Source organism: Lithobates pipiens, unplaced genomic scaffold (assembly GCF_037356315.1).
Source record: "Lithobates pipiens isolate NorthernLeopardFrog02 unplaced genomic scaffold, aLitPip1_a1.2 Scaffold_28, whole genome shotgun sequence".
NCBI classification, from domain to species: Eukaryota; Metazoa; Chordata; class Amphibia; order Anura; family Ranidae; genus Lithobates; species Lithobates pipiens.
Window position 1 is genome coordinate 25,091,701 of NW_027507789.1, and position 238,814 is coordinate 25,330,514.

General features: G+C 42.5%; 3 protein-coding genes across 7 annotated transcripts; 1 reads left to right on the forward strand and 2 right to left on the reverse strand.

Annotated features, from left to right (window-relative positions):
- The first annotated feature begins 3,257 nt into the window (after window positions 1–3,257).
- On the forward strand, window positions 3,258–154,443 carry CACNA1G (calcium voltage-gated channel subunit alpha1 G). Of its 4 annotated transcripts, none has more exons than XM_077458917.1 (37): window positions 3,258–3,387; window positions 9,154–9,287; window positions 20,302–20,399; window positions 27,948–28,107; window positions 31,952–32,243; window positions 47,586–47,678; window positions 50,570–51,365; window positions 54,517–54,860; window positions 61,184–61,335; window positions 66,528–66,713; window positions 68,951–69,065; window positions 70,891–71,046; window positions 76,346–76,414; window positions 80,744–80,819; window positions 80,938–81,122; window positions 84,044–84,460; window positions 89,526–89,626; window positions 89,758–89,881; window positions 92,644–92,712; window positions 93,854–94,038; window positions 102,734–102,860; window positions 105,566–105,691; window positions 107,676–107,765; window positions 113,609–113,801; window positions 117,488–117,538; window positions 124,071–124,222; window positions 127,235–127,344; window positions 132,502–132,635; window positions 134,736–134,806; window positions 135,998–136,076; window positions 136,164–136,285; window positions 137,778–138,119; window positions 139,597–139,737; window positions 140,250–140,375; window positions 143,854–144,028; window positions 149,725–149,873; window positions 153,433–154,443. In XM_077458917.1, the coding sequence occupies exons 1-37, from the start codon at window positions 3,295–3,297 to the stop codon at window positions 154,189–154,191; spliced, it is 6,792 nt and encodes a 2,263-aa protein (XP_077315043.1). In that variant the 5' UTR covers window positions 3,258–3,294; the 3' UTR covers window positions 154,192–154,443. The 4 variants fall into 4 exon arrangements, with proteins under 4 accessions (XP_077315043.1, XP_077315045.1, XP_077315044.1 ...); XM_077458919.1 differs by having other exon boundaries at window positions 137,778–138,086; XM_077458918.1 differs by lacking the exon at window positions 117,488–117,538 and having other exon boundaries at window positions 113,609–113,822.
- Window positions 154,444–161,742: 7,299 nt separating this feature from the next.
- ENGASE (endo-beta-N-acetylglucosaminidase) lies at window positions 161,743–221,873 on the reverse strand. 2 transcript variants are annotated; one of them, XR_013263473.1, is made up of 16 exons: window positions 221,727–221,873; window positions 214,020–214,111; window positions 211,486–211,543; window positions 208,817–209,018; window positions 204,296–204,444; window positions 198,238–198,395; window positions 192,500–192,648; window positions 185,375–185,534; window positions 182,560–182,663; window positions 181,465–181,573; window positions 178,527–178,714; window positions 171,266–171,414; window positions 169,289–169,382; window positions 167,248–167,362; window positions 162,480–164,379; window positions 161,743–162,424 (listed from the first exon to the last, which is right to left on the reverse strand). XR_013263473.1 is itself a non-coding variant. In XM_077458921.1 (15 exons), the coding sequence occupies exons 3-15, from the start codon at window positions 211,532–211,534 to the stop codon at window positions 163,984–163,986; spliced, it is 2,022 nt and encodes a 673-aa protein (XP_077315047.1). In that variant the 5' UTR covers window positions 211,535–211,543; window positions 214,020–214,111; window positions 221,727–221,873; the 3' UTR covers window positions 161,743–163,983. The 2 variants fall into 2 exon arrangements, 1 of the variants encoding a protein (XP_077315047.1); XM_077458921.1 differs by having other exon boundaries at window positions 161,743–164,379.
- Window positions 221,874–225,875: 4,002 nt separating this feature from the next.
- On the reverse strand, window positions 225,876–232,433 carry LOC143935225 (trafficking protein particle complex subunit 5-like). The gene is made up of 2 exons (XM_077458922.1): window positions 232,223–232,433; window positions 225,876–227,188 (listed from the first exon to the last, which is right to left on the reverse strand). Exon 2 carries the CDS (start codon window positions 227,183–227,185, stop codon window positions 226,619–226,621), a length of 567 nt encoding a protein of 188 aa, XP_077315048.1. The 5' UTR covers window positions 227,186–227,188; window positions 232,223–232,433; the 3' UTR covers window positions 225,876–226,618.
- Window positions 232,434–238,814: the final 6,381 nt, after the last annotated feature.

A 238,814-nucleotide genomic window follows, 5' to 3' on the forward strand; every position in this document is an offset into this window, starting at 1 on the left:
ATTGGTGTCAGTGGAAGGAATATTATCCCATTTTTGGTGTCACTGGGGTGAATAGTGCCTCCAATCAGTGGAAGGAAAAGTGTCCCAAGGTTCAGATAAAAGCAAGTAAAGGGCCGCATCTGGCCCACGGGCCATAGTTTGGAGTGCATTGATCTATGATGATCAGCTCCATCAAGTGGCCATAAAGCTGGCGATCCTAGTATTTACTTATTTCAGGTACTTATATAGTGCCATCAATGTATGCAGCGCATTACTTATTTATTATACATCCCTGCCCTCAAGGAGCTTACAATCTAAAGTCCCTACCTCACATACATACACCTACCAGCATGTCTTTGTAATGTGTGCCGACACGGGGAGAACATGCAGACTGCAGGCAGGTTGTGCCGTGGTTTTGATTTGTGCCGCTGACCCTAGTGCAGTTAAGGGAAAGTGCTAACTACTTACCTATGGTCACTAGCACCATCTAGTGGTCATAATGTGGCATTTTCCTGATTTAAATGATTGATCTGCATCTGCGCAAAAATAAATGTGACTTAAAGGTATAAAATGTGTACCTATCACGTAATCAATAAATGAACTAAAAGCAAAAAAAAAAAAATGACATTCAAACATAAAAAAAGCAGGTCTTCAGGCTTGATTCAGCCAAAAAGAAATGAGAACTAGACCGCGCTCTTATAACTATAAAATAAGCAATAAACAATAGTGCAAAAGAGCTTTGTTTGATTAGCTGATTTCATATTTAGAAGAGCGCGGTCTAGTTTTCATTTCTTTACATTTTCCCGGTATACTCTTTTCCACATGAATGAAGAACATTTGACCTTTGAGAGAAAAGAACCTAATAACATTCACTTTTGTCCTCATTCACACAGAGCGAATGTCCATGCAGTTTCTCAGGGTGAATAGCTCAATTTTAAATACATGCACCCCGTTTCATTTCTACAGGTCCTCGGCTTGTGGACGGTGCGCCCCGTGGCAGTGATGGGCTGTGTTACTTTAAGAAACGTGAAGAGAGGCAGACAATGGAGGACAATGGGAGCGTTATCTCCTGTGATTGCTTTAGTTTATCATGTAAAGACGGAGAATGTTCTAATTAGGTCTTTGCAGATCCTTCATGTATCATCTTACATTTGCATTAATATTAAAAAGTTCATTTAGAGAGATTTCAGTGGACATAACAGATTTGATTGCTCGACAAAGGAAGCGGGGGGCACAAAGCTTGATTGCGGTGTTTCTTTACTGGCTGACTGCTCGCTTTTTATTTTCATTTGTTTGATCGCCAAAACTTCCACCAAGGCTGTAATGTCCTTATGTTTAAAGTGAACCTGTATTTTTACCCCGTATAGGCAAAATAACACAGCCTTTCTCAGCCTTTTTACCCTAGAGCAGGGGTCTCCGAATTGCGGCCCTGGGGCCGGAGGTGGCCCTTTGCTTGGCTTTATCCAGCCCTATGAGGCATTATTCCATCCACTGACACCAACTATGGAGCACTATTCCCCCCACTGACACCATCAATGGGGCACTATTCCCCCAATGACAACGTCAATGGGGCACTATTCCTCCCACTGGCACCAATAACGGGCCATGATTCCTCCCACTGACACCAACAATTGGGCGCTATTCCTTCCACTGACACCAACAATCCGGCACTATTCCTCTCAGTGACACCAACAATGGAGCACTATTCCTCCCACTGACACCAACAATGGGACACAATTCCTTCCACTGACACCAACAATGGAGCGCTATTCTTCACACAGACACCAACAATAAGGAAGAATTCATCTCACGGACACCAACAATTTTGCATAATTCCTCCCACTGACACCAACAACTTGGCATAATTCATTCCACTGACACCAACAATGGAGCACTATCCCTCCCACTGACATCAACAATAGGGCATAGTTGCTCTCACTGACACCAACAATGGGTCAAAAATCCTCCAACTGACACCAACAATGGGGCATAATTGCTTCCACTGAGACCAACGATGGGTCATAATTCCTTCCACTAACAGCAACAATGGGGCACTATTCCTCCCACTGACACCAACAATAGGGTACAATTCCTCCCGTTGGCACCAACTATTTCTCCCCCAATATCAAATATCGGGCTTAGTTTATTCCCACTGGGCACAGTCCAGCCCCCCTAAAGTCTGAAGGACAGTAAACTGTTGCTTTCTTTAGAAAGTTTGGAGACCCCTACCCTAGGGGGACACTTGAAACTGAATGAACTGAACTGAAATTGAAATTTGTAGGACCCCTGTTAAAACCAATTCATCAGCAGTTAGTGGGAAAAATTCCCCTTACATTGGTGGTCAGGAAAAAGCCCTAGACTGGTAGTCAGAATGCCACCACTAAAGATCATTGGTGCCATGGCTCTGACTGGTACAAGTGGTGTTGGCCCTGGAACTGTGTGGGCATAATCAAAGGGGAGGTCAATCAACCACAACTCAGAGGAACCTCTAACAACCTCTGGAGGAACTCTGGTTGAGAATAACTGCTGTAGGGTATGAAGGGTCAGGAGCACATGCTCAGCTTCCACTCTCCCCTCCATTGAATGTTCAAAGAGGAAGAAAAACCCTGTACTTCTGGGTATGGAGTCACATGACTCTCCCCTTCCTCTTCCTATGGAGCAATCAGTACTTGAGCAGCCAATTACAAGGCTCGGTTTGCCATGTGAGGGGAGAAGGAGGGTAGGCTCCGACTCGTCATCGGTTTGGAATGGTAATAATTTGCGAGGGGCCTGTGTCGCAATCTCACATAAGCGACAATTTACCAGCAACAAGATCACTAAAGAGAGCGCTCACCTGCTCCTGCATCAAGAGGCAGTAAACTCCCCCCACCCCGCAATAGAAATTTCAGTTTTGGTGAGATACTCCTCAAGGGTTAAATATTTCAAAAGGGCTGCAGGCCCTGCAGCTTTTCTTGTCAGAACACTGAGATCGTACGAGGCGATTACAACGAACCTGACCCTCCCATTCAGAATCAGTCCGCAAAGGACATGGTGAAAAAAAACAGCTATTTCTTCAAAAGAGAAACAGGTAGGAATCTGCAGCTAAGCTTGTTATTTCTGCATTGTACATTTATCACCCTGAGGGATTGTTTTTTTTTTTTGTTTTGTTTTTTACTTCAACAAAAGTGGAGTTACACTTTAAATTCTTAATTGTAGTTAAGAGTTGTAAGTGGAAGTTTTTTTTTTTCCTTTTATGAGATACTAAAGCCATCTATAATTTATTGCTATGAGGTTTCCTTGACTTTTGTGCCCTATACCTGGTTTGAACGCTTCAGCATGCTGGTGATCCTCCTGAACTGTGTCACTCTGGGAATGTTCCATCCATGTGAAGACGTTGCCTGTGATTCCCAGCGCTGCAAAATTCTGCAGGTAAGTGCCCAGTTACTATGACTTACTGCTTTAAAGGGAGTATTTTGTGTCTTCTCTTGGCTGATGATCTGGCTCTTCAGCAATATGGTAGACGCCTTCCAGGCTATGAGATACCTAAGAATCATGATCACACTCTGGTCAGTCCCACCCAACACCCCACACCTCCCTTTTGTCCGGTGGAGGTCACTGATTGTATTTGATGGGCCATGGGGAGATGAGGGGGGCAGATCAGAACTTGACCACGTGAGCTGTGGTTGCAGTTTTTCATCCCTGGATTTCTAGGTTCCTCCAATTATATAATTAATCTGTGTCCCGATGAACTGTCACATTCTGTCCCCCATTGGATAGTGTCCTCTGTGTACTGCGCATGCGCAGTACACAGGACACACAGATTCCGAAAATAGCTGAAGATGAACGGCACCTGCGCCGCGAGTCCAGGTTCTAGCCCCACCATCCAAGTGGACATAGAGTTGGAATAAAAAGAGCAGAGCACAGAGAGGCCATGCCCAAAGCGCGGCGAGCGAAGCGAGCCCACGAGGGGCCCTCTAATATTTGCAGCCCTGTGTCCACTTGGATGGTGGGGCTACCACCTCCACTCACGGTGCAGGCGCCGCTCATCTTTGGAGATTTTCTGAATCTTCTTCTGCTCCGTACTGCGCAGTACGGAGCGGACACTATCTGATGGACGGACGCTATATGCCAGAACACCGGCATCTGGAAATTCCCACTATACACAATCATGGTTCCCAGCGCTGCAAAATTCTGCAGGTAAGTGCCCAGTTACTATGACTTACTGCCTTAAAGGGAGTATTTTGTGTCTTCTCTTGGCTGATGATCTGGCTCTTCAGCAATATGGTAGACTCCTTCCAGGCTATGAGATACCTAAGAATCATGATCACACTCTGGTCAGTCCCACCCAACACCCCACACCTCCTTTTTGTCCAGCGGAGGCCACTGGCTGTATTTGGAAATTCCCACTGAACAGATCAGTTAGGATTTACCTTCCATATTCACTTGATTGTGACTTCCCAGGAGGACCTTGGTTCCACCCCTACCCACCTTCAGTACCGCCCCTTTTAGAGAATACAGAGCTACTGTAAGTATCATTTGCTGAGTAACTTGTATAGAATTTGTTAACGATAACAAGAAGAGCAGTAAAATCGTTCTTCTGTAGCCATCAACAATCAATTTCCCCAGCAACAATAGACCCCTGCAACAAAATACCCACCCCCCCAACAACAATAGATCCCCACCAGCAACAATAGACCATTGCCAGCAACAATACAGTAGATCCTCCAGCAGCCAGCAACAATAGACCCCTCCCTCAACAAACAGTAGATCCCTGCCAGCAACAATTCATTCCCTAGCAACAATAGATTCCCCCCAGCCACAACAGACCCTTCCCGCCAGCAACCACAGGCCCCTGGAAACAAAATACCCCTCCCCAAAACAATAGATCCCCCCAAGCAACAACAGACCCCTGCCAGTAATAATACAGTAGATCTCCTAGCAGCCATCAATAAATCTTCCAGCAGCCAGCAACAATAGACCCCTCCCTCAACAATAAATCCCTACCAGCAACAATAGATATCCCCCAGCAACAAAAGACCCCCTGCAATAAAATAGTCTTCCCCATTCCCCAAAAACAATACAACCCTGCAACCCCCCCCCCCCCCCAACAACAATGGATACTCTCCAACAACAATAGGCCCCTGCCAGCAACAATACAGTAGATCTACCAGACGCCAGCATCAATAGATCCTCCAGCAGCCAGCAACAATAGACCCCTCCCTCAATGGTAGATCCCTACTAGCAACAATAGATTCCCCCAGCAACAATAGACCGCCTGCAACAAAATAGTCCCTCCCCCAACAAAAGATTCTCCCCAGAAGCAACAGACCCCCCCCCCAGTAACCACAGACCCCTGCAATAAAATAACCCTCCCCAAAAACAATATATCCCCCAGCAACAATAGACCCCTGCCAGTAACAATACAGTTGATCTCCCAGCAGCCAGCATCAATAGATCCTCCAGCAGACAGCAACAATAGACTTCTCCCTCAATGGTAGATCCCCACTAGCAACAATAGATTCCCCCATCAACAATAGACCACCTGCAACAAAATAGTCCCTCCCCCCCAAAAAAGATACCCCCCAGCAACAACAGACCACTGCTAGCAACAATACAATAGATCTCACAGCAGCCATCATCAATAGATCCTCCAGCAGCCAGCAACAATAGACCCCTCCCTCAACAGTAGTTCCCTACCAGAAAAAAATCGATCCCCTAGAAAAATAGGACCCCCATCAACAATATATCCCCCACAAGCAACAATAGACCCCCACTGCTAATAGATCTTCTAAATAACAATAGATCCCCCGACATCAGTAGATCCTCCAGCACACCCCAGTACCCTATTGGGTGCTGGATATACTGGAACTGTGTTCCTCCGGGATCCCGCTGAAAAACAAAAGGCTGGGCCTAAACAGAAAAACTAAAGGCAGAAGGGGTAATTCAACGGACCCCATCAACGTGCCCCAAAGCACCACCCTATGTTGCGGGCATGTGGCCTGGTATGGTTCAGGAGGGGGAGCACTCGCTTGCCCCCTCTTCCCGACCTGCCAGGCTCTATGCTTGGTTAAGGGTCTAGTATTGAATTTGGAGGTGGGGACCCCACGCTGTTTTTTTTTTGTTTTTTTTTGGTTTTTTTTGTTTTGTTTTTTCAAATTTTGGTGTGGGGTTCACCTTAGAACCCCTACCAGATACAAAGGGCCTAGTATGGATGGTGGGGGGGGTCATGCTGTTTTTTTCTGACTTCTCTATTGCCGGTGTTGTGGCATATTCAGTCCGGCCATCAGATACTGTCCGCCCCATACTGCACAGGCGCAGCGCTTGCGCAGTACGGAGCAGCAGGATCTTCGGAAAATCTCTGAAGATGAACGGCGCTTGCGCCGTGAGTGGAGGTGCTAGCCCCACCATCCAAGTGGACATAGGGCTGCCGATATTAGGGCTGCGCTCGGCTCTTTTATATTCTAACTCTATGTCCACTTGGATGGTGGGGCTAGAACCTGGACTCACGGCGCAGGCGCCGTTCATCTTCGGCTATTTTCGGAATCTGTGTGTGCTGTGTACTGCGCATGCACAGCACACAGCCGACACTATCCGATGGGGTCACAATGTGATAGGACACCGGCATTCTTTTGTTTACATTTCAGCTGTCAGCGAGGAGGCCCGCTGACAACCGACAGCCATTGGTTGTTAAGGACGCTGTGGCTGGCTTCCCAGCCCGCTCCTTATCAACCAGCTATTCTTCACACAGAATTCCAATTGTTCGGAAAATATGGAATTCATTAGAAAATTCATAAACGAAACAAAATTAAACGAAACAGAAAAAATTCCCAAAAGAAATCAACTACCGTAAATGAAATTGGTAACAGCAAATCTATCCGAAACGAAACAACATTTTTGCATTCTGCACATGTCTACTCTGTCCCTCCTTTTCTTCTCATTTATCCCATCACAAAATGCACTTTTTATCTTTCAAAAAGTGTTTCCAAGTGCTAAACCTTTCATCCAAATTCGAAATGGTTGCATTTTTACATTTCAAAAGGCAGGAGTGGCAAAAAAAAGCACTTGTGGTAATTAACTAATCCTTTTTACGCATAATTCTCTTTTTAGGGGGCATGGCAGGGGGGTGGGTCCTATGCCTACAAATGTTTTGCGTTCCGTTGCGAATGAGCCCTCATACTTTTCATTCCCTTTAAAAAGTCGCCCTATTAAATACACTGCTCAAAAAAATGAACTAACCCTTTGAAAACACATCAGATCTCAATGGGGAGAAATCTCATGCTGGATCGCTATACTGATATGAACTGGGGTAATGTGTTAGAAACCAATGGATGCCACATTGATGGAAATTAAAATGATCAACCTACAGAGGGCTGAATTCAAAGACACCCCGAAAATCAAAGTAAAAAATGATGCAGCGGGCTAGTCCATTTTTCTGAAATTTCATTGCAGTAACTCAGAATGGTCCTCAGTAGGTTGTATGGCCCCCATGTGCTTGTATGCATGCCTGACAACGTTGAATCGTGGTCCTAATGAGAAGACTGATGGTGTCCTGGGGTATTTCCTCCCAGATCAGGACCAGGGCATCACTGAGCTCCTGAACAGACTGAGGTTGACAGAAACTATGTCCCAGAGGTCTTCCATTGGATTTAGGTCAGAATTACATGGGAGCCATACAATGGTATCAATTGCTTCATCCTCCAGGTACTGGCGGCATACTCTCGCCACATGAGACCGGGCATTGTCATACACCAAGAGGAACCCAGGACCCACTGCACCAGCGTACGGTCTGATAATGGGTCCAAGGATTTCATCCCAATACCTAATGGCAGTCAGGGTGCCATTGTCTAGCCTGTAGAGGTCTGTGCGTCCCTCCATGGATATGCCTCCCCAGACCATCACTGACCCACCACCAAACCGGTTTTACTGAACGATGTTCCAGGCAACATAATGTTCTCCACGACTTCTCCAGACCCTTTCACGTCTGTCGAATGCTCAGGGTGAACCTACTCTCATCTGTGAAAAGCAAAGGGCGTCAGTGGTGGACCTGCCAATTCTGGTGTTCAATGCCAAATGCCAAACGAGCTCCATGGCACGAGGCGGTGAGCATAGGGCCCACTAGAGGATGTCGGGCCCTCAGGCCACCCTCGTGAAGTATATTTCTAATTGTTTGGTCAGAGTCTTTTACACCAGTGGCCTTCTGGAGATCATTTTGTAGAGCTCTGGCAGTGCTTATCCTGTTCCTCCTTGCACAAAGAAGCAGATAACGGTCCTGCTGATGGGTTATAGACCTTCTACGGTCATGTCCAGCTCTCCTAGAGTAACTGCCTGTCTCGTGAAACCTCCTCCATGCTCTTAAGACCTTCTGGAAATGATATGTATTGATGTGCCATCCTGGAGGAATTGGACTGCCTGTGCAACCTCTATAGCAGTGATGGCGAACCTCGGCACTCCAGATGTTTTGGAACTACATTTCCCATGATGCTCATGCACACTGTAGTGTAGCTGAGCATCATGGGTAATGTAGTTCCAAAACATCTGGGGTGCCAAGGTTCGCCATCACTGCTCTATAGGGTCCAGGTATGGCATAATGGTACCAGTAGTGACACTGACCCTAGCCAAATGAAAAACTAGTAAACAGTCAGGAAAGATGAGTAGGGGGAAAAAATGTGGCCTCCACCTGTAAAACCATTCCTGTTTTCAAGGTCATTTCATTGTTGCCCATCTAGTGCACCTCTTATCAATTTCATTAAGACCAAAGCAGTTGAAACTGATTGACAACCCCCTTTGCTACTTAACTGACCTGATCAATATCCCAGGAGTTTCATTGACTTGATGCTATACTCTGATTAAAAAGTGTTAACTTTCATTTTCTTGAGCAGTGTATAATACAAATAAATAAAGTAAAAACCATGAATAATGTAAACGCATGCAGGTTTATCCAATCACAGCAATGACTACCAGGGCAAAGCAACCAATTAGATTTCAACTTACTGTAGTCAAAACTCTGAAAGTTCACTTTTGATTGGCTGCTCTGGTCTAATGTGTTTTTCTGCTTGGCGCTTCATTAAAACAAAACAAAATCTTTAATATGCACTGCTGTGAAACAAAGGCCGAATGGGCTCTTGAAATGCATTAATTGGTTCTTATCAGCTCTTCTCTGCTAAGTCTTTGAATTATCTTCTTTCCTCAATGCAGGGATTTGATGATTTCATTTTTGCCTTTTTCGCTGTGGAAATGATAATCAAAATGTTTGCTCTCGGAATATTCGGGAAGAAATGCTATTTGGGAGATACCTGGAACCGCTTAGATTTTTTTATAGTCATTGCAGGGTAAGTGCTATTATTATTAGTATTACCATATTTTTATTGCTTATGTAATATTCCCATGTAATGAGATTTTTATATGAGGTTTTTACAGAATTAGCAAAAGCAGAATATATTAGGGACTGGATGATCAATTCTTAAAAGGGATCATCTTAAAGTGGACGAAGCATCAGATCTACAGTGCCTTGCAAAAGTATTCACCCCCCCCCCTTGGCTTTTTACCTATTTTGTTACGTTACAGCCTTTAGTCTAATGTTTTTTTAATCTGAATTATATGTGATGAATCAGAATAAAATAGTCTAAGTTGGTGAAGTAAAATTAGAAAAAAATATGCATAAAACAATTTTTCAGAAAAAATAAATGATAATTGGCATGTGCGAATGTATTCACCCCCTTTGTTATGAAGTCCATAAAAAGTGTTGGTGCAACCAATTACCTTCAGAAGTCACATAATTAGTGAAATGATGTCCATCTGTGTGCAATCACAAGTGTCACATGCATAGACACAACTTTTTGAAAGGCCCCAGAGGCTGCAACACCTAAGCAAGCGGCACCAATAACCAAACACTGCCATGAAGACCAAGGAGCTCTCCAAACAAGTAAGGCCGCGTACACACGGGCGGACTGTTTGCCCAACTTTGTCCGCTGAACAGTGTTTCAGCGGACAGTCCGCTCGTGTGTGGGCTTCAGCGGACAGTTTCAGCGGACAGTCTGACGAACAAAGTTTTTCGGAATTCCCGTAAGACAGTCCGCTGAAACTTGGTTTGAGCGGACAGTCCGCTCGTGTGTAGGCTTGTTCGTCAAACTAAGTTCCGCGCATGCTCAGAAAGGATTTACACGCCGAAGGTTGCATTGCAGTGTATAGGACGTCGTTTTTCTAGTCCCGTCGTACGTGCCGTTCACGTCATCGCGCACGCTTTCAGCGGACTGTTCGTTCATCGTGTGTGGTCAAGTCCGCTCATGCAAATTTTGAGCGGACTGTTTGTCGGATTGTTTGACAAACTAAGTTGGGCGAACAGTCCGCCCGTGTGTACGCGGCCTAAGGGTTAATGTTGTTGAGAAGTACAAGTCGGGGTTAGGTTATAAAAAATTATCCAAATCTTTGATGATCCCTAGGAGCACCATCAAATCTATCATAACCAAATGGAAAGAACATGGCACAACAGAAAACCTGCCAAGAGACGGCAGCACACCAAAACTCACAGAGCGGGCAAGGAGGGCATTAATCAGAGAGGCAATACAGAGACCAGGTAACCCTGGAGGAGCTGCAGAGTTCCACAGGAGAGACTGGAGTATCTGTACATAGGACAACAATAAGCCGTACGCTCCATAGAGTTGGGCTTTATGGCAGAGTGGCCAGAAGAAAGCCATTACTTTCAGCAAAAAACAAAAATGGCACGTTTTGAGTTTGCGAAAAGGCATGTGGGAGACTCCTAAAATTTATGGAGGAAGGTGCTCTGGTCTGATGAGACTAAAAATGAACTTTTTGGCCATCAAAGCAAACTATGTCTGGAGCAAACCCAACACATCACATCACCCAAAGAACACCATCCCCACTGTGAAACATGGTGGTGGCAGCATCATGCTGTGGAGATGTTTTTCAGCAAATGTGTTGGAATGGCCTAGTCAAAGCCCAGACGTCAATCCAATAGAACATCTGTAGTCAGACAAAGATTGCTGTTCACAAGCACAAACCATCCAACTTGAAGGAGCTGGAGCAGTTTTGCCAGGAGGAATGGGCAAAAATCCCAGTGGTAAGATGTGGCAAACTCATAGAGACTAATCCAAAGTGACTTGGAGCTGTGATAGCCGCAAAATGAGCCTCTACAAAAGTATTGACTTTAGGTGGTGAATAGTTATGCACATTGACTTTTTCTGTTATTTTGTCCTATTGGTTGTGTGCTTCACAATAAAAAAAAAAAAAATCTTAAAAGTTGTGGGCATGTTTTGTAAATTAAATGATGCAAATCCTCAAACAATCCATGTTAATTCCAGGTTGTGAGGCAACAAAACACGAAAAATGCCAAAGGGGGGGGGGGTGAATACTTTTGCAAGGCACTGTATTTCTTCATGTTAGGTGCATACATGCTAAGTAATGTGTAAGTGTACTTGCTTAAAGTGGTTGTAAACCTTCACAGATACCCAGTGAAGGTGATACACAGATGAAACAAATCCTCCTACATAAGTTGTACCTTTTTATCTGAAATCTCCTCTTTGTTTACATCCACTCAAATTCCAGAATTTCTACAGCTTGTCAGAGCTGTCAGAAAACAGGGGGCAGAGAGCTGAAATTACACTCAGTGAGGAGAGCTCTGATTGTAAGGAAGGGACACCCCCCCCCTCCTCCACACAGCGCACAGGAACAGACCTGAGGCTCTCAATCACGGGCTGTGTTCTGGAGCTCCCTTCCCATGTCCCCTTTTTTCTCTTGGCGTCAGGAAAACTTGTGAGAAGTGACTCATGCTGATAGCAGAGGAACGAAGCAGCAGACACATATGACACTTGGTGGTCTAGTCTGAGACAACTACACACTATAGAGGCATACACTTTGTTGATATTTCATGTCTGAGGTTTACAACCACTTGTTATAGAGATCACAGTACTCCCGCCGACAATGCCTTCATCTGCCCTTCTCTCAAGGAGGACGCTACCAACTTTTTCAGGCATCCTCCAGGGTCAGAACCCTCTTCCTGGCCTGAGAAGCGTGTTTGAAGGTGACACAATTTAAAAAATTCTGGGGTTTGTTTAGTTCTTTGCTATGCTGGGGCTCAAATAAGCCCATGTTGCAGCCTCTCACCTTGGGACTTGCTACTAAAGTACAATGTATATAGTCTGATCACTATGAAGAAATGTTTCCCACTGCCTGCAACGGGGCATCATTTCAGACCAGGCAAAGTTACATGGCTGGAGATTAAAGCCCATCTCCAGGCAACAAAAAAAAGTGTTCCCATGCATTGGGGCTGTGCAGAGAAAGGAGATTTACCTAATCCTCCGATCTTCCCAGCACAAGACCGGCCTGGCACCCCCGTGCTCCAGCGGTCTTAAGTTGTGGACTTTTCCTGATGTTATCAAGCCCAGAGCAGCCTCCATAGACCAGGAACAGTCCACAGCTGGACTGTGGGGGAGCGTTGTTTTGCGGTAGAATGAAGGATCTGGTGAGTATAATTCCCTCACTTCTGTTTGGGTCTATAGGACATAAAAAGTCTGGTCTTCTTAAGCCAGAGGCTGAACATTACTGTGTTGTATTGCAGCCCTCAAATTTTCCACTCGCCTACTCGCACTTTGCGGGTGGAAAATGAGGGCTTATGAGCTGGGCTGCCTAGGAGTGGGGAGGGAGTGGGGTTGATTGGAAGCTGTTCTCCCAGTGATTGCCCCGGTGGAAGAGAGCGTGGAGGAAGAGGAGAGCCACGGGATCACTGTTCTGTATAGCGCGCTGTTACAGCTTGCATTGAAATTGCCTCCGCTCTGCTCACCGTCACACACAGCCCCGCCTCCTCCTAACCCCGCGCCTGTGATCGACAGAATGCAGGTCCAGTGCTGGGGTGTGTTCTGTCTATCACATGCGCAGGGTCAGGAGGAGGCGGGGCTGTGTGTGACGGCGAGCAGAGTGGAGGCAATTTCAATGTAAGCTGTAACAATGTGCTATACAACTCAGTGGCCCCGTGGCTCTCCTTTTCCTACAGTGAGGCTGCAATGTGGGACACAGGGAGGCTGCAATGGTGGGCACAGTGAGGCTGCAATGGTGGGCACGGTGAGGCTGCAATGGTGGGCATGGTGAGGCTGCAATGGTGGGCACGGTGAGGCTGCAATGGTGGGCATGGTGAGGCTCCAATGATGGGTATGGTGAGGCTGCAATGATGAGCACATTTCACCCTGCATTGATGGGCACAGGTGAGCCTGCATTGATGGGCACTGGTGATGCTGTGCTGAGGGGAACTGATAAAGTTGTTAATATTTTTGTAACTTAATTCTGCATAAAACATTTAAGTGTTATTTCATGAGATAATTTATGAGGGCGTGATTAGGGGCAGAGCAAGGTAGGGGTTAGGCGGGGCAACTGGTGGCGAGTAACCCTTGAGGCCTGGCTAGTAGCTCAGGACTTGAAATTTTGAGCCCTGTTGTATTGTATACCCACACCTCTCAATATATCACTTTTAGTTTTGAATTCCAGATTATGAACTTACTTTACACTATGCTAATCTAGATAAAGGTGGTGATGTCAGGCACCCCCGAAACGAATTGACTATTGTACTTAAAGAGGAGTGCCTGGGAAAAAATAAAATAAAAGTCAGTAACTACAAATTCTGTAGCTGCTGATTTTTAATAATATATGGGCACTTACCTGTCCAGGGAGTCGGCGATGTTGGCACCCCAGACAATTTTCGGATCGGCTGTCGGGTGCTGCCGCCGCCATCTCTACTAAGGGAAACCTTTAGGCTTCACGGCCAGGGATGTCAAGCGAGTGACCCCTGTGGAAAGGGAAGTCACATTCAAAGAACCCAGAAGATCAAAATTCTCACTGTATGCAGTGCAGACTATTATAGGGATTTACAGCATCCCCAATGGTCCTCCAGATATCAGATACTCATGCTTACACTGCGCCAAGCTGGCCCAATGTAAGTTTGTAGACATGTACAATTGGTTTAGTTCCAAATTTGTTTTTTAACGAAATTTGACAAATTTGTTAATTCAGAAATTTCTGAATTAACGAAAACCTGTTTCACCAATTTTTTCTGAATATTTGTGAATTCAAATAGTCGTAAATATGTAAATTCGCAAATTCGAAAAATTTGAAAATCTGAAATAATAACTAATAATAACTTAACTATTACTAACTATTAAATTATAGGTATTGGAATTTCCTTTCAAATTTGGCTGTTAGTGAACGTAACAAATACGAATTTATCTGAAGTTACGAATGATCCGAAATAAGAAATGCCACATCTAAATGAATGGAACATAACAAATTAATAATAATAAATAACAATAATAATAATAAAAACTTAGAAAAAATGGAAAATGATACTAGTGGTGAGAGAGAATGCTGCATGCGCCTGCTTTTTATTATTTATTAGTAATTTGTTACATTCCATTTGTTTAGATGCAGCATTCGTTACTTCGGATAATTTGTAACTTCAGATAAACTCATATTTAGTTGTGAGTTATCGTGGTGAACTTAAGCACAAGAGCAATAATTCTAGTGCTAGACCTCCTCTGTAACTCTACACTGGTAACCTCTAAAGGCATTTAAAGCATCGCCTATGGAGATTTTTAACCACTTCAGCCCCGGAAGATTTTACCCCCTTCCTGACCAGCGCACTTTTTGCGATTCGTCATGCGATTCGTTGTACCAAAACAAAATTGACGTCCTTTTTTTCCTACAAATAGAGCTTTCTTTTGGTGGTATTTGATCTCCTCTGCAGTTTTTATTTTTTGCACTATAAAAAAGAGCGACGATTTTGAAAAAAACGCATTATTTTTTACTTTTTGCTACAAAAAAATATTCCCCAAAAATATATAAAAAAAATGTTTTTCCCTCAGTTTAGGCCGAAATGTATTCTTCTACATATTTATTTGGGGAAAAATTGCAATAAGCGTGTATTGATTGGTTTGCGCAAAAGTTAAAGCCTCTACAAAATAGGGGATAGTTTATGGCATTTTTATTATAATAATTTTTTTTTACTAGTAATGGTGGCGATCTGCGATTTTTATCGTGACTGCGACATTATGGCGGACACATCGAACAATTTTGACACTTTTTTGGAACCATTGGCATTAATACAGTGATCAGTGCAATTAAAATGCATTGATTACTGTAAAAATTTCCCTGGCAGTGAAGGGGTTAACACTAGGGGGCGATTGAGGGGTTAACTGCGTTCCCTGGGAGTTGATTCTAACTGAAGGGGGAGGGGACTAACTACAGAAAGTGACGGATTGTGGTTCCTAGCTAATAGGAACACGTGATCTGTCACTCCTGTCAGAACAGGGAAGTGTATGTTTACACACACTAGTTCCTTTTCTGTGTCTCCAGCTCACGATCGATCATGGCTGGCGGTCACAGTGACAGTCGGCCATGAGCATCGGCACCCCCGCTGTGCAGCGGGCACACGCGCATCTGTAGCAGCGTGCACGTGCGCCTGCTATCAGGACCCCGTGAGCCAACGTATAGTTACGTGGTTTCACGCAGGGGAGCCAGCCCTTCACAGTAAAACTGCGGCAGTTGGTCCAGAAGCAGTTAAGTACCCTAATTTGTCGCCATTCCAAGAGCATGCACAATTTTAAAGCGTGGCATGTTAGGTATCTCTCTATCTACTGTACATAATTTTTCACATTATAAACAAAAATTTAGGTACATTTAGTGTTTTTTTTTTTTTTTGTTTTTTTTTTAATCCATTGAACTGTATTTTTTTCCCAAAAAATTGTGTTTGCAAAAACCGCTGCTCAAGACAAAATTGCAACAATCGCCATTTTATTCCCTAAAAAAAAAAATGTATAATGTTTGGAGGTTATATGTAATCTTGTAGCAAAAAATACTGATTTTATAAAAAAAAGTTCCAGAAAAAGCCTGGTTGGCAAAAAAATTGTGTTTGCAAAAACCGCTGCTCAAGACATACAAAATTGAAACAATCGCCATTTGATTCCCTAAAAAAACTTTTTATAATGTTTGGAGGTTATATGTAATTTTGTAGCATAAAATACTGATTTTAAAAAAAAGTTCCAGAAAAAGCCTGGTCGGCAAGTGGTTCAAGCACTAAAATAAAAGCCTTATATGTCCATTAAAAAAAAAAAAAGTAAAACTATATTTTTTGTTTGGTTTTGTTTCATTTTTGTTTTGTTTATTCTTTTTTTTTTCTTTAATAGATTTGGTTACTAATGTTGAGGTCTGAAGGGAAGTTTTTTTTTTTTTTTTTATTTAATGTAGTATAGATGAATAGTTGATGTAAATATTAAATTTTAGGTATATGTCGAGGCTAAAGAACCCTATTAGATTTGATAATGAATTTTTTAGGGTGGCATATTATTATTTTATTATTATTGTATTATTCCTTATTTTTGTACATGAATTCAATTTGTGTCGCTGCTGGTCTGTTATATCTGTTACGTGAGGTTGGTTTTTATTTTAGTTTGATTTATTTGTTTAATCCAAAATGTGTTTATTTCCATTTTCTGCTATTATGTAGATGTTTTGTTAAAAATTGAAAATAGAATTATAATTAAATAAAGAATTATACTTAAAAAAAAAAAAAAAAAAAAAGATTTAGGCAGGGAAGTTATAGGTAGACCCATTGGCAAGTTAACCAGCGTGTACGGCTAAATCCGGTCTGACCTCGGCCACGAAAGGGTTGACACAACATCCAGCATTGTAATTATGCCATAGTTCTTCTTTAATTGAATCATTGACGTGCTCTCCCGCAAGGTCACTCCCAGGACAGGGTAGGTGCTAACCACAGACATGTAGAGTGTGTAGTCTGGATAATTTGGCTCGCGCCTTTGATTTTTCCTTTAAACACGAGGTGTTAGCCATCTCTGTAAGGAAATATAGTATTATTTTCTTAAAAGAAGAAGAAAAAAAAAAAAAAAAACGGAAAGTGACATTTTCCTTTTGCAGTTCTCTCTGTACAGAAAGGCGAAAAGCAGACACCTGGTTCAAATTATAGTCTGTTTCAGCGCACAAGAATCTGCTGGCCGTGGCGAAGAATCCACATAAAACTCAGCTTGACACGGCCAAAAGTGTGGTGTTCCTGAGGCATGAGGCACCTCAGATCTCTTGTTTTACCGACTTAGCGTGGAGCACACGGGGAGCTGTCGCTAATGAACTGGAATTTCCTGGAATGGACTGGACGTTCGTTCGGTTCCTTTTAAAGTCCAGGCCCAAAGGATGTCTGGAGCGTTAGAAAGTTAACGAGCTGTAGGACGTGCTAAATCACAAGGTATCTTCCTATTAGAAAGACGGATTCTAGCCATGGATGAAGCTGGTTGGAAAAGTTTCTATCAATAAAAAATAAAAAAATAAAAATAATAATAAAAGATGCCATACATGCCAGGGAAATAAAATAATAATAATAATAAAAAAAATAAGCCTCTTCCTCATTTCCTGTTAACACCTTACAGCCAGCGCCTGCCTGCCCTCCAAGAGGTTTAGAATGCCGGGAGGCAGGGGCAGGGCTTATGGTCATGTAACCGCCGTGATTGGCAGGCACATGATCGGAAAGCTGCGATCGAGAGCTTTCTGTTAGCCGCCGGTAAGTGTGCCGGGAGCTCTCGCATTCTCTTGGCACAGCTCTGTTGGCGCTATTACACGCAAATATGCGGTGGCTCGGCGCCAAGTCCTGCCCACCAAGAGATGGCGAGATTTGTGTGCACTCAACACGAAGCGATAACCTGGAAAATTGCTTACCTGGAGTGAGTGCTGAGACAAGGTCATCTAGAGCCCACGGGGAATATACCAAATTGCACCCCCCCCCCCATGTATGAGCATTATATGTCAGAACCCCCCCCAAAAGAAACTCCCCCCTTCTAGAACAATTCCCTTCCCCCTATACCTTTTTCACCTCTTCTAACACAAACCCCCCAAATCTTCCCTCCTGAGAAGTCCTCTTCCCCCTACCAACACAAATCCCCCTAAATCGCCACTCCCAGCACACTTACCGCCCTCCACCCCCCCCCCCCCCCCCACCATTTCCCCTCATAGAACAATTCTTACCCCCTGCTGTCCCCCAAAAATCCCCCGCGCAAATTCCCCCCAATCTCCTTGCGTTGCCCCCCACCACATGATACCAGAGTGCCCCACCTGCCCACCCCTTGTCCTGGTCCTGCCTGGAGTTCTGGTTAGTAGCTTGCCATCAGTCAGACCTCAGCATCAGTACAGCAGGAAGTTGAGGCTGATGTATAAGAGCAAAAGTTTAACCACCTCAGTGCCACCGTGTTACATCCCCTTCTTTTCAAGGGCATTTTTCAGTTTGCAGCGCTGTGATAGTTTGACTTTCAATTGCTGTCATTGAACACACATTTTTTTTGAGATGGATAGAACTTTTTTGGTTATATTTAATCACCAGTGTTTTTTTTTTATTTCTTACTATGTAAAAAAGAACAAAAAAAAAAAAACAATATCCCTTTCTGTTGTTTAATATCAGAAATAAGTGGATGCTGAATGAAGAATGTTGGTATTGAGCTGTATCAAACCCACATAGATGCCCCCATAGCAAGCACCTTGCTATGGTGGGGCACTCAGCAAGGGGGAGGAGCAGGGAGGGGCTTGAGAAGAGGGGGATCGGGGCTGCTCTGTGCAAAACCATGGCACAGAGCATTTAAATATGGCATGTTTGTTTTTTTTGTTTTTAATAGGGGTTTACATTCACTTTAAAAGTCATCACTGAAGTCAAGCTCCATTTTTAGTGAAAGGATGTTCTGTGGAGGAAAAATGTCATTGCACTGTAATTGCATTGTGTGCGCTGGCTAGATGTGCACCTAAACCACTTCACATTATATCCCAACCCCCTCATAGTAGAATAAATGTTAGGCATACACCAGTTTGGCCTATTATCCCTAATCTAAAACTGTCTTGCTGCTAACTACGTAATTTTACACTGTACTCTTCTTTTTATAAGACCCCCCCCCCCCCCTTTGTCTTTAGTAAATTTTGGCATAGCCTTGCTGATAAAATTGCTCATGCTGCCCATTTTACACTGCTCTATCATCTATGGTCTGTTAATTCTTAAAGCTAAACTCTAGGTTATGTTCCTTATTGCACACTTACTTTGGCTAAGCTTGACACAGTTTAAAAGATAAAAGAACAGCAGAGCAGGATCCCCATTAGCATAATACAATCCATTTATTAAAGACAAAAATTAGCACACTTGCGTGTAAAAATCTTGACATCAGCACAGGGATTACATGTGGACAGCGTAAGGTTGTTGGTATGCAGCAGCAGATTGTATTCCTCAAGCCAGCATGAGAAGAATCTGACTCACTTTCTGTCCACATGGCGTTGCAGGACACCGGGCTCTGACAACTTTTTGACAACTTAAAAAAAAATATCCTCCTCATACTGGCTGAGAACTTACCCTGGACCCTTTGCCTATTCATGGATCCAGTACCATGCTCACCCCAATTGCTTCTTTTGTCGGTCTTTAGGAACCCGACACCGGCACGTCTAGCTCCCACAGCCTTTTTGGACCTGTGACATGTCTTAGCACTTGTACACACGGTCGGAGAATCCGTCGGAATGTGTCCTATCGGACCGTGTCGTCGTATAATCCGACTGTGTGTGGTATGCATCGGACTGATTCCGTCGGAATATCCGTCGGACCCAATTTTCCAACATGTTGGAAATATTTCCCGACCAACTGGGCCGAACGGACATACTCTGATCATGTGTAGAGAATTTTGATCGGACCAAGTGCCACGCATGCTCAGATCAAATTCCTACATCAAAGCTATTGGCTACTAGCCTGAATGTAGTCCCATCGTAACGAAATTACGTCATCACGTTCTGAAAGATCGGATTTTTCTCCAACTTTGTCCGACCGTGTGTATGCAACAGTTTCGGACAAGATCCGACGGATAAAATCCGGCGGGCAAAATCCGACGGATTTGGTTGTGGAAATCTCCGACCGTGTGTACAGGGGCTAAGAAGGTTGCGGGTTACGACTCCCGATGGTTTGGATGATCTGACCGGAAGTGGGAGTGGGTACCTGTCAAAACCAGGTTCGCCCTCCCCACCAAAAGTGGCAAAAACACAAGGGGGGGGGGCATAAAGTAGAACATCCCCTTTAGGAGCTCTCTTAAACGCTTTTTATGTGTGTATTAAGCTGATAAACATTGCATGCTGTATTCTGTAGGGTTAATGTTTAGCTAAATGGTCCAAATTTATTTTTAGTTTTCATTATTCGAGAAATAAATATTTTGGCATCCAATAAAGCAGCAAGAAACCAGCAAACCAGGAGCAACCAATTATTTTAGTAAAGGTCATTGTGGCAATTTGTTTCCTAATGTATCCTATGTATGTTCTTGTATTTAGGATGCTGGAATATTCCCTGGATCTTCAAAATGTCAGCTTCTCCGCCGTACGCACAGTCAGAGTTTTACGTCCTCTAAGAGCCATTAACCGAGTGCCAAGTAAGTTCCCTTAAAGAAATACTCTTATTCCATGTAATAGTATGCAAAATGGAATCTAAGCATGGTACAAAAATTGCTCCAACATATTGTAGTTGTATGGTTGCTTAGCTCCAGCTTTTTCTTCTATTTCTTTATTAGTCTCACTTCAGGGCCACCCTAAAGTGAATCTGTACTTTGCCATGGCAGGGTAAAGTAAGAGTTTAACTTTAAGGGGGGGGGGGGGGGCTTACAAGCAGCACAGTTTCACCTTTCCTGTAAATAAAATACCCAATACTTCCAGGTATCAGGAGCATGTAACTTGGCCATCCATAAAGGTGAGCAAAGAATCCTCAGCCAAGTGTAAGCTCCAAGTTTTCATGGTGCTTCTCCTCTTCTCTTCTGGAAGCTTAATGATGGTTGTAAGCTGCTATTGGGGCCCTCGTTGTAATTAACCGTATCTATTGTGTTCATGGACAAAATACTGGTTCACTTTAGTAATAAGCATACTGCTTGCCTCTTTGTATTAGATCTATAATTCAGCCACAAAAAGAAACCCTTCAAGCAATCAGTAAACAATGGATGTATTATGTCAGCCATATTGAATATCGATCTAGCGTCAAAGTCTTTAGAGCAGCCATTCTCAACCAGGGTTCAGTGGAACTGTAGCATTCATCCAGAGGTTATTAGAAGTTCCTTGAGCGTTGCCTAATTGATTTCCCATCTGATGGTGCTTGTAGCTTGTATGGTTCCAGGTTCAACGCCAATTGGTGGAGCCAGCAGGAGGACACCAATAATCTAGCTCTCTGTAAGGGTGGCATTCTGGCCACCACTGTAAGGGGGAGGGCATTCTTTACACAAACCACTAAAGTTAGGGCATTTTTCCAACTGACCCCCAGTGAATTGGTTTTAGCAGGGTTCCCTGAAGCCTAAAGATTATTTCAGGGGTTCCTCTAAGGCAGTGATGTCCAAACTGCGTCCCAGGGTCCAGATGAGGCTCTTTTATTGCATTTATCTGGCCTTGAGGTACTATTTCATCCACTGATACCAACAATGGGGCATAATCTCCCTCTCCACCCTCACACACTAACACCAGTGAAGGGGCTAAATTCTTCCCACTGGCACCGATGGGGCACAATTCCTCCCACTGGCACCAAAGATGGGGCATTGTTTTTCCCGCTGGAGCCGGGACCTGTTTTACTCCCAATGACCACAGTCCAGCCCCCCTGAAGTCCGAAGAATCGGCAAACTGGCCCCCTGTTTAGAAAGTTTGGAGACCCCTGTTCTAGGGTAAAAAGGTGGAGGAAGGCCGCTTTAGAGTCTCAGGAGGCATCTTCATTTCCACCACATATACAGAATATTAGGGGATTAAGGGCCTGTTCACACTGCAAATCCTCATATTACAACACGGCACTAAAATGTGTTGCGCCATGCCTCATTAGGCGTCTAATTCAAAATGAATGTGCTACAATGCACCTTAACGCATGAAAAAATAAAGCTTACTGAATCATAGTGCAGACCATTGCGACTCACATTGTTGTGTGTGCGCTGTGGACTCTTTCTCCACCCATATGTGGTGGCCATTCAAACACTAACTCTATCATCTGGACGATCGGTGAGTGAGTCACATGCTTCTCATACTTGGAAGTATTGAATATTGCACTGGCTGCATGATGACGGGTCATGTACGTCTATGGGGACAACACAGCCACTCGTCCTAATTTAAAATAGTAAATTGCTGGTGTTGGAGCCTTAGGTAGATCTATTTAAGTGCTAGTGATATATTAGGCAAAAATGTTGTGGTGATGTCCCAAAGGGGCATCTGGGTAATAAGTGGGCTATTCTTGTGAAACAAGTAACTGTAAGCCCTTGTACACATGGTCGGACATTCCGACAACAAAATCCGTCGGATTTTGTCCGATGGATTTTGTCCGAAACTGGTGTTGCATACACACGGTCGGACAAAGTTGTCGGAAAATTCGATCGTTCGGAACGTGATTACGTAATTTAGTTACGACGGGACTACGTTCAGGCTAGTAGCCAATAGCTTTGGTCTCGGAATTTGTCCACTTTGTCCGATTGGAATTCTCTACAAACGATTGGACAAAGTCCGATCGGATCATGTTGTGGGAAAATTTTATAGCCAAGCTTTGTCCGTTGGATGTTCCAACGGAAACAGTCCGATGGAGCCCCCACACAGTCGGATTATCTGACAACACGGTCCTATCGGACATTTTCCGTAGGAATATCCAACCGTGTGTACAAGGGCTAACAGTAACTTTGGCCCATAGAAGCATTAAGAGTCTGAAAAATCTAAGCACCACACTAAGATATTATAGTCAAAAAATTGGTTTTATTCCGAACATATAGTAGGTGCTACAGCCAATGCATTTTGGGGACCACTCGTCATCCTCTTTACCAGGGCTACAACATTTTGTGAATATATAGGATCATTAAAAAATAAGAATTTGTATGGTGTCAACAGGGCACATAAAGGACAATTATTGTCTTGGATTTTGTGCGTCAAGCCAACGTTGATCTAGCTGGTCAATGGAGCTTAATGCACCTGGTATGAACAAGCCCTTACAGAAAGGGTGAGGAGACGGTGTTTAGGGCAGATTTTTAAAAGTACAGCTTCTCTTCAAATGACAATGGTCTTGTCTAGGGTACTAGTCCCCAGACCATGACCAAGGGTTCCTTGAGTGTAAAAAGGTTGAGAAAGACTAACGAATAAAGTCCAGATTTCATTTCATCCAGACTAATAATAGTCCAACATCAGAAGGTGCGTTAGTAGCTATGCGAGTATAAAACCTTCGACAGTAAAGTGTAATAGTTGGTAACTTGCATGTACTAACTAATGAATGTTATAAGAAAAGTGATGGTGTCTCTTTAAGATATTTTATTGCTTAATATGGAACATGCCTTGGAGAGTGTCATGGTTTTGTCTGAGCATATGACAGAATGTTTTACATTTCCCCGTGTGGACTGCGCTCCCCCAGGGTGCCTATAATTTATTCAGTGTTGATTTCAGTTTGACTATATTTGCAATAGGGGTCTGACTGGCAACAGGAGACATTATGAATTGCCTTATCAAAAAACATGCTGTATAGGTTTGTCTCAGATACATCTGGACTCTCTTTTGCAGTCGCTCTTTACATATTTCCTTTCTTTATTATGGTCAGGAATGAAAAAAATACATAATATACATATTAAACATATATACTGAATATGGAATAGATTTATAATATATATATATATATATATATCTATATAGATATATGTACAGTAAAATATGTATAATAAATCATCATGAATACAACACTGCTCAAACACTTGCTTTTGAACATTTGAACATAGCAAAAAGCAATGTTCAACCTGCTATGGCTGCAATGCAAACACATCTCAATAGGACCTAAAGAAAACTCAACGCAAAGAAAAGCTTAACCTCGGCCTGTCATCTGTCATCTGTCATATGTCACTGCATCATTACAGTAACTAACAAATCTGCTTCCCTTCAGTCTTGCACAGTTGTACAGGCTCCTCTCCTGTACTGAAGTTGCTTCCTCTGATTTCACAGCACACTGTGAGCTTCTCACATTGTGTGTTAGAAGCTGCGGTAAGTCAGGTAGAGCTCTTTTTATTTCCTGGCTGGAGGACATTTGGCGGCCTTAATGTCCCTGGTCCACCTCTTTCATTTATTGGATACCAGCTCTTTTAATCATGGGGGCGCAGCCTCACATGTTGGCATTACCTAGCTTGGTCAGCATACAAACACAGTCTGCCAAGGAGAGCCCAGTTCTACAGACTGGCATCCACCCATCAAAGCATTTTCATATTTGCATGACTCCTCCCAAGAGAAAGCCCACCGAAGAGTACTGAGGCAGGGTGCTGTGATGTTTTAAGGAAGCTAAAGTGGGGAAAATAATTATTTGATCCCCTGCAGATGATGATAGGTGTATTTTAAATGATAGAGAGAGAATATCAACCAAAAATCCAGAAAGAAACAATACAAATGTTATAAACTGAGTTGCAGTTCAGTGAGTAAAATAAGTATTTGACCAACCAACAATAATTCTGGCTTCCACAGACTGGCTACAGTAGGTGCTCATGTGGTACAAAGATTAGCCCTGTCAATGTAAGAAGGTTCTACTAAAGACAACTCACTATATGTATAAAAGACACCTGTCTACAGAATCTCTTTCTTCCATTTAAACCCACCATCATGGGCAAGGCCAAAGAGCTGCCAGAGGACGTCAGGGACAAGATTGTAGACCTGCACAAGGCTGGAATGGGCTACAAGACCATCAGCAAGAAGCTTGGTGAGAAGGAGACAACTGTTGAAGCGATTATTTGCAAATGGAAGAAATACAAAATAACCATTAATCGCCCCCTCTGTCTGGAGCTCCATGCAAGATTTGGCCTCATGGGGTGAGGATGATCACGAGAAAAGTGAATGAATGAATGAATGAATGAAATACTTATATAGCGCACAATGCGAACTGAATCGCCTCTAGTGAAAGTGAGGGATCAGCCCAGAACTACACGGGAGAAGCTTGTGAATGATTCCAAGGCATGAGGCAAAAAGGAAGTTCTGGACAGCTGCACTCCAAAATATAACCTTTATTTGTAAAAAGTCCAACAGATACAATCCACAGCAAAAAAATGGGACAAACGAGTTTACGCGTTTCACGCTTAACAGTGCTTAGTCATAGCACCTGGTGTTCCAGTTCCGAGGAGAGTTCTAGACCCACATTTCCACCTGGAGAGGTGATCCCCTTCCCATTCTTTAATAATCTCAAGGCAGTTGGGACCACATTCACCAAACAAACCATCGGTAACACAATACACCGCCATGGATTGAAATCCTGCAGCGCCCACAAGGTCCCCCTCCTCAAGAGGGCACATGTACGGGCCAGTCTGAAGTTTGTCAATGAACATCTAAATGATTCAGAGAAGGATTGGGAGAAAGGATTGGGTCCGATGAGACCAAAATTGAGCGTTTTGGCGTTTACTCAACTTGCTGTGTTTAGAGGAAGAAAAATGCTGACTATGCCCCTAAGAACACCATCCCTACAGTCAAGCACAGAGGTGGAAACATGATGTTTTGGGACTGTTTCTCTGTTAAAGGTACAGGCCAACTTTGCCACATTGAGGGGCCATATATTGTAAAATCTTGGTTGAGAACCTTCTTCCCTCATCCAGAACACTAAAGATGGGTCGTAGATGGATCTTACCTCATGAAAATGACTCAAGACATACCACCAAGACAACAGGTGGCACAAGAAGAAGCCCTTTAAGGTCATGAAGTGGCCTAGCCAGTCTCCAGACCTTAATGCTATACAAAATGTATGAAGGGAGCTGGAATTTCAAGTTGCCAACCATCAGCCAAGAAACTTTAAGGATTTATAGAGGATCTGTAAAGAAGAGTTGACCAAAGTCCTTCCTGAGATGTGTGCAAACCTGGTCACCAACTACAAGAAACGTCTTAACTCTGTGCTTGCCAGCAAGGGTTTCTCCAGCAAGTACTAAGTCATGTTTTGCTTGGGGATCAAATACTTATTTTACTCACTGAACTGCAACTCAATTTATAACATTTGTATCATGTTTTTTTCTGGATTTTTGGTTGATATTCTGTCTCTATCATTTAAAATACACCTATGATAACAATTATAGACCCTTCATTTCTTTGTGTAGCAAGATCCCAGGCTTCCTTTAGTCTAATGAGAACCTCCAGAGCCAGGGACAGATGACATCCTTCTGTATAGAGTGGGTTGCAAAGCATAGTGGGTGTAATGTGAGGTAGATTCATGGGCACCAGACACTTCTTGAATGCAAAGAGATTTTTCTCTTAAACAGAACTGTAGGAGAGAGGGTCCAGGGCCAGGACACCCTTAAATAGTTGCAATAGTAATTAGCAGACTCCAAGACTTCTACAGGTAGACAGCCATGCAGGGAAAAGAATCCAGCAAGACACCATATCTGCATGTGTAGGAGCGTTGTCTCCTATGGCAACAGTCTTAGAACAGTTCCTAACACAAATTGTAGCAAACTCCTTTACTTTTATACAGTCACTTCTTGTAGATTCTCAGCCCACTGAGCTCCCAGTCTCTCGACTAGACTTGCTGATTCACTGCCACTGAATCCCGTGAGCTCTCCTAATCTTCTTACTTTAGTATCTTCCTCAAGCGTCACCCCCCCCCCGCGCTTCCCTATTGGGTCCCTGGCTTGGCACTCCAGATACTCCTCGAGCGTCACCCCACTGGCTGGGTTCCTTGATTGGCACCTGCTGAAGTTTCCCGATTCTTCACTGTCCCCGGTTGGTAAGAATACTGCTCTGGTATACTTGCTTCAGCTACTCACTGTGGTCCCTGGTAACAAGGTGGTTGGTCCCTTAGTGGCGAAAGCTTCCCCTCTACCTCCGACTATGACAGGTTCTCTAGCCGGTAGAACCATCACTTCTGGTTGGACTGCAAGCCGCAAACCCAACACTGTGCTGCTCTCTTGCTTCTGGATAGGCCCTCAGACAGCCTAGCAGCCAGATGTGCCAGGGATAGGCCCAAACGTAGGCCTAGAAGCCTGGGCAGCACTACACACATCCACCCAGACAGCCGTCCAGGTGGCCCAGAACCCTTATTACCATGTCAAATAAATAGGCCCTCCCAACAGGCCAAGGGACCCAAGAAGATCCCTGCCCATTGGCTGAGATACCCTATCTAGTCCTAATCTGTCCTTGCAATGCCCTTGTCTTATCTAATGTCACCAGATACCTGGCCATCTAGTGACAGAAGAGAGAAGTGCAGCAATTCCAGACTTAGAATGAACTCAATTGATACCTAACAATTGGCCAAGGCCAATACACCTGGCAGGTACATTTAGGAGCAATCCTGACTAGACAGGGTGCTACATCTGTAAGTGGGCAAACAAAATCTGCAGGGGATCAAAAAATTATTTTCCCCACTATTCATACAGCACCCTGCCAGCCCCACCCACCAGCCATGATCTGCCTTCAACACAAAAAAGCACAAAGACCCAGTGATAACATCACTAGGTCTAAAAAAAAGGTATGTATTGAAAACAGAATTTTTTATTTATTTTAACTTTCATTGAGATAATCTTTTGATTTTTACTATAGTGCTGTCAATTTACGCAGCACTTTACATATGTATTGTACATTCACACCAGTCCCTGCACTAGAGGAGCTTACAATCTAACCTAACTCACATTCATACACATATTAGGCCCAATTTAGACAGGAGCCAATTAACTTACCAGCGTGCCTTTGGAGTGTGGGAGGAAACCGGTGTACCCGGAGGAAACCCAGGCAGGCACAGGGAGATCATGCAAACTCCAGGTAGGTAGTGTTGTAGTTGGGATGTGAGCCAACAACCCCAGTGCTGCTAGGTGGACATGCTAACCAATTAGCCACTGTGCTGTCCAAGGACATGGTAACTAAACAATGGCAGAGGTTCTAGACTTTTATCAGTTTTGGCTGGACACACTCAAAGTGACTTAGGAGGGTGCTAAACAGAATCCTTGTCCGCTGTCATATAAACATATGTTTTGTTTTGTCAGGTATGCGAATCCTTGTCACGCTGCTGCTAGACACCCTCCCGATGTTGGGCAACGTCCTACTGCTTTGCTTCTTTGTGTTCTTCATATTTGGGATTGTTGGCGTCCAGCTCTGGGCTGGTCTGCTGAGAAACCGCTGCTTCCTTCCTGAAAATTTCAGTCTGTAAGTTGGCGAAAGAGGCTCACCAGAGTGTGTTTTTTTTTTTAATGAATAAATATCGTAGAGAGGGCTGTTATTGATGGTTGGTGGGAGGGTGGGCAGATTTTCTATATTTCATTGCTCCACCGTGTTCGTTTCTCTGGGACATTCTGTCCGGGAATTTTATTGTAGAGTGAAAGCGGAGCCATTTACCTGTCTGAGGCCATGCGACTCTCTTCATTCCGACAATAAATAATAGCACAAGGGCCATTCCATACAGGAGCATTAGTGTAATGGCTGCAATAAAAAATGACTTTCCTGTCTGCAGCCTCAAATTTTCAGAGCATTTTAGCAACAAAAATATATTATTTATTATTCTCTCTCTCTCTCTCTCTCTCTCTCTCTTCTCTCTCCTCTCTCTCTCTCTCTCTCCTCTCTCTCTCTCTCTCTATATATATATATATATATATATATATATATATATATATATATATATTAGTATTGTATTTATAATATATTTTATTATATTATAATATATTGTCATTTATTTATATATAAATTTAATATGATACATATATAATTTAAATTTTATTTATAATTCATACATGAGCATTAGTGCAAGTAGTGCAGTATATAAAGACGTTCCAGTATGCAGCCTCAATTTTCAATTTTGGCAACAATAAATATATATTTTTATTATGTATTTTGTATATAAATAAAATAAAATTTTAACTAAAATTGTAATTATATATGTATGATTATCAAATATATATATAAATAAATTATTAAATATATATATGTATGTGTCTGTGGTGCGCGTGCGTATTGCACTAATGAAAAACACCTGTTTGTGCTGCCACTTTATATATATATATATATATATATATATATATATATATATATATATATATATATATATATATATATATAATATAATATTGTAATGTATTTATTTATAATCTATATTATATTCATTTTTAATTCATACACATATAATTTAAATTTAGAATTGTTTTTTTTTTATATTATATATACTGTGTATGTGTGTGTGTGTGTATAATATATATATGTATATATATATAGTGTGTGTGTGTGTGTGTGTGTATATATATATATATATATATATATATATATATATATATATATATATATATATTATATATATATATATATTTATATGATATTGGAATGTATTTATTGATAATATATATTCATTTTTAATTGATACATATAATTAAAATGCAATTTACAATTTTATTTATATTATACATACTGTGTGTATATGTATATATGTGTATATTACAAGGATCTAGAAACAGTAAAAAATTATATATATATATATATATATATATATATATATATATATAATGGGTATATAACATTTTATATTATATATTAATATATATAATATTTACATTAGATTACAGTCATTCTGCAAGATCTACAGTAGTAACATTAAAATATATCAAAAGCCCAATTATTTTTATTTGTTTCATATTGAAGAAAACGTTTTATAACCCATGAAATTTTTGCGCTGTTTGTGTCCCTATTAGGGGATTTATCCTCTCTATTTGTAACCTCTGTTGCTAAAAGTAAAAAAAAATAAAAAATAAAAAAAAATGTTGAGTTGTCACTAGAGGGAAATAAGGATACTTGATCCGGTGACAGCTGAAAAGGCATTTCCCTCTCTTCCTGTGTGTCTGCAGGACAGAAAATGAAGGGAAACCTGTAATAGGACACAGATGAGCAAAAAAATTGGCATGGATTTTCATAATCTTCTCTATAGGAAATATAGAAAAAAGTTTTGGCTTTAGGCTGGGTTCACACCAAATGCTGATGCGGCTCACAGTAGGAGTCCGGTGCGTCCTTGTTCACTGTTTCAGGTCCGATTTCAGCCCGAATTTGCATCGGAGCCGCATCGAAGAAATGTGATGAGACGCTGACAATCTCCTGCTATTGCAGATTGGATGCGGAGATCTCACATCCAAATTGCAATAGTGTGAACCCGGCCTCTGATGTACGTTATTTTTTTCATTTTAGCTCTAATTGCATTTTGAAACATCTAAAGCTGCACCTCATTCAGCTATATTCAAGTTGTAAAGCGCTGCGTAATCTGTTGGCGCTATACAAAATTCTGTATCATAATAATAATAATAATAATATATGTGGTTGAAATACATTTTGGGGTTGATTTACTAAAACTGGTGCGTGCAAAAACTGGTGCAGCTCTGCAGAGAAGCCAATCCGCTTTTAGGCTTTATTGTCAAAGCTTAATTGAAAGCGGAGTGCCACCCAAAAAATGGAACTTCCCTGATAGGGTTACTCCCTCCGGTGCCACATTTGGTCACTTTGCAGGGGGAGCAAATAGCTGTCTAATACAGGTATTCAGGGCCGTCTTTAATATTGATTGGACCCTGGGCAAAATTTCTTGGCCCCCCCCCCCCCCCCCCATGCAATTCACTCTCCACCTGCTCTGAGGCATACAATAAATAGCGGCTAGACTTAAAATCAGTTTACTGTATCAGATCAGGCAGAAAAATGTGATTGGTTGCCAGCAGTTAAAGCATATCATTACTGCTTACTGACTGGTTGCTAGAGGTTACAGAACACATTACGGCTCACTGATAAGTTGCTAGAGGTTACAGCACATCATCTCCTCACTGCAGGGGAGCATGATATAGATATGAATGCCACCTTTATTTACATATCAATACTGCCAGCCACAGTTATTTACATATGAATTTTGGTTATTTACATGTAAACACGGGGTCTGCAGGTGAGTCATCTGTACACAATAGGGCAGAGCTGGGTAGCATTAGTACCATCACTTCACACGAGATATCGGCACACAGCACAGGACTAAAACTTCAAGGGACAAGGGAATTTAAACTGGGATAGTTTGGCAAGTATGAGGCAGCTGCTTTGGGCCCCACAACAATGACAGGGCCCAGGGCAGCTGCCCCTTTTGCCCTGCCTTAAAGACGGCCCTGCAGGTATTTGCTCCCCACTTCCCGGTTATAGATCACTGCAGAATCTACACCATGTCCGGCCCCTCCCCCGCCCATGTCCCCCCCCTCCCCGCTGTCTTCTGGGGACACAGAGGTCCCAGAAGACAGTCGGGACCAGTGAGGACATGCAGCGTCACTTGTGCATGCGCAGTAGGGAACCATGCTTCACTTTCTGATACCCTTACTTAAGATGCTAGTGCCTTTAACCAGGAGCCAAGGGACGGGTCGGCTTCGGGTGAGGGCATTGCGGGCGCCCTGGACAGTAAGTGTCCTTATTTTAAAAGTTAGTAATTTGTAGCTGCTGGCTTTTAATTTTTTTTTTTTCCGGTGCAACTCTGCTTGAACAAGCTGAATTTTTTTGACACAGCTGCACCAGATTCTGAGTACACTCGTTTTACAAAAATGTCCCTCATTGTATTATAAATGTGTTAGCTGACAAAGGATTTTTTTTTTTTTTAAAGGGGTTTTTTTTTTTTTAAAGGGGTTTTTTTTTATGTTTTTTTTTTGCATATATACAAACTGACAAATCCCCTTGAAACCGACCCTTGAACTTTGCTGCAGGTGCTTGGTCATGAACACACCTCCAGCGTGCTGATTGGACATTAAACAATATGCAGCACTCTGATTGGTCTGCTTACTGCAATCTCTCCTCCAGACAGTTAATACATGTGCTTGAAGCAGCCTTGGCCTTCCCTCTCCTAGTTGGAGTTCTGCTGTACAGAAGACTAATATGAACACGCACACAGATTCCATTACCCGTTTTGCTTTTAAAATCCAATTATTCATTATATTAATTTAAATGTTGCTTCCCAACTTCTGTTTTTTTACTTTTTTTCATTTCTATACTCTACCCGCTTTAGTCCTCTTTCCCTGGAATTGGAACGGTACTATCAGACGGAAAACGAAGATGAAAACCCGTTTATCTGTTCCCAAGCCCGTGAAAACGGCATGCGGTATTGCCGAAGTGTCCCAACGCGTAGAGAAGAAGGACTGGAGTGTACACTGGATTATAATTACTACAATAACACCAGCAATACTTCATGTGTGAATTGGAATCAATATTACACCAACTGTTCTGCTGGAGAACACAACCCTTTCAAAGGTGCTATCAATTTTGATAATATTGGCTATGCTTGGATAGCGATTTTTCAGGTGAGTTATTTTTTTATATGTAATTTTATTTTGTGGCTCCCCAATTCAACACAATGTAAAGATAAAGAGACTTTGCAGCCTGTAAGATTATGGCGAGGTGGATTACATGGAATTAAAGGGAAACTGTCATGGCTTTTATATATATTTATATATTTTATTAAAAAAATATATATATTTATACTTTGTTATTCATACTTTTTTTTTTTTTATATTGTAAAATCAACTTGAGCTATTGTAAACTGTAATGTCTTTTATATTTATTTTTATACTTTTTTTTTAACTCAGAAAAATATTTTCATACTTTATGTTTTAAAACTATTCTTTCTTTAGCTATTGTTTTATTATTCATATGCAATCTTTGTTTAAAAATAAACTTTCTATGCATGATCTATGATTGTCAGAGCACTATGGGCTAGCTACTGGTTGGAATCTAAACCAGGGGTCTCAAACTGGTGGCCCTCCAGCTTTTGCGAAACTACAAGTCCCATGAGGCATTGCAAGGCTGACAGTTACAAGGATGACTCCCACATGCTGAGGCATGATGGGACTTGTAGTTTGGCAACAGCTGGAGGGCCGCCAGTTTGAGACCCCTGATCTAAACAGTGAGTGGAGAGTGTGAACAGGTTTTGCTTTTGACTGCTGGCAATTGCGGTGTTGCATTTTTAGGTTCTTTTTGGGGCTTTTCCTTGTAGTTTTTTTAACTCCTTTTTCTGTCCTTTTTTAAATAGCCTTTTTTTTTTCTTACCTTCCTTCAGCCTACTAATTAAGGGAAGTAGTTAATTGGTCACAGGTGCTTGAGGCCTATATAACTTTCTGTAGAACTCATTTTGAGCCTGCTGGAACTTAGACCAAGTGGAACTGGACTAAGTGGTGAGGTGCCTGTGTAGTGTGAGTGTGTAACTGTGTATTGTAAGTACATGAGTGCTGCGAGTGCACATGTGCTGTATTGATTATTAGTGTCAGGTAGTACTTGTGTATTGTGAGTACCTGAGTGTTGTCTGAGTAGTGTGTGTGGATCATTAGTACTTGTGTATTGTGTGCACGTGGGTCTGCGCATGCACTTTGGTCTGCGTGAGTGCACGTGGGTCTGCGCGAGTGCACGTGGGTCTGCGCGAGTGCACGTGGGTCTGCACGTGCACTTTAGTCTGCACGTGCACGTGGGTCTGCGCGTGCACTTTAGTCTGCACGTGCACGTGGGTCTGCGCGTGCACTTTAGTCTGCACGTGCACGTGGGTCTGCGCGTGCACTTTAGTCTGCACGTGCACGTGGGTCTGCGCGTGCACGTGTATTGTCTTGTTGAGTACCTGTGTATTGTTTTGTTGTATTAGTGTCAGGAAGCTAGTTTTTAGGGATTTTGGACAGGGTATAATCGGGGTATAGGTACGATGCCCGGAGGGTGTGGAGATGCGACTTGGTGCACGTCTTGCAGAATGTATGTGTTCTTTGATCATCTGATCAAGGGCGAATACTGCTGTGCATAATGTAAGCGCATTGTTTCCCTGGAAGCCCATGTTCTGAATCTGGGAAGCAACTGTCAGCACTGAGAAGACCCTCCATACTAGGGGGCCAGCACAGAGGCGGGTGGACACAAGAGGTGCAGGCACTAGGAAAGAACAGATGGGAGACAGTCAGGAAGGGTAGAGGGGGAAATGCCAGGGAGGCCGACCCAGGGCTGGAGCATCCCAATAAGTATACTCCATTGAGGGACATTGGTGAAACCAGTCAGGGACCAACACTGCTGGAGCTGAGGGACACTCCTTGCTGCCGTCATAAGAACTCCTCCAGTGAGAGTGGGGGGGGGGGGGGAGCGAAGGGAAAGGAAAGACAGATCCTGGTGGCAGGGGACTCAATTCTAAGAGGAACAGAGAGGGCAATCTGTGACAAAGACCTGAAGTGCAGAACTGTATGCAGTCTACCCGGCGCTCGGGTTTGGCACATCACGGATCTAGTGGACAGATTACTGGGCGGGGCTGGGGAAGACCCGGCTGTCATGGTGCATGTTGGCTCCAATGACAAAATCAGAGGCAGATGGAGTGTCCTAAAGAATGATTTTAGGGATTTGGGAGCCAAATTGAGGAAAAGGACCTCCAAGGTCATATTCTCAGGAATACTACCGGTATTTAACCGCTTGCCGACCAGCCACCTCATATTTCCAGCGCAGGTTGGCCTGGCTGCATGATTCTCCGTACCAGTACGGCGGTCCTTTTAAAGGCATTAGCAGGCGCCCGCATCCCTGGAACCAATACAGCAACTACGATGTCGCCGGGCTCCCGCGATCACTCCAGAGAGCCAGAAAGGGGCTCTGTCAATGTAAACAAACAGATCCCCATTCTGACAGAGGAGGAGAGAGAGATCTGCTGTTCCTAGTTATCAGGAACAGCGATCTGTCTCTACTCCCAGCCAGTCCCCTCCACAGTTAGAAACACCTCCCTAGGGAACATTTAACCCCTTCCCTGGCATTGTAATTTACACAATGATCAGTGGCTATTTGTAGCTGTGATCACTGTAATAATGTCAATGGTCCCAAAAAAGTGTCCGGGCTGTCTGCCGCAATGTCGCAGTCCCGCTAAAAAACGCCGATCACCACCATTACTAGTAATGAAAAGTTTATAATAAAAATGCCATAAATCTTTCTCCTATTTTGTAGACGTTATAATGTATATAATGTTATTTTGTACAAACCATTCAATATATGCTTATTGAGACTTTTTTTTTACCAAAAATAAGCAGAAGAATACGCATCGGCCTAAACTGATGAAGAAATTTGTTTATTTAAAAAAAAAATTTGGGATATTTATTATAGCAAAAAGTAAAAAATATTTTTATTTCTTTTTCAAAATTGTTTTTGTTTATAGCGCAAGAAATAAAAACCGCAGAGGTGATCAAATACCACCAAAAGAAAGCTCTATTTGTTGGATAAAAAAAATGTTGTTTGTGTACAACGTCGCACGGCCGCGCAATTGTCAGTTAAAGCAACGCAGTGCCGTATCGCAAAAAAATGGCCTGGTCGTTAAGGGGGGTAAATCCTTCCGGGGCTGAAGTGGTTAAAGCAATCACATTATACTTAATGAAGGGGTGGCATGTCAAAGCCATGCAGTTCTTTTTATAGAGATGTGCGCAATTGTTTTCTATCAGATTCATTCATTAAGTTAATCATTTTGTTTCATCATATTAGATATATTAGAATGATTTGTTTTGCGATTCGTTTCATATATTCGTTGTTCTGAAACCATTCATATTTTCAGAAGTTATTTTGGAAAAAATTGGCTAGATTCGTTTTAACGTGTTGGTTATTTTGGGAGGTTATTTATGCACTTTAAGTCATCCCTGCTAGTCCAACCCCCAAAAGAGAAATGGAATGAGCTGATTGGACAAAATCAACCAAAAGTAACAATGAACACGTGTAGACCCTCTTCTTTTTATTTTTTATTTTTTCGGGGGAAAGAGTTTAATTCAAAATTATCTGATTTAAAAACAGAAAAAGTAACAAATGGAACAAAATTAATTTCAGATTCATTCATTATGTTTAGGTTCAGAGATTCTCCAACCAACCCAAACATAATCTGTAGGAATAATCTTATTTCATTTTTTTAACCTCACTATATTTATCGCATTATTTTTCCATTTCATATATAGTGCATTTTTTATAATGATGAAAAATGTTAATGCAAAAAGAATCTCATCTGAAACATAAATATTAACTTTGTTATATTTCTAAGTTACATTTTTTGTCTCCAATATTAACAAAAGGCCAAACTATCACCATCCTGTTATCCGACTGAAAATAATGAAGACGCGTGAATTTGTTGTTTTCCTTATAATTTATTTCAGATTTGTTACTATTGTCATTCAGAATTTTGCATACATCCAAATCTCTGAATGAGGAAAACTTCCACCATTACTAGTAAAAAAATAATAATAATAAAAATGCCATAAATCTAGCCCCTATTTTGTAAACCAAACCAATCAATATACGCTTATTGTGTTTTTTTTTGTTTTTTTTTACCAAAAATATGTAGAATACATATTGGCTTAAACTGATTAAAACATTAATTTAAAAAAAAAAAAATTTTGGGGGGGGGGTGAGATTTTTATTATAGCAAAAAGTGAAATATTTTTTTTTTCAAAATTGTCAGTCTTTTTTTGTTTATAAGAATAAAAACAGAGGTGGTCTAATACCACCAAAAAAAAGCTCTATTTGTGAGTCAATTTTTGTTTGGGTACAGTGTCGCATGACTGCGCAATTGTCAGTTAAAGCGACGCAGTGCCGTATCGAAAAAAAAATGACCTGGTCAATGAGCAGCCAAATCTTCCGGGGCTGAAGTGGTTATGGATCCTGGGTGTGTTGGCGACATACAGTATGTTCTCATCTATGCTCCACAACTGAGTCACACAAACTGTAGCAATAAAAATTTGATATAGGTTCCAATCCTTCCCCATGCTTTAAAAAAGTATTTTTTTAGACTTCAACCTCTGATGCATGTGAAGGTATAATGTTGCTCTCAAGATGCAGGCCTCTTAACCACTTGCCCACCAAGCCAATTCTGACATTTCTCTCCTACATGTAAAAATCATAATTTTTTTGCTGGAAAATTAAACAGAACCCCCAAACATTATATATGGGGTTTTTTTTTTTTTTGCAGAGACCCTAGAGAATACAATGGCGGTCATTCCAATTTTTTTTCTCAAAAAGAATTTGCACAGCAATTTTTGGAAAAAAAAGTTTTATGCTTTAAAAAAAAAAAAAAAAAACAGAACAGTAAAGTTAGCCCAATTTTTTTTGCATAATGGGAAAGATGAAGTTACGTCAAGTAAATAGTAAGTGAGTGTGGGGGTAAGCATGACATAATTATGACTCACATGGAGGCACCGTCCCTAGTAGAAACAAAATTTAGAATAAAAGAGTGGATTGGGACTTTGCATGTGCCTCGGTGGAGTAAAGACAATGATTTATGACACAATATTATTATAAAAAGGTTCATAAAGATATTTTATTGACCGTCCTTGGATGAAAATATTTAAAACATTACAGTTTGAGAAAATACAATTGTACTGTTAATTTGGTCCAGGTTGTGCAAATCCTGGTATAGAATATCGTAAAGTATGGCCTACGCGTTTCGTGGGAACCCCACTTCGTCAGGGCCTTTTGGAACAGCACAAGCAGCATATGAATACTAAAGATGTCCTAGAAATTAGAAATTGCTTTTTTTATGTTTATTTGGGTTGATTCTTTTATCCATCTTTATTGGATAATATATTAGAAACAGACAGGAGCAGATGGAATATAACGAGTTATTATCATGTTTTTGTTTTTTTTCTTGTCTGGCTGTATGTGAAGAAATGGAATGTAATATACAGAAGGATTGTTCATTTTTCTCCTGTTATAAAAAGAAAAAAAAAGAAATTATAAAAAAAAAAAAAAAAAAAGAAATTCTAAATTGCAAAATTAGGTAAAGCATAAAATATTAGATAAAATTTAAATAATGCATATATAAAACATAAAATACTCTTACATCGTTTCAGATCATTTATGATTACCCTTAGGTATAAAATACTGATATAATGGCATAGAAATGTTTAACTAGTAAATAGATCCCTAACATGGCACTCTTCAAAATTGCACACGCTCGTGGAATGACGCCAAATTTTGATACTTAAAAAAAAAAATCCCCATAGGCCACGCTTTATTTTTTTTTACTGGTTACATGTTTAGAGTTAGAGGAGGTCTAGGGCTAGATTTATTGCTCTCGCTCTAATGTTCGTGGCACATGTGTGGTTTGAACACTGTTTCATATGTGGGCGGGACTTACATATGCAAGCACACGGGGACAGGAGCACTTTAAAAATATATATATATATATATATATATATTTTTTAGTTTGACACTTTTTTTTTTAAATAAAAATTATTTTTTTATCACTTTTATTCCTATTACAAGGAATGTAAACATTCCTTGTAATAGGAATATGGCATGATCGGTCCTATTTACAGTGAGATCTGGGGTCAACAAGACCCCACATCTCACCTCTAGGCTGGAACAGCTGAAATATAAAATATGATCTCAGCTTCCCAGCCCAGGCGACGCCGTTTGTTTGAATGCAGAGGCCGGGCGTGACGTCATAACATCACGCCCGGCCTCCGAACAATAATAGAGACTCTGGCGGGCATCTGGTCCGCCGGAAATCTTTATGGTAAATATCTGGTGGCTGGCGGATCCCGTCTCTGACTCAGCGATGGCGGCGGTGAATCGGTAGAAGCACCGGAGGAATGATCAAGCGGCTGACTAGCTGTTATAATCATTCTTATGGTGTAGGGAATCGCCAAATAAAAAAGCCGCTATCTGAATGATGCCTGTAGCTGCCGGCATCATTCAGATATAGCCCCGTGAAGTCAAGAACGTCATATGACGGTCGGAACGTGGTAACCTTTTTTTATTTATTTATTATTTTTTTTTTAGAAAAGTTAGATGATTTCACTGCAAAATGATCGATTCCACCTTAGAAAAAGAGGACATTTTTTTATTTAGTTTGAGGTACTAAAATTTGCTTGAAAAAATTACCTTTATGTCGTTATTTTGAGTTTTTTTGGGAGGGGGGGTGGGCTGTGACTGACTGTGACTTTACATGGGACTGGCTCTGTCCGATCACAGCCAGTCACATGTAAACACGAAGATGCCGGTAATCGGCTCTCCTCCCCGTACACAACATTTTTTGCAAAAATTCTCCTTTAAGACCATTGGGCGGAAGTGACGTTTGATGTCACTTCCGCCATTCAAGGAGAAAGGACGCGATCGTCTCCACCGCTACCGACAGCTATGGTAAGCAGCGGAGATGGCCGGCAGAGATGACTGTAACGCGGCGGGAGCGGGGTAGTAATCTCGCAACGAATCCGCCGCAGAGACCACTTTTATCTGAAAGCCAGCTGCTCGCAGTTGTTAAAAATACCGGGACTATGGCAGCTATCTGCTCGTTATCCGAAATAACGAATGCCGTATCTAAACAAATGCAACGTAACAAATTAATAATAATAAATAACAATAATATGAATAAAAGCTTTTAATGATTATTTATTCCATTCCATTTGTTTAGATGCGACATTTGATATTTCGGATAATTCGTAACTTCAGATAAATTTGTATTTGTTACATTCACTAACAGCCAAATTTGAAAGGAAATTCCAATACCTATAATTTAATAGTAATTAGTTTTTCGTTCTTTCGGATTTTCTTTCTTATTTTTGGATTTACGGATCTCAGAATTTCGTGATTTTCAAATTTTTTTCGGATTTTTGACTTTACGAAGTTACAAATCTTTGGATTTACGTATTTACAAATTTTCACATTTTCGAATTTGCGAATTTCGAACATAACAAATGACCCAAAAAACGAAGGAAAACCCCAAAAAACGAATGAAATTAAAACAAACTAATTGCGTTCCATTTGTTTAGATGCGGCATTCATTATTTCGGATAATTCGTAACTCCGGATACATTTGTATTTGTTTCCTATAATTTAATAGTTAGTTATTATTAGTTAGTTTGTTTTTTGATCTTTCAAATTTTTGGATCTTCTTTCTTATTTTTGGATTTTCGAATTTTCACATTTTCGAGTTTTTGAAATTCTAAATTTTCTAATTATTGAATTTCCGGATTTTCGAAGTTACGAATTTTTAAATTTACAAATTTACGAATTTACGAGTTTTTTAGAATTTCCGAATTTTTGGATTTTCGACTTTACGAACTTACAAATTTTAAAATCTACGAATTTTCAGATTTACAAATTTTCAGATTTACGTATGTACTAATTTTTGAATTTTCACATTTTTGAATTTTCAAATGTATGAATTTTCAAATGTATGAATTTGCGAATTTTGACCATAACGAATGACCCAAATAACGAATGAATGAAAACAATTTCGTTACATCTGTTTAGATGCGGCATTCGTTATTTCGGATAATCCGTAACTTTGGATAAATTCGTTATGGTTACGTTCACTAACAGCCAAATTTGAAAGGAAATTCTAATACCTATAATTTAATAGTTAGTATTAGTTTTTCATTCTTTTGAATTTTTATATTTTCTTTCTCAAGTTTCAGATTTTCCATATTTTCCGATTTTCGAATTTACAAACTTTTACGAATTTCCATATTTCTGGATTTTCACATTTTTGGAATTTACAGATTTACAAATTTTCTAATTTACGTATTTTCTAATTTTTGGATTTACGATTTTCGATCATAACGAATGACCTGAAAAAAACAAATAAAACAAAAACGAACACATTTTTCGTCAGTGCACATGTCTAATTCATATTATTAGCTCATTATGCCTTTGTCTTTTTATTTTTTTAGGAGCTTTAAACTTTTTCTCTAGCCAAGAGGGAGCAGAATAATAAGAATAAGGAAGGAGCCCTAACAAAGTCTTTGGTTTGGTAGCCTGCTCTTACCACCTTGGCCTTAGGTTGGCCCCGGGTACATACCAGGGCTTCCTAGATCCTAAATATTCTTCTGGATACTGAAGAGGTGCACAGCTGGAGTGGAGAGAGGCAACACACGTGCCCCCTACACATCACACACATGTCTGCATCCAACGTGTTGAAGGCACGTGTCCTCTCCTCTCCGGCTGTTTCTCTCTGCCCTACTTAGATGACAAATGGACACTTTCATTATAGCAGTGTGTGATATCAAAGCTGCTTCTCATTAATATATAAAGACATCCAGGATAAATAACCTCCCGTGTCTCATCCTCTGATGCATATAAGGAAATGTATATTGCATCAAAACATCAAATAATTTAGAAGTCTGCCGCAGCGAATCCGGGGCGGACTTCTACATTGCACTTGAAAAGGTTTCTCTGGAGGCGCACAATATGCATTTTCTATGTATGAACTTTAACGCAAGTACATTGGAGTGTACATTACAAGTATCTTCATGAGTCATTACAGCAATATACATCGGGAACCCATTGACATGTTCATAATTTAACTAGGAGCTGTAGCCAAAGGCAGATATGGCTTGTGAAAAAAAAAGTGTTCATTCGGAAATATCCGAATTAACGAGAACCCCAATTTTTCTGAATATTCGTAAATGTGAAATGCAAAAACCCGAAAATTTGAAAATCTGAAATAACTAATTAACCACTTAACAACCGCCCATTGCCGATTAACGGCTTCAGGGCGGTTGTTTAACTCTGAGAGGCCGTTAATTAACGGCCTCCCAGAATTCTGCTCTCGCGCGCCCCCCCTGGGGCGCGCACACGAGAGCATCCGTGACCGCTGGGTCCAGTGGACCCGGCGCATCACGAATCACAGTAAACGGCCGCTCATCGCGGCCGTTTACCACGTGATCGCTCCGTCAAATGACGGAGTGATCACTTGTAAACAAGCCGGCGTCATGTTATGACGCCGGTTCCTCCCTCCCCCTCTCTGTACCGATCGGTACAGCGGAGGGGGAAGAGATCGGTGTCAGCAGCGATGTGGGCTGCATCTGCAGTGCCCACATCGCTGCTCACCGAAAATTAACCCCTCAATTCCCTGCCAATACCCTGCAATACCCTGCAATACTCTGCAATACCCTGCAACACTCTGCAATACCCTGCAACACTCTGCAATACCCTGCAACACTCTGCAATGCCCTGCAACACTCTGCAATGCCCTGCAACACTCCGCAATGCCCTGCAACACTCTGCAATGCCCTGCAACACTCCGCAAAGCCCTGCAACACTCCGCAACACCTTGCAACACTCCGCAACACCTTGCAACACTCCGCAACACCTTGCAACACTCCGCAACACCCTGCAACACTCCGCAATGCCCTGCAACACTCTGCAACACCCTGCAACACTCTGCAACACTCTGCAACACTCTGCAACACTCTGCAACACTCTGCAACACTCTGCAACACTCTGCAACACTCCGCAACACCAACACTCTGCAATGCTCTGCAACACCCGCCAATACCCTGCAACACTCTGCAATGCTCTGCAACACCCGCCAATACCCTGCAATACTCTGCAACGCAATACTCTGCAACGCCATACTCTGAGATACCCAGCCATACTCTGAGATACCCAGCCATACTCTGAGATACCCAGCCATAGTCGGTGATACCCTGCAATACCCAGCCATAGACATCCGCCGCCCTCCGCCCTCCGCCCTCCGGTGCTTCTACCGAATCGCTAATACGATCAAAGCCAGAATCTTTTTTTTTTTTTTCAGGCTTCCCAGCTTAGAGGTGAGATGTGGGGTCTTATTGACCCCACATCTCACTGTAAAGAGGACCTGTCATGCCATATTCCTATTACAAGGGATGTTTACATTCCTTGTAATAGGAATAAAAGTGATCAAAAAAATTATTTTTGGGGAAAAAAATGTCAAACTAAAATAAATAAAGTAAAATGAACAATAAAAAAAAATGTTTTTTTTAAAGCGCCCCTGTCCCCATGTGCTCGCATGCAGAAGCGAACGCATACGTAAGTCCCGCCCACATATGAAAACGGTGTTCAAACCACACATGTGAGGTATCGCTGCGAACGTTAGAGCGAGAGCAATAATTCTAGCCCTAGACCTCCTCTGTAACTCAAAACATATAACCAGTAAAAAAAAATTAAGTAGCGACGTTTGGCGCCATTCCACGAGCGTGTGCAATTTTGAAGAGTGACATATTAGGTATCTATTTACTCAGCGTAACTTCATCTTTCACATTATGCAAAAATTGGGCTAACTTTACTGTGTTTTTTTTTTTTTTTAAGCACAAAACTGTTTTTTTTCCAAAAAAAAGCATTCGAAAAATTACTGCGCAAATACCGTGCGAGATAAAAAGTTGCAAAGACCACTATTGTATTCTCCAGGGTGTTTGCTAAAAAAACATATATAATGTTTTGGGGTTCTCTGTAATTTTCTAGCAAATAAATGATGATTTTTACATGTAGGAGAGAAATGTCAGAATTGTCCTGGGTGCTCCAGAACGCCTGATGGCCCTCCATGCATGTTAGGCCTCTGTATGTGGCCACACTGTGTAAAAGTCTCACACATGTGGTATCGCCATACTCGGGAGTAATAGCAGAATGTGTTTTGGGGTGTAATTTGTGGTATGCATATGCTGTGTGTGAGAAATAACCTGATAATATGGCAATTTTGTGAAAAAAAAAAAAAGTAAAAAAATCTTGATTTTGCAAAGAATTGTGGGAAAAAATGACAACTTCAAAAAACTCATCATGCCTCTTACTAAATATCATTTGGGGGGGTATTTGTACTTTTCTGTCATGTTAGGGTCTCAAGAATTGAAATAGGCCGTCAGTACTTCAGGTGTGATCAATTTTCAGATATTGGCGCCATAGCTTGTGGACTCTATAACTTTCACAAAGACCAAATAATATCCACCAATTTGTACTTATTTTTACCAAAGATATGTAGTGGTATAAATTTTGGCCAAAATTTATGAAGAAAAAATTACTAATCTGCTAAATTTTCTAACAGAAACAAAGAAAAATTCATTTTTTTACAGAATTTTCGGTATTTTTTCTTTTATAGCACAAAAAATAAAAAACCCAGCGGTGATTAAATACCACCAAAAGAAAGCTCTATTTGTGTGAAAAAAAGGACAAAAATTTCATATAGGTCCAGTGTTGCTTGACTGAGTAATTGTCATTCAAAATGCGAGAGCACCGAAAGCTGAAAATTGGTCTGGTTATTAAGGGTGTTTAAGTGCCCAGTGGTCAAGTGGTTAATAATAACTTAACTATTACTAACTATTAAATTATAGTTATTGGAATTTCCTTTCAAATTTGGCTGTTGGTATGAGAATATGAATTGATCCGAAGTTATGAATTATCCAAAATAACGAATGCTGCATTAAATCATTTGTTGCGTTGCATTGTAAACCTATTCAGAATGAATGGACTTCCTTACTACAACGCACCTGCAGTAATTCATCACAGCGTTGCAGAACTCTTATGCCTCGTACACACCATCGGATTGTTGGCCAACAAAACTTTTGTCTGAACGTTGTTGTCTCAAACTTGTCATGCATACACACAGTCACACAAATGCTGGCCAACAATTACGAACGTAGTGATGTACTACGTCAGCTCTTTAGCGCCACCCTTTTGCTCCTTCTGCTTATTTTGTGTTAGAAGTTTGGTGGGTGTTGGTTTGAACCTTTCTTTTCGCATTTTTCATTTAGCGCTTTTCAGTTTGCACTTTTCATTTAGTACTTTTCAGTTTAGTTTCTGAACGGCCGTTCGTCAACCGGAATCGGAGGAGATAACGTGTTATTTATTATTGGCCTTGGAATTATTGCTTTGACATAATTTTTTTGGTTGAACAATGATTTGATTTGTTATATTTTCTATATTTTTGGATGCATAGAATGCACTTTTTAGTGACGTTCTATTGGTATATGGCATGTCTATTTTTTTTTTTTTAATACACCATAAACAAATTGTGTAGAATAATACTTGACTATGTGTTTTACTTCAAATGACAGTGTTTGAGTAGGCAGTTACATTTAAAAAAATACAATGTAAAATTGACAAGGGACACCAACATAGTTGTATCTTTGATCTTATAAACCACGGGATAATGGTGTTGTGGTAACTTGCACAAATAAAAAAAAATAATAATAATAATATTATTTTTGATATCACTAGAAAAGCAGTTTCATTATTATTCAATGAAAGAAGAAGAGAATTGTGCGCTGCATTTGGAGATTTCATAATTTGCCGTGTCACGAACGTTAATTCTCCATTACAAACGCTAGTTTACAAGATCGACCGCTTCCAGCTCGTCCTTGCTTCCGAGCATGTGCGTTTGTACTTTGGACTGTTGTCCGACAGACTTGTGTAGACACGATCGGAAAATCCGACAATACACATTTGTCTGCGGAAAATTTGGAACCATTCTAGCCAACATTTGTTGGCAGAAAGTCCGGCAACAATTGTCCTATGGAACATGCACAAGGTCTGATTTTCCGCCAACAGCCTGACATCCAACATTTCCCATCGGAAAGTCCGATTGTGTATACGGGGCTTGAGGGTTGTCAACTCTTTTGGAAAAATACTGGCCTATTTGCTGTTTTGTTTTTTTTCCAGTGAGAATATTTATTACAATTTCTGATACAAGTACAGGTTATGTATTTAGTAGAATACATCCACAATGTTCCTGTTAATAACATTGGCAAGGAGTCCCGTTTTTGACAGGCGATGGCACTAAAAATGCTTCCGATAGCCAGAGACCACATGATCTTTGTCTAAGGTTCACTTAGAATAATAACCTGATTTAATAGAGTCGACATGTACTCCTCGTGATTCTTCTGAAATGTAGATTTGAATAATAGGTCAGTACAGGGACTTGAGAGTCTCAAGTCCCTGCACTGACCTATCATATAGCTTTGGAATTCTTACTCAATATTCTATAACACCCAAGTTATATCTGTTTGTCTATCCACCTCTGGATTCAATGTAAAATGTTTGAATGATCCAGTTCATACGTGTTTAGATTTCACCTGTTCAACCCCTTGGGCTGAATTTGAGAAATCATTTGATCACCCTATGCTTGCTAAACAATGTGGATGGAAAAATCTCCTCTGTATTCAGAATCCGATAGAATGCAACAATTATCAACCTGGCTCCTTCAGTTTTTCAGTCCCAACATGGCCAGCCATGGCTCGAATTTTGGATGACTTAGGAGGACGTGGCTGTAATTTGTGGCATGTATGGCCAGTTTAAGGCTCTTAGAAGGTACATTCCATGTCTTAGACCAGTGTTTCTCAGCCTTTCTTCAGTCAAGGCACCCTTTAAAATTCTGCATCTCGAGGCGCCCCATTCTAAAATTAAAAAAATGTAACTAATAGTTTTAATGCAGGGTTTCTCAACCAGAGTTCTGTGGAATCATAGGGTTCTTCCAGCTGTTGTTAGGGTTTCCTTGAGTAATGAGCAATTTTTGCCTTTTAGATAAGTTCCCGCTGACACCATTAATCTTTTTAATGGGGTAATTATTCCCAATGACCACAAGTGTAAGGCGCATTCTTGCCACTGACCATCACACTATGTATGATGAGGTGTAGATATAGTAATTTTTACCTGGGGTTCCCTGAGACTGTAAAGTTATTTTTAAGGGTTCCTCTGTGCTGAAGAAGTTGAGAAAGGCTGGTTTAACATAGCAATACAATGTATTGGGAAGATTTACCTTCCCAATACATTCACCAGTACAACTTTAGAAACCGTATAAGACCACATTTACAAAATACTAGTAATATCTTAAAATATCTGTCCTTGCTAATCAAATAATTTGATACATGTAGCAATAAAAACCTTTTTGTGGCAATTAAATATATTAGTATATCCAAACCAATATAGGCAAATGTAAAACAAAGACAAAGTCTGTCAGTGGCGTTTGAGTTTAGAAGAGTGACTGTACCGTAAAAATAGGCACAATTAGTAGCTATGTTAATGCAGACCAGCAGTGCTGCTTATATTTGGCTTATGGTCTTTATGGGGACACCCAGGAGATTCTAAATAAATCCTGGAGGCTCTCCATCTATGCTTATTTTATGTTGAATTTTGTGATATTTTTTCTATTTCTCAGTTAAACAAGGCTTTTACGGTGTGTAGAAATCTGTACTGGGGCTTTGATGCCATCTAGTGTTGTGCATGTCAAAGAGTTAAAGGTATTCTGCTGATACCAGATAATGTCCAATTTCCTTGGGGCCTAGGAGTACTGCACTCAGTCATGTTACCTATAACTCAAGACCATCAGGTTTGAAATTTAACAGATTAAAAATACATCCTAATAGTGGAACCTAAAATAAACACGATTGTTTGGTAGTGAGCAGTCCTACTGCATAATGCTCTTCCCATCCTGGGTTTTGTCGCACAATAGAAAAACACACAGTTGGGTTAGCTGGCTGCCTCTCCCATTGGCCCTGTATGTGACCGATGTAGGGGTATTTGATTTTAAGCCCTTTTCTGTTTTTATACGGTTGATCATTGTCTCTAAAGTGTTACAAAAAAAAATTCAATGATATACAAATGAATTCAAATAAATTCAATCTGGCTTGCAACCAGTCAGTCACTTTTTCGTAACTGTGCTAGATAATGGAGCACCTGGAAGCCAACTGACCGGTTTGAACAATTCTGTCTCCAATTTTAATAAATTTTGTTGACATGTCTGAGAGAGAAATCTCAAACAGTCTTTATTACTGCTTGGTAATCAGTCAGGTCGAAGCTGATATTGTCATTGTGCTTCGTTCTGAAGCAGTTTTGAGGGTTCTTCAAGCAGCCAATGATAAGCAGGGCCAATTGTTCTTCTCGCATTGCTAATAGAAGCTTCTCTCTTTGTCTTTCAGGTGATAACTCTCGAAGGCTGGGTGGACATCATGTATTTTGTTATGGATGCTCACTCCTTTTACAACTTCATTTACTTTATTCTTCTAATTATTGTAAGTTTCCTTTTTTGTATCTTGTAAGGGTTAGCATCAGAATGCATGGGTTGGGTCTTATTTCTCAAGGTGTCAGTATAACAACCAGGCAAATAACCAAACAGTTAAATTTTGTAAGAAACACACATATATTCTCATATATATATATATATATATATATATATATATATATATATATATATATATATAAAATCTTTACACAGTATCTCACAAAAGTGAGTACACCCCTCACATTTTTTGTATATATTTTATTATATCTTTTCATGTGATAACACTGAAGAAATTACACTTTGCTACAGTGTAAAGTAGCCTTTCTCAACGCTTTCAACACAGAGGAACCCTTGAAATAGTTCTCCGGTCTCGGAGGAACCCCTGCTAAAAATTAGAAATCTACAATTCATGATACATTAGTGATGGTCAGTGGGAAGAATGGCCCTTACACTTGTGGTCATTGGGAAGAATTACCTCCTTACAGATAGCTAAAATGATCAATGGGATCTTGGGAACAGTAGGAACTTATTTGAGAGGCAGACATTGCCCAATGCTGAAGGAACCCCTAGCAACCTCTGGAGGAACCCTGGTTGAGAATCACTGGTGTAAAAGTTTAACTATGCTGTCCCCTCAAAATAACGCAACACACAGGCATTAATGTCTAAACGGCTGGCAACAAAAGTGAGTACACCCCTAAGTAAAAATGTCCAAATTGGGCACAATTAGTCATTTTCCCTCCCCAGTGTCATGAAACTTATTAGTGTTACAAAATCTAGATAAAAACTTTCACCATGTCGGAGATAAAAGTGAGTTTGCCACACCTCCCTGTGTGTATAGGAGAAAAATGGTTTCTACCAAAAATTGGCAAAAACACTACAGATTTTGTAAAAAAATTGTTGTAATTTATTACATAAAGACAAAAAGACTATGCTTAAAAAAAAAATCCACAGGTGATGATCAATAAAGCAAACATTGACAAAAGACAATAACATATATAACAATGTCTAGTACTGAAAATAGGTTGATACATATACAGAGTGGTATCGCTCCAATGTAAGGTAGTACTTTCTGGTGTCCAACATCCAGAGTAAGTAATATCAGTACCCAACACATTTCAGGCTCTAAGTCCTTTCATCAGGGGTAATTATATAGGATGATTAATATTCTGGATCAGATGGGTGGCATCATGATCAAGAACCAAAAGATGGCAGTATTGTAGCGAGGCTACGCAAGTATATCGTTACCAGTAGATGACAAGTACCGTATTTATCGGCGTATTACATGCACTTTTCCCCCCTTAAAATCAGGGGAAAATAGTGGGTGCGTGTTATACGCCGATCCCCCGCCAATTGTGAGCCTCTCGGCGGCTTTCAGCCGCTCTCGCAGTCCCAGGTGAGCCACCGAGAATGGCCGAAAGCCGCCAACGGCCGAGAGCTACAGAGCGCCAACGAGCTACACAGAACATCCGGTGGCAAGGCTACACTGACAAGGCTGCAAATGACACTGACAAGGCTGCATAACAAGGCTGCAAATGACACTGACAAGGCTGCATAACAAGGCTGCAAATGACACTGACAAGGCTGCATAACAAGGCTGCAAATGACACTGACAAGGCTGCATAATAAGGCTGCAAATGACACTGACAAGGCTGCATAACAAGGCTGCAAATGACACTGACAAGGCTGCAATGCTGGACAAGGCTGCAGATGGACACGGATAAGGCTGCATTGATGGGCATTTAAATGTAAGTTTTTTTCCTTAAACTTCCCTCCTAAAAGTTTTGTTCCTTAAAATTCCCTCCTAAACTTGGGGTGCGTGTTATACGCCTGCGCGTGTTATACGCCGATAAATACGGTATAACCTTGTAAAACCTAGTCCCTTGAAGTATTTTTAACCCTGTGAGGCATGATCAGATCAGCTGGGCCTTTCCGATAGAAGTTTTAGATAAGGTACAGACAAGCAGCTTGTACTTTTATGACAAAGATTATCACAAAATAAGCAACTAGGGGATTTTTAAATGAAATCTTGCATTGAATAATGCTGTTGCAAGATGATAACCGCTGGCATCCGTTCAGGCTGTTTTGCAGGGGTCTGTAGAGTAAATCCACATGGGCAAGGTTTGTGACAATCTTTGTTTTAAAAGTACAAGCTTCTTGTCTGTACCTTCGACTGTGCCTACAGTCGAGCATGGTGGTGGGAGTGTCATGGTTTCTGAGACTGGGCCGCAGGGCAGTATTCGAAACATGATAACAACCCCAAACACACCTCCAAGACGACCACTGCCTTGCTGAAGAAGCTGAGACTGAGGGTAACGCTGATGGACTGGCCCATCATGTCCCCAGACCTAAACCCTATTGAGCATCTGTGGGGCATCCTCAAACGGAAGGTGGAGGAGCGGAAAGTCTCTAACATCCACCAGCTCCGTGATGTCGTCATGGAGAAGTGGAAGAGGACTCCAGTGGCAACCTGTGAAAGTCTGGTGAACTCCATGCCCAAGAGGGTTAAGGCAGTGTTGGAAAATAATGGTGACCACTCAAAATATTGACACTTTGGGCCCAATTTGGACATTTTCACTTAGGAGTGTACTGACTTTTGTTGCCAGCGGTTTAGACATTAATGGCTGTGTGTTGAGTTATTTTGAGGGGACAGCAAATTTACACTTTTACACAAGCGGAACACTTACTACTTTACATTGTAGCAAAGTGTAATTTCTTCAGTGTCACATAAAAAGATATAATAAAATATTTAGGAAAATGTGAGGGGTGTACTCACTTTTGTGAGCTACTGTATATATATATAATTTACCATATATGATAGTTTTACTTTGAAAACATAGTATAAACTGAATTCCACTTTAATGCAATGTCCTAATCTCTTGATTTTTTTTTGTTTTTTTTTAGATTGGATCATTTTTCATGATCAACCTTTGTCTAGTCGTCATAGCTACACAATTTTCTGAAACAAAGCAACGGGAGAGCCAGTTGATGAAGGAGCAAAGGGTCCGCTTCCTTTCCAATGCCAGCACATTGGCCAGTTTCTCTGAGCCCGGCAGCTGTTATGATGAGCTACTCAAATACTTGGTCTATGTGACCCGCAAAGCCAGCAAACGGGTAGTCCAACTCTACAGAGCAGCAGTCTTCAAATTTGGGTTAAGTTCAAGTCCTGCAGTAAAGCCCACCACTGAGAAGCCCAACCGCAAGCATAGGAGAAGAAGGTCTTCTATCCATCATCTAATCCATCATCACCACCATCACCATCACCACTATCACCTGGGAAATGGGAGCTTGCGAGCACCACAGGCCAGCCCAGAGCTCAGCGAAGTGGAAACCAGTTCTCCTCATAATGGAACTAGATTAATGTTACCCTTTCCAGGCACCCAAGCTTCGCCCATTGCTTCTGCCTCTAACACACAATCCATTCATAGCATCTACCATGCTGATTGTCACCTTGAACCTGTGCATTGTGTGCCTGTGTTCCCCCAATCTGGCTCTGGTACAGCCAATCCGGAGGCTGTCCAAAGGAGTATTGCAGGGAATAAAAACTATCCTACTGTACACCCAAGTTTATCCCATGAAATACAAAAGAAGACAGAACAAGCAGAAGAGACAGAAAACCCTTTGATCACAAATGACCCCAGCTTGTATACAGGGCCAATGTATAATTCAATGAACAGGCTACTAGAGACCCAGAGTACAGGTATGGGCATATAAAATAATGCTTTCAACTCTACATTTCTGATATGTCTTGAGGTTGCTGACAGAGAAAAAGAAAACCACAGTCCCAACCTCTTGCTTTCTTTATCAATGCCAGGCAAAAAGGAGCCACGGGAAAAAAGCCATTTTTCATGTTCAGTGCTCAATGGTCCATCTGAAGAGTACCAGGGTAATGGCCTAGGGTAAAAGTTATGGAAATCCACATTGCAGTAAGATACCAGAGTGTAAATCCATATCTGAAGCCCAATTTAATTCTCTGATCGTCAAAACTTTTGAATGAATTCCATTATTAGTTTTTCTGCTGAAGGTTCCAGGAGCTGATGATCAGAAACACTATTTAATCCCATCGTCTAATCTTCTAATCCCATGAGAGAGTTAAGAAACCAGTGGACAATTCGGGCCCACTAGGATCCATTTCTCTCGATTTTGGGTTGGCTGAAACCTTATAAAAAGGTCATAGTTGTGTATTACAATTTTATAGTCTTTTGTAAAGCAGAGTAACTGTGGCCAAGCTGGGAGCTGGAAGAGACCTCCTTGCCAGGGGTGCAGAACGTTATGCGAAGCTGCTGACAAATCTGGTCAGTGTCTACCTAAAACTGATTTATCACCTTGCTTGTTTCTCCATATACCTAAACTCAGAATGGAGCAGGAACTGTATGATCGTATTTCTGAGGCAAGGACATTCATGGCTGTTGTAGCAGTTATTGGGCCAAGGTTTCAGTGGTGAAGGATCAGTGTATCCTCCCCAATGTCCTTAGAAGTTGTGAGATGCCAAGGGGTGATAGAAGCTTTTATCTTTCCATAATTGGTTGCACTTCTTATTGAACAAAGCTGTTAGCCACTTTAAAACTTAAAATCCTACCTAAACACTGGCAACACAAGGTGATTGCCAATACCATTATCACAAAGCAAATCCCTCTGACAAAGACTTTGCTCTAGTGAATAAATGGTGCTGAATGTTCCCACTTTTCCTAACCTTGGAGAGTTTTCATTCAACCAAGGGGCATACATGCATGACTTAGACCTAAATTTAGAGATTGTGAGCCCTTAATACCAGAGGTATAACTAGAACCTTCCCCAGGGTCCTTCCCTCCAAGCCTGGGGACCCTTCCCACTGATCCTAAAGCCCTTTACTCCCATCATGGGGTCCTTTTTTACGGTCACACAGCATGACCCTTTCCTGCCGTCTTGGGGGCCTCCCTATGGTGGCAAAATGCCAGGGCCCGGTCGCAAGTGCGACCTTTGCGACCCTTGGTAGTTCCGCCACTGCTTAATACAAAATTCAGTGCCTAAAAGATCAGAGGGGTTGACACTGGGTCCTCCTAGATATATTAAGCAGCTAATAGGTTGGAAATTTCAATTTAGGGCAGACACATCCATGAAATTACCTGGTTCCTTTTGCTTGAAGTACTTGTATATGGTTGTATTATTATTTGATCGTGATTCAGAATTTATAAGTGTCAAATGTTAGTCTACTCTAATGACATCTAGACAATGCCTTACCCTAAAGTGGATTAGGTCTTTTATTTTTTTTAACACATACCAGTTACCCAGGAGAAGCCATCATTTTTCTTATCAACCATTGTTAGTTACAGTATGTTTTACAAACAGCGAAGCAGGGGGTTGACTGGTATTGCATATATCATCTTATTCTAAATTAGATTCATTACCTTCCACATTACCTTGCACTATGAAGGCACAAGTAGCTGACTTCACTGATGACCTTCCACAAAGGTCTTGCATGCTTGGTACAAACATATATATGATCTCATCCAGATTGCAGCTATATGCATGCTACTGAAACACACCAACATCTACGCTACCATAATAACAACCTGCAGCTTCTGCTGTCCATGTGCATTATTTTATGCAACAATATAACGCTTAATATTAATATTTCCAATATTTTAATAAAATATAAAATGTTTGATATATCATACATAGAGTTCAAAGATAGCTCTACCATAGCTGCATATCTCTTTTCAAAATTGCGCGATTTTTGGTATAACCTCTGCTTAAACTCCCACCTCTGGTTGTTGTAGTACAATAAAGAATGACTAACCTGTTTTACTTAATTAAATTATATTGTTACTTAAATTCAAAAGCTTGACCCAAATGACCCATGGATGTGTGCTGCCTACTAATTCCAGAGCAGTAAACCTGGAATTCCTCAGCTTCACTCTGTGACATTACTCAAGAGCTAAATGTGGCCCAAGGGGGGCAGTTTCCATCTCTCACAAATATTTTGGTCCAATCTTGTTTTATTAAAGTAGTTTCAAACAGAAAATACAGGTAGAGAAAATACATAAAGTATAGGAAGTATACTGTAGGAATTAGAACATGTGAATTGGCGAGTACACACAGCAATCGTTGGTAATCAGGTTCAAGTTCAGATAATTATATTCAGGGGCTATTAGAAAATGGACATTACCACCTTGGATCACCTAGGAGAAAACTTATAAGGCATCAAACGGACTAGAGAAACCATGCAGTATCCTTTTACGGGTTATGTATTGGAGGAAAACATGCCGTAATTTAGGAAAAATTGGCAGTCAAGATGATGTAGAAGGACCATCTTATAGCAAAATAAAGGTATCAAACTGAGGGCAGTCAAAGAAGGAGAAAAGGGAAAGGAAAGGTGTATGGAGGGAAAAGAGAGCAACTAAGGTCATGGGGAAGAGAGGGGAGGTCAAGGCACTCCATCATGGCTACAGTATATAGAGGTTAAAGAGATAACTTTCTTCACCCATTCCTGAAACGCAGCCAAATAATGGAACATAGACCAGGAGGTTTTACTGATGTTTTTACCTGCCATTCTCCTGCGATAGCATGTGTTCCAGGTCTCTGATGGAGTCAAGTTCAATCACCCATTTCACAAGAGGAGGTCGTATTTAGGAGATTTGATAGGGGGATATGGGTGTCCATGAGTTTTCAGTATAGATTAAAGATCCGTGACCACGCTCACAGGTTTTTTGATTGGTGTCAAGTTCTCTTAAGCCTGGACCTCATGGACGAAAGTGAGCAATACAAAACCTCTTCCACAATGCCCCATATGACTGTATAGGCGAGAATGTTCATGGCTGCTTTTTAATGTTTAAAAGGAATTGTTTTTCACTGGTTAATTGTGTTCTTAGGAATCTGCAAGGGGTCGTGTAAAATTCAAGCTGCCAGTTCGGAAATCGAGCCCTTAGATCCAGAAGTGTGCTCTCGTTGCAAGGAACCTGAGGCCCCTGATAATGATGATGTGGATTCTGACAGTGATGGGGCCTATGAATTCACACAAGACACCCAATGCAGCGAGAAAACTGAGCCACCCAAGGGGAAGACGAGGAACAAGAACCCCAACAAGCTGCTGAAACTTTGGAAGATGGTGTGTGAGACCTTTAGGAAGATCGTGGACAGTAAATACTTTGGCCGTGGAATCATGATCGCTATCCTTATCAACACTCTGAGCATGGGGATTGAGTACCATGAGCAGGTAATGTGCTTTTCTATTTTTTTTTTTCTTTAAAATGATCAACTCTTGTCCTCTGCCACATGATAAAGGTGGAGAGTCTTCCCAGATTCTAGTTTTCATACCATCACTAAATGTATTAGAACCAGTGTTGCCAATCATCAGGCACTTTTCTCCTGCCAGTAAATGCCAGTGACAGGAAAAGGTTGCCAGTAAAAAATATGGCTGCGGCGCTTGGCTTGGAACTGTGCATGTGCAGTTCCAGTCCGAAGCCGGCCGAGACCCTCCAAGCAGTAGCGGCCCATAATGCAGGGCGCAGTGGCGCCGCCCCTGTATCCATGCGTCTGGCCCTAAACTACATGCAGGGTGCCGGATTCCAATGGGGTGTTTTTTTGTTGTTGTTTTTTTTTTAAGCATATGTTTAGCGCCAGAGGGTCTAATAGGCTTCAAAAAAGGGTGGGCTCTGCGTCCCAAGCCCAGCCAGTTGTGCCACTGATTCCTTTACAATCAGGAAGCAGGTTCTGAGACCCTTTTCCCAATTGGCTGAAAGGAGAGGCGATCCTGTTGGCCTAGGAGGAGGAGGGAGGAGACACAAGGCCACTGTGATGCCAAGGAGACGCAGTTTTCCCGGAGGGAAGTGCTGCCACCAAACAATGGGATGGCAGCAAGGCAAGCCGGGAGCTGGACTGTTAGCCCTTGTACACACGGTCGGAGATTCCGACAACCAAATCCGTTGGATTTTGTCCGTCGAATTTTGTCTGACTGATTTTGTCCGAAACTGTTGCATACACACGGTCGGACAAAGTTGTCAGAAAATCCGATCTTTCAGAACGTGATGACGTAATTTCATTACGATGGGACTAAGTTCAGGCTAGTAGCCAATAGCTTTGATGTAGGAATTTGATCTGAGCATGCGTGGCACTTTGTCCGATCGGAATTCTCTACACATGATCGGAGTATGTCCTATCGGAGCATTTTGTCTGAAAATATTTCCAGCAAGTTGGAAAATTTGGTCCGACGGAAACAGTCCGATGCAGACCACACACAGTCGGAATATCCGACAAAACAGTCCGATAGGACACATTCCGACGGAATCTCCGACCGTGTGTACAAGGGCTTAGTGGTGTTTGGACTGGGGTGGACTGAGGGGACCACCTGCCGTGGTGTGAGACTGTCATTGTGACTCAGGAGGGGACGTTTCATGTCCGTGAGGTGTAATCATCATCTGGGCTGCTGCACACTTCTGTCATTGGTACTGTGAGAGTCAATTTCATGTGTGTGTGTGCCGCCCATTTACATTTTTTGCCCTTCTGAGTCCTGTCCCTGAGCTACTTACTATATCAAAAATAAAATAAGAAATTTATTTTGCCTTAACATCTACCTTAAATCACATTGATAATTGCATATTATACTTGTTTGTAGCCTAAATACTGAAGTTTGCACTTAAAACTGTAATTTTGTAACTTTTGGAAATGCCAGCGAAAACTTGGCTGTGCCAGTAATGCCGCGTACACACGAGCGGACTGTATAGCGTACTTAGTCCGTCGAAACACATTTCAGCGGACAATCCGCTCGTGTGTGGGCTTCAGCGGACTTTTTCAGCATGCAGTCCGGCGTACTAAGTATTTCGTTTTTTTCGAAATTCTGTCCGTCGTACTTTGGTTTCAGCGGACAGTACGGTCGTCAGTATGCTAGTTCGACGGACTAAGAATGGCGCATGCCCAGAAAGGATTTACACGGCGGAAGGGTGCTTTGCTGTGTCTTGGACTTCCTATTTCTAGTCCCGTCGTACGTGCTGTACACGTCATCGCGCAAGCTTTCAACGGACTGTTTGTGCATCCGTGTGTGGTCAAGTCCGTTCAGTGGAAAGTACGACGGACTGTCCGTTGGATTGTATGTCGAACTAAGTATGCCATACAGTCCGCTCGTGTGTACGCGGCATAAGTTTTGGGTGTAGTATCAGTAAATTTCAATATGGTAGGTTGACAACACTGATTAGAACTCCCCTCCGTCCATTGTGTGTGTGTGTGTGTGTGTGTGTGTGTGTATGTATGTAGATAGATAGATAGATAGATAGATAGATAGATAGATAGATAGATAGATAGATAGATAGATAGAGATAAATATATTTTGCATGATAATGGTAGGGTAGTTCAACTAGAAGAAGCAGCAGAAATGTCTCAATGGTCCTTATGGTTCCTCTCACAAACCAGTAGCCACTACAAGCCAGCCACTCAATTGCACAATGCTTAGAACCTAGTACTTATTGCCTGCCAACAGCAAAAAAATATCAGAACATCTTTGATTTAATCTGTATGGAGATGCTTACTCAATGTGCAGTCACTGGGCAGGTTGATGACCAAGCAGTATTGTTAGGCAGCTGTGAAGGTCAACCAACCTATATACACTGGCAGTGATGCCTGGATCAAATCATTGACTAAACAAAATTTTAAAAAATTTTGAACGCGAGGAGGTTTCTATATATTTATTTATTTGTTTGCTGGATGGCTTTCACCGTTTAAAAGGCATTATTAAATAAAAAGTAAATCAGCAAATATGTTACACATAAGGACAGATGAACTTAATAATTGTTGTGCCATGGACACTTTAAATGAGTCCATTGTACTGAGTTCCATTAATAAGTATATTGACACTGAATCCTTTTGGCATTCATTAATCCCCTTTACTGCTCTGCTGTACCCAGCACTAATATAATCAAAGACAGCTGCTTATACTATAAACCGATGTAGTATAATTGAACACTTCAATAATATATAATACATTCCCACATACTATACATCTTGATGACAGTTTTCCTTTAACTGGAAACAACAGATATTGTTCATTGTTTATTGTAAAAAAAAACAAAAAAATCCCAGGATTTATATAGGGCCAACAGTTTACGAAGTTCTTTGCAAAATAAAGGGAGATAGTCCAGTTACAATCCAATTCAAGACAGGAGGGTTATGCCGCGTACACACGACCGGACTTTCCGGCAGACTAGGTCCGACGGTCTTCCTGACGGACTTTCGGCGGAGTTCCGACAGCCTTCCCGAACGAATGGACTTGGCCACACACGAACAGACTAAGTCCATTCGAAAGTCCATTCCTTTTGAACGTGATGACGTAAGACGGGACTAAACAAGGAAGTTCAATAGCCAATAGCTTCCTTTGTGTCGTATTTGGTCCGTCGGACCAGCATACAGACGAACGGTTTTCCCGATTTTAGTCCGTTGGAATTGAGTCCGTCGGATAGATTTGAAACATGTTCTATTTCTATGTCCGTCTGATTTTTATTTATTTTTTTAAACGATAGGACTAGCCCCCACACGATCGGATTGTCCGACAGACTAAATTCTTCGGACCTAGTCTGACGGAAAGTCCGGTTGTGTGTACGAGGCATTAGAAGTGTCCTGCTCTTGAAAGCTTACATTCTAAAAGGAAAGGCAATTGATACAAAAGGAAGCAACAGTGTGTGGAAGAGTTGTTGAAGAGACTAAAATACAGTAAAATTTTGGATTGCCAGCATAATTCGTTCCAGAAACATGCTTGTAATCCAAAGCACTTGTATATCAAAGCAAATTTCCCCATAAAAAATAATGGAAGCTCAAATAATTAGTTCCACAACCATTTATTCATAAGGCCTCCAGTTTATAGTCTATATGAAAAGATTATAGCAATGTAATGTCCATCCACAAATGGAAGCCTCCACAAGGGGTTTAGAAGCAAAATCCAACAAGAGCTACAGAGTATAAAGAGGAGAGGCGCCTATAAGTGTAGCAATATGGTTACATTTAATGAAGGTACAACACTTAGCAACTCACATGGTTGATGATTAAAAGAGGCACATCTAAGTATGCAGGCATCTGGGGTAAAGCTGTCCACATAGACCATCCTCCGCACCACCGGCTCTCACCGCTGTCAGTCTGCAATCGTGACCGGGAAGACTACCCTGCAGAAGAGCGATCTGAAAGCGAGACTTGAGCCACTCAGAGCACAACGTGGAATGGACGACTTTGATGGCTATAAGGAGGATGGTCTATGTGGACAGCTTTACCCCGGATGCCTGCATAACTTAGATGTGCCTCTTTTCATCCTCAGCCAGGTGAGTTGCTAAATGTTGTACCTTCATTAAATGTAACCATATTGCTACACTTAAAGGTACCCCTCTTCTCTTTTATACTCAGTTGTGAAAAGACTCTACGTGTATATCAAATCAAAACATTTTTGAAATTGTTGCTTGTTGGCCAGGGTATCCCCCAAAGGCCCTGTTCTGTACTTTCACAGTGAAAATTTTCAATAAGAACTTTCAAGAAAAAAAATGTTGCTTGTCTTGCAAAACGCTGTCAAACCAAGTCACTCTTAAACAAAGGTTTTACTGTACCATTGTTAGGAAGAGGGTAGATAGGTTTGCCTGAAAATACGAATTTTCAGGGTTAACCTAAAAGTGGACAGTGTAGGAGATGAATGAATGAATAACTTGTATAGCGCTACATATGCAAACTAAATCGCCTCAGGGCGCCAGTGTCCGTCTGGGTTTTCAGAAGAGATGAGTCCTGAGCTTCTTCCTGAAGGCCAGATAGTTTTCTTCCGATCGTATGTCCGCGGGTAGAGCATTCCATAGCCATGGTCCTTGTACTGCGAACCTTCGCCTTTTTTATTTGTAACAGGTCTTGGGGATGTGGAGGAGGTTCTGGTTAGTTGACCGGAGAGTGCGACCTGGGGTGTAGTGCTTTATTTTGTCACTGGACAAAAGATAACTGGACAGATTGGGGCAAGGAGTTTCAGAAGATAGAAGAGACGGCTTCAAGACGCTTCCTGTTTGGAGAAACTAGTCACATGCGTTGCTCAGGTGTGATTTTGGCCCGTTCTTCCACACAGTCTTCAGATCTTGAAGGTTCTGTGGGCCTCTTCTATGAACTCGGATCTTTAGTTCTTTCCATATATTTTCTATTGGATTCAAGTCAGATGATTGGCTGGGCCATTCTAGAAGATTTATTTTCTTTCTTTGAAACTAATTGAGAGTTTCCTTGGCTTTGTGGTTGGGATCATTTGCTGAAATGTCCTCCCTCGTTTTTATCTTCATCCTCCTTGTAGATGGCAGCAGTATCAAGAGTGTCTTGGTACATTTTTCCATTTATCCTTCCTTCAATGATATGAAGTTTGCCAGTACCTCAAAAACAGCTCCACGCCATGATGTCCCACCCTCCAAACTTCATTGTTGGTATGGGGGTGTTTTTGGGGTGATGTGCAATGCCATTTGACCTCCAAACATGGTGTCTATTATGGCATCCAAAGAGTTAAATTTTGGACTCATCTGACCAGACTATATTCTCCCAGTATTTCACAAGCTTGTCTAAATGTTGTGCAGTAAACTTTAAACAAGCTTCAACATGCTTTTTCTTCAGCAATGGTGTCTTGCATGGTGAGCGTGCATACAGGCCATGGCGGTTGAGTTCATTACTTTGTTTTCTTTGAAACAATTGTACCTGCTAATTCCAGGTCTTTCTGAAGCTCTCCACAAGTGGTCCATGGCTCTTTGACAACTCTTCTGATTCTTTTCACTCCTCTGTCAGACATTGTGCGAGGAGCACCTGGTCTTGGCAGGTTTATGGTGAAATTATATTCTTTCCACTTCTTGATTATGGCCCCAACAGTGCTCACTGGAACATTCAGAAGTTTAGAAATCCTTCTGTAACCAATGTAATCAGTATGTTTTAAAGCAATAAGGCTATGAAGGTCTTGAGAGAGCTATTTGCTTTTATCCATCATGAAATGTTTCTTGTGTGACTCCTTGGTAATAAGACATCTTTTTGCACCTTTTTTTGAGACTGAACCAGCTGATATTAATTTGCACTGAGAAGGGGCAGGATTGCTTTCTAATTACTGATAGATTTCAGCTGGTGCCTTGGCTTTGGATGCCTTTTCACACCTCCTTTTGTTCAATACTTTTTCCTTGTGTCATTCCATTTTATTACATATAACTTTATTCCTGAACATCTTTGTATGTATGGATTTCATGGATTGTTACCGACATGTAGTGAAAATTTTATGTCAATAGCACCTTTAGGAATGTATTTACCTACAGAAATTGTGATGTGTTTAATACTTATTTTACCCACTGTAATTCCTTTATTAAGTATAATTAAATAAATACATAAAATAAAATAAAGAAATAAAAATATATGAGAACAGGAGCAAAAAACAAAACAAAAAAAACTGACAACTTTTGAGAATAATTTGTACCATCAGGGACCTGAGTAAATCTGTCGTTTTAGACTTTTTGCTATTTTATTAGGGTCACTTTCACTATCCTAATAAAAAAATATTTAATTCTTTTTCCACAGCCCGAAGAATTGACCAATGCTCTAGAAATCAGCAATATCGTATTTACAAGTTTATTTGCCCTGGAAATGGTTTTAAAACTTCTGGTTTATGGCCCATTTGGATACATCAAGAACCCTTACAATATATTTGATGGTATCATCGTCATAATTAGGTAGGTTTAAAGCTTACTAGTGTGAACCTTTACTGTATTTTATATGTTTATATATTTTTTTTATGTTTATAAAAGTTAAAAGCCTTGAGCAGACACCACAAGATGCCTGCTATTACCTTTATTAAATGTAAAGATATTGTATGTGCCCCTCTCTGATTTACATTCAGTTTGTTACTGACCACCGACTTTGCCTGACTTTATAATGCCTCTGTCCAATGGGTGTTGGGGCAATCTCGTCTAATTCTCAGATTTTTCTGAATTTTTTCTCGTCTAATTCTCAGAGTTTTTGCTATAAATAGGAAAATTATTCTATAAATAGAAATTATCACTTTAACAATGGTGTACGTGGCAATAAGTAACACGTGTAGCACAATCATAATATTCATGCATAGGCACCCCCCCTCGACTCATTCATTTATGCTTTGTGTGGAGGGAAGGAGGGTGGATTTTAGGTGCTTGGGTGTACCATTAGTTTTTTTTTTTTACTAATATTTTTTTTATTACATTGGGGAATAATAGTACCCTATGTGATAGATTTTTTATTTTTTTTTAGACAAATTCTCTTTGAGACATCAGGGGTCTAAAAGACTGAGGCCGCGTACACACGAGAGGACTGTCCGTCCAACTTAGTCCGCTGAAACGTGTTTCAGCGGACAGTCCGCTCGTGTGTGGGCTTCAGCTGACTTTTTCAGCGGACAGTCTGGCGGACTAAGTCTTTCGGAATTTCCGTAATATTGTCCGTCCAACTTTGGTTTCAGCGGACAGTCCGCTCGTGAGTAGGCTAGTTGGACGGACTAAGTATGGCGCATGCTCAGAAAGGATTTACACGGCCGAAGGTTGCATTGCAGTGTATTGGACGTCGTATTTCTAGTCCCGTCGTACGTGCTGTACACGTCATCGCGCAAGCTTTCAGCGGACTGTCTGTTCATCGTGTGTGGTCAAGTCCGTTCATTCAAAAGTAGGACGGACTGTCTGTCGGATTGTCTGACGGACTTAGTTGGCCAGACAATCCTCTCGTGTGTACGCGGCCTGACAGTTGCTCCGGGGCTGAAGTGGTTAAATAAAATTGATCAAATATGTTTGTTTCAAGAGATGACCTTTTTTCCAGTCGTATATTTATTTTTGAGAAATAATCAGTGAATTCTGTGTATCCCAGCTGCATTTTGTATTTCTATTCACTACAGTCCTGGTGTTCAGATAGTGGAAAATTCAGGTTATTTTAACCTTCTTATCCAAATAACTGTCCAGGAACAAATCCAAAGAATGAAATGTTCTTTAATTTCACACTGTACATCTTAAATTTTTCTCAACCTGTCCTGTTCAGATAATTGTCTTACCATGGAGCAACACATCAGGCTGGATCTGCATAAGTATAAAATAACAGTCCTGCTTTGTTAGCTTCCCACAGCCACTGCAATCTTTATTTGATAATTACATTGCAATATTTAGACTTCTCTCAAGGAAAAATAATTGGCCTGACCACATGAAGAATAGGGGTCTAGCTCATTGAGCTGCTCAGGCTAAATTAGTTAAAAAAATAAAAATAAAAAAAGATCTTTTCAGCTTCTTTATTTAGAGGGCGTAATTTTTTGGGTGAATTTAGGCTAGCTTAAGTTATTTTATTTAGTGTTCTTTGTGTTTCTACTTTTTTATATTTTTTTTGTTATTTATACATTTTTTGTTTGTTTTTTTCACTGTCTGTTTTTTTCCACGTTGCGAAAAAAACTTAAATAATGAGGTGTTGTTTTTTTGGGCATAAATCTAACTCTTGGGATAACTCCTTAACCTATCACTACTGTCACTTACTGAACCTAACCTTTAATCTAATCTCTAAACCTCAACCTAATTCATACATTTAACCCCTAACTTAATCAACCACCCAAATTTAACTGTAAACCAACCCTTAAACCTAAATCCTAAAGTGAACCTATCCCTCATAGCTACCATCTAACCCAGGGGTCTCCAAACTTTCTAAACAAAGGGCCAGTTTACTGTCCTTCGGACTTTTGGGGGGGGGGGCTGGAATGTGGCCAATGGGAATAGAAATTGTACTAGCGCTAGTGGGAGTAAACAATGCATCTCTGATATTAGGGGGATGAATAGCACCCTGTCGTTGGTATCAGTGACAGGAATAGTGTCTGATCTTTGGTGTAAGTGGGAGCAATAATGCCCCATCCTTGGTATTAGTGGGAGGAATCTTGCCCCATCACTGTTACCAGTGGGGGGGATAGTGACCCTTCATTGGCATTAGTGGGATGGGGAATAGTGTCCCATCATTGGTATCAGTGGGAGGGGGAATAGTGCCCCATCATTTGCATCAGTGGGAGGAGGAATAGTGCCCCATCATTGGTATCAGTGGGAGGAGGAATAGTGTCCCATCATTGGTATCAGTGGGAGGAGGAATAGTGTCCCATCATTGGTATCATTGGGAGGAGGAATAGTGTCCCATCATTGGTATCAGTGGGATGAGGAAGAGTGTCCCATCATTGGTATCAGTGGGAGGAATAGTGTCCCATCATTGGTATCAGTGGGAGGAATAGTGTCCCATCATTGGTATCAGTGGGAGGAATAATGTTCCATCATTGGTATCAGTGGGAGGAATAGTGCCCCATCATTGGTATCAGTGGGAGGAATGATGTTCCATCATTGGTATCAGTGGGAGGAATAGTGTCCCATCATAGGTATCAGTGGGAGGAATGATGTTCCATCATTGGTATCAGTGGGAGGAATAGTGCCCCATCATTGGTATCAGTGGGAGGAATAATGTTCCATCATTGGTATCAGTGGGAGGAATAGTGCCCCATCATTGGTATCAGTGGGAGGAATAATGTTCCATCATTGGTATCAGTGGGAGGAATCGTGCCCCGTTGTTGATGGCGGTGGGAGAAATAGTGCCCCATGGTAGGTGTCAGTGGGCAGAATAGATCCCCATCCTTGGTGTCAGTTTGGGGAACAGTACCCCATTGTTTGTGTCAATGGGAGAAATAGTGCCCCATTGTTGATGTCACCACCAGGAACTATGTCCCATTTTTAGCGTTGGTGTTTTGTATCCATGGCAGGAAAAGTACCCCAAGGGCCAGATAAAGACGAGCAAAGGGCCACAGTTTAGAGACCGCTGATCTAACCTCTAAACCCAACTTTAACCTGCACCCACCACTAAACCTAACTCTTTAAGTTGCTTAGGATATAACCTTATAGTTATCGTAGCAAAAAAGAATGCCAATATTAAACAACAAAATAATACTAAAATATACTATGTTGTGAGCAAGGCCATTATGAATGAATGAAATTAATGAAATACTTATATAGCGCACAATGCGAACTGAATCGCCTCTAGGCGCTGTGGCCGAAATGCGTTAACATCTGCTGTACACACTCACCCATGTATGGAGTTGCGGGTTGTCTTTCATCCATTCATTACATTGGCAGCTGAGCAACTGCACATCAATAATAATAATGAATAATGGATTCTCAATAATCTGGGGTAGTAGCACCTTTCTCTGTTGTTGATGTACTGTACATTAGGACCAGCACATACTGCACCAAATCCAGTCCAAAACTCATAATGGAAAAAAAAATCACATTCGAGGAGGAACAGACAGGGGAACCATGATTGGGAGATCTTCAGCAGAAGACATTACTGAACCTTGGAGACTTCACCTATAACGGTTATCACTTTTGGTGTAAATTAGCAAATAATCAGCAAAAAAAAAACTTTCTTGATATCCACTTTGGTTTTATGTGTAGTGGTACCGCCGTAAAAGGCTGCTGGTAGTTGTGGTCCGTCTCTCACCCTAAATAGCCAGGCACGTCAAGAAGCAGTCCCTGTACTTTGTTTTTATGTCTTATTGAGGGGAATTAAACTCGGATGGGGTAAGGGCAAGTATGGGATGCCCACTTGATTGAACAAAATAAAGAATTGGGACTTCAATTTTATACACTCCTAGTGTATACACCTCATTGCTTCCAGCTCCAGCACATCACTTAATTACTGACCTCATTCTCCAGCAAGTCACTTGATTACTGATCTCACGCTCCAGGACCAACTAGCACTATAGTTTAGGCCTGACACTGGCTCCGGTAAAGGCTTTAGCAAATGCCCTTTGCAGGCAGGGACCACAAGCCCCTATGGTGTAGAAAAAAAACGTTGGTAGTCCCAGTGCTAGTTGTTCACGTGGCTATTGATCCCAGCACCGCATCTTCAGGCCCTGCCAGCCCTCCTGGCTGCAGCTGCCTCTTACCACTGCCCGTGCCACCACAGTCCATTCCACTGGTTCAGCACCCATCCCAGACTGCACTCTTCAAGTCCTCTCAGGCGTACCTCCCTGATCCTCCTGACTGTGTGAAGACTCACCAGCCCTTTTGGCTGCACTCCGTGGAACTCCTGGAGACTGGCCCAGTAGTGTTCTCCCGCTGTCCTCTCTTGCTCCTCCTGTGCCTCCTGGTCAAGACACCTCTGTTGGTTGTAAGAGGGACCAGTCCACACCCAAGCCTAGGCCCAAGTCCCCCCCCCCCAGACTGGGGAGCTTCCTCAAAGTCCCCGACAGCCCAACACTCCATCCTCATCTTCCACCCGATTCCACAACTCCCCAGCTGGGCTGACCCTGAGTATTTGATATAGACCTGCCCTCTGCCAATCCAAGCTGAAGATTCGTCAGGGCCCTCAGAATACCCCAGGCAGCTTCACCTCTCCTCCTTCCTTTCCGAAAGATTCTATTATGTTCTGGAAAGAAGTGGGAGGGCTTAGTGATGCTGCCTGTGAGTCACCCAGCCCTGCCTGGCTTCCTGCCAACCCAGAATCAAACACACAGGCTTGGCATAGGCTTGGCTACATGCCAAGCCTGCTTAAATTTACCTACACTACAGAAAAACCTAACTGTGCTACATATGTATTTAAAATAGTTGTGTATAATGGCTCCAAGATCTCTGTGTCCAGCCATCAACCTGGGTTCCTAATTTCACGAAGTTCCCCTACACAGTTTACATCTAGTATATTGCTAATAAAACCTCCACTTGGGGCCCAGGGAGGTAATTGGAGGTCATCTACAGTGGAGAAATGAGTGACAGATACCTCGGGCAGTATTGTGTAAGGATCCAGAATACACTCTTTAGACCCATTTTGGTATGATTAGTTCTGTGTTCTTTTCTCATTCAAAGGATTGGTAACCAAACTGTGTTTTTTGTTCTTGCAGTGTGTGGGAGATCATTGGACAGCAGGGAGGTGGTCTGTCGGTCCTACGGACATTCCGGCTCATGAGGGTTCTGAAATTGGTGCGGTTCATGCCAGCTCTGCAGCGCCAGCTAGTGGTCTTGATGAAAACAATGGACAACGTGGCCACTTTTTGTATGTTGTTGATGCTCTTCATTTTCATCTTCAGGTAGGCACTCAATAGCACAATGTATTCATGCATAAGAATAGTTCTAGGAGATTTCAAAAATGAAAAAAAAATAGGAATTGGGCAGAGAAATCCACGAAAGAAATGTTCTTCCACTGGATTTAAATCGAAATTATGCAGTTTAAATAGACCTAAATTAAATCACTAAATGCATTAACATTTAAATGTATTTTCTAATTTTTCAATCTCTTAAAATCTTCTTTCATTAAAACAATATCCTGCCATGAAGGATCTTGTTTAGCCACTTCCTATTATGAGGTGACAATTGTCTCTGAGATATGCTCTTGCATTGTCATTCTGTCACATGTGTCCCTGGTGGAGACTACACATGGCCATGTCAAAACACACATTGCCCAACATCAGAAAGCTGGTCCTAAGCAATGATGTGCATGCAAATCTGGATTGAGTGCATATAGACAGGAAGTGGGCAAAATAGGCCGGAGAAGACCAGTAGTACCGAGATGCAAAAAGCGTGAATAAAGTAAAAACACTATTTTATTGAAAAAAACACGTTGATTGTTTTCAACCCAAGGTGCTTTAGCAAGCAACCAGTTAAGGATGCAGGGTGTTTTGAAATAATAAATGTGAAATAAAGATTAAAGCGTATCTGAACCTAAGAACAAACATGTAATCTATTGCAGGTTACGAGTCCTTAGATGTGGTGGCTGCATTTGTTTTTTTCTCTCCTTTATTTTCACTTTGTGATCGAGCTAGTAATTCGCTTACTGTCCTAGAGTGACAATGCTCGCTCACTGTAGCTATGGAGAAGCACCCTTAGCCCTTGTACACACGGTCAGACATTCCGACGGAAAATGTCCGATCGGACCGTGTTGTCGGATAATCCGACCGTGTGTGGGCTCCATCTGACTTTTTCTGTCGGAATATCCGACCGACAACGCTTTAGAGCTGGGCTATAAAATTTTCTGACAACATGGTCCGATGGGACTTTGTCCTATCGTTTGTAGAGAATTCCGATCGGACAAAGTGCTTCGCATACTCAGATCAAATTCCTAGACCAAAGCTATTGGCTACTAGCCGCAACGTAGTCCCGTCGTAACGAAATAACGTCATCACGTTCTGAACGATCGGATTTTCCCGACAACTTTGTCCGACCGTGTGTATGCAACACAAGTTTCGGACAAAATCCGATGGATTTTGTTGTCGGAATGTCCGACCGTGTGTACAAGGGCTAAGACAGGATTGCAAGCAGGGGCGTAGCTACAGGGGTCGCAATTGTGACCCAGGCCTCATGCTCCATGGGGCCCAGGTGGCCCCACTGCACACCTGGATAGGAAGGGGGTGGCAACATATAGAGAAACCAATGCTCTCCATTTTGCTCACTCCTGCAGCTGCTGAACGCCTGCTTCTCCTCCTCTCCTTCCCATGGCCACAGAAGGAAAATGGAGAGCATTGGTTCCTCTATATGTCTTCGCCCCCACTGCCACTCCTATTCAGCTTCCTTCTGCTGCCCCTGTGCTCTCTCCAGACCCCCAACGCTCTCTCTTGCCCCCCCCTCCTCCTTGTCCACGCAGTTCTGCTGGTTCCCTCCTCCCCTCACCCGCTGGCTGTTGCGGGGGATGTGTAAGGATGGAGAGCAGGGAAGAGACAAGTAAATATGTATCGATCACTGACTCTGTCCATTCATAACTAAAGTGTAATAAACTGTGTTTACAATGGTTCAGTTTGTGAATAAACAGGAACCTCAGAGCTATTCCTGTCCATTCATTCTGTGCTGCTGAGGCTGCAAAGTTGGAGATTGAGGGCTGTGTGCTCAATCTTCTTTTCAGTCTCAAAGGTGAAACATCAGAGGTCTGATTAAGCCCCTGATATTTCATCAAAGCTCCCCAACGGGGGTTCCTAAAAAAAAAAAAAAAAAAATTAGTAAAAATAATAAAAAATAATATTGTAAAAAAAAGTAAAAAAAATAAACTATTGACACCAGTGGCGGAACTACCAGGGTTGCAAAGGTCGCACTTGTGGCCCGGCCTTGGCGTTTTGCCACCAGGCTAGGAGGGAAGGGCTCTGACCAGGGGTCTGAAGGGCCATTCATGGGTTCTTGCAGCAAGGCCCAAAAGGTTCTAGTTACGCCTATGATTACAACCTATACGTATACTTAAAAACACATACAGTCCCACACTAAAATAGTTCCACAGTAGGTTCTGTACTTGTTGCATACATTTTTAACCTTATAATTGACCTCTATATGTCATGTTTCTCAGTATTTTAGGCATGCACCTTTTCGGCTGCAAATTTGCATCTGAAAAAGATGGAGACACCCTCCCAGATAGGAAGAACTTTGACTCCCTTCTATGGGCTACAGTCACCGTTTTCCAGGTATTGTAATCCAAATCCCAACATTCAATTATTGGTCCATATGCACAGCATCTTCCTGGTGGGCTCCTCTCTGCTTAGTGCTTCTCAAGTCAGGGTGAAAATCGATGCTTATGAAAGGAGGTGTAAAATGTTGTGTGTTTGCACTTCAATGCATTTAATAACTGTGTATGTATAATATACTAATATTGTAGGGTCTGAAATATGTAAAGCATGGAAGGTGGAGTCAACCTGGAGCTTCTTATATCTCTTGGACACCTAAACAATGAGATAATTTCTGACTCTGTTCCTGTCCACTTGGGCATTTTGGGTGGATTGAATTCCTTTGCGGCTATTGAGGAATATATTTAAAGGAACATTTCATCACTGGGTTTTGGCTTTCAACTTTCAGGACCTTGGTGTTCCGCCACCTCTTCTATATGCCACAACTGTTAGCTTTGAAGGCAGGGTTGGACATATCACTGGCCTCCAATGAATTTAAAGCAGGGCCGATGCTATTAATTAGCTTGGGTAGGTCAACAGATTTGCTTAAAAAAATATCAAGAGCAGCCATTCTCAACCAGAGTACGGTGGAACCCTAGGGTTCCTTCAGAGGTTGCTAGGGGTTCCTTGAGCTGTGGTTAATTTACCTCCCATCTGGTGGTGGACCAGGACAAACAACACATGGTAAAGCCAGCTGCATGAACCAAGTGATCTTTTTATCTGTCTATAAGGGTGGCATTCTGACCAACATTGTAGAAAAGGCATGCTTTTCATTGACCACCAATGTAAGGGGCATCTTTCCCACTCATGGCGGGGTGGTTGGGGTGCATGGAACGGCAGCAGTAAACACTCAGAGAACGAGACTTGTATTAATGTAGAATCCAATAGTTGACGACAAACGTGGTGGGAAGGCGCATCCGACCGGGAACACTCACAGAATATATCAGCAGTGTGTAGCAGAGCAGGTCTCAGATATGCCGACAGCGTCCGTCTTGAGGGGTGGAATGTGGCCTGACCAGTCTGTACCCAAATGGGGAGGTTTCCAGTAAGGATGGTGTGTCCTATCCTTTCTCTACTCATTTGGAACATCTCCCTGGTGATAATCACCGTCCCTGTTAGACAGGTGGCCTGTCCCTACACTAAAGACAGAATAAAATAGGTCTAAACCGGAGTGGGGTCCTCCAGTAACCTAAAAAAGTGGACTATAGCAGCCAAACATGGGAGACAAAAGCCAAATATAATAAAATATAATCTTTGTTGTACAATGTTAAAAAGAACTACATTTATTTTCCTGTATATGGTTTGGATGAGGCCTTCAATTCTTTTTTTTCTGTCCCTATACTACCCACATGCGAAATGCATGCCAACCCTGGGAACCAGGACCGAAATCGGCTCTGCCTGACCCAAGATGGCTACCAGAGTCACATGCAGTAGCTGCATCCAATCGGTTAGCTTCCCCAGTGAACCAGGAAACCATAGAGGAACCAAGCTCCTCTTGACTTGCACTCCAACTACAATGCCGCTGCTTGCGAGCGCCCCCTACAGTGGAGAAAATAGACTGCACCTGTCTACACACTGACCACCAATTTATTGGTTTTAGCGGGGGTTCCCTGGGACTTATTAATATTGAATTAGGATAAATAAATGATAGATAAATAGCCCTACTGTAAGGAAAGTTTTATATTTAGAGTGGTGTGTTTCATTTGTTGTGTGTTATTTTGAAATTGTAAATGTCCAGTTAGTGTCATAAGGTTCATAATAAACCGCTTATGTTCCTTCATGGAGTACACGCAGCACAGTCAGCATGTTCAACGTCCCATTCATACTCTGTGATCTCTCCATGCAGATTTTAACCCAAGAAGACTGGAATAAGGTTCTCTACAATGGAATGGCTTCCACGTCATCTTGGGCGGCCCTGTATTTCATCGCACTGATGACGTTTGGAAATTATGTGTTGTTCAACCTGCTAGTTGCTATTCTTGTGGAAGGATTTCAGACCGAGGTAAGCCTTCATTCGGCACGGATGAAATAAAGAAAGGGATTGACTCATGGTAGGAGGATTGGAAAATTGGGATAGAAAAGTGACTTATATAGGAACTACCCAGCATCCGATCACTGCAAACCAAAAAACACTATTTCATTCATTTGTAATATTCAAATCTAACTCCCCCATCCATCCTCGTCTCCATGCTTTATTTTGCGAGAAATCACTTTGAAAAACCCCTCTAGCTGCGGCCATCTTAAGAAAGGGCAGATGATTCATGTAACATTTACTTCCTGCAATCCATCAGTCCTTAGCTCAGGCATGTAGGCAGGAGAATGTACTATGCTGAGAAAACCCCTCCTCCCCTCCTGAAGACTCCTGGGATGTAGGACATCATTTGCCTAGGCAAGAAACCAGGAAATACCTGAAGAAATGTAAAAAGAAAAAGGTCAAAACAAGTGACTATAATATACAGGGGTGTTGCTAGGTGGGAAAAAATGTGATAACCCTTCCCACATTTTAAAGTAAGTCCAGCTCAAGCCTGGTATCATGGGGGGCGGGGTTAGGCTCACTTGCTGATTGCTGCCGGGCTCACCAGTGCCCATCATTGCAGCCTCACTAGTGCCCATCAATGCAGCCTCATCAATGCCCATCAGTGCAGCCTCACCAGTGTCCATCAATGCAGCCACATCAGTGCCCATCAGCTCAGCCTCACCAGTGCCCATCAGCTCAGCCTCACCAGTGCCGATCAATGCAGCCTTACCTGTGCCCATCAGTGCAACCAGATCAGTGCCCATCAGCTCACCTTCACCAGTGCCAATCAATGCAGCCTCATCAGTACCCATCAGTTCTGCCTCACTAATGCCCATCATAGCAGCCGCATCAGTGCCCATCAGCTCAGCCTCACCAGTGCCAATCAATGCAGCCTCACCAGTGCCCATCAATGCATCTTTATCAGTGTCCATCAATGCAGCCTGATCAGTGCCCATCAATGTACTCTCACCCATGCCCATCAATGCAGCCTCACCAGTGCCCATCAATGCAGCCTTACCTGTGCCCACCAGCTCAGCCTTACCTGTGCCCATCAGCACAGCCTTGCCAGTGCATGGGGACAGGAGAGCTGCCGTTTTCCACAGAGCAGGGAACTCACGCTTACCCGGTGCTCGCAGTGACACAAAGTCCCGCAGTCCCACCTCCTGGGGCACTATTCCTCCCACTAACACCAACGATGGGACACTATTCCTCCCTCTGATACCAATGATGTGGCACTATTCCTCCCACTGATACCAGTGATGGGACACTATTCCCCCTCCCACTGATGCCAATAAAGGGTCACTATCTTCCCCACTGATACCAATGATGGGGCACTATTCTTCCCACTGATACCAGTGATGGGGCACTATTCCCCCCCATTAACACAAATGATGGGGCACTATTATTCCCACTGATACCAGTGATGGGACATTGTTCCTACCATGGACACCATGGATAGACCGATATTCCTCCCCCTAATATCAAAAAAGCATTGTTTTCTCCCTCTGACAGCAGAAGAATGACTACTCCCAATGGCCGAAGTCCGGCCCCCCTAAAGCCTGAAGGAGAAAGTTTGGAGACCCCTGGTATAGACTATGGAAAACATAAAACAAAGGTTTATATATACAGAATATAACATTCACCAAACCAATTGGCATTCAAATACGCACTCATTGTGGTTGCGCTTCAATATATAAAGAATTATCCTATGTAATATGACATGGCAAGCATGTATAATATGCAAAAGCCTTTAAAAATCGGTTGCAATAAAATCGACATTAGTAGCGCAATGTTATACAGAGAAATTGCAAAAGTTTCCATTAAATACAGGAGCCTGCCCAATTCCAATTTATCACAACACAGCTTGAAGCCTCCCACGGAAAGACCACACAGGATCCATGTCTGTGGACGACGATCCCCCCTCCCCCACGCTCATTACGGAGCAGTCCTGTTTACACTGCACTTTGAATATGCTGATCTCCCCGGCCGATCTGTTTTATTTCACACTCACATCGTGTAAATTCCGTCTACACCAAAAGGGGAAAGGATTTTCTGCTGATGGTGCGGAACCGGCAGCCGCAGCCGCCATAATAGACAGCGAATGTTTATCATAACAAACAGGACCATCACTTACTGAGCCGAGTCCGCGCTGTGCCGCCGGCGCTTTATTTTCTTCCCCCTTTTTTTTTTTTTACAGTTTATTTTAGAAATGGTGGCGGTCTTAAAAGAGAACCGGTCAATTGGATGTTTATGCAAGGAACTTTATATAAATAAACACGATTGTGCAGGATAACTTCTGAATAACTTCTATTTACTATTTTTCTACTTTAATTCGGTGGTCAGATTTTGGCACTTTAGCTTAAGTAGTCAGCTTCTGGGTGGTCTTGCTAATATGCCGTCACGTAGGGCCTGTTTCGCACAGGCTTCAGCTTGTATAAGAGCAGTGTGAACAGCTTTGTTGAAGCTTTTAAAGTACCATTCAACTCTAGTTTGTAAATAATAAGCACAGATCCTAATGGAAGTGCTGATTGCCACTTTAAGCAAGCTGCTAGCAGGCTTCAACTGCTTGCCAACCACCCTATAACACATTTATTGCTACAGGGTAACCGCGCTGCGCAGGATCACGTGTGTGTCTATATATATGTATGTATGTATATTTATATATATATATATATATGTGTGTGTATATGTATGTATGTGTGTGTGTGTATATATATATATATATATATATATATATATATATATATATATATATATATATATATATATATATATATATATATATATATATAATCAGGGATATGCAATTAGTGGACCTCCAGCTGTTGCAAAACTACAAGTCCCATCATGCCTCTGCCTCTGGGTGTCATACTTGTGGCTGTGAGAGTCTTGCTATTCATTATGGGACTTTTAGTTCTGCAACAGCTGGAGGTCCGCTAATTGCATATCCCTGGTATATGTGATCATGTACTTCTGGCTATTGACCGCGAGTGTGCGGGCGCTGGCAGCAGATCTACACAGTGGATCCTGTGGACCCGATGTCCACCGGCACCAGTTTGTTCTGTACCCAAGCAGAACGGCAATCTGCCTATGTAAACAAGGCAATTTGACGACCTGTCAGTACAGAAGGAATGGATCCTGTGCTCCTGGAAAGCAGAATCACCGATCCATGGCTTCCACTAGCACTGGTGGCCTGTCCATTAGGAGCGCATTGGCGTTACCCCTCCTATCCATGCGCCCGGCCCCCTAATCTACATACAGGGAAGTGGTTAAAGTAACGCAGCGCCTGGTCGTGAGGGAGGGGGGTAAATCTTCTGGAGGTCAAGTGGTTAAACAAGCTCCAAGAAGTGCTGAAGCCTGCTAGCAGCTTGTTTAAAGTGGCAGTCAGCACTCCCATTAGGATTTCTGTTCATCATTTACAATCTGAAGCTGAAGAGTACTTCAACAAAGTTTGCTTAAAAGTTCTGCAAATGCTTTGTCAAAGCTTGCTGTTCACACTGCTCTTTTACAAGCTGAAGCCCCTTTGTAACAGGTCCACAAAGCCAATAGTTACAATTTGACTAGACCCGCCCATGAACATTCCCCAGGCTATGAAACCGTGGCCCAGTAGGCATTTTATTTAGTCCCTAATATTAACTTTTTTGACTTTAGAAGTTTATGCGCTGTGCCTGTCCACCTCGCTCGTCTCAGCCACTTCTGATAACTTGGACATTCCATGATGCCTTATGCCCTAAAAACACGATAGGATTTTACGATGGAAAATGTGTGATAGGACCTTGTTGTCGCAAATTCTGACCGCGTGTAGGCTCCATCACACATTTTCCATAGGAATTTCCGCCACACAAAATTTAAGATCTGGTTCTCAAATTTTCCGACAACAAAATCCGTTGTTGGAAATTCCGATCGTGCGTACACAATTCCGATGCAGAATTAAGCAGAAGAGCAGCACTGGCTATTGAACTTCATTATTCTCGGTTTGTCGTACGTGACGTACGTCGCCGCGTTCTTGACGTTCCGAATTTCCGACCAACTTTGTGTGACCGTGTGTACGCAAGACAAGTTTGAGCCAACATCCGTTGGAAAAAATCCCATGGATTTTGTTGTCGGAAAATCCTATCGTGTGTACAGGGCAATACTCTCCTTGTGGACTCCAAGATGCATGTACATACTGTGTGTCAGGACATTGGCTAGGAGTCCGAAGGAAGCATGCATCCTAAGGTGACAACATTGCTTCTGCTCAAGAAGCAGCTCAGGGAGCGTTGTCGTCCTAGGGCAGGAAGAGAAGAAACATGCAGGATCACTAGGTGAAAACAAACCTCAAACTGAAGAAAACAAAAAAGGAAGCAAAGAATAACATTAATGAAACAAAGGGAGGGTAAGCTACTCCTTACAACTATTTTACATTACTAAGCCCTGTGGGTGGGGCGAAACGCGTCGGCCATGCCCTGGATGGAGCCAAGTTAAAGCCCTGTTTACTACCTGGCCCTCTTGGGTTGTGCTGGCGTGTGGCAATTTGATCTTTTTTTTCCAGGAATTGTATAAAGTCGCAGCAAGCTCTTTCTCCTGCCTGCATCTGATAGTCACCAGACCTTTTGGATGTATGGCTAGAGCAGCACGCTAAGCTCTACATGGTCACAGCTACTATTTTACTTGTTTTTTTTTTGGTGACTTAAAGCGGGAGTAAACCCCCAGAATTTTTCTTTTTTTTTTTCTGACCAGCAAGGGAAAAGGCATAATGAGCTAGTATGCACTGCATACTAGCTCATTAAGAAATACTTACCTTAGAACGAGGACTCGATATCTCTGACGATCCATGCCGAGGGAGCTGACGTTCCCCTGGGCGTGTCTTCCGGGTATCGCGGCTCCAGCGCTGTGAGTGGCCTGAGCCGTGGTATCTTCACTCCCGCGCGGGAGATTTCTTTCCGGCAAAGTCCGGCGTCTGCCGGGCTTTCAGCCAAAAATCCCTTGTGCGCATGCGCCGCTGCAGTCAGTGGCGTATTGCGAGGGGAATATATCCTAAACCGTACAGGTTTAGGAGATTTTTTTTTACCTACAGGTAAGCCTCATTATAAGCTTGCCTGTAGGTAAAAGATAACAACTGCTTTAAGGGCTGGTTGGCACCAGACCACATGCTAGGGTGGATCATTTTAGTGTGCGGCTGGTGTCCGCTGTGTACAGGAAGCAAGGAGCATCGTCTCCTATAGTATCCTATTCAGTTGTTTTGTCTATAAGTTTGTGACTACGTTTTCAATTATATCAAATTCTGTTTTTTATTTATTTACAGGAAGTAGTAAAGAGAGAAGATTTGAGCGCCCATTTAAGCTGTATACACCTTCCCGTAGAATCACTCATGGTATGTGATAAATATTTAAAGGGGTCCTTTACCCACCCCTTCCACTTTCTCCAACTGCACTCCTACCACCTTCCTCTCTAACAATCAGATTAAAAAAAAATATATGTTAATACCTTTTTGAGGGACCCTTCCTTGCACTTCTTGGGTTCTTGCCTAGGTCTGCAGCCTCCAAAGATACCTATCCCACACTTCCCAGGAGGCCGCAGCGCACTCTATGGTGCCTCCAGCCCCCTGATGACATCAGAGAAGAAGATAACATAGCACTGGCCCGGCTCTGCAATGGCAATGTTAATACCTTTTTGAGGGAACCTTCCTTGAACTTCTTGGATTCTTGTCTAGGTCTGCAGCCCCCAAGGATACCTATCTCACATTTCCCAGGAGGCCACAGCGCACTCTGTGGTGCCTCATTAGGGGGATAATTGTCCTTGGTTCTTGTAGCTGCCCTCCTAATGATGCACAGCAGTGCATGTGCCTCATCAGGGGGCTGCCTGTGGGATCCCCCTGATGACATTAGAGAAGAAGATGATATAGTGCTGGACCTGCTCTGCAATGGTGGGTCCCTTGCTGGGAGTGATATTCCTCTAACAGTAATCTCCAGACAGGTATCAAAAAACAGTTAAAGCAGTATTAAACTTAAAAGCTACCAGTTATTATATTGCAGCTTCCCATTTCTAGGTTATCATCATAGCTCCCAACTGTCCCTGATTTCGAGGGACTGTCCCTGATTTGGAGCAATGTCGCTCTGTCCCTCATTCTTCCTCATTTGTCCCTCAGTTTGGTCTGATCTATATAGTTGCATATAAAATGCACTTTCTTTCTAAAAGTGCTTCCCAGTGCTAAACCTTTCATCCAATTTCTAAATTGCATTGGCAAAAGCCAATATAAAGGAATAGTAGTGGTAAAAAAAGCACTTGTGGATTTAATTAACCTTTTTTTGTTAATTCTCCTTTAAGGGGGTGTGGCAGGGGGCGTGGCATATGCCTACATTCCTTTGTTAGTAGGTGTCCCTCATTCCCATCTCAAAATGTATCATGACTGCATTCATTTTCTTTTTTTCGGCTCTTTTTTTTCTTTTTCATCCCGTGATCCTGACAGTAAGTCTGTTATTTTTCAAATGTACAAGCTGTCCTGCAGGGTTAAGAAAAAAACTATTTATCACTGACAGGGGTGCTTACAATGATCAACTCTTATTTTTTTTTTTATACGTGCATGTAAACCCTCACATATACACAGTGAAGTGAACAGCCTCAGATGATACACAGAGATGAAACAAATCTCCCTACATAAGTTTTACATGTATATCTGCTGTCTTTATATATTCTTTAGAAAGTGCACATTGTGTTACAAATATTTCTTCCTGATTCAGCAGTAGAAGGGCAGTCTGGGCATACACTGTGTGAGAGCTGATTGGAGTAAAGGCATACCTCCCACCTAGGCAGATGAATGAAGAAACTTGCAGAGCTGTACTGTGAATGGACAAGCTCTCTGCTTAGCTTTTTTTTTTTTAAAAGAGGAACTGCAGTCTGCGCACATAATTTGTAATAAAAAAACATTTGGAGCTTCCCTCTAACCACCTTGCATATTTTATGTACCGTATTTATCGGCGTATAACACGCGCCGGCGTATAACACGCACCCCAAGTTTAGGCGGGAATTTTAAGGAAAAAAACTTTTAGGAGGGAAGTTTAAGGGGAAAAAAAAACTTACATTTATACGCCCATCAGTGTCATCTGCAGCCTTGTCCACCATTGCAGTCTTGTCACCCATTGCAGCCTTATGCAGTCTTGTCCACCATTGCAGCCTTGTCTATTTATTTTGCGATTTGTTTTTTTATTTTTTTTAAATGCCGCCGCCGAGATACAGAGCCGGATGCGTATCTCGGCGGCGTGCGGTAGTTCTCGGCGGGCCTCCGGCGCCTTCGGCTCTTCTCGCCAGCTTTCGGCCGCCTTCGGCCATTCTCGGCCGAAAGCTGCCGAGAAGAGCCGAAGGCGGCCGAAAGTTGCCGAGAACGGCCGAAGGCGGCCGAAAGTTGCCGAGAACGCCCGAAGGCGACTGAAAGCCGCCCAGAGGCTCAGAATTTCGGGGGATCGGCGTATAACACGCACCCACGATTTTCCCCTGCTTTTAAGGGGGAAAAAGTGCGTGTTATACGCCGATAAATACGGTATACTGTGATTCTGTACTTGCCAAATATGCTGCAGAAATCTCCCTCCACTGAGTCTGGCTGCGCTCATTTGAACTGTGGGCAGCTGAAGCTGCTGCCTGTTCACTTCCTGGATTTACACAGACACACCTCCAGCTCTGCAGCTCTCATTGGCCCTCTTATGACTCACCCCCCACCTCCATTCCTGGCAAACTCTCACAAGAGAGAGCTGTGCATGATGTCATAAGCCTAGGCTAATGACCAGACAAGAAACAGGAAGTGGGCTGTGTTAGGTATTTACTGGCAGAAAAAAAGATGTTTTACTATCTAAAGTTAAAACAACAAGGGAAGAAGATTTAATAGCTGGAAAGATGAAAAAATTATTGAAGGTCCACTTTATGTTCCCTTCCCGACACAAATTTATAACTTTTTATCTCCTGTGTCGGAGAACTTGTCAGACGTTATCATGCTGATAACAGAGGAATGGAGCAGCATAAAGACACTACACTCAGAGCTTGTGGGGAGAGATAAGTAAACACTACAGATATGTGTGCCCAAGTCAGATTTCATGAATGGGGATTACATCCACTTTAAGCAAAACCATCATCCCAAAAGGAAAAACCTGCTGCAGTGCACATGTGCTAATAGGAAAAGAGGTGTGAGCAGAAGGATGACCCTAACACAATGCATTGACCAATCAGCAAGCTGGGGGTGTGTTCTTCAGCAAAGATTTTTATTTTATTTTTTTAAGTTTATACACATTTAATCAGATGTTTTATATCTTCTTATCAACCTCAGCTGTAAAACCAAAGCCTATTACAGCGTGCACCCATGACACATTGGGGGAGACTTACCAAGTGCCGCTTTACACTATGCGGTGCGGGAAACGCATGCAATTTTTAAAAGGAACCGCATCGCATTCCTGTTCAAATCGCAAGCAATTCTTCAGCAGTGCGATTTGAGCCATTTTTCTGTGTGGCTCAAATTGCACCGAATCCGCACCAAAATCGTACAGGACCCATTTTTCTGCAACAGAATCTTATGGGTGTTAACACCCATGCGATCAGATTTTTCAAATCACACTGCGTTTTGCTAATCGTTTTTGGGGTGTCGTTATCTTAACATACACACCCACAGCGATTCACATGAACGGGGTGCGGCTTGGATGCGGTGCGGAATCTACACAGAATTTGCTGCAAATTTGCAGCGCATAAGTGTGAACCAGCACTAAGCCCTGGTTCACATTAGTACGATTTGACATGCGATTTGCATGTAAAATCGCATGTCAAATCAGCGGCAGTTGCTGGCAATGACATCGTCCTAATCGGTGCGACGCTGCATTTGCGTCAGCTTCTAACTTCAGTTCAAATAAGCTTTGACATCTAGGTGTCTAGATAATCTAGAAGCTGATTGGTTACTATGCCCGGCTGCACCAGATTCTGTCTACAACAATTTCAGTGAATCTCCCCCAATGCTTCTATGTTACTATGGGTATTCAAGAGACAGAGCACAGCAGAATCCATTTGCTTTTTGCCTATTTAATGGGATCCAAACCAACAGAGCAAGCAGGGAGAAGGATGGAGGGAGCAAAAGATTTGAGCTTGACTTATTGACCACTGTAAACAATTTATTTTTAGCTTTTTTCTTTAGAAAAGCAGATAAGGATGGACAGGCAAACACACAAAAATGATGGCTAGGGTGCCATCTGCTGGCCACAGAAGAATCTTTTTAAACAATATTTTTATTTTTTTAGTAAAGCAGATAAGGATGGACAGGCAAACGCACAAAAACGAGGGCTAGGGCGCCACTTGATGGTCACAGAAGAATCTTTTTAAGTAATATTTTCTTTTTTTAGCAAAGCAGATAAGGATGGACGGGCAAGCACACAAAAATGAGGGCTAGGGTGCCACCTGCTGGAGACAGAAGAATCTTTTTAAACAATATTTTTATTTTTTAGCAAAGCAGATAAGGATGCAAAGGCAAACACAAAAACAAGGGCTAGGGCGCCACCTGCTGGCCACAGAAGAATCTTTTTAAACAATATTTTTATTTTTTTAGTAAAGCAGATAAGGATGGACAGGCAAATACACAAAAACAGAGGCTAGGGCGCCACCTGCAGGCCACAGAAGAAAGTTTACTAACAGTGCGAATAGTTAACATTACAATTAACTTTTTTTATAATTGCAGGGTGGTGGCTCCTTGTCTGGCTCTGAGAGTGCACCAGATGAATGTGGTCTCCGTAAAAGTCTCTCCAACGTGTCTTGTAAGTGTAAACATCACAAGCTACTTAATGGAGGCCATAACAGAACTTTGTGTTTTTTAGCTTTTTTTAAACATCACATTTTGTAGATTGCAATTAATTAATTTTTTTTTTTTTTAAGTTACTCCACTTCATGGATTGCCAGACGTAAAGGCCAGTTTGCATCCACCCCTCATTATCCATACTGCAGCTACACCCATGCCTATACCCAAAAACACTCTGTTTGGAGATATCCCCATGGCCTGCGAGTCCAGGAGAGGAAGTAGTGTCTCCGAGAATCCTTATGCCAGCGATCTCAAATCTATGGTAAGACAAAGAGCATTCAGCATTCTGCATTTTGATATTGTAGATCAGTTACTTAATATATATGTTGGGCTAAATATATAGGTGGGCTAAAAAAAAAAAAAAAAAAAAAAGAAGTTGACTGAGTTCAACCAAAAAAGAAAAAAAAAACCTTTCATCCTTAAAATGCAAATCCCGAAGATGCACCAAAGGAAGGCCAATACCCTTATAAAGTATGGTCCAATTTGCCCCAACAGGGAAACAGGTCATTCCCAATTAACAAAGGTCATGTGATCCTCCCCTTTGATAATTATTGTTTCCATAAAAATGAGTAGCTGTTACTTACAGAACTTAAAGAATATGTTGCCGCAACATTTCATATTGCGCATATGTGCCTTTTGTGCCATGTACTTGTACTATGGTAAAAAGTATCCCGTTCTCTTTGTATTGCTTCCTTTGTGTGAAAAAGCTGGGTGATCTTGTCAGGCCCCCCTGCTTTCATATTTCAAACTGACCACGCTAGGCATGAGAGAACATCTGTCTCAGCTTGGTCAGTTTTCCGGCTGTGCTGGGAGAACAACCTGCCTGTCCTCTAATGGGTAGACTTGTGCTGACACCTCCCCTTGTACAGCCATTTACTGGGAAGATCAGTGGACTGCTGATTCTCCACCCCCACCTCTCTAAGCCCCTTATGCTGCTGAGAACAGAGATTATGCGGTTAATTAACTAAAGGCAAATAGACTGTTGCACTTTGCAAATGCAGTTGCTCCAGAGCTTGAAGTAAATGAGGTAAATCACGTGCATGGAAAATTAAAAAAAAAATGCATACTGTATGTATTTACACTGTGTGTGTGTATGTGTGTGTGTGTATATATATATATATATATATATATATATATATATATATATAATTTTTAATATTTTTTTGCCTTATTTTTTTATGTATTTACACTGTGTGTGTGTGTATATATATATATATACACACACACACACACATACATATATATAAATATATATATATATATTTTTTTTTTTTCTGATTTAAACTGAATGAGTTATATTTTTTTTTTTTTTTTTTTAACAAGGTAAGAGTTCACATATACTTTCAGAAGTCATTGCTGTAGTGAATCCATCCTTATCAATTAGCTGAGATTTGAGATTTCAATCAGACAAATGGAGCTGCAAAGCAAGATGCTCTGCTCTGCTGTCTTTTTCAATACCCATAGTGCTCTGGAAGGCCTTTGTCATGTAATTTAGGTTTAGATTTTTCTTTTTCTTTTTTTTTTCTTTTTTAAACTAACATATACATTTAATTAAAGTGATATTAAAGGTTCTTTTTTTGTTTGTTTGTTTTTTTATTAATACCTTACATTTAAATTACATAATGTAACTTAAATCTAAATGTATGTAAAGTGTTACTAAACCCGGTAATATGAAAATGGTTCATCCACCTAGGCCTCTTATTTAAACAGTCTTTTGATTTGCAGCACAAATGGACAGTTATATTAAAAATAAATAAATAATAACAATTTAATAAAAATAAACATTTCCGCCCACGCTGATTGGTTCAGCCTGGATGTGATTACTTAAATTCATAACCCAGCATGTAGAACTGATCTGATTTTTGACATATTGAAAATAGTTGTGTCCTCAAATGACTGTATCTATACGTGTGTGGTCAGCCTTAACGTTAGACTGGTGGTAACAAGTAGACATGTGTGGTTCATTTTGTTCCGAATTGAAATTCGGACGAGTTTTCATTTTTCGGAAATTCGGATGTATCCGAACTTCCAAATTACAGTAGTACTGAATTTAAACGAATCCGAAATAACGAGAAAAAAAAATTTGAACGAAATTCGGATATTTTTCGAATTCGATTTGTTTTCAAATTTGAATAGATTTGAATCTTCCAAAGAGAATAAAATAAAATAGAAAATACAGGAATAGATTAGAAAAAAAATAACAGAAATTATAAGTATAGAATATACTAGAGTAAAACAGAACAATATAGAATCGAAAATATAATAGAAACAAATAGAATAACATAGAATATAACCATCTGCTGAAAATCGATTTTCAAATAGGTAAAACTGAATTTGAATACATAATATATTATAACAAGAATAGAATAAAAAAAAAAAAAAAAATAAACTAGAATAGACTATAATAGAATAAAAAAAATAGAATAGAATGAATATAACCATTTCCCAAAATTCAAATAGAATCAATTCAATTTTGAATACAATAGGAAAGAATAGATTAGAATAGGAAGATGGTTGTATTAATTCTATTCTATTCTGTTTTTATTTTGTGTTATTGTGTTATTTTCTGTTCTTTTCTACTCTATTCTTTTCTTTTCTATTCAAATTCAAATTGTTTCTATTTGAATTTTGGAAAATGGTTATATTTTTTCTATTCTATTCCATGCGATTGTTTTTTTTTTTTAAACTCTATTCTTTTCTATTCTATTTGAATTTCAGAAGATGGTTATAATTTAATTCTATTCTTTTTTATTATCCTATTCTGTTACTTTCTATTCTATTCCATTCCATTCTTTTATTTTATTTTCTATCCTATTTTTTATTCTGTGATATTCTTTTTTTTTCTGTTTATATTCTTTTCTATTCATTTTTTTTCTATTCTATTCCTTTATGTTCTATTCTATTTGATTCTCTTTGGAAAGCGATTTGAATTCGAAAAACTATTAGAATTTGAAAACTGTTGAAATTTGAAAACTATTCCAAATTCAAAAACGATTGTAAATTAATTCAAAAACATTTTGAATCGATTTGAATTAAAAAATTTTTTAATCAATTTGAATACGAATAAGCAAAACGAATTCCGGAAACTAATTTAACTAAATTTATGTAAATAACGATTTGAAACAAAACACATTTTCTCGTTCAGCGCGTGTCTCGTAACAACAAGTTGTCTGTCTTTTCCAGCCAAGTGCACGCAACTCCCCCCATAGCTCGTGGGGTGCAGTTTGTAGTTGGAACAGTCGTCGGTCTAGCTGGAACAGCATTGGGAGAGCCCCAAGTATTAAGAGACACGTTCAGAGCGGGGAGCACAAGTCCCTTCTATCTGCTGATGGGAAGGAGAGTTCGGAAGGGGAGACGTCTGATGAAGAGGGGCCCAGCCGTAAAGGATCTTCTTGTAGTGTCATGGAACTGGTGGGCAAAAGGGACCCCCTGGACACGTTGCACATTCCCTTCACCTTTGGACTGCAGAACAAGCACAGCCTTCCTGTGGATTACCAAGGCTGCAATGGCAAATCCATCCTTCCCACGTCATCACCTCAACACCATATCGAAGAAACCAAAATCGACTACAGCAGCAATCTGGATGATGATGCCAACATGGTAAGTGCACATAGGTTTGCATTTTATTTTCCATAAATAATGTTATAAAAATAAAGTGTTACTAAACCCAGGACCCTGCATTCACTATATCTGGTCTCCCACAGTACACAGAACATGGAAATGCAATTATTTTAGTAAATATGAACTGCTAAATGGCTTTTATTTTCAGCAGTATATAGCAGTCTTGCGACTTCTATCGGTGTCTGGTTAAAGCTTGTAGGGGGAGTTTTCATTCTCCTCTGATTGTCCTATCAGGATGCAGGACCCCTGACCCTCTGTCTGGACATTACTGATTGGCCCTGTGCTGATCACATGCACCCTCCCACAAAAAAAACCTCTCTAGCAATACACACCAAACTGAGCATGTGCAGAGTGCCCCCAAGGCACTGTCAGGAGACGGATTGGGGACTGTGGGAGAAGGGGAGGATCAGAAGAGACTGGATTACACAGTCTTTTACACAATGCGGAGGATTAACCCCTTAGGTTCCACAGTGAGTATAACCAGCATGCTTTACTGCATATACAGACTGATTTTAAAGAGGAGGTCCGGACGTTTTTTTTTTTTTTTTTCAAAAGTCAGTGACTACAAACACTGTAGCTGCTGACTTTTAATAAGGACACTTACCTGTCCAGGGAGGCGGCGATGTCACGCCCCCCCCCCCCCCCCGGCTGATCCATCCATTGGATCAGGGGCCGGCGCCGCCATCCTAACTAAGGGAAACAGGTAGTGGAGCCTTGTGGCTTCACTGCCCGTTTCCTACTGCGCATGCGTGAGTTGCGCAGGGCTTTGTGAATGGCCCTGTTGTTTTCTGGGGGACACACATGTCCCAGAAGACAACGGGGCAGCTCGCCGAAGAGGAGGAAGTGAAGGAACAGCGCCGCGGAATAGGAAGAGGCAGATTAGGAAGAATGCCTAGCAACAGGGGTTTCTGGCAAGTTAAAATATATAAATATAAATACACAGAATCTCAAAAAAATGAGTACACCCCTCACATTTTTGTAAATATTTTAGTCTATCTTTTCATGTGACAACACTGAAGAAATGACACTTGTCTACAATGTAAAGTAGTGAGTGTACAGCTTGTATAACAGTGTAAATTTGTTGTCCCCTCAAAAAACACACAGCCAGTAATGTCTAAACCACTGGGAGTCCACACCGACTCCTACGTGACAGTACACCCTGTGAGTGATCGGTGAATCTTAACTTGAGTCACCAAACCCCAACAACCAAAAAAACACCCAAATCAAGATGATCTACCTGAACATTAACTCCAAACATCAAAATAAACCCTTTTATAAAATCTATATTTATTTATCCCTTAGAGTGTGTGTGAGGGAGCGGGGGGGGGGGGGGGAGAGAAGAGAAAGAAAAGAAGAGAAAGAGAGAAAAAAAAAGAAATGTATTGTGCACTTAACCACTTTCAGACCGGACCAATTTGCTGGTCAAAGACCAGACCACTTTTTGTGATTCGGCACTGCGTCGCTTTAACTGACAATTGCGCGGTCGTGCGACGTGGCTCCCAAACAAAATTGACGTCCTTTTTTTCCCACAAATAGAGCTTTCTTTTGGTGGTATTTGATCACCCCTGCGGTTTTTATTTTTTGCGCTATAAACAAAAATAGAGCGACAATTTTGAAAAAAACGCATTATTTTTTACTTTTTTGTTATAATCAATATCCCCCAAAAATATATAAAAAAACATTTTTTCCCTCAGTTTAGTCCGATACGTATTCTTCTACATATTTTTGGTAAAAAAAATCGCAATAAGCGATTATTGATTGGTTTGCGCAAAAGTTATAGCGTTTACAAAATAGGGATAGTTTTATAGCATTTTTATTAATAATTTTTTATTATTTTTTTTTTTACTAGTAATGGCGGCGATCAGCGATTTTTATTGTGACTGCGACATTGTGGGGGACCCATCGGACATTTTTGACACATTTTTGGGAACATTGTCATTTATACAGTAATCACTGCTATATAAATGCAGTGATTCCTGTGTAAATGACACTGGCAGTGAAGGGGTTAACCAGTGGGTGGCAGTGTAGGAGTTAAGTGTTCCTAGGGGTGTGTTACTAACTGTGGGGGGGGTTGGGCTTTCATTTAGTGAACACTGATCTCTGCTCCAATCACATGGAGCAGAGATCAGCGTCACTAGTTGCTAGGCAGAATGGAGAAATGCTGTTTACTTGGCATTTCCTCCATTCGGCCGCTCCGTGAGACGATCGCGGGGATGCCCGCGGCGATCGAGTCCGCGGGTCCCTCGACCGGACTCACGGGGGTCCCGACCAGCGCGGGAGCGCGCCGCCGGCGGCGCGCTCCCGATGGCAGGGCGGCATTGAATATTGGACGTACCTGTACACCAATATGCCTGCCCGTGCCATTCTGTCGACCTACATCGCCGTGCGCTGGTCGGGAAGTGGTTAATAGTGTGAAAATTTTAAAAATAAATGTAAAAGGCCTCTAAGGGCCATTTAAAAAAAAAAAAAAGAAACCAAAAAAAAAAAGAAACCCTTATACAATAAGTTTCCCAACCTATTCACCCCAAAGGAACCCTTGAAATAATTTGAAGGTCTCAGGGAACCCCTGATAAAATTCATCAGAGATCAGAGGGAATCATGTCCCTTACATTGATTGCTAGTGGGAAGAATGTTCCTTACATTGGTGATCAATGAGAAGAATGTTCCTTACATTGGTGATCAATGAGAAGAATGTTCCTTACATTGGTGGTCAGTGGGAAGAATGACCCTTACATTGGTGATCAATGAGAAGAATGTTCCTTACATTGGTGATCAGTGAGAAGAATGACCCTTACATTGGTGATCAGTGGGAAGAATGTTCCTTACATTGGTGATCATGGAGAAGAATGTTTCTTACATTGGTGGTCAGTGGGAAGAATGTTCCTTACATTGGTGGTCAGTGGGAAGAATGACCCTTACATTGGTGATCAGTGGGCAGAATGATCCTTACATTGGTGATCAGTGGGAAGAATGTCCCTTACATTGGTGATCAGTGGGAAGAATGTCCCTTACATTGGTGATCAGTGAGAAGAATGTCCCTTACATTGGTGATCAGTGGGAAGAATGTCCCTTACATTGGCGATCAGTGGGAAGAATGTGCCTTATATTGGTGATCAGTGGGAAAAATGTTCCTTACATTGGTGATCAGTGGGAAGAATGTCCCTTACATTGGTGATCAGTGGGAAGAATGCTCCTTACATTAGTGATCAGTGGGAAAAATGTTCCTTACATTGGTGATCAGTGGGAAGAATGTTCCTTACATTGGTGATCAGTGGGAAGAATGTTCCTTACATTGGTGATCAGTGGGAAGAATGTCCCTTACATTGGTGATCAGTGGGAAGAATGTCCCTTACATTGGTGATCAGTGGGAAGAATGCCCCTTACATTGGTGATCAATGAGAAGTATGCTCCTTACATTAGTGATCAGTGAGAAGAATGTTCCTTACATTGGTGATCAGTGGGAAGAATGTCCCTTACATTGGTGATCAGTGGGAAGAATGCCCCTTACATTGGTGATCAATGAGAAGTATGCTCCTTACATTAGTGATCAGTGAGAAGAATGTTCCTTACATTGGTGATCAGTGGGGAGAATGTCCCTTACATTGATGATCAGTTGGGAAGAATGCCATTTACTGCTCTTCCAAGTGGCGATGGACCCAGAACAATGCAGACGACATCAGATGGGACTGGGAGGTCAATCAGCCACAGTTTAAGAAACCTCTAGCAAACCCTTGAGGAACCCTGGAGTTCCACAGAACCCTGGTTGGGATTGGCTGCTGTAGAATATCAGATGTCTGTCAGGTTCTGTAAATAACGTATGTGCTCTGAGTACATAGGAAATAACATATTTACACCTGGTGTATTACCTCTCCCAGCACTCCAACGTCTCCAATGCACCTGGGTCACTGCCCAACTTTAAGGCAGGGGAAAATGGGCAGCTGCCCTGGGCCCTGTCATTGTTGTGGGGCCCAAAGCAGCTGCCTCATACTTGCCAACTATCCCAGTTTAAATTCCCTTGGCCCTTGAAGTTTTAGTCCCTAGCTTTGTCCTGATATCTCAGTGTGAAGTGCTGCTATTAATGCTGCCCAATGCTATTTACATATGAATGCCCTATTGTTGTGTACAGATGACTCACCAGCAGACCCTGTGTTTACATGTAAATAATCGGCATTCATATGTAAATAGCTGCAGCGGCGGCATAGCTATGTAAACAAAGGCGGCATTCATATGTATATCATGCCACCTTCAGTGAGGAGATGATGTGCTGTAACCTCTAGCAACCAATCAGTGCGCAGTATTACTGTACAATAATCTCTAGCAACCAATCAACAAGCAGAAATAATGTGCTGTAACATCTAGCAACTAATCAGTGAGCCGTAATGTGTGATGTAACCTCTAGCAACCAGTCAGTAAAGGTAATGATACACTGTAACCTCTGGCAACCAATCTCAATCGCTTTCTGTTCTGATATAGTAAACTGCTTTTAAGTCTAGCTGCTATTTATTGTATGTCTCAGAGCAGGTGGAGAGCGAAACTGTATGGGGGGGGGGGGGGGGGGGCAAGAAAACGTTTGCCCAGGGTCCAATCACTATTAAAGATGGCCCTGACCTGGGTAGTTCATGTTATTTCATTAAAGGGGTTGTAAAGGTTTGTTTTTTATTTTCTAAATAGGTTCCTTTAAGCTAGTGCATTGTTGGTTCACTTACCTTTTCCTTTGATTTCCCTTCTAAATGTTTGTTTTTTTTGTCTGAATTTCTCACTTCCTGCTCCTCCTCAGTAAGCTGTTCTGGCTGACTAAACACCACTCGGATGATGGTGTGAAGTTTACTGAGGAGAAACAGGAAGTGAGAAATTCAGACAAAGAAAAAAAACATTTAGAAGGGAAATCAAAGGAAAAGGTAAGTGAACCAACAATGCACTAGCTTAAAGGAACCTATTTAGAAAATAAAAAACAAAGCTTTACAACCCCTTTAATGATGCGTATTGATAAAAAAAAGTAATATGCCCCTTCAAAGCTATACTGTGTTTCAATTTTATTTTTAAGAGCAAGACTGAAAGATTAAAGGCATGGATTACGGCTCATCTTCCAACTTGGTGCAAGGAGAGAGAAACCTGGTCCCTCTTCATATTCCCACCATACTCAAAGTACGTACAACAACCAGCATACAATATATAATGCAAACATAGAATGGAAGTGTAAATGAGTCTATCTGCATGATGACTAAGTGATAGGCTCAGAATAGTAAGTATACATCTCTGTTTTTTTTTTCCTGCAGATTTCGAATGATGTGCAATAAAATCATAACTCACAAGATGTTTGATCATGTCGTATTGGTGATTATCTTTCTGAATTGCATCACTATTGCTATGGAGAGACCAAAAATAGAACCACAGAGTGCTGTAAGTAATTTTGGGTGCCGTAATTCACGCAGCTGCTTCGTATGACTATGTACACAAGTGATTGGATCTGCAGTCACTATAATAATGAGTAATAAACCTATGCATTAAGGTGAAAAAACGTCTGACACTGACCAGCCCCCCCGTTGTACTCCCCTGAGCCCATTCTTTTCTGTTCCTCTCTGCCTGGGGTTCTCGGCTCTTGATTGGCTAGATTGATAACAGTGCAGCTATTGGCTCCCGCTGCTGTCAATCAAATCCAATGACGTGGGGGCTGGACAGAGTATGCCATTCTGTGTCTATGGATGCAAATGCTGGTCTCGGGAGGTAAACCCCAGGGAGAGCGCTTCTCCTAGAACAGTGATGGTGACCCTTGGCACTCCAGATGTTTTGGAACTACATTTCCTATGATGCTCATGCACTCTGGGGTGCCGAGGTTCGCCATCAGTGTCCTAGGGGGTTTACCAATGCGATGAGGAGCTGCGAGCATCATTGGGGGACCCCAGAAAAGGAGGATCGGGGCCACACCGTGCGAAATAAACTGCACTGTGGAGGTAAGTATGATATGTTTGTTATTTAAATATAAAACAAAAAACAAGGGTTTACGACCCCTTTAAACGTCTGAATGTTCCAGTGAGCACTGTTAGGGCCATAATCTGGAAGTGGAAAGACTATAATTTCACCATCAACCTGCTATGGCCACATGCTCCTCACAAGATTTCTGACGGAGGATTGAAAATAATTATCAGAAGAGTTGTCCAAGGGCCAATTGTGGAGAGCTTCGGAAAGACCTGGAATTAGCAGGGACAATTGTTTTAAAGAAAACATTAAGTAATGCACTCAACTGCCATGGCCAGTAGGCACGCTCACCACGCAAGACTCCATTGCTGAAGATAAAGCATGTTGAAGCTCGATTAAAGTTTGCTGTACAACATTTAGAGAAGCCTGTGAAATACAGGGAGAATATAATTTGGTCAGATGAGATCAAAGTTGAACTCTTTGGATGCCATAATCACAGCGCCTGCCGCCACTGCGAAAAAAAAAAAAATCTCGGCTCCCGCAGATGTCGCCCACAGTCTGCCCCCTTCGCCATCTGACAGTTCTTTAAGCAGAGGTTCACACAAAAAGTGAACCCCCGCTTTTCAGAGCCCTCCCCCACTCCGGTGTCACATTTGGCACCTTTCAGGGGGGAGAGGGGTGCAGATACCTGTATTTTACAGGTATCTGCACCTACTTTCGGGAATAGTCATGCCCCTTCTTGTCACCCGCCGCTGTGTTCTGGGAAACACACAGGTCCCAGAACACAGCGGGGACCAGTGAGGACGCAGAGCATGACTCGAGCATGCGCTGTAGTGAACTGGGAAGTGAGGCCGCAACACTTCACTTCCTGATTTCCTCACAGGATGACGGCTTTGGCTGCCGACATCGCGGGCACCCTGGACAGGTAAGTCTCCGTTTATTAAAAGTCAGCAGCTGCAATATTTGTAGCTGCTGGCTTTTAATATTTTTTTTTTTTTTTAGGTGGACCTCCTCTTTAACCACTTCCCGACCAGCGCACGACGATGTACGTCGACAGAATGGCACGGGCAGGCATATTGGCGTACAGGTACGTCCAATATTCAATGCCGCCCTGCCATCGGTGGCACGCTCCCGCGCTGGTCGGGACCCCCGTGAGTCCGGTCGCGGGACCCGCGGACTCGATCGCCGCGGGCATCCCCGCGATCGTCTCACGGAGCGGCCGAATGGAGGAAATGCTGTGTAAACAACATTTCTCCATTCTGCCTAGCAACTAGTGACGCTGATCTCTGCTCCATGTGATTGGAGCAGAGATCAGTGTTCACTAAATGAAAGGCCAACCCCCCCACAGTTAGTAACACTCCCCTAGGAACACTTAACCCCTACACTGCCACCCACTGGTTAACCCTTTTACTGCCAGTGTCATTTACACAGGAATCACTGCATTTATATAGCAGTGATTACTGTAGAAATGACAATGGTCCCAAAAAAGTGTCAAAAATGTCCGATGGGTCCCCCACAATGTCGCAGTCACAATAAAAATCGCTGATCGCCGCCATTACTAGTAAAAATAAAAATAATAATTATTAATAAAAATGCTATAAAACTATCCCTATTTTGTAAACGCTATAACTTTTGCGCAAACCAATCAATAATCGCTTATTGCGATTTTTTTTTTTACCAAAAATATGTAGAAGAATACGTATCGGCCTAAACTGAGGGAAAAAAATTTTTTTATATATATTTTTGGGGGATATTTATTATAACAAAAAGTAAAAAATAATGCGTTTTTTTCAAAATTGTCGCTCTATTATTGTTTATAGCGCAAAAAATAAAAACCGCAGAGGTGATCAAATACCCCCAAAAGAAAGCTCTATTTGTGGGAAAAAAAGGACGTCAATTTTGTTTGGGAGCCATGTCGCACGACCGTGCAATTGTCAGTTAAAGCGACGCAGTGCCGAATCGCAAAAAGTGGTCTGGTCTTTGACCAGCAAAATGGTCCGGTCTGCAAGTGGTTAAATAGCTAAGGGGGCAGAGGCCACCCGGCGACATCACCTGGTGACACCCCCTTGTGACATCAACGGTGCATGCTGGGTAAGGTGGGTAATAAAAAAGGTTACCACTCGTAAACACTTGTAAATGCTCCTAAATACTGCAAAAATGCTGGCAAAAAAATGCTAAACACATGGAGCCTAAATCTCAATTATTCTGCTTTGAGCATAATCAATATTCTGCTACCTTATTTTCAGGAAAGAATATTTTTGACACTATCCAACTACATCTTTACATTGATTTTCTTGGCTGAGATGACAGTAAAGGTAAGAGAAAATGCAGAAAATGTCTATTTGTACATGCGTATAGTTATCGCTAGATTTTGAAATTGCAGGAGGGGCCATAAAAGTAACGTCACTAACAGTCTGGTTACCCTCACACTAAAGCTGTGACCAAACACTAGTAGAATTTTGTTATTTTTTTTTTTGTTTTAAAAATTTTCATTTGATTTTATAATATTGGTGTTCACTTCAGAACCCCTGTGATAAGAAGATTCAAAGGAGCGGGATGAAAAATTTTCTCAAATTTCCAAACTATGTGGTTTTCATTTTGGAAGGCTGATTCTAAGTGCTTTCGATTCCAGTTATCGAATGTACTGGACATTTTTATACGAATGTTCATTGAAAAATCTACTAGTGTATGGCAGCTTAAACGCTTGCCACCCGCCCACCATTAAATGACGGAGGGACTGTGCGGCTCTTGTTCGGGGTGGACGTCATATCACGACGCGCCCGCGGGGGGCACGCAGCCCCACGATCACGCCGTGTTGCTAGAACGTGGTGTGACCCTGATCTCTGTAAAGAGGCACGGCCGCGGCTATTTAACCATGTGATCGGCTGTGTCCAATCACACCTGGTCACATGTAAACACATAAATGCCGGTAATCGGCTCTCATCGCAGCACACTGACAGGGTGTGTGGCGAGGAGAGCCGATCAGTGGCATCTCCTTGCAGGGGGCAGTGAGACATGTAATAAGGGCACTGATCAACAGTGCCCTGATTACAATAAAGCGCCACCAGTGCCAGCAATCAGTGCCTACCAGTGGCAACAATCAGTGCCCACCAGTGCCAGTAATCAGTGCCCACAAGTGCCACCAATCAGTGCCCATTAGTGATGCCAGTCAGTGCTGGGTATCAGTACTGCCTATTAGTGCTGCCCATCAATGCCCATCATTGCTGCCCATCAATGCCCACCAGTGCTGTTGTCCATATTGTTGACCATATACCTTAAAGTCACCGTATGGGGACTTTGTGGTGCAGACCTGTACACCAGGGCTCAGTTATTTAATAGTAGGAGTTTTTGCCAATACCTTAGTCAGTACAGTCCTGTATAATGTCTATGATCTGTGTTTGCCTCCATCGTCCATCCTCCTGCTTGGCCTTTACTATCTCAATACTTTCTTTACAGGTGGTAGCCCTTAATTTGTGCTTTGGTGGAAAGGCCTATCTGAGGAGTAGCTGGAATATACTAGATGGAATGCTTGTTTTAATTTCTGTCATTGATATCCTGGTGTCCATGGTCTCTGACAGTGGCACCAAGATTTTAGGCATGTTAAGAGTACTGAGACTCCTTCGAACTCTGAGACCACTTCGGTAAGTCAATCCATTTACATACCATAAAATAACAATAGTTGTCCTCATGCGTCCTGTTAAAATTAACTATTGCAACTTTTATAATCGTTATGGAGAAGTTGGTCCTCTCTTTAATAAATGATGTATTACAGGGCAAGACAGGAGTGTAGGAAGCATTGAGTCCTGGTTTGGTCAGGAGGACATTCCACCCGATCTGCCTTCCCCTGAAGCTGAAGGCCTGCTCTATATGCTTTTCTATCAGTTCCTCTGCTAGTTGCAGGGAGGGAAGTTAGTGGTGACTTATTTGACTTTCAATATGTTTTTATTTATAATTCAAGGTGAGACAGTAAGAAAACATCACAAATAATACGGTCAGTGAACAAGTAAAATCTGGACAATATGACCCTCGTCCCATACAGCAATCGGGTCAATCAACAGTAAAACATGAAAGCGTAAAACCATAAGTCAAATAGGTTAAACGGAATCAGTATAATGGTAGACTATACATTACAGAGTAGCCCAAAAAAAGTATGGTGTTCCACCAATCAAAACTACAGACCCGTCCCACCCTCTGTAAGACCCAATTGGATCTTGCTCATAAAATCTTTGATATCTATATTGTCAAGAATAATAACAGAATAAAAAACGGAGCAAAGCAGTGGGAAGAAGAGACAAAGAAAGAAAGACAATAGGGAGGGGGGGAGAACGCTCCTACACCCCTCTTCCACTAGGAACGACCGCACAGAGTGGTGCCCGACCTCTTGTTGTTTTTCAAAGTATATAAAAGTATCTTATTAGACAATAGATATAGAGAAGAAAGAAAGAGAGAAGAAAAGAAAAGAAAAAGAAAGAAGAAAAGAGAGAGAGAGAGAGAGAGGGTCAACCAGCGGCAAATCACAGTGGGGAAATATAGTTGATCCATGGATCCCAAATTACATTAAATTTCTTGGAGTTATTACGAAGGGTCCAGGTGAGTCTATCATTAACCATAATCCAGTTAAGCTTAAGTTTTACAGAATCAAGAGGAACCATCGACTGCTTCCAATATCTAGCTATAGTTATCCTAGCAGCTAGGATTATATATGTGATCAGCTTAAAAGATTTCCTAGGAACCCCATCAGGGAGCTTCTGAAAAAGCGCTACCTCCGGGGCTCTACGAATATTAACCCCAGTAACCGTGTATATAAGGTTAAATATACGAATCCAAAATCTGGCTACAATCGGGCACTGCCACCAAATGTGGTACATTGAACCCAGCTGACCACACCGTCTGAAACACATGGGGGAAGTAGACGGATGCATCTTAGCTATCCTGGTTGGCACTAGATACCATCGTAGTAGAGTTTTATAATTTGCCTCAATCAATGCAGTATTAACAGATATTTTAGATAAAGCATAGGCTATATCCTGCCAATCAGACAGATCAAAAGTAAGATTCAAGTCCCGTTCCCAATGGATCATATAGGGAAGTTTAGTAATTGGGTCCGTAATGGTAGCATAAATGGTAGATATACGCCCCCGTATTTGGTCCTGTGATTGGCAGGATAATTCAAAATTCGTAAGAGTAAACGGTCTCTCTATCCTACAAAATTTAGAACGTATAAATGATACAATCTGATTATACCGAAACAGCTCACTAGGGGGCATCTGTAACGTCTCTACAAAGTACTGCAAGGAGTGAGGTCGGCCCCCAGGTAAATAGTCACCTATCCGTAGGAGGCCCTTATTGAGCCACCACTGGAATACCTGTGGGGTCAAGCCAGGTGGAAACTCTGGGTTACAAAACACCGGAGCCAAGGGAGTATGTGAAGACACCAATGGTTTACGATGGCGTACTCTGTCCCAAACCTCAAGGGAGTGGGACAGGGTAGGGCATAAGATAGGAGGGCGAAGGCGACTTGGTAGCCACATCAGGGAGCCAATAGCAAGAGGATGGCACGAAAGGGCTTCAATAGATACCCAAAGGGGCTGAGGCCCCCTGGCCGTGGTATATGAAAGTTGTGTTATCTGAGCCGCCTGATAATAAGCTTGTAGATTAGGGAGGCCAAGCCCACCGCGTAATTTTGAGGTATATAGCGTTGATTTATTCATGCGGGGTTTCCCATTACCCCAAACAAAACGGAGAACATCTCCTTGTAACTGTTGTAATTCCCTCCTCGGGACTGCGATGGGTAGGGTCCTAAAATAATAAAGTAGTCTGGGGAGAAAGGTCATTTTGATGGAATTGATCCTACCAAACCAAGATAAAGAATAATCCCCCCAACATCGAAGATCCTCACGTAAACGGCGAAAAAGTGGGGGATAATTGGCTTTGTATAAGGTGCCAATCGAGGATGTCAATTGAATACCTAAATAGGGAATAGAAGTTGAGGTCCATTGGAAATGAAAATCGCGTCGCAACTGTTGTTCTATTAAGGGGGACAGAGAAACATTAAGGGCCATCGTTTTTTGGGTGTTTAAAGTAAGACCTGAAAGTTGGGAAAATCGACGAAATAGGGATAACAAGTTAGGTAGAGTAATTGTAGGGTTGGTAACATACATAAGAACATCGTCGGCAAACAAAGAACATTTATGTTCCTGCTGCCCACAACATATTCCATAAATTCGGGGATGAGAACGAATCGCTACCGCTAAAGGCTCTATTGCCAACGCAAAAAGTAATGGGGAAAGCGGGCAGCCCTGCCTCGTGCCACGGCCAATGAAAAAAGAAGATGATCTATAACCCCGGATAGCAACCTGGGCCGACGGTTTGCTATAAAGTTTTTGTAATAAGGAAATAAAAACAGGACCAAAACCAAATGCCCCAAGAGTAGTAAATAAATAGTCCCAATTAAGGCTATCAAAGGCCTTGTGAAGGTCCAATGAGAGCAATAGCAATTCCCGAGATCCAGGAGCGTCCCATTGGGAGCGAACCGCAGAAATCAAAGCTATGGATCGGCGAATTTGGTCTAAAGTTTGGCGTTGATATATAAAACCTGATTGGTCTTTATGTATATATTGTGGTAAAAAGGCACCCAATCGTAGTGCTAATAATTTCGTAAGGATTTTGAGATCACAATTAATCAATGATATAGGGCGGTAATTAAGGATATCAGTAGTATCTTTGTTTGGTTTAGGTATAACACTAATGTAAGCTCTATTTTCATCTAAAGGTACTTCGCCACCGTCCCGTAAGGAATTAAAATAGAGAGCCATATGAGGGACCAAGTGTTCAGCAAATTTTTTATAATAGCTATTAGGGAGTCCATCAGGACCAGGCGATTTATGCAGAGATAGTAATTTAATGGTATGGTGTAACTCTTCACAAGTGATAGGTTGGTCCATAATTTCTCTATGAGAGTCCGTAAGAGACGGTAGCGATAAGGTGCTTAAGAAATTGTTGATAGAAACAGACGCGTTGTCGTGAGTTGGGGCATAAAGTGTAGTATAAAAATTCTGAAATTCGTTAAGGACATTCTGGGGATTTTGAGAAAGATTACCCCCTGAAAGTCTAATTTTAGGGAGAGCCACATGCGTGTGTTTAGGGGTAAGTTTGTGCGCCAGCAATGAACCTGGACGATCACGCCATGTAAAGAACCTGTGGTTGGTCCAACGAAGACATTTTTCGGCTTTCGTAGTAAGGCAGATATTAAGTTCAGTACGGGCCTGTTCAAGTTTAATCAATAAGTCTGGATGAGGGAGTCGTTTATGTTGGGCAGCTAGGGTTTCATATTCCTTAGTTTTGGTCAGGATCAAGGCAGTATTAGCCTTATTAAGTCTGGACGTCAATTGAATTAGAGAGCCCCGAATGGAGGCCTTATGAGCCGCCCAATTAATAGCAGGGTTGGTATCCTCTGCTTTGTTAACCGCAAAATATGCCTTCAGGTGGGTTATAATCTCCGTACAGTGAGATTCATTACCAAGGATAGACTCATTCAGCCTCCAGTGGGGCTTCGCCAATTTAAACATTAGATTCGAAAACAGTACCACTACTGGGTCATGATCTGACCAAGGTGTAGATACAATTTTAGCTGTAGTCAGTTTAGGCAGCAGTCCCGAGGCAAGAAGCACATGGTCAATACGTGAATAGCGGTTGTGGGCCCTTGAAAAATGAGAATAGTCGCGGGCGGTAGGGTTGGTCTCCCTCCAAGCATCAACTAAATCATAGCGATGTAATAACTGAGCAAAACTGCGGCTACATTTGGGAGGGGATCGAAGACAAGATAAATGTGATTTATCCAAACTATGATCTAATGCTAAATTAGAATCTCCGGCTAGGATCACATCACCCTCAAATTCCGACTCTAAGGACCGGAGCAAGGCTTTAAAAAATGCTACCTGATTCGTGTTGGGGGCATAATAAACCAGAATAGTCACCAAGTTGTTCCCCAAATGACCTTTAACCAATAGAAACCTCCCCTCTGGATCCCGCAGTACTTTAGTCTCTGTAAATGAAAGTCGCCGTGACAAACAGAGTGCCACTCCTCGTTTTTTCTCTGTGGCATTGGCAAAGTAACACACAGGGAAATCTCTATGGATATAGTGGGGGGTAAAAGAAGAGGGAAAATGAGTTTCCTGAAGAGCTACAATATCTACATGCAGAGATTTATAATAGTTAAATATCTGGATTCGTTTAGATGGGGAGCCCAATCCTTGAACATTATGAGATAGCAGTCGGATGGTTCCAGTCGAGTCAGTTAACCGGGACATGGTAAAAAGCATAAATGTGCATGATAGACAGACTCACCCAACGAAGGCAACACATGGACCTCTTTGATGAACCAGAATGCCGCTGGCCGACCCTCAAGGAGAAAAAAAAAAGAATTAGTAATGAAGCCTGGAAGGAAAGCAAAGAGAGAGAGAAGAAGAGAAAAAAAAAACGATACACAGGTGCAACAACACCCAGTATCAAGGAAATAAAAAACATTAAGCAACAAAAAAGCAAACAAAATATAGTAACGCAGACCAGAATCCAAGTCTGGAAGTGTGGGAGTCTCCACCAAAGAAAATCAATGGGGAGAGTCCTATCGACAGGGAGAGCACATAGCCACCTCCCGGCACAATAAGAAACAGCAAATGTTATGCCCATAGATCCATACCTGAAAACTCTAAATAGCATAAGAAAAAAAAAAGTATACAATAATCTGATCAGGTGACCAAAAAATTATGCAAACGGTAGCTAATGTCCTATATAAGGACCACAGAGAAGCTACCGTACGAAAAAACATCCCCAGACCCCAGGAAGAAGGGAAAAAACAACAAAAAACAAAAATCTACAACTCTATATGTTATCCTTTTCCCCCCAGAGTCCGGTGTACCAGTAGGATCAAAAAATCAGAAAAAAATATAATAAAAAGAAAAAATAGAGTCCTTCAGGTAACTTGACGCGATGGTGCGGATTTCTTCGAAGTCGGGGAAGACCAAAGCGGCAAAAGCGGGGGGGGGGGATCAGCAGCTGTGGGCGGACCAGAAGAAACTGGGGCCTGGGAAATGAATCCCAATTTCAATAAGATTCTTTCTCCATCAGCGAATGTAGAAAAGGCATAGGATCGATTGTCAAAAGTAAATTGCAAGCGGAAAGGATAGTTCCAGCGATAGCGAATATTGCGCTGAATCAAAGGGGACAACAGCGGTTTAAATGCCCTCCTCTTTTGGATGGTAGCTTGCGATATATCCGCGAAAATTTGAATACGATGACCTTCAACCTCTAGATCAGGGCGATCCCGGGCATACCGCATGATGGCTTCTTTAATCCCAAAGAAATGAGGCTTCACAATCACATCACGGGGTGGTCCATCAGGCTTCAGGGGAACCAAGGCTCTATGAATGCGATCAATTTCCAGATGAATATCATCAATCTCTGGGACCGCTAAATGCATCAAAGAAGACGTAAAGGAGGTGATATCTTTAACCGATTCCGGTAAACCGCGAATACGGAAATTATAACGTCTGGCGCGGTTTTCCAAGTCGTCAATTCTATTATAGGCTTCCTCTAAACGATCATGGAGGTCGGTAATCATGTCAGAATTCTGCGACACTCTATGGACAGTCTCATCAACTTTAGATTCAATACTATCCAACCGACAGCCCAAATTCTGGAAATCCTGCCTCAGATCAGAGGTTAATTTAGATGTAGCTTTCTCTAGCTCCTTCCTCAGCATGTCCGCAAAACGAGCAAGCAGAATAGTATCAGGGGAATATGGCAATGGTGCAGGCAAAGGATCAGAAGATCCCTCGGGACTCTCAGGACCCATATCATGGCTGCTGGCCTGGCTAAGAAATATGTCTGATAAGTCTTTTTCCAGGGCAGAGGAATCCTGAGAAGCAGGGCTCGGGGATGGAGCAGAGGCCTGAGAGAGGGATCTAGCAGGGCTGGATGCAGGGCAGGGGTGATCCATCCGCTCACCTGAAGGTGGAGAAGCTGTTAGGGAGCCTTCATCAAAAGTTTTGCAGTCAGGGAAAGGTCTCCTGTCCCGCTGCAGTTGTGGTGGTTGCTCCGGTCCGGGCCCTGTGTATTTGCCGGTCGCCATCTTGGATTTGCGGCCGGATCCACGAGGCTGTTGAAAATTGCCTCCGTGCGCCTTCCCCGACGACCTAGTAGGCATGGGGAGCGATCCGCGAGTGCTGTGTCCGCTGTCCCGTAGATATATGGGGACAAGCGGGGCCGGTGGGCAGCGTATGATAGCTAAATGTGCCGGGAGAGTGCGGAGCAGCCTAGCTTTGCATCCGCTCCGGCCGCCCGCGCATGCGCACTCTAGTGGTGACTTATTTGAAATGGGGAAAAAGACCCTCTTATGGGATTTTGAAGGCAACCAAAAAAGAAAAATGCATAATTATACATTATATATATATATATATATATATATATATATATATATATATATATATGCGCACACACACACATATATTTTATGTATAATTATGCATTTTTCTTTTTTGGTTGCCTTCAAAATCCCATAAGAGGGTCTTTTTCCCATTTCAAGTACAGAAATAGGGATGGTGGCAACCACTTCCCAGAACAGAATAAACATACATTTGAAACAGTGGTGAATTATTTGACTTTACCTGTTTAGTAAAGTTATAAGATAAATCATGACTGGTTCTTGTGTCTAGTATGTCAAGTCCAGATCTTCAAAAGCCAATGGAGTTCTCACCAGGCCTCTGCTGTTTTGTTGGTTCATATTCATTCCATTGCTGTTTCCAAGTCAAGTTAACTAAGTTCATTAAGGGGGCCGGGTATTGGTTAAAAATTACCCCAAAACATTAATCGTTTTACCTCCAATTTCCTCTTACAATAGTTTTGTAGGGTGTTCAAATTTCAATTCAGCTTAACCACTTTCAGACCGGACCATTTTGCTGGCTTAAGACCAGACCACTTTTTGCGATTCGGGACTGCGTCGCTTTAACTGACAATTGCGCGGTCGTGCGACGTGGCTCCCAAACAAAATTGACGTCCTTTTTTTCCCACAAATAGAGCTTTCTTTTGGTGTTATTTGATCACCTCTGCGGTTTTTATTTTTTGCGCAATAAACAAAAATAGAGCGACAATTTTGAAAAAAAATGCATAATTTTTTACTTTATGTTACAATAAATATCTCCCAAAAATGTATAAAAAAAAAAACAAATTTTTCCCCTCAGTTTAGGCCGATACGTATTCTTCTACATATTTTTGGTAAAAAAAAAATTAAAAAAAATCGCAATAAGCGATTATTGATTGGTTTACAAAATAGGGTATAGTTTTATGGCATTTTTATTAATAATATTTTTTTTTTTTACTAGTAATGGCGGCGATCAGCGATTTTTATTGTGACTGCGACATTATGGGGGACACTTTTGACACATTTTTGGGACCATTGGCATTTATACAGCAATCAATGCTATACAAATGCACTGATTCCTGTGTAAATGACACTGGCAGTGAAGGGGTTAACCAGGGGGTAGCAGTGTAGGGGTTAAGTGTTCCTAGGGGCGTGTTACTGAACACTGATCTCTGCTCCAATCACAGGGAGCAGAGATCAGTGTCACTTGTTGCTAGGCAGAACAGGGAGATGCTGTTTACATCGGCATTTCCCCGTTCAGCCTCCCCGTGAGACGAACGCGGATATCCCCGCAGTGACCAGACTCACGGGGGTCCCGACCGGCACGTGCCGCCAGCGGTGTGCACACGATGGCAGGGTGGCAATTACAAATGGATGTACCTATACGCCAATTTGCCTGCCCGTGCCATTCTGCCGACGTACATCGTCGTGCGCCAGTTGGGAAGTGGTTAAAGTGTATGTAAATCCCAACAACGATCAGTTTTTTTTTTTTTTTTTGGTTTTGTTTTTTATTTTTTCCATATCTGAATGTTTATTTTTCAAGAAATCAAACTTTTTAAAGAAAAAAAGTGGTCTGGTCTTAAGCCAACAAAATGGTGCGGTCTGAAAGTGGTTAATACCAATCTCCCTAAATACTCACTCCAACTAAAATGCACCTGATAATATTTCTTTAAAATTGAGCTAGCACAGCTCTCAGGAACTAAGCACCTTACATAGTCACGGTCGGTTTACAATCTCAACTTTTTCACATCTTTGAATTTGCATTCAAATGATCTGCAATTTTTGTTTTTCACAACATGGAATGGACTCAAAGCCGTTAAGACTGGTAATTCACACACTGATTGGAAATGGAATAATATCTATAATTTAAAAGATGTAATAATGCATATGTATTTTATTTTTTATATTTTTTAATATAGGGTAATAAGTCGCGCCCAAGGGCTAAAACTTGTCGTTGAGACTCTTATGTCTTCTTTGAAACCTATTGGGAACATTGTGGTGATCTGCTGCGCGTTCTTCATTATATTCGGGATTCTCGGAGTTCAGGTAAGTTTTTTTTTTTTTTTAAAGCGCTGTGGGCTTACTGCGAACGCCAAGTGCTAAAGCCTAGACTTGTAAACAGGCCACGTTGACTTGATGGTGTTGATTTACTAAAACTGGAGAGTGCAAAATCTGGTGAAGCTGTGCATGGCAGCCAGGGGCGGACTGACCATTCAGCAACTCAGGCACTGCCCGAGGGTTGCCAGCCTCAGTAAAGCCAGGGACAGTATGTAAAAATCTGTGTTTTTTTTTTTTACATCTGCCATCTGAAATGTCCCTTACCGACATCCTTTTGGTCTAAAAATCCAGAGATTATAGCTGCCCCACCTCTCCAGTACCTTCTCAGCCAATAGAAACATATCTGTGTATACATGTATGTGTAACCTGTGTGATTTTATACCTTGTGTGTGTGTGTGTGTTTGTGTATACTGTGTGTGTGTTTGTGTATACTATGTGTGTGTTTGTGTATACTGTGTGGCCCCATAATCTCCTATTGCCCGCGGGCCCCATGAGTTGTCAGTACGCCCCTGATGGCAGCCAATCAGCTTCTGACTAAGGTAGGCTCACTAATTAAGCTATGACCAAAAAAAAAAAAAAAAAAACCTGGAACCTGAGCTGCCCCAGATTTTACACACTCCAGTTTCAGTAAATCAACCCCGATGTGTCATAACTGGAGTCCTGGGCTTATTACACAGGTCCTACCCCAAGGGTCTACACTAGATCTTCTGCTGTGTTTTTCTAGTGTGAGAGTAGGAAGCAGTTGCTGATTGATTAGCCTAGTTGTAGCTCTGCTTACGCACTTCCTCCTCCTGCCTTTTGCCTGCCAATAAATTGGTGCCATGAACAACCTACAGGTAGAGAACCAAGTAAAGCCACTGTTGTGGTGATAAATGTAATCTTTTGTTTCTTTGGATCTCACATGTTCAAAGATTTCTTTATGGATTCTGGTCTTAAAAGTGAAGGTTTTTTTTTTTTTTTTTTTTAACTCATACCTGTCCCCCGCCGAACCTAAGACTGAGAACTGAGCGATCAAAGACCATTGATCGCTCAGTTCTCAATGATCTGTGAGATCCTCCTGTCGGGCAAGCTGGCTGCAGTGTCAACCGACTCCCCAGTAGTTAACACCTCAATACCAGGCACTTAAACACCTTCCTGCCCAGACCAATTTTGAGCTTTCTGCGCTGTCGCAATTTGAATGACAATTGCGCGGTCGTGCTACACTGTACCCAAATGAAATTTTTATCATTTTTTTCCCACAAATTGAGCTTTTTTTTGTTGGTATTTGATCACCTCTACGGTTTTTATTTTTTGCTAAACAAATAAAAAAATACCGAAAATTTTGAAAAAAAAAATGTTTTTTTTTGTTTCAGTTTCAAAACATTGTAAATAAGTATGTTTTCTCCTTCACTGATGGGCACTGGTGGGGCGGCACTGATAAGGCGGCACTGATGAGGTGGCACCGATGAGGTGGCACTGATGAGGTGGCATTGATATGTGGCACTGATAGGCGGCACTGATAGGCGACATGGATGGACACTGATAGGTATCACAAATTGGCACTGATAGCTGGCACGGATTGGAATGGATAGGCGGCACAGATGGGCACTGATAGTTGGCACAGATGGGCACTGATAGGCGGCATTGTATTGTACTGATGGATGCCAATCAGTGCCAAACAATAATGCATGCCAATCAGTGATGCCCATTGTGGGCACCGATTGGCATCCATTGTGGGCACTGACTGGTATCCCTGGTGGTCTAGGGTGGCATACCTGGTGCTGGGCATCCCTGGTGGTCTGGTGGTGTCCCTGGTGGTTCAGTGTGGGCATCCTCGGGGGGGGCTGCGCTGATAATCGACCAGCACAGACCCCCCCCATCAGAGGAGCAGCCGATCGGATCTCCTCTACTCGCGTCTGACAGATGCGAGTGAGGAAAAGCCGATCACCGGCTCTTCCCATTTACACTGTGATCAGCCGTGATTGAACACGGCTGATCACGTGGTAAAAAGTCTCCATCGGAGACTCTTTAGAGATCGTAATTGCGGGGTGTTAGACTGACACCCCGCAACAACGATCACCGCGATGCGCGCCCCCGGGGGCACGCAGACGCTCAAAATCCTGAGGAAGTCCTATGACGCCCAGTCAGGATTTTGAAACCACTTTGCCGCCGTCATTTGCCTATAGGCGGGCGGCAAGTGGTTAATGACATCACACACAAACTCCGCCCGACGCGTTTCCCCCAAAAAAATGACGTCCTCTGGGATTGGAGATCTGGAGAGGGATGGACGTCAGTACATGCCGGCGGCCAGCTTGCTTCTTTTACATACTGCCTGTGATTCATTGCCTCAATATAAGTGTAATTTTACTTTTTAGTAAAGCGTATTAAAATAGTATCACACTATCAGGCTTCTCCCTATCTCTCAGAAAAAGGTACCCCCCCCCCCCTAAAAAAAAAAGCACAACTTTTAAATGTGGTATAGGAGGGGAGGTGGAGAGGCGGGCGAGTGGTATTTTCACTTTTTCACTTTTAATTGAGGGTCCACTTTAAAAGGTAAACAAGGCAATTCTTAATCAAAATATGTTCTCAATGCAACATACAGTACTGCACGACCCGTTAAGTAGTCTTTATACTCGCATTGGTTTGACTAATACATTGAAAAAGAGCATTTTATATAAAGGAAGTCCTAGTCATTATGCTTCTTTTCTTTATAGCTGTTTAAGGGGAAGTTCTTTTATTGCCTGGGAGAAGACACGAAAAATATTACAAATAAATCAGACTGTCTAGAAGCAAGATACAAATGGGCCCGACACAAATACAACTTTGATAATCTTGGTCAGGTATGTAGAGGTCTATCTATCTACAGTGTCTATCTATATGCACTATATTGTAAAAAATATTGAGACGCCTGCCTTTACACTCACGTGAACTTTAATGGCATCCCAGTCTTAGTCCGTAGGGTTCAATATTGAGTTGGCCCACCCTTTGTAGCTATAACAGCTTTAACTCTTCTGGGAAGGCCGTCCACAAGGTTTAGGAGTGTGTCTATGGGAATGTTTGACCATTCTTCCAGAAGCGCATTTGTGAGGTCAGGAACTGATGTTGGATGAGAAGGCCTGGCTGGCAGTCTCTGCTTTCTGCTCTAATTCATCCCAAAGGTGTTCTGTCGGGTTAAAGTCAGGACACTGTGCAGGCTCGTCAAGTTCCACCACACCAACCTTGCTCTTCCATGTCTCTATGGATGTTACTTTGTGCACTGGTGCGCAGTCATTTTGGAACATAAAGGGGCCATCCCCCAAACCGTTCCCACAAAGTTGGGAACATGAAATTGTCCAAAATGTCTTTGTATACTGAGGCCTTAAAGCGGGATTCCGCTGACCTATAATTTTCTTTTTTTGTGTCTCATTGCTATACGTTTAAGGCCGGGTTCACACCACAGCGATGCGGGAACGCCGCGAATCCGCGGCGTTTTCCCGCATCGCACACCTCCCGTCGGCAGTTCACACTGCCCTATGCGGACGGCTGGGAGTGTCAATGATATGTTAATGACACCCCCAGATCCGTCCGCATATCGCAGTGCGATCTGCCGACTCGCACAGGAATCGGATCGCATGGTGTGAACCCCCATGCGATCCGATTCTGTTGCGGACCAAAAAAAGGGTCCCGTGCGAGTTTGCTGCGGGAGCGATGCGAATTCAGCCATACTATCTGTATGGCTGAACTCGCATCGCTACGGAGATCGGATGTGATTTGCGGTGCGAATCACATCCGGATCTCCCCCCGCAGCAGTGTGAACCCAGCCTAAAGTATTATGCTATCACTCACTTCTTGCAGCTTTTATATCCGTTGCTTGCCGATTTCGTCCGTAAAGGTAAACTTATAAAAATTCCTCCCGGCGGTTTCCATTTTTATTGTGGGCATTTGAAGCCCACAAGCACTGATTTCCTGGATGCAGTGAATGCTGTGCTCCCAGCATTCACCGCTCGATCCCGCGCATGCTCAGTGATATCAGTGAGCAGCGCCATCACAACGAGCGGCGTCGCCGGAATCTCACGAGATTTCGGCATGACGGCGTCCCCCATGGATTCTTGGGAAGAATCTAACAAAGCTCCCAGGGGTCTTTGCGAAGCCGGGGAAAGCGGATAAACAGGCCTATTCCCACGGGAGGAGAGCCCGGAAGACATTATAATAATTACTACTTAAAGGTAATTACTGCATAATAATTTTTTTTAATGGTTATTTCAGCATATATGGTCCAAAGTGATTTAAATAACATTAAGTTGCAATTTTGAGTACAAAACCGCTTTAAGAGTTCCCTTCACTGGAACTAAAGGGCTAAGCCCAACAACTGAAAAACAACCCCCACACCATAATCCCCCCTCCACCAAATGATTTGGACCACAAAGCAAGGTCCATAAAGACATGGATGAGCGAGTTTGGGGTGGAGGAACTTGACTGGCCTGTACAGAGTCCTGACCTCAATCCAAGCCTTCTCGCCCACATTAGTGCTTGACCTCACAAATGCGCTTCTGGAAGAACGGTCAAACATTCCCATAGACACACTCCTAAACCTTGTGGACGGCCTTCCCAGAAGAGTTGAAGCTGTTATAGCTGCAAAGGGTGGGCCAACTCAATATTGAACCCTACGGACTAAGACTGGGATGCCATTAGTTCACGTCTGTGTAAATCTATCTGCCTATCTACTGTATCTGTCTATTTATCTTATTAAACATATTACGCAATTCATTGCAACCAGATGATTACATTCTCTTCTCCTGAGATGGGGGTAGTCCTCATAGTCAATGTATGTTTGTATTTCCACAGGCGCTCATGTCGTTGTTTGTTCTGGCATCCAAAGATGGATGGGTAGACATCATGTATGATGGGTTGGACGCTGTCGGAGTGGATCAGCAGGTACATGGTGTATGAGGTCTAAAAAAACATGAACATTTTAGTACATGTGTTGCTCTGATGTACAGTATATAATCGGAATGAATAATACAGAATGAAAAGGCAGTTTTACATTCTAGTAATAGCCAATGAAGTCCATTGCCTCCAAGGGTATACTTCCAAATTCTTCTCTGTCCCTCTACTGTAAACAGCAGTTGACATTGAAATGAAATTTGGCAGTGATGTCCAGCAACCATCCGAATATCAGCTTTAGTTCATTATTATTTGGCAAATGATAGCCAGCTATTGATTGGTTGTTGTGGGTTACTGTACACCATTGATTTTTCAATTGTCTTTTTAAAGAAGAATTCCTGGTGTTTACAGTATATTTTTACATACAACGTATATATATATATATATATATATATATATATATATATATATATATATATATATATATATATATATATAGTGAGCAAAATTATTATATATATATTAAATTATAAACTTAACACTTTTGTGTTTATCATGAGCTGAACTCCAAGATCAATGACTATTTCTATGTACACAAAAGGCCTATTTCTTTCAAATATTGTTCACAAAATTTGTGTTAGTGAGCACTGCTCCTTTGCCCGAGATAATCCATCCACCTCACAGGTGTGGGATATCAAGATGCATGATTAGATTAGACAGCGTGATTATTGCACAGGTGTGCCTTAGGCTGGCCACAATAAAAGGCCACTCCAAAATGTGCAGTTTTATCACACAGAAAAGTGGCACAGATGTCGTAAGTTTTAAGGGAGCGTGCAATTGGCATGCTGACTTCAAGAACGTCCACCAGAGCTGTTGCCCTTGAATTGAATGTCCATTTCTCTACCATAAGCCATCTCCAAAGGCGTTTCAGAGAATTTGGCAGTACATCCAACCGGCCTCACAACCGCAGACCACGTGTAACCACACCAGCCCAGGACCTCCACATCCAGCATCTTCACCTCCAAAATCGTCTGAGTCCAGCTACCCGGACAGCTGCTGCAACAATCGGTTTGCATAACCAAAGAATTTCTGCAGACTGTTAAAAACCGTCTCAGGGCAGCTCATCTGCATGCTCGTCGTCCTGATCGGGGTCTCGACCTGACTGCAGTTCCTCGTCGTATTCCGACTTGAGTGGGCAAATGCTCACATTCGTCAGTGGCTGGCACTTTGGAGAGATGTTCTCTTCACGGATGAATCCCGGTTTTCACTGTGCAGATGGGCAAATGGCGGACAGCGTGTATGGCGTTGTGTGGGTGAGCGGTTTGCTGATGTCAAGGTTGTGGATTGAGTGGGCCATGGTGGCGGTAGGGTTACAGTATGGGCAGGCGTATGCTATGGGCAACAAACACAGTTGCATTTTATTGATGGCATTTTGAATGCGCAGAGATACAGCGACGAGATCCTGAGGCCCATTATTGTGCCATTCATCCACGACCATCACCTCATGTTGCAGCATGATAATGCACATCCCCATGTTGCAAGGATCTGTACACAATTCCTGGAAGCTGAAAACATCACAGTTCTTGCATGACCAGCATGCTCACCGGGCATGTCACCCATTGAGCATGTTTGGGATGCTCTGGATCGGTGTATACGACAGCGTGTTCCAGTTCCTGCCAATATCCAGCAACTTCGCACAGCCATTGAAGAGGAATGGACCAACCACAGGCCACAATCAACAACCTGATCAACTCTATGTGAAGGAGATGTGCTGCACTGCATGAGGCAAATGGTGGTCACACCAGATACTGACTGGTTTTCAGGCCCCCCCCCCCCCATACAATAAAACTGCACATTTTAGAGTTGCCTTTTATTGTGGCCAGCCTAAAGCACACCTGTGCAATAATCATGCTGTCTAAGCAGCATCTTGATATCCCACACCTGTGAGGTGGATGGGTTATTTCAGCAAAGGAGAAGTGTTCACTAACACAGATTTAGACAGATTTTTGAACAATATTTGAGAGAAATAGGCCTTTTGTGTACATAGAAAAAGTCGCAGATCTTTGAGTTCAGCTCATGATAAATGGGGGCAAACACAAAATTGTTGTGTGTATAATTTTGCTCAGTATATGTATACATACCATACTTGTGGGATCCCTCCAGGTGCTGGAAATCGCTATAATAGACACTGCTACTCCAGTGACCTTCACAAGCTTCCGGGTCCTGTGCCGAGCAGCTGCCGTGTTGCATTGTGAACACAAAAGGTCATCCACTTGGAGGCACCATTCAGAGATAACTTTGCTTTCTTTTAATAAATGCAAAGCATTCTCTGAATGAGGTGAAGAGGCGGGGGTGGTGACGGTTTTGCCCGCTACCTCATCCAATCATCGAGAAAATGCAAAGCATTCTCTGCATGGCGCCCATGCCCAATGGCAAACCCCTGTGTTCACAATGTATGAGGGCAGCCACTTGGCAAGGGACCCGAGAGCTAGTGGAGATCACTGGAGAAGGAGTATTTGCAACAGTAATTCCAGCTTCAAGAGGGAGCTCAAAAGGTATGTGTATGCATAGTTACATTTGTCCAAGCTGCATGTGTAACTACAGTGTGTACAAATACCCATACCTGGAATTTTTCTCAAAGTCGAGAACATGGTCCATTTTGTATGAATGATCAGTGGGTTATAGTTAACACCTAACACCAAACAAAGTTGACGTTGTTCATGCTTGGGCAATATGGGTCATCCAATGCTTGTCCATTAATAATGCTTAGGTTTCTGGTCATGGAAGCCAACTAACCAAGTGGTGTGAATGACAGCTCAGTTGGTCACACAAGAGCCATATAGATGCACCAATATGGCCCCCATTTGATCACACCTTTAGTTAGAACTGTCTCAAATCTCTGCAAATACCAGTTGGGTTTGAAAAATGGCAGCAGCCTTTATGCAGGCAAGTTTTTAGTACAGTCTAGAAATACTTTTTTGTTAGCTTATATTTGGCTCATACTGTTAATTGGCCAGTCATGCAAGAATCTGAAACATAAATTCTCAGTTATTATAATTTTGCAGTCTTCCTTATTTTCAACATACTTTGAGACTGACACAGCAGAATTATTCTGATTTGTTTAATAAATTTGAGTTTAATCAATTACAACAATTCATATTTATTTTTTGTTCCAATTACTAACAATATAAATGAGAATATATATATATATATATATATATATATATATATATATATATATATATATATATATATATATATATATATAGTGCTATTTTGCCTCATTTTAGGTGTTCACTGTATTATATAATTATCATTTATTATTATATTATTTTAGGCAGCTGATTTACATCTAGACAATTGATTATTTCCTTATATTGTACATGGGGATATGTGTTTAAATATTTTAATAAATAGATAAATGAAAACTATAATTTTATGATATGATATGAATTCCCCTGCCAGTAATTCTCTCTGTATATATCTATTTTAATAACGTTGAATTAATAAATAGATACATAAAACTGACCATTTTATTATATGAATTGGATATAAAGTCCCCTACCAGTGCAGTATTTATATATATTTTTTTTAAATCTTGAATTAATAAATAGATAAATAAAACTGATCATTTAATTTTTTGAATTGGATATAAAGTTCCCTACCAGTGATTCTCTCAGTATATATATCTATTTTTTATTAATTTTTTTAATCTTGAATTTCTCTTATTTCTTGCCTTTTTGTATGTGGCAAATGACCATTTTCCCATTCTTCCTGTAGAAGGCTTTGCCCTTCCAGATTGGCGTATAGTTCAACATTTTGCTACATCATATTTGCTTTCAATGTCTCCTAGCTCGGTTTTAGAAAACAAAAACCTTTAATCAAGACCAAAGTCAATTATCTACAGGGCTTTGTTATCAGACACTGTGGCACACCCCCCAGAATTTAACAACATTGGTAGGGCAGCAGAAGATGTCCTCTGATCCCTGACACTTAAGCTGAAGTATGAGCCTCAAAAACAAAGTTAGAATAAATAAGAAATGATATACATAAGTAATACTGCAAAGTTTTTCATATATGACAATATTCAGATTCTTGCATAGTCTTGAGTGTGACTCGTTCCTTTGAAGTCCACCTAAACCTGATGTTCTTTTTTTTTTTACAATAGATTAGATGCTGATAGGCTAAATTACCTACTGGCCCTTTTATGTACCTTTTTATGTACCTGCAGATGCAAGATTTCCTTCCCAAATGACCGCTCTTGACATTTCTCACTCTAGGGCAGCCATTCTCAACAAGGGCTCTATAGATCCCTAGGATTCATTTCAGTTGCTAGAGGTTTCTTGTGCTTTGACTGATTGACATCCCATCTCCCATTAATATCTCATCTCATAGTACCATATAGTTCTAAGGACAATGCTACTTGGCCGAGCCAGCCTCATGATACCAATGAACTGTCTAGTAAGGGTGGCATTCTCACCACCACAAGAAGAACATTTTACCCCTGGACTACCAATGTAGGAGGTATTTTTCCCAGTGTCCGCCAATGAATTGTGTTTTGAAGGGTTCCCTGAGACCCAACTATTGTAAGGGTTTCTCTATGGTAAAATGGTTGAGAATGGCTGCTCTAGAGTTCCAGTGCCCTCAAAATATAAAAAATAAAAATTCCTTAGAAAGCATGAGACCTGCTTGTTATAGCCACGGTGGATGTGTGGATCTGGAGATCCAAAATCTATTCACAAGTGTCACCAAAATATAGAAGATGGCAGTGGGTGATAAAGAGGATAAATCTCTTGGTCAGCTCTCATTATAGTTTTTTCCACATCTGTGTAAAATTTACTTAAAGTGGAAGTGAACCCTCCTATCGTTTTCAGCCGAGGAAGCTGCCATCTTGACCTCTATTTAGTCTTCAGCTGCCATGATGATGCACATGTGATCAGTTATGAACCAGCCATTGGATAGTTTTACAGTTTCGTTGAGAGCATATCCAATCTGACAGTTAAATTTCCGGCATGTGCTGGAAATGTAACTTTTTCGAAACTGTTAAATCTATGGGCTTACTTCTGTTTTAAATAAATAATAAATAAAAAGATGGGTTCTATACACAGGCCACTTACTACCCCCCAACTCAATCAAACTTTCCTTTCTTGCATTCTCCCACTGAACTGTGTTTCTGTTGGAACCATGAGTCTAAACCCAGTGTAAGCTCCATGTCAGAGCTTTCACAGGGTTAATGACCTTCTTTCCTCCTCCAAGTAACGGTGCTTACAGATTGGCCACTTAAGCCCAAGCACTATATCCTGGGAGGAAGAGGTGAAGGTCACATGCTCCCCCATACCCAGAAGCACTGGGTATTTCCAGATGGCCATTGGAGGGGCAGTTGGCACGCAGGTAAATGTGAAATGGCAACATCCTTTAAAAAAAACTGTAAAACAAGCCAATGTGTTTTCGGCCATCAGGCTAATTAGCCATTACTAAGGCCTAAAAGACAACGCATTGACTGTTTTACAGCCGTTTCATATCATTTCAATAAAGGATATTGTCATTTGACATTTACCCGAGTGCCAACTGCCCCTCCAGTGGTTCACAGAGGCATTAGCAGCCTTTCAGTTTGAGCACCGGGTGGAGCTGAGGATTGAAGGAAGGTAGCAGCACCACAACAGCTGTTTGTATTTTTCCAGGTAGGAGAACTACAACAAAGGAAAGTATCAGCAGTTGGGGATGGGCTGCCAAGAATATCTGTCACTTTTCCCTGAATGGGCAATTAAACCTGCCAGCGACTACCAAGAATTAAGATATCAGGACTGACCATTTAAAAGTAACTGACCAGGGTCAACGCATGACAATCCGCCCTTCCTCTCCTATGTAATGCCAATAATGTCTATTCTTTTCAGCCAGTCATGAATTACAACCCCTGGATGTTGCTTTACTTCATATCCTTCCTGCTGATTGTGGCTTTCTTTGTCCTGAACATGTTTGTGGGGGTTGTGGTGGAGAATTTTCACAAATGCCGACAACACCAAGAGGAAGAGGAGGCCAAGAGACGTGAAGAGAAGAGGCTGCGCAGGATGGAGAAAAAGAGAAGGAGTAAGGAGAGAGAAATGGCCGGTCGGTAGTCTTTAAAACAATTCTCTGTGTGCTGCTTGACCTATGACAGGCACGCACTAGCCAGCTAAAGTGGCCGCTTACTAGAAGCATGGATACTGTAGACTACCTGTGCATGGATAGGTAGTATTCTAGCTGGTTTTCAGGGGAAAGATATAGCAATTCCTTACAGTAACCAGGGGGCCTCCTTTTTTATTATTTTAAATTCTCTTTCTGATCAATGGTTCTTCGAAAGCCTGTTTTGTGAATAAATGTTCTTCTTTGGACCTTTTCTAGGCCATAACAAACATTTGAAGGCCTTAGTTGGCCCCTAGTGGACTTTCTAAAATAATGTTTTCCACGATACCTTCCACCCTGCTCCATTGAACTCATACATGGTGATCTTTGCTGAAGGAGAAGATCAGAGTCACCAGACCAAAAGACCAGTTTATCCAGTAAATTTAAAGCCTAGCACCAACCAAAAACGTTTTAATTTTAAATACAGTTTCAAGCAGATAAATACACTTTCGTGAGAACTGTTTTACCTACCAAATTTTATTTCTGTACATCATCTATACAACATCTCTCAAGATTTATCCAGCCTTGTCAGACAACAAAACAAAGTTGGTGACCTTATACAAAAGAAAAAAATTGCCCCAGCTGGAAAAACGTAAAAACATAAAAGTAGGGATGCATGGATATATTGGCTACCAAATTTATTGACCGAAAATAGGGTTATCTGTGTTTTCCCAATAGCAAAAAAAATAAAAATGGCGATAATGATATGCTGTGTGCTATTGGCTTCAATGCAAAATCACATCCCATTGACTTCGATGCAAAATCTGATCCCATTGACTTCAGTGCAAATACACCCCTTAGTGACTTCAATGCAAAATTGCTTTCCATTGACTTCAAAAACACTCCCCAGTGACTTCAATTCAAAATAGTGTCCCGTTGACTTCAATGCAAAATTGCATCCCCTTGCCGGCAATGCAAAAACGCCCCCTAGTGACTTAACTGAAAAATCATGTCCCGTTGACTTCAATGTAAAATGACATCACATTGACTTCAATGCAAAACTGTGTCCCATTGATGTCAATACAAAATGTCCCCTAGCGACCAATTCAAAATCATGTTCCATTGACTTCAATGAAAAAAATCACATCCCAAACCACATTAATTACATTTTGGTTTCCGTTTTTGGCCAAGTGCATCCTGAATTTTCGGTTTCAGTTTCAGCACCGGAATTTTTTTTTTCGGCGCATCACTAATTATAAGTTGCAGTTAAGTTAATAAAGGAGAGAAAGGCTATGTGCAGTATAGGGTATAACCGGCCAGTATGTGACTGGAAATTACTCCAAAAATTTCATGTGACTTCACAAATCAATAAATAAATATTCCTATAATAGACCTCAAAAATGAATCATTAATAGTTCCAAAAATATACAAAATGTTAGAGATATATATCTCATTAATAGTTTTAAAAATATACAAAATGGATAAATAAAAATTATATATATATATTCAGATCTATCTATTATATACACTGTATATATAACAATGCATAAAAATACAGGTGTCAAAATAATTCATAAAATCAATATACTAATCAGAAAACACAAAAGGAGTCTGTATCAATTGCAAACGTGCAGTTCATATAACCAGCGGGTCCACAAGTACCAAAAAAACGTTCCAAAGTGCTGTCCACATTCCTTAGTGATCCCCATGCAGAATCCTCAGTGTTCCGAGAGAGGTCATGGGTTGATCACTAAGGAATGTGGACAGCACTTTGTAAATTATTTTTGGAACTATAGCACTTGTGGACTCGCTGGGTATATGAACAGATGGATTCCAGAAAGTAAATGTTACACCTCACTCAAGATGGCCAAGTTCAGAAATGCTAGGGGGGGGGGCGTTTTTCAACAAAAAAATTGTATTTTTGGTTTGTGGTGCCCAGATGCAGTGACAATCCAGTTTAAGGGAGCAGGGTGCAAAGGATAACATGTGGTCTTATATAACAATTGCTCAGATTTAAAAAATGACCAGTCCGGGGGGCAGAACACGATCCTTCAAAAAATTTGTATCATTGGAACTCTGCAGTTTTTGGCTACTCGTACCTTAAAAAAAATAAAAATATGTAGTCATTTATAACACATTCAATAGGCTTCAGCTTTTGGTGGACCATTTATTCTAGATGAGTGAATTAAAATAATAAAAAGATACTGTGAGGAATTGCCGATTTAACAGAACTAAACATGCAAGAATCTTTCTCCTTTTTAAAATCAATGAATCTTGCAAATGCTACCATAGTATGCATCCGATAGTAAAACATGCTTTCTACTAATTAAAAACATAACCTATTCAAAAATGAACCACCAGCAGTGAATGACCAGACATGAACATGTTATACTATTGTGCATGTACAAGTTCAGTAAGCATGGACTAATGATGCATATTAGTCAATAGAGCTGAAAATATTAAAGCGTTAAGGCCTTGGCATGCACTTTAAATTTGGATCAAAAAGGTGGATATTTTACAGAAAACTTTTTTTTTAAATGATTTTTGCAAACTTTTGCTGCGTTACTGTAAGTGGCCTTCAGCATTTTTTAAAAGAGGTCTAAATTGGCAGACATCAGGCCTATACAGTAATTTGGAGGAAAGTGTTTTGACTGACCTGAGCAGCCATCAAGAACATAAGAAAATAAGATTATAAAATAAAATTGAAACATCTGATGGGTTGAAATTGTCAGCTTTTGCTTCCTCCAATTAGTTTTTAGTTTTCTACTCCATATACCATCTAAACCTGTAGGGGGAAAAAAAAAGCGCTAACGTTGCTTTTTGTTATTGCTTGCAAACTTCGTTATATTAAATTTCCATTATTTCCAGCATGCGGTTAACTTTACACACCAAGCTGTCAGTGAGTGCTCCTACTGAGATGATGGAGGGGGTCAGAGGGAGGAGGTGATTGACTGAAAACTATATTTGCAGTTACTTCTCTCCAACTGTGACATATTTCATGCTCTGGTTTGGGGTGTCCAAAGATAATTTCACAAAGCTCCGATGCCAGGTGTCAAGAGGCCTAATTAAAACTCCATAAAAAGATTACTTTAACCTCAAAAAGAGTAAAAAAAAAATGAATGAAGAAATTATTTAGCACTAAAGCTTTTATATATATATATATTTTTTTTTTAAATTTTATTTTTTTACGTTTTTTAAATTTTTTGTGTGTCAACACAATGCAAGTTTACAACCTTTTTTACTTTTACCTTTACTAAAACTACTTCTGAGTCCATCTTGTTTAAGCAAATCACTTGATCAAACAAAATAAAAAAAAGATAGTGACATGACTTACATTTTTCAATACAAATAATATTAAATATAAAAACAAAATTATAAATAACTCCTTCAACTTTTGATATATTGCTTTTGCAATTAAAAGCATGGAACTTACTCCTTAAGCCGGTTTCTTTTTATTTCTTTCCCCCTTTTTTAAATTTTTTACAGCATTTATTAAAAAACAAAAGGATTCATTCAGATGGTATCAATTTGTTTTGATGACCTCTGAAATGACATTTCTTACTGGAAATCAATCTTGCTGGCAAAAAAAAAAAATTGATCATAGGATCGGAAGGTAAAGAAGAGGGTGTATTTCCCATGGTGTAGTAATTAACAGAATTTCATTCTTTTAGATCTAATGCTGGATGATATATTGTTGGAGCACTCAGCCAGTCCAACGCAAGGTACTGGCAGATCTGGTGTATTGTCCCAGCACGGTGAAGGTGTCATGTGACTAATTGCTGTCTGATGTCAGAAGTCCACTAAACAGTGTGACGTCTTGTTTGTTGATTTCATTGGCTCATACATCCCATCTTGATGTAAACAAAACAATAAGATATGATTGTAAAAGATATCTAAATCAGAGGAAGGGCTTATGTGTTGCTTCCAAAAGAAACGTTTTGTAAAGGTTTGGGTTTACTTTGTTCTGTACAATTGTATTAAATACCCAGTTGTGGCCAAAAAGGTGGCAAGGGATTAAACACGCCTTGCATTATGGGCAGACCTACATTTTAAAAAGTGTCAACCTTTTTCAGTTATCACCCGATGCCGATAAAGAAATATTAAGTTCATCCTTATCCCAAACCTAACCACTTAGAGTAAACCTTAGAATAACCTCTAAGCGTAAAGCTTAAACCTAAAGTTTATTTATAACCAAAAATGTTTTTATTATTTTGGATTCAGTCGAGAAGGGTTAAAACCCATGCCGGTTTTTATTCTGCTATCCGTGTCCTTTTGCGGAGATTTCCCTTTACTTGCCTGGAAGACACAACATGAAGAGATAACCTCTCCAAAGTAAGTTGAATTCCCTCTTAGACGGTTATCACTGGAAAAAGGTGTCCACGTTGGTAGATTTAACCTGACCACCTTGCTCCAGTAACAACTGTAACATTTTGGATTTCCCAGGCTTTCTGTCTCGATGACAATGGTCACCGGGACATACCGAGAGTATGCAGTTGGAAAGCAGACAGCAATAAAGAGTACAAACTCATCTCCACCCTATCAAAAACTTTAAAAAATAGTGTGGGCTTAAAGCCCCATACACACTATCAGTTTTTCTGCTGAGTTTTTTCTTTAGATTTACCAAAACCATATAGTATGAGGTCAAACCTTAGGAGTTTCAATTTGTATGCAATCAGGTAGGCCCTTCTACATGGTTTTGGTAAACCTGAAGGAAAAACTGATAGTGTGTACGGGGCTTTAGATACACTTAAACCCAACCCCTAACCCTTAAAAGATTAGTCCTCCAAAAACTGGTATTCCAGTTACTGGTAAACACTAGTTAAACTGCTTGACAGATTCTTATATCTCTGGGCAATTAGGGAGATCCCTGGGCGATGCTTCCGGATCTACACACCAGCTCTGGCCATTGCTATGGTTCTTACCATCCCTTCTGGAATTTATATTATAGAGAATGTGCAAGAAAGACCTGAACACACAAAAGGCGGATGGGGACAACCAAAATTTCCAGTTGGACAACAACAGATTATGCCAAGGGGATCTAATTGTTGGAATATTCAAGATATACCGTATGTAAATAAAGCCAGGAGCTAATTCAACCCACTAGGCTCCACCTCTGACTAAAATACCACCTTTTGGTAGACTGAATCTTCAAAGCTAAACCCTAAATCAGAACTTAACCTATAAACCTAACTCTTAAACATAATATCACTACAAAAATAATGCTATTACATGGATATTACCAACCATAGTCCACCCATGAGGAAAAATATTTTCCAAAAGACCACAGTGAAAAATCCTTGCTGACTTCCTTCTGAAAATGCTAGGTTGCCATGGGGTCCATGGGGCCTTTTAAAATGATCTAAACTCATAAATAAAAATTTAATGAATTCCCAGATGTGGTGACTTTGAGGGTTTCCCCCTTTTATTTTTACTTTGTGCTCCTTAATTCCCTTTGTGGCTACACTCACTCTCCACTGTATCTTTGGAAGAAGCTTTTGTTGTCACGCAGGTTGAACTTTCAACATGTCTTTTGTTCATTCACAATACAGTACATGGTGGATTGATGAGACAATAGTTTACTAAAGACAAATACTGTAATATTGTTTTTGCAGTCTTTTTGGCTCACTGAAAGTGTCATGGACACTGCATTTCTGGCATAATCAACAGGTATTTCCTGCACAACTGAAAATGTTCTCAGCCTGAAAAATACAGCCACTACATCCAAAAGACCGCTATGTTGTATATTCTAGTTTATATACCCATTATTGACAGACCCCCACATGTACACTTTTAATGTGGCTTTCACACATAGTTTTAACATGATAATTGCTTAAATGTGGCCAGTACCCAGCAATGGTATTCCTAGCTGGTTTCCATGTACCACCACGGTTTCATTTTTTAAATGCAGTCTGATTGCTAAGGATATTGGTTACTTTTCAGTTCCAACTCACATTTCCACACCCTAGTTACATATCATATGGCAGGGAAAGCCAAGTTGAGCTATCTGCAGAGAAGGGCCTCTGTTGCTGTGGCTGGGAATGCTCAGACCTAACCAATCAGCTACAGTCTCACGATATAACTGGAAAGAAGCCTGCACTGATATATAGTGTTAGAAAGGAAGAATATAACATACCCTTGGGAAAAAATTGCAAAGCATACTTGCACTCTGAATTTGGGGTGCAGGTAAGAAGCAATTTCTATAGAAAAAAATAACCAAGGCATCTTATGTGTGCCTAAATATATATATATAACACTCCCATAGACATACTCCTAAACCTTGTGGACGGCCTTCCCAGAAGAGTTGAAGCTGTTATAGCTGCAGGGTGGGCCAACTCATTGTTGAACCCTACGGACTAAGACTGGGATGCCATTAAAGTTCATGTGCGTGTAAAGGCAGGCAGAATTGATGTTTTCTAGTCTCTGGGATGCCATTGGGGAAGTCGTCCCACCCATTGGTGCAGTCATGACATTTTTTCATTGGCTTGTGTGGAAATATTCACAGAGGGCCGGCAATGGAATATTTCTGTGTCTTGCGCTGTGTCATGTATTTTTCCTCAAGAAATATTTGGAACCTTTTTTACAGGAATGGGCCTGGACCAGAGCCTCTCTACTGTCTAGAGTTGCTCATTATTTCACAGCCAAGGATGACATGTAATACTGAGTGCTCTGATTGTGCCTTGTGCTCTTAGTTGAGTCACAGTTCATGTAGTTTATAAATGCTTCCGATATGAAAGAACCTATAGAAGATAGGCCAGGAGAGCATCGGGTGAAAAGGTGTAGAGGGACCCAGCAGCTAAGGTAGCAATTCTGTCACTACCATCAAAAGGTTTCTGCTCCAAACCTTTAGCTTCACATTTTCTTATCCAATAGGTTGTATTGGGTTTACAACATTAAAAAAGTACCAAAAACACATTTCAAAGTCGTTTTATATGATTGCCCATAAATGTAGGATGCGAGACAAGCAAACACCATGTTAGCCAAACAGAATTACTTATATCCTAGGATATAAACATAATATACATGGGCTGCCAAGGAATTGATGGTGATAGCCATTATATTATAATATACAGTAGAGCTTGTTATATTAATTTAGTTATGTAGAAGAATAGAAGAGTGAAGATAACTAGATGTGATTGGAATAGGGGAATAGAGTACAGAGAGAAACAGGGGGTAGGGCAGTGATGGCGAACCTTGGCACCCCAGATGTTTTGGAACTACATTTCCCATGATGCTCAACTACACTGCAGAGTGCATGAGCATCATGGGAAATGTAGTTCCAAAACATCTGGAGTGCCAAGGTTCGCCATCACTGGGGTAGGGGGTGGTGAAAGAAGGAAATAAGGGAAGGATTGAGTTACTCGTAGCCAGTCAATAGTGTCCAAAACCTTTAGCTTCTCTTTTTGGGAAGAGCGATGTGAGCAGCACGTTGTCCACATCTTGATCCAATGTTGAAGGAAACTTAGGAAGTATTGAAGGTTCTATTAATCTCCATTTGACAGTTTTTTTTAGTGACTGACATGCCAATCCAATGGCTTTGTTTTTTTTTAAATCATTGACTTTGGGTGGGGGATGGGGGTTAGGGGGTGATGGAAGAAGAAAATGAGGGAAGGATTGAGTTACTTGTGGCCAGTCAATCTCTTTTTGAGACGGGAGATGTGGGCAGCATTTTCTCCACATCATGATCCAATGTTGAAGGAAACTTATTAAAGGTTCCATTGTTGATCTCCATTTGACAATACTGTTTTACTGACTAACATGCCAATCCAATGGCTTTGGTATTTAAAGTTATTGACTTTGCCAGAGACAGCCATGCAGTTTACATTTTCAGGAGCAGGTCAGCAACACCACAGTAATTTACTTTGTGGGGGTAGGGGGTGGTGGAAAAAGGAAGGGAAAGGTGAAGGGAAGAATTGAGTTACCCGTAGAAAGTCAATGGTGTCCAAAACCTTTAGCTTCTCTTTTTGAGAAGAGTGATGTGGGCAGCATGTTGTCCACATCATGATCCAATGTTGAAGGAAAATTAACGAGGAAGTATAGAAGCTTCCATTGTTTATCTCCATTTGACAATACTGTTTTACTGACCGACATGCCAAGCCAATGGCTTTATCGACTTTGCCAGAGACAGCCAGGCAGTTTACATTTTCAGAAGCAGGTCAGCAACACCACGCCCTGTATTTTTTACCAGTAGAGGTTTTCTTTAAAGTGTATGTCAATCCAAAAGTTTTTCTTTGTTTTGGATGAAATCTAAGTAAGAACTCATTGCGTTTTCTTCCTTCTATCCAGAGCTCCACTGGACCGATTTAACTTCACTTTCTGTCCTGGTGACAATAGTTTCACTAGACAGGAAGTGAAGGTTATTCTCCAACAGCAGCATGGACTATATAGATTAGGTTTAGAACCCCTATCAGTGTTTTATTGGCATCTGTGTCCCTGTTGCAGATTTTCTTCCATTTTTTTTTATCTGCTAAAAATATTGTTACTGGGACATCGTTGAGGAGAAATCTCTCTAATAGATTAATTCCAGCAGAGGTTCCAACCCTTTTATACTCAATTGAATCTAAAAATAAAAAGTTTCGGCTGGACATACACTTTAATGCCCTGTACACACGGTCGGATTTTCCGACGGAAAATGTGCGATCAGATCATGTTGTCGGAAAATCCGATCATGTGTGGGCCCCATCTGACTTTTTCCGTCGGTTTTTCTGACGCATAAAGTTTGCGAACAGGATCTAAAATTTTCCGACAACAAAATTTCCGCAGAAATTCCGATCGTGTGTAGACAATTCCGATGGACAAAGTGCCACGCATGCTCACAATAAACTAAGCCCTTGTACACACGGTCGGAGGGTCCGACGGAATGTGTCCGATTGGACCGTTTCCATCGGACCAAGTTTTCCAAGTTGTTGGTAAAATTTTCCAACAAAATGCTCCGATTGGACATACTCCGATCATGTGTAGAGAATTCCGATCGGATAAAGTGCCACGCATGCTCAGATCAAATTCCTACACCAAAGCTATTGGCTACTAGCGTGAACGTAGTCCCGTCGTAACGAAATAATGTCATCACGTCGGATTTTCCGACAACTTTGTCTGACCGTGTGTATGCAACAGTTTCGGACAAAATCCGACGGACAATATCCGACGGATTTGGTTGTCGGAATCTCCGACCGTACAAGGGCTTAGAGACGAAAGCTATTGGCTACTGGCCTGTTTATAGTCCCAACGTACGAGTTTGACGTCACCTCGTTCAGAACAATCGGATTTTACGACAACTTTGTGCGACCGTGTGTGTATGCAACACAAGTTTCGGCCAAAATCCGTCTGAAAAAATCTGACGGATTTTGTGGTCGGAATGTCCAACCGTGTACAGGGCATAAGACACAGCAAGTTCCTCCTGTGAATTCCTCCCCATGATGAACTTACAGCTGCTGCCTGCCTATGTTGCAGAGGCTCCTCCCCAAGGTCAGTGCAGCCAACCCCAAACTCTAACAAGCAGCAGAATAAGGAGGAGGTTGACAGGAGAACTTCAGAATAAGGAGGAAATTGCCAGAGGAACTTCCCAAATGTGGATCAACAGAGCTGCAAAAGTAGGCATCAGTTTTATAGATTTTAGACTCAACAGATACATTTTGCATTCACATCATACTAGCTGTTAATTGTGTTTTTTGGCTGGAATGCCTCAACCAACACACCCCATTATCACTTTCAGTATTGATATCCCACAATGCACAATGTATTCTGTGCTTTTCATTCTGTTCTTTGCATTCTCATCCTTTCTTCGACAAGTCCTTCCATAGGATGTTCGTAAGTTTTGTTTGGGACGCACACTTCCGTTGAAGTTATCTCTGTACACATTGTTTTGTTATTCGTAAAGTGAAATCTGGACATCTCATATGTAGTTTTTGTGTATATATTTCTTCATAAAAAGTGTAAATGTGTTGTAAGGTATAAAAGTTATAAGTTTGTGTACAATTTTGAAAAGTTACAAACGTAAGTTTTTTTGTTTTTTTTTTCATGGGAGTTGAATTTCCGAGGAGTTTAACATTGACGGTTTATGATGTTTTTTTGCATTTATTTTGTTCTTTTGCATTATTTTATGCATTACTTATATAGAGCATGGCAAAAGCAAGTGCATGGGGATGCATGCATGATTGGGAAAGCAACCTGTGCCTATATAGATAATTTTGTTATATATGCATACATTCATTAGCTTACGTACTTGTCAACAGCCTAATCCTTTTGTTGTGCCTATAGAAGCCCAATGTAAACCTTACTATTCGGAGTACTCGCACCCCCGTCTCTTTATACATCAAATGTGTACAAGTCACTATTTGGATCTCTTCATTACGGGGGTGATTGGACTCAATGTTATAACTATGGCGATGGAGCATTACCAACAACCAAGGGTAAGTTGTTTTTGTAGAATCCATCTGTGCATTGAGGTTGGTTTACCAAAGAAATTGTCCCAGATAAGCAAAGCAAGACAGAGGAACTAGGGGGGAGAAAATGGAGGGCTAGGAACGAGTTAAGGCATGTTAGGGCAAGAGATTAACCTCTAGTAGAAGGCAGTTAGCTGGAGTGGGAAGAGCTACAGGAGCAGATGTTCAGGATTGGACTAGGGACAGTAATTCCAGAAGCAGGGATCCAGAGAATATTTTGTATAGAGGGGTCACATCAGTTGGTTGGTATGAAGCTCTCTGGTGTTTTGGTGGCTTTAGTGGTCCCCTTATGTCCCTATTTCCATGGGACTCCTGTACTTCTGTGTTTTTAGTAAGAGGTCCTTGAACAGAGGAGCTGGGGGAGGAATAAAAGGGCTAGGAAAGAGTTAGGACATGTTAGGGCTTGAGGCTTACCTCTAGTGTGGAAGGCGGTTAGCTGGGTTAGAGAATTGCTTCAGGAACAGTTTTGAAGGATTGGACTGGGGATGACAATTCCGTAAGTCCCTGCAGAGCTGTTAATTGTTAGACAACTAGGCCAGTAGGGGTCGTTGACTCCTGATAAATCACCAGGGGCATTTTTTTTTGTTTAGGGGGCATATTGGTTGGTATGAAGTCCTCTAATGTTTTGGTGGCTTTAGTGGCCCCCTTATGCCCCTGTTTCCAGGGATTCTTGGTTTATAGTAATAGTTTCTTGAGCTTTCAAGGTGCAGCCAAGGACAGAATTTGAGTACAAACACTTTGACCAGATTGGGATTAAGCCCCCATTCTTTGTCCTATCAGTGCTAAATTGCATATTTTGCAAAATCATTTTTCAGTGTTTATTTTACTATTATGGTTAATAAAATGGCTATTGAGGCCAATTAAATTCACATTGCCCAGTCTAATGTTTTTATTTGGGTAACATTTTAAGTGGAGGAGTCTTTATAGATAAATCCTTTATTCAAGATGTTGTTCACTTAGCAAAGTAAATGTTCAGTGACATTAGTAAATAAGTTGGTGCTTTTTTTAACTTCAATCATCCAATCATGTGGAAGTAAAAATCTTTTTTTTTTTTTAAATTTCCCTGCCTCCCTAGGCATTTAAAGTGAACACAGCCTCAATATATTTACCAAGCAAAGTCAACATAGATTCTCCAAATGAACATTCACTTTGATAAATGAACAATCTAAATTCTTTTTGAAAATCAACCATGTCCTTTGGATCAGGAAGGAATTATTACCCCCTGTTAGAGTCTTGGCTTTATAAAGGTTTTTTTTTATCGTCCTCTGGATTAACAGTGGGTATGGGTTTCTGTATAGTTGGGTTTTCTGTTTTTCTATTCATTTTTTTCATCTCTTGGTTGAACCTTTTTTCAACCTAAGTAAAAAAAAGAAGTCCTAACTATTGAACACATTAATATGAATATATGACATCTTAGCCCTTGTACACACGGTCGGAAATTCTGACCACAAAATCCGTCAGATTTTTTCCAACGGATTTTGTCCGAAACTGGTGTTGCATACACAAGGTCGGACAAAGTTGTTGGAAAATCCGATCGTTCGGAACGTGATGACGTTCGTTACGACGGGACTACGTTCAGGCTAGTAGCCAATAGCTTTGGTCTCGTAATGTGTTCTGAACATGCGTGGCACTTTGTCCGATCGGAATTCTCTACAAATGATCGGACAAAGTCCGATCGGATCATGTTGTTGGAAAATTTTATATCCAGCTCTCAAACTTTGTTGGTCTGACATTCCGACTGAAAAAGTCTGATGGAGCCCACACACGGTCGGATTATCCGATAACGCGGTCCGATCGGACATTTTCCGTCTGAATTTCCGACCATGTGTACAAGGGCTAAGAAAATATTTTAAATAATAAATTATAGTAAAAAAATATATTTTATGTCAGATTTAGAAGTACTTTAAGTGTTAGGGGATGCTTTAGTGAAAGAGATACTTTATTTAACTTTTGGGTTGCAGCAGACTTTTGATGGGTTTTTCACTGCTGGGGGCCCTAAACCAAAAAACTGTTGGCATCTCTGGCACTAAAAACAAATATGTTATTCTTTTGATGATTATATATTCTTAAAGCGGGAGTCCACCGGGACTCCGCGTTTTTTTTTTTTTTTAAAGCCAGCAGCTACAAATACTGCAGCTGCTGACTTTTAAAATAATGACACTTACCTGTCCAGCGCGCCCACGATGTCGGCACCCGAAGCCGATCTCTAGGTCGTCTGTCGGGTCCTGCCGCCGCCATCTTGGGTATGGGAATCAGGAAATGGAGCCTTTCGGCTTCATTTCCCGGTTCCCTACTGCGCATGCGCGAATCGCGCCGCGCAATAAGGACGCTCCCCGCTGCCTCTGGGATCTGTGTGTTTCCCAGCAGGCAGCGGGGCACTTGCGGGAAGGGGCGGGCACTTGCGGAAAGGGGCGTAAGTTACGCCCCTTTCCGCAGAGAGCTATCCCGGAAGTGGGTGCAGTTACCTGGATTATCCAGGTAACTGCACCCCCCTCCCCCCTGAAAGGTGCCGATTGTGGCACCAGAGGGGGGGGGGGATTCCGATGAGCGGAAGGTCCACTTTAGGGTGGACCTCCGCTTTAAACAGAAACCCAGGCTACAGGCAATGCCATTTTTTTTTTTTTATTATTGTTTTATATTTGGAGTTAAGTCTGAATTTTTTTGAAGCATGTTAAAATGCAGTCAGTCAGAATGAGTATTAACAGAGCAGAAACATTTATTGATTGTTCTGTCATATATTCTTTTTGGCTTTTTTTTTAATTGAATTGACTTCTATGAATCCCCTCTATAAGATCGAATCATTAAGAAAAAAATAGATAAATAACTAAAAATAAACTCTTACTTGCGTCTTTTCAGGTAGGCCCAAACACCACAATTGCTGGTAAATTTACTTAATTTGACATCTGCCTGTGTGTGGGTCAGCCTTAAAATAAAGACAATTCAAAATAATAACTCACCACTGCATTTTTTATATTTTAGGTGCTAGATGAAGCTCTGAAGATCTGTAACTATATTTTCACCCTAATTTTTGTCCTGGAGTCCGGGTGCAAAATGATTGCATTTGGTTTTCGCCGTTTTTTCAAAGACAGGTATGCAGAAAACAAACGTAAAAAATATATTTGTTTGAAATAGTCTCTTAATAAAGCAATATGTATAAAAAATATTATTAGGAAATCGGTATCAGAAAACTACAAAATGGAGTCTTGAATGTCATTCGTTGTGTGTGTTCTTGCCTTGTCACCTGAGTGAGCTGCAATTTATGATATTACTTTCTGTGGTCTTTCTAGTCAGTCTTTAGCCACTTATACTGGATGGAAAGCCTTTTAGAATTTTTCCTATTTGATTAAACCCATCAACTCTGGTACTCGTAGTCAGTGTTCTTTACGGGCCATGTCGTGCTAGAAATGAAGAATCCACAAAATGTGATGAAACCATGTTGGGAGCGCAGGGCAGCACTTTACACTAATATTTTGATGCACTTTGTACAATTTTATTGGTGGGGGCCTGAGTAGTGTAAATTTTGGAAAACAACAACAACCTATAATATAGGTAAAAAAATAAAATGATATAACATCTAGGAGAGAAGATAAAGTCCAGCATCATGGTTCAGCTTAGCATAAAATTTAGAAAACTTTATTGATGATCCAACAAGACACAAGGGGAATCTATTACACAAAAGAAGTTAACAGGTTTCAGCCCTATCCTAAGGCCCAGAATAGGGCTGAAACATGTCAACTGCTTTGTGTAATGGATTTCCCTTGTGTCTTGTTGGATCATCGATTACGGTAATTCTTCAGGATTTTATGCTAAGCAAAACTGTGTTGCTGGACTTTCTCCTCTCTTCTAATACTGCTGGATGGTATGTGCAACCATCCTGGCACCGGCGTCTTTACTTCATCCTGTTATTCATTTTGATTAGAGGTTGTAGCATCACATCTCCATAATTTTCATTCAACATAACATCTAGAGCAGCATTTCTCAGTTATTTGCACAGTGACAGTTTGATCTTTGTCATACTATGATCACTAATATAAGTGGACCCTTCTCCACTGGCCAACTATTCATGTGATTCCTTCTCCCACTGAACCCCAATGTAAGGGCATCCTTTTCCACTGGCCCCCAATGGGTGCATCTTTACTGATCGCCAATGTAAGAGGACCCACCTCCCACTGACCCCCAATGTAGGGAGACCCTTTTCCACTGCTTCCCAATGTTCAGGGTGCTTCTTTACTGTCTACCAATGTAAGGTAATCCTTCTACCACAGACCGCCAATGTTAGGGGGTCCTTCTCCACCTGACCATCAATGTAAGGGGTACCTCTCCTCCTGACTACCAATGTTTGGGGTACATCTCTGCCTGACCACCAACGTATCAGGCCTTTCTCCACTTGTCCACCATTGTGGGGCCCTTCTCCCCCTGACCTCCAGTGTAGGGGGCCCATCTCCACCTGTCCACCAATGTAGAGGGCCCTTCTACATCTGACCACCAATGTAGAGGGCCCATTCCCCTATCACCGCCAACATTGGGGGGTCATTTTCCCACCAATATAAATGGACACAACAGTCTTTACTATATGCTTTTCTTTTTTTGGACAATATTATTCTTCTCCTTTTAATTTTATAGTTATTATACAGAAAAAATATTTTGTAATTAACGAGAGAGGGTCGTAAAAAAATAAATAAAAAAAAAATCTTCCCTAAGCAGGTCACTTGCCTTTATAGTTAAACTCCCGGATCATGCTATTGTACCTTAAGCTGTAGATATAATATTTTTATAGCAAGGATTCCCTCAAGAAGCACATTAAGGTCCTGGAGTGGCCTAGCCAGTCTCCAGACCTTAATCCCATAGAAAATATGTGGAGGGAGCTAAAGGTTTGAGTTAGCAAACGTCGGCCTCGAAACCTTAATGACTTGGAGAGGATCTGCAAAGGGGAGTGGGACAAAATCCCTCCTGAGATGTGTCCAAACCTGCTGCCCAATTACAAGAAACATCTGACCTCTGTGATTGCCAAAAAACTTTTTGCCACTAAGTTACTGTATGTTTTGCGAAGGGGTCAAATACTTATTTCACTCACTAAAATGCAAATCAATTTATAACTTTTTTGAAATGCGTTCTTCTAGATTTTTTTGTTGTTATTCTGTCTCTCACTGTTAAAATAAACCTACCATTAAAATGATAGACTGATCATTTCTTTTTCAGTGGGCAAGCATACAGAATCAGTGGGGGATTAAATACTGTATTTATTGGCGCATAACACTCACTTTTTCACCATGAAAATCACAGTGAAAATCAGGTGGAAATAGCGTGTGCGTGTTATACGCCAACACTTAAATTTTAGCTGCCTCGGAGGGGACAGGGAGGGGGCGGGACGAGCGCCGTCAGATTACATACAGTGAAAATCTCCGGTTTACTTGGCGGCCTCTGTAATAGGAAGTCCGGTCTCCTGGGCTTCTATTGGACCACTGTTCTGTCTATCATAGGAAATTCGCACTGTATGTAATCTGTCAGCGGTCATCCCTCCCCCGTCCCCTCTAGGCTGCAGATGGGCATTGATCAGGCTGCACTGATGGCAATGGTGAGGCTGCAGATGGGCACCGATCAGGCTACATTGATGGCAAGTTTTTTTCCTGAAACTTCCCTCTTAAAATGAATGTGCGTGTTATACGCCGATAAATACGGTATTTTTTTCCCCCAAAAGAGTCTGTGCTCAAGTGTTTAAAAATAAGTCCAGACAAGTGCAAGAGGTGTTTCCAAAACTCCAGAAAGTGTGCTTAAGGTTCCAATAAGACTGAGCCCAAAAAAAGGGGCAGCACAGTGGTGTAGTGGTTAGTACTCTCACCTAGCAGCAATAGGGTCGCTGGTTCAAATCCCAACCACGACACCATCTGCCTGGAGTTTGCATGCTCTCCCTGTGCCTGCGTGGGTTTCCTCCAGGTACTCCAGTTTCCTCCCACACTCCAAAGACATGCAGGTAGGTTAATTAGACCTTGTCTAAAAAAAATTGGCCTTAATATGTGTGTATGTGTATGTCAATGTTGTAGGTGTTTGTAAGCATGTCAGGACCTTACAGGGTAAAGGACCACGCAAAGCCGCAGATGGACTCTGGTGGCAAGAAAGCGCCCTGAGGCGATTCAGTTCGCATAGGTAACGCTATACAAGTCACTCATTCATTCAAAAAAATAAATTAAAAAAAAGATACCTCAGCAATCTAGGATAGCAGAAAGGTGATATTGGGTGCTCACCAGAATTCAATAGCTTTCAAATGAATGAAAAGTCAACAGCACATTAGGGATAAATCCCAAACAAATCTGCGATGAGTGATAAGACAGCACTACAACCACTGGCTCCACTTCACCATAAATCAGGGACCTTCTAATGAAAGAAAGGTCAGACAAGCCGATTTACATGTGGTCCTTCAAACTTTCCACGCTTGTGGGTGGTATTTATAGAACTCCGGACCATTCCAAATCACCAATTACAGGCAAGTAAGGCTTGGTTTTCCTTCTCTGGCCAGTCTGTGTCTCTTGGCATTGAGATCTTCTTGCAATTCCTTGGTGACTCTTTCTCCTATAGAAGTAGAGTTCCTCTGCTGTTCGGGTCAAACATTTTACAGTTATTACCAGAATGAGAAGTGCACAAAGATCTCCCATTGTGGACGCCTGCTGCAGTGGTAACTGTCTAGGAGGAGGTTTTCCCTTATTTTGGGAGATTTTTGCATCTTGTTGTATCTATAGAACAGGAAGTTAAGGTAACCATTCCCTACTCTATCCAAAAAAAGGTTTGACTAGATATGCTTTATGTACAGAATTAGTACAAAATAACAGGAAAGGGAATCGCTTCTAAAAACGTCTTACTACTTCATTGAAGAATATGTCAATTCCTGATATGTGGCACCTGTACCATGTACTTGTATGAAAAAGTATACTGTCCTTTGTATTGCTTCCTTTGTGCAAAATATCTGGTGATCCTTCAGGGGCAGACTGACAACTCATGGGGCCCCCGGGCAATAGGAGATTATGGGGCCCCCAGGCAATCAGATATTATGGGGCCACACAGTAGACACAAACACACACACACACAGTATACAATCACACAGTATACACAGACATGTTTATATTGGCTGAGAAGGTACTAGAGAGGTGGAGCAGCTATAATCTCAGGATTTTTAGACAAAAAGGATGTCGGTAAGGGACATTTCAGAGACAGATGTAAAAGAGAAGAAAAAAAAACCACAAATTTTTACATACTGTCCCTGGTTTTATAATGGCATGGGGCCCTCGGGCAGTGCCCGAGTTGCTGAATGGTCAGTCCGCCCCTGTGATCCTTCCAGTCCCTCTGCTTTCCTATCAAAAAGTCACCACACTAGGCATGAGAGCACAGGATGGTCAGTTTTCTGGCTGTGCTGAAAACTCAGCCTGTTTTCCCCCCCAATGATCAGACTTGCCCTGACACCCACTCCCCCCCTCCAGATGGCCATTTACTGGGAAGATCAGTGTTCCGCTGTTTCTCCTCCCCTAGCTCTCTAAAGGCCCGTACACACGGTCGGACTTTTTGACAACAAACATGCAAATTAGCTGTTTTGGAGCAACATCCGACTGTGTGTACGCTCCATCGGACAAACTTTTTCTGTTTTCATCGGACTTTTGTTGGCTGTGCGAACGGACAAACTTTCTGGCAACAAAAGTCTGATGGAGCAAAGTCCGACCGTGTGTACGCAAAAGCATCGGACTTTTGTACAAGGTACAAACACGCATGCTCAGAACCTATGCAAACGATCAGACTACAATACAGAAGTTGACCAAAGGTGGCGCTGGAGTCATTGAACGTCCTCTTTTGAAGTGGCGTCCGTACGTTGTGACGTCACCACGTTCGTGTTTGTTGTCAAAAAGTCCGACCGTGTGTATGCAATACAAACTTGTGGACCACGCCCTTTGTACAAAAGTCCACGGAAAAGTTTGTACAAGTCCGACCGTGTGTACAGGCCTTAAGTTTCTCAAGCAGATGAGAATAGGGGGAGTGTGTGTATGTGTATATATATATATATATATATATACACACACACATATATATATACATACATTACATACATACATACATACATACACACACACACACACACACACACACACACAAATGTTTTGCCTATCATTTCTTATTAAACTAAACAACGTGGTTGTTTTACAAGGGGAGGGTTTACATAAACTTTACCCAATTTTTGTTCCATGTTCAACATTTGTCATTTACAGATGGAATCAGTTAGACCTGGCGATCGTCCTCCTTTCCATTATGGGGATCACATTGGAGGAGATTGAAGTAAATGCGTCACTACCCATAAACCCCACCATTATTCGGATCATGAGAGTTCTGAGAATTGCTAGAGGTATGTTGCTACATTTTAAAAAAGTGTAAGGATGTAACTATAGCAATATGCCACTGCTATAGGTAGAAGAGGCCCAGTACCTTCTGAATGCACGCTAATTTATAATATGATAAATTAGGATGGTATTCAGTAAATAATTCCCAACACAGTTAATGGGATAGGAGAACTTTGCTTTGGTGCTTAGGTTTATGCGTTTTTCCATTTGACGCAGGGTGGTGAGGAGTCTTTGGAACTGATAAGGTGAGAACAATATTTAAAAGGATAAGGTTGGGGGTTAGGGTTATGTTCAGATTAGGGTAATGAACAAAAAGGTTAAAAGGTTGGGATTATGGTTTAAAGTGTGCTTGGATAAGTATTAGGGTTAAAGAATATAAAAAAAAAAAAAAAAAAGATTGTCATTTGAAAAAATGACAAAAAAAAAAATGTGCCTTTTGAGATGTATGGGTGGAAGTGACGTTTTGAAGGTATGGAGATGGGTGGGGGCCATCTTAGCCTCACTCGTCTCCATACCCAGCCACGGATAGAACCCGATCGCCTCCGCCACTGCCGATGGCTCCGGTAAGTGGGAGAGCCGAGAACGATGATCCTGCTGTGAAACCGCTGCAGAGACCACCATGATCATTTACCGAACCGCCGCCTGGAGAGTTGGATACCTCGGTTGTGGCAGCAGCTGCTGCCGTTACAATGATATCCCTCTTCAAAAAAAGGGACGTACATCGTCGTGCGGCGGTCGGTAAGTGGTTAATGGGCAAGTATACCCAAAACGTGATATTTAGTTACAGTTGCAACCTGGTGGGCTGATCGGCCCCTAAATTCCTATTTGTCTTGGATATTCCAACAATGAGACCTCTTTCCCAAAAAGCCCAGGTCTTTTTATGTCCACCTGAGCATTTTGGCTTTCTCTGCCCACCTTTGGGCACCCCAGCTCCTCCTGTTACATTCTCGATAACAGAAGATAAAATATCCAGCTGGGACAGATGGGCACAGCAGATGTACAGACCCAGGAACTTAGCTCAAAGATCTCACCAATAGAATTATCAAGTGATATAAGGGACTCTCTGGTGGATCATCCACCAGTTTTTTTTTTGTTTTTCCGTAAGGCTTTATTCAAGAAAACAGCGAACAATACAAAGACCATCCAGCAAAGGTTTATACAGAAGTCATAGACAGGAATGTATATAAAGAATCAAACTTCACTTAATAGGTCCATCATATGTTGGCTGGTAGGTTACAACAGAACAAATTCAATAACAGTGGGTGTGAGCCCATGCAAAATCCAATAACAAATAGAAAGTAACAAAGGGCAAATCACACTGAAATTTACGTCAATGCCCCAGCAATGATGTTGGCAAGGTTCCAGGGCCCAAGTTGAGTGGCGCTGGAGTTAGTGGTGGAAAAAAAAAAAAAGGGAGGGGGGTAGGGAGAGGGGTGGTAGGCCAGAGGGGTAAGGAGTTCGAGAAAGATTTGGATTGGCAGTTGAAAGTCGATGTAAAGGATGGGAAAGGGGGGCTCCCGGGTGTTCTGGCTGGTCTGCTGACTAAAGGACAAGAAAGTAGTAAAGACCCGATGGAGAGAGCCACGATATGAGGCCCTTGGAGTGGTGACTGGGAGGAATGGCACTGTTTGTACAGATCCAGATCTTTAAACAAGAACCATTTAGTCCAGGTAGACACACCAGCACATGGTTCCTTTGCTTGCATGTACAGGTTCCTCTGTGTCTCCCAGCTGTTCAGTTCGATGAAACCAATCGGAAATTTCTGGAGTTTCATCCATCAGATTTGGGTGGATTGATTTATTAAGTATTGGGTGGTTGGTTAACAGTTTAGGAATTAAAGTGGGGGGTATTATAGTGTTATAGATTTTGCATTTGTTGCTACAAAATGTTACTACAGTCCCCATTCACACATTTTTTTCTACAAACCCCACAATCCCAGAAAAAGGGAGACTTTTATAGCCACAAATGAAGGCCAAATATATTGGAATGCCCATAGTTTTGTAATGGAGTTTGTAACAAGTTTATGTAGATGTGATGGTCAGGTGTCTATAAACACAGCGTATTTTGGATGCTGGATACTTATTGTGCTGACCTTTATCTTTCAGTTTTAAAGCTGCTGAAGATGGCTGTCGGAATGAGGGCTTTGCTGGATACCGTTCTGCAGGCTCTTCCCCAGGTAAATATAGTAGAAAAGTATTAGCCTCTGAACAGCAAAGCATCAAGCCTGGTTTATATAGAAAGCTAAGAACACCATTGGCCAAAGTTTTTTGAAAAGGAGCATGCGTGATAGCACATGTGGTCAACAGCCAGGCCCAGATCTAGGGGGGGGGGTGATGGGGTGGGCTGTACCTCCCCCCCTTGGATTTTACCCCCCCCAGGGCTTTAAGAGCACATCCATTGATCCATTAGGCAATCTGATGGGGACAATTGATGTGAAGGGGCAGTCTGTTGGGGACAATTGATGTAAAGGGGCACTCTGTTGGGGACAATTGATGTAAAGGGGCACTCTGTTGGGGACAAATGATGTAAAGGGGCACTCTGTTGGGGACAATTGATGTAAAGGGGTACTCTGTTGGGGACAATTGATGTAAAGGGGGCACTCTGTTGGGGACAATTGATGTAAAGGGGTACTCTGTTGGGTACCATTGATGTAAAGGGGGCTCTGATGGGCACAGTTGATGTAAGGAGGTACTCTGATGATGATCCCTGTTCATGCCTGCACTACCTGTCAGACGTTATTTCCGGGTTGTGATTTGTGGTAAGGAAACATGCTGAATGGAAGGGGAACAATGGTTCCCAGCATCTCTGTCACACTCATTATGCCCCCTTACGCTTTATAATGTACCCCCAGATCAGATAGGCCCTCCAGCACAGGAACAATGCTGAAGGTAGCATAATTATTAATGTGGAATGCATGTTCCTTGCTAAAGAACATTATTTATCAAGTTGTTGTGGGTAAAGGTTTAAAGCTTTGACAAAAAAAACCTATGCAGAGCTGCACCAGATTTTGCACTCTCCAGTTTTAGTAAATCAACCCCTTTAAGTCTTCTCTACATTGTCTTTCTTCAGTTTGACGATGTGTGTTTTTTTTTTCCTCATGTTTCGCTCTGTAAGATTTTACAATCCATTTATTAATTCAGTTGCCTTCCTCTGGATTCGATGGAGTACCCAAATTTGACCTAACATTCTAGATGTGATTTATTCAGTATTACTGCCATGCCCCCCCCCCCCCCCCTTCATATTATACATCTATGGACTGTGCTTGCTTTTGGCAGTTGCCACTTGACATTAAGTTTTGCTGTTAAGCTTATTGCTAAACAAATCTTGTACATGGATATTCTTATAAAATGTGTCCTCCTGCCCACAGGTGGGGAACCTAGGCCTTCTCTTCATGCTGCTCTTCTTCATTTTTGCAGCGTTGGGAGTGGAACTGTTTGGCGATTTGGGTAGGTAATGAAGAGGGTGCATGAGGTTGAACAACCAGACATCATGCCAAGAGAATGTTTCTATCTTAGATTTGTGTCTATTTGCAGAGTGCAACAATTCCCATCCATGTGAAGGTCTTGGGAGACATGCAACCTTTAGAAATTTTGGAATGGCTTTTTTAACTCTCTTCCGAGTGTCTACAGGTGATAACTGGAATGGAATTATGAAGGTAAGAGATGTTTTATTATGTGTGTGGAAATGTAAGAAACATACTTGTTGGATTTTAACTCATCAATTGCATGACAAGTATGCAAATAAGAAGCTTTGACAAGGTGGATCCCTCTCGGAACGTTATATTCAGACAGTGGCCATTGTCAGAATACCCTAATGGGAAATTTACCAGAGTGTCCCTTCAACAGAAGTTGATTGAACAGTCAACATATGTTCAGTGGGGAAGCCCACACTGAAGCCCTCTAATGACTATCTACCGCTCAAATTTTTATTTTTTTAGTACAGGTACCGTAGGTACTATATTATAGTGCCATCAATTTACTCAGTGCTTTACATATATATTGTACATTCACATCAGTCCCTGCCCTCAAGGAGCTTACAATCTAAGGTCCCAAACTCACATTCATACATACAAATATATTAAGACCAATTTAGACAGGAGCCAAGTAACCTACCAGCATGTCTTTGGAGTGTGGGAGGAAACCAGAGTACCAATAGGAAACCCGTACAGGGAGAACATGCAAACTCCCTACAGGTAGTGCCGTGGTTAGGATTCAAACTGATGACCCTAGTGCTGCTAGGTGGAAGTGCTAGCCACCGTGATACCCATCATAGATGGAGGTGTCATTTAATCTGTGTTCTCATGAAACCTTCCCCAATTCCACCCATTAATACTCACCTTTGCCACACTCCCCCTGCTGCTCCATTCATTTGTCGGAGCTGTAGGTCTAAACCTTATGAAAGCTCTGTGCCAGACAATGTTGGCCTACACAAGATTAGTCAATTTGCTCCCTTCTCTGTCATGGTAATGTCTGGTTATTGGCCACTTAAGCTCAGGCTCTGAATCCTGGGAGGAAGGTGAAAAGGTCACATGCTCCCCTATCCCCAGAAGCACTACATATTTCCAAGACCTCTAATGAAGGAATGACAACAATGGTGACAATATGTAGGTGGAGGGAGGGGGTGTCTCTGGTTTTTAGGAGAACCCATACATTAAGGCAACCTATATTGCCTTGTTTGTAATTGGCCTAGTGGCCTCATTACTAGCTGTAAAAACTAGCAATGAACATCAACTCTCCCCATAAATGTTCTTTGACATTAGGATTTTTTTTGCATCATTCATGCATTGGCACCATAGGTCTAAACCTTATGAAAACTCTGTGCCAGACAGTGTTGGCCTACACAATTTGGTCCTTTCTCGCTCATGGCAATGTCTGGTTATTGGCACTCAAGCCCGGACTCTGCATCCTGAGAGGAAGTTGAGAAGGTCACATTCTCCCCCATCCCCTGAAGCATTACATATTTCTAAGACTTCTAATGAAGGAATGGTGACAATAAGTAGGTGGAGGGAGGGGGGCGTCTATGGTCTTTAAGTGAACCTGTACTTTAAGTCAACCTATATTGATTGGCTTGTTTGTAATTAGTCTAGTGGCTTTATTACTAGCTGTAAAAAGTACTAATCTACCCAAAACTTTTTTCTCTGATATTAGGACACACTGCGTGACTGTAATGAGGAATCAACCTGCTACAACACAGTTATCTCCCCCATGTACTTTGTCTCCTTTGTGCTAACCGCACAGTTTGTTTTGGTTAATGTGGTCATCGCTGTTCTGATGAAGCATTTAGAGGAGAGCAACAAAGAAGCCAAGGAGGAGGCGGAGCTGGAGGCTGAGATGGAGCTGGAGTTACAGATTCAGAACATGCAAGGTCCGGACAACGACTCTTTCCTGTGGGCTGGACGGGACCTTAGCTACACTCAGGACAACCCCTATGGATATATCAACTCTGTGAGGGATCAGGTAGATTCCCAAATGTCATTAGTTCATCCCATGGTAAGACAACACAAGTCATCATGTCCCGGAAACAAAAAATGCTAGTTAGGATTTTCAAGTGAAGAGTATTTTCAAGTATGTAATTGAGCATAAAATGTATATCTTCCAAATTAAAGCGGAGGTCCACCCTAAAGTGGAGCTTCCGCTCATTGGAACCCCCCCCCCCCCCCCCCGGCGCCACAATTGGCACCTTTCAGGGGGGAGGGGGGTGCAGATACCTGTACAGTACAGGTATCTGCACCCACTTCCGGAACAGATCTCTTTCCAATAGGTACGCCCCTTTCCGAAGCTCCCCCGCTGTCTGCTGGGAAACACACGGATCCCAGAGAAAGCGGGGACCATCCTTATTGCGCAGCACGACTCGCGCATGCGCAGTAGGGAACCGGGAACTGAAGCCGCAAGGCTCCACTTCCTGATTCCCATACCTAAGATGGCGGCGGCAGCACCCGAGAGACGATCGGCTTCGGGTGCCGACATCGCGGGCGCGCTGGGCGGGTAAGTGTCATTATTTTAAAAGTCAGCAGCTGCAGTATTTGTAGCTGCTGGCTTTTAAGAAAAAAAAAAAAAAACGGCGGACTCCCGCTTTAAAACCTTTAAAACCTAGGAAGTAAAACTATATGTGGCCAAATCATCTATCAAATGAAAGCCCCCCAAAAGAAAATAATGTTTAATTTGGTTATGGTGACCTGAAAAAAAGCTAAGAGGTTGTTGCAAAACCAAAAAGGGACTCGAGAGTATAGAGAAGAAAAGTAACTAGAATCTCCAGGTGCAAGAAACCATGAAGGGTCCCCCTGAGCACCTGGGCCCTTTCCATCCGAGCCCATGGCCCTTTACTCCAGCCCCAGTTCACACTGCTGCGACTTGCGACACATGATGTGACAAGTCAAAACACATTCATTTCAACGCATGCTGCCTCAAGCAATGCGACTCAAGTCACAGCAAAAAAAAAAAATAGTTCCTGCACTACCTTTCTGTAACTCAAGTCAGTGTCATAGAGTGCAATGTTAAATTACAAATGTCAAAAATTGCAAGCAAGTGGCAAGGGAGTCACAAGGAAATTGCAAGCAAGTTGCACAACTTTCAGGTCGCAGCAGTGTGAAGTGTTATGGTCCCGCAGCAGGACCCTTTCACATCTTCTGCAGCAGGCCCCCTTCCTGCCATCTTTGGGCCATCCTACGGTGGTGGAACCCCAGGGCCTGGTCGCGAGTACAACCTTTGCGACCCTGGTAATTCCACCACTGACTTAGGGAATCAAAGGGGATATAGTAAAACAAAATTCTTTACGAGGGGACATATGGAGGAAAAGGTTCTGGGACATAAGAGGATTATGAGGAGGAAAAGGCTCTGGGAGGGAGGTACTGTATAGGGAGGAAAAAAGCTCTGAAATGTAAGTGGTTATGCAATCCCTTTTTTTATTAGTAAGTTGTAATCTGCCTTGAGTGCTTTTTTCTAACACACTTATATACTTCTTCTCCAGGAAAGACATATGTTTGATACAATATCATTACTAATCCAAGGCTCCATAGAGGGGGAAATGAAGCTTATGGATAACCTCTCGGGTTCGGTGTGCCATCATTATGCCCTCCATCCATATGAAAAAGGTTCATCCGAGAAGCAAGTAAGTATTGACAATAAAAAAAATTGTGCAGTTGCACTGGGGCGGGATAGCACAGACAACCGTTAAAATGTTGTCAGAAGTTCTAACCCCTTAAAGTGGTTGTATACTCAATTTTTTTAACTTTTACCTACAGGAAAGCCTATAATAAGACTTACCTGTAGGTAAAAAAAAATATCTCCTAAACCTGTATGGTTTAGGAGATATTCCCCTCGGTATGCGCCGCTGACTGCAGCAGCGCATGCACACAAGGGGATTCTCGTGCATACTAGCTCATTATGACTTTTGCTTTGCAGGTGGTAAAAAAAGAAATAAAAAAAAATAGCGGGTTTACTACCGCTTTAAAATCTGCTTTTGTCTGGGTCCACAAAAATGAGATGACAAAAGACCCTAACCCTTCACTACTCTATCAAAATGAAATAATAAAAATAATCCTTTGTTTGGCATTGGGATTTCCATTTTTGTTTAGCTTGTTATCCTTTTTGATTCATGATTATTTTTGCATTATTATTTAGATTCCACTGGCGGAGATGGAGGGCTTGTCCCTGACTTCAGACATTCTGTCTGAAAAGTCCTGGTCGTTAGCCTTAACGGATGACTCCCTACCAGATGACATTGTCTTCGGCGTCCTTGAATCCAAGGTACTTTTGTTAATTTCTACATATTAAAAAATAATCAAAATTAAATTACTTTCTTTCTCGTTGATTGAGGGACTGAGAATTTGTGAATATATGTTTCCTATTGTTGCCTACAGAAGGATAGGACACTGGCAAACTAAAAACAACGTGGGCCATCCTTGGGTATAATTTCTCCCATGACCAACATTCTTTGGGATAATACCTGCCATGACCAGCATCCTTCAGTATAATACTTCCCATGACCAGAGAATTTTGGGTTACATATTAACATCTACTATACATTATGAATTATGTTGGAATTTGTACATATATGAATTATTAAAGGGGTTGTAAAGGTTCGTTTTTTATTTTCTACATAGGTTCCTCTAAGCTAGTGCATTGTTGGTTCACTTACCTTTTCCTTCGATTTCCATTCTAAATGTTTTTTTTCTTTGTCTGAATATCTCACTTCCTGTTTCTCCTCAGTAAACTTCTCACCATCATCTGAGCTGGTGGTTAGTCAGCCAGAACAGCTTACTGAGGAGGAACAGGAAGTGAGAAATTCAGACAAAGAAAACAAAGAAAAAAAAACATTTTATAAGGGAAATCGAAGGAAAAGGTAAGTGAACCAACAATGCACTAGCTTAGAGGAACCTATGTAGAAAATAAAAAACGAACCTTTACAACCCCTTTACATTGGTATTAAAAAAAATTTAATTGTATTTTGTCGTGACTTAAATGTATATTTGTAATATGAATCTATAAACATATTATTGCATACCGATCATTCTGCCAATTTATAGTTGTGTGCTTCATCTGAAGTCCCAAACAAACCCCCTTCTCTTTTAATATATACAGTATCTCACAAAAGTCAGTACACCCCTTACATTTTCATCTTTTCATGTGACAACACTGAAGAAATGACACTTTGCTACAATGTAAAGTAGTGAGTGTACAGCTTGTATAACAGTGTAAATTTGCTGTCCCCTCCAAAATAACTCAACACACAGCCATTCATGTCTAAACTGCTGGCAACAAAAGTGAGTACACCCCTAAGGGAAAATGTCCAACTTGGGCCCAATTGGCAATTTTCCTTCCCCGGTGTCATGTGACTTATTAGTGTTACAGTTTCAGGTGTGAATGGGGAGCAGGTGTGTTAAATTTGGTGTTATCGCTCTCACTCTCTTATATTGGCCATTGGAAGTTCAACATGGCACCTCATGGCAAAAGAACACTCTGAGTGGCCAAGACCATACAGCGGTTTAACAGGACAGGGTTCCACTCAAAACAGGCCTTGACATGGGAAGTTAAGTGCCCATGCTCAGCATCATATCCAGAGATTGTCTCTGGGAAATAGATGTATGAGTGCTGCCAGCATTGCTGCAGAGGTTGAAGGGGTGGGGGGGGGGGGGGGTCAGTCTATCAGTGCTCAGACCATACGCCGCACACTGCATCAAATTGGTCTGCATGGCTGTCATCGCAGAAGGAAGCCTCTTCTAAAGATCATGCACAAGAAAGCCCGCAGTTTGCAGAGGACAAGCAGACTAAGGAGATGGATTACTGGAACCATGTCCTGTGGTCGGATGGGACCAAGATAAACTTATTTGGTTCAGATGGTGTGAAGTGTGTGTGGCTGCAACCAGGTGAGGAGTACAAAGACAAGTGTGTCTTGCCTACAGTCAAGCATGGTGGTGGGAGTGTCATGGTCTGGTGGTCTGGGGCTGCATGAGTGCTGCCGGCACTGGGGAGCTACAGATCATTGAGGGAACCATGAATACCAACATGTACTGTGACATACTGAAGCAGAGCATGATCCCCTCCCTTCAGAGACTGGGCCGCAGGGCAGTATTGCAACATAACAAACCCAAACACACCTCCAAGATTACCACTGCCTTGCTAAAGAAGCTGAGGGTAAAGGTGATGGACTGGCCAAGCATAGCTCCAGACCTAAACCCTATTGAGCATCTATGGGGCATCTTCAAATGGAAGGTGGAGGAGCGCAAGGTCTCTAACATCCACCAGCTCTGTGATATCATCATGGAGGAGGGGAAGAGGACTCCAGTGGTGACCTGTGAAGCTCTGGTGACCTCCATGCCCAAGAGGGTTAAGGCAGTGCTGGAAAATAATGGTGACCACTCAAAATATTGACACTTTTGGCCCAATTTGGACATTTTCACTTAGAGGTGTGCTCACTTTTGTTGCCAGCGGTTTAGACATTAATGGCTGTGAGTTGAATTATTTTGAGGGGACAGGAAATTTACACTGTTATACAAGCTGTACACTCACTACATTACATTGTAGCCAAGTGTAATTTCTTCAGTCTTGTCACATGAAAAGGTATAATGAAATATTTATAGAAAATGTAAGGGGTGTACTCACTTTTGTGAAATACTGTATAAGCTGTAAAGCATGCTTGTTATACTCACTGTGGAACCGAAGGGTTAATTCTTAAAGGCTTAAGGTTAAAGGCTGTTTGATCCTGTCTTTTCCGATCCTTCCCTTCTTCCACTGTCCCCAATCCATCTTCTGATAGTACAGAGCCTTGGAGGCACTCTGCACATGCTCAGTTTGGTGTATTAGAGCCCTTTCACACTGAAAGCACGGGGGTGTCGGCGGTAAAGCGTTTTAGTTTTCGCAGTGCTTTACCATCGTTTTAGAGGTGCTCAGTTAAAAGAGCCCCCCTAGCGGCCAAATAAAAGGGTTAAAAGCACCCACAAAGCGGCGCTTTGGGCGGCGCTGTCCATTGATTTCAATGGGCAGAGGCGCTTTAGGAGTTTAACCCCCTAACAAAATAAATAATGAGTAAATATTAAATTCATTATTATTATTATTATTATTATTATTATTATTAATAATAATAGTAAAAATAATAAAAAATAATATATAATATAAATATAATAAAAATATATAATAATAAAATGCATATATAAATAATAAAAATAAATTAAAACCCTAACCCCAACCCTTAACCGTAATACTAACCCCTAATTCTAAACCCTAATTTAAACTCCTAACTCTAATATTGAACCCTAAAACTAGTATTAACCCCTAATTCTAAACCTCTAACCTAACAAAATAATAATTAATAAATCCCTAACGGCTGCGTGTTCTAGTATGAGCCCAGCCTCAATCCCTTACAAAAAAAAAAAAGTAAAAAAAATAATTAAATAAAAGTGGATGAAAAAAAAAAATGGCAAGAAATGATGAAACCGGTGATAATTTTTCTTTGTTGGCTAATTAAAAATACTCCAACGCTCAACAACACTTTAAAAACACTGTACATAAAAAAAAAAATAAAAAAAAATAAAAACCCCGCTCAAAAACACGACGCTAAGGTGTGAATGCAGTCTTATAAAGAGATTTACTCTCAAGTTCCTGATGACAATGACTTCACCAGACAGGAGGTGAGGGAAAATCTCCAACAACACAGATATGTTTATGGTCGGAGTTCTGCCACAAGCCTCCTTAGACTTTTCTCTGAATTCTAATATTTGCATTTCAGGCTGAATTTTCTCGGGAGCAAAAGTCACCAAGCACGAAGGAAAGCAACTTGTTAAGCGTGAAAAAGCCACCGGTGTGCCGAACCCACTCCCTGCCAAACGACAGTTACATGTTACAAACGGGGGAGACTTGTGCAGAGTGCCAGGCAAAGAGGAACCCGGTCTGCCAAAAATCAGGTGTGGGATCAAGCCCATGTCAGCCAATTGCTGTGAGGACAATGCAGATAGCAGGCGAACCCTGGTTGCTGTGAATTATTGCACATGGGTGTGAGGTGTCTATTGCCCTCTGAAAAGTGATCTGTGGTAGATCGTTTTTCCAGAGGGTTGCAGAGCAGTAATTGCCAGGCATTCAGGAGGTGACCCTGCCCCTCCTAAATATCTGGGGGGGGGGGTTGTTTTGTTTTTCTTAATCTCAAGGGGGGGTTGGTTGTATGAAGATACCACATCGCAACCACGAACCAGAATCGGAGTTGCAGGGTGTGCTTCCATTGACCTTAACGGGCAGGTTTAGCAGGCAGTCAAATTCTGAAAGCCAAGTTCAAATTGTCACAGCCGCGAAGCAAGGCCCCCGCCATGTATTCAGCTCTGTTTGGCTGCAGTGGTAGACTGTTTAGATGGACGGTTGGGTGGGTGGGGGCGGGGAAAGTAATACCACGGCTCAACTTTCTGGTTTTACCACCTTCTGGCCACATGTGTGAAGGAGCCCTAAAAGTAACATTGTTTGCCATAAAGACGCAACCGAGTGCGGTGCATGGGAGTGCCAAGTCAGAAGCTGAAGATTCTTGAGTGCGTTTTCCAGGATTGGTGATCTCTGGATGCAAAGACTTTGAAGATTTGTAAAGATAACGGACACCTGCACTTGGTTCCATAAGTGTGCGCAGCCCATTGCATTAGGGTGTGCACCCCAAAGCTCAAACACATATGCATGTGAGATTAGAATAATTTATATATATATATATATATATATATATATATATATATATATATATATATATATATATATATATATATTCAATTAAAGGATATTCAGCCTCCTGGCTTACACATGCAGCATTACAAACAAAAATACCGAGCCACCTGGCTCTCTTCCGCAGCAGACGCACCACTGCTCAGGCTCCCACATGGAGCTCTCCTGACTACTGTCAGCAACCTCAGACTCAGGTCTCTGACTAGTTCAGTGCAGCCTGCACTCTCTGGCTTCTCCCTTGCAATCCTGGACTCCTCGGGAGGGTGGAGCCCAGAGCCACGGTCCTGACTCTACTATCCGGCCAACACACCTGAACCATCAGTTTGCTGGCGAGTCTCAAATCCCAGGACTGGGGATTTCATCCCACCCGGATCTCTAAGAAATTCCCAGGCTCCAGGTCCCAAAGTGGACTTTAGTAAATAACGAGTAAACTGAAAAGTCAGTTTCCTCTTCACGTTACAAGCTCCCTGGAGCCCCTCAACCCATCTGGTTGAGAATTCTGGGTACATGCACTGGTGGGGTACCACACTACCACATATCCCCCCTCCCCCCCTTGTTTCGACCTAGAGGGTGGAACACACCAGTACAACTTCCTCACTTTGACATGACCATGCAAGCTACCACCCACATGGGTCCAAATCTTGTCCCAGCAGGTGACTTTCTCCATGTCCCCCCTGCTACATTTACTCGGGCCCTACAAAGACACTCCAATGCCTTTTCACGAGTGCGCTTCCAAAAGCGCTGTCTTTCAATTTCCCTTGGGCCTACCCTACCCACCTTCACAGTAGGGAGTTTACTAATCTTGGTACCTTTTTTTAACATGAGTCAGACATCTGAGCTTTAAGGGTCGGATATCATTAAAGTTATAAAGCGCTCCCCTAATTTCCACTAGACCACCCTTTTTCTCTTTATTTAATTTGGAAGGAATCAGATTTTTAAATCTTTGTTTAGTGACAGGCGGGGGCTCTTTTATTGGGGTGACACTGGTCCCTCTCTGCACTCCAAGTACGGGCACCTTCTTACTGTCCAAACTTAGCGTCGCTCGTTTCCTCATGTACACTGCATGCTTTATTTTGTCAGTTTTATCACCAACATCCTCATATGACTGCAGTCTCATCCTAGTCTCCCTCTGATGGACATCCTGACTGTCTTGCCACTCTGAGGTTTTTAAGTCCTGTGACACCTTTCTGCGCTTTGGGCCATTTCCTTCCGACCATTGTTTATCACGATCCTTCTCAGATCTTAGAAGTTCCTCAAACCTCAGGAAATCTTCCCCAGAATTACCCTCCCGAACCTGTAGGGGGCCTAATTCTGCTATGCCTTTTACCTTTTCTGTGTCAATCCTACCATTCCCGATCTCATTACAATTTTCAGGGTTTGATACAACTATATCAACTTGACCAAGACCATCAGGTCTACCATTATTTTTGATGTCACCCATGGTAACCAAACCATCAAAAACTGCCAATGCGCTGCATTTTCCATCATGGTCAGAAATATCAACGCATTTGCCATATTTCATTTCACCCATGTTCAGTAGGGCAGTGTCTGGAGAGGAACTGTACCCAGTGGAGTGGTTGTCTATGGCAGCTTCACTATACACCAACTCCACTGGCATGCCAACAACTGACCTGACTCCTGACCATCACACAAAAACAGCATTTGGACCTGTGAATACAGTCACTTCATTTATTGCTGTGCCATCTGGCACTTCCACCAATACTAGCTCATTCGGCACGCCATCAACCATTACCACATCATTAGGCCCTTTGTGGATCACAGACATGACCTCTTCTGTGCGTTCGCCCTTACTTGGCGTTTCCATCTCCTGAGCAACATCTGCAGTAGCAAGAGCAGCCTTGCATACAAGTTGCTCTGCAGGTCCTTCATCTGGCACTGCAGAAGTCATGTCTGCTCCACTCTTACCAACAGAGGCCTTTTCCAACAAAGCCAACAGGCTTTTTGCCCATCTGTCCCAGTCTGTTATCTCTGCGCTCCCAGGAGGTACCACGCAGTACCGCTCCTACTGCACAAGGAGACCCAGGGGGACAGAGTGGTTCAGCAACAGACACATTGCACCTATCACTTTGGTTCAAATAAGATTGTGGCACTATATTTTTAACCATAGCAGACTGCAATACCACACCTTCACCACCTTGCTCTGGTGGCGCTTCATTAAATGCATGAACGCTTTGATACCTGTCATTGCCAGACTGCATTAATCCGTTTCCACCTTCAGTGTTTTCAAACATTTCAGATTTAACATCCTGTCATCACCATCAGCTTTCAATAAAAGGATATTCAGCCTCCTGGCTTACACCTGCAGCATTACAAACAAAAATACAGAGCCACCTGGCTCTCTTCAGCAGCAGACGCACCACTGCTCAGGCTCCCACATGGAGCTCTCCTGACTACTGTCAGCAACCTCAGACTCAGGTCTCTGGCTAATTCAGTGCACACCTGGACTCCTCGGGAGGGTGGAGCCCAGAGCCATGGTCCTGACTCTACTATCAACACACACCTGAACAATCAGTGTGCTGGTGAGTCTCAAATCCCGGACCCAGTACTGGGGATTTCATCCCACCCGGATCTCTAAGAAATCCCCGGGCTCCAGGTCCCAAAGTGGACTTTAGTAAATAATGAGAAAACTGAAAAGTCAGTTTCCTCTTCACGGTACAAGCTCCCTGGAGCCCCTCAACCCATCTGGTTGAGAATTCTGGGTACATACACTAGTGGGGTACCACTATATATATATATATATATATATATATATAATTTACTGTGTGTATATGTGTATATATGTGTATGTGTGTGTATATGTATATATATATATATATATATATATATATATATATATATATATATATATATATATATATATATATATATATATATATATATATATATATATATATATATATATATATATATATATGGCTCGTGTCAGTAGGGCAGTGGATGGTGTCGGTAGGGCAGAGATTGGTGTCAGTAGTTTTTATGATTTTATTTTTTATTACCTTTTTTACAATTTTTTTTAGGAGAAAAAAAAGAAAAGCAACCAGGACTGGGGATTTCATCCCACCCGGATCTCTAAGAAATCCCCGGGCTCCAGGTCCCAAAATGGACTTTAGTAAATAACGAGTAAACTGAAAAGTCCATTTCCTCTTCACGTTACAAGCTCCCTGGAGCCCCTCAACCCATCTGGTTGAGAATTCTGGGTACATACACTGGTGGGGTACCACTATATATATATATATATATATATATATATATATATATATATATATATATACACTGTGTGTGTGTGTGTGTGTGTGTATATATATATATATGTATACACACACACTGCTCGTGTCAGTAGGGCAGAGATTGGTGTCAGTAGGCAGAGATTGGTGTCAGTAGGCAGAGATTGGTGTCAGTAGGCAGAGATTGGTGTCAGTAGGGCAGAGATTGGTGTCAGTAGTTTTTATTATTTTATTTTTTATTACCTTTTTTAAAAAAATTTAGGAGAAAAAAAAGAAAAGGAGAAACATTTTATTTGCTGAAATTTCAGGGGTCTAAACAGCGGGAATATGCGCCACATGGGATGATTAGGGTGTGTTTTTGGTAAAAAAAAAAAAAAAATTCAATAAGTGTATAATAATTGGTTTGTGTGAGAGTTATAGCGTCTACAAACTGATGTACCGGCAACCTCATTTCTTGAGGCCCCAAAATGCCAGGACAGTACAAATACCCTCCAAAATGACCCCTTTTTGGAAAGTAGACAGTCCAAGGTATTTAGTAAGAGGCATGGCCAGTTTTTTTAAGTTGTAATTTTTTTTTTGTCACAGTTTTTTTGAAAATTAAAAAATGAAATCAAAAAAAAAATTTCACAATTTTATTATACATACTGTCACCCCACAGCAGTGCAGTGCCACCCTATGACTGGTATGGTGATCAGGGATACTGACTGGTGACAGTATGTGAAAAAAAATCTTTTTGAACATTTTTTTCTTCTTTTTTTTTTTTTGTTAAGGTTTTCTTTTTTTTTTTTGTTAAGGTTTTCTTTTTTTTTTTTTACATCCTGTCAGAGTAGTTTAATGTCACCATAGTGACACTGTACTACTCTAGAGGGGATGATCAATGGCTTTTATCCAGGACAGCTTATGATCTGTGATTGGCTCCTCTTCAAACAGGGGTTATATGCGCCACATGGGGTGATTAGGGTGTGCCCAGGCCCACCTGGCACACCCTGTGCACACACCTAAGCCTGGTTCATACTGCTGCGACTTCTCATGCGTTCCTGCTGCGATGTGTGACACAGAAACTCACATGACAAGTCAAAACACATTCATTTAAATCTGTGCCGTCTTAATTGCTTGTGACTCAAGTCACAGCCTCTGAGCACAGCGGAGGGAAGGCGAATAAGTGCAGCTGGGGAGGGCGACATTTAAATGGATTTTTTATGCTTTTCCATGCACATTTTAAAAGCTAAAACACAGTTTGCAATTTTATTTTTCCTTTTAAATAACAAAGTTGTGAATTTATAAAACATTAGTTGCACAAATGTCAGAAATATTCGTGCAAGCTGAACAAAATTTCACTGTATGCTTTCAAATAGATTCATTCCTGTGTCATCAGCTCCTTCTACTGGCCAAAATGCAGTATATATTCTCATTCGAGTATGTCAGAAAACTATAATGCATTTTGGCCACTAGAGGGAGCTGTTGATATATTCTGTTCAGAAACGTAAATTTCGTTCAGCTTGGACAAATGTTTGTGACATTTGTGCAATGATTGTTTTATACACATTATTATTATCATATAGGATTTATAAAGCGCCAACATAAATAAACCCTAAAGTGTACTTTGAAGTCATAAATCTCCTGATGTTTATAAACTTCCCTTTTCACGGTTTTCTGTGCAGGTTCCAGCAACCACGTTCAGTGTCCGTTAAACGACGCCAGTTGTGGCCGAAAAGAGACAGCGATAAATGATAGAAAGCCTGAAGGCCTCATACCAAAACTCAACGTACCAATGCGGTCACCGTCCACTCACAGAATGCTGCAAAGACAGGCAGGGACGCTTTTTTTCCATCTCTTTTTATAATATTGTGATGTGACTTTGCAGTGTATACTAAAATAGTGCGGTCAGTAATCACCAATTGCATGCGGTCAACGAACATAGGCTGCGTTTACAATCCATGTGTTTTGATGCTGTTCATAAAATACGTATTATGCACAAAATCCCAATACAAAAGGCATACAGTATAAAAAAAAATAAAAAAAAACATTAAACTTCAACCACTTGACCCCCGGAAAGTTTTACCCCCTTCATGCCCATGGTATTTTTTGCTATTCAGCACTGTGCTATTTTAACTGGCAAGTGCATGGGTCAAGATTTTTATCTCTTTTTTTCACATAAATTAGAGTTTTCTTTTGATGGTATTTGATCACCGCTGGCTTTTTTATTTTTTGCTATAGAAAAAAAAATTAAAAAATAACGAAAATTGAAAAAAAATTTTTTTTTCTACTTTCTGTTATAAAACATAGCCATTAGAAATCAAATTTCTTCATAAATTTATGCCAAGAAGTATTCTGCTACGTGTTTTTGGTAAAAAAAATAAATAAAAAAAAAAAAAAATTCCAATAAGTGTATAATAATTGGTTTGTGTGAAAGTTATAGCGTCTACAAACTATGGTGTGTATATATACAGTATATACTTGAAAATTGTTCTATCCTGATGTACCAACGGTCTCCCTTCTTGAGGCCCCAAAATGTCAGGACAGTACAAATACCCTCCAAATTACCACTTTTTGGAAACCAGACAGTCCAAGGTATTTAGTAAGAGGCATGGTGAGTTTTTTTTTAAGTTGAAATTTTTTTGTCACAATTTTTTAGAAAAGAAAAAATTAAAATAAAAAAAAATCCTCCATTTTTTTTTTACATACTGTCACCAGAGCAGTGCAGTGTGACCCTATGACTGGTGTGGTGGTGATCAGGGATAATGACTGGTGACAGTATGTAAAAAAAAAACTGATTTTTTTTTTAACGTTTTTTAATTTTTTAAATTTATTTATTTTAATATTTTCTTATTTTTACATCCTGTCATCAGTGTAGTTTAATGTCACCATAGTGACACTACTACTCTGGTCTGGTGATCAATGGCTTTTATCCAGGACAGCTTATGATCTGTGATTGGCTACAGGTATTCACATGGTACAGGGTACTGTGATTGGCCCAGGTACCATGTGATAGCTGTGGGTCAATCGCAGCATCACAATAGTATATAAAACAGTCATGATTGGATGCCATTCATGACTGTATTATTTACATTGTAATCATGTGATCGATATGACCAATCATAGTGATCACATGATACCCTGGGCGCTCACAGCGGCCAGTTACCAAGTGCCACGATCCACTGTGTCAGGCAGACACAGCTGTCATGGGATCGCACCAATGCATGCCCCAGGGGGCGCTTTCAGCTGCTGACCTGCCACATTAAATGCACTGTGGCGATGCGGCAACTGATTAAATCAATAAATCAATATCATACACATTGCAATCTGACAGTGTTTTCCCACAAACCCACTAAAATAAAAATTGTAAAAAGCCTTCTCAGGAACATGGAGACAAGATGTTGTAGCCAAGGAGGAGGGACCAACTCCACATTATGCCCATGATTTTAGTATGGGATGTCACACTCATTCAGTACGGTTATGTAGTATACATCCACATTACATTGGCTGTAGGCCTAGCTCAGGAACCGCAATTGACCAAACCTTTAGGTCTCGTTTAGCCAAATACTAAATGAAAGGGAAGGATTCCCAATTGTGCTGGGAACCAGTGGTCCTATTTATTAAACCCATAGTTCTCACACTGTGGCACCTGAATAGAAAGTCTTGTGAACATTCATATTACTTATTAGGATTTTTCCTAATAATAGTTCATGAGATTTAAAGGAGTTAATGGACAATAGAGGACGGATTCCCGATCCAGGAGGTTATTGTTGGATCAGAATATAAAGTAAACGTCCTACAGCAGCCTTTCTCAACCTTTACAACACAGAGGAACCCTTGAACTCATTTCCAGTCTCAGGGAACCCCTGCTAAAAATGACTAGATCTACAGCCCATGATACATTAGTGTGATGGTCAGTGGGAAGATTGCTCCTTACACTTTTTAGATCACTGGTGTCAGTGGGAATTTATCTGAGAGGCAGAAACTTCTCATTGCTCAAGGAACCTCTAGGAGCCTCCTGGAGGAACCCTAGTTCAGAAACATTCTCTATAGGCAAAATCTGTATGGGAAATTCTGTTATCTGTACAGTCAACCCTTGGCCAACGTTTCCAACACTTGAACATCTAGTTTTTACTTTCTTGGCTCTTTGGTATTGTTCCTAAACATTTATGCTGGGGTGGAGCATGCATGGCTTGCATGCATTACAATGACACAGGGACGGAAAATGGGAACATTCTTGTGTTTCAAATTTCTCAAAGTTTACAAAAACCTACCTACACCAGGCTCCATCCAAGATGAATCTGTTTACTCCCATCTACAAGAGAAAAAAAGTAACATTAACAATTTCAGGTAGACTTTACAATAATACCTGAAGAGCTTTGGGCATTTCTATTGTCTGCTCTTCCAGATGTTTCGATAGTGTGGCTCTACAGTATGCTATCATTCCTCCTGTCAGGCCCTAAATGACTGCGAGACACCACAGTGTGCTGTGGTTCCTCCTGTGGGCCCTATAGGTCAAAGTGAGGCCATGCTATCCAACACACTCAGAGATGTTGGATAGCAGCAGGGTTGGGTGCACTGTAGGCCCTTGTACACACAGTCGGAGAATCTGTCGGAATGTGTCCTATCGGACCATGTTGTCGGATAATCAGACTGTGTGTGGTATGCATCGGACCGATTCCGTCGGACCCAATTTTCCAACTTGTTGGAAATATTTTCCGACCAACTGGTTCGATCGGACATACTCCGATCATGTGTAGAGAATTTTGATCGGACCAAGTGCCACGCATGCTCAGATCAAATTTCTACATCAAAGCTATTGGCTACTAGCCTGAAATTAGTCCCATCGTAACGAAATTACATCATCACGTTCTGAATGATCGGATTTTTTGTCAACTTAGTCCGACCATGTGTATGCAACAGTTTCGGACAAGATCCGACGGACAAAATCCGACGGATTTGGTTGTCGAAATCTCCGACCGTGTGTACAGGGGCTAAGAGAGCCAAGTATGCATTCATTACCCACTGGAGTTGTAGACCTGTCCTTCAGACCTTAGGGGGCTGGGCCATGACATCAGGAGTATTAAGTGTCCCGGCATCAAGGGGATTAAACAATGCCCCATTTTTGGTGTCAGTGAGAGGAATTGTGCCCTATTGTTGGTGTCATTAGAAGGAATTATGCACCACCATTGGTGTCAGTGAATGAAATGGTGCCCTGAGAGCCAGATAAAAAGCAAGCAAAGGGCTGCATCCAATCCCCGGGCTGCATTTTGGACCCCTGTTTTATAGGGTGACTCTATTTCACTTTGTTATGCTAGGGACAGGGTCAGTTGAATCAGATTATCTAGTGGAATATGCTTGCTTTTTTTTCATCTGTATGTTTGTCTTTTTAGAAGGCGATCCACAACGACTCCTTTGACATGCTGTTGGACAGTAAGGAAAACGACAAGAGCGATACAGTGGACCATCTCTTTGTGAATTTACCTGTTTGCCAACCATCTGCGGAAGTGCCAAATGCTCCAAAGCCAAAGGAGCCAGAAAGAACTTTGTGTGATCTGGAAAAACGCAACCCATACACACAACACTACTGGGATACACCCCAGTGTCCGGGTCCTGCCCAGACTAATAGGTACTCTTTGAAAGAACTATCTTCAGCCCAAGAAAGGACACATTTGTTGAGTACCTCTCTTTGTAAAAAACATTTGAGCTTAAAAGCGTGTGAAACGCTAAGACTCTACTCTGCCGCTTACTCGTTAAGCCAGAAGGTAAAACTGGAAAACAGCAACAATGTAGTTCTGAAGGACATGAAGAAGTTCTACAGCGTTGACGCTCATGGTGCCCTTAGAAAAACCACCTCATGGCTGGATGAGGCCAGAAGACATTCTATTGAAATTTGTTCCATGGAAAATAGTCTTTCTCATTACCCAGCCTCCCGTTCTTGTGGCTTTATCAGCCATATACTCAACGAGAGGGACGACTTTCTAACCGTGCAGAGAACTGGTGGACACATTGCCTACTGCCCGGAGTGCATGCCTGCTTCTAGACATTCCTGTCTGGAACCCGAGACCCTGAAAAGACAATCTTACTCTTTAGATTCTAAGGACCACCCTAATATTGTTGATCCTTTAGTCCCAGAAATGTCAATATCTTAATTTCTATTGATATATTTTTTATCAGTACTATTGAACAAACAAGTATGACTATTTTTGATGACGCGTTAACATTTGTTACAATACCAGGAGCCCTTTCTATAGGTCAAAACTGAGTGGCGTTGGTGGCTCCGGGGAAATACTTGAACAACTTGTTCTCCTTGGACAAATAGCAATACACTTTCCAAAAAAGGATTTTCATGTTTTTGTTTAGCTAGAAAAAAAATACATTATGTTATTTTCTATGAAATAAAACTCTGTCTAGAGAGTCTATTTATTGAGGGCAATGGCCCAATGGTGTGACAATACCGAATACAGAAAAAAAATTCACAGCCAACACTTCATGGGTTTCTTATTTTAGTTAAAGTGACACTGTCATGAAGGAAGTGTGGGGGCTGCCATTGCTCGCCTCCCGAAGAAAATGTTTTCTCAAACGCATTTTCAAAGGAAGCATCCAGCAGTGGAAGCTTCTTGGATGCCCTTATGACAAGGTACCTTTCCATGCCGGGGCATGGTCACCTAGAGCTCAGGGCAAACATGCCAAACTGCATCCCCCAACCCCAAGATGTATGAGCCTTATGTGTCAGCAACGTCCCCCCCTCCCACAAAAAAAAACACTAAGCACTAATCTGCATGCTTACCCCCTAAGCATAAATCTCCCCTCTTCCCAGTACAATCTACAACCCTTCTAAAATCCCCCCACACACACACACACAAATGCCCATACATCAAAATCACCACTCTTGGAAACCCCCTTCCCCAAATTTCCACTCCTAGAACAATACCTCCTGCCACCAAAAATTCCCCCTTCAAACATATACCCCCCTAATTCCACCCCCCCCCCCCCCCCGCATGATACCATAGTGTTCAGGGCAGCCACCCCTTGTCTTGGCCCTGGCCCCTTTAAGGATTTTTCAAACATTATTATTGGGTAATAGTGCAAGGCTATTATTAAAACACTAAGCATTACTTTCCCTTCACTTTGGACACATGTCCCCTCATTTATTGTTTTGTCCCATGGACAAATGAGACCGACAGAAAAAAAAACCTGACAATTGTTCTATCTATGCCCTGCTTCATCCAAAAACATCTGGTGTTAGATACACTTTTTGAGTATCCCACTCTTTAAATTGTTTACTTATCAAGTAGCTGAAAAAAAAGGATATATTTTATATTATTTTGTAACAGAAATTAATAATTTTTGACCTACCTCTTTCCATAGAAAACTTTGGCTTAAAGAAGATCTATCATTATTTTTTAATTCTATGAGACAAAGTACATGTAGTAATTTATCACGTTTTCTATGTGCTTCCAAACCCTAGCTAGGAGGTCTGAACTGCACTCAATCCCTTCCTCCCGTGGCCAACCTGACAACAGCTAGGAAGGAGACAGAGGCTTCATAGTGGCAGCTTGTATTGGCTCTAAGCACTTTGGGAATGGCAAAAGAATTGCGGGGGGGGGGGGGGGGGTACATCCCCTGCATTCCTTTTGCCGATGCATGTCTCAGGAAGGTGCTTAGAGAAGATACAAGCTGCCACTATGAAAGGTACATCTTTTTCCTCGCTGTTGTCAGATCCGCCCCAGCAGGAGAGAAGGGAGTGCACTTCAGAACTCATAGCTAGGGTTAATAGGCATCTAGCAACATCGGACAAAGTACTCTATGTACTCAGTGGCGGCTGGTGAAGTTTTAGGATGGGGGGCGACAGACCACGCCCTTCCTTTTTGAACCCTCCCACTTCTCAAAAGCCCCACCCCTTATACAATCCACCCACTCTGTCCCCACTTGCTTCCACCCATAGTGTCAGGAGTATACAGCTTAGCATCACAGGACAGAGTATATAGCCCCAGTATCACAGGACAGAGTATATAGCTTAGCCTCACAGATAATGGTATATAGCTCAGCCTCGCAGATCATGGTATATAGCGCAGCCTTTATCTCGACCAATACAGTGTCAATCTTATCCTGAATAATTGCTATATTTTATGGTACTGCAACTATCTCTCACACAATGTATAATGTATCACTGCTATACTAACACACTCCTGTAGTATTAGGTTGTGCTACTATCTCTAAACCGATGTGAACCTGCTATTCCGACAGTCCGTCTCACCCTGATGTATTTAAGATATTGCAACTATTTTACATCTACATTTATCTTACATCTTGATGTAAACCTTCTCACACCCTTAACAGACAGTGCAGAGTGCAGACACATTGCTTACCAAAATAGCTCTGCTTGGGCCGTGCGATCCAAGGAGCTGCTGCCGTCACTTCTGGTTTGGCACAGGGACAGGGCATTGGCACAGGGAAACCGGAAGTGACGTAACTCGGAGGGAAAGCACCGCCCATGTCCTAGGGCAGTGCCAATATAGAACAAAGCACCTATAGTGATACTACGGGCGGAAGAATTCCGGCACAATGGATTGCGCCACAAGGCAGGTCAAACCCCTGCAAATGAAGCATCTCGTCTGCAATCCCGTGCGCCCCCTGTGGACGGGTCGCCACTGTATGTACTGCAAGTGCTCTAACCACTTTCCCAAGACAGGGAACAGCAAAAGCAATGCAGAGGGGGCAATGTGTCAGCTTCTGCATTCTTCTTGCCGTTACTTGCCCCAGGAAAGTGCATAGAGCCAGTACAAGCTCCCACTATGAAAGGTTCATCTTTTTCCTAGCTGTTGTCGGATCGGTCATGGCAGGAGTTAAGGAAGTGCAGTTCAGAACTCGTAGCTAGGGTTAGGAATTACCTGACAACATAGGACAAAGTACTTCATGTACTCCAAGTACTCTAAGCACTTTCCCAAGACGGGGAACAGCAAAAGGAATCCAGAGGGAGGGGGAATGTGTCAGCTTCTGCATTCTTCTTGCTGCTACTTTTCTCAGGAAAGTGCTCAGAGTCAGTACAATCTCCCACTATGAAAGTTCCATTTTTTTCCTAGCTGTTATTGGACCAGAGTTAAGGGGGTGGAGTTCAGAACTCATAGCTAGGGTTAGGAAGCACCTGGCAACATGGGACAAAGTTGGGGTTGCCACCTGTACGGTTTTCTCCTGGACAGTCCGGTTTTTCAATGATGTGTTTGGGTTTACTTCTGCCCCAGACACATCATTCACATGGACTGCCCCGAGAGTGGCATGTCTTCCCTCTCCCACAGCAGCTTGGTTCAGCAGAGTGTCAGTGTATTAAAGGTCCTCCCCTCCTCCGTTCCTCCGCACACACAAGGAGGGGGGGAGCAGGGATGCACTGATATCAGGTCTGTAAAAAGTTTTTATTATGCTCTGTAAATGGAAAGGAGGACAAGGTAGAAAATATGTGGAGTGATCGAGGGGTTAGGAGTATATGTGCTGGGGGGGGTGTCAGGGAAAAGATATGCTAGAAGTGTGGATTGGGTTTAAAATCTGACAACCCCTCCTTGCACTCTCTCTTCCTACCCAAAGGACCCCTCCAGCACATATCCTACTCTGCCCCTCTGCACTGGCCCTCTTTTCTCACAAAGCACCCCCAGCACATATGGGCACAGAGGCTACATATGAGGAGCACAGTGGCTGTATGATTGGCACAAAGGCTGCATATGATGGGCACAGAGGCTGTGATGATGATTGCCGTACAGCCGCGCAATCATCACTGACGTAGGAGGCAGAACGTCAGACCAGAAAGTGAAGGCTTGAGTTTGCAATCCGGGACCAAGGAAGTGGTGAGAGTGACACACGCTAGCACACCTCGGGTCCGCCGTGACCGCAGTCTCTTAGACCCCAAATCTCTCCTCTGGCCCCCCCATGCAGCTGATCAGACCAAGATTGATCTGATCAGTTGCTTCCCTGGCCGCCGGTGGCGTAGTGTGCATAGAGTCACATGACCGTGACTAGCATGCGCTACTAGTTCCAAACAAGCAGAAGTGAGGGGGGGAGAGAGGCTGGCTGCAACGAATGATACAGGGATGAGTCCTGTAGGTACAGGCATCATCCCGGTATAGCCACTGAAAGCCAAGGATGTACAGGTACGTACTTTGGGAAGGAAGTGGTTAAGGCTACACAAAGAAACGTGTAAGCCCTGTATTATTTTTTTACCACACCTGGATTAATAAATGTATTCATTGTGAAAGATCGAGCTGTTGGCTTTCTTTCATCTACATGTTTGCTCGGGTGCTAGGGGGATACTACAAAAGCCAGTGCACCAACCGCTCACCATCTCTCTCTGGGTAATCTTGCAGGCATTTTCTACTGTATTTGTTCTCTATGGTCCCACTTTATGTAGAAACATAGCCACCCTTCCTTGCTCGCTCCTGAGATGGACTATAGGATTTGTAGTGTGCATAGAGCCGTGCACATGACCGCGACTAACATGCGCTACTAGTTCCAAACAACCATAAGTGAGGGGGGGAAAAAATAAGAGAGGTACCGGAGCTCAGAGGACATAAGGAGGCAGAAAAACACACAGAATTTTTTTATGAAACATAAAGAGGGCCATTAAGTAGTGGACGTGTACAGATTATTATAAGTTTATTTATGCTATATAAAAATGGGAAGAAAAGCTGCATAGGTCTAGGTGGCAGCCAGCCCAGTACAACTTCCATATTGACCATGGCACCGAAACATCCAATGAGAACGTCCCAAAAAAAATAAAATCAACAATTAGATAATGTTTATTACAGGAATTATATGCAGCGAATAATAATAATATCATTAAGACAGCTGTAAAAAATAAAACCTCAGCATTTCATATTTTTGCATCTGTTGGTATAAAATAGAAAAGAACAAGTCCATGTACAAAGGAGGAAAGATCGAGGCTGGTGCTGGGAGAAAACACGCAGGATGGGTGCAGCCTGAAGGAAATGTATTAGACATAAATATCATACAATATTATGCTATTTTACAGAAAATAGGACCAGCATCATACTAAAAAATGCCACCTGCCTCACAGTTATGCAGACACTCTGGGGTGGATTTACTAAAGGAAAATAGACTGTGCAGTTGCTCCAGAGCTTAGTAAATAAGGTGAAGCTTCACTTTGTAAAGAATACCCAATCACATGCAAGGAAACAAAAAAAACAAAAACATATTTTTTGCTTGCACATGATTGGATGACGGAAGTCAGCAGAGCTTCTGCTCCTTTACGGAGCTCTGGAGCAACTGCGCTTTGCAAAGTGCACAGTCTATTTGCCTTTAGTAAATCCACCCCTCTGGCTTTTGTACTACCAGAGTGATCACTCTAACATGGGAAGGGTTATAACTTATAGCATATTATTACTGTTTGTGTTTTATTATTTGAGTGACTACAGATCCCTTAATTTCTTGTCCTGCTGTCACAGGATGAAAGGTTAAAGTGGTTGTAAACCTCAGACATGAAATATGAACAAGGCATATCCCTCTATAGTGTGTACGTGTCTCAATATTAAAGAGGAAGTAAACCCTGATAAGTTTACTTCCTCTTTCATTCCCTGCAAAGGTAAAGCATAATGGACTACTATGCATCGTGGGAATAAAGGTAAGGGTAAAGGTAAAGGTAAGGCATAATGGACTACTGTGCATCGCATAGTAGTCCATTATGTGTCACTTACCTGACACAGGAGCCAGCGAAGTCACCGCTGTCCCCTGTAGTCCGGAGCATCCATCTTCCCGGTGGGTCTCGCTGCTCCGAAGCTGTTATTCGGCGAAGCCGCGATGACGTCACTCCCGCGAATGCGCATGGGAGCCGCCACTCGCGGCATATTGCCGTTGACCGCGGCGCGCTCAGTGCGCCGATGTCTACGGCGCATGCACCGTAGACAGCGGTGCCCGTCTTTCGGCAAATATCTCCTAAACCGTGTAGGTTTAGGAGATATTTCTTGGACCTACAGGTAAGCCTTAATCTAGGCTTACCTGTAGGTCAACGTGTGTTGTAAGGGTTTACAACCACTTTAAGAGCATTTCTGTCTGCTGCCTTGTTCTTCTGCTATCAGCTTCAGTCACTTCTGATGAGTTTTCCTTGACACCAAGAGAAAAATGGTGACGGGGAGGGAGCTTCAGCTGATTGACAGCCTCAGGTCTGTTCCTTTGTGCTGGGGGTGTGTCTATTCCCTCCAATCAACTCTCACCACTGATGTAACTTCAGCTCTCTGCCCCCTGCTTTTCAGAGCAGAGAGATTCTATGTAAATTCTGAACTTTAAAAGAATGTACGGGACAGACGGCTTGTAGGAAGATTTGTTTAATCTCTGTGTATCACCTGAGGCCAGTCACTTCATTGGGTATATGTGAGGGTTTGCAACCACAATATGGGAAGATTCCCCCAGTGGGGGTTTTTTCGCAGCAGGGTTAGTAAATTAAAAAGATAAAATTGTTAAAAAGATTTTTTATTGGAAAGTTGTCATCATAACATGGACACAATGCCATTAAAATATGAGCTCTGGTCGGGGGAGATATTGCCATTTAAAAGTACACAGAAAATGCAAACATAAAATTATACATGGCATTATATATTCAATGTCTGTAGTGTAGGATGCCCGACGGGTTTCGACCTGCATAGTCAAGGTCTTCCTCAGGGGAATCGTTTGCTGTTAAAAAATTGTATCTTTAGCATTTCAAATATCAACATATTAAACAAAGATTTTTCATGTGTATATTTTCTCATATACACATGAAAAATCATCTTTGTTTAATATGTTTATATTTGAAATGCTAAAAATAAAAATTTTTAACAGAACATTCCCTGAGGAAGACCTTGATTATGCAGGTTGAAATGCGTCGGGCATCCTACACAACAGACATTGGATATATAATGCTGTGTATAATTTTATGTTTGCATTTTCTGTGTACTTTTAAATGGCAATATCTCCCCTGACCAGAGCTCATATTTTAATGGCAACGTGTCCATGTTATGATGACATCTTTTCAATAAAGAACCTTTTTTAACAATTTATCTTTTTAATCTACTAACCCTGCTGCGAAAAACCCCACTGGGGGAATCTTCCCATATTGCATCTCATTCGGGGCGGCAGCATTAATATCACTCACAACATGTGTCCTTCCCACGATAGGATTTATAACCACTTTAAAGGAAAAATTCAGCCTTTTGCAGCTCACAAAAATAAATGCATCCACATCACAAAAAGCAAAAATTTGCATTTTTTTTTTTATGCATTTGAGTCTGCAATGCATTGCACCCGTGATCAGATGATGGCAGGTGTAACGCTCTGACTCCTGCAGAATATTTCTCCAGCTCAGGTATGGACAGAGGTGCAGATTTTCAGCTACAGAGCTGGAGGAAGTATCAATGGACCACAAGAGGGGTGATGTCATCGCATGACATGTGTGCTCCATTGAAAACTTCTGGCCCAACTTTCTATGAATTATGTGGCTGGGCATTTTACATGGCTGCAGCTGCTGGGAGTGTGGATATAAATGTCTATAACGCGTAAATGTTACTTCCGGGTTGCCGTGCCACTCTTCCCAGGTGGTTGGGGAAGAAACAAGTGCAGTGCAATCTGGAGGACTGATTTAAATGGAGGGCAGGTGAGAAATCAGGGGACATTTAGACCTCCTGATGCCTTATTAAGGAGAACCTGTCAACAAAAAAAAATAGTGATTAAAAAATTAGTTTAGTAAAAAAGCAACAAAATTAAAAAAAGAATAAAAAATGAAAGTTCCAACAAAATTTGGAGCTCCCACCCATATACATGCAGGTAAGAACAAGCATGCATGTTGGGGTGCAGAAACATGATTGAGTCGATTCTTTCCTGTACACATTAAAAAAGGTATGGAAGTGGTAGACAACTTTTACACCAGAATACGACATGCTCTGCAATTCATGGGTGTGCTCAATGGGGGAGTGGGAGAAGGGAAGCGCCACCCCTGAGACGCTAATCACACAGTGTTCTCTATGGTCCTGGCCCATTCAGATGCCCTAGATCACATATGTCAAACACAAGGTCCACAGGCCAAATCTGGCCCACCAAGCCTTGTCATGTGGACCTCTCAACCTGTTTGTCAGCAGGATCATGACCAAACTCCATTCCACCACCTCCAGCTCTCACCCTCCACTCCCACTCCCTGATGTCACTTGTAAGCACAGAAGCACGATCTCATTGAAAGGCAGCGCCACCTACACAGGGAGGTATAACAGAGCCAAATACATGGGTGGTAGAGAGAGTCGCCTACACAGGGAGAGGAAGGAGAGAGTAGAGATGCAAGGAAGCTTTGGGGGTTGGTGTCGCACACTGTACATAATGCACCCCTAAACTCTGCACACAGCGCACTCCTGAACTCTGTACACAGTGCACCGCTAAACTCTGCACTCTTTGCATAGCACACCACTGAAACCTGCACTCTGTGCATAGCACACCACTGAAACCTGCACTCTGTGCATAGCACACCACTGAAACCTGCACTCTGTGCATAGCACACCACTGAAACCTGCACTCTGTGCATAGCACACCACTGAAACCTGCACTCTGTGCATAGCACACCACTGAAACCTGCACTCTGTGCATAGCACACCACTAAACATTGCACTCTGTACACAGAACACTCCTGAAGCCTGCACTCTGTATGTAGCACATCCTGAACCCTGCACTCTGTACGTAGCACACTTCTGAATTTTGCCCTCCATAAACAGTGCACCCCTAAACTCTGCACTCTGTGCATAGAGCAACCTCTAAACCCTGCATTCTGTACACAATGCACTCTTGAACCATGCACTCTGTACACAGGACACCCCTGAACTCTGCACTCTGTAAACAGTACAACCCTCAACCTTACACTCTGTACATAGAGCGCCCCTGAAATCTGCACCCTGTACATGGCTTACTCCTAGACTCTGCACAGTGTACATAATGCACTCCTAAATAAAATAAAAGAGTAGATACAGTACATAGTTTTATAGATACAACTGACCCTTTGAGGGCAACCATACTTCTGACGTGGCCCGCAACGAATCAGATTTTGACACCTGCCCTAGACGGTTGTTGGAGTCCCATCACATATGTCCTTGGTCCGCCTCTTACCTTCACCTATGAAAGAGAAGGCAACCCACTCACATTGCTCTGGATACCCACCCAAACCTGTCTGCTATTCACATCAGTGAAATCTGCATTTCATAATGAATTTAATAATAATAAAGTTTTTTAACGCCTTATTTAGGGACATGACTTACTATTAATCTGGTATGTCCCTTGTACTGCTGCCTTTGCAATTGTTGAAATATTCCTCCTCCCTACATACCTGCCGATTGCCGATGTAATCTTTTGGTGCCGTGGGGGTTAAAAGAGCCTACAGACCTGGGATAGGCAGTATGCCTGCCTATTTCACTCCCTCCTCCATTCATAGATGCTGTACTATAGCTTCTCTAACATAAGAGATCTATGAATAGAGGATGGGCAAATTAATGAAAGGTCTGCTTCTCCAACCCCAGCCAAATCCCAATACCACACCATTAACCAGACTAATGTTTTTTTGTTTTTTTTGGGGGCTGGTTACACCAGGATCATTTGAATTGCCTTCAAAATGCATTGGACCATAGAAAAAAGTATCGCTTGAGCTAATTTTAAAAACACACTGCACCAAACCACATGGTACTGTGGTTAGCGATCTACATTTGAGGCGCCATTAACAATATGTTGGCACCTGCATGCAAATCGCAAAAGCAGCACAATCACCCACGATGTGAGAAGTGTGCACAGAAAGTGCCTTTCCCACATCACGTTCTGGTGTGAATCAACCCTTAAAGAAATAATCACTTAATTGTATAAGGCTAAAGAAAAAAACAATTACAATGAACCCTGTATAACACACAGCACCAGCAGGCACTGTGAACCATCCAATGCGGTCAGACCTCAGTTTGTGTCTGCTCCACAAATTCTAAAACCAACTGCCCCCATTCTGGAGGCAAGATTTCAATAACGTCCTTGTTGACCGGTTGTACTGTAAACTCCAACCTGCCTGGGGCTGGATGGCAAGGATCGGGTACCGCCAGGTCAACAACGCGGTATATGCAAGCGTGCGCCAGTCCAACAAGGTGAGTCTTAGAGTCTGGTGCTCGATGGCAGGTGACGCCGCGGCAGTATATTCTAAAGTGGCGTATATTGTCCATGCTGTGGCTCCAGTGGAGGGTTAAGCTGACAAAGAGTTGATTGGACTGCTCGTCCCTTCGCCATAGAACGTGGGACAGAGAGAGGTCAGTAGGCAGCACAGGACGAGGCGGAGGTAGAGAAACATCGAGAGCCTGCGGAGAAGAAAGAACATTGCGTTTCAAATGGTTCACCACAAAGCAGTAAAAGTTATTTATCATAGTAAAAGTATTTAAAGTGGTGTCCCACAGAAAAAAATAAATAAAAATTCATTAAAATTCCTAAAAAAAAAAAAAACATTTGGAATTTTTTTTTTTTAACTCACCTCTAAATGCCTGTTGCTAGGGGGTCCCTCGTAGTCTGCCTCCTTCAGTGCCTGGGCTGGTGACATCACTTCCCCTCGGTGTAGGAAGGGCTCAGCTCTGCCCCCTCCCTCCCATCAGCCATCGGGGAAAAGTGACAGGTCCCAGATGACTGCGCGGCCAATTGCGGCGTGCGGCGCTGCTCACGCATGCGCAGTGGGTGCCCGGCTGTGAAGCCACAGCCAGATGCCCACAGTTAGAATGCTGGCGCTGAGCGGAGGGGGGGGAACGAGCGGGGCTTCGTTCCCCCATATCGCTGGACCCTGGACAGGTAAGTGTCCGATTATTAAAAGTCAGCAGCTGCAGTATTTGTAGCTGCTGACTTTAAATTTTTTTTTTTTTTTTTTTTGGGGAACTCCTCTTTAAATACCCATTTGAAGAAGAATGCAATATGTATGTATCTATATATATATACACACACACATATACATACACACACACACACACACACACACACACAATGCAGTTTGCAGGCATCCCGGTGAGACGAGAAACACCAGCGAGTATCAGTAGGGTGAGAGGATCCCTTACACTACTTCCAAAAGCGATCTAGCGGCTAATCAGTTACTTGGAAGGCTTTTAATATGGAGTTAGCCCGGGATTCGATCCAGCGGTTAGCGTGGCTGGCCATAGAGCTGAATAGAGACCAAATCCTCTCTGTTCACCTCTATGATCCAAGAGGCCAGAAGCGATGTCATGATATCACTTCCGGTTTAGAGCAAATACAAACACTGCCTTTTTTTGGGGGGGGGGGGGGGGGGGGCTAGCCCATAAGATCAATGCTTTTTGTTTTGTTTTTTGATCTGATTCTTTCAAGGGTAGAGGAAAGATCTGAGATCTTATAGACCCTAGATGTGTCCATAAAGAGGACCTTTCATGCTTTATTGTTATCAAGGGTTGCATGGGATGTTTACAGTTCTTGTGATAGCAATAAAAGGGCTTAAAAAAAAAAATTTTTTTTATAGTGCTTACAGTATAAAAATATATTTTTTTAAATAAAAAAAAGTTTTCAAGCACCCCTGTGTGAGAGCAATAATTATACCTCTAGACCTTCTTTGTAACTCTAAATTGGTAACCTGTAAAAATAATTGAAAGCGTCGCCTATGGAAATTTTTAACTTGCCGACCAGGCCATAGACAAATGATGTCCTGGTCAGCAAGTGGAATACCGGGGTTATGGCTGCAGAAATGCGCCATAGCCCCGGTATTGTTTTCTTTCAGCCGGCGATTCTATACAAGCTAAAAGTGGTCCGAATAACAAATATGCCTCTGGATCACTTTTAGGAGTGGTAGGAGGTGCCATCCCGCGCTGCCGGCGCTTCCAGGGTTTACCTGACCGATCCGTGAAGCCCGGGACCCATCCGGCACCGGCGAATGCTTGCAATAGAGAGGAGTCACCACTCAATTCTAAGGTCTTGGAGGACTGACGCAACATCATGACATTACTTCCGGTTCCTCTGGCATGTAAACAAGACTATTTTTTTTTTTAAGTAAAAGATCAAAAAAATAATTATGTTTTTGTTTTGAAAGGTAGAGGAGCGATTTGACCCCAGATCTCTCCATAAAGAGAACCTGTCATGCTGTATTGCTATCGCAAGGGATGTTTAAATTTCTTGCGATAGCAACAAAAGTGATCAAAATTTTTTTTTTTTTTAAAAGGGACAGTGTGGAAAAAAAAATGGAATAAAATAAATAATAATAATAAAAAAAATGGAAAGCACCCCTGTCCCCCCTGTGCAGTGGTGAATGCATAAGTAGATCACACCCACATATGTAAACAGCTTCAAACCACACATGTGAGGTAAACTTGCCCAAAAAAAAGAGTGAGAACAATAATTCTAGCACTGAACTTCCAATGTAACTCTAAACTGGTAACTTGAAGACATTTTTAAAATGTTGCCTATGGGGATTTTTAAGTAGCATAGTTTGGGGCCATTCCATAAGTGTGCTCAGTTTTAAAGCATTACATGTTGGGTATCTACTCGGCGTAACATCATCCTTCATATTTTTGGTTATATATTATGTTTTGTTTTTAAATTCATTAAATTGCTGCACAAAAACATAAAAAAATTGCAACAATCGCTATTTTATTCTCTAAGGCCTCCTGCTATAAAAAAAAAAAAAAAAAAAAAAGAATATATATATATATATATATATATATATATATACACACACACACAAACACACCGGTGTATATATATATATATATATATATATGTTAGGGGGTTCTAAGTAATTTGCTAGCTATAAAACACAGATTTTTACATATATCAGAGAAGTGTCAGAATTGGCCAAGTAGGCAAGTGGTTAAGTACCTTAGCTTCTCACCATTCTACGATAGTGCACAATTTTAAAGCATGATATGTCAGGTATATATTTACTCAGCGTAACATCATCTTTTATATGTTACAAAAAAATTGGGTTATATATTGTGTTTTTTTAGATTATCATCCACGAAAGTGTATTTTTTTCCCCAAAAATTGCGTTTGAAAAACCGCTGAAATATCATGCGTCAAAAAAAATTGCAATGGCTGCCATTTTATTTTCCAGGGTCTCTGCTAAAAATAAATATATACTGTTTGGGGGTTCTAAGTAATTTTCTAGGAAGAAATACTGATTTTTATTTGTAAGGTGTCGGCCTGGTCTTAACGTGGATAGTTACCCTTATTTCTCCGATGCGACATACAAAGTTTTGCTCCTCTTTATCAGGCGTCAGGTTGGAAAAATGGACAGATAGACTGGTCAGGAAACATCCGCTGAGTTGCACCTCATAATATCTATAAACAAATGGTAACATGTTACAACATAAGCAATCTCCTACATCTCAGCTCTGTTTAAACAACTTTTAGTTTTAGATTTGAAAAGTGTGGATGCCTTAGAAACTGTTGGGTATTTATCACTGATCTAAAGATCAACATACCGAGCACTCAGCTGCTTGTCGGTAGGGCGAAACTCAATGACAAAATGCTGGCAGATCAGTCTGAATCATATACTGTATATGTTTATTGTTCACAGAAGTGTAGGTCCAACATGTTTCAGGGCAGTGCACCCTTCATCAGGTTTGTTTGGAACCTTTGTAAGGCAAGATATACTAATTAAAAACCCTGCTTTAGTAAAAAAGAAAGTACCTAAGTCAGAGGTATTCAGTGAGGGTTCCACAAAGCCCAAAAGGTTCTTCCAGTGGTTTCATAGTTAGTAAGGTTGAATAAAGACACCAGTCCATCCAGTTCAACCTGAGTGAGTGTCTACAATTGTCCCTATCCCTGTACATTGCACACTTACATCGGTCCCTACCCTCAAGGAGCCCACAATCCAAGGTCCCCATTCATATACTAGGGTCAATTTTTGGACAGAAGCCAATTAACCTACCTGCATGTCTTTGGATTGTGGGAGGAAACCGGAGTACCCAGAGGAAACCCACGCAGGCACAGGGAGAACATGCAAACTCCAGGCAGGTGGTGTCGTGGTTGGGATTTGAACCAGCGACCCCTCTTACTGCTAGGTGAGAGTGCTACCCACTACATCACTGTGCCACCCACTCTGCCGGTTGCCAGAGGTTCCAGCAATGTAAGGACGTACTTCTCAGTGACATAAATTAAGGAAGCCTTTCTCAACCATAGTTCCATGGAACCCTGGGGTTCCTCCAGAGATTGCAAGGGGTTTCATGAGCTGTGGTGGATTAAACTCCCACATAATGTTGCCTGCATGGTTCTGCCACCAATACCTCATGGTAGAGCCAACGGCATGGGACCAATGGAGCTCCTCCTCCCTTTTGTTGGTTAGGTAAACACTGGCACCAATGACTGTTTTTTGCCTCTAAAGGAGGGCATTCTTCCCAGTGACCACCAATGTAGGGGACATTCTTCCCAAAGGGACATTTTTCCCAATGACCACCAATGTGAGGAGCATTCTTCTGACTGAACAACAATGTATGGGAAATTCTTCCTACTGACCACCAATGTAAGGGACATTCTCCCACTGACCACCAATGTAAGGATCATTCTTCCCACTGACCACCAATGTAAGGGACATTCTTCTCACTGACCACCAATGTAAGGGTTATTCTTCCGACTGATCACCAATGTAAGGGTCATTCTTCCCACTGACCACCAATGTAAGGGACATTCTTCTCACTGACCACCAATGTAAGGGTCATTCTTCCCACTGACCACCATGTAAGGAACATTCTTCTCACTGACCACCAATGTAAGGGTCATTCTTCCCATTGACCACCAATGTAAGCAACATTCTTCCCACTGACCACCAATGTAAGGAACATTCTTCCCACTGACCACCAATGTAAGGAACATTCTTTCCACTGACCACCAATGTAAGCAACATTCTTTCCACTGACCACCAATGTAAGGGTCATTCTTCCCACTGACCGCCAATGTAAGGGACATTCCTAAAACAGGATATACCTGACCTGTGCATAAAACACTGATCTAAATACATTGTAAAAATTAACATTGTTACAATGTATTTTTTTCAATGAAGACTGCAAATTCCTTTAGGAATCATTTACACACAGTAGCTGCTGTGGGAGCTCCCAAAACACTAAAGGGGACTGTCCGTGACACGGGTAGCTCGGTCTTGCAGATTACACCCGCATATCGGCTGTGGAAAGGAGGAAGACCTGGGCATTGGAGTTTTTTTTGTGCATACCACGTACCAAGGTGTGCAAGTGGTTTTTATATACTAACCTTTTTACCCATCCGGATGCTTTGCCATGCTGAGGGTCTTTAAGAAATGAAGGTGGATCTTGGAGGGATGTCGGGGTGTGCGTTCGATGCTGCACTATTTGATGAGGAAGAGAAAACAAAATGAAAAAGTTCCAGAGTAATAGTGTTAACCTGAAACAGAGACGGTGCACAGAATCACACGCCTTTTAGTCGGACACATTTACATTGACAGGGAGGAAATGTAAGTAAATAATGAAAATTCAAATAATCCTTAAAGTGGGGTGCCCCTAAAAAAAAAAAAATTAAAAGTCAGCAGCTACAAATACTGCAGCTGCTGACTTTTAATAATCGGACACTTACCTGTCCCAGGGTCCAGCGATGCAGGGGGAACAAAGCCCCTCCTTGTTCCCCGCTTTGCTCGCGGCGCTGTCATTCATACAGTGGGCACCCGGCTGTGGCTTCACAGCCGGGCACCCACTGCGCATGCGCGAGCGGCGCGCCGTGATACGCCGCACAGTCACCTGGGACATGTGACAGGTCCCAGATGTCTGTGCGGCACGAGGGGAAGTGATGTCACCAGCCCGAGCAAGGAAGAAGGCAGACTACGAGGAACCCCCTAGCAACAAGTATTTAGAGGTGAGTAAAACATTTTTTTTTTCCAATTGGTTTTTTTTTTGTAAGAATTTTAAACATTTTTTTTATTTTTTGGTGGCAACACCACTTTAAGAGGCAAGGCTGCTCTAATATTCAAGAGAGGGGATCTAGATTGTTACAGAAACACATTGTTGATGGCAAATATGGTACTGGATATTTCATACTTAATTATATATATATATATATATATATATATATATATATATATATATATATATATATATATATATATATATATATATATATATATTAAACTTAATTATATATTTTTTAACCACTTCCAGACTGCAGCACGCCAATATACATTTTAACTTTGAAAATTGTTACGGCAGCAGCTAGCTTCCATAACCCCGGTATCCTCTTATTCAGCCGGCAACCTGGTTTCCGATAATAGTGGTCTCTGCAGCGGATTCGCTGCAAGATCACTTTTATCAGTGGCGGGAGAGGCCCACCCCCCCCCCCCCCCCACCGTGCTCCGATGCCCTTGAGTGCTTTCTCCTCTGTGGCATAGAGACGAGTGAGAGGAAGATGGCCCCCACCCGTCTCCATACCATTGCAGGGCAGAAGCGACGTCAAAATGTCACTTCCGCCCATAGCTCTTAAAAGGGACATTTTTATTTATTTTTATTGCATTTTAGTGTAAATATGAGATCGGAGGTCTTTTTGACCGCCAGATCTCATATTTAAGAGGCCCTGTCATGCTTTTTTCCTAATACAAGGGGTGTTTACATTCCTTGTAATAGGAATAAAAGTGACCAACATTTTTTTATTTTTTATTTAAAGAACAGTGTCAAAATTAAAAATAAAAGGTAAAATAAATAAGGAAAAAAAAAATGTAAACGCGCCCTGTCCCGCCGAGCTCGTGTGCAGAAGCGAAAGCATAAGTGAGTTGCGCCCGCATATGAAAACGGTGTTCAAGCCACACTTGTGAGGTATGGCCGCGATCTTTAGAGCGAGAGCAATAATTCTAACACTAGACCTCCTCTGTAACTCAAAACATGTAACCTGTAGAATTTTTTTAAATGTCACCTATGGAGATTTTTTTATTATTATTGCATCAGGAGAGGTCACCCCCTGCCGCTTTCCAGTGGTTCTTGGGCTTACCTGGCTTCATCAGGAAGCCCAAGAAGAAAGAGGGCTCTATGGCCTAGGAGGCCGGGAGTGACGTCATGCCGCTCTGATCACTTAGCAGAAAGAGCAGCGGCTGCTGAAAATTTTTATATCAAGTTATGGCATCCAGCTGCAGCCATAACCCCCCCCCCCCCCCCCGGTATTACACAGTAAAAATATGACATCTTAGGCGGTACAGACTTTACAAGCATCGCCAACCAACAAATGGCTCACCGGTCAGTTCGGAGACACTCTCCACGCTGCATAATGGGGCGTCTAGGGTGGTAAGCTCCAGTGATACTGCGACATTGGATGACCCCTCCAGCCTGTACACCATGGACAGCAAGATCTTCTCCGGAGCGGGGACGTGTAGAGAGAACAACCTACCAAAAACACAGCATTGTACAAATGAGGGATCTCAAATGATTCCGAGCAAAGCAGATTTACAACAAATAGAGAAAGTTTTGAGGAGCGATTTATAATAGAAGGTAACATATCTAAATATGCTGCTGGGGGGGTCTGTCATATCAGCAAAAGGGGAACAGCCATTGTTCTGTAGCTCTTGTTAGTTGCCTGGGCTTTGCTTCTCTACTCAGTGAGACCATGAACTTGAACAGGAATGGTTGAGCAAGGACCCTAGATATGCATACATGTTCCAGGGTTCAAGTGTCACTAGACCTACAAAACTATCAAATAGCAAGAAAAGAGATATGGGATTTTAAAAGATACAAATTAAAGACAATTAAATCAGATTTTAATCTAAAAAATGAATACAAATAATTTTATTGAAAAAATATAGATAAAAACAGTGAATACAAGTACATCCAAAGTCATGAGTACATACACCTAATGCCTATTACAGACAGTGATGATACTGTATTCACGTATATATGATCATACGTCCAGCAAGCTTCTACAAGCTTACCAAAAAAACACTCCACATCCCGGAAAAAATAAAAATAAAAAATAAAATGTACATTTTTTTCCCTTTCGACAGACTGCGATGCCGCCTACTCCAGGACCCATATTTGAGGTTGGGAGTGTCGCAGCCTGTCGAAAGGGGAAAAAACTATATAAAATATTTAATTTTTTTTATTTATTTTTTTCCGGGATGTGGGTTGGTTTTTTGGTAAAAATAAAAGGGGGGGGGGGGGCAGGGGTGATTAGAGTTGTAGGTTTTTTGGAACCTTCAGTTGATCAATGCGGTCATGTTTGATGAATTTAAGTGAATTTGATATTTGTTATACTAATTTGTATTTTTTTTTATACACCTAAGGTTGAATACACTACATAAATGTTGTCTTGTTTTAAATTTAAATGATCTGGCCCACTTTCCTGATGAAGCCCTTCCGGCGAAACATGTAGAAGCTTGCTGGACGTATGATCATATATACGTGAATACAGTATTATCACTGTCTGTAATAGGCATTAGGTGTATGTACTCATGACTTTGGATATACTTGTATTCGCTGTTTTTATCTATTTTTTCAATAAAATTATTTTTATTCATTTTTTATATTAAAATCTGATTTAATTGTCTTTAATTTGTACCTTTAAAATCCCATATCTCTTTTCTTGCTCTTTCTTAATTTCAAAGGGATGTTGGTACCATTGTTTGCTTAATCTGTTTGGAATTTGGTCCCCAACTATTTCTTCTACAAAACTATCAGTAAATGCTCACTCAGTCACTACGAGATTCGTAGTCATTTTTTTTTTTATTCTACAAAAAAAAATAAAAAATAAAAAATAAAAACAACTGGTAGATCCTGCTGCTCTCTATCTCCACCTTCTTTTCATGTCCCCAATTCAGCTAAATAAAAAAAGGGGGAAATTGGGACTTTGAATGAGGCTAATGGCTGGTTGTGGTTTAAAAGATATGTGAACATGTTTACTAACATATAAATGTAAATAAGTTACAGTGGTGCACGTCATATAAAAGGGTAATGTCATATGAAAATGAAAAATGGTAATTAAAAACCCGCGCTGTGGAAATATAAACAAAAATTTAACATTTTAAATTAAAAAATTAGAAAATATATATCCTAGGGCTGCTGCTGAAATGAAAGGTAAGTACCCCAAAAAAAAAAAAAAATTGTAAAAAAAAAATTAAAAAACAGCGCTGCACCTACTATTATGCAAATATGTGCCAACAATCTTCATACAATAGTATACATATTGAAATATAACCAATCAAAAGTGCTGTGCAGGCAGAATACTACTATGACCAAATAAAGAGCTAAGTGCCAAACTATAACCAATATAAATCGTAATCAAATATACATGTAAAGTCCGTGTATATATATCCTGTGCAATTAAATTGATTGTTTAGATTTCAATATGTATATTATTTTATGTAGATTGTTGGCACATATTTGCATAATAGTAGGTGCAGCGCTGATTTTTTATTTTTTTACATCAATGTCATATGAAAAACCATGCATGAATGGCATGGACGGCATGAATATGCATTAATATATACATATAACAGCACACAATAATACAGACATAGTAATACTGTAAAAATACATGCATAAACACATATAATATTGCCAATAAATGGCAATAAGGGATAAACGTGTAGATTGTGTTAGTAGAAGTGAAAGGTGGTGGTTCCAGATAATTTCTGTTAAAGCATACATCCTGAAAAGTTAAAGTTACATCCTGAAATCCCAACGCATTTCGTGTAAAAACACTTCCTCTGGGCGGATGCTACATAAAAATCAAATATAGTTAAGTCTAATACTAAATGGACACAACAGGAGAGAACAGAATTGTCAGTCCTGGGTACTTCCATACAGCATTCCACAGCGGCATATGGTAAGTAAGGGGGCCAGGGCCCAGGTGTCAGGGGTGTCAATTCAGCTAGGGATTTTGCAGCCGTGGTGGCAACTCTGCACATGCTCAGTTTTCAGTGATTTTCTATGCTGCGTATTTCCTCCCTATCGCATCTGAGCAGCCCATGTGACTACAGAGTCACACATGTGGGTGAGGGCGAGGAGACACTATCCTAGTCACTGATTTTTTTTTTAAGATTTATGCTGCAGTTTTTTTAACCACTTAAAGTGGGGTACCCCTTAAAAAAAAAAAAATTTAAAGTCAGCAGCTACAAATACTGCAGCTGCTGGCTTTTAATAATCGGACACTTACCTGCCCCAGGGTCCAGCGATGCGGGGGAACGAAGCCCCCCCCCCCCTCGTTCCCCGCTCTGCTCGCGGCGCCGTCATGCATACTGTGGGCACCGAGCGGCGCAGGGCACCGTGATACGCCATACAGTCACCTGGGACACGTGACAGGTCCCAGGTGAATGTGCGGCGCAAGGGGAAGTGATGTCACCAGCCCGGGCAATGAAGAAGGCAGACTACGAGGGACCCCCTAGCAACCGGTATTTAGAGGTGAGTAAAAATTTTTTTTTTTGCCAATCATTTTTTTTTTTTAATTTTAAGCAGCTTTTCATTTTTTGGTGGCAACACCACTTTAAGCCCCTGACCATTTTCCAGCTAAAAGGACCAGGCCCCTTTTTGCAATTCGGCACTGCGTCGCTTTAACTGACGATTGCAATGGTCCTGCGACATGGCTCCCAAACAAAATTGGCGTCCTTTTTTCCCCCACAAATAGAGATTTCTTTTGGTGGTATTTGATCACCTCTGCGTTTTTTATTTTTTGGCAAAAAATATATAAAAAGAAAATGTTTTTCCTCAGTTTAGGCCGATACGTATTCTTCAACATAATTTTGGTTAAAAAAAAAAAAATCGCAATAAGCGTTTATTGATTGGTTTGTGCAAAAGTTATAGCGTCTACAAAATAGGGGATAGTTTTATGGCATTTTTATTATTCTTTTTTTTTTTTTACTAGCAATGGCGGCAATCAGCGATTTTTATTGCGACTGCGACATTATGGCGGACATGGACAATTTTGACACATTTTTGGGACCATTGGCATTAATACAGCGATCAGTGCGATTAAAAATGCACTGATTAACCACTTCAATACAGGGCACTTAAACACCTTCCTGCCCAGACCAATTTTGAGCTTTCAGCGCTGTCGCACTTTGAATGACAATTGCGCCGTCATGCTACACTGTACCCAAATGAAATTTTTATCATTTTTTTTCCCACAAATAGAGCTTTCTTTTGGTGGTATTTGATCACCTCTACGGTTTTTATTTTTTGCGCTACAAATAAAAAAATACCGAAAATGTTGAAAAAAAAAATGTTTTTTTTTGTTTCAGTTTCAAAACTTTGTAAATAAGTATGTTTTCTCCTTCACTGATGGGCACTGATGGGGCTACACTGATGGGCACTGATAAGGTGGCACTGATGGGCACCAATGTGGCACCAATGAAGTGGCACTGATAGGCGGCACTGATGGGCGACACGGATGGGCGACACGGATGGGCGACACGGACGGACACTGATAGGTGGCACAAATTGGCACTGATGGCTGGCACGGATGGGCATGGATAGGCGGCACAGGTGGGCATGGATAGGCGGCACAGGTGGGCATAGATAGGCGGCACAGGTGGGCATGGATAGGCGGCACAGGTGGGCATGGATAGGCGGCACAGGTGGGCACTCATAGGCGGCACAGGTGGGCACTCATAGGCGGCACAGGTGGGCACTCATAGGCGGCACAGGTGGGCACTCATAGGCGGCATCAGTGTTATAGTAATGGATGCCAATCAGTGATGCCCATTGTGGCCACTGATTGGCATCCATTATGGGCACTGATTGGCACCCATTGTGCTGACTGGCACCCTGGTGGTCTAGGGAGGATTATGGATTTTTATTACCTTTTCCCTGGTGGTCCAGTGTGGGCATCCTCGGGGGGGCTGTGCTGATAATCGATCAGCACAGACCCCCCCTGTCAGAGGAGCAGCCGATCGGCTCTCCTCTACTCGCGTCTGACAGATGTGAGTGAGGGAAAGCCGATCACCGGCTCTTCCCATTTACACTGTGATCAGCCGTGATTGGACACGGCTGATCACATGGTAAAGAGTCTCCGTCGGAGACTCTTTACCGAGATCGTAGTTGCCGGGTGTCAGACTGACACCCCGCAACAACGATCGCCGCGATGCGCGCCCCCTGGGGGCGCGCAGCGGCTCATTATCCTGATCACGTCATATGACGTCCGGTTAGGATAATGAAACCACTTTGCCGCCGTCAATTTGTAATAGGGCGGGCGGCAAGTGGTTAATGTAAAAATGTCGCTGGCAGTTAAGGGGTTAACCACTACGGGGCAGTGTAGGCATTAAGTGTGAGTGTTTTTTTATTGTAGGGGGGTGTGGCTTGGCGTGTGACATCACTGATCGTCTTTCCCTATAACAGGGAACAGACGATCAGTGACAGCTACACTAGGAAGTAGAGGGGAGAGGTTTGTTTACACAGACCTCTCCTCGTTCTTCAGCTCTGTGACTCGATCGCTGGACACCGCCACGGAGCTCAGGACCGGGTCGAGAGTGCGCCGCCGGCGGTGCGCGCACGACCCACGGCTGGGCTCTTAAAGGGCAACGTACCGGTACGTGCCTGTGACCAGCCGTGCCATTCTGCTGACGTACATCGGCGTGAGGCGGTCCTTAAGCGGTTAACATTGATGCACCTTTAGTGATCTTCTGTTTTGTGCTATTTTTTTAATAAACACCTCAAAAGGTTTTACACTATTGGAAGCCCCGTTTATTTCTTTTGGGTGTTACTTGGCTGACATGAGGTGAACGGCTGGAGAGGCGTGCACTGCCTGCACTACTTCCTTATGGATGCCTGGAGCCGGTATATCCCAAAGCGCATTTGACCTTCCATTATAGAGGGTCCATATTGTGGGGTAAGGGTACATCCTATATGTTGGGGACATCACCTGGTGGAGGAAACGGTTGGATTCCATTTGCACTAGTACTTTATAGAGCACCTTTGTTTCACTGATCTGTTGGATTTATAGATCATCAGTTGGACTTTGCTCACATTATTGTTTATGTAGTGCAACTTTTTTTTTTCTTTTATGTGGGCAAATACACAGTGGTAAATAACAGCTCGACTCTCTCCTTCATACCCGCTAAACGCAATGGAGTGGGATGTTACATGTAGATTGATGGAGGCTTCACCTCCTTCTTATTCTAACACACAGGCTGGAGGGACATGACACAGCCTGTGGCTGGCAGAAATCCACCCATACTATGTTATTGCCAAAATAATGATAATAATAAAGATTTGATTTAAAATCTTTAAATAATAAATAATTATTTATTTTTACTCTGCATTCCAAATATTTCTTTTTTTTTTTTTTTAACATGTGACCAGCAGCAAATGACTAGAAGCTCCTCCTGCTTATGCTTCCCTCCAGACAGGCTGAGAAAGAGCTGGGCCATGTGACAGCTGTATAATCAATTAGGAAAATAGTACTTTGAGTTTTCTTTTTATAAAAAAAATTTTTTATACTTATCAGGCAGCCCATATTACTGATTTCACCCCAATCTCAATTGTGTATTCCTAACCTAATTTATCATATCCAAAGTTAGATTTTGGGGGGGTGGGGGGAGAGTGTGAGGTGCTGGATCCTTAAAATGGATGTAAACCCCCCTAAAAAAAAATTAAATTAAGGCTTGCACCTTGTACAGTATAGGATTTCATGTAATCTGTGCCCAGTCTTGCCACGAAGAGTTAATCCAGTTCTGAGCAATCCTCTTATCTTTTTTCAGTAAGATAAAAACGGACACACAGAGAAATAGTAGTCAGTTCTCCCCCCCCCCCCCCCCCAGACAGGTACATTGTCCAAGCCCTGAAGAAGTGGGATCCTTGGCTCCCGAAACGCGTTGAAAGTCTTCTGCCTTCCTGATATTATGTGTGATGGTAACAATACTGGATCTTAGACAATCCTTTGGCATTCGCTTTTTTGCCTTCACTAGCTCATCATGAGACTAGGAGGCCTGGATGTAGCAGTGTCTGAGGACAGTCAGCCCCTGAGCGCATTAAAGAGGAAGTAAACCTTGATGGGTTTACTTCCTCTTTGTCTCCCTGCAAAGGTAAAGCATAATGGGCTACTATACATCGCATAGTAACCCATTATGTGTCACTTACCTGACACAGGAGCCAGCGATGTCACCGCTGTCCCCTGTAGTCCGGAGCCTCCATCTTCTTCCTGATATCGCTGCTCCGGCCATTCACAGCGCCGGAGCAGCAATGACGTCACTGCATGACGTCACAGCATGCGCACAGGAGATGCCACTAACGGCATATCGCCGTTAGCAGCGGCATGCCACTGACAGCGAAAGTGCGCCTGCACCATAGACAGCTGTCACTGTCTTTTAGTAAATATCTCCTAAACCGTGAAGGTTTAGGAGATATTTCTTGGACCTACAGGTAAGCCTTAATCTAGGCTTACCTGTAGGTCAAAGTGGTTTGTAAGGGTTTACAACCACTTTAACCAAGTGCCATCCCACCTGAGTTTCAGCAGACTATAAAGATACCACAACATGACAGCCAATCAGAAGCTCCATCAGGCAACTCACTTTAAAGAAACACCATTGGTGTTAGCCGATAAATTTCCTTCCACCAGGAGAGAGTTGCCTCCATTCCAGGCTTCCTGTGAGCAAACCCGAGTCTTCACATAGCTGCTGTCTTCACCCGGCTCTACCGCAGAGAAGATGGGCTGTAGTTCCTGAGCACTTAAATTAAACCAGGGCCCAATATCTTCCGCCTGAAGCAAAGCAAGAACCATCAGAGTTAAAAACAAAAACAAAAAAACATCTTCATGTCTTCATGGGAAAAAACACATAATGAAACCTCTACTTCACCATTTAAAGTGTCTGTAAACCCTTACCCAGTAAAGGGAATGGCCTTAGGGGACACACGAAGATTGCACAAATCCTCCTACATAAATTGTACCCGTTTAACTATAGCCTTCTCTTCTCTACATCCATTCAAAGTGCAGAATTTATAAAGCCTGTCTGAGTGTTCAGAAAAAGGGGGCGGAGAGTTGAAGTTGCACTCTGTAGAGTTCAGTGAGGAGAGCTCTGAGAGCTGATTGGAGGGAAGAGACACCCCCCCCCCCTTCACGCAACACTCAGGAACAGAGCCGAGGCTGTCAATCAGCTGGAGCTCCTTCCCCTGTCACCATTTTTCTCCTGGTGTCAGGAAAACTTGTCAGAAGTGATCTATGCTGATAGTAGAGGAGGGAGGCAGCAGACACAAATGACACTTAGAGACAAGTACACACTGCTCTGCTCTTCTCTATGGCCTAGGAGGACCAGAGCAACGTCACTTCCAGCCCCATGTAAACAGGGCCTTTTTTTTTTTTTTTTTTTTAAAGCAAATGATCACTTTTTTTTTTTTTTTTTTTTTTTGATCTTTTGCTTTTAAAAGATAGAAATGGATTTGGGGTTTTCTAGAACCTGTCATGCTGTATTGTTATCGGTAGGGATGTTTACATTTCTTGCGATAAAAAAAAAAAATTGATCACCTTTATTGCTTTTTTTTTTTTTAAGGCGACAAGTGTAAAAATAAAATTCTACGAGCGTGTGCAATTTTAGGTATTTAGGCACATGTTAGGTATCTATTTACTCGGGGTAACATCTCTTTTTACAAAAAATGGGGTATATATTGTATTATTTTTATTTTATTTATTAAAGCGTTACTAAAGTCTTGTTTTTTGTCATACTTACTGGCTCTATGCAATGGTTTTGCACAGATCAGCCCAGATCCTCCTCTTCTCGGGTCCCACACGGGCACTCCTGGACCCTCCCTCCTGTTGAGTGCCCCCACAACAATCAGCTTGCTATAGGGGCACCTGAGCCGAGGCTGTGTGTATCCATTCAGACATGGAGCAGCTGCACAGCTTCATTCCCTTTCTCTCCTCTTTGGCTCAGCCAATGAGGAGGGAAAGTCCCGGGCAGCCGAGTCTCTCGTGCAACATCACTGGATTGGAGGGAGCTCAGGTATTAGGGGGGCTGCTGTACACTAGAGCTGCACGATTCTGGCCAAAATGAAAATCATGATTTTTTTGCTTAGAATAAAAAGATCACGATTCTCTTGACGTAAAATCTTTGACATTTAATAAAAGAAATTAAGAAAAAAATGTGCTAACTTTACTGGTGTTTTTTTTTTTGGTTTCAATTCATTAACATAATTTTTTTCCAAAAATGTTTTATTTGAAAGACCGCTGCACAAATACAATGTGACATAAAATAATGCAACAACCACTTCTCTAGGGTGTCTACTAAAAAAATATTATATATATATATATATATATATATATATATATATATATATATAAATAAAATGTTTGGGGGTTCTAAGTAATTTTCTAGCAAAAAATAAAATAAAAAAATGATTTTAACTTGAAAAGGTTTATTGTTTAAGTAGTTAAACTTTTTTCACGTACACACGAAGTTCTATTCCATTTACAAATTGTTACAATGTTTATACTGAAGTTCAACTGATAAAGAAGGTTTTGATTCTTGGCAGACTGCCGTTTTTTTCCTTCCTTTCTTTTGACAGCTGTGGTTTCAGAAGAGCAGAGAGAATTCTCTGCATATAAAGAATCGGGAAACACTTTTGTCAAGATCGCAATAACAATTTTTGATGATTAATCGTGCAGCTCTACTGTACACAGAAGCATTTTTTATTTGAATGCTAAAAAATAAATATATAATGTTTGCGGGTTCTAAGTGATTTTCTAGGAAAAAAAAAAAGAGAGACCAGGTCCTTAAGTGGATAAACCTCTCTATATATAATATTCTGGAGGGTTATCCCGTGTACACACGACCGGACTTTTCGATGGACTAGGTCCGACAGTCTTCCCGACGGACTTTCGGTGGACCTTCTGAATGAACGGACTTGGCCACACACAATCACACCAAAGTCCGACGGATTTGAACGTGATGACGTACGACCGGACTAGAATAAGGAAGTTCATAGCCAGTAGCCAATAGCTGCCCTAGCGTCGGTTTTTGTCCGTCGGATTAGCACACGAATGGATTTCTCAGTCCGGCGGAGTTCCGGCGGAAAATTTAAAACATGTTCTATTTCTAAAGTTGGATTTTTGGCAAGCAAAGGTCCGATGGAGCCCACACAAGATCGTATTGTCCGACGGACTCGTCCCGTCGGACCTTTGCTGTCAAAAAGTCTGGTCGTGTCTGTGTATGTGGCATTAGCGAATCTTTAGGCCTAAACCGTACCTTTTAGCATGTGTGCAAAAATGAAAATACATCCCTGGCAGCAAAAGGCTTGAAAGGATTTTACAAATGAAAGCAAAAACACACTAAAACCAGCCGTTTAATATATCTCTGGTGTCCTCTCTTTTCCGCAATCCTCCACTAACCCTATACAGGGCTCATGTGCTATCCTTTGCACTAGCAAAGCAATGAGTTGCTTTTATTCATGGGAGAGACATGGCTGAGACCACCGGCATATACTACGATTCTTCAGGTGCTCCAACACACAACTCACCTCTCCGTAAAAAAATCTCTTCTTTCCGTATCCAAGACAGAACGAAGAACATATAGGAAGGGTGCAGAGACTGTGGATGTACATGTGATTCTCCAAGAGAGACCAAAACCTGCAGAAAGATTATGGGATGATTCAAATAAATTGTTATATAAAAACACAATTCCAAATGTTTAAGACCCCTTTCACACTGGAGCGGCGTTGGCTGTAAAACGCTGCTATTTTTAACGGCGCATTACCGCCAATTTCGCGGCACTATTCGGCCGCTATACACCGCTCCTTTCACTGCTTTTACCGTCCTGCCAGCACACCGCTCCAGTGTGAAAGCCCATGGGGCACACTGAGGCGCTTCTAAACTAGCAGTAAAACATTTGAGTGCTTTTGACGAGTTTTTCCAGGCGCTAATTTTTAATGGAGAGGAGTGTTTTTTCACCCCCCTGCCAGCCCACTGCCCCAGTGTGAAAGCATTCATTGATTTTAATAGAAATAGGTTTTCGTGAGCTTATCAGGAGCTTTATTTAGCGTGAAAGTGCCTGAAAAGCACCTCAGTGTGAAAGGGGTCTAAAATATAGAAACATAATTGACAAAGTGGAGCTCTAGGCTGTATTACATGTTTACCTGGCAGTTCTTAGCTACTCTGTTGTAAAAAAAAAAAAAAAAAAAAAAAACACCTTACAACACAAAACTAATAAATCAACATCAGTGCCCCAATGTTGCTTGGGGATCTCTCTTATGCATTATCTAAAAGAAAGATACACTTATATGGTTTATTTCACAAGTGAAGCTAAAACTAACATAACAAACAAATAAAATTAAAAAAAAGATGTTATAATTTTAGGGGAAAAAAGGTGAACTCAGCCTTTAACACAATGCAATGCGCTTCCGTTATACTACATCACAATGCAATAGATGTGAACGATCTGTGTGCCGTGGCTAGTTGCATTAAAAAAATGTTGCAAGTCCATTTTCAAAGCATTGCAGGGCTTTGGCAGCCTATTTAAAATGAACATGCGTGCGTTACTGCAACACCCTGGTGTGACAAGGGCCCAAATAGTTCATACAGCTTGTTATTTTTATCATCACTATTATTATTCCCACCTGTGCTGGTTCTCCAAGAACTGTTCCTTGTTGAAACATTCATAGACCCAGCCAGGAGCAAAGAGCGCAGCAGAGAAGCCATACTGACGGATCATCTGCAAAGACTGGAGAACAATACATGTTAGATTAGAGGGGCTGCATCGTCAGTATATGGGCAGATAGTCGGCAGCAGCGACATATGGAGCCGAGTCATCAAAACTGGAGAAAAAACGAATTACAACATAAAATGAGCTGTTACTGACAGTGACCAGAGTTCTTGTTTTAAAGTGGATGTAAACCCGATTCTTGAGCTCGGCACATATATCTGCAGTGTTTTCTTATCTCTCTTCAAAGCATGGTGTTCTGTGATTTTCTCCTGCTCTGTTCTTCAGTTATCAGCATGTTAACTTCTGACAAGTTCTCTGTCAACTGAGATAAAAGCAGCCAGAGGTTTGTGTTGGGGAGGATGCTATAGATTAGCAGAGTGCTGAAAAACAGACCTGAAAGTCTCTACCTATGAGGAGAGGGGGTGTGTGCCTTTCCTCCAATCAGCTGTCTTGGCTGTATGCCCAGACTTCACTGCAGTGCTGAACAGGAAGAAAAAATCTCCTAACATGATTTTAACTTTTTAAAGAATATATGAAGCTGAAAACAGCAGATATACCGTACATGTAAAACTTATGTAGGGAGATTTGTTTTATCCCTGTGTATCATCTGAGGCTGTTCACTTCACTGGGTATATGTGAGGGTTTACATCCACTTTAATGTTTCCTTAACCACCGTCAAGCCTTTTCTGGCACTTTTTGACTGTTGAGGTTGAGGCTGTGGTAACCATTGAGGAGGGAGAGTCCCGGACACCCGTGGCTCTCATGCAACATCGCTGGATCGAGATGAGGCCCAGGTAAGTATTAGGGGGGCTGCTGCACACAGGGTTTTTTTTCCTTTTCTTAATGCATAGAATCAAGGTTTGTTTTTTTCAGCAGGAATGTGGGGTCACGCAGTTCTGGCACCTCCAGAACTGATTGTATGTAATGGCAAGGGGTGCTGGGGTATGCTAGAGGGTCTAGTGATCCTGGCTCCTGGGGAATCTATTGTTACTGGAGGGGAGCTATTTTTGCCAAGGAAAGGGGTCTATTATTGCTGGGGAGTTCTTCTGTTGCTCGGGGAGGATCTATTGTTGCTGCAATGTGTGTTATGTTGCTGGGGGGGGGGGGGCAGTCATTGCTGGGAAGGATGTACTGTTCAGGGAGGGGTCTTTGTTGCTGGAGGGTCTATTGATGTTGGCTACTGGGGAATCTATTGTTGCTGGAGGGGATCTTCTTTTGCAGGGAGGTCTATTGTTGCTGGTGGGGGATATTATGTTGTAGGGGGTCATCGCTCTTGTTAGAGATCTACTGTTGAGGGAGGGATCTAATGTTGATGGCTGCTGGAGGGCTGCTTACCACCCTAGCATGGAACTGCTTCAATACCTGGTCAGGAGCATACAGGAGGAAATTCATATACAAAAGCACTGGCAAGATCATTAGGCATTTACTGACGATTTCCTATACAATAACATACGCTTTAAGTTAATAATAACTATTTCAATGGTTTTACTTTTGAGGCTTGATAGATTATATGATGTATATTATTATTGTTTATATTATTTGATATATTATTCTCTGGGTGTCTACTTTTTGTGTTTCTTTTGGCTGTAGATGTTCTTAGAGGTCCAGCTCCCAGTTCCTTGTAATAACACATCACTCTCAGGCTGAGTTCATATAAATGCGAATTCCATGGGTTTCGAACCGCATCCAATTTCGCATAACATGTGAACCGGCAGCCTTCTCAATGGAGCCAGTTCACATATCTGCGGGCCGGCCGCGATCAGTTTTTAACCACTTCCTGCCCGCCATTTAACAATATGATGTCGGCAAAGTCGTTGTGTTATTCTGATCAAACGTCATATGATGTGATCAGGAAAATCCGCGATCTCACGCCCCCGGGGGCGTACAGCGCAGTGATCATTGATGTGGTGTGTCAGTCCAACGCACCGCATCTCCGATCTGGGTAAAGATCCTCTGATGGAGGCTCTTTACCACGTGATCAGTTGTGTCCACATGGTGTAAACAGAAAAAGCCGTGCATTGGCTTTTCCTCACAGACAAGAGTAGAGGAAAGCCGATTGGTGGCTCTCCAGACGGGGGGGGGGGGGGGGTCTGTGCTGAGGATAGGACCACCAGCTATGCCACCCAGGACCACCAGAGATGCTGATCATGGATGCCCACCCAGGACCACCAAGGATGCCACCCAGGACCACCAGGTATGCCCCCCCATGACACCAGGGTTGCCAAATCAGTGCCCATTATAGATCCCAATCAGTGCCCAGCAAAAAAGCCTAGCAGTTCCTCATATCAGAGCCATCCAATAGTGCCCATCAGTGCCACCTATCAGTGCCGCCTATCAGTGTCCATCAGTGCTGCATCTATGAGTGCCCATCAGTGCAGAGTCTATGAGTGCCCATCAGTGCTGCATATTAGTGCCACCTATCAGTGCTGTATATCAGTGCCTCATCATCATTGCCCATCAGTGCGGCCTATCAGTGCCCATCAGTGTGGCCTATCAGTGCCACCTTACCAGTGCCCGTCAGAAAGTGCCTGGTATTGAAGTGGTCTTTCAAGTAAAAATTTGCACCTGAACTGGTGAACAAAACTGCACCGGACTCCTCTCACTAAACCAAGGAACCCGCGGCCGGACATATGTGAACCGAGCCTCAGACTGTGAGATGCTGCAAATCATCCATTGTCCATCGAAGGATCACCAACACTTTGACAGTTGTACACATTCACTACGTTTACCTTGAAGGTTTCAAACTGCCCTCCTACAACTTCTCCCCGACCGAAGATGTCCACTCCAACGTAGACGTCCGTCCTGCGGGGCTCCACCGCCATACGCTGCAAATGCTCCTCCTTCCAGTTGTAGTTTGTGAAAATTCCATCGCAAGCATCAAAAAACTGTCTATAGGTATAAAAGAAAGAAACACAAAGATACACAGAGATTTAACAAATCCTCCTACATAAGTTGTACCTGTTTATCTACAGCTGTATTTCCTCTACATCCATTCAAAGATCTCTCAGCAATGAAAAGCAGGGGGCGGAGAGTTGAAGTCACTTCAGTGAGGAGAGCTCTGAGAGCTGATTGTAGGGAAGGGACACAGCACATAGAAACAGAGCTAAGGCTGTCAATCCCTCCGACACCCATCATTCAGTAGTGCAGGAAGGAACCTTTTCCAAAATCACATTGGTGTCAATGGGCACCATTGAAAACAATGTGATTTGCATTGTCATGAAATTCTGCATGATTTAAGTCACATGGGAAATTGCACTTGTGTGAATCAGGTCTTAAGATGAAATTCTGTATAACATATTTTGCATTTTTGCATAACAGAGGTCATCTTGTCTATTTTACTAATAATATTTAATAATTTACTAATAATATTTCTTACGATTATGTTCAGTCTACTGATCCTTACTGGTGGCGTACACCAAGCATAATGGTGACTGCTAAGGGGTACTTACATTTTATTTTTTAAAGAAAAACATGTTTTGCATTTATGAAGGTGAGAGGTCACCTTGTCTATTTTTTATTAAAAATGTTTAATATTAATATGTATTACTAATAATAATTCTAGTCTACTGAACCTTACTGGAGTCTTATATCAAACATATTAATGACTGCTAAGGGGCACCAGAAAAAAGGGAAAATGTAACACATTTTGCATTCATGCAGGTCAGATGTCACCTTGTCTATTTTATTAATAAATAATATTTTATTATTAGTATTCTTAATCACCGTGTCTATTTTACTAAAAATATTTAGTATATTATTATTATTATTATTATTATTATTATTATTATTAATAATAATAATATTTTCAGTCTACTGATCCTTGCTGGGGTCATATACCAAACATATTGATGACTGCTAAGGGGCAGAGCTCATCTTGTCTATTTTATTACTCAATAATATTTTTATGTGTCGCGTCGCAAAGATCACTTTTATCTGAAAGCGGACCGCTCGCTGAAGAAGAGGATACCGGGGTTATGGCAGCTAGCTGCTACCATAAAACAATGATATTCCTCTTCAAAGTGCCGCCATATAACGGCATTTAAGATGCATTAATAATTTAGTTTATTCAGCATGAAAGTGAGCTTAGTTATGTAGCATGAGGCTGTATATTCTGCAACATTTACATTTTTGGTAAACTCATTCAATGAATCCAAGCTCTGCAAGCTGAGATAACATTCACTGCGTTGATGCATTCACACAATGATTGCCCATTTCCCCATATCCCATTGTTTTGCAAATCTATGTACACTACAAACTGTATGATTGTTTGAAGAGAAATGCATCTGTATCAGGCTCTAAATGTGAGGAGGAAGGGCAAGCAGTAAAATTGAAAGTGAAACCTTCTAAGCAGATTATAAACCTTGTGATCTTTCTGCACATAGCTTGAAGTGCTTCATTCCTCCCTTGAGAAGCAAAATGGCAGCAGACGGTAAAAGAGACTCAGTTTGGAAATATTTACTAACCTGACAGCTTATTATTCTAAATAGGAAATCTTCATTTTGTTTGAAAATATTAAAGATTCTAACTACCAGCAAGAATAAGGCCCTACATTTAAAGAGCACTGTCATTTCAGATCCATCATGGCAGCGCCTGTTAGCGGTCATCCACTCCCCTGCTGCAGCCACGTCCCTCACCTCGTTGCGTCACTGCCGCATCACCAGCCGTCCCATTAAAGTGAATGGGACTGTCGGTGAGTCAACAGCGGGTCACAGGACGAGCTGCTGCAGGACAGAGATGACCGTTTCTCTTTAAAAATTATGATTTAAACCGAGTTGATTCAAATCAAGCCTCTTTACTAGCGATTTAAATCAACTTGACTGAAATCAAATCCACTCTGGGTAGGATCAACAGTATTTTTGTTTTGTTTTTTGTCATGCATATAAAAAAAAATGCTTTTAATTACCGTATATACTCGAGTATAAGCCGAGATTTTCAGCCTCTTTTTTGAGGCTGAAAGTGCCCCCCTCGGCTTATACTCGAGTCATCGCTGTCTGCCTGCTCGATCAGCGTGTCGAGCAGACAGACAACGGACATTCTACCATTCAAACGCCACGCCTCCGCCTTCGCCTGTGATAGGCGGAACACTGAATTTCCCAGCAGCCTGTGTTCCGCCTATCACGGACATCGTCTCATCCTCGTACTACGGACGAGGATGAGACGATGTCCGTGATAGGCGGAACACAGGCTGCTGGGAAATTCAGTGTTCCGCCTATCACAGGCGAAGGCGGAGGCGGAGGCGCGGCGTTTGAATGGTAGAATGTCCGCCGAGGCGCCGACGAAGAGCGGCGATCCTGGCAAGGCACGGGACGGAGGCAAGGCAAGGCACGGCACAGGACGGGACGGAGGCAAGGCACGACACGGGACGGAGGCAAGGCACGGCACGGGACAGAGGCAAGGAGGCAAGGCACGGGACGGAGGCAAGGCTCGGGACACAGGTAGGCTGGACACACACACACACACACACACACACACACGGACACACACACACAGGGATGGATGGATACACACACACACAGGGATGGATGGAGACACACACACACAGGGATGGATGGATGGATGGAGACACACACACACAGGGATGGATGGAGACACACACACACAGGGATGGATGGATGGATGGAGACACACACACACAGGGATGGATGGACGGACACACAGGGATGGACGGACACACAGGGATGGACGGACACACACACAGGGATGGACGGACACACAGGGATGGACGGACACACACACAGGGATGGACAGGCATGTCTCACCCTCGGCTTATACACGAGTCAATAAGTTTGCCAGTTTTTTTGGGGGTAAATTGGGGGCCTCGGCTTATATTCGGGTCGGCCTATACTCGAGTATATACGGTAAGTATTTTAACAGACCAAAAATCAGAAGCTCATTTTTATAGTTTATATACACTGGAAAGGCCAATAACAATGACCACCCCGATGTTTACTTAATTGTCTTAGATTTGTTTTAAAAAAAGCATAGAATGAATAAGAAAGGGAAATTATATATAAACACAAACAGGGCTGTGAAAAAGTATTTGCCCCCTTTTTTTTTTTCAATTATTATTTAATTTATTAAAGGGAAAAAAAATCTGTTCAAACCTGCCTAGCCCTATGTGAAAAAGTAATTGCCCCCAACCATGCTGAATCATGAATGAACTGTGATTAACCAACATTTTTTGGAAGGATGAGTTAAATTTCACTTCCCACACCCACACCTAATTACTGCCAGACCTGTTGAATCAAGAAATAACATAAATAGAAGCTGTCTGACAAGGTGAAGCATACTAACAGATCACAAAAAGCCACACATCATGCCACAATCTAAAAAAATTCAAGAACAGATTAGAAACAAAGTAATGTACATGTATCGGTCTAGGAAGGGTTTCAAGGCCATTTTTAAGGCTTTGGAACTCAAGTGAACCACAGGGAGAGCCATTATCCACAAATGGAGATAACATGGAACAGTGGTGAACCTTCCTAGGTGTGGTCGGCCTACCAAAATTATTCCAAGAGCATGACGAAGACTACAGGAGGTCATAAAAGAACCCAGAACAACATCAAAAGAACTGCAGGCCTCACTTGCCTCGGGTAAGATCAGAGTTCATGATTCAACAATAAGAATGAGACTGGGCAAAAATGGCATCCATGGGAGAGTTCCAAGGCCAAAGCCACTGCTGACCAAAAAGAACACAAAGGCTCGTCTCACATTTACCAAAAACATCTGGATTATCCCCAAGACTTTTAGGCAAATATTCTGTGGAATGATAAGACAAAAATTGTACTTTTTGGAAGGTGTGCGTCCCGTTACATGTGGCATAAAACTAATACAGCATTTCATAACAAGAACATCATACCAACCGTCAGACTTGGTAGTGGTAGCGTTATGGTCTGGGGCTGCTTTGCACCTTCAGGACCTGAACTACTTACCATAATTGATGGAACCATGAATTCTGAGGTCTACCAGAAAATCCTAAAGGTGAATACCCGGCCATCAGTTCATGACCTCAAGTGCACTTGGGTTATGCAGCAGGACAATGATCCAAAACACAATAGAAAGTCCACCTCCAAATGGTTCAAACAAGCCCGGACTTAAATCCAATTGAGATGCTGTATCATGACCTTACACAGGTCGTTCATGCTGGAAAACCCTCCAATGTGGCTAAATGAAAATAATTCTGCAAAGAAGAGTGGGCCAAAATTGCTCCACAGCAATGTGAAAGACTCATTGCCAGTTATCACAAACCTATGATTGTAGTTGTTGCCACCAAGGGTGGCACAAAAAAATAATTAGGTTTAGGGGGCAATTACTTTTTCACATAAAGCCAGACAGCTTTTTTGCCTTAATAAATGAAACCATCATTTAAAAACTGCATTTTGCATTTACTAGGGTTATCTTTGTGTAATAATACAATTTGTTTGATGATCTGAGTCATTTAAGTGTGACAAATATGCAAAAAAAATAAAAATCGGAAAGGGGGCAAATACTTTTCACAGCATTTTATTATATATATATATATATATATTACATACACACACACACACACATACACGGTGCCTTGCGAAAGTATTCGGCCCCCTTGAACTTTTCAACCTTTTGCCACATTTCAGGCTTCAAACATAAAGATATAAAAAATTTTATTTTTTGTGAAGAATCACCAACAAGTGTGACACAATTGTGAAGTGGAACGAAATCTATTGGATTTTTGAAACTTTTTTAACTAATAAAAAAATGAAAAGTGGGGCGTGCAAAATTATTCGGCCCCCTTGCGTTAATACATTGTAGAGCCACCTTTTGCTGCGATTACAGCTGCAAGTCGCTTGGGGTATGTCTCTATCAGTTTTGCACATCGAGAGACTGAAATTCTTGCCCATTCTTCCTTGCAAAACAGCTCGAGCTCAATGAGGTTGGATGGAGAGCGTTTGTGAACAGCAGTTTTCAGCTCTTTCCACAGATTCTCGATTGGATTCAGGTCTGGACTTTGACTTGGCCATTCTAACACCTGGATACGTTTATTTGTGAACCATTTCTTTGTAGATTTTGCTGTATGTTTGGGATCATTGTCTTGTTGGAAGATAAATCGCCGTCCCAGTTTCAGGTCTTTTGCAGACTCCAACAGGTTTTCATCCAGAATGGTCCTGTATTTGGCTGCATCCATCTTCCCCCTCAATTTTAACCATCTTCCCTGTCCCTGCTGAAGAAAAGCAGGCCCAAACCATGATGCTGCCACCACCATGTTTGACAGTGGGGATGGTGTGTTGAGGGTGATGAGCTGTGTTGCTTTTACGCCAAAAACATATCGTTTTGCATTGTGGGCAAAAATTTCGATTTTGGTTTCATCTGACCAGAGCACCTTCTTCCACATGTTTGGTGTGTCTCCCAGGTGGCTTGTGGCAAACTTTAGACGAGAATTTTTATGGATATCTGTTAGAAATGGCTTTCTTCTTGTCACTCTTCCATAAAGGCCAGATTTGTGCAGTGTACGACTGATTGTTGTCCTATGGACAGACTCTCCCACCTCAGCTGTAGTTCTCTGCAGTTCATCCAGAGTGATCATGGGCCTCTTGGCTGCATCTCTGATCAGTCTTCTCCTTGTCTGAGCTGAAAGTTTAAAGGGACGGCCAGGTCTTGGTAGATTTGCAGTGGTCCGATACTCCTTCCATTTCAAAATGATCGCTTGCACAGTGCTCCTTGGGATGTTTAAAGCTTGGGAAATCTTTCTGTATCCAAATTCGGCTTTAAACTTCTCCACAACAGTATTACGGACCTGCCTGGTGTGTTCCTTGGTCTTCATGATGCTCTCTGCGCTTTCAACAGAACCCTGAGACTATCACAGAGCAGGTGCATATATACAGAGACTTGATTACACACAGGTGGATTCTATTTATCACCATCAGTCATTTAGTACAACATTGGATCATTCAGAGATCCTCGCTGAACTTCTGGAGTGAGTTTGCTGCACTGAAAGTAAAGGGGCCGAATAATTTTGCACGCACCACTTTTCAGTTTTTTATTTGCTAAAAAAGTTTAAAATATCCAATAGATTTCGTTCCACTTCACAATTGTGTCCCACTTGTTGGTGATTCTTCACAAAAAATTAAAAATTTATATCTTTATGTTAGAAGCCTGAAATGTGGCAAAAGGTTGAAAAGTTCAAGGGGGCTGAATACTTTCGCAAGGCACTGTGTGTATGTGTATGTATGTATGTATGTATGTATGTATGTATATATATATATATATTATATATATATTATATATATATTATATATATATATATATATATATATATATATATATATATATATATATATATATATATATATATACACACACACACACACACACACACACACACACACACACATACATACATATATACACACACACTTCGTGCATTTATGAAATATCAGAAGATAAAATAGAAAGGTCCCTTTCACACAAGGCGGACTCTGATTTGATTATCGGGGGATCTGTGCGCTGATCTCCTGCTGATCAGAGCGGGCGGATGACAGGTCCATGTCCTCTCAGTTTATGTAGAGCAGACACAGGCAGAGCCCACTCTGCTCTATGGTCAGTAAGGTATATACGGACTTCACTGTCCGTATACACCTGGCTGCCTCAGATCCGCCTAGATGGAGGGAGACGGATCCCTTCCATTTTTTTTTTTTTTTTTAGCAGATGGAATTAGAGGTAGGGAAGTGTAAACAGATAGGGGTGAATGGAGGGTTCAATTAGGTCCACCTGAAAAGCTGACAAATGGACCTGATCAGACCCTTTGTGTGAAAGGGTTCAAAAAGGTGAGGTATTCCAGAAAATAGATAAAACCCAAAACCACTCCACTGGTCACTTACCGGTTTTCATTATTAAGTTCATTTTGCCATCGCAGTTCTCCGGTATGGATCACACTGTCGTACCACAAGATGAGACTGCCCGGGACCTGGGAGTGCATCTTTTCCATTAAGTAGGAAAGGAAGAGCGGGACCCGGGACACTGCCAGTGGCTAGACAAGAAAAGAGGAAGACAAACTATAAGGGCTTTCCATTATCGTGATCATTGTGATGATGAGGTCACAGCCCTTTTCTGAGATCTACAGTACTAAAAATTAGCTTGTTGTTAAAGGCTAATGGCTCATACACACGATCAGAAAATCGTACAAAAAAATATCACTTTTCAAGCGATCGTACGATATCCTGATTGTTCGGAAGCCGATGATGACAGTTCAGCCAATGTTATCCAAAAGGACAAGCATTAAAGTTTTTCTCGTACATATCTGGTATTTTCATTTAATCAGAAAATTTTTGGCTGAAAATACAATACAAATACAGTGCAATCTGGAAAGCTTTCACAGCGCTTCACTTTTTCCACATTTTGTTATGTTAAAGCCTTATTCCAAAATGGATTCAATTCATTATTTTCCTCAAAATTCGACAAACAATACCATGACAACGTAAAAGAAGTTGTTTGAGATCTTTGCAAATTGATAAAAAAATCAAAAAAATAAAATAAAATAAATCACATGTACATAAATATTCACAGCCTTTGCTATGACACTCAAAATTGAACTCATGTGCATCCTGTTTCCACTGATCATCATCATCCACCCCGTACATAGTTGCATAGTAGGTGGGGTTGAAAAAAAGACCATCAAGTCCAACCTATGTGTGTGATTATATGTCAGTATTACATTGTATATCCCTGTATGATGTGGTCATTCAGGTGCTTATCTAATAAGTTTTTGAAACTATCGATGCTCCCCCACTGAGACCACCGCCTGTGGAAGGGAATTCCACATTCTTGCCGCTCTTACAGTAAAGAACCCTCTACCTGGTTTATGGTTAAACCTCTTTTCTTTTTAATAAGTGGCCACGTGTCTTGTAAAACTCCCTTCCGCGAAAAAGTTTTATCCCTATTGTGGGGTCAACAGTACGGTATTTGTAAATTTAATTCAATTATTTAATTAATTATTCCTCTCAAGCGTCTCTTCTCCAGAGAGAATAAGTTCAGTGCTCACAACCTTTCCTCATAACTAATATCCTCCAGACACTGCATTATCTTTGTTGCCCTTCTTTGTACTCGCTCCATTTCCAGTATATCCTTCATGAGGACTGGTGCCCAGAACTGGACAGCATACTCCAGGTACGGCCGGACCAGAGTCTTGTAGAGTGGGAGAATTATCGTTTTATCTCTGGAGTTAATGCCATTTTTAATGCCAATATTCTGTTTGCTTTGTTAGCAGCAGCTTGGCATTGCTTGCCATTGCTGAGCCTAGCATCTACTAGGACCCCTAGGTCCTTTTCCATCCTAGATTCCCCCAAAGGTTCTCCCTCTAATGTATAGATTGCATTCATATTTTTGCTACCCAAATGCATTATTTTTAATTTTTGCCATGTAGTTGCCCACCCCATTAATTTGTTCAAATCTTCTTGCAAGGTTTCCACATCCTGTGGAGAAGTTATTGCCCTGCTTAGCTTAGTGCCATCCGCAAATACAGAGATTGAGCTGTTTATCCCATCCTCCAGGTCGTTTATGAACAAATTAAATAGGAACCCTGGGGGACCCCACTACCCACCCCTGACCATTCTGAGTACTCCCCATTTATCACCACCCTCTGAACTCGCCCTTGTAGCCAGTTTTCAATCCATGTACTCACCCTGTGGTCTATGCCAACTGACCTTATTCTGTACAGTAAACGTTTATGAGGAACTGTGTCAAATGCTTTTGCAAATCCAGATACACCACGTCTACAGGCCTTCCTTTATCTAGATGGCAACTCACCTGCTCATAGAAGGTTAATAGATTGGTGTGGCAAGAACGATTCTTCATGAATCCATACCGATTAGTGCTAATGATACCATTTTCATTACTAATATCTTGTATATAGTCCCTTATCATCCCCTCCAAGAGCTTGCATACTATTGATGTTAGGCTAACTCTGGTAAATTTGGTTGATTGGACATGATTTGTACAGGCACAAACCTTTCTATATAAGGTCCCACAGTTAACAGTGCATGTCAGAGCACAAAGCAAGCCATGAAAGGAATTGTCTGTAGACCTTCGAAACAGGATCGTATGGAGGCACAGATCTGGAGGAAGGATACAGAAAAATGTCTGCACCATTGAAGGTTCCAATGAGCACAGCGGCCTCCATCATCCACAAATGGAAGAAGTTTGGAACCACCGGGACTCTTCTTAGAGCAGGCCGCCTGGCTAAACTGAGCGATCGGGGGAGAAGGGCCTTAGTCAGGAAGGTGATCAAGAACCCGACTGTCACTCTGACAGAGCCCCAGCATTTAGTAGTGGAGAGAGGAGAACCTTCCAGAGGAACAACCATCTCTGCGATACCCTACCAATCAGGCCTGTATAGTAGAGTGGCCAGACGGAAGCCACTCCTCAGTAAAAGGCATATGACAGCCCACCTGGATTTTGCCAAAAGGCACCTGAAGGACTCCCAGACCATGAGAGACGAAATTCTCTAGTCTGATAAAACAAAGATTGAACTCTTTGGCCAGAATGGCAAGTGTCATGGCCTGAGGAAACCGCTCATCACCTGGCCAATACCATCCCTACGGTGAAGCATGGTGGTGGCAGCATAATGCTGTGGGCGTGTTTTTCAGCGGCAGGAACTGGGAGACTAGTCAGGATCAAGGGAAAGATGAAAGCAGCAATGTTCAAAGACATTCTTGATGAAAACCTACTCCAGAGCGCTCTGGAACTGAGACTGGGGCAAAGGTTCATCTTCTAATAGGACAACAAGCCCAAGATAACAAAAGAGTGGTTACGGGACAACTCTGAATGTCCTTATGTGGCCCAGCCAGATGCCAAATTTGAACCCGATTGAACATCTCTGGAGAGAGCTGAAAAAGGCTGTGCACCAACGTTCCCCATCCAATCTGATGGAGCCTGAGAGGTCCTGCAAAGAAGAATTGGAGGAACTGCCCAAAAATAGGTGTGCCAAGCTTGTAGCATCATACTCAAAAAGACTTGAGGCTGTAATTGGTGCTGCAACAAAGTATTGAGCGAAGGCTGTGAATACGTATGTTTATTTACACATTTGTTCACAATCAGTCTTATTGTTGTGTTGGCTGCTCACATTTGGGGTTGGCGCAGTATTTCACTACATTTAATTCTGTGAATACGTATGTAGATGGGATGCTGCATAGTAACATCTTACAAGTTACACCCTAAATACAGGTGTAACATGCTACTAAAGGTGGACTGATCCTTTAACAGAGGTGTATACATAGATAGGGCCCTAGAGCCCCACCTGCTGACTGGAGAATGAAGATATGAAATATTCCATATTTGTGTGTACCTGACTGAACAAAATAAAAAAAATATTTGCCCTGAAAGCAAAAAAGGAAACGCAAACACACTACACATTCTTTTCAGATTGCCATATCATGCTCATATTTGAACCTCTGAGTCCCTACCAAGATTGTAAATTTCCTCCACAATTACTGAGAATGAGGCATGTACATCTTAGAGACATGAAAATAAGGCGAGCCCATACCAACACAGAGGCTGACCAACACTGTTACTGAGACCAGCCAATAATGCCAATAAGGGAGCCAATAACCACACTAAAGTGGACAATAAAACCACTAAGACCAGCCAATAGGGACACTAATGCCAACCAGTAGGGACATAGAGGCCAACCATTGACAGTGAAACCCATGAAAAAAGTCACTGAGGCTAGCCAATAAGGACACTAAGGCCAGACACTGAGGCCAGCCTATAATGACAATGAGGCCAGCCTATAATGACAATGAGGCCAGCCTATAATGACAATGAGGCCAGTCAATAAGGACACTGATGTCACTCAATAAGGTCACTAAGACCAGCCAATACTTACACTGAGTCCAACCAATAAAAACACTGAGTCGAGCCAGTAAGGGCACTGAGGCCAGCCAACGGGGACACTGAGGCCAGCCAACGGGGACACTGGGGCCAGCCAACGGGGACACTGGGGCCAGCCAACGAGGACACTGGGGCCAGCCAACGAGGACACTGGGGCCAGCCAACGAGGACACTGGGGCCAGCCAACGAGGACACTGGGGCCAGCCAACGAGGACACTGGGGCCAGCCAACGAGGACACTGGGGCCAGCCAACGAGGACACTGGGGCCAGTCAACGAGGACACTGGGGCCAGCCAACGAGGACACTGGGGCCAGCCAACGAGGACACTGGGGCCAGCCAATGAGGACACTGAGGCCAGCCAACGAGGACACTGAAGGCAGCCAAAAGGGACACTACTGCAAACTATTAAATACACAAAGGCAAACCAATGACAGTGTAGTCTACAAATAAAGACACTGAGGCTAGCCAATAAGGACACTTTGACTAGCTAATAATGACACTGAGGCCACCAGTCCATAGCAACAATAAGGCCAGCCAATAAGTACACTCACAGTAGGCCAGCTAATAAGGACAGCGGAGCCAGGAAATAAGTACACTGATACACAGCCAATAGGGAAACTAAGGTCATCCAATAATGACACCTAGGGCACTCAAGACATTTAGGCCAGTCAATAGGGGCACTGAGGCCAGCCAATAAGGGCACAGAGGCCAGCCAATAAGGGCACAGAGGCCAGCCAATAAGGGCACAGAGGCCAGCCAATAAGGGCACAGAGGCCAGCCAATAAGGGCACTGAGCCCAGCCAATAAGGACACTGAGGCCAGCCAATAAGGACACTGAGGCCAGCCAATAAGGACACTGAGGCCAGCCAATAAGGACACTGAGGCCAGCCAATAAGGACACTGAGGCCAGCCAATAAGGACACTAAGGCCAGCCAATAAGGACACTGAGGCCAGCCAATAGGGACGCTACTGCAAACTAAGGAAGCAGAGGTCAACCAATGACAAGGAACCCAGCAAAAAAAAAAAAAAACAACATCAACGAGGCCAGCCAATAAGGACATTTTGACCAGCTAATAATGACACAGAGGCAAGTTCATAGTGACAATAAGGCCAGCAAATATGAACATTGGGGTCACTCAACATGAACACTAAAGCCAGCCAAAAAGACACGAAGCAAAGTCAACAATGACACTGAAGACAGCTAATAGGGACATTGAGATCAGCCAATAGGGACACTGACCTTGTAGCTGCAATTCAATATTTACTGACTATACAAGACATTGTTAAAGAAAGCTGAAGGCACAAGCAGGTATCTCCAGGTTCCTGCATGTAATGTCCTCTGTCACTTTATCATTTTAGATGCATTACAGATAAAAATTTGTAACTGGAATGAGGTTTTAAAGTATAACTAAAGCACAGGCACGCCACCCAGCATCTTTCCACCCACTTCTTGTGAGTCACAACCCTTCAACCTGAGGATGTCTCATCACATTGGACTGGGATCATAGAATAAAACTGCAGAAGTTGGTAATGATGTGCTAACATCTGTGTGATTTCCTGAATTCTTCAGGATCACCAACCGCTAGATAGAAAGGAGGACCCGGCAGATCATACGACGGGCCAGAAACAGTTGACAACAGATAATGGTGGTGAAAGGAAAGGGCTGCTTGGCCCAGTCTGAATTGGGCCTTTCATATTCATGACATGGACAGAAGGCAGAGGCAGTACTTACGCTAAGTACATTCTCAATGTTGACCAGCCAGCCATCAAAACGGTAGAATTGAGCCAACATGACCATCTGATCTGCCACAGCTTTATATGTCGATTCTTCACCACTTAGGATAGACTCACAGACTTTAGCCCCATCTTCCCATTCAGTGATAAAAGTTCCTGGATGAAGATCAGAAGAGAAACTCAACTTGACAGCAAAGATGTAGAACTAGTGGAAAAATGTTAATAGTATAACAATATAACGCAAGTAAAAGTCATATTCTGGTAAGACCTACTAAAAGTCCACCCTTAAACCAGAAGAGATGTTATAGCAGACATAAAACGAGTAGCTTGAGCAGGTTGCACTTTTGGTTACTTCTAGGTAAAAGTCAAATGCATACCATTTATCTTTTAACACCATTAATAAATAAATACAAGCACTATTAAAGTTTTTTTTAGTTGGCAAACTTTGAAATATTTCTTTTTTTTCATATTAAAATTTCTAAAATTTTCTTGGGCTCTTTTCACATGTTTACCAGGCTAATCTTATCTGCTTTACTGAAAAAAATCCTGTTGTCTACCAAGGACAATAGTTAAAATGTAAGATCACCTTTTGTAGTAGAATTTCATATTAGCCAATGTATTTCATATTCATTTACATATGTTTTATTGATAATATAATTATTATTCCTATTATTATTCATATACTTATTATTCCTCTTTTTATTAGTGTAGTAGTAGTGGAAATATCATCAGTATTATTATTAGTTCAATATTAAGAAAAGTTATTAATTTATAGGAGTTAATACAATAATAATATTTATAATATAGAATAGTTCATTGTAAGTTTTTAACCACTTGCCGCCTACCCTATTACAAATTGACGGCGGCAAAGTGGTTTCATAATCCTAACCGGACGTCATATGACGTGATTAGGATTATGAGCCGCTGCGCGCCCCCGGGGGCGCGCATCGCGGCGATCGTTGTTGCGATCGACGGAGACTCTTTACCATGTGATCAGCCGTGTCCAATCATGGCTGATCACAGTGTAAATGGGAAGAGCCGGTGATCGGCTTTCCCTCACTCGCGTCTGTCAGACGCGAGTAGAGGAGAGCCGATCGGCTGCTCCTCTGACAGGGGGGGTCTGTGCTGATCGATTATCAGCACAGCCCCCCCGAGGATGCCCACACTGGACCACCAGGGACACCACTAGACCACCAGGGAAAAGGTAATAAAAATCCATAATCCTCCCTAGACCACCAGGGTGCCAGTCAGCACAATGGGTGCCAATCAGTGCCCATAATGGATGTCAATCAGTGGCCACAATGGGAATCACTGATTGGCATGCATTATTGTTTGGCACTGATTGGCATCCATTACTATAACACCGATGCCGCCTATGAGTGCCCACCTGTGCCGCCTGAGTGCCCACCTGTGCCGCCTGAGTGCCCACCTGTGCCGCCTATGAGTGCCCACCTGTGCCGCCTATCCATGCCCACCTGTGCCGCCTATCCATGCCCACCTGTGCCGCCTATCCATGCCCACCTGTGCCGCCTATCCATGCCCACCTGTGCCGCCCATCCGTGCCAGCTATCAGTGCCAATTTGTGCCACCTATCAGTGTCCGTCCGTGTCGCCCATCCGTGTCGCCCATCAGTGCCGCCTATCAGTGCCACTTCATTGGTGCCACCTTATCAGTGCCCATCAGTCTAGCCCCATCAGTGCCCATCAGTGAAGGAGAAAACGTACTTATTTACAAAGTTTTGAAACTGAAACAAAAAAAAAACATTTTTTTTTTCAAAATTTTCGGTATTTTTTTATTTGTAGCGCAAAAAATAAAAACCGTAGAGGTGATCAAATACCAACAAAAGAAAGCTCTATTTGTGGGAAAAAAATGATAAAAATTTCATTTGGGTACAGTGTAGCATGACCGCGCAATTGTCATTCAAAGTGCGACAGCGCTGAAAGCTCAAAATTGGTCTGGGCAGGAAGGTGTTTAAGTGCCCTGTATTGAAGTGGTTAAACTACTTAGAAGAGAAACACTTTGACAGCAGTTGAACGATAGTCTGATAAGATAACATTCCTTAAAGGTAATAAAATAAACATTGTCAAGAATAAGTGATAAAACTTCTTACACTGGTGGTTTAAAAGTATTTATGTGGAATATGGGAAAGCTATGTACATTACTTAAATTTGACAGGACCAAAAAGGCTTGCTTGTGTCCCAATTAAAACAGTTAAAATACATTTGAATAAGAGAACACTATTATGTGTATGTATGTATGTATATATTAATAATTAGACAATATTGAAAAAAATTTGTTCGCTTTGTATACATATATGTAAATAATATAGTACCTTTTTGTGAAACCAATATATGAATACATACATATAGGATTGTATAGTGAAAAACAATAAGACATATAACACATAAGGTGGGGTTATTGCAAGTTCATTTTCCCAAAGTCATAAATCTGTTATCCTTGAGTTGGTGAAGTCTTATCAGGACAAGGAGGGTTTGATTTAACATGACTGAGTGCCATACTGTCTCTATACAAGTATTTTAATGGGTAAAACCAGTTATAAATAATTTTAACATATAGGAATTCTGGGAATTGATAAGTTTGTCTGGTTGTATGACAGGTGTGAGATTTATGGTTAGTTACATTGACATAGATCATAGCAACCAATTATGTTGTACCTAATATGCTTGCATTGTAAGAAACTGTATAAATTAGATCTGCATATTGTAATACTTTGAACATAAACCTGTATGTTCCCAGCTGTTGATAAACCTGCATCACTGAGGTCCTGCCTGGTTCGATACGTTATTATCCTACTTCACTTTTCAGAAAAAAATTTAATGTAAATTAACACCGTACACCTTTCCCAAAGCCCACGATCCGTGCTGTACTTTCCACTGTGGGTGATTTGCTGTCACCACCCACACAGCCATCCAAGGATTTAAAAATCCTTGCTCTTGTCCCTCTTCTCTATGCAGGGCTTCTAGGACAGATCAGAGTGATTCTGATTGGTCAGCACCAGCACCAGAGAAGAGCAGAGGTTTCAGATCCCTGGACTGCTGCACCATTGGGCACTGACGGTCCACAGGGGTAAGTACAGCAGTGACCTGGGAGAGGTGGGCGTTGTGAATGGTGTACAGTGTTAGTTCACCTTTTCCATTTTTCCTGAAAAGATGAACAAACCTTTTAACCCTTTCACTGCCAAGTCCATACGCTGTCCGGACGTACAGAAATGCCTGTAATGCATTTCTGCATGCCTGCAATTTCTCCCTCTCCTATAAGCTTATTGTCACAGTGACCAAAAGCTTATATCAGAATTGTTCAGCAGACTCTGCTGAACAATTCTATAACTCTGATCAGCAAATTAAAACCCGCAGATCAGAGTCATTAACCCTAAATATGACCGCCCCCCAGCCATGCTTCCGCTTCCCTGTCCCCTGCCACTCCACCTCTGCCGCTCCCTTTCATCTTAAAATGCCCCAATCCCCCTCTGCTCTTCTATCCCTTTCACCCTCCTTCCCCCCCACCCCCAACACTGATCCCCCCCCCCCAAACCGGATCCCCGCAGCTACCATGATTAGCCGGCACCCCTCCTCTGCTGCTCCAGCCTGCTTCAGGTGCTGCATGGGTTTTGGGGGGATCCAGCTGTGTCCCTCCGCTGGTCAGATCACCCCCTCAACTGCCCCCGCACCCCCGATCCGTGGCCGCTCCAAGTGGCATCTCTACTTCCCCTCCCGCCGCCTGCAGCTTTTCCCTGCACTGATCTCTGTGATCTGTCAGGCTGGGGAGCGCGGCTGGGGAGCGCGGCGGGGGGGGGGGGGGAAATCGGTGAGGGTGGGGGTTGGGGTGAAATTGGGGCTTGGGGGGCTTAGTAAATGTGTTTACCAAGCTACCCCTGTAGTACAGTGGATATAGGTAGCGATCATTCCTATATCCACTAACAGCTGATATATAGTAAACGCGAGTGTATCAGACTTTCATTTTCTGAATGAATGAGGAATCTCTATACAGTTTACTCATTCATTAAAGTAAAGTGCTACCGAGGAAAGTCCCTTTGTCTCAGAAAAAGAGATATGGGGGTCTGTTTAAAAAAAAAACTCATACAAACATATGAGTCCAGCACCCTGCAAGGGAGCGGTGCACCGGCGCCCCTAATGGACCGGACGCTCCTGGTAAGAGCCCTTTCACATGGAGCGGATTCTGTCAAGCAGATTTGCCTGCTCAGCGGGGAATCTGTCCACTGAGCAGGCGGATGACAGGTCCATGTACGCTCTGCATCGGCAGAAACAGCCCATTGTTCTCTATGGGGCAGTCTAATTAATGGAATCCCCGTCTGTCTGTTTTTAGCGGACTGGACTGTATCGGATGCAAGCAGGTGTAAACGGACATAAGTCGATTTACATCGGCTTCTCCATAGAAAACAATAGGTGGTCCGATTAGGCGTGTCTGAAAAACGAACAGGCAAACCTGATTGGTCTGCTTATGTGAAAGGGGCCTAAGGCCTTGTTCACACAGGGCATACACAGCGTACCTTTACGGGGATGTACAGGTGTTCTGTGCATCTATGTGCAGGCTGTCCCATTGATATAATTTGGGATGCAGCAACTGCACAAACATAGCCGTTTCTCACAATTTTACATCCGTGTAGGTCCGCATGCATGTCCCTGAGCTCACACTGTCTGTGTTCGGGGTCATGTGCCCACCCCCACACAGATGTCAGTATGGGAACAGCAGCTATGCCTGTGCAGCCGCTGCATCCCAACTGACATAAATGGGACTGCCTATATGGGGAAGCATGGAACACCTGTGCACTCCTGTGCAGGTACACATAGCTCCCCCATGGGCGTACACTTTAGTATGCCACATGTAAACGATGCTTTAGTAGCAATTAGGCAGGAATTTTGTAAGTTATGTTGTGTTTATGTGCACTATTAATGATATTAGTGTATTTTTTGCGAAAATAATGTTTTGATAAACATTTGCGCAAATATCACACAGTCTTAAACAGTAGCACCTTCTTTTTATTCTACTGTGCTTTCAGAAAATATGGTTTGGGGGTATTTTTACAAATTCTGAAAGCTGTAAGTGAAGAAGGAAAACCTCCAGAAACTGTTGCTTACGTCCAATTTTCAATATTTCTCAAAAAGGCGCAATTTTAAATTTACAAAAATTTGTTATTAATTAACTCCATACAGGTTAAGCTTTTATATTTAGTTGGAATCAGTAGCACCTTCTTTTTATTCTAGAGGTCATATTCTTTCAGAAAATAGATGGTTTTGGGGGTCTTTCACAAATTCTGAACGCTGTAAGGGAAAAATGAAACCCTTCGGATTTTTTACGAAGTTTGGATATTTACATTTTTGCATACGATTTTCACCATTTTGCAAAAAAAGGCGCAAAGTAAAATTTTTTAACAATTTATTAACTCCATACAGGTTAAGCTTTTATATTTTAGTAGGAATTTTGTAAAATGTGCCGTGTATTTATATGCCAATCATAATTTTTGTGGAATTTTATCAAAAATATTGTTTTGATAAACATTTACGCAAATATCGTGGGACCTTAGAAATCTACTGATCATGTGTGTGCTTTCATAAAATATATGGTTTGGGGGGGGGGGGGGGGGGGGGTCTTTTACAAACTCTGAAAGCTATAAGTGAAAAATTACAAAGTAAAAGAAGAAAATAGCAAAAATGGTCTGGCCACCTGAGTGTACAAAATGGAGCACAGGGCCTGGCAGCCTGGGTCTGGTTAAAGCAGAAATTTGCACGCACAAATGAATGAGCCAGAGGAGTGACTCCACCTACTCTGTTAATAAAGGCCATGTGGAAATTCAATCAGAGAGAGACAGTCTGAAAGCAAACAGTTCTGCAATGCTCTCTCCTTAGAAAACCTATACTGATCTGTGACACCAATGTCACCCTGTTTTAAATGTATATTTGTAACAGAAAGATTTCATATAAATATGGTTATCTGACTAAAGGATATAGCAACATTGATATGGATGGTAAGAGTTATCATGATGCACAAGGCATGATACAGAATGGCAATGGCCTCACCTAGAATGGAGACTCCATGTTTGTGGGCAGCGTTAGTCCAGCAGACAGGAGGAAGGGTGAACATACGGTGACTAAAGTACACAAATGTATCAATGTACTGCCAATGATAGAACACAAAAGGGTCCTTCGCGTCAGATCCCTGGATGAACCTGTAGGACAACATGTGATTAAATAGAATCTATTCTTTAAGGCAATCATACATACCAATCAGATTTTTTAATTTAGTGTTGTAAAGAGTGAGAAAGATTTATCATTTCTATCTGGTTTATTTCTGACTGTAATCCTGCTGGAGAGATTTGTCCTCACTTCCTGTCTCCGTGACATCAGGATAAGAGACACAGGTAGTAGGTGTCACTGGGAGAAGAAAGGCAAAGGCAGTAAAATAAAAGAAGATCTAATTTTTTGGGAATCCATTTGAGTAACTGAAGGGTTAAACCAACCACGGGAGCAAAGAATGGGTGGTATATGCTGCTGGGGAGAAGGGGAATTAAGTAAACACCCTTACTTTGCCCTGGATACTAACGTAAGGGGTTACTGTAATAAAATAAAGTTTCTGCTTGTTTAACCAGTTGCCGACCACCGCACGACGATGTACGTCGACAGAATGGCACGGGCAGGCATATGGGTGCCAGCGGCGGTCGGAATCCGTTCAGGAGCGATCCCGGATGAGGGGGCGGCCATTCATTCATGGCCACCCCCTCGCGATCGCTCCTGACGAATGGAATTGCAGCATGACATCACTTCCTCTCCTGTAATGTAAACACAGGCAGAGGAAGTGATGTAATCTCTCCTCCGTGTCGGTATTTTTCGTTCCGTTGTCTTGTCAAATAGCGTCCTCCATCGGATAGTGTCCGCTGCGTACACAGTACACAGGAACACAGATTCCGAAAATTGCCGAGGATGAACGGCGCCTGCGCCGTGTGTCCAGGTTCTATCCCCACTATCCAAGTGGACATAGAGTTAGAATAGAAGAGAGCTGAGCGCAGCGAGGCCGAGCCCGAAGCGTGGCGAGCGAAGCTCGCCCGTGAGGGGCCCTCTAAAATTCACAACCCTATGTCCGCTTGGATGGTGGGGCTACCACCTCCACTCACGGCGCAGGCGCCGTTCAGCTTCAGAGATTTTCCGAAGCTTCGTCTGCTCCGTACTGCGCATGCGCAGTACGGAGCGGACACTATTTGATGGCCGGACTCTATTAGGCAGAACACCGGCACCGAGGAGAGAGGATCGGTGAGTTGCACCAACACTACACTACACAGTAGAACACGCCAGGCACACTTTCACCCCCCCTTCACCCCCCGATCACCCCCCCCAATTACCCCTGCACCCCCAGTCACAATGACACCAATTGCATTTTTTTTTTAATTTTTTTATTATTGCATTGGTGTCATTTGTGACTGCAATAACTGTTAGGGCAGTTAGGGTTAGCCCCCTTTAGCTCTAGGGTACCCCCCTAACCCCCCCAATAAAGGTTTAACCCCGTGATCACCCCCCGTCGCCAGTGTCACTAAGGCTGGGTTCACATTGCAGCGGTTTATGAGAACGGATGTGATTTGCACCGCACTGCAGTGCAAATCACATCCGATCTCTGTACGATGCGAGTTCAGCCATACAGATAGTATGGCTGAATTCGCATCACACCCGCCGCAAACTCGCACGGGACACTTTTTTTGGTCCGCAGCAGAATCGGATCGCATGGGTGTTCACACCATGCGATCCGATTCCTGTCCGAGTTTGCAGATCGCACTGCGATATGCGAACTGATCTGGGGGTGTCATTAACATTTCACTGACACTCCCAGCAGTTCGCATAGGGCAGTGTGAACTGCCGCCGGGAGGCATGCGATGCGGGAACCCGCCGCGGATTCGCGGCGTTCCCGCATCACTCCAGTGTGAACCCAGCCTAATAAGCGATCGTTTTTCTGATCGCTGTATTAGTGTCACGGGTGACGCTAGTTAGGCAGGTAGGTATTTAGGTTCGCCGCAGCTTTTTATAGCGCCAGGGACCCCCATATACTACCGCATAAAGCCCCCTGATTGCCCCCTAGTTAACCCTTTCACCAGTGATCACCATATAACTGTTACAGGTGACGCTGGTTGGTTAGTTATTTTTTTATAGTTTCAGGGCACCCGCCATTTATTACCTAATAAAGGTTTAACCCCCTGATCACCCGGCGGGTGATATAAGTTTGAGGGTCAGATAAGGTCTGCGTCGCCCCAGGCAGCGTCAGGTTAGTGCCAGTACCGCTAACACCCACGCGCAAAGCATACACCTCCCTTAGTAATATAGTATCTGATCAGATCTATATTAGCGTCGCCAGCAGTTTAGGTTTCCCAAAACGCATTGTTAGCGGGATCAGCCCAGATACCTGCTAGCACCTGCGTTTAGCCCCTCCGCCAATACCAGCCCAGCCCACCCAAGTGCAGTATCGATCGATCAATGTCACTTACAAAACACAACGCACATAACTGCAGCGTTCGCAGAGTCAGGCCTGATCCCTGCGATTGCTAACAGTTTTTTTTGTAGCGTTTTGATACAGTCGCTGACAGCCTAGGTGCTTTTTTACCTGTGAGTCTCACTAGTATACCCCTAAATTTAGGGGTGTCTACTTTCCAAAATGGGGTCATTTGGGGGGGGTTTGTGCCATCTTGGCAGCAGCAGAATTTATTTTGGGGTGTCATTTCACATATGCCCATGGCATGTGTGAGCAATATATCATTTAGTGACAACTTTGTAAAAAAAAAAAAAAAAAAAGTTTGTAATATTCCCGCAACTTGTGGCAAAATATAAAATATTCCATGGACTCAACATGCCTCTCAGCAAATAGCTTGGGGTGTCTACTTTCTAAAATGGGGTCATTTGGGGGGGTTTTGTGCCATCTTGGCATTTTATGGCCTTCAAAACTGTAATAGGTGGTGAGGAGTGAAATCAAAAATTTACGCCCTTAGAAAGCTTGAAGGCGGTTCTTGGCTTTCGGGGCCCCGTACACAGCTAGGCTGCCAAAAAATCCCACACATGTGGTATCCCCGTACTCAGGAGAAGCAGAAGAATTTATTTTGGGGTGTCATTTCACATATGCCCATGGCATGTGTGAGCAATATATCATTTAGTGACAACTTTGTGAAAAAAAATAAAAATAAATAAAAGTTTGTAATATTCCCGCAACTTGTGGCAAAATATAAAATATTCCATGGACTCCACATGCCTCTCAGCAAATAGCTTGGGGTGTCTACTTTCTAAAATGGAGTCATTTGTGGGAGTTTTGTGCCATCTTGGCATTTTATGGCCTTCAAAACTGTAATAGGTAGTGAGGAGTGAAATCAAAAATTTACGCCCTTAGAAAGCCTGAAGGCGGTGCTTGGTTTTCGGGGCCCCGTACATGGCTAGGCTCCCAAAAAGTCCCACACATGTGGTATCCCCGTACTCAGGAGAAGCAGCAGAATTTATTTTGGGGTGTAATTTCACATATGCCCATAGCATGTGTGAGCAATATATCATTTAGTGACAACTTTGTGAAAAATAAATAAAGTTTGTAATTTTCCCGCAACTTGTGGCAAAATATAAAATATTCCATGGACTCAACATGCCTCTCCGCAAATAGCTTGGGGTGTCTACTTTCTAAAATGGGGTCATTTGTGGGTGTTTTGTGCCATCTTGGCATTTTATGGCCTTCAAAACTGTGATAGGTAGTGAGGAGTGAAATTACAAATGTATGCCCTTAGAAATCCTGAAGGCGGTGCTTGATTTTCGGGGCCCCGTACGCGGCTAGGCTTCCAAAAAGTCGACCCCATGTGGTATCCCCGTACTCAGGAGAAGCAGCAGAATGTATTTTGGGGTACAATTCCACATACAACCATGGCATGTGTGAGCAATATATAATTTAGTGACAACTTTGTGTAAAAAAAAAAAAAAAAAATTTTTTTTTTGTCATTATTCAATCGCTTGAGGCAAAAAAATAAAATATTCAATGGGCTCAACATGCCTCTTATCAATTTCCTTAGGGTGTCTACTTTCCAAAATGGGGTAATTTGGGGGGGTTTTGTACTGCCCTGCCATTTTAGCACCTCAAGAAATTAGATAGGCAGTCATAAACTAAAAGCTGCGTAAATTCCAGAAAATGTACCTTAGTTTGTAGATGTGACAACTTTTGCGCAAACCAATAAATATACAGTTATTGACTTTTTTTTACCAAAGACATGTGGCTGTATACATTTTGGCCTAAATGTATGACTAAAATTGAGTTTATTGGATTTTTCTAATAACAAAAAGTAGAAAATATTTTTTTTCAAAATTTGCGGTCTTTTTACGTTTATATCGCAAAAAATAAAAATCGCAGAGTCAGTCAAATACCTTTAAAAGAAAGCTCTATTTGTGGGAAAAAAAGGACGCAAATTTTGTTTGGGTACAACATTGCATGACCGCGCAATTACCAGTTAAGCAGCGCAGTGCCAAATTGTAAAAAGACCTCTGGTCACTGACCAGCAAAATGGTCCGGTCTGAAAGTGGTTAAGCTATCCTCCATACCTGTCATCCAGATATCCTCCCATCATGTCATGGCAGACCAGTGTCTTGGGCCTCTGATGTTCAACAGGTGGATGTCTTTTGGCAATAGGGGTTACAGCGACATTGTATTTGTCGTGATTGGTTGGCCTCCATGACAGCAGTTCCTCCAGGTTGGTAAAGAAGAAGCTGATTGGTTCAGTGGTCCCCCTATCGTGGTGCCTTGCTAAATTAATGACAGAAATAAACCACATTAGAGTAAAGCTGTAGTAGTCTTACCAAAACTATTCTGTATTATTTAGGTATACAAAGATGCTCCACTTCTTTTCCTTATTGGTATTGCTTAGAGCAGCCTTTCTCAACATTTTTTACACTGAGGAACCCTTGAAAACTTTCAGTCTCAGGGATCCCCTGCTAATAATTACTATATTTCAAATATCTCATGGTGGTAATGTTCATGGTGCATTACCATAATGGTCAGTGGGAAGGGTGTCCCTTTACATTTGTGGTCAGTAGGAAGAATCCCCCCTTTCATTGCTAAAAGATAATTTACTTAAGTAATTACATATCTAAGAGGCAGAAACTGCTCAATGCAGTAACCTTTAGGTTACACATTATGCTGGTTGAGAAAGGCCAATTTGGACACTAGCTTTAGTCATGGAGTTCTTTGCTCAGCTCAAGGAACCTCTGGAGGAACCTTTGGGTTCTGCATTACCTCGGTTAAGAAAGGCCAATCTGGGCACCATCATTAGACATGGAGGAGTTCTTTGCTCACTGCTCAAGAAACCCCTAGTAACCTCTAAAGGAACCTTTGGGTTCCACATTATCCTGGTTCAGAAAGGTCAATCTAGACACTAGCATTAGACACGGAGGAGTTCCTTGCTCATGGAACTCCTAACAACCTCTGGAGGAACCTTTGGGTTCCATGTTATCTGGCTGAGAAAGACCAATCTGGACACTAGTATTAGACATGAAGGTGTTCTTTTCTCATTGCTCAAGGAACCCCTACCAACCACTGGAGTAACCTTTGGGTTCCACTTTACCCTGGGTAAGAAAGGCCAATCTGGACACTAGCATTAGACATGAAGGTGTTCTTTGCTGATTGCAAAAGGAACCCCTACCAACCTCTGAAGGAACCTTTGAGTTCCATGTTACCGTGGTCAAGAAAGGCCAATCTGCACACCAGCATTAGACATGGAGGAGTTCCTTGCTTATTTCTCAAGGAACCCATGGGAACCTCTAGAGCAGGGGTAGTCAACCTCAGCACTCCAGCTGTGATGATACTACAAATCCCATCATGCCTCTGCTTCTAGGAGTCATCCCTGTGATTGTCAGGGTCTTGCAATGTCCCATGGGACTTGTAGTTTCACCATAGCTGGAGGGCAGAGGTTGCTTACCCCTGTTCTAGAGCAACCTTAGGGTTCTAATGAACCCTGGTTGAGAAAGGCTGGCTTATAGGCACCAACCCACCACCATATCAAGACTGATCATCAATGACTGCTCTGACAAACAGTTTAGTTTTACAGCACCACATATTACGGGATGTTTGATGGGGGCCCCTTAGAAATCAGGTGAGAAGCACTCTGCTAACAGGGCATTTACCCCATTTTGGTGGAGGCAGCAGGAATCCTTAGCCGGTACTCAAAGTGGAGAACCTTTACAGAAGAAGTCTCAGCTCAATTTTAATTGTGTTCTGTTCCCCAGTGGATAAAGTACATAATTTGTCCCATCTATCTAGGTGCTGTCTAACACTGAATGTGAGGCCAGACAGGATGCCCCTCCTCTCTCCATGAAGGAGACAGCTGCTTTGACGTATAGTACTTTTCTGTGTCCAAGTACTTGTCCACTTGGCTGAAATATTTTAGCAAACAAGCCACCTCCTTCTACATTTCTCCTGAGATGCTTGTAACGGGCAAACACTTGGAAATTGAGAAAAGTGCCATGGTCAAGGCAGCCATCTCCTTGCTAGCTGTGTTGTTGGACAGCCATGAAGGTTGGACAGGCGTCATGTCTGACCTCACTGCTAGCCTTAGATAGCACATAGGAAGTTGGGACAAAGTACAGCATGTACTTTGTTCCTGGGGAACAGAACACAATAATAAAAAATGGAAGTGAGACTTCTTATAAAAGAGGAAATGAACATCTGTAATAAATATGAACCGCTATGTTACTTCTGCTCTAGCCTTCCTAAATGTATTATAGTTGTACAGCACAACCCTTATGTGAAACGTCTGGGATCAGATATAAACATGCTGAGCAAATCCAATGCGTTTTATTGCTGAATGAAATGCGTTTGTGTGGCTGTGCACGCTCTGCCCTATTTACTATTCCTAAGATAGACAGAAGAGAGAGACGGTAACTCTAAAAGGATGCTGGGATGCATTATTTGACAGGTAATCAGTCCTGTGTCTGTAAATAAATGTCCTGGAAAACAGAAGAAAATTTCAACTTACAGTGCTATCAATGACCCCACAACCAGATACGATGCAATAAAAGAAAGGCAAAAATATACATTTTCTAACCATCTTGACTCATTCCGACATGTTAAAATAGAACGTAGATGATTTGCGAGTGTGCATGCATACACTATTTGTACTTGAAAATTTCAAAGCGTTCACTTAAAAAAATATAATGAGTGCTATTTATTACATTTTATAAAATCTGTAATCAAAGTGAGCAGATATTAAATTTACCAGACAAAGGAGTTGCTTCATATCTAATGATCTCTTTATAGACTTTCATCTCCAGAATCTAAGAGAACAAAGACACACAAAAAAAATAAAAGTTACAAATGTTGTTCCATTGAACAGTTTTTTTGTAAAAAAGATATATATATATATATATATATATACACACACACACATACACACACATACATACATACACACACATATACATTATTATTATTATTATACATGTTTTATATAGCGCCAACAGTTTGCTCAGCGCTTTACAACATGAGGGCAGACATTACAGTTACATTACAATTTGGTACAAGAGGAATCAGAGGGCCCTGCTCGTTAGAGCTTACAATCTAAAACATATACACACACACACACACACATATACACTATCCATCTATACAGAATATACAGTGGGTATAGAAAAAAATACCCCCCCCCCTTTAAAACATTTGAAAACAATGCAGTAGCTGACATCACAAACATTGTTAATGCAGATCCAAACCCAATCGCTAAATTTTAATATGTGTTTTAGTATATTCATTTATTTATTACTTTTTAACTTCACTCCAGCAACTGATATCAGTTTCGAGACCTTTACAGAGAGTTGTTAACCACTTCAATACCAGGCACTTGAACCCCCTTCTTGCCCAGGCCAATTTTCAGCTTTCACCCTGTCACACTCTGAATGGTAAATGCAACGCCCATGCCAAAATGTTATCATTTTCTTGAGAAAGATAGAGCTTTCTTTAGGTGGTATTTAATCACCACTGCACTTTTTTATTGTATTGCTAAACAAAACGCAAAAAGAACGAAACACCTTTTTCTTAGTTTCTGTTATAACATTTTGTAAATAATTAATTTTTGGTAAGGTTGCACTGATGGGCACCGGTAAGGCTGAATTGATGGGCACTGGTGAGGCTGCACTGATGGGCACTGATAAGCTTGCCCTGATGGGCACTGGTGAGGCTGCACAGATGGGCACCGGTGAGGCTGCACAGATGGGCACCGGTGAGGCTGCACAGATGGGCACCGGTGAGGCTGCAAAGATGGGCACCGGTGAGGCTGCACAGATGGGCACCGGTGAGGCTGCACAGATAATCAGTGGAAATGTGCCCTGTCAGAATTGCCAGTTACCAGCACTCCTTTCCTCACACTGTGATAGTGCTTTGAACACAGCTGATCACATGGTAGAGGACCACTGTGGTTGGCCCTTTACTATGATCTGCGATCAGCTGTTTCTAAAGGACGCGGTGATCAGGCAACGCGACAGATGCACGCCCCAGGGGGAGGGGGGGGGGGGAGGTTCTGGGAGGACATCAATGGATGCCCACCCAGAACTGGACGACCGTGTTGCAGCTGTCTTTTAGCTATAGCGCAGTCAGGAAGTGGTTAAAAGAGAAGATGCTACATTGTGGTACACACGGTCCTGTCCCAACTATTTTGAGACATATTGCTACCATCAATTTCAAAATGACCTGGTTTCTATCTTAATCACCTCCCACCCGGCCTCTGCAGATAAACAGCCGGGTGGTCCTTTCTCGGTCTGAGTGGACAGGCAGGAACGTCCTCAGAACGAGTGCTCGCGACGCAGCCCCAAGGCGTGTCTCCGTGACAGTTCTCCCCGTCTAGCTCAGTTCGGAGGGGAGGGGGGGATCTGCAGTTCTGTGACACCTCTCTGTGTAAGGATGATTTTACACAGAGAGTTGTCACAGATCACCCCGAAAACAGTACACCAAGCACCACTGATACCCCTGTCCCCAAACACATATCAGTGTCCCCATAAAACATCTGTCTGTCCCCATCACATCTGTCACAGTGCACAAAACATCTGTCTGTCCCCCATCACCGCCAACACCAAATAAACCCTGATTTGGGTTATTTTTACCAAAGCAATGTAGCAGCATTTTATTTTTATTTATTTTTTTCGGTCTTTTTTTCATTTGTAGCGTAAAAAAAAGAAAAATCCCAATGGTGATTAAATACCACCAAAAGAAAGCTCTATCTGTGTGAAAAAATAAAAGGATAAAAATGTAATTTGGGTCCAGTGTTGCATGACCGCGCAATTGTCATTCAAAGTGCGACAGAGCTGAAAGCTAAAAATTTGTCTGGGAAGGAAGGGGGGTGAAAGTGGCCAGTATTGAAGTGGTTAAAATTGTCAATTTTTAATTTTTTTTGGTTTAAACATTTGATATGTTTTCTATTTACTATCGTGAATAAAATACGTTCCAACTTTTTTGGAACTGGGGTTGTACCTGCAGACAGCCATTCATGTCTATCGGTGGCTGTACGCAGCACCTGGGTGTGGAGAAAAAAAAAAAAAAGCCCAAAAAGGTAAAGTTGTACACCCCTACCGCGCCTGCGTGCATGAGGCCGTTGACTGAGTTGATAACACAGGCTCAAGCTAGTACATAGTAAACAGCTCTATAAATATAGGATTATAAATATATAAAACACTATATAAATAAATACTAAAAAAAGCTATATTTAACCATAAAATATATAAAAATATAAAACACGAGATGCATATAAAAAGACGTCCAGACCTTGATGCGTTAATGAACGGTCTCCTTCTGGAAAGCGCTGGCTGTCTTCAATCTACAGAACACGTCAGGTTACAGAGGAACGTGTTTTCCATCTGAAGTGTGGGAGTGAAGTGAGATGAGTGGGAGGGAAGGAGAGAAAAAAAAAAAGGAAGAGAATATCAGCACAAGATTTATAATCCTTCTATTACTACTTGACTTATTTCGCCAAGGAAGCGCGAGGAGCAGCGATGGAGCACAGACGTCATAACCCCGGGAGAACCAATTGGTTTTCAGATTGTCATTATTATTGCCATAGGATGACTTCTGATAGGTTGTTATTAATGCTAATATTTTTACATTAATAATTAAACCGTCTATATTCGGGTCACCATACATGTTACATTCTGGCCATACAATCTCTCAACTTTATATTTACCAAAACTATGTATCAATTTGCATCCAACCAGATGGGATGTTGCACGAAGGAGCTATTGGTAGATCTAAAAGGAGATTTTACAATCAGGTTGTATGTGGTCAGCTTTAAAGGGGTTGTAAAGGTATTTTTTTTTTAACCACTTAAGCCCCGGACCAATTTGCAGCCAAAGGACCAGGCCCCTTTTTGCGATTCGGCACTGCGTCGCTTTAACTGACAATTGTGCGGTCATGCGACGTGGCTCCCAAACAAAATTGGCATCCTTTTTTTTTCCACAAATAGAGCTTTCTTTTGGTGGTATTTGATCGCCTCTGCGGTTTTTATTTTTTGCGCTATGAACAAAAATAGAGCGACAATTTTTTAAAAAAAAATTCAATATTTTTTACTTTTTGCTATAATAAATATCCCCAAAAAATATATAAAAAAACACTTTTTTTTCTTCAGTTTAGGCCGATACGTATTCTTCTACATATTTTTGGTAAAGAAAAAAAAAATTGTAATTAGCGATTATTGATTGGTTTGCGCAAAAGTTATAGCGTTTACAAAATAGGGTATAGTTTTATAGCATTTTTAGTAATATTTTTTTTTACTAGTAATGGCAGCGATCAGTGATTTTTATTTTGACTGCGACATTATGGTGGACACATCGGACATTTTTGGGACCATTGTCATTTATACAGCAATCAGTGCTATTTAAATGCACTGATTCCTGTGTAAATGACACTGGCAGTGAAGGAGTTAACCACTAGGGGTCAGTGTAGGGGTTATATGTGACGTTATGTGTTCTTTTTTTATTCTAGGGGGCATGGCCTGGCATGTGACGTCACTGATCATCTTTCCCTATAAAAGGGAACAGACGATCGGTGACAGCCACACTAGGAAACACGGAGAGAGGTTTGCGGGACACCAGCGGCGATCGGGTCCCCTGGTCCAGCGGCCACGGTCAGCGGCGCGCTCCCGACCCACAGCTGGGAACTTAAAGAGCCACGTACAGGTACGTGATTGTGCCTAGCCATGCCATTCTGCCGACGTATATCGGCGTGAGGTGGTCCTTAAGTGGTTAAATAACAAACATGTTATACTTACCTCCACTGTGCAGCTCGTTTTGCACAGATCCTGGTCTTCTGGGGTCCCTCGGCGGCTGTCTCGGCTTCCTCCCGCAGGTACTTCTCACATTCATGCGAGCTCCCTCATGGTGTGGAGTGCTTGCGGTCACGCTCCCGTGATACAGCCGGCGGCCATAGCCGCTCACTGTATCACTCAGCCCCGCCCCCCTGGCACACCGCGTCATTGGATGTGATTGACAGCAGCGCGAGCCAATGGCTGCGCTGCTTTCAATCCATCCACTGTAACCAATCAACGGCCAGGCTGAGCGGCGAAGAGGATGTCGGGGGCGAGCACGGGACTTTCGAGGGGTCAGGAAAGTAAAACGGGGGGCTAGGGGGGGCCGGCATTGTCGGATGTTTTTTCACCTTAATGCATAGAATGCATTAAGGTGAAAAAAAATTTACCTTTACAACCCCTTTAATCATCATTATTATTATACTGGATTTATATAGCGCCCACAGTTTATGCAGCACTTCTCAACATTAGGGCAGACAGTACAATTACAATACAATTCGATATTGGGGGGGGGGGGGGGGGAATCAGAGAGCCCTGCTCGTTAGAGCTTACAATCTAGGAATTAATGCCAACTCCATCGTTTCTGAGCACCCCCTTCTTTTTTTCTCCCATCTCTCAAAGTGTATCTAAGCCTCACAAACAAAATTGTAATATATTAACCGGTTCCCGTGCCACGTATCAGTGCCATCTGTCATCAGTGCCACGTGTCATTGTCCTGGTGCTCCAGGGCCTTCAAAAGTGTAATAAGTAGTCAACAAGTTAGATGTGTAATTTATGCTCCTAGAACACGTGATGGCGCTCCCTGCATGTTGGGCCTCTCTATGTGGCTAGGCTGTGGAAAAGTCCCACACATGTGGTATCGTAATACTCAGCAGGAATAGCAGAATTTATTTTGGGGCATTATTTGTGGTATACACATGCCACGTGAGAGAAATAACCTATTACAATGATAATTTTGTGGAAAAAAATAAAATAAAAAAATCTTCATTTTGCAAAGAATTGTGGGAAAAAATTACAACATCAAAAACCTCACCATGCCTCTCACTAAATACCTTAGAATGTCTACTTTCAAAAAAGGTGTAATTTGGGGGGTATTTGTACTTTCCTGGCTTGTTCGGGTCGCAAGAAATTAGATAGGCCACCACATCAGATGTGATCAATTTTGTGTGATTCGCACCACAGCTTTTAGACTTTCTATCTTTCTGTCATGGTTATGCAATAGAATTTGTCTGCTTACCTGTCTCCATGTGTTCATTTCTAGAGACCAGCCGACCCTCACCTGACTGCTTTTATAATCCATCCCCTGGCATGGCTCCACCCTAGCTCCTATCAGAGAACTCTATATTAACCTGTGCACTGCTAGCCAACCCTGCTGATCAACCTTTGTGTGTTAGCTTCCTGTTACCTGCTGTGTGCTCTTCTATTGGTTTCCGTTACCGACTTTGGCGTGTCCTGACTATCCCTGTTTGCCTGTGATCCTGACCTTTTGGTGTGTCTCTGACTTTTCCTGTCTGCTTGTGGCCCCGACCTTGGCTTTGTCCCTCACCATCCCTATCCTCCTGTTACCTACTGTGGGTGTGAGCTGGGGGACCCTGGGGGTCACGACCTGGAGCCAGTTGCAGCCAAGTCCATCCTCACCACTCGAGGCGCTGGTGAACACCTGCTGGCTCTTAGACTCCGCGCCCCAGGGAATCTTACACTCTAACCCCGGTGGGATCCATCTTGGTGTTCTGGCGGCCCTGCCTTCCTATCACCTTGACCCCCGTCCGCAGCAGTCAGCCGTAGGGTCCACAACCTTGCGGTGCACTCCTAATCCCTGCGGTGTGCATCTGTCACCTGGCCTCAAGGTGACATGACACTTTCACAAAGACCAAATAATATCCACTAATTTGGGTTATTTTTACCAAAGATATGTAGCAGTATAAATTGGGGCCAAAATTTATGAATAAAAATTAATAATTTGCAAAATTGTATCACAGAAACAAAGAAAAATGCGTTTTTTTTTTTTTTTTCGTTATTTTTTCATTTATAGCACAAAAAATAAAAAACCCAGCGGTGATCAAATACCACCAAAAGAAAGCTCTATTTGTGGAGAAAAAAAAAGGACAAAAAATTTATTTGGGTACAGTGTTGCATGACTGAGTAATTGTCATTCAAATTGTGAGAGCACCGAAAGCTGAAAATTGGTCTGGGCAGGAGGGGGGTTTAAGTGCCCAGTAGGCAAGTGGTTAAAAAGAGTAAACACAGTTCACTGATAAAATGGATTCAGCCAACCACTAACAATGAGTGAAAGAAATGTTCTTATGTTATCATTCATATTCTCTGAAAAATGGCCAAGAAATCATAAATTCAGCCAGGGTATGTTAACTTATGAGCACAACTGTTGTGTGTGTGTGTGTATACTGTATATATACACATACATTATATATATATAATATATATATAACAAAGTGTGCACGTGTGTGTGTGTGTGTATATATATATATATATATATATATATATATATATATATATATATATATATACACACACACACACACACACACATATATATACACATACATACACACACACAAATATATATATATATATATATATATATATATATATATATATATATATACACACACACACACACGTGCACACGAAGCATCTCACAAAAGTGAGTACACCCCTCACATTTTTGTAAATATTTTATTATATATCTTTTCCTGAGAAAACACTAAAGAAATTACACTTTGCTACAATATACAGTAGTGAGTGTACAGCTTGTACTACATAAGATAAAGATGGCCTAGGCTATAAGAAGATTGCCAAGACCCTGAAACCGAGGCTGCAGTACGGTGGCCAAGACCATACAGCGGTTTAACAAGACAAGTTCCACTCAGAACAGGCCTCACCATGATCGACCAAAGAAGTTGAGTGCACGTGCTCAGCGTCATATCCAGAGGTTGTCTTTGGGAAACAGACATATGAGTGCTGCCAGCATTGCTGCAGAGGTTGAAGGGTCAGCCTGTCAGTGCTCAGACCATACGCCGCACACTGCATCAAATTAGTCTGCATGGCTGTCGTTCCAGAAGGAAGCCTCTTCTAAAGATGATGCACAAGAAAGTCCACATACAGTTTGCTGAAGACAAGCAGACTAAGGACATGGATTACTGGAAGCATGTCCTGTGGTCTGATGATACCAAGATAAATTTATTTGGTTCAGATGGTGTGAAGCGTGTGTGGCAGCAACCAGGTGAGGAGGACAAAGACAAGTGTGTCTTGCCTACAGTCAAGCATGGTGGTGGGAGTGTCATGGTCTGAGGCTGCATGAGTGCTGCCGGCACTGGGGAGCTACAGATCATTGAGGGAACCATGAATGCCAACATGTACTGTGACATACTGAAGCCGAGCATGATCCCCTCCCTTCAGAGACTGGACTGCAGGGCAGTATTCCAACATGATAATGACCCCAAACACACCTCCAAGACGACCACTGCCTGGCTAAAGAAGCTGAGGGTAAAGTTGATGGACTGGCCAAACATGTCTCCAGACCTAAACCCTATTGAACATCTGTGGAGCATCCTCAAAAGGAAGGTGGAGGAGGGCAAGGTCTCTAATATCCAGCAGCTCCGTGATGTCATCATGGAGGAAGGGAAGAGGACTCCAGTGGCAACCTGTGAAGCTCTGGTGACCTCCATGCCCAAGAGGGTTAAGGCAGTGCTGGAAAATAATGGTGGCCACACAAAATATTGACACTTTGGGCCCAATTTGGACATTTTCACTTAGGGGTGTACTCACTTTTGTTGCCAGTGGTTTAGACATCAATGGCTGTGTGTTGAGTTATTTTGAGGGGACAGGAAATTTACACTGTTATACAAGCTGTACACTCACTACTTTACATTGTAGCAAAGTATCATTTCTCCAGTGTTGTCACATAAAAATGTGAGGGGTGTACTCACTTTTGTGAGATACTGTGTAAATATATATATTATTTTTTTTTTTTTTTCCTTCGATGTATACTTTTTAATTTATTATTAACATTTATATATCTATTATATTATGCCCCAAAACAATTTAAAAGGTACAGTGTAAAAAAATGTAAAATAAATAAAAGTGGAGGCAGATGACCGTGAACCAGGAAGTAAAGTCCTCAAAACATAACTCCCCCGTGGGGTGAGAACGAGTCACCCGGCATGTAATAAAGAAGTAACTGCACCATGCAGTAGAAATGGAGACTGCAGTTTATCGCCCAATTTTAAAGCATGGTTTGTTAGGGGTTTACTCAGCATAACATAATCTTTTATATTTTACCCAAATTGGGTATAATATTGTGTTTGTGTGCACTAAAACTCATTAAAGTGTATTTTTCCCCCCATAAAAATGCGTTTTAAAAACTGTTGCACAACTACTGTGTTACATAAAAAAAACTGCAACACCCACTATTTTATTCTCTAGGGCCTTTGCTTAAAAAATAGATAATGTTTGGGGGTTCTAAGTCATTTTCTATCAAAAAATAAATAAATGAACCCTGCACTCTGTACGTAGCGCACTCCTGAACCCTGCACTCCGTGCGTAGCGCACTCCTGAACGCTGCACTCCAAAAGTAGTGCACTCCTGAACCCTGCATCCGTACGTAGCGCACTCCTGAACCCTGCATCCGTACGTAGCGCACTCCTGAACCCTGCACTCTGTACGTAGCGCACTCCTGAACCCTGCACTCTGTACGTATCGCACTCCTGAACCCTGCACTCTGTACGTAGCGCACTCCTGAACGCTGCACTCCAAAAGTAGTGCACTCCTGAACCCTGCATCCGTACGTAGCGCACTCCTGAACCCTGCATCCGTACGTAGCGCACTCCTGAACCCTGCATCCGTACGTAGCGCACTCCTAAACCCTGCACTCTGTACGTAGCGCACTCCTAAACCCTGCATCCGTACGTAGCGCACTCCTAAACCCTGCATCCGTACGTAGCGCACTCCTAAACCCTGCATCCGTACGTAGCGCACTCCTAAACCCTGCATCCGTACGTAGCGCACTCCTAAACCCTGCATCCGTACGTAGCGCACTCCTAAACCCTGCATCCGTACGTAGCGCACTCCTAAACCCTGCATCCGTACGTAGCGCACTCCTAAACCCTGCATCCGTACGTAGCGCACTCCTAAACCCTGCACGTAGTGCACTCCTGAACCCTGCACTCCGTACGTAGTGCACTCCTGAACGCTGCACTCCAAAAGTAGTGCACTCCTGAACGCTGCATCCGTACGTAGCGCACTCCTGAACCCTGCATCCGTACGTAGCGCACTCCTGAACCCTGCATCCGTACGTAGCGCACTCCTAAACCCTGCATCCGTACGTAGCGCACTCCTAAACCCTGCACGTAGTGCACTCCTGAACCCTGCACTCCGTACGTAGTGCACTCCTGAACGCTGCACTCCAAAAGTAGTGCACTCCTGAACCCTGCATCCGTACGTAGCGCACTCCTGAACCCTGCATCCGTACGTAGCGCACTCCTGAACCCTGCACTCCGTACGTAGCGCACTCCTAAACCCTGCATCCGTACGTAGCGCACTCCTAAACCCTGCACGTAGTGCACTCCTGAACCCTGCACTCCGTACGTAGTGCACTCCTGAACGCTGCACTCCAAAAGTAGTGCACTCCTGAACCCTGCATCCGTACGTAGCGCACTCCTGAACCCTGCATCCGTACGTAGCGCACTCCTGAACCCTGCATCCGTACGTAGCGCACTCCTGAAACCTGCACTCCGTACGTAGCGCACTCCTAAACCCTGCATCCGTACGTAGCGCACTCCTAAACCCTGCACGTAGTGCACTCCTGAACCCTGCACTCTGTACATAGCACACTCCTGAACGCTGCAAAAAATACCGAAATACTCAGCAATCGTGTGTGTGTATATATATATATATATATATATATATATACACATATATACACACACACACATACACACGTGTTTAAGCTTTAGGGTGCGTGCACACCTATGGGCAGAGACCAGACCCGTCACTCCGCATAGGGAGAGAGCAGCACTGACCGGTCTGTATTACAAGAAGTGGAGGACAGATCTTTCATGCAGAATTGCTGATGTGGGAGAAATAAACAAAGATATCCAATATTTGTGGAGCTTAAATAAAGATAAAGGTACCAAAGCAAATAAAATGTAACATACAGACTCCTGCAGGTGAGTGGGCGGGTTGCCGAGTGACAGAACGTGATGATTCCTGACCCTTCTCTTCCTATCTATTCTTCTCATTCAGGGTCTTTCCGCACTGACACAACTTCCGCCTGACGGGTGCACCAAGATGGCAGAGAGGCGACGTCACTTCGGCTAAGCGTCGCGCATGCGCAGTAGGCGGGGTAGCGGCTATCTGATAGAATAACCGTTTCTTAGCTTTCCCTCCGAGCTCAGTGCGGGGAAAGGGCTCTGCAATACACCAACACAGGCCGCTCATCGCACCTCCTTCCACCAGGGGGCGCGCCTCACCGCTGAATCATTACTCTCTATAATATCACTGCACATAGGTCAGCACTGCCAATTATATCCCAGTCCTGGGCACAGGGGGCGCTGCGAGCTGTGACACGCCCCTTTTCCAGGCTCACCGAGATCATTCCACTTATGAAGCTGAATTTAGCTTCAGGTTGGATCTTTAGTCACAAAAGTGAAAATTTACTAAACAATCATCTGCAAAGTTTATAATAAAATCGGGAACTTTAACAACAATTCTGTCTCCCTAACCGCCATGTATATAAAGGGGGAATTCTGATTAAATAACTTTTTCTATATGAAAACCATGTTGGCTCACCCAGATCCCACTGGTTTTATACTCATTGGGAGTCCTTCTATATAGGAAAGTTCAATCGGTCTGATGTTCAATGGGGAATTCCCAATATGAAGCCAAGCTTGTTCCCAGGGCCGTCTTTACCGTGGGGCAAAAGGGGAAGCTGCCCAGGGCTCAGTCATTGTTGGGGGGCCCAAAGCAGCTGCCATTTAATCCCGCGGTGCCCACCAGGGTTTTGTTTCAGCCGGAGTTCAGCCACCAGCTCAGTTTCATCATTTGTAAATACAGAAGCATTGCCTCCATTTACAAGTGACAGCGCTCCTCCCCCGTGCCCGCTCAAACCCCTCCCTCCTCTATACATTGATCTCCTATAGGAGAGCAGAGGAGGGAGGGGCAGGGAATCTACACAGAGAGAAGCTCCTCCAGACTGGCAGCCTGCACGGGCACAGTGTGAGTACTCTGCAGCTCCACCCTCTGACATTTTTTAGGTGGTGGGAGAGGAACTGGGGGAATCACACCGCACCCCTCAGCCCTGCAATCTGCGCACACCTCAGCCCTGCACTCCGTGCACCCCTCAGCCCTGCAGTCAGCACACAGCACACCCTCAGCCCTGCAGTCCACGTACAGCGCACCCTCAGCCCTGCACTCCACACACAGTGCCCCCTCTGCTCTGCACTCCACGCACAGCGCGCCCCTCAGCCCTGCACTCCACGCACCTATCAGACCTGTACTCTGCACATAGTGCCCCCTCAACCCTGCACTCCGAACATAGTGCACCCCTCATCACTGCACTGTAATGATGTGCTGTAACCTCTAGCAACCAAGCAGTGAGATATAATGATGTGCTGTAACCTCTAGCAACCAAGCAGTGAGATGTATTGATGTGCTGTAACCTCTAGCACCAGTGAGTGGTAATGATGTGCAGTAACCTTCCGCAACAAATCAGTGAACAGTAATGATCCCCTGCAATATCTAGCAACCAAGTAGTGAGCAACAACAATGATGTGCAATAACCTCTAGCAACCAATTGGTGAGGGGTAATGATGTGCAGTAACCTCTAGCGACCAATTTGTGAGTGTTAATGATGTGCAGTAACCTCTAGCAACCATTCCCCCCCCCCAGCGGGAGACAAGGCCATTCTACCCAACCCGCCAGGAAATTAATGTGGGGAATGCGCCTCCCCCCTCTCACGAGACGGACGGCCTCCTTACCTGCCCGGTATGATACTCTGATTTTCCCTCACTCCCCTGTCCAGGCCGGGGAGTGCCAGATAGCTGAGCCACTGCGGCTGGGCCATCCATGGTCACAGTGGTGGCTGGCGAGTCAGTCAGTCTTCTCCTCCAGCTGTGCTCTCCTCTGTTTTCCTCCTCCTCCTAGGCGTCCAATAGGATCGCCTGTCATTTTGGCCAATCGGGAAACAGGTCTCATGACCCGCTTCCTGATTGGCTGGGAGGTGATTCAGTGTGAAATTAGCAAATATTCATTTGCTATTGTCACACAACTGGGTGGGCTCGGAGCGCAGTGCTCTGCGTCCCGAGACCACCCTTTTTTGAAGCCTATTAGAACCTCAGACTCGAATCACGTGTTTAAACCCCCTCCCCCTCATTGGAATCCATGCATCCGGCGCCCTGTATGTAGATTAGGGGGTGGGGCACATGGATAGGGAGTGCGGCGCCCACGCACCCCTAATGGACGGGCCACCACTGGCAGCAACTCAAAATGGCCCTCAGTAGTTTGTATGGCCCCCATGTGCTCGTATGCATGCCTGACAACATAGGGGCATGTTCCTAATGAGACAACGGATGGTGTCCTGGGGTATTTCCTCCCAGATCTGGACCAGGACATCACTGAGCCCCTGAACAGACGGAGGTGCAACCTGGCAGCGTCGGATGGACCGAAACATAATGTCCCAGAGGTGTTCTATTGGATTTAGGTCAGGTGAGCATGGAGGCCATTCAATGGTATCAATTCCTTCATCCTCCAGAAACTGGCTGCATACTCTCACCCCATGAGGCCGGGCATTGTTGTGCACCAGGAGGAACCCAGGACCCACTGCACCAGTGTAGGGTCTGCCAATGGGTCCAAGGATTTCATCCTGATACCTAATGGCAGTCAGGGTGCCATTGTCTAGCCTGTAGAATTCTGTGCGTCCCTCCATGGGAATGCCTCCCCAGACCATCACTGAACCACCACCAAACCGGTCATGCTGAACGATGTTACAAGCAGCATACACGTGCCGGCTAAGGGAATAATAATAATAATAATAAAAATATCAAATTATAATAATTGTTATTGTCAATACTATTTATTAAATTATTATAACATTATTAAAGGATATCTAAAGTTTTTTTTTGTTTAAAAAAAAAAAAAGTCATACTTACCTCCTCTGTGCAGTTGGTTTTACACAGAGTGGCCCTGATCCTCCATTCTGGGGTCCCTCTGCGTCGCTCCTGGCTCCTCCTCTTCTTTCTTTGCCCCGTTTGAGAGCTGCTATCCCTCAGGCCTCCCGTGTCCTGCTGTTGCGCCCATTGACACAGACAGCAGGGCTTGGCCCCACCCCCTGCTCCCGCGTCATTGGATTTGTGAGGTCAGGCACTGATGTTGGACGAGAAAGCCTGGCTCACAGTCTGCACTGAAATTCATCCCAAAGGTGTTCTATCGGTCTGAGGTCAGGACTGTCAAGTTCCTCCACCCCAAACTCCCTCATACATATCTTTATGGACCTTGCTTTGTGCACTGGTGCGCAGTCATGTTGGAAAAAGAAGGGGCCATCCCAAACTGTTCCCACAAAGTTGAGAGCATGAAATTGTCCAAAATATCTTGGTATGCCGATGCCTAAAGAGTTCCCTTCACTGGAACTAAGGGGCCAAACCCAACCCCTAAAAAACAACCCCACACCATAATCCTCCCTCCACTAAATGTTTTGGACCAGTACAGAAAGCAAGGTCCATAAAGACATGGATGAACGAGTTTGGGGTGTCTGAACTAGGCCCTCCATGGAAGGATCACCAGGTGTCTGAACGATGTCCTCCATGGAAGGATCACCAGGTGTGTGAACGAGGCCCTCCATGGAAGGATCAACAGGGATTATTATAGGGAAAGCTGCAGACTTGAAAATAATGAAAAAACCATGTTGAAGCCAATAGCAAATTTTATGGTCACATATACTTTGAGCTGAAGCGAGTCAAGCATTGACACAGCTCTCCCCCTCCCTGCTATTGGCAGATAGATGTGACAGGTATGCTAACTGACCATAGTGAGGGTGGAATGGGGAGTGCCAGTGTGCACAGTCGAGGTTTTAGGATGCTCACAAAGATTATATTATATATATATATATGACTTTTTCACATCAGCGGCCATCTTATACTGGGACCTCTGATCAGAGCAGTGCTGACGAGTCATAGAGGACACATCACACGGTTGACTTTATTTCAACTTTATTGAAAAGTCACAAAAGTAACATTTCATTTATTAATATTCCCCCCCCCCCCCCCCAGGAGGTTGTGATGCAGTGTAATGTACCCTGTTTTTTCTGTAAAGTTGTGTGAACTGAACTAATAGCACACGGAGGAAAATTGTCTTCTCCGAGCCGAGGCTGCTCAACACATGTGGGGGGAGATTTACTAAAACTGGAGAGTACAAAATCTGGTGCAGCTCCGCATAGTAACCAATCAGCTTCCAGATTTTATTATCAAAGCTTAAATTGAACAAGCTAAAGTTGGAAGCTGATTGGTTACTAGGCATAGCTGCACCATGCAGAGTGCTCCAGGTTTTAGTAGATCCCCCCCCCCCCCCCCATGGTGTGAATGGTCCCCAAATGTACAGTTCTAGACATCTGAAAATGACCCGGGTGGGTTTGAAAATAATAATAAAAAAATAAATGAAGATCCCTGAAATAGAGAAGACATGATTTCACCTCTTCAGCAGCCTTTGTCTCTTATCTTCCCCTCATCCAGAGCTGAAGCCCCCATAAGGCCTTTTGGCATCTGACACTTGCGGGAGTGTCGGAGGTCTGTGGTTCTCCTCTGACCCCTACATGACGGCTGTGTCCTGTAGTGATGTAGAGGTCGGAGGATGAACGGTGGCATGTGATGGAGGACATCTGCCACTGCTCATGGTGATGAATGCTGGAGAAACTGGCTGAAGCCACAACGCTGGAATGGAGGGAAGGTAGGAGACACGGGCTGCCAGAGGGGGGAATAGAACACCTCTATTGTAGGGACTTTCCATCGGGAATATTTTAAACCCAATGGGCCACCAAAGCACACGGGTCCGCCTATTTTCAACGTCCATCCATCGTTTTGTCCCGAGCAATGACGGACTCATCGAATTTGATCATGAGAGTGGTCCCCTTGTGCCAGTGGGCGGTCACCTTAGCGGGAAAGCCGCTGCAGGTCAGCAGAGCCTCCACGATGCCGGCGGTGAAGGAAGCGCAGTTCAGAGTGCTGTTCTCCTTCGGGACGGAGATATAAGAGTTGATCAGAGGGTCCTTCTCTATAATGTAGTAGGTTTTGTCATCGTCGTTGGCTTGCTCCAGCTTGTCCGCTTCCTTCCCGAACAACGCCTTCCAGGCCACCACCTTGATGAAGAGCAGAGCGCTGATCACCTTGGTCTCGCGTTTGCCGTTCTTCTCCCTCATCACCAGCGGATCCAGGATCCGGCACCCCACTTGCTGGCCCAGCTCGGACAGCTTGGCTTGCAGCTCGGAAACCGAATAGACTCGGTTCTGGCAGTACTGCACCATCTCCGAAAACAGCAGAGCGAAGGCGCTGAGGCTGACTTCTGTCTTTGGCCGGGCCAGAGAGCGTTCCAGGATGGAAGATTTACCGCGGCTGAATCGGGAATCCATGATCTGAGGGGAGAAAACAGAACAAATCAACTGCAACTACTTTCCCTTCTCCAATAGATCTACCATCACACACCATACAATTAGACCCTATTCACACCAGGGCGTTTTGCAGGCACTATAGCGTTAGAAATAGCGCCTGCAATCCACCCTACAAAATCTGCACCATTGTATGTAGTGTGAAAACCCCGAGGGCATTCACACTACAGCGGTGCACTGGCAGGACGTCAGGGAAAAGTTCTGCCAGCAGCTTCTTTGGAGCGGTGTGTTTACCGCTCCTCCACCGCTGCTCCCCATTGAAATCAATGGGGCAGCGCTGTAATAACTCCGTCAAAACGCTGCTATTGCGGCGTATTGCCAGCGGTTTTAACCCTTTCTCGGCCGCTAGCGGGGGGTAAAAGCGCCCCGCTAGCGGCCGAAATGCGCCGCAAATCCAAAAGGTAAAACGCTGCTAAAATTAGCGGCATTTTACCGCCCAAGCTATGGGCAGTGTGTGGTGTGGTGTGAAAGGGGTCTTGGGGTCGCCACCTCATCACTTTAAACCCGGAACACATATGAATTACACGGGTTCTGTGGCTGATTAACCGCTTCAGACCCGGACCATTTGGCTGGCCAAAGACCAGAGCACTTTTTTGCGATTGGGCACTGCGTCGCTTTAACTGACAATTGCGCGGTCGTGCGACGTGGCTCCCAAACAAAAATTGATGTCCTTTTTTCCCCACAAATAGAGATTTCTTTTGCTGGTATTTGATCACCTCTGTGGTTTATTTTTTTGCACTATAAACAAAAAATAGCGACAATTTTGAAAAAAAAAAAAAAAAGAAAAAAACGTTTTTTTTTTTACCTTTTGCTATAATAAATATCCCCCAAATATATATATATTATATATATATATATATATATATATATATATAAAATGTTTTCCTCAGTTTAGGCCGATATGTATTCTTCTACATATTTTTGGAAAATAAATAAAATCGCAAGAAGCGTTTGATTGTTTTACACAAAATAGGGGATAGATTTATGACATTTTTATTTTTTAATTTTTTTAAAAGTAATGGCGGCGATCAGCGATTTTTATCGCGACACTATGGCGGACACAGTGACAATTTTGACACATTTTTTGGGGCATTAATACAGCGATCAGTGCGATTAACTACTTAAGGAGCTGCTGCCACAACCAAGATATCCCTCTTTACAGGAGGAGGTCCTGTGTAGAATAACGGTGGTCTCTGCGGCGGGTTCGCCTCTGACCCCTACAGAGAGGTGCCACCCCCCTCCCGCGCCCTCCGCCGCTTACCAGAGCCGTTGGTAGCGGCGGAGGCGATCGGGTCCCATCGATGGCTGGGTATAGAGACGAGTGAGGCTAAGATGGCCCCCACCTGTCTCTATACCATAGGAGGGAGGAAGCGACGTCAAAACGTCACTTCCGCCCATACCTCTTAACCACTTGTTTACTGGGCACTTAAACACCCTTCCTGCCCAGACCAATTTTCAGCTTTCGGTGCTCTCACATTTTGAATGACCATTTGATCACCTCTGGGGTTTTTATTTTTTGCCCTATAAATGAAAAAAGACCGAAAATTTTGAAAAAAAACGTTTCATATTTCTTTGTTTCTGTAACAAAATTATGCAAATTATTAATTTTTCTTCATAAATTTTGGCCACAATTTATACTGCTACATATCTTTGGTAAAAATAACCCAAATTAGTGGATATTATTTGGTCTTTGTGAAAGTTAGAGAGTCTACAAGCTGTGGTGCGAATCGCACAAAATTGATCACATCTGATGTACTGGTGGCCTATCTCGCTTCTTGTGACCCGAACAAGCCAGGAAAGTACAAATACCCCCCAAATGACCCCTTTTTGGAAAGTAGACATTCCAAGGTATTTAGTAAGAGGCATGGTGAGCTTTTTGATGTTGTCATTTTTTTCCCACAATTCTTTGCAAAATTAAGATTTTTCATTTTTTTTTTTTTTTCCACAAAATTGTCATTGTAATAGGTTATTTCTCTCACATGGCATGTGTATACCACAAATGACACCCCCAAAAAAATTCTGCTACTCCTGAGTATTACGATACCACGTGTGGGACTTTTTCACAGCCTGGCCACATAGAGAGGCCCAACATGCAGGGAGCGCCATCATGTGTTCTAGGAGCATAAATTACACATCTAACTTGCTGACTACCTATTACACTTTTGAAGGCCCCGGAGCACCAGGACAATGACACGTGGCACTGATGACAGATGGCACTGATACGTGGCAATGATGACACGTGGCACTGATGACAGATGGCACTAATATGTGGCACTGATGACAGATGCACTTATACGTGGCACTGATGACACGTGGCACTTATACGTGGCACTGATGACACGTGGCACTAATACGTGCCACCGATGACAGATGGCACTAATACGTGGCACCGATGACGCGTGACACTGATGACAGATGGCACTGATAAGTGGCATTGATGACACGTGACACTGACAACAGATGGCAGGTGACACTGACAGGTGGCACTGATGACAAATGGCACTGATACGTGGCACTGATGACAGATGGCACTATATGGCACTGATGACACGTGGTACTGATGACAGATGGCACTTATACGTGGCACTGATGACAGATGGCACTGGGGACAGATAGCACTAACAGGTGGCACTGGGGACAGATAGCACTGGGGTGGATGGCACTTTATTTAACTTTTTTTTTTTTTTTTTACACTTACGGCCGCTGCAGCCGTTCATCTCTCCCCTCTCACACGCTGTCTATGTGAGGAGGGAGAGCGGCGCTGAGAGATGATCTCATATGTTTACATATGAGATCATCTCACATTGGACACGCCGATCGCGCTGTAAACGGCCGCTGTGATTGGCCGTTTACAGCGATCTGTGTTTGCCTGTCTCTGGGGGACACGGCAAACACAGAACTTCCCCGATGCGTGCCCGCGGCAGAGCGCATTGCGGAAGTAATCAACAGGACGTCCAGGGACGGCCTCCCGGACTAAAGCGCCCGCTCTACGGCCGTCATTCGGCTATAGGGCGGGCGCGAGGTGGTTAAAAAGGTACATTTTTTCAATGTCATTTTTCCAAATTACTTTTATTTATTTTTTATTGCATTTAAGTCCAAATATGAGATTTGAGGACTTTTTGACCCCCGATCTCATATTTAAGAGGTCCTGTCATGCTTTTTTGTTTACATTCCTTGTAATAGGAATAAAAGTGATCCATTTTTTTTTAAAGTGTAAAAATAAATAAAATCAAGTAAAATAAATAAGATTTTTTTTTTTAAACCACCACCCCCCCCCCCCCCCGTCCCGACGAACTCGCGCACAGAAGCGAACGCATACGTGAGTAGCGCTCGCATATGAAAACGGCGGTCAAACCACACATGTGAGGTATCGCCGCGATCGGTAGAGCGAGAGCAATAATTCTAGCCCTGGACCTCCCCTGTAGCACAAAACATGCAACCTGTAGAATTTTTTAAACGTCGCTTATGGAGATTTTTGAGGGTAAAAGTTTGACGCTATTCCACAAGCGGGTGCAATTTTGAAGCGTGACATGTTGGGTATCAATTTACTCGGCGTAACATTATCTTTCACAATATAAAAAAAATTAAAAATTGAGCTAATTTTACTGTTGTCTTATGTTTTTATTCAAAAAAGTGCGCTTGTAAGACCGCTGCGCAAATACGGTGTGAAAAAAAATAATGTATTACAATGAAAGCCATTTTATTCTCTAGGGTGTTAGAAAAAAACAAAATATAATGTTTGGGGGTTCTAATTAATTTTCTAGCAAAAAAAAAAAAAACTGTTTTAAACTTGTAAACGCCAAATCTGAAAAAGAGGCCTGTCCTTAAGTGGTTAAGAAATGCATTGATTACTGTAAAAATGTCAGGGGCAGTGAAGGGGTTAATGTGTGTCCTAGGGAGTGTTTCTAACTGAGGGGGGGGGGGGGGTGGGGACTGTGCTGGGAAACTAACAGATTGCTGTTCGTACTCTGTGTGGACAGACGATTGGTCAATTCTCTTCCTCAGAGAACCCGGAAACTGTGTGTTTACACGAGCGATCGCGGGAGCCTGGCGGTGATCGAGACCACTGGGCACTCTAATGGGCTCGGGGAGCGAGCGGGGGGCACGCAGGCGCCCCCTAGTGGCCATTTGTTACCGACGTAACATAACAGCGATTCGCGCAGCCGAGCCATGTCGCCGCAATACAACTGAGGCGGCTGGTCGGCAAGCGGTTAAGATGGTAATTAAATGCACTTGCTACCTTATCTGCATTAACTTAGCCTCAGAGCCTGTGCAATTCATATGTGTTCCTGTTTAAAGGGATGAGGTGGCGACTCTACATTAAATCTGATTGTACAATCTCCTATAGATCTACCATCACAACATACAATCTGATTGTACAATCTTCCACTGCATGAATGATGATAGTTGGAAAGGAGATTGTATGGTGTGTGTGATGGTAGATCTATAGGAGATTGTATGGTGTGTGCGATGGTGGATCTATAGGAGATTGTATGGTGTGTGCGATGGTGGATCTATAGGAGATTGTATGGTGTGTGCGATGGTGGATCTATAGGAGATTGTATGGTGTGTGCGATGGTGGATCTATAGGAGATTGTATGGTGTGTGCGATGGTAGATCTATAGGAGATTGTATGGTGTGTGCGATGGTAGATCTATAGGAGATTGTATGGTGTGTGCGATGGTGGATCTATAGGAGATTGTATGGTGTGTGCGATGGTGGATCTATAGGAGATTGTATGGTGTGTGCGATGGTGGATCTATAGGAGATTGTATGGTGTGTGCGATGGTAGATCTATAGGAGATTGTATGGTGTGTGCGATGGTAGATCTATAGGAGATTGTATGGTGTGTGTGTGATGGTAGGGCTATAGGAGATTGTACAATCAGCTTGTATGGTGTGTGACGGGTCTATAGGAGATTGTACAGTCAGCTGACATCGGATCAATAGATGTGATTGGTCCTCACTAGGAGATGGGGGAGGGGTGGGGTCACACACTCACCGTTCTCTCGGACGGACCCCGGTCACCGCACACCGGATGATATCCTCTCACTCAACACATCGCCTGCTGACCGACCGGAAGCCGCCGTGCCTGTGTACACCGGTCCAGCCAATCAGCTGCAGGAGAGGTCACAGGCGACTAGAAGCTGACGTCTGTGCAGTGAGGAGACAGCTGTGATTGGTTGGTTAGTGACAGTCAGGGGGTATGAGACAGACTAATAGGGACTGCGATAACAAAGAAAGGGGCGTGAGACAGGAGGGGAGTATGATAAAAAAGAGCGGAAGTAAAACGTAGTAAGTGACGTTTAAGAAGGGCGGAAGTGGACTCATAGGAAGGGCGGAAGTAAAGGGGTGCTCTGATAGGAAGGGCGGAAGTGAAAGGGGAAGTCTGATAGGAAGGGCGGAAGTGGAAGGAGGTGTAGTGTCACAGTTTGCTGCCTATCACAGGATGGTGCGGAAGTGACGTTGTTGCGTACTGCGCATGCGCGATGCGTTCCAAACGCTCGCGCAGTTGCTCAGGATAGGCACTACAAGTCCCAGCAATGCAAAACCTACTAGGTAACAAGGGAAGTATTAGTGTTGTAACGAACGGCCCAGTGTTTGTGTTGTGTGTAACTTCACTTCCGTAACATTATGTGATGGTTTCGCTGAACTGTATTGCCGAAACTATGTTGGAACGCACGGCGCAAGTGTTTGGAACGCATCGCGCATGTGCAGTACGCAACAACGTGGCCCGTGTTTGTGTTGTGTGTAACATCACTTCCGTAACATTATGTGATGGTTTCGCTGAACTGTATTGCCGAAACTATGTTGGAACGCACGGCGCGAGCGTTTGGAACGCATCGCGCATGCGCAGTACGCAACAACGTCACTTCCGCACCATCCTGTGATAGGCAGCAAACTGTGACACTACAAGGGCAGAAGTGGAAGAAGGGGTTTGATAAGAAGGGCAGCAGTAAGGGAATAGAAGTGTGCTGTATAGTCAGGGAGGGGCGCTGTACTGGAGTAGCATACCTCCCAACTGTCCCTGATTTGCAACAATGTCCCTCTTTCCCCCTCATTTGTCCCTCATTTTGGTCTGAGCTCTATAGTTATATATAAAATGCAAATAGTGTCCCCCATCGGATAGTCTCCTCCCTGTACCGCGCTTGTGCAATACGGAAAATGAGACGCCGAAGGTCAACGGCGCCTGCGAACAGAGTCCAGGTTCAAGCCCCACCATCCAAGTGGACATAGAGTTAGAATAAAAAACAGCCTAGAGAAGCGAGACCGTGCCCGAAGCGTGGCGAGCGAAGAGAGGCCGTGCCCGAAGCGTGGCGAGCGAAGAGAGGCCGTTCCCGAAGCGTGGCGAGCGAAGAGAGGCCGTGCCCGAAGCGTGGCGAGCGAAGAGAGGCCATGCCCGAAGTGTGGTGTGCGAAGAGAGGTCGTTCCACGAAGAGTGGCGAGCGAAGCGCCGCCAAAGCGTGGCGAGGGGCTCTGTTACTATGAGCAACCGTATATCCACTTGGATGGTGGGGCTTCAACCTGGACTTAGTGCGCAGGCACCATTCATCTTCGGAGACTTTCTGAGTCTCCTCCGTACTGCGCAAGCACTGCGCCTGCGCAGTACGGGGCGGACAGTATCAGATGACCAAACACTTTTTGACAGAACGCCGGCACTAAACCTTTCATCCAATGGTTAAGTTGCTACATTTGTACATTTTAAAAAACAATATAAAGGAATAGTAAAAAAAGCACTTGTGGATTTAATTAACCTTTTTTTAGGTTCATTCTCCTTTAAGGGGGCGTGTCCTATGCCTACATACGTTTGCTAGTAGGTGTTCCTCATTCCCATCTCAAAATGTTGGGAGGTATGCGGTATGTTTAATTGATTTGCTTTATATTAATGCCCCTAACACACAACTGGTTTTCCAGTCGGAATAAACTCTGAAGGTTTTTCCGACAGAGTTCCGCTGAAGCCGTCTTGCATACACACGATCACACCAAATTCTGATCGCCAAGAACGCGGTGACGTACAACACGTACGACGGGACTAGAAACAGGAAGTTCAATAGCCAGTAGCCAATGTCTTCTGTCTTGTACTTGCTTCAGAGCATTTTTGGTACGTCGGACCAGCATACAGACAAACGGTTTTCCGGATAGGAATTGATTCCGTCAGAAAAATCGAAAACATGTTCTATTTTTAGGTCCGTCAGAATTTTCGTAAAAAAAAAAAAAGTCTGGGGAAGCCCACACACGATCGGAATATGCGATGAAAAGATTCCGTCTGCCTTTTTCTGATGGACTTTCCGCTCGTGTGCGGCATTAGAAGTAGAGGAACAGTTTTTTTTTTTTTTATATCTGTCCTTTTTAATAAAAAAAAGAAAGCGATTGTTACACCCCGCCAGCGATTGTTACCAATCGCTAGCAGTGCAAAATGAGCCCTTTCAGTGCTGGAAGTGATCGATTTACCCTTTCAGTGCCATAAGATCTGTGTTGGAAGTGTATGATAAACCCTTCAAAGTAGTTGTATACCCGCACAAAAAAAAAAAAAAGAATAAAATAAAATAAAAAACCAGCAAGACAAAGGCATAATGAGCTAGCTGGTATGTACCGCATACTAGCTCATTATGAAATACTCATCTTGGAACGGTCACTGCTGAGGGAGCCGACATTTTCCCCTCTGCGTGTCTTCTGGGTTTGCGGCTCCGGCATTGTGAGTGGCCGGAGCCGCGATGACGTCACTCCCACGAGTCTTCTTTCCAGCAAGGTTCCGCCAGACCTTCAGCCGGCCATTCAGAGCGCATGCGCTGCTGACGTCAGCGGCTGCATGCGAGGTGAATACCTCCTAAACTGTACAGGTTTAGGAGATACTCATTTTACCTACAGGTAAGCCTTATTATATAAAATAACCTACAGGGATATACAAGCACCTTAGTAGCTGGATTAAAGGGTTAATTAAGCATTTCAAACACAGATCATCTAGCAATGAAAGGGTTAATCATACGCTTCCAGCACAGATCATCCAGCAATGAAAGGGTACTTCAGGGTCCTTTCACGCGCTTGGCCCCCCGGTGCTCAGCGGGGGATCGCTCCACTGAGCAGGAGGATGAAAGGCCTGTCTCCACTCGCTGTGCTGACACGGACCTGTCAGCCCCACTGTTCTCTATGGGGAGATTGGATATAAACGGAACGCCTGTCTGTTTTCATCCAATCCCATCCGCCAGACGGATGGAAATAATAGGGTCACCATCCGTCTGGATTTGGCGGATCGGATAGCAGCGTGTGTCAGCAGACATGTCACCACTGACATCCGCCGCTCCATAGGGGTGAATGGAGCTTCCCCCTGAAAAACTGTCAGGCAGACAGGAAAGCCCGTGTGAAAGGGGCCTTAAGCAGTGCGTGATGTTAGTAACTTGCTCTCGTCCAGGGCAGCCATCAGACATTTCGGGGCCCCTTTCACAGCCTTAAGCCAGCCCCCCCACCTCAGGGCCTGACCACCAACATTCCTCAGGGCCTGCCACTGGCCGTCCTACCGATTCCACCCACTGGCCATCCCACCGAGTCCTTCAGTGCACCCTCTTTTTTATTGCCTGATTTAGTTGGGAGGTATGCAGCTGCTGTTGGCACTATATAAATCTTGTATAATAATGGATGCCTACAGAATAGAGAGGAGACAGTGAGTCACATTGCATTTACAAGGAACACAAACGATTTCATATGCAGCTTACGCCAATTTGCATGGCATGACTATCACGGGGGTTGCTTTTTAAAAAAGAGAAAGAAAATGATTGGAGCTCCGCCTTGACTTTTATCAGTTACATTGTTCCCAGCTATCACTGAGCACTACAGAACACCCTCCCCCCAGTTCCTCTATGTTATAGAAGACAAGGTGTTCTGAAGTCCTTCCTAGGGTGACAATGCTAATACTGCATGGGTACTGTACAGTGGGTGAGTTGTGTTATCTAGAATGGGAAGTGTGTTACTGGCAGGATCTCTAGTCTTTTCACCTTCTAACCAATCATCTCTGTGTGCCTTGCAGGATTCTCCAATGTCAACTCAAGCCACAGAGTGAGGATTGAAGAATGATCCATGATTCTTCTGTTTTACTTAGTTGCAATTCCAATAGGATGCATTTTAGGCAATCTAAATGGTGAAGACCCTAATCCCCATAGGACTAAATGTGGATTTTGACTTGAGCTGTTTTATTGAGGATTTTTCGTTTTCTATAATGGTTTATTAGGGATTGTTAACAATATACTGTGGTGATTTTTGTAGTGATTTTATTTGGCCACTAGATGGGGCATTGCAAATTTAATTCAGCATGGTAATTTTTGGGGATTTATATATAAATGATATATATCAATTTTATATATATATATATATATATATATATATATATATATATCTCTTGGATATGCAATTAGCGGACTTCCAACTGTTGCAAAACTACAAGTCCCATCATGCCTCTGCCTCTGGGCGTCATGCTTGTGGCTGTCAGAGTCTTGTTATACCTCATGGGACTTGTAGTTCTGCAACAGTTGGAGGTCCGCTAATTCCATATCCCTGATATATATATATATATACATATACACCGATCAGCCATAACATTATGACCACTGACCGGTAAAAGGAATATCTCATATATTAGGCAGCAAGTGAACATGTTGTCCATGAAGTTGTTGTGGTGAAAGCAGAATAAAAATGGGCATCGCAGTTTGTTGTGTACGGGGCTGTGAAGCCCATGGCGATTCATGTCCACAGCCAAAAGCTTCTACACTGGTCACATGAACATCAGAACTGGAGTACGAAGCAATGGAAGAAGGTGGCCTGGTCTGAATCATGTTTTCTTTTATATCATGTGGATGGCCGGGTGCGTGTGCATCACCTGGGGAATCAAGAGATGACACCAGGATGCAGTAAAATAATTCAAGTTGGCAAAGGCAGTGTGATGCTTTGGGCAATGTTCTGCTGGGAAACCTTGGGTCCTGCCAGTCATGTGGATCAGTGGAGGCTGGTGCTTAAAATTTTTGGGGGGCTGCATTCAAACCAAAAAATTAAACTGTTAGTAATGCAGGACTGTAAATAGCCATTTATCAGTTGTTTATGTGTCATTATTGCTAGATAAATCTGTGCCCATCATATGCAGCCTCATTGTGCCCATCATACGGAGCCTCACTGTGCCAATTAATTGCAGCCTCACTGTGCCAATCAATTGCAGCCTCACTGTGCCCATCATATGCAGCCTCATAGTGCCAATTAATTGCAGCCTCACTGTGTCCGTCAATTGCAGCCTCACTGTGCCCATCATATGCATCCTCGCTGTGCTCATCATATGCAGCCTCACTGTGCTCATCATATGCATCCTCGCTGTGCTCATCATATGCAGCCTCACTGTGCTCATCACACGCTGCCTCACAGTGCCAATCAATTGCTGCCTCACTGTGCCCATCAATTGCAGCCTCACTGTGCTCATCATATGTAGCTTCACTGTGCCCGTCACAGTAGGCCAATCACATCCACATTTCAAGTAAAAGAAAAAAAAAACACTTAACATAATGTGTCCTCATCAGAGCCCCCTTTTGCATTCGATGTCCCAATCAGATGTCCCCCTTTACATCAGGTGTCCCAATTAGAGTTCCCTTTTACAACAGGTGTACCCATCAGCATCCCCTATATATCAGGTGTCCTCATCAGAGTCCCCCTTTACATCAGGTGTCCCAATCAGTGTCTCCCTTTACAGCAGGTGCCCCCTTTACATCAGGTGTCATCATCAGAGTCCCCTTTTACAGCAGATGTCCCCATCAGAGTCCCCTTTTACAGCAGATGTCCCCATCACTGTCCCCCTTCACATCAGATATCCCCATCAGATCCCCCCCTTTACATCAGATGTCCCCACCAGAGCCCCCTTTATAGCAGATGTCCTCCCTCGTACTCACCAGCTCTCATAGCAAGTCGCCTGTCATCCACCTTTGGATGGTCCAGATGAGTCAGGGAAACCGTAAGTGAAGGCACAGGACCCACCAATCACTTACCACAGCAGGGAACAATGCTATAGAGCAGGGATATGCAATTAGCGGACCTCTAGCTCTTGCAGAACTACAAGTCCCATGAGACATAGCAAGACCCTGACAGCCACAAGCATGACACCCAGAGGCAGAGGCATGATGGGACTTGTAGTTTTGCAACAGCTGGAGGTCCGCTAATTGCATATCCCTACTATAGAGGGTGAGTGTTAAGGGCGCAGAGCTCATCGCCCGAGGACTTTCTAAAGGAAGCCAATAGAGCTTCTTGTTTGCAATCATGTGATTACAAACACATCATGCTTCCCATAACAGCTGTGTGTCCGGCGCCCTGCACACACTTAAAGGACCATTATTTTTTATTTATCTTTTTTTTTTTTTTCAGTGATTGCAGCATGTAATGCTTCCTTAAAGGGCCATTATGTTTTTATTTTCTATTTTATTTTTATGATGAGTAGCACTGAGAGGGGCGACGATCCAGTGCCCCCTATGGGCGGGCCGTCACTGATGTGAATGTTACTTTGGTGTCCATGCTGCAATGGGTCAGGACTGTTTTAGCAAAAGGGGGCAATACTCAATATTAGGTGGGTA

Excerpts from the sequence above, each read along its gene's own strand:
- CACNA1G (XM_077458917.1), top strand. The coding sequence starts at position 3,295 with ATGCTGGTGATCCTCCTGAACTGTGTCACTCTGGGAATGTTCCATCCA. Across the intron at positions 71,047-76,345 it reads TGGAAGGATTTCAGACCGAG|GAAGTAGTAAAGAGAGAAGA; the intron begins GTAAGCCTTCAT and ends ATTTATTTACAG. Across the intron at positions 136,077-136,163 it reads GGAACTGTTTGGCGATTTGG|AGTGCAACAATTCCCATCCA; the intron begins GTAGGTAATGAA and ends GTCTATTTGCAG.
- ENGASE (XM_077458921.1), bottom strand. The coding sequence starts at position 211,534 with ATGAAAGTCTATAAAGAGATCATTAGATATGAAGCAACTCCTTTGTCT. Across the intron at positions 192,649-198,237 it reads ACATTGAGAATGTACTTAGC|CCACTGGCAGTGTCCCGGGT; the intron begins GTAAGTACTGCC and ends TTTCTTGTCTAG. Across the intron at positions 167,363-169,288 it reads GCATCCGGATGGGTAAAAAG|ATATTATGAGGTGCAACTCA; the intron begins GTTAGTATATAA and ends ATTTGTTTATAG.
- LOC143935225 (XM_077458922.1), bottom strand. The coding sequence starts at position 227,185 with ATGGATTCCCGATTCAGCCGCGGTAAATCTTCCATCCTGGAACGCTCT.